At 47.7% G+C, this 240,037-nt stretch overlaps 1 long non-coding RNA gene and 1 other non-coding gene across 3 annotated transcripts; both read right to left on the bottom strand.

The window, feature by feature from the left end:
• Window positions 1–10,729: 10,729 nt before the first annotated feature.
• LOC147737730 (U6 spliceosomal RNA) lies at window positions 10,730–10,836 on the bottom strand. Its single transcript, XR_015300377.1, has one exon. It is a non-coding gene; the product is annotated as a U6 spliceosomal RNA (small nuclear RNA).
• Window positions 10,837–46,623: 35,787 nt separating this feature from the next.
• On the bottom strand, window positions 46,624–214,545 carry LOC147737729 (uncharacterized). 2 transcript variants are annotated; one of them, XR_015300850.1, is made up of 4 exons: window positions 214,388–214,545; window positions 139,510–139,567; window positions 68,130–68,281; window positions 46,624–46,886 (listed from the first exon to the last, which is right to left on the bottom strand). It is a non-coding gene; the product is annotated as an uncharacterized LOC147737729 (long non-coding RNA). The 2 variants fall into 2 exon arrangements; XR_015300851.1 differs by lacking the exon at window positions 139,510–139,567.
• Window positions 214,546–240,037: the final 25,492 nt, after the last annotated feature.

The raw sequence follows: 240,037 nt of genomic DNA, 5'->3' as shown, positions 1-240,037 counted from the left end.
TTGTATAATAGTCATCATACGAGAGCCCTGAGGGAGAACTTGCCATTTGGGCAATTTCTCCGCCTTCGGAGAAACTGCAGTTCTGTCCAAGACTACAAACAAGAAGCGAGTATCCTGCAACATAAGCTCCAGGACAGGGGATACCCCACACGACTCCTAAAGACATCACTCAAAAGAGCACTAAATAACAACAGAGAGTCATTGCTTGAAGTCCACACCAAAGAAAAAGATGACACGATCACATGTGTGACATCCTACACCAAGCATTCCACGTTCATAAAAAAGACTGTGAGCTCACACTGGGGGATTCTCAACACAGCGGGCATGGAACTGCCTCGCCCCCGCTTTGCATTTAAGAGAACAGCGAATCTTAAAGACACTTTGATTCACACTCACCCTAAAAAATCGAGTACCCGCCCTGTTAATACCTTATGGGACCTTCCACCGGTTACGGGACACCACCGTTGTGGATCCTGTGTAGTTTGCCCCCAAACTATCCAGGGTAAAACTATAGAACTGCCGAGGGACTTCACCTGGAACATCAATAAACACACTAATTGCAATAGCTCAAGGTGTATTTATGTACTTATATGCCCCTGCAGGATGATCTATATTGGGATGACGATGCGTCCTGTGAAACAACGCATCATGGAGCATAATAGCAACATCCGCTGTAAAAAGACCCACACAAGACTATATGACCACTGCAGAGAACAGAATCATCTGGCAGAGAATATGCAATGGACTATCCTGGAATGCCATCCCTCAATAAGTCAACAAGCCCTCTTTAAAATGGAACAAAGATGGGTACATTGTTTGCAAACTGATGAACTTGGCCTGAATGATGCTGTGCCCTGGACTATGCTGGCCAGATAACATAAACTCGGACTTCACTATCTTTGTCCGAGCAGACATTAACTCTAACATTGAATCACCCTTGCCTAAAAACCCGTTCCAAGATGGCGCCTGCCTTTATCAACCCATCCACGCGTGGTAATCCTCCCTTTCTACACCCTACCGCGTCGCGCTGCCTAGCCACACTCACTGGACACGCCCATCACGGCGCCCGCGCAACTCGCTATCTTAAGCGGCTGGGTCGCACAATGGATCGACCGGATGTCCTGCGAGTTTACCGATGTGGGCTGGGTAGGTGACTACATGCCCTATGCCAGAAGCGAGTAAGGTAAGGTGCGATGTACCGAGGCATGACTCACCAACGGCATCGGTTCACGATCGCCATGGTATAACACCGATTGGTACCGCAAATAATGGTAAGCTTTACCGCTAACTAGCCCCATGACAAGTGGTGAAATTGCTTCCTTTTAGGTGACTTTCACACAGCTCTGGCCCCACCAGGACAGTCTGTGGGATTACCGACCAGGGACTGCGGGTAAGATCTTCTTGTTCATTACCTACCCGGGTTGATTCAACACGAAAAACTCCAATTTAGGAGTATCACCATATTGGTGCTAGCTATGATATGCCTAGTTTTTAAGCAGTTAGTGTGTTTTAATGGTTCTTTCTTCTATTTCAATTTTTGGTGTGAATGCACACACCTACCGCTGCCTGCATGACACACATGTGTTAGTTAGCATGGTGTGGCACGCCATTTATGTGAATAAAAATAATGCATGTCAATTGCTGATCACATATGGCGGGTGCAGGACGCAGTTCCACCTCGTTCTTCCTTCACTCAATTTTTAACCCTCTCTGACACGAGTGTTATCAGTTTAATGGGGTTGTGATCCCCTTCACCACAACTCTATCAGCATGTTATTATCACATGTAATAGCATCCTCAGAAACAGACATACTATTGACTGTACCCTTCTTTTGTCTCCTTTCCTAGTCCCAGGGAGGGCCTCAATGAAGGGTTGATCCCGCGACACAATACAGGTCGTATACTCGATTCCTCCAATCACTGGGGGAATCTGTAGCAATTTGATGAGCACTTTGGTCCTGAAGAATTGCCTTAGAGGCATGAAACATGTCGACCACACCTTGATTGAGGGTTGAATGAGGCTTGATCACCCCAATTGTCACGCCTCAATACCCCTCATTTTTCACTTATTTTTAATAAGGCAGTGAGCCATGTTATTAAAGTTTTTCCTAATGGACTCTACTGACCTTTTTTAAACCCCACTCACGCTCACCATTGCACTTTCTTCCTAGGCCCCTCACACACATGCACCCATTGGCAAAGGAATAAAAGAACTCCGCTAAAGTGTAGCACCTAGTGCTGCCCGACGGGCATTGCATCGCCAGCCTGCCGCAGGAGCAGGAAGCCAATGATGACACTGGACGATCATCGGGTGGGATGGCAACAGTCGTCCAACCTTTGACTTGTGTGAGGCATCCTTAATTCCGCAAAGGGATTATCACATTCCCTGCCATATACACTCCTTAAGAGAGAGGTTCTATTTAGTTACTTTAGTTTACCCATTGTGGGGAACTCTGTACAATTGTTGTTGTTTTCATAGTTTAATTCAAGCATGAGATTTATGAAAAGGTTCACATTTTGAATTACTAGCCTTTGTTGTACTGCAATTTATATAAATTGTTTTTATTCTCTATGTCCTCATGGGTGATATTGACATAGCTCAGCATAGTTGGGCAGCGCTCTGGCATCATCTGACGCAGTTTGGAGTACCAGACGATGGTATGTCTGTTATCTTTGTTGTGAGGGCTGATTCGGCGTTCCCCTTTGAGCTTTTCTTCTCTTGGGTCACGTTTCCTGCAATAAATGCGGATGAGGATACGTTTCATACATACACTCACACTGCGATTCCTGTGAACGATACTCAATATAGGACACAAGAGATTCCAATTTCGGCATGGCAGCATCGTGTTTGGTTGTATGGCACCCTCCCCCACACCGTAATTCCGGTGCGGTTAGGTCCCTTGTCAATTCCTGGGGCCACTTGGCCAGTCTTAGCCGGGTTCACACCATATCCACGTTATCTCAATGCCCCAATTGACGACTTGTGTCAACTTTATACCTTTTTTGTTGGGGTACATAGTGCTTTAGTTCAATATGTTTCTTGCAGCGGAACAAGTTGGACCGGCCGGGATGTAGATTAGTCCAGTCATGGTTAATTCGGTTAATTCGGTAATGGGCAAGCACCCTCAAACTAAGTACGATATCTCTTATTGGCTTGCTGAGAAATTTGACCAACTGGAAGCAGTGTTTCCTAATACCACTCCTTTGGAAAAACACAGGATTCTCATAATTAGTTTGCAGAAAGACTTATTGCCAGAGGTAACAGATTGTGAGATTTGGGGTAAAGTATTTGCAGCAGAATATGGGAAGTGTTTCTGCACGCCGTCTATGAATGTCTTGCCCTCTGTGATCAAGCATGTTCCGGATGAGCACATTGCGGAGGTGGCTGTCGAGTTGAGAATGAGGCTCGTTGAAGTGTTTGACGTAGTTGCTGATCTCATCTTTTGTAATGTAAAGGGAGATGCGGTTAACTTTCAGGTGTGGAATGCTTTGCGCCTTGTCCAAGACGTCGACAAACCCCGAGCGTTACCATGAATTATTGCGGAGGCTTATAAGACCATTGGCCGCAATAGTTTGGATGTTAAGCCTTTTGCTAAAACGGCAACTCAACCGCAGACTCAGATAGCAAAGTCTACTAAAGACGACCATCCAAATTTTCCAAAACAGAATTGGAAGAATAAAAATCAGGGGAAGCAGCAATAGAAACAGGGGTCGCGTCCGGCGTCGCAGATACCAGCGTCTACTGAGCGCACTTATGATTTGTGCGACCACGCAAGAATTAGGTCTCCTGATAGATTTCAGGTTCCTGAGCAACGTTCTTCTCGTTCTTCACAGGAAACATCGCGCGCAAGCTGGTGGAGGAGAACACGGCAGGGGTCGGGGTGCCCCACAAGGACGTGAGCAGCCCCACCCATCTGATGGTAAAGGCAAGCTGGAAGACTTGCCACGTTAATGCCCTCATTTTCAGAAAAAGAAAGTTGCTGCGTTAACCGTAAGGTATGCCACGGATAGTGAGAACACAGCTTCGGATCCTGACATGGGCATTAACGCTGCTCGACAGCGCAGCGGAGGTTACAATAGTGCGCAAGCACTGCGTCCATATCTGAATGCGACAGCAACTGACACTTTTATCACAATGGAAACTGCTGACAGTAGGGTGGCTCCCCCTGACAGACTATATGATATAGTTCTTTTAATAGAAGGGGATATCCAACGTGTAATAAAAGGGATTTTTTGGGAACATCTGACCTCTACATATGACATTCTGTTAGCTGAGTCAGACTGGCCCCGCTTTTCATTTTGGCCGCTCCAAGAGGGGAGGAGGTCACCCTCCCCAGCTTTCCGCACACCGTACCCCAGGAGCAGTCCGCAGAACTTTGCAGAAGAGTGTGCTCTGGTGCTTGCACCTGCGTTGTACCATACTCAAGTCGGGTGGGCTAAACTTTCACCCAGACACGAGATTCCATTGCGGTGTATGCCACAGCCACCACCCCGCTATCCCATGCGGCGAGTGGCTAAAGCCTCCATTGCGGAAATCCTTGAACAATTAGAATATCAAGGTGTGATTGAGCCATGTGTGTCACCCATGAATAAACCTCATTTCACTGTTACCAAACCTGATGGGTCGTACTGCCTTGTTTTGGATTATCTTTGTGAAACAAAGGAGTTAGGTCCATGTAGGGTATGGGGTAGACTGGATAGTAATAAACTAGAAAACGCAAGAATATGTCTACACCCAATTAATTTCCAAAAACGTATTTCAGATCATAGGAGAAACACAAACGTATTGAGTTTGACCCGGTATTTTTATTTATACCTGTCTATTTCTTCTTCTTTTGAAAGTTTCGCAAAAAAGGAGAAAACTGTACATTCAATACATTTAAATTCCAACATCTAACTATTTACAAACAAAATATTTACAATTCATTTACACAATTATCATACATTCCACAAAAAATTCACTATACAAACACAAACAATTGAAATTTTCAATAAAGTTAATCTGAATTCATAAATCAAATAAATAATGTCAAATAATGTAATGTTTATTGTTTAGTTAATTAAAGCCATAACAATTTTAAAACAAGAACCAAAAAACGGATAAAAAACAGTATTGTACAAAGGTTAATAAGACAAGAATTCAAATATACAGTCACTTCATCTCTACATAGGATCTCTGAAATGACCATTGTTAGTAGAATACGAAAAAAGTCTGTTCCGTGAGTTAGCCCTCACTTGGGCATGCTTCCGACCCCTTTTAGCACAGCTTTGTAAACACTTTGAGAAATGTAATCAGTCTGCCATTCAATGTGGGATCAGAGGGGTTTAGGCACGCTGTTATTGCAGCTCTGCAAGATCTAATGCCCCTCTGATTGAAGCATGTTTTTAAAAGGAGCGCTCGCTCCTCCTGTAGTTTCCTGCATGTGCAGATTACGTGGATAAGATCTTCTTTGTAGAAGTTGCACAGCCGGCATGTTTTGGGGCCTGTATGCAACCACGCGGGCTGGTCAGCCAAGGATGGTAAGATTCCAAAACGTAGTGTCATAAGTTGCATTTTTACATTAATTGAAAATGTTTTGCTCAGGTATGCCACCGGTGCAAGGGACTTATAGTGGTTTAACACCATCCAGGCATGCGACCTTGATCTAAAAATGTTTTTATCCAAAAGAGACAAATGGCTTTTTGACGCCTTATTTACAGCTTGCTTGAAAGATTGGTACGGCAAATTTGTGTTCAATAATTCCATTGTGCATGTAGTGGAGAGGGATTTGGTGAGGTATTGATTAAAAAGAGAAGTTTTATCCTCATTTAATTCACACCAAAGAGCTTCGTTGATTTCTGATGTGGCTGCATTTAGTTTCAGGCGATACCAGGTTTTCACAGTTGCATACATTCTTCCTATTTCTTCATTTATTAGACCAAATTCAAGGCGGACCTGCGCTGGAGAGGCCGACCTTTGTATGTGGAATACTTTTTTGTAGATGGAAGCTATTAGTTTGTTTATGAGCTCTCCGTCCTCGCCATGGAAGGCAGCGCTGGCATATGATAGAGTTGGCAGGATTTTTGCCTTCATTAAAGCAAGCAAGGGTTTATAGGAGGGACCCTTCAGCTTTTTAGCCAGTAAACTGAAGGCAAAAGTTAAGGCACTTGTTCTCTGAGACATATACTTTTTTTGCTCGGTGACATTTTTAGAGTTGTCAATGTAGAGGCCTAGTTATTCTTATTTTTTTACCTCCTCTAGCTGGGTTCCATTAAGCCAAATTGTCTGTTTTCTTTGCTTTTTGCTACCAATCACCATAGTTTTAGTTTTGATGTGTTTATTTCAAGTTTATTTTCTGAAATATAAGATGACATTTCGTTAAGGCATCTTTGTAGACCGATCTTTGTTTGGCTCATTAACACCACGTCGTCCGCATACGAAAGATGCGAAAGCCTCAATTCACCAAGCTTTGGTGGATGGGAGTTAATACTGTCCAGCCTTTGAGAGAGGTCTGATAGAAACAGATTGAAAAGGTGTGGGGCCAGGACGCACCATTGTTTTAAGCCTCTGGTGGTCAGCAGCTTCCTCGATAGCCTGGACCCATCACCTATCTTGATCCATAGCCAGGTATTTGAATAAAATAGCAATATGCCTTTTAATACCCTGTCAGGTATGTCCCAGGCTCGCAGCTTTTTCCACAGTAGGTGACGATCGACACTATCAAAGGCTGCTTTTAGGTCTACAAAGCAGAGGTAGAGATGTAATTTCCTCTGCTTGTACTTGTTCGCAATTAGTGGTAGACCTAAGATGTTCGTCGTCATCCCTAAGCCTTGCCTGAAACGCGTTTGGTTAGCCGGGATAAGGTTAAGGTTGTCAGACCATGCCTTGAGATCTTCTAGCACCCGGGTGGCATAGTATTTCGCCTCTATGTCCAGCAGGGCTATCAACCTATAATGAGCTGGATTTGCTCTGTCGCCTCCTTTAAATATTGGAGTCAAGATCGAACCTTTCCAATTTTCTGGTATTGTATTTATATTCTCTATTTCTTGGTATAGATTAGAGAGGTAATTACCCCAAAACGAGATGTCGTGTTTAAAAATTGCTTGCGGGATGCCGCTGGGGCCTGGTGCACCGTCGTTTCTGCCTTTCTTGATTATGCGTGTGACTCCTTCACTTGAGGGGGACATGTAGTTTGTAGGTGGTGTCAGAGAGGCGTTTCCCTCTATTGGGTTTATTTCGACATTTATCTGGTCTTTTTTTTGTGGAGTAAACGCGTCTTTTGGGCTGGTAATTTCTATGGCCCCTTTGAGTTTGCCATTTCCCTCTACTGAATCGTAGGAGTTTCTTTTACTTCTTTCTTGATAGAATGTTTCTGAAAACCTCATGGTTGAAAATTCCGCCCAACTCCGATTCTAGTATATTTGAGGATAAAGCTTTTGCTGGCCGGTTCAAATTGTTTATAATTATCCAAAACTGTTTTGAGTTGGTTTTCTTTGAGCTACAGAGGAGTTCTGCCCAGAATTTATCATTGCTCTTTCTTTTATCGTCCCAGAGATCTTTTTTATAGCTTTTCCTGAGCTGCCTTGCCCTATCTCATGCAGCTGTATCAGGGGTTGTTCTTTTTAACATCCTTTTTTAAAAAAAAATCTTTATTTATAAAGTTTTCTCGATGAACATCACAAAGAAGAAACAACCAGTTAGGTTACACAGGTACACATTGCAATCATTTGATAATCATATAGGCACTTTACACGGGCAGGCGATCAGATCGGGCCGGAAGTACTCATACATCACAACTTACTCATTACATTGGAGCAGATACTGCACAGTAAGAAACAGTAATGCCCCGGTTACTTACCGGTAATCTTCATTACTCCGAGTATAGTCTTCCTCGCCACATGACTTACATAGTGAGCTTCAGCTCCACACCAGAACCCTCCAAAGCAAAAGTTAGCCTCCCATGCCTCCCATCCCCTCCCAAGATGGCCGACCCATTACCACCTGACCTCTATAAGAGGTGGGCCGGCCCAACCATCAGCCTGAAACCACCAAGCACAAACATGAAGCCGATAGCCAGACAGGGAGGGAGGGATGGGAACTCATGTGGCGAGGAAGACTATACTCGGAGTAATGAAGATTACCGGTAAGTAACCGGGGCATTACCTCCTCGCCACATGACTTACATAGTGAGCACATACCAAAGCCAAGCGGCTTCATGGAACACACAAGGAACAACAGACCAGAAGGGGATGACCACGAAAGAGGGCAAACCCAACAGACCAGCACGAGCGGAAGGACCACCCAGGAGAGAGGCAACCACGAGTAGGAGAACCAACCCGGGACCGAAGACACCGGGAAGGCCGAAAAACAAACCGGACCCCAGAGACACCAAGAGTCGGCAGGAAAACTGCCCCAACCGAAGGAAGGCAGAGAAAGGCACGGGATCAGACCGTACGGAACCATAAAGGCAACAGCAACCAGGGCCAGAACAGAAACGAGCAGGCCCGAACAACACACCAGGGCAGCCCAACAGGCCTCACAAAGCGAGAGGGGAGCAAAAGGCCCAAGAGAGGAACCGAATAAACAGAGGACATCCCCACCACAGCGACCCAATAACAAAAAACACCAGTGGAAAGAGACAACCAGGCCGCCCGAAACAGCAACACCGCAAGGGCGACCAGAAAAACAGGGAAGCGGCATCAGAGCCATCCAACAGACAGGCAAGAGCCGGAAGAATGGAAAAGGGAGCCGAAAAAGGACAGAAGGGGGACCAACCCCCGTCAAACAAAGGACCCCCAGAAGGGACCGCGACTCCAAGGAGAGAACCCAGGGAGGCACCCAGGAAAGGAGCCGGAGGAGAACCAACCATGGAAAGGCGAATAAACTGAAACCCCACAGGCCCGCCCACTGCCAGAAGGGAGAAGAAGAGGCAGAAAGAAGCCAAACGGCCAGGAACGGGAACACCCCGCACAGGGACCAAGCAACCGGCCCAGCAAGAAACACAAGAAGGGAGCGAGCCGCCTAAGAGAGCACCCAGGTGGGCAAACAGACAGCCAGCCCACAACCAGGCCCAGCCCAGCGAGACAAAGAAGAACCGACAGGCACAGGAGCGTGGCAGCAACACACCAAAGGCGTGAAGGACAGAAGGGCAGGGTGAAGACGAGCCCGAGCCATGACAAAACACCCAGGAAGCCACCAGAGCCAACAGGACCCCAAAACCAGGGGAAAGAAACGAGGACACACCCACACCGGAAGCGCAGGGCCCCGCCAGGTAATCCCATAGCACCGCCGGAAACAAAAACAGCCAGCAGGCAAAGGGACCCCAGGAAGCGCAAAGCCGGGAGCCCAAACGAGAAGGCCGAAGAGCCAAAAAAAAACGGAGACCCAAAGGAAGCAGACAAGGCCAGACAGACCCAGGAGACTCCCGAACCAGGCACAAAGAGAGGCCCGACCCACAAACCACCGGAGGAGAGGCGATGAGAACATGAGCACCCAGGGCCAGAAAAGCCACAGCTAAAAATGACCCAGGCAAGGACAGTACCAATGTGCCAAAGAAACAAAAGGGGCGAACCCCGCACACACGCCGGAGCACGAGGCAGGGGAAAAACTCACCACAGGGACCAACAAGCCCCAGTAAGGCAGGGGAAAACCCCAGAGAAGTCAAGGAACAGCAAAAAAGAAGCCAGACGGGAAAAACGACCACAGGGAAACCACCGACCCAGCACAGACCGGGAACCCAAGCATGGCCGGAAGAAGGCACCACCAACACACGGGCAGGTGGAACCCAGCACACCCAGGAGACAGAGCGGGAAGAGTTGGGGGAAAAAGAACCAAGGAAAAGGCCAGAGGCCCCGAGACCAACAGGAAGGGGAGGATCATCGTAAGGACAGACAGGGGCAAGAAAACACCACTAGACCACAAGACCCAAACCACGACCAGAGGAAGGCCCCACCAAGGCAGACAACCCCAACCGGAAAACCCACGAACAGGACCCGGAGAGAAAGCATTAGCGAAACCGCCAAAGCGAGCCCGCAACAAAGAGGCAGGCGCCAAAACCCCGGACCGACCAGGCAGGCACCACACAAAGGAAGCAGAGACACCAAAGGGCCAAAGCACCAAGGGCACTGAAATCCCAGAAGAGAAGGATCGCAACAAACACCGACCCCCAGGGGGCAAGGAGAAGCAAGGAGACAGCAGGAAGTCGACAGGAAAAGGGCGCAAGAGTCGCCCGCCGAGACAGGGGGGAGCGGCAAAGCAGCGGACCCCGATAAGACAAGAAGAGCCCTCCAGGAGCAGAAACAGACAGCAAGAAAACACTGACGCAGCCCAGAGACAGACGGACAGACCCCAACAGCAGGAAGCCCATAACAGACAAGCCGCAGCCCACAGCCCCCGGAAAAAAACGGGAGGACGGACAACAAGGAACCAACCGGGACCGACCCCACACAAAAACAGCGGGGACAGGAGTCCACAGGACAAAAGGACCACAGGCCCAAAGCCCGGAAGGCAACACCGCAAGCACGAAGCAAAAGGCCCCACAACCCAACGCCACAGGCACCGAAAAACAAGCAATCCATAAATGCACCACACAAGGACACACCTAGAACAACGGCAGGGACCGAACCCCGGCCTGAGAATGGCGGGCACCACTCAAGGTACAAGACACACCACCGAGCCAAAGCACCATGGACCCAAGCCAAACCAAGGAACCCTGCGAAAAAGGCAGAGAGAGCAACCCAACGGGAGACTCCAAACACGGAACGCCACACGAAAGAGAGCGACAACCCAGTGCAGGGACCATGCAAATCCTCACTGTAAATATCCAATACCAGGAAATGTGCCGCTGAAGCGAGCACAGAGGAAACATGGAACGCACAACGAATACGCGTGTCAACCACTGGCAAACCGGCAACCCCAGAGCGCCCAGGGGGCAGCCGAAGCGAACACGCCCCAAGAGCACCCACCGAGTATGCGAACCACACACGAGGAAGAGAGCGCAAGGGGAGCCCGGCAAAGGAGCAGGCGAAAACACCGTCCGAAAACCAAATGTCGGGGGACATGGGCACAGCAAAAGCGGGACCCGAACCCAGGCCAGTGCAACCAAATCCAAAGGGACACAACAGCGACCCCAGAAGGAAGAAAGGCAGAGAGAACCCGCCAGGAGCAGAGCCTGTGACCACAAGGCCGAAACATAGGCCCCCACAGAGGAAGCAGTAAACCACTGAGCCACCAGCACACAGCCCCAACGGAATGTGAGAAGCACCCCCCAAAGGAGCCCAAGCAGGCAGAAAAAGAAGAGAGAACAAACACCGGAAAAGCCCAATGCTGCGCCACGAACAGCGTGACAGCAGGAGCGGCAAACAACCAATCATGAGGAAGAGCAGCCATCACAACCGCCAGGACACAGCGCCAAACCAGGGAACCAAGCAACCAAAGGAGGAAGCAGAGGACCCACCAAGACAGAGCACCCACAAAGCGGAGCACAAGCAGGAGGCGAATACCCAGTACACGTGATACCAGAGTAAAAAAACACACAAGGCCAAACACAACGTGACACGAAGCAGGCCACAGGAAGAAGCGAGGCGCCCACCCAACAAGGACCCCAGGAGCAGTGCCACAAGCAGCCAACGGAGCCCATAAAAAGCGACAGCAGAGTGCAAACCCGCAGGAGGCCCAGCAGGGCCCAGAGAACGAAGTGGTGAGCCCAAAATACCCCAGACTGCAAGGACAGCCGTTGAACAGAGAAGGCCAAAAAAGAGGGAAGTCACGGCCCACACCGATCCCCGAGGCATACAGCAGAGACAGTGCTCAACGAAGCGAGAGGGAGAACACACAGCCATGGAGGTGGCCACGCCCCCTCGGGGGCAGAGCAAGAAAAGGCGAGGACAAGCGGCACCCCGCCCCCTAGAAGCCCGGACCGCCCAGCGCGGGAAAATCACGGGAAGAAGAGCCGCACCGGAAAGGCAAACGGCAAGTACAGGGAACAGCCCCGCAGCCGCCCGCCAGCCCCAACGGACCGAGAGCGCAGGGAGCACCGATAGGAAGCGCACACAGAAACGGTGAGGGCACCAGGGGCCCGCAAATGCAATGGGGGCACAGCCGCGGCACGCAGGGTAAACCGCCGGCCTTACCATCAAAGCCTCCGACCCTATTAAAACCATGTATGACGGATCGAACGGATCCGAAGCCATAAACAACTGAGAGCGGGAACCCGCCCATTAAACAGACTTGTGGGGTGCCCGTAGCAATAGCCTACAGCACCTGGAATTCCCAGCGCGGATTCGAAAAATACAATGCCCCATAATCAAGAAGCCAGAGCGCGGCAGGCCACGCGCACAGGGTACAGACAGTCAGCAAGCCCACATGCGTCTACCCGTGGCGAGGACAAGAGAAGCATCACAGCACACATGTCTTGTGTACATGAAGCAGTACCGGGGGGGGGGTCAAAAAAGCAAGGGTTGAAACACACGGCGGGACACCACGCGCAGCAGAGGGGCAGACAGCACTCGGAAAAACAAAGAGCATGCAACAGACATACCCCAACCCAAACCAAGCCACCTGAACAGGGACAAGAACCCCAGAGCCCCCAGTACAAAAACCTGATGCTCAACAGAGCTAATCAGGCACATGAGCCACAGCACCGCGGAGTATAGGACAAAGCCATAACAGAGACAGTGCAAGGCGCGGGGGCAAATGGGAGTAGAACAACAGAGTCCCAGACCACACCGCCCTCCCCCCTATTGACCCTTGGCTCGCTAAGGCAGAGCTTAACCAGCCCCAAAAGAGACCGGGGGAAGGAAGGGGAGAGGTCCAAAAAGCCCCAGAGTCCGCTAGGGCAGGACCACAAACCAAGGACCCATGTTCCTGCAACAGCAGGAACCACTTACCTGAAGACGCATCTGGAGAGTAATGACGCGCAGAACAAAAAAAACAGGCTGATGGTTGGGCCGTCCCGACTCTTATAGAGGTCAGGTGGTAATGGGTCGGCCATCTTGGGAGGGGATGGGAGGCATGGGAGGCTAACTTTTGCTTTGGAGGGTTCTGGTGTGGAGCTGAAGCTCACTATGTAAGTCATGTGGCGAGGAAGACTAACGAGGAGGTAATTGACATTCATATAGTCATGTATCGCAGGCAGTTGAATCAAGCAGACAGGAATCTTTTATACATCACTCCTTATCCAATACAATAGAACAGTGTATGTACAATACCTGCACAGGAAGACTGTAGTGCGTATAGAACCCTGATCTACACCCAAGGCGACGTACAATCTATAATGGGTTCATCCCCGCCCCTTAACCAGTTCTCTATAGTGTCCCGCACTGGTGTCCACTGGTGTATCTCCTGAAGTGTCAATAAAGTGGGTCACATTGAGATGAAAGCTATTGTCCTTGCACTCAGCTGTCGTCATCTGAGTCTGTGGATGTTGCTGCAGTTTGCAACAGATAGGCCTGCAGTGGACCCCAAATATCGTTTGGCCTGCTCCGTACAGGCACCAAATCAGCATAAATATTATTCTGATCCTGACAATAAACCAAGTCATCAATCCACTCCTTAAACTTAGGAGCTCTCCCTCTACCCCAACAACATGCAACTCGTCTCTTAGCCAGTAACAGTGCAACATTTGTGAATCTCCGAATAGACTTAGGCACATTCCGTGTGTATCCTAACAGCATAATTAACGGGTCTCTGTCAATCACCCCTGACGTCATGACCTGTAATGCATCCTGTACCTGTGACCAGTACTCGTAAATTCCTGGACACTCCCATGCTAAGTGGAAGAATCCCGCCCCTTGCTACATTGCAGCGATCACATCTATCGTTATCTGCCAAGTGAAAGCGTAGCTTCCTAACAGGTGTATAATAGAAGCGTTGTAAAAATTTTAAATGAATGATCTTTAACCTACTGCTAGACGAAATATTAGCTGTGATAGCACAACAATAGTTCCATTGGTCGTCAGTAATGTCCCGGTCTAAATCCATACTCCAGTGTTGTCGTGCCGAACTTTCAGGCCCCTTGCGCTGTAACCTAATGTTATTATACAGTCTAGGAACAAGAAGGCGGCCGTCTGACAGCATGGCATGCAGTGATAAAACTACGTCCGGTTCATCCGGAAAACAGGGCAATACTTCCCGCAAGCCCTGTCTAAGTCGGATGTAATCGAATAACCCTAGAGGAGTAGGTGTAACACCCTGAAACAGCTGTTCCCTGGTGCGGAACCGTCCATTTAAGAACAGGTCCCCAAACACGGCAATTTTCGTGCGTTTACACATCAACTGAAAACCCTTCTCCTGCAAGAGCGATATGCGAGGGTGATATGTAAGAGGAAGTACCGGGGAATATAATTGCGGAGCACCAATGACCCCTGCTATCCTACTCCACGCGTCTATGGTGCAAGTCACCATGGTAAACGGTGTGTCTATGTCCTTAACCGTACCCAGTATTAGGCCATTAAGAGGAAGAGGGCACGCGATCCAATCCTCTGCAGCGATTTGTGGCATGAAAGGTGTGGGTGTTAGCCAATAGTAGGCATATTGTGCTTGGGCAGCAACATAATAGATTTTGAAGTCTGGCACATCAAAACCTCCTTTCTCATAAGGCTGGTCAGGATGGCCCAACGCAACTGCGGTTGTTTACCCCCCCAAAAGAGACAAATGAGTTCCGATCTTAACTGTTTAAAGAAAAAAACGCCAGGGAAGTAAGGCACATTTTGGAATAGGTATAAGAATTGCGGCAGTACCACCATCTTTATAAGCGATGCCCTTCCCGCCATCGACAACGGCAGTGCCTTCCAGCGTGTGACATTGTCAGCTAATTTCGTGATGGCCACCCAATAATTTAACCTGAGCGTCTCGTCCTTGTTCAGGGATATCACTCTTCCCAGGTATCGAAGATCTGTGTCACACCATTCAAGCGGGTAATCCAGCTGGAATTTCGTAACGGCACTCGTGAGCGGGAAAACCTGTGACTACTTCCAATTTATGTGCACCCCCGATAGCCTACCAAAAACTAGGAACTCTTGTAAAATAGGATTAAGAGTGGATTGAGGGTGTTTCACATAAAGCGTGATATCATCTGCTTATAACGACACCCCAATTTGACGTTGAAAGCAGTTAAAGGCGCTATCTTTGTGCAACTGACGGATTCAACATGCCAGCGGCTCAATCGCCATAGCAAAGAGTAAAGGGGAGAGAGGTCACCCCTGTCTGGTGCCTCTCGTTATCGGCATCGGGGCCGACAGCAATCCGTTAACAACCACTCTAGCAGTCGGTTTGGTATATAACAGCTCTATCCAGTTAACAAACAATTTAGGGAATCCCATCCTATGTAATATAGTAAAGAGGTACGTCCACTCGACCGAATCGAACGCTTTCGTCGCATCTAAAAAGATAGCAGCAACTGGGAGTTCCGGGGCAATCGTCTTTATCAAAGAGAACAATGTTCTAAGATTATGTGTAGTGGCGCGGCCCGGCACGAAACCAGCTTGATCCGGTAACACTATCTTAGACATAATCAGCGAGAGGCGTGTTGCAAGTACCTTAGCAAGGATCTTCGCATCGCAATTGATGAGAGACAGTGGTCTATATGAGTCCGGGTCCGTCGGATCCTTACCCGGTTTCAACAAGGAGGTAATAACCACCTCTCTCATTGATCCCGGCAATTCCCCAACTTCCAATGACTCCTCATAGACTTCCTTAAGGACCGGTGCCATAATATCTATGTAACATTTATAAAACTCCGCAGGGAGTCCATCCAGTCCCGCCGCTTTACCATTAGCAAGTGTCATAATCGCGTCGCGTATCTCATCAATCTCCAATGGTGCACTAAGGAATAGTCTATGCACATCACTGAGCCAGCACATTGCAATATCATCAAGAAAGCTCCCCATTTCAACCTCGGCAGTGTGTTGTGAAGTATATAGCTGCCCATAATGCAACAGAAATTCCTCCTGAATCCTCTTCGTATCCTGACAGCGTGTGCCTTCCGTTGTGACAATTTCTAATATAGTGGCACTAAAGCGTGGCTTTCTCGTTATTGCAGCCAGCACTTTGCCTGGTCGTTCCCCCTTGCAATAACTCTGCGCAGTCCAATACTTTCCCCTGAATTTGACTTCTCTCGCTGCTTCCTCCTCATACTAGGAAAGTTTATCTCTAAATGTTTTGTGCAGCACTGTGTCCCTACTTCTTGCTATCTCAAATTCTAACTCCTTCAACTCGCGCTCTAACTTACCCAACGTCCTTTGGATGTCTCTCAATACCCCTCCACCCTTGGATATGCAAATCCCCCTGACCCTAACCTTGAATGCCTCCCACACCATCTCTACACTATTTACTGAATCCCTGTTCCTGGGGAAGAACTCTTCAATTTCTTCACCTAACTCTGTTTTAAAAACTGTGTCTAGCAGCATAGATGGGAGCAATCTCCATGGAGGTCTTATTCTATCATGTCCTGGAAACGTCAGGGACAGCAATACTGGGCAGTGATCTGAATATGTTCTGGGCAAATGTGTTACCGTACCTATACCCGCACAGAGCCCCCGCGTCACAAAGCAATAGTCCAGCCTAGCCCATGTATTAGTGTGTGATGTAAAATGCGTGCCCTCTCTATGTGCATGATGTGAATATCTCCAACTATCCACTAGCCCTGCTTCCTCTATGATGCCCATCAGCACATCCCTCGCTTGCCTGTTATATTGACCGCAACCATCCGACCTATCCATGCCGGGAACTAATGCAACATTAAAGTCACCCCCCCATATAACATGTGTAGCTCCCGCTCCCAACACATGTCCCCAAATTGTAGTGAAAAATTCCGGAGTGTCAACATTAGGAGCGTAGCAGTTTACTATAGCGACAGTATCTATGCCCAATCTTCCCCACAATATCACATTGCGTCCATCAGGATCAAGGATCTCACCCAACATCTGAAAGGCAATCGATTTTTTGATCAACACAGCAGTACCCCTAGAGTACGAGGAATATGATGAAAATTTCCTGACCGAGGCCCATTTACCAGCAAATTTAGGATCCGATCTGGGGCGGAAATGCGTCTCCTGTAACAAGGCTATATGTACATTATGCCTGTCCAGATAAGCAAGTATATTTCTACCTTTTCTAGAATCGTTGATGCCCCGCACGTTCCAGGACATTATCAACAGTTGGCTCCCTGCTGCATCAGCCATCATCACTGGTAACAGCAGTAGTAATATTTACCCCGCCCGTCCCGACCACCGCCCATACGTGCCAGAACATACCTTCCAATGGATCTGTAATTTCGTGTGTAACCTTTGTCCGGTGCAACCAAACTCCCCTGCCTCCCCCCTTCCCCCATGACTCCCCCAAACCAAGTCAATCATCCCCCAGTTCACCCCCCACCCCCATCTACTTGCCCACTCAGTCCTCGAGTGTGCGATCGGCATCTGAATAATCTCTCCTTCAGCCGACCATTTCCAAACATGCCTTCCCCACACAATCCAGTGATTCCAACTCGTGTCAGTCTGCAACATCTCCCCCCAACAAGGACCTATGTCAAATACAATCCTATCTACTCCCTCCCCAAACCCACCTGAATAATCTATGAACCATAATTTCACCTTTGGACCCACCCCACCCACCACCCACTGAAGTATCCCCAATTCTCCAGCATCCCCTACCCTCCCCCCACCCATCACCGCTAGCAAACACCCCAACAGCTGCAGTGTAACGAACATTGTCAATGGGGTACACCCTAGTAGGGTCATCTAAGGTACACACTTTGCCACCCCCTTTTCCTCGTCCCTCAACTGAACCGCCCTGAGTGGGGCATGTCGAGGGAAGGGGGTGTTGCCTGGCATACGTTACCACCTGTAGTCCCAATGCCGTCCTCATCGCTCTCGGCTATCCATATTATCAGTACATCAACATATTCTCCAGCGCGTTGTCATGATAACATCATGCACTACGATCAGAAACTCAGATCACATCAATTAAGAAGAACTCCCGGCAAACTCCGCACACAGCTCAGTCCTCTTCATTCTCCACATCTCCCTTTGCAGGGCGTTTTCCACGATCACGTTTCAATGTTTTTAGGAAATCCTCAACCTGTTGCGGGTTCAAGAAGAAGTACTGTTTCGCCTGATGCGTGATCCTGAGCTTAGCCGGGTATAGTAAAGCATAGTCTATTTGTAGATCCCTCAGTTTTCTCTTCACTTCCAAAAACTTTCTTCTTTGTTCTTGCACGATGGGCGTGAAGTCTGGTTATAGTGAAAAATTAACCCCATCACACGTCAATTGTTTAGCGTTTCTTGCAGCCCGTAGTGCAGTGTCCCGGTCACGATAATTCAGTAGTCGAGCTATTATCGGTCGAGGCTGAGCTCCAGGTTTGGGCTGAGGACCAAGAGAACGGTGTGCCCGCTCAACGATAAACTGCTTGGAAAAGGCGTCCACCCCTATCGCTGTTTGTAGAATCCGTTCCACATAATCCTCCATACGCCCAGTGTTCGTAGATTCCGGCACACGAACCACGCGGACATTATTGCGGCAACTGCGCGCCTCCAACTCCTCTTTCTTTGCAGCTATCACTTTGAGGATGTTATCCATTCTTGACAGTTAGTAGCATGAGATGCCGTGGTATCATCATTGTCTGAAATCCTTCTCTCCACCTCTGTAATGCGTTCCTCGTGAACGTCCATCTTCTGCACAATAGCGTCCATCCTGGAGGATAAGCGATCAACCTTGTCCACCACCGTCGCGAACCCCTGTTTCATTTCCTGCAGTAGTAGATGCATGTCCGGTGCAGCCGCCTCGCAACTAGTCCCCGCTGCCGGCGGGCACTGAGCCCCATTCGAGTCAGACACCATCCTCACAGTTTTCTTCGATGGCGGGACAGAGTCAAAGGATATTTTCGGCTGTCGATTATCTTGTCGTCCCATGGTGGCACCCTTAGCCGACTTCACCGAGGTTAACGAGGTCGCTCGGATGCTCCAGCCTCGCGGCGATTCAGAGGCCTTGGACATATATTGTTATGCTCTCAGCGTCCAGTTCCCTCGTCCACCAGAAAATCCGCTGATCGTGTCCGTGGCCCTGAGCGACCGCCCACTCCCTTTGGTGCTTATGCACGGACAGCCTTTTTGCTCCAGACCAAGTACTGCTCTATCGCGGCGTGGCCATCCCCCGTTGTATGGTATACCAAAGTCAGTGGGGTCCCGGTGTAAAGGGATCAGCGCCGCCTCCTCGGTGTCACGTATTTTCCAGGCACTGCACACAAGAACTGCAGCGCCTCCTGGGGCGCCAAAAATCTTCTAGGAGCACTACATTTAAACCATTCTACGCTGTCGGGTCAGCACCACGCTATCGTCTATTGTCCGCCACACAATACACTACGTGCAATTCCAAAGTATCCGTAGTGCCAATGTACCAACATTAAACAATTGTGGAGGCCAGGCCACTAATTTCCAGAGCCTGTGGACCCCTTGAGCAAAGCCCGCAGACACACTCACTCTGGTGCTAAGATCTTCCACGTAGTCTTATCTCGGCTACGCGCATACCTTTCTCCAGTATTTGCTAGTGACCCCTGCAGTGCTCTTTATCCCAGCGCAAGTCATAGTTGCCGTGGGCGTCCACTCAAGTCCATAGGGGCGACCAAAATCCCAACGTGGCTCACATACACTGCCCCCACGTTCAGAGATGCAGTCCCACTGCCAGGCCTGCACCAAGGGGCCGCCGTGTGGTCACCTCCAAATCCAGGCCACGCAGCACAATACTCCTCAATCCCGCCCCGGTATGGCGTGCGCAGGATGCCTACCGTCTGCCTCTCTCCGTTCAAGACGACTCCAGAGCAGATCCCGACCACAGGTTACCGGCCGCCGCAGCTATGACGACGGTAACTGCCTCCCTCGGTGTGCGCAGTCTCGCAATCGGCAGTAGGGCTCCCGCGTCTGTGAGTCTCCCACTGGTCAACGCACTGCAGCCCACCTCGCCCGCTCCAGCGGGGGGCACAAACTACCGGTGGGTATGTGAGGCACGTCTACCGGTGCCGGTCTTGTCTCCGCATAGGGTGCGCCTCACCGCATATCTCACCGTCCGTACACCGGTCCGCCACCAGCCAGCACAGTTGCGCCTCCGAGGTCTTTTCTGTCACCGAAGAGCAGTCCGGCTCCTGCAGCCCCTTGTCGTCGCGTTTCTGACTATGAATAGTCGCGGGGAGCACTCCGACCGAGGCCCACATACCTCGTGGGAGCCCCGGAGTCTCGTAGTCGCGGTGCCCGGCCTCGCGGTCATGCAGGCTCCGCCGCCACAGTCGGCTCAGCACTCCCACTGAGATATCTCCTCACCCCAGTGTCCGATTCGCCTCAAACCTGCGACGAGTGGTAAGTCATGGGTCCTCTACAATCACACTGACTTTCAGGGGCATTGGAGGTGGTTAAGGCAGGATAAATATTCGAGATTGGCTCAGGCTGCGAAAGCCTCACAGAAGTGCGGCCATGCTGCTCGTGCGCCCTTCTAGCGCCCTTCTTCTTTTTAACATCCTTATTGATTTTTTAAGGTTACGTTTCAAAGTTCGCAGCGGTGCTGTTGATGTTTTTCCCTGGGCGTTTGTTTGGCTGAGATTGTTTATCTTTTTTTGTCCAGGCGACATTAATGTTGTGAGACCTGCTGTGAAGTTTTCCCACGCTTGTATTTTATTCTGAGCCCCGGCTTTACTTGTAGATAACTTTTCTTTTATTTTTGACTGAAGGTTTTCAATTGAATAGTGTGACCATTTTAGATGTTTTAAGTCAACTGTTTGTATGTTGCCTACTACTGTTGCATTTAACAGATGTTTACTGGTTTGTAGCCTAAAATGGATCAGCTGATATGAGTGGTCGCTCTTGGTTGTATGGTACCAGTGATACTGAGATTGCTGTATAGTCCAGTATTGATCTTGTTTTTCCCCCATGGAATGTAAACTTGGTGGGGAAATCGTCAGGAGTCCGACCATTCATCACTCTTAGCCCGAGAAACTCTAGGGCATTTACGAACCCTTGGCCTGCGTGGTCGACATTTGGTATCGTTGGCTGGTATTGGTGTGGAACAGACCAAATTATATTGTCAGATGCTAGAAATTCGTCCTCATCCGGAGTATGAATTAAGTTTGAATTAAAGTCGACCAAAGGCTTTTAGTTTTGGTGGCTGGGACAGTATAGTGGATGTAATTTGCCAAGGGGAGAGCTTCTAGTGCCCAAGTTTCTTGCAGAGCTATTATGTCGTACGTTTCCCATTTTTTTGAGTGAGCTCCATTCTCCAACCATTTTTTTCCCCCAGCGATGTTCCACGAAAGCATCTGTATGTTGTACGGGTCTTAAGTTGCTGGGATGTTTTCCGTTGGTCAGTGCCATGATTTCGAATTTAGCACTCCTGTCAGCCAATTCATAAAGAATGAAGAGACAAAGTCAAAAGGAAGGAGCACGTCCTAAAATAAGGAGGACTTTTACAACCAGCCAGAGCTAGTTCAAATGCCTAGTGATATTGATTGCTCCCTCAGATGTGCTGACACATTTCTAGTCCGAGGAAACCAGTTCCCAGACTGTCATCAGGGCTTTGTCACTTTTCTGTGTAAAATGCAGAAAAATAATAAAGTTTTAATTATCTAGCTTGAAGCCTCTATTCTTTCTGGTATTGCAGTAAATGATCTAAAATATGTACCTGTTGGTCTCTGATGTCCTGGCCTCTCACGGTATTGTTTGGCTCAGAACACCCACAGTTCAGCTCTCGTTAACAGTCTGATGCAAAAAAGATTTAAGATCACACGAGACATTTCAAATGGCTTTTTTAGTCATAACCTGTCCTCCGTTAGTAGTCAATGGACAGCGTTCTCTTGTTGCGGCAAACAAAAACAATTTAAAAGATTGGCCATTGGCTATAAAAACTGCCCAGGTGTCTTCGCCGCACGTGTCGTCTCTTTCTTAGATGGCATTGATCCTAATGCGTACTCGTACATTGATGATATTTATCTAATGTACGACGAATTATGGCCGCATCTGTGTCGCATTGACCGCATCATAGTTATGTTTGCGGACTTCGGTTATAAATGTATCTTTGCAAAGTCAGACATTGCAGAGTTCACAGTGTTGTTCCTGGGCTCAACAATGAAGGTAGAGGTCTTCACTTCCTGGAGAAATGCGCATGTTTATGGTCTCCTACAACTCTGAAAAAACTACAATCCTTGCTGGGATTTTTGAATTTCGGGCGTACTTATATTCCCGATTATGCCCAGTGTATCAAACCTCTTTATGCTTTGATACAACCAACTTTTACCAAGTCATGCTGGCTGCCTGAACATTCAGCTGTTCTGCAATTTTTGCAGTCGGATCTTCTTGAATCTAAGTACTTATTGACTCATGATAACCACACTAACCTGGTAATAAGAATTGTGCCTGGTGCCGTGGGTTTCACGTACTTGATGTTTAATGAAGGAGATACAGTGCCTATCGCTTACAAGTCACACTTGTAAACTTCGGCTGAAAAGCGATTTTCTTCTGTCGAGAAAGTCTTGACAGCTGTACAGATGGTGATTCTAAAAGAGAGAGCGCAGTCACAAGGAAAACACATGTTGGTTGTTACACCTTATACTGCATTTGAAGCAGTGATGAAAGCCAGTGTACCAAATTCTAAAGTTTTATATCCTATTTGGATACAATGGGCAACTTCGTTGACATCTCCGGATGTCACATTTATCTTTGATCCCTCATTGCAAACTCAGGAGTTCTTACAGTATGAGTTTGTTCATGCTGCTCCTCTGTTCATGCGCATGCTTGAGGATTACCATTGTATCATTTACACTGATGGTTTGGCGCAACCGGTGATAGGATCTAAGCATTCTTATTCAGTGGCCTGCGCAATCGTGGCTGGTACCATTGTGAATGGAGAATTCAAGTCCGATGTCGTGCACACGCAGACATTAGGTGACTGTACCTCCCAGTTGGCAGAGCTACGTGCTCTAGTGCTTGGGTTAGTGAGAATGAGGGGTAAAAGGTCCCAATCCGTTACTAGCCGTTTATTGAGCAATGGTCCTTCTTTTTTGTCAAGCTTGCCCTCGGCATGGGGAAACCCCTAACCCCCTATTATAGCAAAGTTTGAGAAAGGTGTGTTAGGGCAAGCTTTGTTTTTATAGTCTATTATGGAAAAATTCCAATCGCACGAGACGACTCGTACCGGCATTACACCAAAATCAGGGAATTCCTATTTATCCACAGAAAAGAACTCCCAGAAATACTTGTTCAACCTGATTTTTACGCCCTGAAGAAGTCCCAGGCCGGATGGCCATGTAAGGGGTGAAACACGTGTTGGCTGTTCTCCTACGTACTATCACGAATATAGTAACACCTTTATTAAAACAAAAAAATGAACCATCGTGTGATTGGATTTTTTCCATAATAACCTATAAAAAACAAAGCTTCCCTGACACACCTTTCTCAAACTGTGCTCTAGTGTTTGCATTGCAGTTTGCTGACCCTCGTGTGACTAATTTAATTGTGAGTGACTCTTATTACTGTGTTCAGTCCTTCAATAAAAATGTATTCTTTTGGACTCAGAATGACTATCGTGATTCCAAAGGTGGCACAATTAAGCACAAGATGCTATGGGTTTGAGTCGCAGAAATAAAGAACGTCTGCCTCTCGTAAATGTAATTCATACTCTTGGTCACCAGCGTGTAGGAGTACACGCTGTTGGCAACAGTCTTGCTGATGAAGCAGCAAAGACCGCAGTAGCAACATATGTAGTAGCAGCAGTTACAAGATCCAACAGTAAGAATGATGATGACATCTTGGCAGCTATAGCTGCTATGGAGATCGGTGATAATTACCCTAAGGGTTTCCCTTCTAAATACTCTTATCATTTAAGTCCTGATAAAGTTCCCTATGTGAGAATTAACAACGTTGGTGACAGGCTGATTCCTGACGCGGACCGCAGGTTACCCTTGATAACAGTCGCTCACGAAGGCATAGCCTCGGCTCATGCTGACGTTTCAGCGTATGTCTCTATCTTACAGCAGCGTTAGTGGTGGCGTGGATTGTATAAATAAACTTGTGAATATTTCCCTTCTTGTTATGTATGTCAGCAGATTAAACCTTCAACTGCTGCACGGCAGCCACAAATTCAGCTGTACATATCTAATAGACCACTTGGTTGTGTTTATTTAATCACTGCTGACATTTTTCTGCTGATACTGCGTATAAGTATATCTTAGTTGCAGTGGATTCATGCACACGTTTTCTCTGCATTTGGCCACAAAGGAGTGCTGATGCTCGAACTGTCATCCGAGATTTGCATGTCTTTGTGGGAATTTTTGCATGTGGCACCTTCCATTCTGATCAGGTCCAGCGTTCACCTCTAAGGTGTACAAGGAAGCCATGGGGTCTTTTGGGGTGGAGGTGAAATTTTTGTCTCCATACCGGCCTGAGAGCAATTCTGTGGTGGAGCGAATGAACCGTGACTTAAAGCAATCTTTGACAGCTAGGGTTTTAGGTACTACGTGCACTAAATAATCTTCCTAGAATATCTCTGGGTGGGCAGACCCCATACGAAATGCTTTTTGGCATAAATATGTTTGTCCCGGACCTTGATGGTCTAGACATGGCGGCGAAAGCCGTATTCTTTGACGTAGATAATCATTCTGCTGTGTTACAGAACCTACAAGAGACTCGAGACAGTCTTGCAAAGGAACACTTGCCCTCCACATATGGAGCTGAATCTGCTCTACAGATTCCGGTAAATTCCGGTAGTTAGCTGGCTACCCTGAGTCGGTGACCTGGTCAGTGAGAAGGTGGAGAACAAGAAGGAGTTAAGCCCCTCGTATCATGCACCCATTCCAGTGCTTGGCATGCAGGGCACAAGAACATTCATTTTACCACCACTTCCTGGTCACTAGGGAAACAGGTACGACTCCATTGACAATGTCAAACTAGAACGAGTGGCCGATTCTTCTTAGTATGACTCCTGATGTCTCTTGTCCAGCACTGCGGAGAAATTCTGTTTTGGCCTCTGCTGACACCAACATCCCTGACCTTGCTATAGAGATGTCCACAGTCCCTAATCCTTTATTAAATTCGCCAGCTGGCGATCCACATGAAGATACTGAGTATACATATCCCACAGATTTGTCATTGCCTGGTGTGTAAACAAGTCTAGCTGACCAGTCACTTTTTTCCTTTGACTCTGACTCTATAACATCGAGTGTACCATTGAGGTTTTCTATTTTTGTTACTTGGTTTAAAAGACATTTTTTGGTTCTACCTTGTACTTACATGTGGTTGGTTCTCATCTCCATTTTTTTGTTCATGTCGATTGGATTTGTGATGGTATTTTTCCGTCTGGTAAATGGACACTTTATAACTGAACGATCAAAAATCTGATTAATTGATGGAACTTTGGCCCCACTCCTCATCACACATCATGAAAAGAGACCAAACTTTTGTCAGCATCACAGTGTAGCCCGTGCTAGATGTTATTGTATGAGATGCTGTAAAATTTCAAATTCATGGACCCACAGAGGTGGTTAATGTTCCTAATGTACTTCGTGTTTCAATGGGAGATGTTGTGAAACAAAACATACGTTCTGATGATTGGGATGTCCAAGCCATTGAAGCTCTTGTTTCTGATTTGAAATATTATGCTGCCTTTGATGCTGAGGATTTATATTTAGACTCCACAAACTACGCCGGAATTGTGGAAAGCACACAGTATTTGTTGTAAAACAACACCGCTATGACAGAAAATCAATGTCGTTGAAAGAGAACTGCCCACCGGGGACAGAACGTAATTTATTGGTGCTGCAATTATTTGTGTTGCTCCTAGTGCTTGGGATCCCACTTTTGGAAATACCCCTGTTAGCACCCACTGTTTCGAGGAACTCAACACACATAAGGAACTGGGTTGTAACCAGCAATCTTTACTGTTTCTTCTTACCTGACTGGCGGATGGTTGGAGCCTGCTGAAAGTCCTGCGGTCACCTGGGAAGCTGTGCTGGCCATCTGAGGAGGCTGAGTCGTATTGAGTCATCCCCACCTTCACCAGACTGCTGCTGGCCATCGGTGGAGTCTGAGGCGGATGGTTGGAGCCTGCTAAAAGTCCTGCGGTCACCTGGGAAGCTATGCTGGCCATCGGTGGAGTCCGAATCGTCTGGAGTCATCCCCACCTTCACCGGACTGCTGAAGACCGGGTCTGCACTGGGTCTGCACTTGGAGTGCTGGCGTCGATGCCCAGGTGAAGCGTCCGGAGCGGAGCGCTGGGGGCGGACTGGGCAGAGCCTCACGGAGCGGTCCTGGGGCGTTCACGGCAACTCTTATCGAGGCAGGCTGGGCACCCGACCCGAACCCCTGGGTGTGTCATCGCACTGCCTTGACAAAGGCTCTTGCTCCTGACGACGGCATTTTCACCTTCGTCCTGGCCCCCACCTGCCCGCTGCCCGCATTGGCAATCCTGGTCTTTGCTTCGCGGATCTGCCCACTGCCCGCATTACCGATCTTGGCCTTCGCCTCGCGGCTCTGACTTCCCGAGGCCCCCTTGCTGTTCCCGGGACCTTCGGGTGCAGACCCGCAGACTGTGCCCGACGATGCACACAACGATCCCGGTGCTCTCTGCTTTCCGAAGTTCTGGGATCATCGAGAGCTGCATTGAAGCTTCAAAAAAAAAATGCAGCTGACACCAATGATTGCAATGAAATGCCGATGACACCAGGGTACTTGCTACACAGGACAAGGTATTGTCTCTGCTTCATTTTGATTTTGATTTTGATTTTTGTCCATTTACCCCTCTGAGAACTATGGCCCAAATTGGCCGGGGCCATAAACTACAGCAATAAATTGCCTCCATTACTACCAGATGCGCACATGGCTGAACAACAACTCTGCATGGCACTGGGATCACCAAAATAGATATAGGACTTGTCCTCCCCACTTAGAAAGCTAGAAACTGGACTATCTCGATCTGCCCCGGATTAGAAAGCGAAACTGGTCTACTCACCTGGTCTCAAAGCATAAAAACAAACAGAGGACTACAATACTATTCTCTATCTCCCCAACTTTTCGGCCATCTTAGACTAATCATTCCTCATTACTTAACCATGCCTAAGGAGTCGGCCATTTTAGACTAGTTATAATCTCTATTCCTTCATGGCCACTATTTAGCTTAACCACCCACACCTTACACACACTTACTATAGCTCTGTATCTACACCTACCCACACAACCTCCTTCACCTACCTACACCTCTACTCTCAACATGGAACCCACAGGCAAGCACACATATAAAATTAATTACCCCCCCGAGCTCCCCAAAAAAAACGCCAAACGTTTTAAACACAACTTCTTGAAGTCCCACCCTGAAACCCCCTTTGTGGACACTTACTTCTCACTAAACAATGGAGCCAAGAGCACCGATATTATCTTCTACACTATACGTAGAGCACAATGGAGGAAAACGTTCCTCACCTTACTCACTATCTCCGCCACTTGGAAATCCGCTCATGGACTAACACTTTCCACCGCACCATCCCAACTCTTCCCAGCGAGAGCAACCATCACTATCTACAACAACTGTATTATCTTAATTCAATCCACAGACAGGAACCTTGACCTATTCGACAACTTGTTCCCCACTTTCAAAGAATATATCTCCAACCCTCTGACTCCAATCCATCTGACCTCCAAGCCTAGCACCCTTGACTCCACAGCGCCTCCTACCACTAATCGCCTATCCTCCCCACCTTCCCTACTTCTAACCTAGCACAGCATCAGAACGACACACCCCTCCTCCCTCCCCCCAGTATTCTAGTCATTCACCTACCTGTTACAGGAACCTCACACCCCTCAATCCCAGGCGTAGATCACTCCTCTAATTGACAAAAAACAACCTAGGCAACATATACTGACCTATACAATGTATTCAAAGACAAATGGCTACAAAAGGTTAAGAAAATATATGTTTTTTTATTCTGAAGTTATTTTTTTTAAAAAATATACACAACATATAGCGCAATTAACATTGGACATCAATAAAATTTAATATCACACAAGTGAAAATTAAAAAAGTTCATATACTGGTAACAATATACACGAAAATTGAGTTAAAAAAGCAGAAAGTGGCAGATAGGATCTCTACGCGCGTTTCGGCGAACCAGCGCCTTCTTCTGGAGTAGCCACACAAAGCTATGTGATTTTCAGGATTTGCGTCAATGGTCAATAAGACGTACAGATGATGTTTTAGATATTTTCTGGCTAGTTGATATGTTCTCGATGCTCGTATAAGTTGACCAGAGTCTGTAACTCCCGCCTGCCGGATAGGTATTAAGGGTATTGGTGGTTCGATATTGATCAATATGGTAAAGGAATGTTTCTGAATTCAAGTAGGCTCCAGTTGTCGAGTTATTTAAAAGATCTCCCTGCCCGAAATATTTCGGCAGAGCTCTTTAAAATTGAGGTTATGTTTGAACAAGGAAGAGGATCCTCCTTGTAATATAACAGGAACTATTCCTGCATGGTCTGTAGTTTATGAAGCACCTAGGATATGAGGTGGTTCTGTTTTAAAAGATCTCCCTGCCCGAGTGAATCGGCAAGGCTCTTTGTAGATAGTGGAGGGGAGCACCCTTTCTGTGGTTAGCAGCAGGGCAACAACAAGTCCGGCGGCGGGATTGCCGTGAAGGATGTGTATTCGGTCGTGTCGGATGGCGTCCTAGTTTTGCAGGATAGGATTCTGCTTTTTTAACTCAATTTTCGTGTATATTGTTACCAGTATATGAACTTTTTTAATTTTCACTTGTGTGATTTTAAATTTTATTGATGTCCAATGTGAATTGTGCTATATGTTGTGTATATTTTTTTTTTTAAATAACTTCAGAATAAAAAAACATATATTTTCTTAACCTTTTGTAGCCATTTGTCTTTGAATACATTGTATAGGTCAGTATATGTTGCCTAGGTTGTTTTTTGTCAATTGGTTCATTTTCCCTGGCCTAGGAACTTTTGTATCCGAATCCTCAGGGGCTCCTTGTTAAATACACACGTAGATCACTCCTCTTCCTATATCCACCCCACCCTCACTCTCCCCGCCCTCCACCATAACCCTCCCCTCCCACTACCAACTGGACTCTCAGAACACCCCACCTCCTTTAACTCCACTCCCCCTCCCCACAACAGGACCATTTCCCATCCCATCTCCCCCCCCATTATCAGACCCCACTACCACACCTGCACCCCCGCCACCCCTAGCCTACACTCATCCCCCAACTTCCCACCCCCTCCTACCACTAATCCCCACCCCAATAACACCAGCCCCGTCACTATTCCAACCACACCCCTCCCCCCCAACTTCCCTACCTCTCCTACCACCAACGCCCTCACTTATACCACCAACCTCTACCCTAATCCAACCACACCCCTCCCCCCAACTTCCCTCCCCCTCCAACCACCAACCCCCTCACTAATACCACCAACCCCTGCACTAACACCACCACACCCCTCCCCCCCACTCCAGTACCCTTGACACTTACTCACCCTCAGTGCCCAACACCTTTCCTAATCCCACGTTGGACAAGATTATGTCCACCCTCTTCCAAATCAAAGAGGATCTTCACACCTTCAAAGAGTTACTCTTTATACACCCCAGACACCCCCTCCCAACCACTACTTCCTCTCCTAACAAGTCCCCCACCCATCCTACTCACCCTCTCACACAAAACTCCCCACACTGGACCTCAATCCCCGCTCGCAATCCCACCAACCGCTCTCGACATACCATCAATACACTTTCGGAATACGACATATGATCCCTCCTCCGCTCATATGACCCAGTTCCCCAAAACCACATAGCCACCACACACCTTTCCATCCCCACGATTCACTCAAACCCCCTTAGGCCCTCCACACACAACAACAGAGGCTCCCTCCCTAATAACCTTAAAAAAGTTCCCCTCACTCTAGAACCCTCTACCTCCATTATTACCCCTTGGCTCAAGTGCACACTACTCAACTGCAGATCGGCCCCTAGACACCCCTCCGACATTGCTGATCTCATCAAAACAATGGACCTTGACCTGACCATTCTCACTGAAACCTGGTTAACAGAATCTTCTACACCAATCATTGACATTCTAGTTCCCCCCAACTATCACATCATTAGACTTGACAGGACCGGCAAGACAGGTGGTGGAATCGCATGCATTTATAGGAGAAACCTCTCAGTTACTAGAGTCACTTCCCCCTCTCTTACCTCCTGTGAATACATCTGCATCGATTTCATCAGCGAGGGCAAACCTGTATGCTCTCTACACATCATTTACCACCCACCTGGGGACAACCTCATCTTCACCCAACAACTCATGGACACGATCACAACCAATTCCGGACGGCAAAACACTAACATTTTCCTTGGTGATTTCAATCTCCATTGGAACGATCACAATGACGCGCAGGTAAATAGTCTCAAAAACTTCCTCAACGCTCTTGACCTCACCCAAATCTGCAATAGCCCCACCCATGACAAAGGCTCTATCCTCGACCTTATCATCTCCAAAGAGGACTCTACCCAACTTGGATCAATCCAACTCTGTGACTGGTCAGACCAACACATTATCACATTCTTCATCAATGAAAAAGGTAAATTTAATCCACCAAATCCAAGGTCTGAAAAAGGGACCTGAAGAAACTCAACCCCAACTCTTTACCTTCCCCCAGCTGCAATCTCCTCCTTCCCCCTACCGGCACCTCAGACGTTCAAGCTCTGACCGACCACTACCTGAACTCTATGACCTCAATAATCAATGAGGCCGCCCCCTTGCAACTGAAGAGAGTCTCCACTCAGAACTCTAACCCATGGTACGATGGTAGACTCAACGAAGATAGACGTGCCATGCGACTGGCAGAGCGTACCTGGAGATCAGCCCCTTCGGCATTGCACCTTAAAGCCCTTAAGAAAAAGAGAAACGCATACTTTAGGAAAATCAAATGCTCAAAATCAGATTTCTTTAGCCTCCATCTCGACCAAGCAAAAAACCGGCCAAGAAAACTGTTTGAGCTAATCAAAACACAATCCAAGGAACAACCCCAACAATCACATTGCACAATGGGCGATATACCATCCTGTGAAGACTTCTCTGCTTTCTTTAATCTAAAGACTGATAACATCAGGAGCGATGTCCTCAATGACGTAAGCCTTTACTCTAGCCCCCACAGCATAACACCCACTGAACCAAAAAACAATGCCACATGGTCGTCCTTTGACACCTACTCAGAAGAAACAATTGGCAAACTGCTCAGTACATTGAAACATTCTAATCACCTCACAGACCCCCTTGCTGCTAACGCTGTAAAGGACTTCATCCCATTGCTCCTCCCACTTTGGACCAAAATTATGAACAGTTCCCTTCAACAAGGACTCATCCCCGACTCCCTCAAAGTGGGACAAGTCACGCCTATACTCAAGAAACCAACAGCTGACCCTACTGACCTAAACAAATACAGTCCTATTTCTAATATCCCCACCCTGGCCAAACTGTTGGAAAAATGCGTACAACTCCAATTGACAAAACACATTGATCAGTTTGACCTCCTCAACCCTCATCAATCAGGCTTTCGAGCAGGACACAGTACGGAAACAGCTATGACGCACATAATTGAAGACGTCCTCCAAATCCTAGATCAGAACAATACCTGCCTCCTCATCCTACTTGATCTCTCTTCAGCATTTGACACTGTCAAACACGAGAACTTACTCGAGCTGTTAAATATCAGAATGGGTCTATCAGGGACTGTACTCAAGTGGTTTACTTCCTTTCTACATAACCGGTCTCAGAAATTCAAGAGCAACAACTTGATGTCCCCACCTGTGCCTGTAACATTAGGCGTCCCACAAGGATCTTCCCTATCCCCAACATTGTTCAACCTAGTCATGGAGCCACTCACCACTTTGATACAAGCATCTAATGTACACTTTCACATGTACGCTGACGACACCCAACTCTATCTCAAATTACAATCCCCCGAAGACATCAAACTTCTGAACTCAACGCTCAGAAACACCCAATCATGGCTAGCCAAAAATCACCTCAAACTCAATGCTCTGAAAACTGAGTTCCTTCTGATCTCACCTCCCGCGAAAATCTCCACCACTCAAACATGGCTTAAGCACCTAACTGCACTCAATGTCCAACCTACCATCGTGGACTCCGCGATATCCTTAGGCATAACCCTTGACGCCAATCTCAATATGCAACATCATATCAGCAAGGCAACTAAGGGAGCTAATTTCCAAATCAATACTTTGAGGAAACTTAAACCCTTCCTCCCAGCTAAGGACTTCCAAACTGCAGTACAAGCCCTAGTCGTTCCTCGGATAGACTACGGAAGCGTCGCCCTCTGCGGACTCCCCTATCAATAACCGCACCCCTAAGAGCCTCTTTGAACGTTGCTGCGAGGCTTATCACTGGATCAAAAAAACGCTTGCATATTTCCCCTGACTTAAAATCCCTGAACTGGCTGCCTTTTGAAGCCAGAATCCATCTGAAAATCGCCTGCATGACACACATGACTGTACTGATATGATTAGTTAAGCCTATGCACGCCCTATTTAATTTGTTCCACGACTCTCTTGACACAGTTTTTACTTGAGCAGCGTGCTGTTTGGTTAATGGGCAGCCAGCCCGGCAATATGAGCAACAGCTAGTGGAGAACCACTGGTATACCAAACGCACAGCAATATTTAAACGTATTACACATGAAATCACTAGAATTCAAAAATGCACATTTATCATCAGAGAAACATTCTTGAAACCAAAAACTTGTGCGATGTATTCATTGTAATTTTCATGAACAAAATACTGAATTTGGGTATCATAAACAACATTCAACATTAGAAACGAAAGATTCAATACTGTATATTGACAGTACAATTGATTATTTTGAAAACTTGATAAACAACACATAATAATAAAGCCCAATGCATTTATGGAAGTTCTCCCTTCTTCAGGGGCGCTGGTAAGAAAAAGAAAACATATTCAAAGTTTTAATACTAATCCATCATATACTGTTGACTCTATACTCAATTTGATTAAGAGGCTTCTTTCAACAATGGCCAAGTGTACATTTTAACCAGAATGTAAGGGGGCAAAGGGGGTGCTGAAAATGACAGAGTGCTGGCTTTTTACTGCCTTTGTCTCGGTTTACTTCGTACAGCCCTGTGCCGTGAATGCTTCAGTACCGGCAGCAGGCTCCTGCTCACCTCTCCCATCCTACACTGGCACCACCACCCTCTATGACCTCTGAAGAGGTGGTGACTAAGAATAGTACAAAACAAAGAAGCACATTTTCAAAAATGCTTTATTATCGCTAAAATCAAATTTCATGTTGCCAGGTAGCACCCAAACAAACTGTTTTCTTGTGGAAAATGGCTTTGTTTGGCTTATATAACACTGTTATTTATTGCAGAAACATCAAGTTACTGTTTGATGAGATTAGGAACGGGAATGACTGCCTTGCACGGAGGCAACATCTGGACCGTAACAATAAACTAAATAAGTAGAAATGGGCCCCCTGCTGAAACATGAAGCGCGGTGCCCGTGTGGAGAAAAGTTATGCACGCGTTGAAATAAAAGCAGTAGTCCCCAAAGGAGCATATATACAACTACAGCGTAACCAAACTGTAGTTGGCCGGTGCTCCTGAGAGAAGACAGCAAGTGATGTTACAGGAGTGCCAACCAATCAGAAGTCAACAAAGAAGAGTGATGGAGGAGTAAACCAATGGCAAGCAGCCAGGTGGGATCACACTCCTTGTAATGATTACAGCAGGTCTTGCAGACAGCGCAGGCGCTGATGCTCAACCTAAAAAATATGTGAGGGGGCAGAGTGGGCCCACCCGAAAGGAACCCCGCTTTTTAAAAGGCTGGCCACAACATGGACAACATGCCGTGGCAGCTGTTACAGGACTCTTGGACATGGAGTCAATTGAAATGAAAAGATGGTGACAGTTACAATATGATTTATTTGCGGATGGTACCACACTAATTTTAGGAATGGTCTGTTTTAAGGTGATTTTACCCTGTGAAATTAAAGGATGCTAACTGTTACAATATTAATCATTTGTTTTCTGTTCTAAGGTGTTCTAAGCTGATTTTACCCTGTGAAAAATGCTGACCCGCTTATGAGATTTCATAAATCATGTTTAAGAGAAAACAGTTCTTTCATGATTTTCTCGCCGGGGTTATAGAAGGTGCTCCAAAAGCTAAAATGAGAGCAAGCTTCCTGTAAATCCACACTGTCTTTCTCAGCCATGAGAGAATAAAGTCCGACATTCTCAGTACATCACGGACATCCAACCTCAGCAGCAAATGTCAGCTGATATGCAGCGTTCTACTGCAGCCTCCAGGAGTGTTCTAAAGAACAACTAGAGCGCTAACAATGTTACTTATGATAAAACTGTGGCACACCTGAAGCCATCTCGATTGAATCAAACTGATAAACCTAAAAACATTTCATTTAAAAAAGGAACAAAAAGAGGCAGTTCATTTTGTCATAGAAATGATGGTTAGTGCTGTAGAAAGCAAAATTAGAAAACCTTTTAAATGAGTTCTCACATATCTTCTTCTATTTCATTAAAACGTTTTGTCATGCAGACTGAAACATGCACTTTCAACGCCAGCAGCAGACTGCCAGTTAACTCCCTGATGTCAGCAGCTGTACCTCAGTGTTCTAATGAGAAACTAGAGTATTAACTTTCTGAAATTATTCCAAAAGTGCGGCACAGTTGAGATTCATCTCGATGGAATTGAAGTGGAAAACTGAAAGCACTTTCTACTGAGGATACTGCAGTAAGGTAAACATTTCCTAGCTAACGAAAAAGGAAAGTTTAGATTCGATTAAGTACAAAGAGGCGATGATTATGCAAATCTTTCATCACTTTATTAATCCAGCAGCATTCAAAGAACATCTTAATAAAAAACAGCCTTAACTACATTTCCCATGAACCACCAGCGAATCCAAGAAAGGCATCGAGCAGCGCAGAGGAAGCATGGAATCCTAGGAGCAGCATCGAGCAGCGCAGAGGGAGCATGGAATCCAAGGAGCAGCATCGAGCAGCGCCGAGGGAGCATGGAATCCAAGGAGCAGCATTGAGCAGCGCAGAGGGAGCATGGAATCCTAGAATCAGCATTGAGCAGTGCAGAAGGAGCATGGAATCCTAGGAACAGCATTGAGCAGCGCAGAGGGAGTGGGGAATCCAAGGAGTGGTATCAGGCAGCACAGAGGGGTGAAGGAAGTAACCCGTTTAGGGTCACCCGGGTCACTAATGACCACCTCACAGCCTACCACACAAAATGAAGATTCGCTCAGACATTAGAGAATACAAACCAATAACTGTTTATTCAAAGTACACTCAGAGCAGAGCCCGGTCTGCCCAGTCGCTAGGAGTGCTGCAGAGGGACTGACATCAGCAAGCATAAAGATACATTATGTACATTTCAGAACCAATGAAGGCACGCCCATCATGGAATTTTCCAAGCAGATGTAGCTAAACGAACAAGTTACTTACCTTCGGTAACGCTTTTTCTGGTAGATACTATATCTGCCTGTGGATTCCTCACCTTGTGAATATCCCCCTTGCGCCAGCAACATTCGGAAATTCTTTTTCGTAGCCTTGCGCCGACGTGGATAGGACGTCACAGAGACATGGCTCCGCTCGCGACTCCGCTGACGTCACCGACGCCTATAACAGGCCCACGCCGGCGTGATGACATCAGTTCCGCCTTTTTTCCGTGCCATCGAGGCACACGGACGGACCAATGACAGTAGATATATACAAAGCATACACAGTATACAAAAGTCAAGGCAAAACACACAGTGTAAAGCAAATGCAGGAAGCAAATGAAACATTTCCTTGACATCAAAACAAATATACATTACAGTACAATAACTCTGGCATAGAAGAGTGGACAACGGGGAGGCGGGTGGGTCAGTGAGGAATCCACAGGCAGATATAGTATCTACCAAAAAAAGCGTTACCGAAGGTAAGTAACTTGTTCTTCTGATAGATACATCTGCCGTGTGGATTCCTCACCTTGTGAATAGAGTCCCACAGCAGTCCCCACTCCCGGAGGAGGGTGTCCACTCTTCTAAACCAGGAAATCCTGAAGGACAGAGCGCGCAAAGTGGCCGTCCCTCCTGACTTCCGTATCCAAGCAGTAATGCTTCGCGAAAGTATGGAGGGAAGACCAGGTTGCCGCCCTACAAATGTCCTCCACAGGAACACCTCTAGCCAAAGCAGAGGTAGATGACTTAGCTCTAGTGGAATGAGCTCTAATACCCTCCGGAGGCTCCTTACCGGCCAAAGAGTAGCAGATCTTTATGCACAGAACGATCCATCTTGATAAAGTCCTTTTATGGACCGCTCTTCCCTTCTTGCAGCCAGCAAAGCCAATGAAGAGTTGATCGTCCAAGCGACAGTCTCTAGTTCTGTCCAAATAAAAAGACACCGCCCTCTTAGGGTCCAGACGGTGCAACCTCTCCTCCTCCTTGGAAGGGTGTGGGGGAGGATAAAAGGTAGGGAGGGTAATGGATTGACCAAGGTGGAAAGGAGTCACCACCTTAGGAAGAAAAGCAGCCCTGGTCCTTAGAACCATCCGATCAGCATGTATGGTCAGGAACGGGGGCTTGGAACTAAGAGCTTGAAGCTCACTTACCCTCCTTGCCGAGGTAATTGCAACTAGGAAAACTGCCTTAAAGGTTAAAAGCCTCATAGGACATTTATGAAGAGGCTCATAGGGAGAGCCCATCAGAAAAGTCAGAACAAGATTCAAGTCCCACTGAGGTACAATAAAAGGGGTAGGAGGAAACTTATTTACAAGACCCTTCAAAAATCTCAGGACAACAGGTGACTTAAAAAGAGAGGGCTGATCAGGCAAACAAATAAAAGCTGACAGTGCCGAAAGATAGCCCTTAACTGTGGCAACTGCCAGCCCCTGTTGAGCCAAAGAGAGAGCAAACCGGAGCACATCTGATAAATGGGCTCTCAACGGGTCAATATCATTCTCACCACACCAAACAACAAACCTAGACCATCTATAAGAATAGACAGTCTTAGTGGAGTCACGTCTAGCAGACAAAATGACATCCACCACATCAGGTGTGAGAGAATAGGAAATCAGGTTGCCCCGTTCAATCTCCAGGCATGAAGGTGCAATGTCTGGAGGTGGGGGTGTAGAACCTGCCCCTCCATCTGAGAGAGGAGGTCTGCCCTGAGAGGGAGACGGAGCGGCGGGTGAGAGGAGAGGTGGAGTAGATCTGTATACCACACCCTTCTTGGCCAATCCGGGGCGACCAATATAACTTGGGCCCGGTCTTGGCGAATTTTCCTCAGAACCCGAGGAATCAAGGGTATGGGAGGAAACGCGTAAAGGAGTTGACTTCCCCAACACAACTGAAACGCGTCCCCCAAGGCTCCTTGCATCGGATACTGGAGACTGCAGAATGACGGGCAGTGAGCATTCTCGCGAGTGGCAAACAGGTCCACCCGAGGGGTCCCCCACGTCCGAAAGACGTGACGAACCACCTCTGGATGAAGCCTCCACTCGTGGTCGGCAGAGAACTGCCGGCTGAGACTGTCCGCACGTACGTTCAGAACTCCGGCCAGATGATTTGCCATCAGGCAAATCTGGTGGTCCTGAACCCAGGACCAGAGACGCAGAGCCTCTCTGCAGAGACACTGCGACTCCACTCCTCCCTGCTTGTTGATGTACCACATCGCGGTCGTGTTGTCCGTCAGGACTTGGATCGACTGACCGCGAAGGGAAGGGAGGAAGGCCTTGCGCGCCAAACGTATCGCCCGCAACTCTAGAAGGTTGATGTGAAGCAACCTTTCCTCTGGAGACCAAAGACCCTTGACCTCCAGATCCCCCAGATGAGCACCCCACCCTAGAGTGGATGCATCCGTAATCACCGTGGCCACCGATGGAGGTAGATGGAAAGGCTTCCCTTGCGACAGGTTGCCTTCCACGCTCCACCAAGACAGATCCGCTGCAGTTTCTCTGGAAATCTTCACCGACTCCCCGAGATCTCCGTTGTGCTGATACCACTGCCTGCGGAGACACCACTGGAGTGCCCTCATGTGCCAGCGTGCATGGTTGACCAGGAGAATGCAAGAAGCCATCAGACCGAGCAGGCGAAGGACCTTCAGGACTGGAACGACTGCTCCAGGGTAAAACAAAGGAATCATTTCCTGTATGTCGCGAATCCTTTGAGGAGGAGGGAATGCACGACAAACAGTAGTGTCCAGTATGGCACCTATGAACAGGTTGCGCTGGGAGGGCACCAGGTGAGACTTGGGTACATTTATCGAAAAACCCAACCAGAACAACAACTGAGTTGTCTCCTGCAGATGATGGAGCACCTTCTACGACGACTCCGCTTTGATCAGCCAGTCGTCTAGATACGGAAACACAGGTATCCCCGATCTCCTGAGATGAGCTGCCACCACCGCCATCACCTTGGTGAAGACTCGAGGCGCAGTAGTAAGACCAAACGGAAGGACCGTAAACTGGTAGTGCTGCGACCCAACCGTGAAACGGAGATACTTCCTGTGCGACTTCAGGATTGGGATGTGGAAATACGCATCCTGCAAGTCGAGCGACACCATCCAGTCTCCTTCCATCAACGCTTGAAGAACCTGAACAAGGGTGAGCATCTTGAATTTCTCCTGCTTCAGATAGAGATTCAAGATCCTGAGGTCCAGGATAGGACGAAGCCTGCCATCCTTCTTGGGGATCAGGAAATACCGGGAGTAGCATCCCTGACCCCTTTCCTGCTCTGGGACCACCTCTATCGCACCCTTTCGTAACAGAGTTAGAACCTCCTCCTGCAGAAGAGACAGATGTTCCTGGGTGCAAAAACCTTGACAAGGAGGGTAAACAGGGGGGAATTCCCGAAAGGGAAGGGCATACCCATTTTCTACAAGATTGAGAACCCAAAGATCTGACGTAACCGATTCCCAATCCTGTAGAAAATGGGTAAGCCGACCCCCAACCGGACCCACATGATCCTGAATAGCGGATCTAGGGCTGCTTTTCTGCAGCAGGGGGGTTGGAAGAGGTGGAGGAAGAGGAGGGCTGACGTCCACGAGGACGCGCTCTTTGTTTTCCCCTGTACGATCTGTACATTGAATTTTGCTGCTGCTGCTGTTGCTGCTGCTGCTGTTGGCCTTGCCGGAAATTCCGAAAGGAGCGACCAAAGCCCCTGAACCTTCTGCCGGAAGAAGCGCCCCTGATCTGGAGGCCCAATGACTTCGCTGTTGCCCTGCAATCCTTGAACCGCTCAAGAGCAGCATCCGCCTTTTTCCCAAAGAGACCTGAGCCATCAAAGGGGAGATCAAGCAGAGTCGCCTGAACATCAGCCGAAAAGTCCGATGACTTCAACCAGGCAGATCTCCTTGTCGCAACAGCGGTGCCCATAATTCGAGCCACAGAGTCAGCAGTGTCCAGACCACTTTGAATTACCTGGCGGGCAGCCGCCTGAGTGTCATTAATCACCTCCTCAAAATCCTTTCGGTTTGCGTCAGGAATTTTAGGGGCCAGGATACGTAAGGAGTCCATCAGGGCATGAACATACCTCCCCATTAGGCATGTGGCATTAGTTGACTTTAAGGCCATACTAGCCGATGAAAAGGTCTTTTTTGCCACCTGGTCCTGTTTCTTTGCCTCCTTCTCACAAGGAACCTGCGGAAAGGCACTAAGACTCTTCTTTGAACAGGCAGCCTGAATGACCAGGCTCTCCGGCGAAGGATGTGAAGAGAGAAAAGCCGGGTCCTCAGGAGCGGCCCTGTACCTCCTTGCAACACTCTTTGATACCGCAGGAGCAGACAAGGGTTTCTTCCAGACTTCCATAATAGGATCAGTCAAGGCATCATTGAATGGAAGTAAAGGCTCAACCACCGAATTTGGAGAAATCAAGACTTCTGTGAGGAGGTTAGACTTGAACTCCACTGTAGGCAGAGTCAATTGAAGAAGCTCCGCAGCTTTTCTCATAACTAGATGGTAAGGCTGGATATCCTTAGATGGAGCACCTGAGCCTGAGGGCAACTCCCACTCTGGAGAGAAATCAAGGGTCCCAGAATCCGCCAATTCCTCAAAACAGCTCTCCTCTAGCTCACCTTCTTCAACGTCAGACTGAGAGCCCATATAACTCTGCTCCTCCAGAAGGCGTTGTGCTTCTCTTCTGGATCTCTCCTTAACACGCCTCGCAGCCGGATCCACCAGCGGCTTCGACGGATTCGGGGCCGGCGCCGGTATCGAATCCGACGGCACAGAAGAATGCCCTCGAGGATGATCAGGAGCAGGTGACGCCGGAATCGGCGTCGACGACTTCGGCGGAGCCGGGAAATGCCAATGCGGCGTCGGAGCCGGCATGTAGGGCATAAACGGAGCCGGAGGATAGGAGTGAGGAACCCCCAGGCTGAATGCCAATGGACCCGTGGGACCCGAAGGCGCACCAGAGGGGTACCATGCCCTTGAGAAGACACCATACATTGCGTTAAGAAACGCAGAAGGGTCCTGGCCTGGAGCAGGAAAGGGCGGCTGAAAACCATCAGGCCGGTCCTGAAGAGGGATCGGATTCGGCTCTACGACAGGCGCGGAATCCACATCCTCCCGGGCCTCTTCCTCTTCACGGGCCGGGGACGGCGCCGGAGACGGACTCGGAACCGGAGAAGATTTCGGAGCCGGAGATGGAGATCGCCCACGCGACTCAGATGGCGAGGCCTCACCTTCATGCTCGGAGACTTCGAGGGTAACCACCTTCGAACGTACCTTCTTCGGTGACCTCGACCTCGAGCCCGACTCCTTACCAGACCGGCGTCGGGACTCATGTCTCCTCTTCTTGTGCTTTTTCTTCGACTTCGAAACATGATCCGACGCCGACTTCGAAGACGACCTCTCTCGAGAAGCAGATCTCGACCTCGCCCTGGACTTCGACCTCGCCCTTCGAGAACGAGACCTCGACGACTTCTCCTTTCCAGCTTTCACCTTCGCAACCAGAAGTTTGGCTTCTCTCTCTCTCAGGGCCTTCGGATTCATCTTCCGACATGAAGAACAATCCTCCACATCATGGTCGGAACTTAAGCACCAGATGCAGTCTTCATGGGGGTCGGTAATGGACATCATTTTACCGCACTCCCTGCAGGGCTTGAAGCCGGTCTTCTTAGATGACATTTTCGAAGAAACAGGATACAGAGAAGCAGAATTAACCAACAAAATGGCAGCAATGTACCAGTAGGCTACAGAGATTCCCGATAACCGTTAGCGTCGACGACGCGGAAAAAAGGGAACTGATGTCATCACGCCGGCGTGGGCCTGTTATAGGCGTCGGTGACGTCAGCGGAGTCGCGAGCGGAGCCGTGTCTCTGTGACGTCCTATCCACATCGGCGCAAGGCTACGAAAAAGAATTTCCGAATGTTGCTGGCGCAAGGGGGATATTCACAAGGTGAGGAATCCACACGGCAGATGTATCTATCAGAAAGTGAAATACAAGGAGTTAGTTTCCATTCTGAGACCGGGCTCCCATTATCTGCTATTCAAGGTCGTTCTGCCCGTCCCTGCCACTGGACAAGTGGGAGAAGGCATCTATCTGGTAGGAAAGGTATGCGCTAATAAGAACAGCTCCTCATCCATGCACACAAAGCCCTCCACGACGCCGGCCCAGGACACCTCAACAGACGACTCAGCTTCTACACCCCCACCCGCAAGCTCCGCTCTGCTGACCTCGCCCTCGCCGCTGTCCCCCGCATCCGAAGAACGACAGCCGGAGGAAGATCCTTCTCCCACCTCGCAGCCAAGACCTGGAACACCCTCCCCACCCACCTCCGGCAGACCCAAGTCCTACTGGCCTTCAGAAGACTACTCAAGACCTGGCTCTTCAATCAGTAGCAACTCCCTCCGCCCCCAGCGCCTTCAGACCCTCACGGGTATGTAGTGCGCTTTACAAGTGTCCTGATTGATTGATTGATTAATGAAGCAAAACTCAACCCTGGAGCAATGCAACTGAGAAGAGGACATTTCTCAGAAATAGCAAAGGATTAGTTTCATTCATGACTCAAAATGGTTACTGTAATCTGTGCAAGAGAGAATTAGAAATTCTCACTAATTTTTCTAAAAATTCGGATGCTTGGTCCTGCAAGGACTTGCAATATATGCTGTGGATCCCTTTGCTCGAGTGCTTGTTTTGGAATTACTTCATGATAATGTAAATGAGGTTTACACACTTATGCATTGATCAGTAACTTACTTATTGTACAAATATGATTTGTTTTGGAATGCCTTCATGCTAATGTAAATGATGTTCAAGCGCTTATGTATTTATAGGTAATTCACTTTTTGTACAAATATGATCCCGTGGCATTCCTCCATTACTGGCCCCCACCCACTTACAGCTCGCTATAGAGGTTAGCGCTCTAGCAGTAGCCCCCAGTCTCGTCCTCACTTCTGGTTTCCTCCCCCACGCGCATGCGGGTCCGACGTATTGAGCACAAATACTCCAGTCAAGCAGTTTTCTGCCTCTGATCTAAACGCACGAGACGAGCACCGCTGAGACCAGACACCTTTAGGTAAGCGACAACTGCCCCTACCCCCGCTCCCCCCTTGATGTTGCGGCTTCTTACACTTGTCCGCAATAGTTCATACACCATGAGCTTATGTCCCCCACTCTTTTTCACCCCACACAGACGCACCCGCATGTGTTTTTCGCCTTCATCCTCAATACGTACCTACGGCCCATGAACTACCCGTCGACCGGGTTGGAATTATCACCGGTTATTTGGTGAGTTCCACAGTGAAACTTCCTTCTCCACCTTCACTGTGTATCCTATATGTTGGGTGCTTTGTCGGCCCCTTACTGACTCCCCGTTCCCTCCGTGTTTTGTTTCCCCCACAGCATCACTCTTCACGCCTACTTCAGGTAATGTTTTGCCACCGTTGTATTTTAACATCCTTCACCGCGTCCAACCCCCTTTTTTTTTTTTTGCATTGCCGCAAACAAGTACAGACGCTCACCACGCTCTGTCGGATGTCTTCCTTTAATGCCGCTTCCACAGGATCATGTTTTAGTCAGACACGTTGAATGTATGCATTTGTAACATGTCAGCCCACTGTTGTGACATACGCCGGATCTTGGTTATAAACCTCTCATATTCTAGTTTGCCGACTGTACTCGCATTATACAATGGTCTATCAATCAATCAATCAATCAATCATTGCATTTATATAGCGCACTACTCACCCAGAGGGTCTCAAGGCGCTGGGGGAGGGGGGTCCGCTACACCTATTATCATTGACTTATAACGTTTCTTATCTCCTTGCGTGTATTTGCTCCGTGATTTTAATATGTTTATGACACAATGTACCTGTCTGTCATGCCATCCACTGCCTATCTCCAGGTTTCGGCCTTAACCAATTGCCACAATATTCCACACTGTTATATTTCTGTCACACCATTAATTACCTTTCTAAAGGTTTTTTTCCCACACCATCGGTGAGTAGTATTCATTACCTCAGTGAGAGGCACACATTGAGCTCTCTTATGTGAGCCCCAATTTTCATGGTCTTTGTCATGATTATGTCTAGATATTGTCGGGAATCTAAATTACCGAGTGTTTTTCTCTACCTATACGTATGCTGCATCATCATGGGGGTGCTTTGTTTTTTCTCCCAAGCCCCTCATTGCACTTTCACCTGGGATTTACTCTGTATTTTGGGTCATCCACGCGTTGTTGAGGTGTTATTCATTCACATGTCCTCTCTTGGGGATATTTCACTTACCAGTAAATCGTGACCCTTGTCGTGCTTTTGTGTATTTACTATTTTCTAATGCCATGATATAATTTCACAGCCCCGATGAGTCACAAGTATCACCCTGTTTGACGAAACACGTGTTGGCTGACGTTGTATGTTCTGAAGAAAAGATCAACATAAAACAACGTGTTTATCACACCACCGGTGTCGACTTTGTTGTAACTCTCCCAGTATCAATACTGTTGTATTGTTCGTGTGCCCAGTACCTGCTATATGATTCAAAATGGTGCCCAAATAGAAAATGGTGCCACAAATGCTAACTTACATATAATAATACATAAACAAAATAACTTCTATTCCAACAGGGGGTTGGGTATCCAAAGAGGGGCATCGAGCAGCTCAGAGTGAGTAGGGAATCCAAAGAGCTGCTCGAGTATAAAATCCAAGGAGCGGCATCGAGCAGAGCAGAGGGTTTAGGGAATCCAAGGAGCGGCATCGAGCAGCGCAGAGGGAGTAGGGATTCCATTAGTTATTGTTGGGGTGCACCTCGCTTGCTGCACTCCACACTGTTCACACTTTTGGAATCACTTCACTAATGCACATTGTACCGATTTCTGTCTCTCTGCTGGTGGCTTTGACTGTGCCCTGCCATACTCTGTCAAACACAGGGGTAATAACAGGTGACATGGGGTGCGGACCAAATCTTTTTGCTGGACATAATATATCTGACATATCTCACTTTTTTCCTGTGAAGAGGCACATACTTTTTGCACGTTTCCTTGCCAAGTCTTCTAACTTCTCATACACTGTCAGAAAGTAAGTTACTATTTCTCTTCCTGGTGAAGACCCTGGTCAGTCCTCTTTCAGAGTGGATGTAGAGTTGGGCCTGGCCTCTCTGGACCTCTCTGTCACCAAACAGAGTGAAGAGCTTGTCCTCTCCAGCCTGGGTCTCCCCTCCGTTACACTGGTTGCAAAGCCTGTTCTCTTTGGGGCTCTCCTCTGACACACTGGGAGTAGAGCCTGGGTTCTCAAGTTCTCTCCTCCATCACACTGGGATCAAGTATGACCTCTCCATATCTCTCCTTCATCCCACTGATGATGGACGTAGTGCTAAAACCTTTCAACCATTCACCCCCAGTCAAGAGATCTGGGTTTAAACCATTCGTCTTTTTCTCAATATATCACCCTAGTTTGGACCCAGGCATGTGCTAATAAGTCTTGACCCTGCTCCTCATGGGAACAGTCCAGCTTGAATTGCCCGACCAGGTCCTCCCTGGACTGGAAACAAGCATCTTGGGACCAGTTTTGGGGTATAACCTCTCATCAGCCAGGATAGCTTGATTCCAGTGGCACAGCGAGCAAAGGACCCACGTCTGGACATACCCATGGCCACTTAGGGCAAACATAGCAAACACAACAAGATGATGGACAGAGTGCCGAAACTTTTCAAACACACACCCCGAGTCAAGAGTTCTGTGTTTAATCCATTGTTCTTTCGCTCACTATACCACCCTAGTTTGGACCCAGCCATGTGCAAATCAGTCCTTACCCTTCTTCTCATGGAAACAGTCCAACCCGAATTGCCAGGCCAGGTCCTCACTGGACCGGAAACAAGCATCTTGGGACTGGTTTCAGGGTATAACCCCTCATCAGCCAGGCGAGCTTGAATCCAGTCGCACAGCGAGCAAGGGACCCACGTCTGGGCATACCCTTGGCCGCGTAAGGCATAGACAGCAAACACAACAAGACAATGAATTGAGTGCTGACAGTTTCTAACCACTCATCCCCAGTCACACTGCTAGCTAAGCCTGACCTCTCCATGTCTTTACTCCATCACACTGGCCACAGAGCCTGGCATATACCGTCACTCTGGGAGAAGAGACTTGAACTTCAAAGGCTTCTCTTTGGTAACACTAGAAGCAGAGCCTGCCTTGTCCACCATCACCCTCAGCGTAGAGCCTGATTGTTTCCCTTTGTATGGAGCGTGTCTCTTCTCCGCCACACTGGGCTCACTGCCTGGGGACTATCCTCTCTAGCAGTGGGTGCAGAGCATGACACCTCTGTGTCTCCATCCTTCACACTGGGTGCATAGACTCCTCTTTCCCCTGAAATATGGGTGCAGAGCCTAGTCTGAAACAGCACCTAAAAAACACACGCTGATGGATTGCTGAATTCCTGTTTGATGACACCCTTTGGTCCAATCTACTGGTCATCTTTGGAAGGCTTTGTAATTTGCTCCTTTAGGATACTCCCTCCAATAGAGATGCATGCTGTGAGTAGCATCATACTGATGTCAGCATTTTCACAGAGAAGTACCAATGAAACACTATGTAATATTTTCGACAAAATATTGTCTACTACATTATAGATGTATACAGCAAGCCTGTGATAAACAACCGACTTTCAATTCACTTCAGTCCATAAACCACAGTACCGCGGCTTCAATTTTACAGCGTGATTTAATAAAATACTGCCAGCAACATCCCAACGCGTTCGGAGCCTTGCGCTCCTTGATCACGGGTAAGGTTACATGTTACTTCTGATTTTTTAGAAGAACTCACCATGTGATATCTGCTTGTGTTAGAAATAGAAAACATCTTTAGTCATTTTCTTACGATAAATTATATAAACTTAAACGCAATTTTGGAGCGACAAAATTAATTCAGCATTTTGTAACATCCTTATTTAGATTTCAAAAGTGATACTTGTAAAATTCACAAAACATTATGTAGTAATCACCGATATGCTACACTTTTAGAATCAATTGGTCCAATCCGCCCTAGTTGGTATACATGAATGTGACTAACTTTGTTAGATAATCCCAATTTTTTGGCACAATTAATAAAGATCAATCGATCATTCAAACAAAATTGATTCATTGTCACATGGTTGCGCCACATCTGACTTTCAACCCTCCGCTGTTGATTAAAATAACTCCTTCAATTTAAATTCTGCCCAAGTGGGACTATTATCATTTGATACGATATATTCAAATTGCATTGTCATAGTTTTGATTCATTAATTTGATTATACTTCACATCCATGTTTTTAACAATAAGAAAATAACATTCCTACTGTACAACACCAGTTAGATATTATAGCTCTCCTGCGTCTCAACGATATCTTCATGTATACTGCAAAAAATAGACAAAAGATAGTGATTAAAATCAAATATGTAGCTATATATTTCAAATAAAAAACATATGAACCTAATAACTATTTCAATCCTTCTGTCAGTAATGATTAACCAAGATGTACCGCTAGTTCTTCATCAAGGCTAAGGCTTGTGGGATGATTTGAAGGGTGTTGTACCTGATGATGATCAATTTTGATTCTAATATTCTTAGTTCTAATATTCTGTTGCCGCCCCATTCTCGAATTGGAACACTATCAAGCACACAGAATTTCAGCAGGTTACAATTCTGGTTCTGGAAGTTTTTCAAATGTCTCGCAATGGGGTATTGTTGATCTTCATTGTGAATAGCTCGCATATGTTCTAATACTCTTTTGTGGCCTTACTCCCGATATAGAATTCATTGCACAGACATTTGAGAGCATATATTGTAAATTCCGTATTGCAAGTAAAATGTTTTAGGATTTTGTGCGCTGCTAGTTTTTTGGATAGTTTAATGGTCTTGCAAATATCGCTAAACTTATATGCCTTGCATTTTCTACAAGTGAAAAATCCTTTGATGTCAGACTTATCCCTTTCCAGATTAAGTAAACAGTGACTCAACATGTCTTTTAGGGATCTCACTTTTCTGAAAGTGATGGCTGGCTTGTCTCCAACAGGTTTTACTAAATCTGGGTCTGTTTTTAAAACTTCCCAGTATTTTTTTAAACTACATTTCACCTGCCAGGCGTGGTTGTTAAAAAGATGGAATTAATCTATTTTGCTTGTCCTCATCCGTCTTTTTCTTTGGTACTAGCAATTCATTACGTTTGAGTTTTTCAACCTTCTTACTAGCTTGTCTAATGGTTTTCTTAGCATACCCTCTCTCAACAAATCTTTGCATTATAAGCACCTTTTCTTTTTGAAATCCCTCTTCAGTGCTACAGTTTCTTTTCGAACGTAATAGCTCTCCGTAAGGGATGCTTTGGATTAGAATGGTAGGGTGGCAGCTGTCCATGTGCAGTAGACTATTGCCCGCTGTTTCTTTTCCTACCTCCTCCAATTTCAGAACTAGAAACTCAATGGTAGTTTTGTTTATGTTGCTACTATATGATAGGTTTAGGGACTTATCATTGAGTATGTTGACAAATTCGTAAGCTTGATTCTGGGTACCCTTCCAGATAAAAAAGATGTCATCTATGTATCTGACCCAGAGGACGACGTGGTCTTCAAAGTGTCTGATGTTACTGACAACTTGCTTCTCCCACCAGCCCAGGTACAACCCAGCAAAGCTGAGGGCGAAGCAAGTTCCCATCACCGTTCCCTGGGTTTGTCTGTACAGTATTTTATTGAAAATGAAGAAATTGTTTATTAGGCAAATGTGTATCCTATCTAAAAACATCTCAGTATGCAGATGATATGAGAGCGATCTTCCCTTAAGGAAGTATCGATAAGGCTCGGGCTGGGCAAACTGGAAAAGATGGTATACATTATAGATGTATCTAAACCTTGGTCCTGAACAAGGTGGAGATGTAAATTGAAGATGTCCATCAAAACGTGGATTGACGTTTTTTAAATTGTCCATTGTTGCCTGACTTCACAGGACAAATGTAAACAATGTATAAAGTCTTGTACTCAACGAAGAGTTTTTCTCTATTTGTGTGATATTTATTTGTGAAGCTCCTTTTTGAGTGTTGTGACAGACATATATCTACACACATGTACACCATTAATTGAAAATGTGTATTGTTTTGAGATTGATTAAAGAAAAACCTTTTTGCACTCTCAGAGGTGACAAGTGTAGTTTTTGTGTATTTTTTGAGTATTCATTGGCACTCTATTTCCTAACCTTTCTCTCTCCCTCTTTGGTTAACTTCAAGCAAACCCTTGGACTGTCCTCTGTTAAACTTAGTAAAGAGTCTGTCCTCTTTGGGTCTCCTAAATCATGCCCTGAGTGCAGTCTGTCGTGTCCCTGACATACTTCATGTAGAGCCCGCCTCTTCTTTCCACACAGGGCTCGGAGCCTGGCATCTCTCATGTGCCACTGGGTGTGTGCAGCAGCTGTCACATTTGGTGCAGGGCCTGTTCTCTCCCACAGGCTTCTTTATGAGAGCCCTGCGTCACTTTTGCACCACGTAACGGGGTACATGCATGACGCAGTGCTCTCAATCGATTTAAGAAGCCGCACAAAGCCTCCCTGCGTAGTTTTAAGTGGCCTCAGAAATCATGAGTCACGCAATGCAGTGCAGGTCACTATGCCGCCTTGATCTGTGCCCAAGAGGCTTTTCTTGGGTGTTGCGGTGGGTTTTCCCATGAGGCTTTTCTTGGGTGTTGCGATGGGTTTTCCCACGAGGCTTTTCTTGGGTGTTGCGGTGGGTTTTCCCACAAGGCTTTCCTTGGGTGTTGCGGTGGGTTTTCCCATGAGGCTTTTCTTGGGTGTTGCGGTGGGTTTTCCCACGAGGCTTTTCTTGGGTGTTGCGGTGGGTTTTCCCACAAGGCTTTTCTTGGGTGTTGCGGTGGGTTTTCCCACGAGGCTTTTCTTGGGTGTGGCGGTGGGTTTTCCCACGTAACACACACAGAATTTAACGCTGCCCCAGATTTACAAAATCATGTCAACCTGGGGAGGTGCCACGTGTGTGCGCCTCCTGAGGTGAGGCGTCGTGAAAAGACATTCTGCAGGAGACACACAAAGAGAAAAACACCTCTTAGCATGGTTTGTGTTCAGGAAAGAGCCCCTGCACAAAAACAACCTTGCATGCAGCGAAGGTACCCTTGCATTGGTGCTGGGCTGCCAAAACGGCGCCAGTGCAGGAAGAAAGGACATGAATGCATCGTATTGCCTTGCTGCACTGCCCTACGCCTAAATCCCATCAATGAGCCCCTGGTTGTCGGACCTGTCACGCTGAGTTCAAATCCTCACTTCTCTGGGTTGACAAAAATATTGCCGCCACCTTAGAAATTCAATCTTCCTTGTCCTACCCTAGTATACAAGTAGTACCACATTCTTTGTATACCTGAATTAAAACACTAAATAATACCGTATTTAAAGGCCCAGTTCAGAATAACATCGAAGGTGCACTGTCCCAGACTACACAACGGTGCAGTTTTCAGTGGGTGCTATCATCCCACACAGGGGGAGTACACCAGACTATGCTGGAAAAAACATGTGGTGCCCCAACGTAGGCGCAGTTGTAAACCACCAGTCTGCTTACATAGTAAAGCGTCTGGCAGCTATTAAGTGAGGTGGCACGTTTCCCCTGCAGGTGGTTGGGGTCTGTCACCATCCTGTCAGGTATACAATCAGAGCGCCGCCTGACTGCTTGTTTGCCTTTTCGCCCGTGTTAATAAGACAGTGCAGTCCTTGGAGGAGTAGTCGATTTGTATTCATGGAAGACACTTGTGTTTCTCGGATGTGTAATCCCCAGATGATGCCTGAACTGTTCCCCAATGGGCTATTTGTTCATGGTATTGCATTGTATGGTCTTATGAGCACTGTTAATAATAAAAAAAAGATTTAGTGGAGTGTTTATTGCCCTCTATGTCACTCTACTTCTAAGCACCTAATACAGCTTGTACAGTGGTTACTGTTATCTGCTCACCTACATTATGCTTAATATAAATAGTTCACAATGTAGGCGTTTGTGTCTGCCTACAACGTGGACCTGATACAAATAGCAGTACCTACAAGGTGGATGGTACAATTCAACAAGAGTCTAAGATACTCCAGCACAGATGACTTTGCATCAACATTACTATTGTATACATTATTATCAGAGACTATACTTGCCTCTTGGATACAACTTTACAACGGAATTTTATTAATTTTCGTACAGTTGTGTGTATACAATTAAACAACCTACCCACTATAACTGATCTATCTATTAATCTTTTTGGGTTCTGGCGTAGCATGCTACTTACCGAAAAGCGCTTCAACACTTCATCAGGGGTAGTAAGCGCTATATAAATGGAAACCCTTCCCTCTTCTATCCCTCCACTATCTTTTTCAACCGAACTAACAGACCAAATTGTCCAGCTCTCAAATGAATTTTATATTTCCCTACACTAATTCATCACTAACCATTTCTGGATCCTGGAGTAGCATGCTACTCGCTGAAAATGTGCTTCAATGTTCGTCAGGGGTAGTAAGCGTTATATAAATGCAAATACATTACAATTACTGTTTACATCGGGCTGCACTGACACGAGGATAGAAGTAGAGTGGGGCTTAGACTTGATCTGCCCAGAACGAAGCATACTACAGAAAGTGTGTGAAAAGTCTATATGTTGTGCGCCTGGCAGAAACAAATAAAGCATACAATATCTATCGAAGAGTCTATTGGCTCAGTAAAGGATGAACCAGGCTACCAAAGCACAGGAATGTGGCGGGAGGCTCCAGCTCTGGGTTGGATTCCTGGAATGATGCATGCACCGCAGGGAACAGATGCAAGGGGCACGCAGCGTTCTCGTAAACTACCTTGACTTATATGGTGCAAAAATCTAGGCGCTTTCATTATTTTGTATTAAAACGCATAGATATAGAAGACAGATCCAACGCTCCAGACTTCAAAAGAATGGATTCTTAGGCATTCTGAAAGTTTTTGTGCAGGGAGGGATTTAAAATTAACTATGTTGCCTGCGAAAGGTCAGAGGGCATGGCGTGCATCTTTTGGTTCCCATAACTACTTGCAAGAAGGAGCTCGTAAATTGGAGTCTCCACACAGCTGCCATGGGATCTCTGACTGGTCAGTTCATCCCTCCAAGCTATCACGGAATACATTTCTCCTTGGTTAAAGCTTAGAAACCGGCAGACGAGGTCCATATTTCAGGGGCTTGTCGTACTCCAATCTGCTACAGCTTCCAGGCACAGGTGATTAAAAAAACGCCTTATTAAAACAACAAAGATCGGTCAGCAGGTTTTACAGCTTTTTGTTGAACATTGAAAAGGTCCCAAAGCAAGAGAGGGAAAGGCAGAAAAGGGGAAGGTGATAAAGAGAGAGACAGCAAGGATAAATAAGCACACGTGCAAGCGTGTATTCAGAGTTTAAGGCCCTTACTAAAAGCCTTGCAGAGCAACGCATGCGGCCTGGCTCAGGCGAGACCCAAAAATGGTGTACGAACCAATATAAGTATACAGAAGGGTTTTAATATACAAAAAAATCCAGTGATCATATTATTCTTAATAGAGTGGTAAATTCACTGGTGGTACCAAAAAGAATACATACATAGGAAATATAAGAATGGTTTGAAAAAATCTAGGTCAGACATTTGAACAACTGTGCTAGCGTTACATTTCAAAGCTATTCAGTCCAGGACATACAAACCCGTCCAAACCATATACTGTATAGTCAATGTCTGTTATTCTTAGTATAGGTGAAAAATAAAATAATTTATAGACTTCACTACAATAATAATATACTGTAGAAAGGTTAATCCGTTGACGTCTGGAAATGTGCCTCAACTCACCGTGGCATGCGGCTCAGGGTGACTCTCCGCCCGAATAAAGAATTATAGGAAGGTGAGCATGGTAAGAAAATAAGTCTTCTGGAAGGCTGTAACAGTTCTAGGCATTTCAGAACAAGTGTAAAGTAAAAGTGTGCCCATGTAGATTAAAAACTGTCCATATACTCATAGGCGGTGTCTGCAATAGTGACTGAGGTATTTTCGTATGGCTGTGAAGTCCCTAATACGTTCTCCGAGCATGTATTCAAATGTCACTAAGGTTTATCGAGACAAGCGGGCTGCGTAATGGTGTTTAACACTAGGGGGAGACACGCCAAGACCGTGGAGGCAGTCGTGTGTCTGCCTTGAAGTTTGTGTATCAATGTTTTTGATGGCTCGTGCCTCATAGCAGGCTTGTGTTGCGGCAGCACAGAGTGAACAAAGGCAGAACCTAGTGCAGTAACTTCCAAAGGAAATATGTGGTATTATGGTGGGAAAAAAGACTCTTAGAGCTAGTTGGTCTACACACAAGTACAGCGTGTTTAGATTTCAGAAGCAACTGCCCCATTAAAATATGCAGCGGTAAGGCACATGATAACACTGCCTAGTTTAAACATAGATGCAGCATTCTTCAAGTTGAAAACTGTAGACATGTTTGATGTGCACTGCAATAACAAAGCTGAGATGCAGTGGAGGAAATGGGCTTAAAATAGTTGACCTCTGCATTGGGGCAGCGTGCTTTGTTTTCAAAACACAACACCTGCCACATGTGCACTGAGAACTTTCCTACGACATGAGAGAGTGTGCTTTGACACTTTCATATCTTTAACATGAATGCAGCATTCTTTACTTTTTCATAACAAGAAAAAAAAAGAAAAGACAAGCTCAATGCACAAAAAACTCAAGTTAAACAAAAAGGTAGGTTCAGGGACCCATTTCTGTATACAGGGAACACGCTGCGTCGGTGCAGTAAAAATTACAGATATAACAAACGGAGGGTCAGAGACCCATAACTGTATACAGGGAGCCAGCAATCCGTTATACCACAGCAGATGGAGGACGGTGTCCAGAGTAATCGCTGTTGCTCGAATAGAGGATCTGGAGCTAGCTAAAGCTGAATTTGGTGTGTGGCTACTCACTCAGGTTGTATAATCGCATTACTTGATGCAGTCACGTGACCACGAGTACTTGGGAAATGTATTCCCATGCCGGCAGCATGAATCTGAATGAACGCGCACTAAATGCTGAAGGCTTTCTTGCCTCTGTCACACACAGCCACTTTTCACGTGGAATAGAATCACTAAAGACAGGTCTCCATCGAAGTTAAATGCAAATACCACAATGTACTGGCATGTGTTTTTAAAGGGTCAGCGCTGTATACCCAAGGGCGAAAGACCCATTAGAAAAATCAGCACACCCGAAAGTAGAAATGAGTGATGGGTGTGTAAACCATGTCCCTTGTACTACACATGTATCCTGTTGCAAGCGGTCAGCCCCATATGTCTAAGGGTATAGAGAGGTCAGTGCACCTGAATCAGAGTGCCCAATCTTGTATGTATAAGTGTAGGATGTTTGGACCAGGTCCAATGGACAGTCTGTCACAGGTATCTGGTGGAGGTAATCTTCTGAGCTTATGAGAGTACAATAAAAAAAACATATATGAAAATATAGAAAAGAACAGGCAGTGTCCCTCGCACATATTCTAAGGCACCTGGTTATCAGGAGCCATAGTTCTATATGGTTAGCCATACGTATTCTCTTGTATATTAGGTGACCGGTGGCACTTCACCACACACCCTGAAAATCACTCATGTGGAAAAGGTCAAGTCTAATGGGGCCCCCTCTGTGAGAGAAGGGACAACTGCCTTGTTCCTATTGAAATCAATGGAGATTTGGGACTATCTTACATGGACAAGGTAAAATAGTGTTTAAGCCCCGTCCTATCCCAATCACTGCTTTTATTCCCATGGTTTGTCTGTGCCAATTGGGATTTCAGTTATATGTGTGTATCAACGATATTTTGGTCATCCTGCGAGGTGAAGATCAATCTACCACTACCTTCGGGAAATCGATTTGCAAGAACTAAGAGGGTGGCATGCCAATGACTGCTTCCACAACAACTTCAAGAAAATATTGTACTACCTTATAGTCCCTATTAAAGTCCACAAACGGAATTTTCATAAAGTAAACAATTGGTTTAATAAGGAATTCAGACTTTCATGTAGATATCCTTCACAAAGGACATCTCAGAAATCAGTCTGGACGGAGAGAGGTACAAAAGGGCCCAAGCTCGGGCTAAGAAAGAATGGGAGGAAGAAAGATGACAGGAACTCAAATTGGCTTGCTCTTTTAAGAACTTCACCAGGTTATGGGCACTTGTAAAGTGGAGTTCAAGTTCAAGTTCAAGTTCGGGCATTTGTATAGCGCACTACTCACCCAGAGGGTCTCAAGGCGCTTGGGGAGGGGGTTCATTATTTGTCGAATAGCCAGGTTTTAAGTTTTTTTCTGAAGGAGATGTGGTTCTGAGTAAGGCGGAGGTGAGTGGGGAGTGAGTTCCAGGTCTTGGCAGCAAGGAAGGAGAAGGATCTGCCACCCATGGTGGATTTTCGGATGCGCGGGATTACGGCGAGGGCTTGATTGGACGATCTAAGATGGCGGGTGAGTTTGTAGAAGGACAGTCGAGTGTTGAGGCATTCAGGTCCCAGGTCGTAGAGGGCCTTGTGTGCGTGGGTGAGAAGGCGGAAAGTAATTCTCTTGTTGACGGGAAGCCAGTGGAGGTCTTTTAGGTGTGCGGTGATGTGATCATGGCGAGGGATGTCTAATATAAGTCTCGCTGATGCGTTTTGGATGCGTTGGAGTTTTTTCTGTAATTTTGCTGTGATTCCGGCGTATAGTGTGTTACCGAAATCCAGTTGACTCGTGACCAGTGCGTGGGTGACAGTCTTTCTTGTCTCGAGGGGGATCCAGCGGAAGATCTTTTTGAGAATGCGAAGTACGTTGAAGCAGGAGGACGAGACTGCGTTGACCTGTCTGGACATCGAGAGAGAGGAGTCTAGGATGAATCCAAGGTTGCGTGCATGGTCTGTGGGTGTGGGTGCTGTGCCCAGAGCAGAAGGCCACCAGGAGTCGTCCCAGGCAGAGGGTGAAGATCCTAGGATGAGCACCTCCGTTTTGTCTGAATTGAGTTTTAGGCGGCTATGTTTCATCCATTCGGCTACTTCTTTCATGCCTTCGTGGAGATTGGTTTTGGCGGTGTTGGGGTCTTTGGTGAGGGAAAGGATTAACTGGGTGTCGTCGGCGTAAGAGATGATGTTGAGGTTGTGTTGACGAGCGATGGAAGCGAGTGGACTCATGTAGACGTTGAAGAGGGTGGGACTGAGTGAAGATCCTTGAGGTACGCCACAGATGACTTCGGTGGCCTCTGAGTTGAATGGGGGAAGTCGGACTCTTTGAGTTCTCCCAGCGAGGAATGAGATGATCCAGTCCAAGGCTTTTCCTTGTATGCCGATGTTGCTGAGGCGTTGTATAAGGGTGCTGTGGCAGACTGTGTCGAAAGCGGCGGAGAGGTCGAGTAGAATGAGGGCCACTGTTTCTCCGTTGTCCAGTAGTGTTCGGATGTCGTCGGTTGCTGCAATGAGGGCGGTTTCGGTACTGTGTTTGGCTCAAAACCCGGATTGAGATGGATCGAGGGAATTGTTGGATTCAAGGAAGGTGGCGAGCTGGCTGTTGATGGCTTTCTCAATGACTTTGGCCGGGAAAGGGAGGAGGGATATGGGTCGGTAGTTTTTAAGTTCGGAGGGGTCTGCTGTGGGTTTCTTCAGAAGGGCGCTGAGTTCGGCGTGTTTCCAGCATTCTGGAAAGGTGGCAGAGTTGAACGAGCAGTTGATGACCTCCTGGAGATGGGGTGCGATGATGGAGTCAGCTTTGTTGAAGATGTGGTGGGGGCAGGGGTCGGTTGGCGAGCCAGAGTGGATAGAGTTCATTAGGCGGATGGTGTCTTCAGTGGCGATTGGGTACCAGGCGCTAAGGATGTTAGTTGGCGGAGTAGGATCTGAGGGGGGTGGGGAGGGTTGATCGCTGGGAGTATTCTCAAAGCTGTTGTGAATGTCGGCAATTTTGTTGTAGAAGAAGGAGGATAACGCGTCGCAGAGGTCTTGGGAGGGAGTGATGTCGTTAGATGCTGCGGTGGGGTTGGTGAATTCTTTGACGATGTTGAAGAGTTCTTTGCTGTTGTGAGTGTTGTTGTCAAGACGATCCTTGAGTGCTGATTTCTTGGCGGATCGAATCTGCTTCACCTCTGCAAAATAACATTTCTCCCCAGACCTGGTTTGATCATTTCTCCAATCTTTATTCAGTCCCTCCTTTTAATAAGCCGGACACTGTGCTGGGGACTGTGTAAACAGAAAACTCCATAGCTGTACCTGGCCCTTTCCTCGACCTGGCTAACATCCTCAGCTCTGGATGCAATAACCAGAGGTAGACCTTCAGGAATAGACTGCATTCCAGCTTATATCCTTCTGCTAGAAAGAGATAAATTGTCTTTGTATAACTTTTTCTTAACTAATGCCATTATCAGTGGTGCCACAGTACCGGACTCTTGGAAGGTAGCGGACGTCGTCCCGATATATCAGAAGGGGGATGGATTCCATCCAGCCAATTACAGGCTGATCAGCTTGATCAACTGTGCGAAGAGCATTTCTGCCCAATTGGTCTTGAGCAAGATTGAGGAATGGACTGCAGCTAAAGCCATTGTATCCCCCTTTCAGACAGGCTGTAGGAAGAAGATATCCACGATTCATCAGGTTTCCGCTTCCTTTTACTCTATTGGAAGATCGTTGTGGTCGGCAGGGAAACTTGTATGTTGCCTTCATCGACCTTAAATCTGCTTTTGACCTGGTTCCAGGAAGCAGGCTATGGAAGGTTTGGGGTGATATGGGCCATCCCAGGAGGCTCTTGAGCCTATTGATCAGTCTACATGAGGGTAATTATGCCCAGGTTCGCTGGAGAACCCAGGGCCAGGTGACTGAACGATTAACTATCAATTAAGGTGTTCACCAGGGCTGTGCACATGCTCCCACGCTGTGTTCTTTCTATTATCTGCCCTCTTTCTCAATTGATGCACCATCCCTGGTAGGCACAAAATGAACAAGTTACTTACCTTCGGTAACAATGTATCTGTAAGACATATATTAGTTATAAATTCCTTAGCTTAGAATTACCCCCAGGCGTCAGACTGGATCTGAATACATTTTTACTTAGCAGTACCCCTACGTGTCGGTAGGTGGCATCGGTCGACTCCGTCTGTCATGAGCATCGTGGTCACCGGGATGACACAGTGGTGTCTATTTAGACTCCGCTCCTGCGCACTAATGTCAGTTTTGATACGGCGTTCCATGCCAGAAGCACAGAGCCATGCAAGACACTGACCCCTGGTGCACAAAACTAGGGCCCTGTAAGGGAGTCCCTATCCCTAGAAGTCAGTGTGCAGAATGGGGAGGATGGGTGGGGCAGTAAGGAATCTATAACTAATATATGTCTCTTACAGATACATCGTTACCGAAGGTAAGTAACTTGTACATCTGAAATAGACTATTAGTTATAGATTCCTTACCTTAGAATAGATACCCCAGCAATACCAAACCAGGAGGTGGGTCTGCAAACTAAGTTCACACCAGGAAGTCCTGGAGAACAGAACAGCCAAAAAATCCAGTTCTCCGGACTTGGCTGTCCAGACAGTAATGCTTAGTTAACGTGTGCAGGGATGCCCACGTGGCTGTGTGACAGATGTCAACCAGCGGAACTCCACGTCCCAAAGCAGTAGTGGCTCCCGTTGCCCTGGTAGAGTGGGTGCGCAGACCTACTGGAGGTCCTTTTTAGTCAAAGAATAACAGATCTTAATGTATAGGAAGACCCATCCAGAGATGGTACCTTTGTGCACTGCCCGACCTTTCTTGGTGCCCACATAATCCGCAAAGAGTCCACCCGGAAGTCTTTAGTGCGGCCATGGTAGAAAGACAGCGCACATTTTGGGTCCAGACAGTGGAATCTACACTCCTCTTTGGAAGGGTGCAGAGGAGGGAAGAAGGTGGGCAATGTGATGGTCTGACCTATGTGGAAAGAGGTAATCACTTTGGGCAGAAAAGAGGGCTTAGTACGGAGGACTACTTTGTCTGGATGGACAGCAAGAAAGGGAAGTCTGGAAGATAAGCCTGAAGCTCACTCACCCTGCGAGCAGAGGTGATGGCAAGCAAAAAAGCAGTCTCAAAGGAGGCGAAGAGGACAATTATATAGGGGCTCAAAGGAAGCACACACAAGATAAGTGAGGACAAGATTCAAGTCCCACTGGCACAACCCCGCCCCTAGATTAGTTGTAAAAAATGTAGGCATACGATTAGACCAGGCTCTTACTTTAAAAGAACAAGTAGCACAGACAGCTGGCTCATGCTTTCACATAATCACAATGCTCCAGAAAGTCTTTCCTTTACTCCCGGACTTTACTCGCAAAACCTTAGTCCAGGCGTTAGTCATTAGTCTCCTAGACTACTGTAACGGGCTTTTGATCTCAGCTAATGACTCTCTGCTGAGCAGACTTCAAATAGTCCAGAATACTGCCAGACTGGTTCAGAATGCACCTCCTAGGACACCATCGCGCCCCCTACTAGTGAAACTCCACTGGCTGCACATTCGCCAGCGGATAGGTTTAAAGTCTGCTGCATTATTTACAAAGCTCTACACGATCTGGGCCCATCCTATCTGGCCGACAAATTCATTTCCTTAACTCCCTTGCCTGCCCTGCGTTCCAGTAGTAAAAACCTTCTTGAAGTACGTATCATCAAGAGGACAAGATTGGGAGGGAAGGCTCTCTCCTATCTCGTTCCTCGTTTATGGAACAAACTTCCTGACTATCTCAGACTCTGTTCGGAACATTCGACATTTAGGAAACTGTTAAAAACTTTCTTGTTTCTCTCCTACTAACCATGTCAGTCCACAACCCTCCTTAGTATCCGCCAAAGGGCAGAGATACTCCTTTGGTAGTCGATTCCAGCGCTATACAAACCTAAAAATAAATAAATAAATAAATAAATACGAAAGGAGAAGGAGGAAAGAGATGAGTAATGCACTTCAGAAATCTGTTAACAATAGGATCGATGGCCATGCTCAAGAGCTCGGGGTACCAGACTCTTCGTGCCCAGTCCGGAGCCACAAGAATGACTTGGGACTGGTCGCGTTTGATCTTCTTCAGCAATTTTGGCAGAAGTGGTACAGGCAGAAAGGCATACAGGAGGCCGCAACTCCAATTGTGACGAAAAGCATTGGCGAGCGAGAGCCGCCTTGAAAACTCCAACACGCAGAACTGCTGACATTGTGCGTTCTCTTCAGTGGCAAATAAATCTAACCAAGGCTCTCCCTACTGCTAAAAGAGACCTTGCACCACCTTTGAGTGAAGACGCCATTCGTGATCCATCATGCACCGGCGGTGGAGTTTGTCCGCCCTGGCGTTCAGGGAACGTGCTAGGTGTTGAACCACCAGAGGTATGCCCTGAGGTTCCAGCCATGTCCAAGGAGAAGAGCCTCTTGACATAGGGTCCATGACCCGACCCTGCCCTGTTTGTTGGAGTACCACATGGCGGTGGTGTCCGTGAACACCCGCACCACTCTTCCTTTGATAGAAAGAAGGAATGCCTTCAGTGCAAGACGAATCGCCAGGAGCTCCAGAGGGTTGATGTGGTGCCTGGATTCCGCCAGAGACCAGAGGCCTTTGATCTCCGCCTTTCCCATATGACTGCCCCATCCCAGGAGTGACGCATCCGTCACTACTGTGAACTCAGGTTGGGGAAGGGAGAGGGATCTGCTGCTGACCCAATCCTGGTTCGTGAACCACCACTGCAACTGACTTGCAGTCCCCTCCAAAATCTGAACATCATCGAAATGATTCCCCTGGTCCTGCGCCCACTGGAACTTCAGGTCCCACTGCAGAGCACGTATATGCCATCTGGCATGATCCACCAGCAGGATTCAGGAGGCCATGAGGCCCAGCAGCCTCAGGGTCATTCTCACCGAACACCGGGATGGAGGCTGAAACATCGGTATCATAGCCCAAATATACTGGACTTGCTGCTAGGGAGGATAGACCCAAAACTGTGCTGTGTCCAGAACCGCTCCGATAAAAAGGAGCTTAACGGATGGAATCAGGTGCGACTTCAGCACGTTAACTGAGAACCCCAGCAAATGCAGAAAGTCCGTTGTAGTCTGGAGGTGGGAGCCTTCAACAGCCAGTCGTCGAGATAGGGGAAGACTGGAACCCCTGATCTGCGCAGATGAGCTGCGACCACCGCCATCACTTTAGTGAACACCCGGGGGAGGGGGGGCTGGTTAGGTCAAAGGGGAGCGTGGTAAACTGAAAATGCGTGTGGCCTTCCGTGAACCGTAGGTAATGCCGGTGGGCAGGCAAGACGGGGATGTGAAAGTAAGTGTCCTGCAAGTCCAACGCTACCATCAAATCTCCACGGTCGAAGGCAGATAAGACCTGAGCCAAGGTTAACCACTTGAACTTCTCCTTTCGGAGAAAGCGGTTGATGTCCCTGAGGACTAAGCTAGGATGCAGGCCTTTGTCAAGTCAAGTCAAGTCAAGTCAAGTCAAGTCAAGTCAAGTCATAAAATTTGTATAGCGCACTACATACCCGGAGGGTTTCAAGGCGCTTAGGAAGGGGAGGAAGATTATTTGTCAAATATCCATGTTTTAAGCTGCTTTCTGAACGCTAGGTGGTTTTGGGTGAGGCGAAGGTAAGCGGGGAGTGAGTTCCATGTTTTAGCAGCCAGGTATGAGAAGGATCTGCCTCCCATGGTGGTCTTGTTGATGCGAGGAACAGTAGCGAGGGCTTGGTTGGAAGAGCGTAGTTGGCGGGATGGGGTGTAGAAGGACAGCCGAGTGTTTAGGCAATCTGGTCCGATGTCGTAGAGAGATTTGTGTGCGTGGGTAAGCAGCCGGAAAGTGATCCTCTTATTGACGGGTAGCCAGTGGAGGTCTTTAAGGTGACCAGAGATGTGTTCATTGCGTGGGATGTCTAATATGAGCCTGGCTGAGGCGTTTTGGATTCGTTGGAGTTTCTTCTGGAGTTTTGCGGTAGTGCCCGCGTAGAGGGTATTTCCGTAGTCCAGTCGGCTCGTGACCAGAGCGTGGGTGACTGTCTTCCTTGTTTCGGAGGGGATCCAGCGAAATGTTTTTCTGAGCATGCGAAGGATGTTGAAGCAGGAAGAGGATACGGCGCTGACTTGTCTGTTCATTGAGAGTGAAGAGTCCAGGATGACGCCGAGGTTCCGTGCGTGGTCTGTCGGGATGGGTGCTTTTCCGAGGGCTTCCGGCCACCAGGAGTCGTCCCATGCAGAGGGGGATGTACCTAAGATGAGGACTTCTGTTTTGTCTGAGTTCAGTTTCAGACGGCTTTGTTTCATCCATTCGGCAACTTCTTTCATTCCTTCGTGTAGGTTAGTTTTGGCGGTGCTGGGGTCATTGGTGAGAGAAAGGATTAGTTGAGTGTCGTCCGCGTAAGAGATGATGTTGAGGTTGTGTTGGCGTGCGATGGCCGCGAGGGGGCTCATGTATATATTGAAGAGGGTGGGACTGAGTGAGGAACCTTGAGGTACGCCGCAGATGACTTCAGAGGCCTCGGACTTGAATGGAGGAAGGCGGACTCTCTGGGTTCTTCCGGTGAGGAACGAGGTGATCCAATCAAGTGCTTTTCCTTGGATTCCGATGTTGTTGAGGCGTTGAAGAAGGGTGCTGTGGCAGACTGTATCGAATGCTGCAGAGAGGTCGAGGAGGATGAGGGCGACTGTGTCTCCATTGTCCAGTAGAGTTCGAATGTCGTCTGTTGCTGCGATGAGGGCGGTCTCAGTGCTGTGTTTTGCTCGGAAGCCAGATTGTGAGGGGTCGAGGGATTTGTTGGCTTCGAGGAAGGTGGCGAGCTGGTTGTTGACTGCTTTCTCGATGACTTTGGCCGGGAATGGAAGAAGCGAGATGGGGCGGTAATTTTTGAGTTCGGTGGGGTCCGCTGTTGGTTTTTTCAGAAGGGCGGTGAGTTCGGCGTGTTTCCAGTCTTCTGGGAAGGTAGCGGAGTTGAAGGAGCAGTTGATGACGTCTCGGAGGTGCGGTGCTATGACGGAGTCTGCTTTGTTGAAGATGTGGTGAGGACATGGGTCTGTGGGGGATCCTGAGTGGATGGAATTCATCAGGTGGATGGTGTCCTCAGTGGAGATTGGGTTCCAGGCGTTAAGGGTGTTCATGGGGGGAAGATGGTCAGCAGATGGTAGGGTGGGTTGGTTTCCGGGTTGGTTGTCAAAGCTGTTGTGGATGTCTGCAATCTTGTTGTGGAAAAAAGAGGCTAGGGAGTCGCAGAGGGTTTGAGAGGGGGTGATGTCGTTGGAGTTGGCCGAGGGATTGGAAAATTCCTTGACGATGTTGAAAAGTTATTTGCTGTTGTGGGCGTTGTTGTCAAGTCGATCCTTGAATGCTGTTTTCTTGGCTTTTCGGATCAGTTGGTGGTGAGTGCGGGTGGCGCTTTTGAAGGCGTCCTTGGTGCTGGAGGTTGGGTCTTTTTTCCAGGCCTTTTCAAGGGAGCGGCAGAGTTTCTTGGACTTCTTGAGATCCTCGTTGAACCATGAGGCTTTCTTGCTGCCAGGTTTGCTTTGACGTTTTTTCAGTGGAGCTAAAGTGTCGGCGGTGTTGGATAACCATAGGGTGAGGTTGGCGGCGGCTTCGTTGGCGTTAGAAGAGAGGGCTGGGGAGTTTCGAAGGAGCGATGCGGAGATTTGGTCCGTGGTGATTTTGTTCCAGTTTCTTTGCAGGGTGGGTTGGGAGTGGTTGATGGGTTTCGGCTTGTTGTAGGTAAAGTGAACGCAGCTGTGGTCGGTCCAGAGGAGATCCGTAGTGTGGCTGAAGGAGACATGATTGCTGGATGTGAAGATGGGGTCGAGTGTGTGACCAGCGATGTGGGTGGGGGAAGTGACTAGTTGTTTAAGTCCGAGGTTGGCGAGGTTGTCCAAGAGGGTGGTGGTGTTGCGGACGTTGGTCTTTTCAAGATGAAAGTTGAGGTCTCCCAGAAGGATGTAATCTTTGGAGGGGAGCGCGTGTGGGGTGATGAAGTCCGTAATGTCTTCGCTGAATTTTGCGCGGGGTCCTGGTGGTCTGTAGAGGAGGGTGCCTCTGAGTGTGGTCTTGGGGTCGATGTGGATCTGGAAGTGAAGGTGTTCGGAGTTGGCGAGGTTGGCGTCAGAGCTGGTTGAGATGCGGATTGATTTCTTATGGACGATAGCGATTCCTCCTCCTGTGTGGTTGGTTCGGTCTTTGCGAGTGATCTTATAGTCTTCAGGGATGGCAATGGTGATGTCTGGGGTGGAGGAAGCATTCATCCATGTTTCCGTAAGGAAGGCGATGTCTGGAGAGATGGTGTCTAGAAGATTCCATAGGTCAATTGCGTGCCTGTGGACCGATCGGGTGTTGAGAAGGATGCATCGTAGGTGGTTGGGGTCGGGGATCTGTGGAGTGGTTGTAGCAGAGATGTGGTCGGTGCCGCTGAATTTGCAGGAGTAGCAGGAGAAAGGTCCATGGGTGTGTCCAGGAGCGGCTAGGACGCAGTTGGGAGCGCGACCGGGGTTGAGGGCTAGGAGGGTGGCGGCATCATAGGTAATGCGGGAGGGCTGGGGAGCGCGAGGGGCAGGGGGTCTGGCGCTGGGCGCGGTCCAGGCGCGGACGGGCGTAGACGGGCTTACCTTTGGCGCACCTTCGGCGCGGGTTGGGCGCGGTCGCTGCGCGTAAACGCTGCGCGCGGGAACTCCTGTCATATATGGAGAGTGGAGGGGGAGGGGCGAGGGAGGATCAGCTGGGAGGCGGGATCAGGTCGTAGGGGAAGGCTCCGAAGTACAACCACAACAACAACAAAATGGCGCGATGTTTAAATGGGGTCAGAGTCACAAACAGCGCGTATTCTACCTGCCCAGCGCACAACACTGTAAATACCAAGAAGTAGTGGGAGTAGCAACCCTGACCTACTTCGGGCACAAGGACGCGTTTGACAAAGAGATCCATAACTTCCTGGAAGAGAAGGGCCAAATGAACCTCCGACATGGTATGAAATCCCCACAAACTGCATGACCCTTACGCACTCCGCTGCTTGCGGAACTCCGCGTAGACCGCCAGAGTTTTTTTGTCACTTTGCGGAGTTCCTCACTGAAGAACTCCACATAGGCTTAATCTTATCATGAAAAAATAGATATCAGTCATATGTTAAGAAACAAGGGTGAGTAGAAACCTTTTGGGTGGAGTAAAATTTAAGATATTATTATTGTGATTTTTTGGGCAATTAGTTGATTTTTGCAAGCACTAACTCTTCTCTGTGTAAAGTAAAGACCTTGAGAGTTTTGTAACTTTCAGATACTCAAATTGTGGATTCTATTGCAATTAAAAATATTTCCAGGCCTGAAATTTCTTTGGAGGTTGCATGCGGGCAGCCTAAGTTATCCTGTAAGAGTTTCTTGATGAATTCTATTGCAACTACAATATGTGCCCTCTCATGTAAAGTCAGGTTGTTAGAAGCTTTTCTGCAACTCAAGATACGCCTTACTTTTCACCCGGTGTGGATGCATTTCTCATGTTTAGTGATATCTCCTTTCTGGGTATAACGTTTCTGGCTTTCCCCTCCTGTATATGGCTTTAGTCCAGTGTGAATTCTCTCATGTGAAATGACATTGTATTCAAGACTAAACCTTATCTGACATTCAGAACACACATAAGGCTTTCTTCCCCCGTGTGAGTTCGCTCATGTCAAGTGAGAAGTAATTTGTAACCAAAACATTGCTTGCATTTCGAGCACTCATAAGGTTTTTTCCCAGAGTGGGATCTCTCATGAGGCATAACACTGTCTTTCAGATTCAACCTTTTATGGCATAAGGATTTTCTCCAGTGTGGAGTTTCTCATGGTGAGATAGCGTTTTTCTCTGCAGCTTTTCTGGCATTCAGAGCACTCATAAGGTTTTGCATCAGTATGGAGTCGCTTATGGTTAGTGAGGCTGTGCCTATCAAATAGGAATTTCTGGCATTCAGAGAAATTGGTAATGTTTTTCCCCTGTGTGCGTCTGCTCATGTAGAGTGAGATTGAGTTTAAAATTTATGCTTTTCTGGCATTCAGAGAACTGAATTATTTTGATGGTGTGTTTTCTTATGGCGCTTGTAACCATCTCTACCTCTGAATCTTTTCTGACATTTAGAGCACTGATAATTGTATTCACCAGTGTGGATTCTCACATGTTCAGTGAGATGAGATTTTTGGCTGAAACATTTTTGGCATTCAGAGCACTGATAAGGTTTTTCCCCAGTGTGGATTCTTATATGCTGAGTGAGACTGCTCTTTTGAATGAAGCATATCTGGCATTCAGAGCACTGATAAGGTTTTTCCCCGGTGTGGATTCTTATATGCTCAGTGAGATTGCTTTTTTGACTGAAACATATCTGGCATTCAGAGCACTGATAAGGTTTTTCCCCAGTGTGGATTCTTATATGCTCAGTGAGATTGATTTTTCGACTGAAACATTTGTGGCATTCAGAACACTGATAAGGTTTTTCCCCAGTGTAGGTTCTTATATGCTGAGTGAGACTGCTTTTTTCACTGAAACATTTGTCACATTCAGTGCACCAATAACGTTTTACCCAAGTGTGGGTCCTTTTATGTTTAGTGAGTCTCATTTTGTCACTGAAACATTTGTGGCATTCAGAGCACTGATAAGGTTTTTCCCCAGTGTGGGTTCTTATGTGCCGAGTGAGACAGCTTTTTTGACTGAAACATTTCTGGCATTCAGAGCACTGATAAGGCTTTTCCCCAGTGTGGATTCTCACATGTGCAGTTAGAAGTGATTTAAGGTTGAAATGTTTTGGGCATTCAGAGCACTGATAAGGTTTTTCCTCAGTGTGGATTCTTGTATGTTCAGTGAGTCTGCATTCGCAACTGAAACATTTCTGGCATTCAGGGCACTGATAAGGTTTCTCTCCAGTGTGGGTCATTATATGCCGAGTGAGACTGTTTTTGTCAATGAAACATTTCTGGCATTCTGTGCACTGATGAGGTTTTTCCCCAGTGTGGGTTCTTGTATGCCGAGTCAGAGTGCTTTGATCACTGAAACATTTCTGGCATTCAGAGCACTGATAATGTTTTTCCTTAGCCTTAGAGTGGTATCTTGCATGCTGTGTGAGACGGCTCTTGTTTTTGAAACATTTCTGGCAATCCGGGCACTGATAAGGTTTGTCCACAGAGTGGGTTATTGCATGTCGAGATAGGCTCGATTTGTTACAAAACCTTTTCTGGCATTCAGAGCACTGATAAGGGTTTTCCCCAAAGTGGATTCTCATATGTTCAGTGAAATAAGATTTTTGGTTGAAACTTTTTGGGCATTCAGCGCACTGGTAAGGTTTTTCCACAGAGTGGGTTAATGCATGTCGAGATAGACTCGGTTTGTTACAAAACCTTTTCTGGCATTCAGTGCACTGGTAAGGTTTTTCCACAGAGTGGGTTAATGCATGTCGAGATAGACTCGGTTTGATACTAAACCTTTTCTGGCATTCAGAGCACTGAAAAGGTTTTTCCCCAGTGTGGATTGTCATATGCTCAGTGAGATAGGATTTACGCCTGAAACTTTTTTGGCATACTTTGCACTGAGAGTGGTTTCCCCCTGTGTGCATTCTGTCAAATTCTGTGAGATAAGATTTATGGCTGTATCTTTTTGGGCACAGGTAACTTTTTTCCCCAACTTCGGTTATTTTACCTCGATTTTAGAGTCAGGCTTGTTTAGATAATGTTCAGCCCTTATCTCTAAAAGAAATTGTGTGTAATCTTCTCAACACTTGAATTGAGCAAAAAATGTCGGGAAGCAGTCCTGTAACAGCTGTTGACATTTTTCTAGCAGATAATAGTCTTTAGGTAATAGCCTCTCCGGCAGCAACTTAATTTGTGACTGAAGTTTTTCTCAAATCTATTTGTATAGGTTCTTAGCAATGAAGTAATAAGGTGTTAGTCTGATATTTAATGATTAAACTGATAAGTAACTTTTTGCACTGATGTAATGGCAGTAACTAAGGGCGTTAGAACGTGCAGAGTACTATTGTGGATCATTAGTCGCAGAACATCAGTTCCTTCTTCCCTTTCTATGTTTGGTGTAAGGTTAAGGTTTGTAGTTCTGAGGATGAGGATTTTTTTACATTAGCTATAGCTATAGCGCAATGGTGCTCCTTTAATCCATTTTTATATTTAACAGTTTTACATATCACTCCTGCACAACAGATAATGTTGAGGCGATTTACAAGAATTACAGAACAGTACACAATAAAATGGAAACAATCTGAGATGGTCATTAACACAATAAAGTGGTACATTTTTAAGGTTTTCGCAAGAGTGAGCAGAGTGGGTCAAGGTGTTATATCCCGAGGCAGATAGTCTCAAACTTGCGTAACTGGTTAAAAACGGTTTTTGAACAAAGGTGATTTTCGAATCTTTTGGTTGTTAACGTGTCAGCTTCGGAGTCTTCTTTCAGCGTCTTTTCTTTGATGGTATCCAGAAGAAACCTTTAGTTGTAACTTTCTTTTATGTAGTGTGTGCTTCCTCTCTAGAATTACATGATGCTTTAGATGAACGTTATTCTGTCATGCTGAGGCAATTTGTCTTTCTGATAATATTTCAGATGAGGATGCTGAAGCGGTCTTTCTACATTATTTCTGATGCTGTGTGCACAGATATGGCTTTGCTCTGGGTTAATGAAATGCAACATTAGAGACTTCACTTACAGGTATAGTACTTGCCACACTTAGATTTTTGGAAATTGTTTAAACGTAGAATGCTGGATGTCCTTCAGTTTTTCAAAATAATCCTTCTTATGGCACTGACATTCAGTTGCTTAGTGCTAAATCTTGCTTTCTTCGTCCGTAATTTCAATCACCTATAGTATTAAAATTAAATAGTTAATACATGTACATTTCCAAAAATATAATTTACAAGCTAAATCAATGCAGAATTTTGAAAATGCTGAGCTGTTTTTCAGACAGAGCAGAGAGTAGAATGGTAGCATGAGAGTACTTGGATGTAGGAGTGAGGATTTGTAGAATTTTCAACATTTTATTAAGCTCACAAAGGATACATGTACCCTATGGAGTTGCAACGTAGAATCCCAAAGGCAGATATTAAAGTCATATGGACTGGCACCAAACAGATATTAAAAATATATATACTATTAATTAATTTGTAATGCAGATTTCTGGGAAGGAAATGACTCCTCCACGGACAACAGGCGGTTTCCCCTGCCCTGAGTTACGACCTACTTGTATCTGGTTTCCTGACTTTTGAGTTTTGGGTCTGCCTCAAGCAAATCTATTGTGTGCTGCGAGGATTGTGCCTAGACCTATCCCTCAACTATGGTCCTGAGTGTGAATCAAGGGCAATGAAATTAAGGCGTACTTTCATGTGTTCATTTTATTCCACCTGATTATCAGTTGTTAGTTTTTTCTTCACCTGGATTTACTGGGTGCAGAAAACCAGGACACAATCTTTTTCCAGACAGAAAAATTAGATTGGAAAGATGCATAAGACTCTGGGTGCAGCAGAAGCAGCCAAGACTTATGCTGTTTTTTTCACTAACTGGGGGAAACACACAATTCTTCCCTCTGTTGGTGTTCACAGTTGTTGTCAGCCTGTGATTCGGCGTTGAGTGCAGAGCGTATCGATTAGAGCCGAGGGGCCGAGCCGAGGAGGAGTTGATGAGCTAGCGGAGCCTGGGACGACAGCCAGGGTTTGTTTTGTGACCGGTTCCCGCTTCACCCGCGTCCTGTTATACGGGCGCTTTAAGTTCTACGGATCTGCTGTGGCGGTGCTAAGGCGCTGCTAGTGCTGCTCGTGCGGCGGCTGCTGCAGGGCACAGAGGAGCACAGAGGAGCCTTGGCCTGCCGCCTGATTTATGTAAAAAATGTGTTTATTTTTTTTTTTTCCCACAGTCCACAGGCAAAAATTACATCATCACTTGGTCCCACGCAAGGGATCAGAAAGCCCCAACAGAATTATAACAGGTGTACAAAGTGTATTGATCAATATAAACCAGCTCCTCCTCTTATTAGATAAGCCAAATGAAAGATACAGCTTCTAAGTGCCCCGGAGCTGAGAGAGAGAGATAAAAAAGAAAAAAAAGAAGAACATGCAACTTTGCTAAGCCAGCAGATAGGTCTAAAGTAAAGTCAACGGCCTTCTGTAACGGTAATTTCTCCAGGTTATGTTATGTTATGTTATGTTAATTTGGCTCTTTTATAGCGCACGGCTACTCCGTGGAGTGTCCCAGTGACAAAGACCCGAAGGAGAGAAAATCCAGGGCAGATGCAGAGCAACAGAAAAAAAATTACTGGGTAAAAAGCCATGTCTTCAGTTCCTTCCTGAAAACCAGTAAATTGCTGATTTTCCTAAGGGAGACGGGCAGGGAGTTCCAGCTCCGTGGTGCCATGTATCGAAAAGAGCGACCTCCAATTCTAGCCCGTCTGATGGGAGGAACAGAAGCCATGGCCAAAGAAGCTGATCTCAAAGTTCTAGAGGGCAGATAAAAGGCAAGACGCCTTCTGATGTATTTGGCCCCTGCAAGATGAAGCGCCTTAAAGGCGAGAGTCAACGCCTTAAAAGTAATCCGTCTCGCGACAGGGAGCCAGTGAAGCCTTTTAAGCAGCTCCGGTGCACTCGCTCTTCGATGAAGGCCAAAAATGGCCCTTGCAGCGGAGTTCTGCACTAGCGGAAGGCGCGCAAGAAGAAATTTTGGCAATCCCAGATAGAGCACATTAGCATAATCTAGGCGAGATCCTATCAAAGCCTGTACTGTGGTCTTTCTGTGCTCCAGGGACAAAATCAGAAGGAATTTCCTTAGCATTTTTAAAATGCCAAAGCATTTCCCTGTGAGCTCGCGAATCTGAGGCCCAAAGGAAAGGCCCTCATCAATCTGGACGCCAAGATTCTTTGCCTTGGAAGAGGCATCTGCCGGAGGGTACATGTCAGGAGGCCACCAGGCCTTCCATCTCGGATCAGGCAGGCAGCCAAAGAAAAGCAATTCCTATTTATTGGAATTACATTTCAGACTGTGCTGTTTAAACCAGTCAAAGACCGCTCCCAAACAGTCCCTGATCCGCATACCATCAAAGTCGGAGCCCTTAGTGCAGGTGAAAAGGAGCTGGGTGTCATCAGCATAGGATACAATCTGGGCACCAAACGACTCCGCCACTGCCGCCAGAGGGGCCATATAGATATTAAAAAGGGTGGGGCTCAAGATAGAGCCCTGAGGCACCCCCACCTCCATGTCGGCGGAGAAAGGTGGCGCCCAGACCGTTTGCCGACGACCGGATAAGAATGACTCGAACCACTTCAACACCACTCCACGCAATCCGATCTCCCAGAGTCTTAAAAGGAGACCGTCATGGGGAACGGTGTCAAAGGCCGCCGACAAATCCAGCATAACTAATATGGCCTTTCCACCTAAATCCAGAACTTCCCGGATGGCATCAGTAACTTCAAGGAGAGCGGTCTCCGTACTCATGTTGGTGAGAAAACCCGACTGAGTATCGCGAAGGATGTCATTACTCTCAATGTAGTCAAGAGGGAGATGTGAACATGCTTCTCAACCACCTTTGCCAGAGCCGGGAGAAGGGAGATCGGCCTATAGTTAGCATGGATTAGATGGTCCAAATTGGGCTTCTTGACATGTGGCAGGATCAAGGCATGCTTCCAGACCTGGGGAACCACCCCTGTGCTTAAAGACATGTTGAGCACCGGGTTAAACAAAGGGTTTAAGGCCGGGGCTACTTTTCCAAGGCATTTAGCAAGACAGGGATCCTGCGGGGAGCCAGACTTGAGCTGGGTGAGAAGGTCAAGAGAGGCAGGTAGGGACAGAGGAGGAAACTCAGAAAGAGAGGGGTCTTCCACTACCAAGGATGGGAACCGAGAGAGCCTGTGCTCAGATACAGATACTGAACTCATGGGGGAAAAAGTATCTTGAATAGCTTTAATTTTAGAGGTGAAAAAGATTGCAAGTTGATGGACCCATGCTTCCGTATGGGAGTGGGATGGTAATATCGAGGTAGGGGAAATAAAATCTTTTACAATGCGGAAAATTTCTTTACTCTTATTGGCCGCGTCCTCAATTCTTTTGTCATAATAAGTTTTTTTCCCAGCCATAATATGGCGGTGATAGAGCTTCATGAGTTCCCTATATTTATTTTTGTCACTGGGATCATACATGCGGCGCCAGGCCCTTTCAGCTTTTTTACACTCTCGGCGCAGCTCACCAAGAGAAGGAGTGAACCACGGTGCCGAGGCGCGGTTGCAGGATTTTCTAGAAGTAGACATGGGAGCTAACTCCTCAAATCTATCCACTAGCCACCTATGTAGCAGATCCAAATCTTCCTCTAAAATACCAGACAGTTGACAAGGGTGCATGGAGAGTGCAGATACCAGCATTTCAGGAGAGACCCGGTGAAAAGCCCTAGCAGTCCCTCTAGGGCCTTCCAACGATCTGGAGGAAGTAGTGATGACAGGAGAAATAATAAAATTTATTAAAAAGTGGTCAGACCATAGGACAGGGATCGGGGGGGATACGCAGATCGCAGCTGTAGAAAAAATGTGGTCTAAAGTGTGGCCTTTGTTGTGTGTGGGGACAGAAACATACGGTAACAGCCCTAGAGGAGCTGTAATGTCCCACAACTTAACAACATCCAAATCACTACCAACATCCATGTGTAAATTAAAATCACCCAACAATATGCAATGTTCGGATTTTAAACAAAGTGCAGAAAGAACAGCCTGCAGTTCCTCGAAAAAAAGACCTCTGGGACCCGGGGGTCTATAAATTAAAAGCCCAACACAGGCTTGGCGTGGGGATAGCAAGAGGGTAAAGCCGAGAGACTCACAGCCCGAAATATTATCCGTGGGGAGAGTGGCGCAGGGGAAGCGCTTGTCAACTACCAAAGCGATCCCGCCGCCTCTTCCTAAGGCCCTGTCCTTTCTGATAATGACATAATCAGTAGGAATGGCATTCGCTAGGTCAGGGCCAGAACTTTCTCCCAGCCAGGTCTCAGTTAAGAAAAGACAGGGCGGCTTGGACTCCATCAACAGATTGTGGATGTCCTAAGAATGCCTGCTGAGAGATCTGGTATTGAGAAGAGAGCAAGGATTGTAAGTTGGCAGGGTCGCAAGGGATGCGACATGAGAGCCGACCAAACGCCATCCGCAACCAGGGCAGCCTTTTCTCAAAGCCCGCCTACCAGGAAAGATGCAGTGGCACGTAGCCACCTAGCACCGAAGGGAAAGGAGCTCCACAAAAGTATAGGAGCGCAAAGTGGTAGAGAAAGAGGAGAGACCGCCGATAGGAAGACCCACGTCCGCACCCGTCCGCATCTGGGACGCTGACGGGTGCAGACGGGCTTACCTTAGGCGCTTCTTTGGCGCGGGATAGGCGCGTCCGCAAAGCGCGTCCGCTGCGCGGAGCGGAAAGCCCCTGAACTTATAGTCGCTCAGGGGGAGTGACAGGAGAGCCGCACCACTGGTCCGCCGACCGGCGTGCAAGATCTCCTCCCAAAATGGCCGCTACTCCAATCCCACAGCACCCAGCGGCACCTCGTATGCCGGACTGGAGTGGGGAAGAAAGAAAAAGACAGGTCCCCTCCCACAGTGCTGTTGCCACCCAACACAGGCGGGGAAGACCGGAAACAAAAGTGCACAGAAAACAGCGAGGAGAAAGCACCAGGCTTTCCGCCACAGGTGCCGAAAAAGAAAAGGTACAAGTGGGAATAAGGGTCAGAAAGGCGGAAGACACAGCCTGTCCAAATATAAAAGCACTCGGCAATAAGTAGTGCTGGCGCTTGCAATCAGCGCGATGGTTCCAGGAGCAGTACTGGGGAAAGCGGTGACACGCGCTAGCACTCAGCGCGAGGAAATAATTAAAATAAACACAGCGCGTTAGCAGTCAGCGCGCAATGCATATAATTAAAAACAAAGTTAGTCCTGGCCTCTAGAAGACACACGAGTTTCAGGGAAGGCCGTTAATCCCAGATTTGCCATTCTACCCACGTCTACAGCGAGATGAAGCCCGGTAACATCCTCCGAGTCCTCACCTGGTTTAAGGTTGCTCCACCGAGGTGTTGAATGCGGAATAGCCAAAAAGCATGGACAAACTCATCTTAACATGGGATAAGTAATTATGAATCTAACAAGGAACAAAGAAAAAAACCTAAAAAAATACCCACCCCCCACCCCACCCCACAACGAGAGGTTGGTCGACACTGGGATTGTGATCAAAACAAGAAGAGATGGCGGGCTCTGATGGTGGAGGGACACACCGCAGACGGACGGCCCTGGGAGAGGAAGGAGACAAGGGGCCCCCATTTAAATTCGAAATTCTTATAATTATCCCTGAAAATATCAGCCATACGTTCTAGGCTAAGCAGTCTCCAAAGACGAGAGTGCCATAGGGAAATAGCTGGAGCCTCCCTTCTCTTCCACTGCCAGGGTGACCTTAAACTGCCCCACACGCACCACTCTTAAAGTATGGGACTCAATTTCGGGCGACAACAGGTGGACTTCTTTTCCATCCCCATTCACTCCAATCCATTTCAATCCAGCTTTCCCCCCGCCCAACATGAGGGACCCTTTGATGCCTGGAGAAGGCGAGGCTGCTTAGCTCTAATACATTTTTTCCACAATTTTGATCCCCTTACTTGTGATCAATGTCAAAGGGACTTTGAATTGAAGAACACGGAAAGATATCAGTATATCCAGTAAATGCACTGGGCCCTCACACCTCAGATACGGGAGGCTGCTACTCGATCTGTCACAAAAGTCGAGGCCTTTCTCACCAAGACTGCTAAAATGAAAGGGGTGATCTAATTTATCTATAGCTTCCTCCTTAAAACAGTGCTTTCCCCACGCCCCCGGTATATGTCTATGTGGGAAGACTTAATTCACCGTCCTATTTCCGATGAGGAATGGACGCATCTATGGTCCGACATCCCACGCTTCAATCATTCCTCAGAACTCAGGGAACTGCCGCCTGATTTTACGTATACACAAATCATTGAGCAGAGCAGAGCTGAGCAGAGGAGTGGAGGGAAGTGCCTACATCTGCCGTCTGTAGGTGGACTGGCTCTGGATCCCGCTTCTGCTCCTGAACGATTGCCAGCATTCTCCCTTGTACTCTTGACAGCGATGAATAGCAACGAACAAGCAATGACCAGTGAGTGGTGAGTGACAAGAGGTGTGTGGCATGTGGCGAGTAGTTAAGGTTGATCGGTCCGTAAGTCGCTGAGCCTTTTCAGTCTGTAATAAGTCTGTAATACAAAATCTGAGAAATTATGCAAAGGGGAAAGTGACAATAGACTTTGATCCTGTTGAAGCACCCCTCGACCCCTTAATTACTCTGCATGCCTAGACTACAGCCCTACCCGGAGCTCGGATATTAATCAATTGAATAATGAATTAGTTAATTAAATAAGTAACCAGCAGCACCGGCGGATTCTGTACGGAGGTGTGCTTTGGGGGTGTTTTCCCTTGGAGGTGTTAGGAGGTGTTTTTGTCCAATCAAAGCACCATTTGGTCTTGTCACTGGCCCGTTTGATTCTCTGAAAGAAGCAAGACTTCTTCACCTTAGAGGGTGTATTACGAGGTCAGGAAAAGGGCGGCCACCTTTCCCTCCTATCAAAAGGAAACGAAAAATACAACAAACACTAATATTAGATACGTTTAAAATAAAACAGACAGGCGAGTCCTTTAAATCATCTAAGGTCCATACATTTGGGAAACTGGGAAAGTCGCCGTCAAAGTTTGATTTTATGAAAGATCTAACTGGTGCTATGCTAACATTGCTAACTAACCCATGTGATCTTCAAACTCTGATTAAACCACTGAGTAGAACAAATATTATAACCCTTAAGCAAGGAGTAAGTGAACTAGGCCACCCTGAGTCTGAAGCTGAAGTCGAACAAATGTCAAATTCAACTTAGGACCAAGTCAACCATTGGGGTCAAATAACGGACCTAGAGATGTTAACTATTCCACTTACTGGTCGTTCACAACAAGAGGACGCAAAATGCATAAATCTAACAACGGGAGATACTCAGCAATTACTACCAACTAGGCATCCAATGCCAATAGAAGTGCAAGTAAAAATCAGAACAGCTAACGGGATAGGGGAACCATCTAATTTGGGACAAATAAATCAACGAGAGCAAGAAGCTCCAAATGAACTAAATGGTGGGGTGAAAATCATAAGGGAAGCCAATACCCCACTGAAATCGAATCTTACTCTGTCTAAAATAAATTCAGTTAAAAAACAGGACCAGTCGAAATGTAATCAAAATAACGGATCTCAAATTAATAAGGACGAATACAACAGAAACCCAGAAACTCTGCAGCGTTGGAGTACTCCGTATCAAAAAGACGTTTTGAATAGTAGTCCACAATTCATTCATTCTTGTGATGAGGGACATAATTTTCAAGGACCACAAAAAGAGGAGTATAAGGACCTATCATTCATAAATGGGCAACACCATAACCCAGGTATTCAGGTAGCAGGAAGTGGGAACGCAGGAGCAATTTGGGATTTATTCTTCAAAACCTTTAACATATAAGTCCAACAAAAAGGAGGTCCAAATAGATCTCTTGAGTGCTACGGCATCCTCTGTTGCCGGAACTGAGCAGAAGACAAAAACACAACATAATCTAATAGTAAGGGCACAATCTCAGCCAATATCTACATATGCAGAGTGTAGTTGTGCCCCACTAATTAACAAACTGGTTACCATTCCGGATATTTTAAAAACAATAATTGACGATGTCAAAGGGAATTTTCCTAATGTGAGAATTCAACCCATCAAGACCGACTGCCCCTCTAAAGATACAATAAAATGTAAAGACAATACTGTTGTTGTTAAAGATAAAATAGATGATAAAACAAAAGATCAAGAAGTGATAAACATATGCTCGACACAATCAACAATGACAGACGCAGCTCCGGAAGTTTAACTATCAAAAAGTCAGAGGAAAAAGCAATGGAAAGCAAGAAATAAAGCTTCTAAAAGTATAAAAACAAATACAAATGCATCAGATATAGTGAGATTGAACACTGGAAACAACCATGAACAAATATCATATTGTGAAGGTGAGGGTAAACAAATGTCTCCAACAAAACCCCTTTACCCTCTATTTAATAAAGATCTATCGGAGGTACAAGCAGTTATGAAAAATAAATGCCTAAACAAGCAAGCTGATAGTATAAAAATGATAGAGTATGGGAAAATTCAGTCCTTAGAAATGCTGCAAGTGGAGGAATGTAATAAACAGGTGGAGAATAAGCCATCATAATTGGAAACAAATAGAGCAAAGAGTGAGAGTATCAGAGGGGATAAAACGGATAGAGATTTGTTAAAAACCTGGAAGGATATTAAATTACCACACGATCTGGGAACCAAAACGAAGCAGTTACATAAACATCGACAATCATGGTCTCAAACTGTTAATAATCATAATGAAGGGTTAATTGCGCATGCTCAAGGTGAAAATAGCCTGCAACAAATTAAATTACATAACCCAGATCAAAAAGAAGGAGTGGTGCAGGTAATTTCTACGCCAGAATATAAATCTAGGGGTAATAATGATATCATGACTCGTGGGAACATATTAAAATGCAGTACCCTCATTAAAGAAAATTAAATGTACCGACATAGAATCAATTGAATTCCACACATCAAGAATAATAATCGCATATCAACATTAGTAATTTGGACATCTTCTACTGCTGCCAGCCTTATTATGCAAGAACATAATCTCTTTCAGGACTGGGGAATAAAAATAACAACTCCCCTGCAACTTTCCTATCCTAGCCCTTTTGTTTTAACAAAATTACAAAATCATAACCAATGAGAACCAATAATAATAAGAAATACTCAATGTTAAAAAACCCACAGGTATGACCAACAGGCATCTTTTAAAATTATTAGAGGTAAAAAAAGTAGACCTAATATTTGACAATGTCAAATTAGGTTGGCTAACAGCAGCCCCATAATGTCAGGCAGGATTGACATCTACAATCTGAAGTTTCTTTAAGGTGGCCAACAATTATGAATAAAAGGGTCAGATTATGTTCGTGGAATATAAATGGGGTTCAAGCAAAGATTCAGAATAACCAACTCGCTACTTTGTGTTGTTTTCAAATCATTTGTTTACAAGAGACTTGGGCTTTAGTTCTTTTTAGATTGGAAGGGTATAGGGTTATTTCTCATTAGCTAAGAGAACAAGTAACTATGGCAGACCTTGTGGGGGTTTGGCTATTTTTATATCAACTGAGCTAAAAATGGAAAGTGAAATGAACGTCTCAAGTCAAAAGGATTATCTAATTGTCAAAATAAGATACAAGGAACAAAATATAATTACATCTCTTGTAGTAATCAACGTATATAATTACGAAGAACAATGGCGACCAATTTGATAATTATTATATTGCAGCAACTGGACAATGACACCCAACCTGGGATTATTATTACCGATGATTATAACATGAATATGCTATGGTCTTACGATAGAGATGTTGAAATACAATGGCAAACTTACTTATGGTCAATTCCAAGTTTTTTATCAACAATGGGCATGAGGGAACAAAAGAATGAAAACATCGGCAAGAGTCTTGCATAAGAATTAGAAACCATAGGTCTAAGATGGCAAAATGTGCGATTTCCTCGAGATTTGCCAAAAGCATGCACTTTTCAAGCAGGGGATCATAGTGCTAGAATAGATTATACAATAGCATTGTTGAATCTATTTCATAAAATGTTGTCTAATCGGAAAGAGGGAATATATATAAACGACCACGATCAACAAATAATTGAGTTAAACCTAAATGGCCTAAGATTTGAAAAATATAGGTCACTTCCGGGAGAAATAACAACAGTAAATTATAAGAAACTTTATTGGTCAGATAACACCAAAGATTCTATTACAAACACTGCGCAGGCAATTGTGGATTTTCACTTCGAAGGAATTTATTTGCATGCTGTCGAAAAATGGTCTCTCTTCACAAAGCAATTAATTACCACAATCTCATTAATATGCTAATAAAGGTCAGTGGAGGAAAAAAACAGCATGTTCATTGGTGAAAATTTTGCTTGAAAGCCATCAATTAAAAAAAGGACGTAACAGAATCCTGAGATTGGTAAAAAAGTTCCCAGTTAATTTAATTTACAGAGTAAAACTTCAAAAGATAAATACAGGAGTAAGGAAAATGGTCTGGAAGGACAAAATGCAAGAAAAGCAATAGTTGTGGGCAAAAGCTCTATATGCTTGCAAAAGGAGTAAGTCAAGAGGCTTCTGGATTCGAGTAAACAAACTGAGTAGATCTAGTAGGAAATCTACTTCATCAACAGTAACTGAATCTGAATGGGTTATGTTTATAGATATGCATTTGAATCCTACTCCTAACTTGGCTGTGAATTCTACTGATTGGGCTATAAATAAAATAGGAGGAGAAAAGAATAATAACTGAACAGAAATAACAGAAAACCTTAAATGTAAATTAATAAAGAATCAGAGATTCAATTGTGCCCCCGGCCCTCATGGGATTACCGCTGTGTTGTATAAGGAGAAAGCATCATATTGGTCGAGCTATCTAACACCAGTATTTAATCATGCTCTCCAATAAAGAACAGTCCCCGAGGCATGGAACGGATCTATAATTTCTCCTATATAAAAAAGTGGGGACTGGTCCCTCCCATCCAATTACAGATTAATTACGCTCCAAGATATCGAAGCTAAATTAGTTGCATCGGTTCTACTTAAGGAGTTAATTGATTGGGCTAATGAAAACCATTTAATTCCACCGAACCAATCAGGTTTTGTACACGGTCAAGGTACAACAACAAACGTGTTAACACTAGGAATTTTAATGGAAAAATATAAAACAAGAAAACAGCCATTATATTTATGTTTCGTTGATTTTAAAGCTGCCTTTCACTGCGTAAATAGGTCGATTTTATGGAGGAAACTGGATCGTTATGGCATTAGCTCCAGCCTTTTAAATGCAATACAATTGTTATATACTGATATCTGGGCAAGAGTCCGGCTAAGGAATGGTTCAAAGCTTTCGAGAAAAATTTTAAAAACTCAAGACCTAAAGCAAGGGTGTGTTTTAGCTCCATATTTATTTAATCTATTTTTATCAGACTTTACCCTTGCAATGAACTTATTATACGCTGATGACGTCGTCCTGCTAAGCCAAACAAGGGTAGGACTGCAGCAATTAATAAACAAAACATCAATGTATTCAATTGAGAACAAAATGACAATAAACGAAACAAAAACAAAAGTAATGGAAGTCAGTACCAAGAATCGGAAGGGCAGTCAATACAAATGGTCACACAAAAAGCGAGAGCTAGAAAACGTTCAATGTTATAAATATCTTGGGATACTGTATGACGAGAAAGGATCTTTTTCATACCATAAAATGGAGATGAAGGAAAGAGCCAAAAGTCTACAAGGGTCTTTTCGCCTACTTGATAGCTTCTTGGGGGGCCCAACTTATACCCCATTAATAAAAGTAATAAAAGCAAAATTGCTCCCTAGCCTTATATGGAAGTGAAATACTCGTGGCTTGATGCCGCCCAGGCGGCATGCCCCAGCCCTGAGACGCTGGCGCTGCTTTGCCAAAATTATACCGAATTCTCGGATGAAGCCGGCCGTGAACTGTCCTTCCTTGGTAGAAAGGGTCGAGCGTGACGCTTTGGGGAGGGGGACCGCCCGGGACGTACCCTTGCTAACCTCCTACTTCCACCGCACGCTGCCTCCTATATACCTGCTCTCAGTGATGGAGCCTGGACAGGACCACCTCTCCGGAAGATATTAAATCCTGTTTTCTCGACTTTTAGTCTCACCTCTATTGTGCGGCACTCCCTTGCCACGGGAGGAGTTCGACCAATATTTTGAGTCCTTCGCCCTCGTCAGGCTCGAAGACTACCATCGAACATTTCTTGATGAGCCATTCTCCAGGGAAGAAATATTGGCAGCCATCAACAGCTTACCTAGCGACAAGGCCCCTGGCCTGGATAGCCTGCCTGCCTCATTCTACAAATCGGTCGCTGACATTCTGGAACAGCATCTGGCGGCCATGTATAATGAGTCTTTCGACGCCAGGCTATTCCTGCAGTCCCTGAGCGAAGCATTGATAAATTTGCTCCTTAAACCTGACAAGCATGCCGACCATCGTGACTCCTACCTCTTTCCCTAATAAACATAGATAATAAATCTTCGCCAAATCTCCCTGATCAATCTGGCTTCCTACCTGGCAGAGCAACCTCACATAATCTTCGCACCATTTTCTCTGTCCTGCATCAAACTAACCCTAACTTGCCGGCCGTGGCCGCACTACTCGACGCCACCAACGTGTTCGATACGTTGGAGTGGCCGTTTCTGTTCAACATTCTACTGCGTATGGGTTTCAGCGTAAAATCAAACTCCTTTACACCAGTCCCTCCACACGTCTCCACATTAATGGTCAGGTATCCGACCCGATCAACACTGCCTGTGGCACTCGCCAGGGGTGTCCTTTATCGCCCATGCTTTTTGCCATCGCCATGTAGCCCCTGGCTGCCAGGCTACGGCAGCACCATACACACAGGGGCATTGGTTACTCTTCCCGCTCTCTCCTGGTCTCAATGTATGCGGATGACGTCACCCTATATGTCCGCCACCCCCAGGAAAACCTTAGCCCCTTGGTTAGGGAAATCATACATTTTGGCGGGCTTTCGGGCATCCAGATGAACTGGAGTAAGTCGGTCCTATTTCCCCTGACCCCTTCACACCGGACTTTCCATTCGTGTGGGCATCCGGCCCCACACGCTATTTGGGCATCTGGTTAAGTAGGCATTTGGATGAATTGTGGAGGTCGAACTTAGGGCGGGCTGTTGATTGGCTTGAATACAGAATCCCTTTGTGGAGCCGACTGCCGCTATCCTTGGCTGGCCGTATCGCCATAGCAAACATGGTGGTCCTGCCTAAATTCTTCTCTTCTTGAACATACCTATCCCCTCACCTCTCATTTCTTTCGCAAACTTCGCTCTCTAGTCATTTCGCTTATTTGGGCAGGTGAACAACCCAGGGTGGCCTACGATATCCTCACCCTCCCTATGTCTGCCGGTGGGATGGGTGCGCCTGACTTTCGGATCTATGCCTTATGTCCTTGGGGTAGGCCCCCATCTCATCGGATCGCACGCGGGGGCGTGGAGCGCAGACCTTGGAATTGACATTTCGGAGGCCGACTGGTTGTATTGCTGTAATCAAACCAAAAATGTGTCCCCGAATGACCGGGTCCGCCTGATCCACTTCAAGTACTTGCACAGACTGTACCGCACCCCAGTGCTGCTCTACAGGTTCGGGCTCACCCCTGGAGATACTTGTATGTGTTGCGCTGCTCCATTTAGCTTGGCTCTGCCCCAAGGTCTCTGAGTTCTGGCAGGCGGTGTGCTCCATCGTCTCTGACATCACCGGTACTGCAGTGCGCCCAGACCCTCCCCTGTGCCTTCTTGGCTTTGTTAAGTTTTGCCCTGATGCTTCCCTCTGCCTGATTTCGATGCTTTTGGTCCTCGCCAGACGTAGGATGGCCATCTGTTGAGGTCAGCAGCCTGCTCCTAGGGTCGAGAGTTGGTTGGAGGATGCCTATCGATGCCAGACTCCTCTCTGAGTTTTGGGATTTAATGCCTGCCAGGTCCCGCCCTGTGGACATTTGGGCCCTCATGGTCGCCTATCTCCTTTCCCGCTCCCACCCCAGCGGCGCTACCTCTCCCGCGCTCCCCGCCGCCCCTGGGTCCGCGGCTGCCGTCGGTGTTAGTTAGTGAATGCTCCCACGTCCCCTATTTCCCATCAGCGCCCCTGCTGCTTTAGACTTTTATCTGTTATTGTGCTTCTATGCGTGCTTCCCCTTGGGAGGCTGTAGCCCTGGACTGTGGTTCTGTGACTTTAACATTCCTGGTTTTACTGAATTGCTGTAAACTTAACCCAATTGCAACTCAATGTCTGTATTGTAATTTATCTTCCTACCGCGCGCAACGGTTCTGCACGGTGTATTGTGTCTGCCATGTTCATATTCCTTAATAAAGGTTTTTGAAAATTAAAATAATATATATTTGCCACTTTTAAAAGACAAAGAACTGTTTATTACGAGATCCCACGCATGGATGTTGGTCCAGGAATATACAAGTCTTAAGGTACAACCATATTTAGAAATACCATGGTCTCTACAAACCAAAAACACCTTTATGAAAGCACGATCCGGCAACTTAACTATCTTAAAACATGTAGTGCCCTATCTAAGACCATCTAAGCCGACTATGCAACCTATGGGACGAAAGTATTTTGCATTTTGTTGTATATGTGTAGTAATGATGGCGGAAAGAAAACGATATTTGAAAAACTGCTTCATTGGCAGAGTTGTTCGTACCTGCAGACATGCAATGGTAGTTTTTTTAGACCATCGGTAATTAAAATGAACGCCAATTTTACTAAATTTTTAACACTTGTTAAAAAGAAGTTGGATGCTTGTGAGTTGCCCACAGGAAATCTGGAAGTCTAAGATAATTAAGGACAACATTTAGGAATAGTTTTATGACATCACACATAAATTACAGAAATATTAATTGACACAATTTATATTAAGTCCTGGAAAGATGACGGTCTGATGTAATGTATATAAATTGTGTTTATGTTATTCAAGAAAACTAATTTGGGTTTTTTGAAATTTTAAAATTATTGCTCTGTATTTAAATTGGTGTGATTCCTTTAAGAATGCAGTAATCGTAAGATTTGTGTTAATCATGCAAATAAAATGTACCTTACTCCCTCTGTTAGAAAATGCTTTCCCCTTCCCTCCCCTGCTTCACCTATCTCCCCCAACCAACCACATGCATATATCTACCACCTGCTTAAAACAAGTGGTAAATAAAAGCAGAAAAACACTATGAAATAGTGAATGGCATGTGCTTTGACAGGCAGAAGAATCTGTTCCTCGTGGCAACTGCCCAGTCCATGGAGTCAAACTTGTAACTGGACGTTACTGGGGTAAATCCACTACAAAGTAAAAAAAAACAATTACATGAGATTTTTCTGCCACTCCAGCACTGTGCAACTTCTAACAAGGGGCTATGAGAGGTCTTGGACGGGTCCTGTGACCTGGAGGGTCACGCCAATTGTGCCCTTATTTAAGTCAGAGGACTGTCATGTGTTTAACAGCTAGAGCGGTGGTAGCAATGCACCCTGTTGTAAAGATCAATAGCCTGATGTGATCTTTGCATCATGGTCAGTGGGGTGGCGTCCTACTGACACACCCATGTAATGCTCCATTTCTATACATGTGCCCAGACTTTGCGCTAACATCAAGTGCGTGTTTAGGGCGTTGGTGTGCGTAGGATAAATGCAATGTGAGAGTGCTAGTCTAAGGGACACAATCCACCCCCACCCCCAAGACTCCCCCAACAGTTCAGGGCAGAAGATAATACTCTACAACAACGTGATTGTTGAGGCTCAGTTGGACGATTGTGTGCTGCCAACCGGCCCGTTCAAGGTTGCATTTGCCAAATTCCTAACACAACAGGGTCTGAATCTACTGGCTTCCTGGAAAGCCTGAGCTGGGCTTTTAGTGGATGAATTCCTGACTACTCTGTGTCAGAGGCCCATGAGGGACTACAACTACCCCAGTATTGAACACCCTGTCTGAGCCGGCCACAGTGTGGGCTCAATTGCTGACGGTCGGGCCTCCAGAGGAGCTGCACTTACCGACAGGCCTAGTGTGACTGCTACCTTGGGACTGCTGATCTTCAGGCAACTGCAAAGAAAAAACAGAGTGGGTGCCCTACTGAATGCAGCTCTACATCCAGGACAAAAGCGTCCACAAAAGCTTGCTGGTGGGTCACTGCTCTCTCGAGTGTTCGGGCGTGCCATTCAAGTGCCGGGAAACAGGAAAGAGACCCAGACAAGACTGACTCATCCTGTGAAAGGATAAGACGCTTACGACAGAGCATATACGCATTGGGGTGACTGGAGTGACAGAACTGCACCTATACTATATTCATGATACTCCTAAATGCCCCTAGAGGGGAAGAGGGTATCAGAACCGGACGCACCTGTCTACAGCACATGGTAGTCTGGCATGCCTGCACCACCCTTTCACCCAGACTGTACATAAAGTTGATTTTAGAGCGGCTACCCACATAGCAGGGGGAATCTCAGACCATTCGCTGGTGGAGGTGCAACTCGATGGTCCGGTTGTGGACTTTATCCTACCCCCAAGGGTTGATCCGTGAAATTTAAAAGACAAGACGTTCAAAGCTCATATGAGAGATAGAGCAGAATTCTATTTTAAGGAGACCGGGCGGCCTGTTGAATCAGATTGCGTGCTATAGGATGAATTCAAGGCAGTGATTAGAGGCCAGACACAAGTCTTGATTGGGGGAATGCCAAAGGAACGTAAATCGAAGTGCGAGGCTCAGGACAGGGAATATGCTTTCCTGGAGGCACGCTTGGCAAGTGGGGAATCAGTTTCTCTCCCATTACACCATCAACTGAAGCTTAGAATTATATAAAAGAACTAGCAGCCCGTCCCGACCTTGTCCGGGTATGAATTGTTGCCGGGCAGTAGTATATTGTTTTGTATGATTTCGTTATGAAAGTATTTCTTATCTGTGACAGGCCTGTGAAACGCTCCGATTCACAGTGCACTGCTGATGCACTTAAGAGTGCGCGTTCAGTAGTGTGTGAACTCGAGTTTCCCAACTTTATTTTTCCTTGCAATATTATATAGCGCAAACTCGACAACATGGCATGAGCACAATTTACATTACAGAAGAACACATTCATTTGTGGTAGGCACGGGGAGACAAAGCGATTTGCCTGGAATCACAGGATGTTGAGCTGATGCCGAGATTCGAACGTAGCACCCCAGCTCTAAAGTTCACAATTCTAGAACTTGTGGCGGGAGGTGTGTCTAAAAGTGTATGTCGGTGCTGGCCATCAACGAGAGAGACCTGTGCATTTTTCAAATGGGTGGTGAAAAAATATGAGTATGTTGCTGGAGATGTGGGTCGCGGTGTTACCAATGTACTTACCAGGAAGGGTAAACACCCATTATTCCGCAGCTTTCTTTCCGCATACCATCACTCCGCATACTTTCATTACGAAAGTACCATGACTCCGCAATGCCTATATAACGCATGGCATTACATTTTATATGCTTTTACCGCGCATACATTTACAACAAAATTCGTTGTAAATGCACGGATGGTAAAAGCATGTTTTTTTTTAATGTTTGGATAAGGTAAGTATGGTTATAGGGGTATATGTTTTGGGGTACTGAGGTATATGTTTTGGGGTGTTTGGGTATTTTAAGGGTAATCACAAAGAAGGCCGCTGTATAGGAGCTACCCAGATTAGCTCCGGGTTTGGGGATTACAAATTCATGATATCCCCGTCTAAACCTACTGCCCGGCCACCGCTCCACCTGCTGTCGGGACCTAAGTGTTCGGACCGCAGCTCCGGATGAAACGGATTTGTAACCCTGCCCTCTGTCCTGACCACGGGGGACTCTTCGGCGCCCCGCACTTGGGACTCGACATCTCCTTGGTGACTGAGGATGCCCGCACTTGGGGCTCAACATCTCCTTGGTGACTGAGGACGACCCTCCAGCCTGACGCACAGGCTCGTCCCAAGGCTGTCCATGAACTGATGCCTTGCTCCCGCCTGCCGACGCTGACACCCATCTGCCGAGTCCCGGCCACCGCATGACGCCCGCACCAAGTCCCCGTGTCCTCAGCCACCGTGCGATTTCTGCAAATTGAACCGCCGCTAGAAGCTATCCTGGCTGTCCCCCAGGTGACCGGACCAGTGTTATTTGCCGAGGGTGATGATGACGGGCTTTGATGCTCCTACTACCGGCGCTAATCCCCTGATGCTACCGGACTGAGGTACTCTCTTCTAATTTACGCCCTAAGCGGAATGATATTGATCTCGACGATCGGGAGCCGAGGCTTTCTACCCTCTTAATGGCGGCGCCCTAAACTATACAAAATGGCGGCGCCCTTATCAAATCACTACGAGGCACTGCTTTCAGTCCTCATAAAACGTATCTTTTTGCCATCGCATTCACCGGATCCTCACTTCAGCTCTAGATAAGTGGGCTGTTGTCAACTGGATTATTCACAGTTTCTTCTTACTCAAACTGATCGCCAAGCTATGCCTGACCCCAAAATGGCCACTGTTTAAGCCACCATTGGTCGCCCTGCAATCGTTTAAGACCTCTATCATAACCCGAGCTGAGATATAAGCACTTTGGCTTAAATCTCATTGCAGTCCTGTAGAGTGGGCAGTATCAGCTGGAGTTACTAATAACCTTATGAGCAAAACAACTGCGGAGGATTGCCTGACTCCAAAATGGGGACAGGTTGAGACATTCTCGGTCGCCCTACACGACCCGATTTTTAAAAAAGGCGGTGCTACTTATTCCTATCATCTACACTGTTGATCACCCTAGCCTGACATGTTGAGTGACTACCCGGATCTATGGATTAGTGGGTCATACTAGACCTAGTGCTGCTCACTATACCATCACTAAAGTTGTGTCTGACTTTACAGCTACGGTGCTACAATAGCCCATTGACTACTTCTTGATTATCCTTTCTAATAGTTAGGGGCACTCCTGACGTATCACTGCTCACTTGGCTCACTGAAGACACCGACACCACTTGTGAAGCCGAAACGCTGATGTTTCGCCCCTTAAGCACTATTCTCCTAATGTCTATGCCCATCACAACTATTGCTCACTGATCTGGTTTCCCACGAGTGTACCCACCCCAAACCAACACGATGGGTCCCAGCCTGATTGCCTCGGGGTAATATACTTACACCCTGGACTACCCCCCAAATCGCTCAAAAACCGCCAAGAAAGCTTTCAAACTCCTCACCCTGAAAAACCATCACGAGGCTCTGATCTCCGACTCGTTTCTGTGCGGACAAAGGTTCCATCACCAACGACCTCATCTTCTACACAAAAAGAATTCCTACCTGGCGCAACACCCTCTCTCTACTCCTCAATGTTCGCTCCTCCATGAAAATTCCCTATGGCACTAAGCTCTCAATAGGGCCTTCGATATCACTGCAAGCTGACCTAACACTCTACAAAAGCGGTATTGTACTGGTACAAGCCTCAATAGACAACCTCGACAAATTCTCAGCTTTTTATACCACTCTCCGTAAACATGTGCAGGACACTGGAACGTCAACCAACATCCGGACTGTCAGCAACCCGCCCCTCCGGTCCAATATAGAGCTCACTCCTCCCACTACTCCTATCAACCCTCATATTGCCTGCGTCCAGAGACCCCTGATCCCCCCCTCCTCACGCCTCGCTCACAACCCTCGATTTCCCTCACAACACGCCTCAACCCCCTCAATCACTCTTCAACCCCTCCGATCTTAATTAACCCTGAACCCTCGGTCTTCCCCCCCAGGGATCTCACTCGGACTTTAAGTCCTCCACATCCCCAGTGATCCTCGCTGGTACAGGTCATACCAGCCAGGCCAACATGCTATCCACCCCCTCTTGGACCCCTAACACTGTAGACCCTTCTCCTCCAAATACCCCCACCTTAGTGACGTCCTCTACAGCTGATCAAGCCAGCCCCATTAACTCGCACACTCCCCATACCATGACCCTTAGCACAATCCACCCTACCACCCAATCCTCCAAAATGGTCTGCACAATCCTCCCTACCACCCAATCCACCAAAAGGGTCCACCCTTGTCCTCCTATTCCCCCCACCCCAATGACGTCCGCTGCAGCAGATCAAGCCTGTACCGCTAACAACCACACCTGCCTTTCCCTGACTCCTAGCAAATTCCACCTTACCACCCAAGCCTCCACAACTCCCAGCTCCATCCACCCCATCCACCCTACCCCCCCTCCACATATATCAACCATTTGCACTCCAAAGCTGCCAAAATAAATCAAAACGTCCACTCCTCTATCCTCGACCTAACAAACCTCCTCCACGCTGCCGAAGTAGCCTTTGCAAACCTCATGCCTCAGTGGTCTCCCCCGCCCATCCCTGAACTTCTCAAACGCCCACTACCAACAGCCTTAAGACATCTTCGCCCTCGCAAGCACACCAGCTATCTATCGGAGGAGGAAATCCTTGACCTCGCCTGCTCATACAACTTTTGCCCAGTCACCACCGATTCCCCTAACCACACCGATCTCGAAATCCTTGATATTCTTAAAGACCTCAACCCAGCCCTTATCCCTCCCTGCCTACCTAACATGACTACCACACACCCCATCTGCACGGTCGCTATCGACCGACACAGACTGGCCCCCCTGTGCAATAGAAGGGCGATCAGAAGCAATCTTGCACCTGTACCCCTGACTGCCCCGACTCCCACTACCACTTCGCTACCCGGTCTAAAGGGACTGCTAATCAATTACCGATCGGCAGTTAAGCATGCCGCTGATATCGCTGCTCTCATTCTGAACAATAACACCGACCTAGCCATCTTAACTGAATCATGGCTTAATGATACATCATCTCCTTGCCTCGACCTCTAAGTCCCCCCAAATTTTAACATTACCAGACTAGATAGACCCCTTAACAAAAAAGGTGGCGGAATCGCTTGCATCTATCGCTCAAACCTCCTTATCTCAGAGCTCTCAACGGATACCACCAATTCCTGCGAATATCTATCCCTCTCTGTCTGGAACAACTCAACCCTCCTGTGCAATCTGCAAGCTTTTTACCACCCCCCAGGCAATAATAATGAAATCACCGACTACCTCATGGAAATTATCACAGCTAAGAATTCCCCCAACTCCAAAGACATCTTCCTTGGGGACCTCAACATGCATTGGAACGACCCGAAGGATCCTCATGTCAACGACCTCTTGGCTGACCTAGCCCTGACCCAGGCTTGCCTACTCCCCACCCACTCAAAAGGGGCCACTCTTGACTGGATCATCGCTAATGAGAAAACCGTCAAGCTCATATCCAACGACCCCTGCAACTGGTCAGATCACCATGCCATCGCCTTTCTTCTACCTTGCACCCTTAAATCATGGGCTCCTCAACCAGTGCTCCCAAAGCGCTGGGTCAGAGACACCAAAAACCTGGACCTAATTGAACTTGAGTCACGTTGCAATTCCGACCTCCCCCCCCCCCCCCACATCACCTCAGCCAGTGACCTCAATGACCACTACACTGTTTCAATGTCGAACATTTTGGATGGCCACGCCCCTCTTAAATTAAAAAGGATTCAAGTTAAAGACAGAAACCCATGGTTCACTGGCTCAACGACGAGAGAAGATCCCTTCGTCAAGCCGAAAGAATCTGGAAACAGCACCCATCAGCAGAACACCTCAAACTCCTCCGCCAGGCCAGAAATGCCTACAACAAAAACACCCTCACTTAAAAAAAAGAGTTTTTCAGAGCGGAACTGGGAAACGCTCAGAACAGACCTCGCAAACTCTTTGAGATGATCAAACTCCAATCAAACAAATTGACCAAAACAGTGAAAGAAAACCCCAAGTCTCTCATCTCCTCCGAAGATTTCTCCTCGTTTTTCGCTAACAAAATTTTAACCTTAGGTACCGAACTTAAAGCAGCCTCACTCACCCCCCCAAACACTGACCATCCGCCTCCTCCACTGCTGCTAATAACACTGACCTCACCCAAGAACCTAGCGCACTGGTCGGAATTCTTACTCTATGATGAAGACTCCATCGCAAATATCCTCTCCTCCTTAAACCCTAACAACCATTTCAACGACCCGCTCCCCTCAAATTGCCTTGCGACGCTCACTAAATCCATCATTCCACACTGGACCGCAATAATCAATGCCTCTCTCCGGCAAGGATCAATACCAACCTCACTGAAAGCAGGTCAAGTTATCCCTATTCTGAAAAAGCCATCGCTGGACCCAGCCTCTCCAGACAACTTTAGACCAATCTCCAACATTCCCCTCTTGGCAAAAGTGTTGGAAAAGTGCGTTCACATACAACTAAGTCACCACATCAGCAACTTCCATCTACCCGATGACTGCCAATCCGGCTTCCGACCTGGACATAGCACTGAAACCACCATGCTCCACATTGTCGATGATGCTCTTCAAGCCCTGGACCAAGACAAAACTTGTCTCCTAATCCTCCTAGATCTATCCTCGGCCTTTGATACTGTCAACCATGAGATGCTACTCGAACGCCTCAAACTTAGGATGGGTTTTGACGGCACAGTACTTGACTGGTTCAGTTCCTACCTCCAAAAACGATCTCAGAGATTCCTAATCAATGGCGATCTTTCTTCCTCCTCCATGGTCACGGTGGGAGTCCCTCAAGGATCAACGTTGTCCCCCACCCTGTTTAATCTCTACCTAGAACCCCTTGCTGACATCCTCCGCAATGCAGATATCTTGTTCCATATGTACGCTGATGATACTCAGATCTACATAAAAATCTCCTCTCTTGCGGAGGTCCTCACTATGAATGAGGCCCTGAAGTTGACCGTCCATTGGCTCGCCTCTAATCAACTCAAACTCAATGCCAGCAAAACTGAGTTCCTTTTAATCTCAGTAAACTACTACAAGGCTCCCCCAACTTGGAGGAAGACTCCCAGGTGCACAGCTCTGATACACAAGGATGTCTCAAAGTTCATCAAAGTTAATCATAGAATCCTGGTTGTGAGCTTAAACAATCTCAAGTCTTTATTCAAACTCACTGTCTTCATGAGTACTTCATATTCCTTGATCAAATAGTTTCACAGTCATCTCCCAACATTTATAATCCACATAAACGATCCTGATGCATTTCGGGCGTAAGGACAGCCCTTCTTCAGGGGAATGCTCTACAACATAAAGAATATGCAAAAACAACAGGTGATGGACCGAACGTGGATCAATGTCACACACTCACCCCGGTCCAAAGATCTGGGCCCAAATCCATCGTTTTTTGCACTCCACACCACCCTGGGTTAGACAATGGCGATATGCAAATCAGCTCTGACCCTGTGCCCCATGGGAACAGTCCAGTCCGAACTACAAAAGCCATGTCCTTCCCAGAACGGAATCAAGCATCCGAGGACCGGACCGGTTTCGAGGTAACACCTCTCATCAGCCCGGCTAGCTTGACTCCAGTGGTGTGGAGTGCCTGGGACCCACGTCTGGGCATCCCCAGCGCACTTAGGGCGGAATATGCAAAAACAACAGATGATGGACCGAATGTGGATCAATGTCACACACTCACCCCAGTCCAAAGATCTGGGCCCAAATCCATCGTTTTATTGCACTCCACACCACCCTGGGTTAGACAATGGCGATATGCAACTCTGCTCTGACCCTGTGCCCCATGGGAACAGTCCAGTCCGAACTACAAAAGCCATGTCCTTCCCAGAACGGAATCAAGCATCCGAGGACCGGACCGGTTTCGAGGTAACACCTCTCATCAGCCCGGCTAGCTTGACTCCAGTGGTGTGGAGTGCCTGGGACCCACGTCTGGGCATCCCCAGCGCACTTAGGGCGGAATATGCAAAAACAACAGGAGATGGACCGAATGTGGATCAATGTCACACACTCACCCCAGTCCAAAGATCTGGGCCCAAATCCATCGTTTTTTTGCACTCCACACCACCCTGGGTTAGACAATGGCGATATGCAAATCAGCTCTGACCCTGTGCCCCATGGGAACAGTTCAGTCCGAACTGCAAAAGCAATGTCCTTCCCAGAACGGAATCAAGCATCCGAGGACCGGGGGGGCGCTAGAGGGCGCCGAGCAAGATGGCCGCACGTATGTGAGGCTCTGCCGGGACCGTCCATACTTTGCTATAAAATCCTGATTATTCTGCTGCTTTCTCCCCCGACTCGATGGCAAAACTCACCTGAAGTGCCTGGGACTTGATTGCGGTGCTCTCCCTTGGCTGAGAGCGTCGTCTAGCCTGAGATATCAGACTCGCCGTCGGCTGGTGGTCGGACGTCCGGAGGTGCGTGGGCTGGTGGCGTGGCCCGCCCACCGACTGGGAGCTAGTGATCTGCTCCGACTCTTCTGCCCCATCGGCTGGCCTCTTGTGTTCCAGGTCCCGGGTGTGGACACAGCTTGCTGACGGCGGACTGGAGCCCGGAGATCGAGCGGCTTTAGTCCCTGCCCCCGCTGGTGGTGGTGAGTGAGGCGCTGGCTTACGCGAGACCGGGGCCGCGGAGGCGGCACTAGGCCGCGTGGGGCCTCGCCGAGCGAGCTCCGCCTAGCTGGGGTACGCAGCGGTGTTGAGACACAGCGGCTGCTAGTTGGAGGTGTGCTCCGGTCCTGCGGGCCTGGACGGCCATATCAGCTGCAGCTCTATACATTTGGAAGTATTGCTGGAACGCCTGCGACTGCCGGAGCGGGGATCGACTAGGCCCGCGACCACGTGGGTAGCTGCCCCTAGACCCGGTGGACCATTACTGCAGCGCCATGGGTAGGCCGGAGCGCAATCAGCCCAAGATCAACTTTGAGGCGAAAAGAACGGCGACCTCCTCTTCGCAATCACAGCCCGACGCTGAATCTTCGGGGGCGGTTGGCGGTGCCCCGAATCTGGAAAACACGTTGGTGGCAATGCAGAAAACGCTGCAATCCATTGAATGCACCATGGAGGCGGTCAATCACAGGCTTGACCATATGGCGACGCAGTTCGACCGGCAGAACGAGCGGATGGGCGAGGTGGAACAGAGGGTGTCCGCTGCGGAGGATGGGCTGGCCACGGTGACCACTAAGGTGTTCAACATGGAGAGGGTGCTGGCGGTTATCCAGGCCAAGAACGAGGACTTGGAAGAGAGGTCCAGGCGCAACAACATCCGCGTCACGGGCCTTCCAGAGTCCACCAACGTGGGTCGGATGGAGGACTTCATGGAAAGGATGTTGGTGGATATCTTTGGCTCGGATAAGTTCTCGAAGGTTTTCATGTGGAGCGAGCGCACCGGACTCTGGCGAAGCGACCTGTGCCTGGAGCCAACCCGCGCCCTGTTATCGCTCGTATACTCAACTACAGGGACCGAGATATTATACTACGGCTTGCCAGGGAGAAGGGCACCATTGAGTACCAGGGAAATAAGCTGGAGTTCTTCCCTGACTTTACTGTAGCGGTGCAGACCGCACGCAAGGAATTCGCCCCAGTGAAGCAACTGCTACGAGACGAGAACATTCCATACGCCATGTTGTATCCGGCGCGCCTTCGTATAGGGCCTCCGTCGGACAACAAAGTCTTTGCTACCCCTAAAGCTGCCATGGACTACGCGAAAAAGCAGAAGAAACGTAAAAGGGACTCTAATGTGCAGCAGGACGGGGAGGGAGACCTCATGGAGGATGTGGAATAGGAGTTTTTCAACCAGCGAGGCCTGCCCTGCTGGATAGGATACAACTTGGTATAGTGATCTTTCCAACTTTATTGTGCACCTCACCCGGTTTTCTTTGACAAATCTCCACTATTGTGGGTCGTCTGTGGTGCTCCTCCTGATATACTACTGCGAATTATCTCTAGGGCAGCTGTGAACTGGCCTGTAAATAATATGTTTACTTTGACTTTTGGATTGTGCCCCACTGGGACTCTGCATGGGGCGATATATAGCTAATATGCTGTGACTCGGGAGCCCATTGATAGTTGCTGGTTGAGGTTATTTACAACCTAATATGATCCTGCTGGGAGGGTCGCTTGCTCGGTTGGCATTGCTGGGTGGACATGATTTGCGGGGGTACTTGCAGCTCTGGTGTTCGGGGGGGGGGCGGGAATGTTATTATCGCTTGTACGGTCCGCTCTCTCGTCAGATTTCTGGCGGGAGATGTGCGCCACTACGCCCCGCGTATGGGGGATCCCCACACAATTTTGAACGTACAGTTGGGGTTGTTGAGAGAGAGGGGATGGGGTCAGCTTCGGCAGGTTGGGGATGCTGGAGTGGGTGGTGGGGGATCGGAGGGCTTGTTTTTCTCCTGGGTGTGGTCACAGTGTTTCATTGAGTGTGTTGGGAGGTATGCATGGTCTGGGCCGAGGTTGGGAGCTGGCAGGGCCTGGTGTTGTCTAACGAGGAATGCTCTTCTTACTGATCTTTGGGGTCCGTTGGGCTCTATGCGATGCGCTCCTTCTGAACAAAGGGGGTGGTCTTGCGGTTTTAGGGATATGTTTCCATTTTGGGTGGATGGCCGGGGGGGGTAAAATTGCACGTGTTACCTGGAATGTACCGGGGTTGAACCGCCCTCAAAAGACTAGACAAATGCTGGCGTTTCTAAACAGACATGGTGCGCATATCGCTTTCCTACGGGAGACACATCTATGGGGCAAAGCTGCTGAAACTGTGGGTCGGAGATGGGCGGGAGTTCGACTGGCATCAAGCTACTCCTCATATGCGCGTGGTGTGATGATATTGGTTAAAAAATCTGTGCCATTTATCACGAAACATGAGGATATTGAGAGGGAAGGGCGCTATATTATTGTGCATGGTACATTATGCGGTTCACCTGTCACGCTTGTTAATGTGTATGGACCTAATGTGGATGATTCCGATTTCTATGTTGCACTCTGGAATAAGGTATACATGTTGCCACAGTCGGCTGTAATTTGCGGTGGGGATTTTAATGTGATTTTGGATGGGGAGATGGAAAGGAAACAGGACAAGCCCTGGGTGCGGAAGAAAGCGACTGCTGAGGTTCATGGGGGTATGCAAGGACTGGGATTGGTTGATGTGTGGCGTATGAGGCACCCTGGGAGGAGGGAGGGTACTTGCTATACTTCAGCTCATGACACATGGTCGCGATTGGATTACTGGCTGGTGACCCGGGATGTGAGTGGATGGGTGTTGGAGGTTGACCACTTGCCGCGCACGCTTTCTGACCATGCGCCGGTTTGCTTACTGCTGTAAGTGCCGTCGTGTACGCCTGCTCCGTTCACTTGGCGCTTATCGCCGGGAACCCTGACTGATCTGGTGCTCCGCGAGCGGCTCAGGACTATTATCGTGGAGTTCTTTGAGAAAAATGTTGGCACGGTTGATAGTATGTGTACGGTGTGGGAGGCCTTCAAAGTAACTATTCGCGGGCGTGTATTGGCCTTCACTCTGGAGTCCTTACTTCACTGAGAGACTCCATGTCTAGGTTGGAGAAGGAGTTGATGGTATTGGAACGACGGTTGGAGGACTGTCCTGGGGAGGCCCTGTTAGCCGACATTAGATCGAAGGTGACTGAGTATAACGAGCTGGCCGATCAGGAGGTGAAGTTCGTATCCAAACACACAAGGGCGCGCTATTATGGGGAGGGAGGCAGACCAGGCAAGGGATTAGCGGATCGTATAAGACCGCCGTGGGCCAAGCATTGTGCGGTACAGGAGATTGTGGATGGGGGAGAGGTCGTTACTGACACGCCTGGAATCCTGAACTGCTTTGCAAGGTATTACGAGGGTATGTATGAGTATACTGAGACAGCGACGGAGGCAGAGATTGCTGAGTACTTTGATGACATAGCTTTGCTGTGGCTTTCGAGGGGTCAGCAAGAATTTCTAATGCACCACATCACTGAGGAGGAGTTTCGGGAGGCGATCGCGGCTCTTCCTAATGGGAAGGCTGCTGGCACGGACGGCTTGCCGGCTGAATTCTATAAAGAGTATATTGATATTCTGCTCCCGCACCTAGCGATGGTTCTGGAGGAGTCTGTGGAAAGGGGCCGGTTCCCGACCACGATGAGAGAGGCACTGCTGGTTGCGTTGCCAAAGCCCGGGAAGCCTCCGGACCACTGTGAGTCGTATCGTCCCCTCTCACTCATGAACACTGACTTTAAAATTATAGCTAAGGTGTTGGCTTCCCGGTTGCGGCTGCTACTTCCGGTGATGGTGTTACCGGACCAGTCGGGGTTCATACCGCTTCGGTCTGCCACCCACAATCTCAGGGCTCTTTTCGCTGTGTTGCATTTACTCAAACCAGAACTGGCCGCAGTGGCGGTTCTACTAGATGCTGCTAAAGCATTTGATTCGGTGGCATGGAGGTATATGATAGCTATTTTACATCGTATGGGGGTGCCCTTCTTTTTTACGTCGTTGGTGACTCTTCTTTATACTGACCCTGTGGCTCGTGTGCGGGTCAATGGCCATGTCTCGAACTCGTTCCCGGTGCGGAGGGGCACTCGGCAGGGTTGCCCTCTCTCGCCTTTATTGTTTGCTATAGTGATGGAGCCTCTGGCCTGTGTCCTGAGGCAAAGGTATGCTGACGCGGCTCTGAAATTCCCCCTTCGCTCGCTGGCTGTGTCTATGTATGCCGACGACATGGTGCTTTATGTGCGTGAGCTCGCCATCCATCTTGAATCTATACTTCGGGAATTTATTCGGTTTGGTCGACATTCTGGTTTGACTATCAACTGGGATAAGTCTGTTATGCTGCCCCTCACTGATATCACCGTTCCTTTCCCTCTGGAATTCCCACTGGAATGGGCTGAGGATTCGGTGCGCTACCTCGGGATCCAGATTCATCGGGACAGTCAGGAGGCTATTAGAGCCAATTATGGTGTGGCTATATCCAAACTGGAGGATCAGGTGGCACGTTGGATTAAACTTCCTCTCACCCTAGCTGACCGTGTGGCTTTGATCAAAATGGTTGTTCTACCGAAATTTCTGTATCTTTTTGTAAACATACCCATTCGACTGACCTCTCACTTCTTTGCGCAGCTGCGCTCTTTGCTGATCACCTTGACCTGGGCCGGTAAGAAGCCACGGGTGACGTGGGAGGTGCTGACCAAGCCCTATGCTCTGGGTGGTTTCGCTGTGCCGGATATGAAGTTGTATTACTTATGTGCACAGGCGCATTTTGCTGCTTATTGCGTATCTGCGCCCCCGTATACCCCTCACGTGGCGCTTGAGGCCAGTGCTGTTTTGCCATACCCGTTGAGAGCCATGGTGGGTAATACTCACTCGGTGTTTGACAAGGGTGAGGTGGATACGGTCCGTTCCACGGCGACTGCCTGGCACGAGCTTGGTAGGAGAACTGGCAGGTTACCGCTCTATGCTCCCGCCATGCCGCTGTTGTATCATTCGGATGTATCGGTATCGAGTGAAATAGGCGGTTTGCAGGTCCTTCAGGGTGCTGGTCTCCACACTATGGGTAATCTCTTCCCCGGGGCCAAGTTCCTACTATTGCAAACAATGACGGACCAATCCACGAATGCAATCATGGCTACCTTCATCTATGTTGGACTTCGTGCGGCCATACACTCCTTGTATCCTACATACCCGGATGAACCCCTGACACTGAGCGCTTTGCAATTAATCTACACTGCGACAGACAGAGTCAAGCTGCTCTCCAGACTATACCGTGCTGCTCAGGAAGACGAAGGGGGGGGGCACTGCTAGCTAAGGCCAGATGGGATCGGGATTTGCCTGAACCTTTGACGGATGAGGAATGGACTGAATGCTGCTCCATGACTGGGGGCTATGTGGTTAACGGCAATTTCCGCCTACTTCATTTTAAATTTCTTCATCAATGGTATTACACACCGAAACAATTGGTCCGATGTGGTCTTCGGGATGCTGCGAAGTGTGTCCGGTGTGGAGATGATGATGCTGATTTCGTGTATTTGGCATGGGGGTGTGCCAGGGTGTATGACTTCTGGCTGGCTGTGACTGACACCCTCACTAAGATGACGGCCACGGAGGTGGCGATGGATATACGGTTATGTTTGCTAGGGCTCGCCTCTGGAGTGCCATGTAAGGAGCGGAAATTGATTGTACTGGCGTTGCAGCTTGCTAAGCGGAGGGTGGCCGTGGGGTGGGGAGGCAGGCGGGCACCTGATGTGCAATTGTGGTTAAAGGACATGGCCTACTGTAGGGATCAGTTGACATGCTATGCTGAAACTCAGCCGGAGAAGTCACGTCCACAGGACATTTGGGCTCCATACACTGCTTACATGCTTGGATTGGAGGAGGATGACAGTTCTGACAGTGGGGGCGGGGATTGATTGTCTGTTGTTGGTATGCATGAGGATTTGTCTGACTGAATGGTTGGGATGCGTGGTTGTCGCTCATGGGTTATTCTGTCTGCTGTGAATGTGGCTCCTGTGGGGCTGTCCTGGATTTAATTCTCCCTGTTCTTGTGCTAAGACTGGTGGCACATGCTGCCTTGTATGATTGGGATTACACTGCATCTACGATTGTTGACGACACCTTGCGTACCTTTTATACTGTTTTCATATTCTGAATTAATTCTATGAACTTTACTGTGACCTGGGACCGGGTTTGCTGGGATGGGGGGGTGGGCTTTTTGTTACTGTTCTGTATAAACACTGCAAAATAAGACCTGTCGGTGCCAAGCGGGGAACTCATGTGGAGGTTGATATCTAATTGGACTCTGACGGCTTCTTGCCCTCTACGGTCTTGGACTGTCCCTGCCTATTATCCTTGATATATGCTTGCAGATACCCACTGTTGATTTGATAGCAGCCGGCCCTGTATAGGGTTGTAGTAGGCATACTGCTGTGTATGTGAGCATATTTACAATAAAGGTCTTGCAAAAAAAACAAAAAAAAAAGCATCCGAGGACCGGACCGGTTTCGAGGTAACACCTCTCATCAGCCCGGCTAGCTTGACTCCAGTGGTGTGGAGTGCCTGGGACCCACGTCTGGGCATCCCCAGCGCACTTAGGGCGGAATATGCAAAAACAACAGGTGATGGACCGAATGTGGATCAATGTCACACACTCACCCCAGTCCAAAGATCTGGGCCCAAATCCATCGTTTTCTTGCACTCCACACCACCCTGGGTTAGACAATGGCGATATGCAAATCAGCTCTGACCCTGTGCCCCATGGGAACAGTCCAGTCCGAACTACAAAAGCCATGTCCTTCCCAGAACGGAATCAAGCATCCGAGGACCGGGGGGGCGCTAGAGGGCGCCGAGCAAGATGGCCGCACGTAAGTGAGGCTCTGCCGGGACCGTCCATACTTTGCTATAAAATCCTGATTATTCTGCTGCTTTCTCCCCCCGACTCGATGGCAAAACTCACCTGAAGTGCCTGGGACTTGATTGCGGTGCTCTCCCTTGGCTGAGAGGGTCGTCTAGCCTGAGATATCAGACTCGCCGTCGGCTGGTGGTCGGACGTCCGGAGGTGCGCGGGCTGGTGGCGTGGCCCGCCCACCGACTGGGAGCTAGTGATCTGCTCCGACTCTTCTGCCCCATCGGCTGGCCTCCTGTGTTCCAGGTCCCGGGTGTGGACACAGCTTGCTGACGGCGGACTGGAGCCCGGAGATCGAGCGGCTTTAGTCCCTGCCCCCGCTGGTGGTGGTGAGTGAGGTGCTGGCTTACGCGAGACCGGGGCTGCGGAGGCGGCACTAGGCCGCGTGGGGCCTCGCCGAGCGAGCTCCGCCTAGCTGGGGTATGCAGCGGTGTTGAGACACAGCGGCTGCTAGTTGGAGGTGTGCTCCGGTCCTGCGGGCCTGGACGGCCCTATCAGCTGCAGCTCTATACATTTGGAAGTATTGCTGGAACGCCTGCGACTGCCGGAGCGGGGATCGACTAGGCCCGCGACCACGTGGGTAGCTGCCCCTAGACCCGGTGGACCATTACTGCAGCGCCATGGGTAGGCCGGAGCGCAATCAGCCCAAGATCAACTTTGAGGCGAAAAGAACGGCGACCTCCTCTTCGCAATCACAGCCAGACGCTGAATCTTCGGGGGTGGTTGGCGGTGCCCCGAATCTGGAAAACACGTTGGTGGCAATGCAGAAAACGCTGCAATCCATAGAATGCACCATGGAGGCGGTCAATCACAGGCTTGACCATATGGCGACGCAGTTCGACCGGCAGAACGAGCGGATGGGCGAGGTGGAACAGAGGGTGTCCGCTGCGGAGGATGGGCTGGCCACGGTGACCACTAAGGTGTTCAACATGGAGAGGGTGCTGGCGGTTATCCAGGCCAAGAACGAGGACTTGGAAGAGAGGTCCAGGCGCAACAACATCCGCGTCACGGGCCTTCCAGAGTCCACCAATGTGGGTCGGATGGAGGACTTCATGGAAAGGATGTTGGTGGATATCTTTGGCTCGGATAAGTTCTCGAAGGTTTTCATGTGGAGCGAGCGCACCGGACTCTGGCGAAGCGACCTGTGCCTGGAGCCAACCCGCGCCCTGTTATCGCTCGTATACTCAACTACAGGGACCGAGATATTATACTACGGCTTGCCAGGGAGAAGGGCACCATTGAGTACCAGGGAAATAAGCTGGAGTTCTTCCCTGACTTTACTGTAGCGGTGTAGACCGCACGCAAGGAATTCGCCCCAGTGAAGCAACTGCTACGAGACGAGAACATTCCATACGCCATGTTGTATCCGGCGCGCCTTCGTATAGGGCCTCCGTCGGACAACAAAGTCTTTGCTACCCCTAAAGCTGCCATGGACTACGCGAAAAAGCAGAAGAAACGTAAAAGGGACTCTAATGTGCAGCAGGACGGGGAGGGAGACCTCATGGAGGATGTGGAATAGGAGTTTTTCAACCAGTGAGGCCTGCCCTGCTGGATAGGATACAACTTGGTATAGTGATCTTTCCTACTTTATTGTGCACCTCACCCGGTTTTCTTTGACAAATCTCCACTATTGTGGGTCGTCTGTGGTGCTCCTCCTGATATACTACTGAGAATTATCTCTAGGGCGGCTGTGAACTGGCCTGTAAATAATATGTTTACTTTGACTTTTGGATTGTGCCCCACTGGGACTCTGCATGGGGCGATATATAGCTAATATGCTATGACTCGGGAGCCCATTGATAGTTGCTGGTTGAGGTTATTTACAACTTAATATGATCCTGCTGGGAGGGTCGCTTGCTCGGTTGGCATTGCTGGGTGGACATGATTTGCCGGGTTACTTGCAGCTCTGGTGTTCGGGGGGGGGGGGCGGGAATGTTATTATCGCTTGTACGGTCCGCTCTCTCGTCAGATTTCTGGCGGGAGATGTGCGCCACTACGCCCCGCGTATGGGAGATCCCCACACAATTTTGACCGTACAGTTGGGGTTGTTGAGGGAGGGGGGATGGGGTCAGCTTCGGCAGGTTGGGGATGCTGGAGTGGGTGGTGGGGGATTGGGGGGGCTTGTTTTTCTCCTGGGTGTGGTCACAGTGTTTTATTGAGTGTGTTGGGACGTATGCATGGTCTGGGCCGAGGTTGGGAGCTGGCAGGGCCTGGTGTTGTCTAACGAGGAATGCTCTTCTTACTGATCTTTGGGGTCCGTTGGGCTCTATGCGATGCGCTCCTTCTGAACAAAGGGGGTGGTCTTGCGGTTTTAGGGATATGTTTCCATTTTGGGTGGATGGCCGGGGGGGGTAAAATTGCATGTGTTACCTGGAATGTACCGGGGTTGAACCGCCCTCAAAAGACTAGACAAATGCTGGCGTTTCTAAACAGACATGGTGCGCATATCGCTTTCCTACAGGAGACACATCTATGGGGCAAAGCTGCTGAAACTGTGGGTCGGAGATGGGCGGGAGTTCGACTGGCATCAAGCTACTCCTCATATGCGCGTGGTGTGATGATATTGGTTAAAAAATCTGTGCCATTTATCACGAAACATGAGGATATTGAGAGGGAAGGGCGCTATATTATTGTGCATGGTACATTATGCGGTTCACCTGTCACGCTTGTTAATGTGTATGGACCTAATGTGGATGATCCCGATTTCTATGTTGCACTCTGGAATAAGGTATACATGTTGCCACAGTCGGCTGTAATTTGCGGTGGGGATTTTAATGTGATTTTGGATGGGGAGATGGACAGGAAACAGGACAAGCCCTGGGTGCGGAAGAAAGCGACTGCTGAGGTTCATGGGGGTATGCAAGGACTGGGATTGGTTGATGTGTGGCATATGAGGCACCCTGGGAGGAGGGAGGGTACTTGCTATACTTCAGCTCATGACACATGGTCGCGATTGGATTACTGGCTGGTGACCCGGGATGTGAGTGGATGGGTGTTGGAGGTTGACCACTTGCCGCGCACGCTTTCTGACCATGCGCCGGTTCGCTTACTGCTGCAAGTGCCGTCGTGTACGCCTGCTCCGTTCACTTGGCGCTTATCGCCGGGAACCCTGACTGATCTGGTGCTCCGCGAGCGGCTCAGGACTATTATTGTGGAGTTCTTTGAGAAAAATGTTGGCACGGTTGATAGTATGTGTACGGTGTGGGAGGCCTTCAAAGTAACTACTCGCTGGGCGTGTATTGGCCTTCACTCTGGAGTCCTTACTTCACTGAGAGACTCCATGTCTAGGTTGAAGAAGGAGTTGATGGTATTGGAACGACGGTTGGAGGACTGTCCTGGGGGGGCCCTGTTAGCCGACATTAGATCGAAGGTGACTGAGTATAACGAGCTGGCCGATCAGGAGGTGAAGTTCGTATCCAAACACACAAGGGCGCGCTATTATGGGGAGGGAGGCAGACCAGGCAAGGGATTAGCGGATCGTATAAGACAGCCGTGGGCCAAGCATTGTGCGGTACAGGAGATTGTGGATGGGGGAGAGGTCGTTACTGACACGCCTGGAATCCTGAACTGCTTTGCAAGGTATTACGAGGGTATGTATGAGTATACTGAGACAGCGACGGAGGCAGAGATTGCTGAGTACTTTGATGACATGGCTTTGGTGTGGCTTTCGAGGGGTCAGCAAGAATTTCTAATGCACCACATCACTGAGGAGGAGTTTCGGGAGGCGATCGCGGCTCTTCCTAATGGGAAGGCTGCTGGCACGGACGGCTTGCCGGCTGAATTCTATAAAGAGTATATTGATATTCTGCTCCCGCACCTAGCGATGGTTCTGGAGGAGTCTGTGGAAAGGGGCCGGTTCCCGACCACGATGAGAGAGGCACTGCTGGTTGCGTTGCCAAAGCCCGGGAAGCCTCCGGACCACTGTGAGTCGTATCGTCCCCTCTCACTCATGAACACTGACTTTAAAATTATAGCTAAGGTGTTGGCTTCCCGGTTGCGGCTGCTACTTCCGGTGATGGTGTTACCGGACCAGTCGGGGTTCATACCGCTTCGGTCTCCCACCCACAATCTCAGGGCTCTTTTCGCTGTGTTGCATTTACTCAAACCAGAACTGGCCGCAGTGGCGGTTCTACTAGATGCTGCTAAAGCATTTGATTCGGTGGCATGGAGGTATATGATAGCTATTTTACATCGTATGGGGGTGCCCTTCTTTTTTACGTCGTTGGTGACTCTTCTTTATACTGACCCTGTGGCTCGTGTGCGGGTCAATGGCCATGTCTCGAACTCGTTCCCGGTGCGGAGGGGCACTCGGCAGGGTTGCCCTCTCTCGCCTTTATTGTTTGCTATAGTGATGGAGCCTCTGGCCTGTGTCCTGAGGCAAAGGTATGCTGACGCAGCTCTGAAATTCCCCCTTCGCTCGCTGGCTGTGTCTATGTATGCCGACGACATGGTGCTTTATGTGCGTGAGCCCGCCATCCATCTTGAATCTATACTTCGGGAATTTATTCGGTTTGGTCGACATTCTGGTTTGACTATCAACTGGGATAAGTCTGTTATGCTGCCCCTCACTGATATCACCGTTCCTTTCCCTCTGGAATTCCCACTGGAATGGGCTGAGGATTCGGTGCGCTCCCTCGGGATCCAGATTCATCGGGACAGTCAGGAGGTTATTAAAGCCAATTATGGTGTGGCTATATCCAAACTGGAGGATCAGGTGGCACGTTGGATTAAACTTCCTCTCACCCTAGCTGACCGTGTGGCTTTGATCAAAATGGTTGTTCTACCGAAATTTCTGTATCTTTTTGTAAACATACCCATTCGACTGACCTCTCACTTCTTTGCGCAGCTGCGCTCTTTGCTGATCACCTTGACCTGGGCCGGTAAGAAGCCACGGGTGACGTGGGAGGTGCTGACCAAGCCCTATGCTCTGGGTGGTTTCGCGGTGCCGGATATGAAGTTGTATTACTTATGTGAACAGGCGCATTTTGCTGCTTATTGGGTATCTGCGCCCCCGTATACCCCTCACGTGGCGCTTGAGGCCAGTGCTGTTTTGCCATACCCGTTGAGAGCCATGGTGGTTAATACTCACTCGGTGTTTGACAAGGGTGAGGTGGATACGGTCCGTTCCACGGCGACTGCCTGGCACGAGCTTGGTAGGAGAGCTGGCAGGTTACCGCTCTATGCTCCCGCCATGCCGCTGTTGTATCATTCGGATGTATCGGTATCGAGTGAAATAGGCGGTTTGCAGGTACTTCAGGGTGCTGGTCTCCACACTATGGGTAATCTCTTCCCCGGGGCCAAGTTCCTACCATTGCAAACAATGACGGACCAATCCACGAATGCAATCATGGCTACCTTCATCTATGTTAGACTTCGTGCGGCCATACAATCCTACATACCCGGATGAACCCCTGACACTGAGCGCTTTGCAATTAATCTACACTGCGACAGACAGAGTCAAGCTGCTCTCCAGACTATACCGTGCTGCTCAGGAAGACGAAGGGGGGGGGGGCACTGCTAGCTAAGGCCAGATGGGATCGGGATTTGCCTGATCCTTTGACGGATGAGGAATGGACTGAATGCTGCTCCATGACTGGGGGCTATGTGGTTAACGGCAATTTCCGCCTACTTCATTTTAAATTTCTTCATCAATGGTATTACACACCGAAACAATTGGTCCGATGTGGTCTTCGGGATGCTGCGAAGTGTGTCCGGTGTGGAGATGATGATGCTGATTTCGTGTATTTGGCATGGGGGTGTGCCAGGGTGTATGACTTCTGGCTGGCTGTGACTGACACCCTCACTAAGATGACGGCCACGGAGGTGGCGATGGATATACGGTTATGTTTGCTAGGGCTCGCCTCTGGAGTGCCATGTAAGGAGCGGAAATTGATTGTACTGGCGTTGCAGCTTGCTAAGCGGAGGGTGGCCGTGGGGTGGGGAGGCAGGCGGGCACCTGATGTGCAATTGTGGTTAAAGGACATGGCCTACTGTAGGGATCAGTTGACATGCTATGCTGAAACTCAGCCGGAGAAGTCACGTCCACGGGACATTTGGGCTCCATACACTGCTTACATGCTTGGATTGGAGGAGGATGACAGTTCTGACAGTGGGGGCGGGGATTGATTGCCTGTTGTTGGTATGCCTGAGGGTTTGTCTGACTGAATGGTTGGGATGCGTGGTTGTCGCTCATGGGTTATTCTGTCTGCTGTGAATGTGGCTCCTGTGGGGCTGTCCTGGATTTAATTCTCCCTGTTCTTGTGCTAAGACTGGTGGCACATGCTGCCTTGTATGATTGGGATTACACTGCATCTACGATTGTTGACGACACCTTGCGTACCTTTTATACTGTTTTCATATTCTGAATTAATTCTATGAACTTTACTGTGACCTGGGACCGGGTTTGCTGGGATGGGGGGGTGGGCTTTTTGTTACTGTTCTGTATAAACACTGCAAAATAAGACCTGTCGGTGCCAAGCGGGGAACTCATGTGGAGGTTGATATCTAATTGGACTCTGACGGCTTCTTGCCCTCTACGGTCTTGGACTGTCCCTGCCTATTATCCTTGATATATGCTTGCAGATACCCACTGTTGATTTGATAGCAGCCGGCCCTGTATAGGGTTGTAGTAGGCATACTGCTGTGTATGTGAGCATATTTACAATAAAGGTCTTGCAAAAAAAAAAAAAAAAAAGCATCCGAGGACCGGACCGGTTTCGAGGTAACACCTCTCATCAGCCCGGCTAGCTTGACTCCAGTGGTGTGGAGTGCCTGGGACCCACGTCTGAGCATCCCCAGCGCACTTAGGGCGGAATATGCAAAAACAACAGGTGATGGACCGAATGTGGATCAATGTCACACACTCACCCCAGTCCAAAGATCTGGGCCCAAATCCATCGTTTTCTTGCACTCCACACCACCCTGGGTTAGACAATGGCGATATGCAAATCAGCTCTGACCCTGTGCCCCATGGGAACAGTCCAGTCCGAACTACAAAAGCCATGTCCTTCCCAGAACGGAATCAAGCATCCGAGGACCGGACCGGTTTCGAGGTAGCACCACCTCTCATCAGCCCGGCTAGCTTGACTCCAGTGGTGTGGAGTGCCTGGGACCCACGTCTGGGCATCCCCAGCGCACTTAGGGCGGAATATGCAAAAACAACAGGTGATGGACCGAATGTGGATCAATGTCACACACTCACCCCAGTCCAAAGATCTGGGCACAAATCCATCGTTTTTTTGCACTCCACACCACCCTGGGTTAGACAATGGCGATATGCAAATCAGCTCTGACCCTGTGCCCCATGGGAACAGTCCAGTCCGAACTACAAAAGCCATGTCCTTCCCAGAACGGAATCAAGCATCCGAGGACCGGACCCGTTTCGAGGTAACACCTCTCATCAGCCCGGCTAGCTTGACTCCAGTGGTGCGGAGTGCCTGGGACCCACGTCTGGGCATCCCCAGCGCACTTAGGGCGGAATATGCAAAAACAACAGGTGATGGACCGAATGTGGATCAATGTCACACACTCACCCCAGTCCAAAGATCTGGGCCCAAATCCATCGTTTTTTTGCACTCCACACCACCCTGGGTTAGACAATGGCGATATGCAAATCAGCTCTGACCCTGTGCCCCATGGGAACAGTCCAGTCTGAACTACAAAAGCCATGTCCTTCCCAGAACGGAATCAAGCATCCGAGGACCGGACCGGTTTCGAGGTAACACCTCTCATCAGCCCGGCTAGCTTGACTCCAGTGGTGTGGAGTGCCTGGGACCCACGTCTGGGCATCCCCAGCGCACTTATGGCGGCAATTGCAAACAAAACAGGTGATGGACCGAATGTGGATCAATGTCACACATTCAACCCAGTCCAAAGATCTGGGCCCAAAATCCATCGTTTTTTTGCACTCCACACCACCCTGGGTTAGACAATGGCGATATGCAAATCAGCTCTGACCCTGTGCCCCATGGGAACAGTCCAGTCTGAACTACAAAAGCCATGTCCTTCCCAGAACGGAATCAAGCATCCGAGTGCGCTGGGGATGCCCAGACGTGGGTCCCAGGGCACTCCACACTACTGGAGTCAAGCTAGCCGGGCTGATGAGAGGTGTTACCTCGAAACCGGTCCGGTCCTCGGATGCTTGATTCCGTTCTGGGAAGGACATGGCTTTTGTAGTTCAGACTGGACTGTTCCCATGGGGCACAAGGTCAGAGCTTGATTTTGCTACAAGCAAATAGTGGCGCGTGTTAATGAAACGCGATAGTGATGTCAGATTCAAAGTGATACTCGGTAAAACAGTCCTCGTATGAGGTACTTACTTAAAACAGACTCCGCGGAGTTCCGCACGCAGTTACCGGCTAGAAGACAGAGCAACCGCCCAGTGTGTTAGTTAGGATATAGAACGCGCGATGCGTATAGAAACATAAAAGAGGGACTCAAAATTCGAAGTGCGCGAGCGCCATATTGGAAAAGGACGTGGGTAAAAGGACCTAGGTATACAACAGAGTAAACAATCAACCTGCAAATGTGAAAACAGTACATTATACGAAATTAGAATAATAACAATGCATATCCTAAGAAGAAAAAATAAAAATAATAATAAAGAGAATAATGACATGAAATACAAGGCAATAATGTCACAGTCATAATGTGCCAATCTTGGTAAACTTAGAGTTTACAGGTAACACAGGAATTCCATCCTGTCGTTTAATCCGTACGGCTGCATCGTCGCCAGAAACCGGATCCAGAAGTTTTCTCTTTTCAATAAGGTGTTCTTATTTTTATGTGTCATTTTAACTTGCTCCAACACCAAAAATTTTAATTGTGCTACAGAATGGTTCTGCTCCAGGAAATGCGCCGCAACAGTAGATTTAATATTCCTGGTTCTTATGTTGCTCTTATGTTCCAGTATTCTCACACGTATTTTTCTCTCTGTGTGTCCGACATAACACTTCCCACAAGGATACTTTAACAAGTAAATAACATTGGTGGAATTACAAGTGGCGTTCACACGTAATCTGATGGGATGACCCTTCATGGGGTGATTGGTGGCATTCCCCTGTATGCAGTTATTACAATTGCTACAGTTGAAGCATGGTCGTAAACCTTTGTATACCTCCGGATCTGACTGTTCCGGATCTGACATTGGAAGAACTTGCCCAGGAAATAAAGAGCGTACGTTTGGAGCTGGACAACGCCATGGAGTCACCTGAACTTGCCAAAATGCTGGAGGATGTCAACGCCCAGTTGGAGAAGCACACTCGTGAGACACAAGAACGGAAGTTCAGGAAATACAAAAGGGACACCATTGATTACAAGCTCGGCGAGGTGTACACTTGGGCAGAAGTGTACGCCCGCCGACGCCCCAATCGCCCTTATAACCCATATTCCGAAAATGAAACCTCGTCATCGGATGGGGATACCAGAGCAAAACCATCTGCTAGACCACCACCTCGTGATGAGCAACCGTCACCCAGCACATCTAATGCTGCAATTCATTTTTAAGAGCCGGGCCAAGAACCACTAACCGACCCAGGCGGGGAAAACCCGCAGAGGTATAAAAGGTGCCACCAGAGACCAAAACCAAGAAGGGCAACCGTCGGAGATAAGTTTCCAGGACAATTTGGTGATCAACATTTCTGCAGTACAGTTGACGAATGAAGAGACTCACACGTTGCAGAAAGGCCAATTGTTTGTTCCTACAACCACCACAAATACATTAGAGTTAGAAGTCAGTGCTTTCAAGCTGGTGCGCAATGTTCGCCTACGTCATTACTTCCAGAATGTGGTGACCACGCCGATGCAAGATGACGATATGTTACGAGGACTACGTCCACACAGTACTTTCATGGCCCCCCAGAGCCACAAGATAATTGACATGTTTGAAAGTCTTGTCAAGAAGGACATTGTGGCACTACCTTTTCAATCTACTGGCAAAAAGGTTAATCTTACCAAAAGGGAGAGGAACATTTTGCAGACAATTGCTAACAATCCAGCAATAGTTTTCCAAACTGCTGACAAAGGGGCCGCCCTGGTCATCATGGACGCCTCCTATTATCGAGAACAAGTTGACAACCATACACTGGATACCAACACTTATGCTCCTTTACTTACGGACCCCACTAATGAGTTTTCATCTATCCTGATGAGGATTATCAATCAGGCATTCGACAATGGAACTATCACTGATCGAGCGAGACGTTATCTGACACCGTGCAATCCCAAAGTCCCGGTACTTTACATGTTGCCAAAGGTGCACAAGCACCCCACGAGACCACCATTACGGCCTATTGTTTCTACCAAAGGTAGTATTCATGAATCCATTGGTAAGTTTCTGGATCGATATCTCCAGCCATTTGTCTTGAGTACTGGATCACACGTTCGAGATACCACTGACTTTCTAGTCAAATTGAGGGATGTCACTGATGGTTTGACCAACCAAGAGTTGATATTGTGTACAGTGGACGTCTGTTCCCTATACACTTCAATACCTCATGACCTAGGAATAACTGCTGTAGAGCAAGTGCTCTCTAATTCAAATCTGGACGCTGATCTGCAAGTACTGCTCTTGGAGCTCATGATATCCACCCTATATCATAGTTATTTTACAGTATTCGACAAATGGTTCCACCAACTATGCGGGACGGCCAATGCTAAATTGTGCAGCGCCGTTATACGCTAATTTATTTATGAAATCCTATGAGGAGGCGCATATCCTGAACCAACAACCTTGGTTAACTTATGGTAAGCTCTTCCTGAGATTTATTGACGATATTTTCATCTTGTGGGCAGGAACAGAGAATGCTCTCACTGATTTTTTGAAATCATGGAATGAAGTCAACGACCGTGTTCAATTCATCTGGACGATGGACAGGAGGCAGATACACTTTCTAGACGTGGAAATTCAGAGACAATTTGGACACGTGGCTACCACCATTTTTCGTAAACCTACTGACAGAAACTCAATTCTCCATTATCGGAGTTTTCATCGACCTGGTTGAAAAAAAATGTACCCTTTTCACAGTTACTGCGCGTCAAACGCATAGTGTCTTCTGAAAATGTATGCAAACAAGAATTGACTAACATGCTTGAGAGGTTTAAAGCACCAGGTTACCCTCAGCAAATATTAGACAGGGCCACTGCCCGGTGTGATGATACTAAGAGAGAGGATCTTTTGTGTGTCAAAACCAAAACGGAAACCACACGGATGGTGGTTGTTTCTAAGTACTCAGTCATCAGTAACCAATTTAGAAGCATCATTACTAAACATTGGTCCTTACTGAGCTTGGAGCCTGATTTTCAGGGAGCATTTGCACAACCTCCCATGTTCGCCTACACAAGGGGACGCAATCTTAAAGAGATTTTGACCAAACCTAGGGAGCAGTCAGATCCGGAGGTATACAAAGGTTTACGACCATGCTACAACTGTAGCAATTGTAATAACTGCATACAGGGGAATGGCACCAATCACCCGATGAAGGGTTATCCCATCAGATTACGTGTGAACGCCACTTGTAATTCCACCAATGTTATTTACTTGTTAAAGTGTCCTTGTGGGAAGTGTTATGTCGGACACACAGAGAGAAAAATACGTGTGAGAATACTGGAACATAAGAGCAACATAAGAGCCAGGAATATTAAATCTACTGTTGCGGCGCATTTCCTGGAGCAGAACCATTCTGTAGCACAATTAAAATTTTGGGTGTTGGAGCAAGTTAAAATGACACATAACAATAAGAACACCTTATTGAAAAGAGAAAACTTCTGGATCCGGTTTCTGGCGACGATGCAGCCGCACGGATTAAACAACAGGATGGAATTCCTGTGTTACCTGTAAACTCTAAGTTTACCAAGATTGGCACATTATGACTGTGACATTATTGCCTTGTATTTCATGTCATTATTCTCTTTATTATTATTTTTATTTTTTCTTATTAGGATATGCATTGTTATTATTCTAATTTCGTATAATGTACTGTTTTCACATTTGCAGGTTCATTGTTTACTCTGTTGTATACCTAGGTCCTTTTACCCACGTCCTTTTCCAATATGGCGCTCGCGCGCTTTGAATTTTGAGCCCCTCTTTTATGTTTCTACACGCATCGTGCGTTCTATATCCTAACTAACACACTGGGCGGTTGCTCTGTCTTCTAGCCGGTAACTGCGTGCGGAACTCCGTGGAGTCTGTTTTAAGTAAGTACCTCATACGAGGACTGTTTTACCGAGTATCACTTTGAATCTGACATCACTATCGCGTTTCATTAACACGCGCCACTATTTGCTTGTAGATACACGTTATCTTGATTTAGCCATCCACGTGAGTTCTGGTGCTTCGGCACTTACCCCTATTTGTGTATTTTGGTCACGGTCTTTTTTATCATATTTCACGAGCGCGTTTAGCGTCCTTGGCGGCATAATTGTGGCATGATGTTTGGACTGGCAGTAGCGTTTTGACATTAGGCTTCCCCACTAACACACAGTCACCATCGTAGTCCGTGACACTACCTTTATGTTTATTCTCTTGTTTTCTCTCTTTTAGCACAATGGCATGTTTTCATTCACATCAGGTATATTAACAGCACATTTTGGTTGACTTCAATACTGTCTAGTGATAGATTGCTGCTTTATTTATGTTGTAGAGCATTCCCCTGAAGAAGGGCTGTCCTTACGCCCGAAATGCATCGGGATCGTTTATGTGGATTATAAATGTTGGGAGATGACTGTGAAACTATTTGATCAAGGAATATGAAGTACTCATGAAGACAATGAGTTTGAATAAAGACTTGAGATTGTTTAAGCTCACAAACATGATTCTATAATTAACTTTAATGAACTTTGAGACATCCTTGTCTATCAGAGCTGTGCACCGGGGAGTCTTCCTCTAAGTTGGGGAAGCCTTGTAGTAGTTTACTGTTATTTACGCTGGTTGGCTCAGACAGCCCTCAGCCCTGGGAGCACGCCACAGATCATAAAAAACTGCTTTATTGTGATTATCCAGCTGTGCAAGTCCGTTCTTCTATTTTGTTAGTTCCTTTTAATCTCCCCACCCAAGAGCGACGCTGAGATACAGTCTTGGATCAAAGCTATCACAGCCCTAAATTGCTCCCCTACCATAGTAGACTCTGCCAAATCACTGGGAATCACCTTAGATCACAACCTAAACATGCGACAGCACATCAACGCAATGGCCAAATCTGCCAGATTCCACCTGAGTTACCTATGGAAACTGAAACCATTTCTAGCTGCTCCTGACCTAAAACTAGCAGTCCAATCACTAGTCATCTCTCGGCTGGAATATGGCTGCTCCACCCTCTCGGGTTTACCCAAGATCACTCTGGCACCCTTAAAAGCCTGCCTCAATGCAGCCGCCAGACTACTTACTGGCTCAAGAAAATTTGATCACATCACCCCTCACCTGAAAGCGTTGAACTGGCTACCGCTCAAGGCTAGGATTCACCTCAAATTGGCATGCATCACGCACAAGGCCCTGCACACCAACTCCTCTGCGTATCTAGCACAGAAGCTCGAGATATCTGGAGGAAGCAGAAACTCTCGATCGGCAAACACCTTTCTACTCCAGCCTGCACGTTTTAAGAAAAAAAAACTTACAATCGTGCTTTCACCGGATCTGCTCCAAGAATTTGGAACACCTTCCCGCCTGACATTAGAAGTATCCATTCCCTGGCACGCTTTAAAAAAGAGGCTAAATCCTTCCTCTTGGCTAAATTCCTTGACTAACCCGTGCCACTAGCACCGAGAGACTTACCACCTTTGTGATACCCTGCTCTATTGTAGGATGATGTATGTATGATCCTTGATCACTGAGTTAACGTAAAGCACCCCTGCACTTTCCTCCCTAACGTATGATCATTTATTCTGTAAAATGCTCCTCGTACCTTTTCTCCCTCTCCTTCCATGCACATACCCCTTGACTCCCTACCTACCTTAAGACCCTCATCCCTCATCGCTATTTATCCCCCTGAATTATTGCTATTCCTTCTGTTTATTTATTTATTTATTTATTTATTTATTTATTTATGGGTTTCTATAGCGCTGGAATCGACTCCAACTGGAGTATCTCTGCGCTGTGATACCAAATAAGATTTCAATATATATGCAGATAAAGAGGCAAGGGACTAGATTTTATCAGTAAACAGCAGAGTTTTCAGTTGTTTCCTGAATTTTAAATGGTCTGTGCAGAGCTTAAGGGCCAGAGGAAGTTTATTCCACAGTGTGGGCCCTGCAACAGATAGAGCTTTCCCTCCGTGTCTCATTTTTTTTACACGAGGTACTGCCAGCAGAAAATTTTCGCTAGATCTCAAAGATCTGGAGGGAGTGTAGGGGGTGAATTTCTGCTCCAGGTATGTCGGGCCATGTCCGTTTAAGCATTTATGAATAATACAACATATCTTAAACTTGGCCCTTTGTCGAATACTCAACCAATGTAGTTTGTCAAGGAGAGGTTTTGATGGTGTTCTGGGAGGTGCGTTTAGGACAAGGCGAGCTGCCGTGTTCTGGACCACCTGGAGCCTATCCAGAACTCCTTCATTAGCAGAGAGGAGCAATCTGTTGCAGTAGTCGATGCGACTTAGTATAAGGGCTTGCACTAAGGTTTTTCTGAAGGAATCTGGTAACAGGGGAAAGATTCTGCGCATCATGCTGATGGTGTGAAAGCATGAGGCAGCGACCATGTTACTGTGCTGTTTAAGGGAAAGGTCATGGTCAAGGCGAATCCCAAGATTTTTGACGATCTGTTTGGGCTCTGGAACAGTACCAAGATCAGATGGCCACCAGTCTGGGGTCCACAGTAATTTGGCATCTCCAAACAGCATTACTTCCGTCTTGTTGACGTTGCACTGTAGGTAGTTGGTGGACATCCACTGTGCGACGGCTTTCATGCCATCGGAGAAGGAGTTTCTTATTTCAGTGGTGAGATTTTGAAAGGGAAAGAGGAGCTGCGTGTCATCCGCATATGACACGGGAATGAAACCAAATTTGAGCATCACTCTTGCCAGGGGTGCCACATAGATGTTAAAAAGTGTTGGGCTCAAACAGGAGCCCTGTGGCACCCCTTTCGTAATCTCCACCTCTGTTGATCAGTATTCACCCATGGTGACGGTCTGGGTGCGATCGGTAAGAAAACTCCTTAGCCAAGCAAGGGCCTTGTTCTTAATCCCTACGTTCGACAACCGGTCAATAAGGGTGTTGTGTGACACGGTGTCGAATGCTGCTGACACGTCTAATAACACCAATATTACCGAGTAGCCTTTGTCCTGAAACATGTGCAGGTCGTCAGTAACAGACAGGAGGGTGGACTCTGTACTGTGTTTCGGCATAAACCCAGATTGGGAGTAGTCTAGGCCGCCAGCTAGCTCAATGTAGCTGGATAAATGACGATTAACATATTTCTCAGTGAGCTTTCCCAAGAATGGTAACAATGAGATAGGTCTGAGATTTGATAGATCAGTCCAGGGAGTTGCGGTGTTCTTCCTGATAGGCCTAACTAAGGCCTGTTTCCACTGTTTGGGAACAGAGCCTGTACAGAGGGATCAATTAAAAAGTTTTTCAATAGTGGGTGATAGAGTTTCCAGCAAGATGGGCATAAGTCTTGCTGGAATGATGTCATCAGGACTTCCGCTTTTAATCTGCATCGTGAGTAGGGACACATCTTTCGGGGGAATAGGGGGGAAGATGTCTAAGGTGTGGGGGCCGCTATTAAACTCTGAATCCTGAAAGATGGATACTGCATTGGTAGTCAACGTATTGTTAGAGTTGACTATTTCCGCATAAATGAGATCTATCTTGTTAGAAAAGAATAGGGATATTTTGTCACAAAGTAGTTGTGAAGAGGTGTCCGAACTCTCACATGCTTCAGGATTGGTAAAGGAATGCAGGACCTGGTATAAAACTCTAGGGGAGTTGTCTGCAGCCGTAATAAGGGAGGTAATATGGGCTTTTCGCGCAGTTCTAATAGCTTTATGATATATGCTTAATGCATCCCAGTAGTGTCTCCTGTCAGTTACAAGATGGGTGGACCTCCATTTCTTTTCTAATTTTCTGGCTGTTTGCTTTAGATTTCTGAGCTCATCAGAGAACCAGATCTCTTGTTTTTTGGCTGGTCGGGGTCTAAATTGTTTTAAGGGGGCTATCTCATCTGTGACCATTTTGGTAGCTTTGGTGAACATATCAACTGCATTGTCAATATCTTCAGGAACCATATGGAAGGGTTGAACAAATTTCCTTGCAAAGGAGATCTCATTAACTTTGTGCCATTGCCGCCGTACTTTAGGGATGTTGGAAGGTTTGAGGATAGTGGTTACAGGATAGGGAGTATTAAACTCAAGGATAAAATGGTCAGTCCAGCTGACTTGTGTGGGGGGAAGGCATGTGACACTGGAGAAATTGGTAATTATAAGGTCTAGTGTGTGTCCGGCCACGTGAGTTGGACCCACATTGTGTTGTTCGAGACCTAATAGTGAGAGATCATTTAGAAATGCTTGTGCTTCTTTACAATTTGTGAGTTCACTGTGTAGGTTGAAGTCACCTATTAGCAGGAATTCTTTGTCTTTGTGAACATATGGCGCAGGATTTTCAAGTAGTATGTTGACAAAGTTAATGCTAGGTCCAGGGGGACGATATACCAGGGCACCCAATCTGGTTTGTTTAGTGGAATGAATGGTTTTAAAAATCAGCAATTCAATGTCAGGGGTGCTGAGTTCTGCCAAAACAGAGCAGTTGATGTTGTTTTTATGTGCAATAGCAATTCCTCCACCTATTTTCTTAGGTCTGTCTAATCTGATTATTTTATATCCTGAAGGAATGGCCAATGTAATAGAGTGAGTAGAATGAGGTTTAAGCCAAGTTTCAGTCATGAAACAGTAGTCAGGCTCGTTCGTGGAAATAAGGTCCCATATTTCAGAGGTGTGCTTAGGTAGAGAGTGCACATTGCAGAGGATATTTTTGTGACCAGCGATTTTGGATGTTTTGAAAGAGGTGTATGGGTTATCACACATCTTTCAGAGCCTTCTTCCTTCAGGGTAGAGAACTGGGACTTGCAATACAGGCATGCGAAAGGCCCTTCTACTATAAGGTTAGAGTCTTTATGACAGGTGACAGTTCGAAGATCCCTAATTACCTGAGCCGAGTAGGTAATCCTGGTAGTGAGCGGGTCATGCGGGGTAATTGGTGAGACCTCCATGGCCCCTGGCCCCGTCCAGTCGCGGACGGGCAGGTCTTTGGCTCGTCTTCGGCGCGTCAAGGCGCCACCCTGCGCGCAATCGTTGCGCGCTTGTTTCCGACGAGTGGCTAAATAGCCCCAGTTGCAGCAAGGCTAGAGCGCTAACCGCTCGGTGCTACAGCGGGAAAGCAGAAGTGTGTCACTCAGACTCGTACCTGTCCCGCCCTCCGCTCAACGGTATTGGATACCGAGTCGGACCGGGGCGGGCAGGCTGTAACACAGAGCGCTGTGTGTTCACGTATGTTTTAAACCCTTGGCAACGCCTAGGGAGAGCGTCTAAGCCCAGATGAAATGTATTATGATAATAGATCAACTATACCACAGTTAAAAGTAAACAATTCTGTCAGCTTTAAAATCAGCGTTTTTTAAAATATTTCTATAAGGCTTAGCGTTTCAGCAACACAGCATCAGCAGAATATTTCCACTTTACCTGGCATCAAGCAGGGTCGGCAGACACTGCCACTGTCAGCCTTACCGCACTTTGCCTCACCTCCTCGCCGCCTAAATAGCCCTAGTTGCAGCAAGGCAAGAGCGCTAACCGCTCGGTGCTACAGCGGGAAAGCGGAAGTGTGTCACTCTGGCTCGTACCTGTCCCGCCCTCCGCTCAACGGTATTGGATACCGAGTCAGACCGGGGCGGGCAGGCTGTAACACAGAGCGCTGTGTGTTACCGTTTCAACCTGTAAAGCGCTCTGATACCCTCACGGGTCAAGTTTGCGCTCTATAAAACTTTAAATAAATAAATCAGATATAGTGGTATATGGCGGTCCGGAGTATTCTCAAGTATTACTGGGCCACACAGCTGGTGGCAGTCAACAACTGGGTTTTTGCGGACTGTGAGGATCCTGCTTACCGGGTAGATAGTTTGGCCATGGACAAGAGAGGTTACCACACCCCGGTGCTGTATCGAAGAAAGCATAAGTGCACCCTACCTACCCATACCCAAATATTGGTAAGGGTGTGGAGAGAGGCTACCAAGTATTTAGGCTAGGAAGGTAAGCTGACTGAAATTACTCCACTGTATGATGGTGATCTCTTAAGTGCAGTGGAAGGATTGTAGGGCTTCACAAAATGGGGATTGATTAGCTTAGAGCAGCCGGGCGATGTGTGGGGGGACAGGCGCTTGTGTCCTTCACGATCCTACAACAAAAGTATAAATTAGGTGACTAAAAACGGTTCTGGCATTTCCAGGTGGATCACGCTCTGCAAAGTCACATCCGGGAAGGGGGGCAGTTGCCTGATGCATCCCTACTGGAGGACCAGCTACTAATTGATCTCCTGACCGAAAAAGCAATCTCAACCATCTATAGGAAGTTGATCTACAATTCTCTGGATCCCTTGGGGACACGGAGAGCTGTGTGGCAGAGGGATCTAGGCACGCTTGGCGATGGCGATTGGGTTGAGGTCATTCAGGGTGTCAGGGAGTTGGCAATTAGAACTCATTTTGTCTAATTTAACTGCAGATACTGATACTGCCAAATCAATGACCCTGTTTACATTAAAGGGCAGCTTGAACTCAGAGCTCAACAACAGACTTGATTGAATAAATGACCAGCACGCTGCTTATCTTGCCAAGACACAGGTACTTTGTAAATCTCTTTTTATTGAACAAGTGCTCAATCGATGGTGTTGACACCGAAAATACGGGGCACATTAGTGAGAGTGATTAGAGCAAAAACACAAAGTCTGCAAATATAGAGTGAATAACATAGCCAAGGTTCTGGAGGTCGCTGGGCTGCAAGACGACTTGCCTTTTGGTTCTGGATCACCCAGGGATGCAAACAGGCCAGTAGGACTGGGACCAAGACATCAGTTCTCTACATATCCTCACCAGCAGAGAAGGCTGCAGTGCCCTTAGGTCGCCAAGAACTGAAATTCAGGGTCTGGGGATGCCACCTAAAATCTTGATTTAAGGGTGTTACAAGGGAGTGACAAGTAGAGGCTAATGGGCCCCTTTCCTGGGGTGTCTATACCCTCTATCATGCCCACCTCCTGCGGGACGGGAACATAGTCCTAGCCCTGATTGGATAAGTCCCATCATCTTCAAGACGGTGGGCACTACAAAGTGTACTTCACCTCGCCTCCAGCACCTGAGGGGTGGAGTTCACAGAGGGGGCGGGGGCACACCTCCTGTTGTATCTAAGGTTTACCACCTGTCCTTGCGCATAAAAGGGGGTGAGGACAGGAAGATCACTTTCTCCCTCTAACAAGAGAGGGTGGGGCCGCATTACAAAGGCGGCAAGGCCTTTGAAAATCCTTACCAAAGATGGCTCTTCCTGACTAGGGGGAGGTGTGAGCACCTCCACCCAGGAAAGGCATCGTTATCGACCTCGAAGTGCACAGGCACTCTCCCCATGAGGACAGAACACACTCTGGTGGTAGCAGGCTGGCCCAGGCCAGTCGGTGACCACACTAAGGAGTGGTAGATTTTACGGGACCCCTCTAAGGGGTACTCTGTGAGCAATTTGTAATAAATAGGACACTGCAATCAGCGCACGCATATTTCCTAGGACAGCGAAAACTCTACAGCAGGTCTTGTTCATAGTCCTTATACTGTGACTGCCACTACTGAACATTAATCTTGAATTGTTAAAGCAGGGCCAGGATCTGGACAGGAGCCAATGAACAGGAGGGCAACTCACCAGATAATAGAAGTCTTCTGTCTTCACACTCACTCAGAGAGAACAATGCCATCCCTTGTATTGCATGACTAGGAGACCACAACCCTCAGTGAAACACTCACCTCTCAGATGGGATTCGTTAATAAGAATAAAATGAACATAACGCGTCCCTGGGGACCCCACAGATACACCGTTCCTACCTTTACCATAAATGCTTGGGGTCCCGCAGGTAAACCTAACAGTGCTACAAAGGCTGAGGGGCCCTACAGGTAAACCTTACCTAACCCAGTGCTACAAATGTTATGTGCTCAGTGCAGCAGGACTGGGCGCTCTAGGGGCGCAATTAGGTTGCTTGGCATTCATCTACCCTTAGCTAAGCCATGTGATAAAGGCAGTAGATCAAGATGATTCTCCTCGATCAGAAGTAGCTCTCACTATCGAAAAGGCGAAGACCCTGGTATAACACAAACGCAGACATGTGGTTAGGCTCTACCAGGACATGTAGTAAACTATTCATTTATGTATCTGTAGGATTAGATTGCATTGCAAGTTAATTCTTATTTCACTATTTTCCACACACAACATACAACATAGATTCCTCACGAGCGCCCCCTGATGAAGGGAGAACCCCAAAAATGAATTGGGGCAGACTGAATCTGAATTTACTTGAGGAACAGTGGATTTTGAAAGTGATTCTATGAGAATAAATATGCTTAAACTGGAATACAGGTGGATTTGCTTCCAAGGGAAGGAGACATTGATGCACTTTCACGGGCACAAACTGGGGAGCAGGAGATACAGATCAGATCTAGTCTGGCGCTATATAAATAACTGTAGCCAAATACATCTACCATCTGGCACGCGATGAGTGGAATACATAAATACTACAATAATGAATGAAAAATACACGGCATGCATAGACAAAGTTTGCTATGTAACCTCTGGACTCCTGTAAACCTAAACAAACACAGGTAATAAAACACTAGGGACATCACCTGACGCTCCTAAGGTTCTCCTTTTGTTTGGTATCTTGTTTTTGGAAGGTGGGTTTTTAGGATAAGCTATTTTTAGGTGGGTCTTCTTTTATTCATGGATGGGCACTAGTTTTAGCATTGTCAGCTTTATACTCTGCATACCAAGGCCGTACATAAAACACAGCCTGCATACCACAATCCATGGATGTATCCCATAAAACATCCTTACCTTTTAACAAAAAGGACCCAAGGCCTTCTGGACTTTATTCAGTTAACCAGACGCATCTCCCAGTCGATTGACATTAGTTATAGGACTCAGCGTTAAGGAACAATTGGTGAAATGCCTCACAGTAGCCAACAATCTAGCACCTAAAAAAAGAGTGCAATAGAGGTGCCTGGTCTCTGCCGCAAGGGTTGGTAGTTAAATGCCACTCTAGATTTTTACATAGTGACTTTTCCGGGCTCAGCTCTGTAGGATACCAAAGGGCGCGAGTCCTGTGTTTATTATTCAAATGCGTTCTAAAAGGAGCAATGTTATCAAAGGCAGAATTTAAAGCCTTACACTAGTCCGCTAAGGTGTGGTTTATGTCTTGTTCCTTTGAGGTTACAGAGAAATCCAATTTTTCAGCGATAGGTTTAATGCGCTGCCATTGACAAGAGAGTCTTTTGCTCAGGTCTTGTTTCTCAGGCAACCCAGCTTTAGGTATTTGAAAGAAGAGTAATGAGTGGTCAGTCCACGTCAAGGCATGGGCTTCACAAGTCAGTGCAGTAGAGGTGGTGAAGATTAATGAGTGGTCAGTCCACGTCAAAGGCATGGGCTTCACAAGTCAGAGCAGTAGAGGTGGTGAAGAGTAATGAGTGGTCAGTCCACGTCAAAGGCATGGGCTTCACAAGTCAGTGCAGTAGAGGTGGTGAAGAGTAATGAGTGGTCAGTCCACGTCAAAGGCATGGGCTTCACAAGTTACTGCAGTAGAGGTGGTGAAGAGTAATGAGTGGTCAGTCCACATCAAAGGCATGGGCTTCACACGTCAGTGCAGTAGAGGTGGTGAAGAGTAATGGGAGGTCAGTCCACGTCAAAGGCATGGAGTTCACAAGTCAGTGCAGTAGAGGTGGTGAAGATTAATGAGTGGTCAGTCCACGTCAAAGGCATGGGCTTCACAAGTCACTGCAGTAGAGGTGGTGAAGAGTAATGTGTGGTCAGTCCACGTCAAAGGCATTGGCTTCACAAGTCAGTGCAGTAGAGGTGGTGAAGAGTAATGAGTGGTCAGTCCACGTCAAGGCATGGGCTTCACAAGTCAGTGCAGTAGAGGTGGTGAAGAGTACTGAGTGGTCAGTCCACGTCAAGGCATGGGCTTCACAAGTCAGTGCAGTAGAGGCGGAGAAGAGTAATGAGTGGTCAGTCCACGTCAAAGGCATGGGCTTCACAAGTCAGTGCAGTAGAGATGGTGAAGATTAATGAGTGGTCAGTCCACGTCAAAGGCATGGGCTTCACAAGTCAGCGCAGTAGAGGTGGTGAAGATTAATGAGTGGTCAGTCCACGTCAAAGGCATGGGCTTCACAAGTCAGTGCAGTAGAGGTGGTGAAGAGTAATGAGAGGTCAGTCCACGTCAAAGGCACGAGCTTCACAAGTCCGTGCAGTAGAGGTGGTGAAGATTAATGAGTGGTCAGTCCACGTCAAAGGCATGGGCTTCACAAGTCAGTGCAGTAGAGGTGGTGAAGAGTAATGAGAGGTCAGTCCACGTCAAAGGCACGAGCTTCACAAGTCCGTGCAGTAGAGGTGGTGAAGATTAATGAGTGGTCAGTCCCGTCAAAGGCATGGGCTTCACAAGTCAGTGCAGTAGAGGTGGTGAAGAAAAATGAGTGGTCAGTCCACGTCAAAGGTATGGGCTTCACACGTCAGTGCAGTAGAGGTGGTGAAGATTAATGAGTGGTCAGTCCACGTCAAAGGCATGGGCTTCACAAGTTAGTGCAGCAGAGGTGGTGAAGATTAATGAGTGGTCAGTCCACGTCAAGGCATGGACTTCACAAGTCAGTGCAGTAGAGGTGGTGAAGAGTAATGAGAGGTCAGTCCACGTCAAAGGCATGGGCTTCACAAGTCAGTGCAGTAGACGTGGTGAAGATTAATGAGTGGTCAGTCCACGTCAAAGGCATGGCTTCACAAGCCAGTGCAGTAGAGGCGGTGAAGATTAATGAGTGGTCAGTCCACGTCAAAGGCATGGGCTTCACAAGTCAGTGCAGTAGAGGTGGTGAAGATTAATGAGTGGTCAGTCCACGTCAAAGGCATGGGCTTCACAAGTCAGTGCAGTAGAGGTGGTGAAGATTAATGAGTGGTCAGTCCACGTCAAAGGCATGGGCTTCACAAGTCAGTGCAGTAGAGGTGGTGAAGATTAATGAGTGGTCAGTCCACGTCAAAGGCATGGGGTTCACAATTCAGTGCAGTAGAGGTGGTGAAGAGTAATGAGAGGTCAGTCCACGTCAAAGGCATGGGCTTCACAAGTCAGTGCAGTAGAGGTGGTGAAGATTAATGAGTGGTCAGTCCACGTCAAAGGCATGGGCTTCACAAGTCAGTGCAGTAGAGGTGGTGAAGAGTAATGAGAGGTAAGTCCACGTCAAAGGCATGGGCTTCACAAGTCAGTGCAGTAGAGGTGCTGAAGAGTAATGAGTGGTCAGTCCACGTCAAAGGCATGGGCTTCACAAGTCAGTGCAGTAGAGGTGGTGAAGAGTAATGAGTGGCCAGTCCACGTCAAGGCATGGGCTTCACAAGTCAGTGCAGTAGAGGTGATGAAGAGTAATGAGTGGTCAGTCCACGTCAAGGCATGGGCTTCACAAGTCAGTGCAGTAGAGGTGGTGAAGAGTAATGAGTGGTCAGTCCACGTCAAAGGCATGGGCTTCACAAGTCAGTGCAGTAGAGGTGCTGAAGAGTAATGAGAGGTCAGTCCACGTCAAAGGCATGGGCTTCACAAGGCAGTGCAGTAGAGGTGGTGAAGAGTAATGAGTGGTCAGTCCACGTCAAAGGCATGGGCTTCACAAGGCAGTGCAGTAGAGGTGCTGAAGATTAATGAGTGGTCAGTCCACGTCAAAGGCATGGGCTTCACAAGTCAGTGCAGTAGAGGTGCTGAAGAGTAATGAGAGGTCATTCCACGTCAAAGGCATGGGCTTCACAAGTCAGTGCAGTAGAGGTGCTGAAGATTAATGAGTGGTCAGTCCACGTCAAAGGCATGGGCTTCACAAGTCTGTGCAGTAGAGGTGGTGAAGAGTAATGAGTGGTCAGTCCACGTCAAGGCATGGGCTTCACAAGTCAGTGCAGTAGAGGTGGTGAAGATTAATGATTGGTCAGTCCACGTCAAAGGCATGGGCTTCACAAGGCAGTGCAGTAGAGGTGGTGAAGATTAATGAGAGGTCAGTCCACGTCAAAGGCATGGGCTTCACAAGTCAGTGCAGTAGAGGTGGTGAAGAGTAATGAGTGGTCAGTCCACGTCAAAGGCATGGGCTTCACAAGTTAGTGCAGTAGAGGTGGTGGAGAGTAACGAGAGGTCAGTCCATGTCAAAGGCATGGGCTTCACAAGTCAGTGCAGTAGAGGTGGTCGAGAGTAATGAGTGGTCGGTCCACGTCAAGGCATGTGCTTCACAAGTCAGTGCAGTAGAGGTGGTGAAGAGTAATGAGAGGTCAGTCCACGTCAAGGCATGGGCTTCACAAGTCAGTGCAGTAGAGGTGGTGAAGATTAATGAGTGGTCAGTCCATGTCAAAGGCATGAGCTTCACAAGTCAGTGCAGTAGAGGTGGTGAAGAGTAATGAGTGGTCAGTCCACGTCAAGGCATGGGCTTCACAAGTCAGTGCAGTAAAGGTGGTGAAGAGTAATGAGTGGTCAGCCCACGTCAAAGGCATGGGCTTCACAAGTTAGTGCAGTAGAGGTGGTGAAGATTAATGAGTGGTCAGGCCACGTCAAAGGCATGGGCTTTACAAGTCAGTGCAGTAGAGGTGGTGAAGAGTAATGAGTGGTCAGTCCACGTCAAAGGCATGGGCTTCACAAGTTAGTGCAGTAGAGTTGGTGAAGATTAATGAGTGGTCAGTCCACGTCAAAGGCATGGGCTTCACAAGTCAGTGCAGTAAAGGTGGTGAAGAGTAATGAGTGGTCAGTCCACGTCAAAGGCATGGGCTTCACAAGTCAGTGCAGTAAAGGTGGTGAAGAGTAATGAGTGGTCAGTCCACGTCAAAGGCATGGGCTTCACAAGTTACTGCAGTAGAGGTGGTGAAGATTAATGAGTGGTCAGTCCACGTCAAAGGCATGGGCTTCACAAGTCAGTGCAGTAGAGGTGGTGAAGATTAATGAGTGGTCAGTCCACGTCAAGGCATGGGCTTCACAAGTCAGTGCAGTAGAGGTGGTGAAGATTAATGAGAGGTCAGTCCAGGTCAAAGGCATGGGCTTCATAAGTCAGTGCAGTAGAGGTGGAGAAGATTAATGAGTGGTCAGTCCATGTCAAGGCATGGGCTTCACAAGTCAGTGCAGTAGAGGTGGTGAAGATTAATGAGTGGTCAGTCCACGTCAAAGTCACGGGCTTCACAAGTCAGTGCAGTAGACGTGGTGAAGAGTAATGAGAGGTCAGTCCACGTCAAAGGCATGGGCTTCACAAGTCAGTGCAGTAGAGGTGGTGAAGAGTAATGAGTGGTCAGTCCACGTCAAAGGCATGGGCTTCACAAGTCAGTGCAGTAGAGGTATGTTATGTTCTAACATTTATAGAGCGCTCAGCTGCCACAGCAAAGTGGCGTCCCGGCGCTACAATGGACAAAATAACACAACCGGATGAAGAAATTAATTGGGACCAAGTGGAAACAGAAAAGTTTTAATAGCTCTTCGGAAAGACAGAATGTCAGAAATGGCACGGATGTCAACAGGTAATGTGTTCCAGAGACTCGCTGCCAGCACGCCAAAGGAGCGGCCGCCCACTCTGGCCCTTCTGAAGCGAGGAACACAGGCCAGAAATTGACCCGTTGAGCGTACTACTCTAGCAGGGGTGTAGTAGGTAATAGCCTGTACAAGAATAGGAGGTGAAGAGGCCTTTAGAATCTTAAACGTCAGGCACAGAGCTTTGAACTTAATCCTCTGTCCGAAAGGCAACCAGTGAAGATCGTGGATGGTGCGGCTGACGGAACAGAATTTGGGCATGCCTACTAGCATTCTGGCGGCTGCATTTTGTACACGCTCAAGGCGTGTTAATTCAGCTTGGTTAATGCCCAGGAAAAGCGAGCTGGCGTAATCCAACCTAGAGAGTACTATAGCTTGGACAATGAGTTGTCTAGTTGGAGCATCGAAAAATTTAAAAATGGGTCTGAGGCTCTGCAGAACCCCAAAACAGGTGCCAGCAACTCTTTTGGTATGGGGGATGAAAGTGAGGTTGGAATCAATCCAGACCCCGAGGTTCTCGGCCTCAGTCACAGGAGTGGGAGTTTGGCCTAGCTCTGGTGGCCACCAGTGGTCTCCCCAAAGATGAGCCTTTTTTCCCCAAATCTAGGACCTCTGTTTTAGATGCGTTGAGTTGGAGACAGTTCTTCGTCATCCAACAGGCTACCTCCTTTAGGGCTTTCTGGAATTTTGGGGCTTCAACCGTAGGGTCCCCATTTAGTGCAACCGCTAGCTGGGTGTCGTCGGCGTATGACACCATGGTTAAACCACAGTTTTTTGCAATGGTGGCTAGCGGCTGCACATATAAATTAAAAAGAGTAGGGCTGAGTGCCGAACCCTGCGGGACTCCTTGGGAGATATTGCGTGGGGCAGATTCAAAAGGGGGGGTGGAGACTTTAAAGGTGCGTCCAGATAAAAAAGAGCGGAACCATTCTAATGCGGTGTTCTCTACACCAGCCTCTTGTAGCCGTTGTAGAAGGATGGGATGGGAGACAGTGTCGAAAGCGGCACTGAGATCCAACAGGATCAGTGCCGCCGTCTGTCCTGCGTCTATCAGCTTCCGCAGATGCTCCACCTTAGCTAACAAAGCAGTTTCCGTGCTATGGCCTGCACGGAAACCATTCTGGGATGGATCTAGAATGCCTGAGTTTTGAAGATGGTTAGACAGGACTTTGTTAGCATGTGCCTCCGCAAGTTTGGATACCCATGGGAGGAGGAAGATGGGTCGGTAGTGTTCAGGCTTTGAAGGGTCCAAGGTGGGCTTTTTTAAAATAGGAACAACCGTAGCTTGTTTCCATTTGCTGGGAACAGTTCCTGACTCAAAGGATAGCCCGATTAGATCAAGCACAGGAGGCAAACAAATCTCAGCAGATTCGTTGAATTGAGTGGGTCTTAAGGGGTCAGCCGGTGAGCCAGATTTAACTTTTATAGTGAGAGCTTTAAACTCTTTCTTAGATGGCTTAGGTATAAGCGAGAGAGACCTAGCGATCATGGGATTGCTTCCTGAATTAATTGTAGGTGCAGTTTGTGGGGGGAGTGATCGATAGGTGGTGAAGATTAATGAGTGGTCAGTCCACGTCAAAGGCATGGGCTTCACAAGTCAGTGCAGTAGAGGTGGTGAAGAGTAATGAGTGGTCAGTCCACGTCAAAGGCATTGTTGCGTGTTTATCTAGGTTCCTGATCGATACTGTGACCTTATGCCCCTATTCGGCTATAAATCCATTTATTCCCTATATTGGCATAACCGTCCAAGTGCGATTTTCAGAAAGTCATCTCTGGCCTCACACGAACAGAGCCACATTCCAGCATAGTTCTCTGCCACTTCCTTTGCGACCAATTAGTGCAATGACAGAGCAGAAGTCACTATCTGATATTCCTAGATTAACACTCCGAGTTCTTCAACAAGATAAAAACTCAGCAAACCTGGAAATCCCCGCTTGCTGTGTTTTGATTAGTAATGGAACTCTAATGAGCAACTGATAACTATCACTTCCTAGTGACATCTTTTATGTCCAGCAAACTTGCGTCAAACCCGGCACCTGTCAGGTATAAATATTACCAACGTTGCCTTAAGCAATGAGACCAACAAGAGCTGTCGTGCTGTTGTAAGCTGCTGTGCACCCTGTGTGCATCCCATTGCTGCTGCAGGCAGTACGCTGCTGCTGTCCCTTGGTGGTGAAGCTACTGATACCATTATCACTGCTAAAGCGCGAACGATGGTGCAGTACGCTTAGGAGCTGAACAGCCGTCCCTCTGCGAAGAGCCCAGCAGATCCAGCTGCCGCGGACGCTGTCCCCCCTCCTCCTCCCGACGCGCTGAAGAGAGCCGCTGCCTTTCTCCTGCAGAGAAATCCAGCTCCAGCGTTTCCGGTCTGCCCTCGCGGGTGACTGGGATATTGAGTGCCCCCTGAAGGAGATACCAGACCTCCATCATTCTATTCAGAGGTATGGTGTTGACTAAACCCTTAGACGAGAATTCTTGAAGCAAACCTTGGCAAAACCAACTTAACTTAAAGCTACTTACTTACTCCCCTTCCACGTGTTAGGCTTAGGTCAGGCACACTGGGGTAGGCGTAGTTAGAAGCACCAGTTGAGTATTTTAGCCTAATGTATATATGACTGTATATATGTTTTATCACTTCTAAACCATTGTATGGCTAAGAAACCATATCAATGCTTTTACAGTTCTATTTCGCAATACTTATCTTACTGTACGTACTTTTTATAATAACAAGTCTTGCAATTGTGGCAATACATTTCTCTTGTACGAGAAGAAAGACTGTTCAATAAATGTTAACCCTTTATTGACAAACGCCCGTCTCTCTATTCTCTACATATTGTGAAAGTAAACTGCACTAACCTGACTGAGTGAAATACCTGTCTATTGTTTCACACGACCCTAGAGATTGACTCTTGATCTGAGGAGCAAAGTTGTCATGTTGCACGGTTGTTGGAAAGCTGAATCCCTTCTTGTCTGTGCCAGGGAAGCTGATCACTTCCCATGCAGAGAAGAAAGTTTCCAGTGACCTCTGAGCTAGTTGGTAACACACCCAATTAAGTTTAGCATAGTCAGTGGAGGCCTGGAATATCCGCAGTTCCACGTCGATACTACTGTTTATGTTATTCCAATGCGCAGGGCCTAGTGGGAAACTAGGAACTACACTACATGGCGCCCAAACGTTTGGTAAGGCGATAAACTAACGCAAGACGTTAGAGTAACTCAGTTGTGCATATTTCACACAGACCCCTTTCTCCCGTAAATACTCCAATAGACGTCTGGAGTGGGTGAAAGGTTAAAATCCGCCCGACCTTAGTAGGAAGAGATTCCTATGTAAAGCTCTGGTTTATTCAACGTTGAAGGATACAGTGTTCCAAAATATTGTGCACCTAATCTTTGTCTCCTTGGAGACCAATTCTGCAAAGCCTGCATTTATAAAAAATGACAGACAGTGAAGAAGAAAGGGAAGCAGTTAGACTGGCATCCCTGCTAATAGAGGAGGACTCGAGTCTCCTACAGACTGACCCGGATGCTATCGACATCCCGGTCCACTTAAGAAGATCTATAACATTAAAACTTATAGAGAACGGACTGACACCTCAAGGTGGTACAGTAATTTTCGTGATAGAGGCTCACGAGTATCGGCAGACAGAGGTATTCTATTCATGGAGAAACTTTCCAGCGGTAAACGCTATAACAAAAGAGTTTCACTATTACAAAATAGAGAAACCTCTGGAAGAGTACGCTCCTTTCGAGGAGATTGAAATTCCACTTAAATTTCAAGAGCACCTGCTCTGGTTTAATGGCGCCCTAACACATAATGATCACAATACCAGGCTCGGTCCACTAGGTAGACCAGGAGCAACGTGGCCGGTTCTAGCCAGCTACACACCACATCCTGACATTGCAAAAATGTCTAAGGAAGAGCTGTTAGTACAGCTAAACACATTAATAAAAATACATAGGCAATTAGTCCAATATGTAATGCGGACTGCAACAGTCCAGTCAGCTGTTAATACACCACAGCTGACCCCCTCATCAGGGGAACACTAATAAAATCACACCACAGAACATACAGTCATGTCTTGGTAAAACACCCGTAAAACGGGAACAAATTCCTTTCTGGTTAGCACAGAAAATCACTGAAATAGAGGCAGTATTTCCTGATACTACCCCTATAGAGAAACACAGAATCTTGACAATCTGCCTTCCTATGGGAATCGCACCACACGTGGAGGACTGTGACACTTGGGGTGCAGTCTTTGCTTCCATTTACACAAAAACTCATGGTGTTCCGTCTATGGCGGTAATACCAGAAGTGCTAAAACAGATTCAAAATGAATACGGTCCAGAGCCCGCTTTAAATCTAGGTATGAAATTACTGAAAGACTTCAAGCAGGTCTCTGCTATATTATTAGCCAACATAAAAGGAGAAGCAGCATCTGTGGCGATCCGCCAGAAGTTGAAGGAAACAGATATAAAAGATCCTGTTGAGCTTGCAAAAATCATAGAAAAATGCTATGAAGAATTAGGTAGAGACAGCTTGGGTGGGAAACCAGTAAAGCCCCAACTGCTCGAAAATCCTGAAAAATTATTTATTAAAAATAATTTAAACACTCCTAAAAAGAGCTGGGATGGAAATAAACAATCCACTCCCAAGGAAAAAGTTTTCCAGTCCAGAGGAAGGTCTCCTCGACGGAGGGAAAGAACTCCGACTCGAGAACACCAGTCTCCCCAGCGGGAGCCCTCTGAGAAAAGATATAACCTTAGAAATAGGGATAATCTGAAAAAACCTGATAGATATCAAAGTATTGATACACGTCCCTCTCGATCTTTTCCACAGAATTCGGAAAGAAGAGGACGGTCAGACCCAGGAGAGCACACCCAGTCCAAAGACAAGGAACCTGCTCAAAATAAGAAATCTCAATTTCAGAAAAAGAAGGTAGCCAGTATTAGAATAATCAACCATGCCGAGAATACTGAGGACACAGTTGAAAAACGGGGAGTGGGCATTGACAATGTTGGACAGTGCAGCAGAAATCAGTATAGCGCGCAAGATCTTGATGAGTCATCTGGAGACAGTGGACACGAATGAATTCATTCAGGTTGAAACTGCCGACACCAGACTTAGCGAGCCCCATAAAATATACAAAATAACATTGCGTATAGAGGGTGATAAGACTAGGAAAATAAAGGGTCTATTTTGGGATAAGCTCTCAAAAGGCTATGATATTCTGTTAGCTGAAAAAGATTGGCCCCCGGAGTTTGTCAGGGAGTGCCCTCGTGGCGAAGAAATGATTATGCCAGCCTTCTCGAATCACATTCCGATTCACAAAAAATATACTTATTCAAGGAAATGGGCAGTAGCCCAGGCACCTGCATTGTATAAAAATCATGTAGGATGGGATGAGGACTCAACTCCTCACAAAATCCAATTAAAAAGTGAACCAACTGCCCAATGGCAGTATCCCATAAAGCAAGAAGCTAAAAAACAAGTCAGGGAGATCTTAGATCAACTTGAATACCAGGGGGTGATTGAAACATGCACCTCTCAAATGAACAATCCTTTGTTTCCTGCCTCCAAGCCAGACAATTCATATCGTCTAGTTTTGGACTACAGACATCTTAATACATGTTGCAAAACCTTTGCAGTACAAAACTCGCATAGTGCAGCCCTAATGAATAACATAGTTAGGAAAAAATATAAAACGACATTAGACATATCTAATGGTTTCTTTTGTCAAAACATTGCACCAGAAAGCAGATATTTGACCGCTTTCTCTGCATTTGGGTCGCAGAAAAAATTCTGTCGACTCCCACAGGGGTTCAAGAACAGCCCAGGACTATTCTCAGCTAGAGTAACAGAGTCACTACAAATATATGATGATGAGGCATTATCTTACGTAGATGATATCTATCTCACAGACGACGACTTGGATACTCACTTGAAAAGAGTGAACACCATTATACTTGGGTTCGCAGCAGAGGGTTACAAATTCAATTTTAAAAAGTCCCGAATTGCCCATCTGACAGTACTGTTCTTAGGGTACGAATTATCAAGTGAAGGGAAAAGCCTAGCGGACAACTTCTTAGAGAAGTGCGCTGTACTCCAAGCTCCAAAAACGCTGAAGAATTTACAATCCATTCTAGGTTTTCTGAATTTCGGAAGAACTTACATCCTAAATTACGCAGAGAGGGTTAAACCTCTCTACGAACTAATTAAACCTGATTTTAAACAAATCAATTGGACTCAAAAACACACAGAAATGTTGAGATCACTGCAAACAGACATGTTAGCAAAAACTGAATTAGATACACGTGACAACACACGCGATCTTGTAATCCGAGTCATCCCAGGAAGATGCGGATTCACGTACCTGACCTCTAATGAGGGAGATAAGGTACCAATTTCAATTAAATCTCACTTGTACACACAAGCAGAAAAAACATTCAGTCACACAGAAAGAACTGTGAAAGCAGTGCAAATCGCATTAGCAAATGAGCGAGAACTAGCACACGGCAAACGGATTAATATCCTTACAGCGGAATCCGCCTTCGAAGCGCTATTCAGCCCAGTAAACCTGCCTACAGTGTCACTGGATCCGAAATGGATACAGTGTATAGATTCTCTCGGAGCGGAAGATGTGAAATACTATTTCGCCCCGCAATACGAAGAACTGAATGATTTAGAGTATGAAGAAGAATATCCTCTGCCAATCGTAATTCTGCCTCTCCCACAGTACGCCTGTATAATCTATACAGATGGATGTGTACAGCATTTCAACGTAGAGAGAAAATCCTACAATACAGCATGTGCGATTATTAAAGGTCGTTGGCTGTGCGGTAAATTCAGACCGAAAGTAACAAAAACTGAATCTGTAAGAAACTGTTCGGTTCAGAGAACTGAAATCAGATCTTTAAAGATGGCGCTCGAAAATGCAGAACGTGAATTCCCGACACTTATCGTGTGCGATTCTCATTTTTGCGTCAACTCTTACAACAATAAACTGCAGAGTTGGATTGAAAACGACTACAAAGATGACACAGGTGCCACAATAAAGCATAAATTGCTTTGGGAACAGGTAGCTCTTTTACACAAAGAACTACAAAAGACTCACGTGATTCACGCACAGAGTCTTCAACGTGATGGCGTTCACGTTGGAGGGAATTCATTGGCTAATACAGCCACAGCGGAAGCAACTAAACCGGCTTCCGTAGCCACAAAAAAGCGCACAGATAAATACATAGACGGGGAAACCGTGCTGGCAGTAAAAACGACTGTAAAAGGCGACTGTGCAGCACTACCCGTAAACTATCCACTCAATTATGCATACATAATCGATGCAAACTCCGTTCCTTTTGCTCGAATCCCTGGAGTGGGGGACAGAGTAATTCCAAACAGGAGCAGGAGGGGCTTCCTCTTACTGGAAGCACACATGGGGTTGGGTCTGAGACACCAAACAATCAAAGCCTCTCTGAAAGAATTACAATCAGAGTACTGGTGGCCAGGAATGAGTATAGATATTCAATGTTTTGCTCAAAATTGTGAAGACTGCATCAGAGATCGCAGTAATGAACAGGCCAGTGTAGTTTCAGGATCCCTTCTAGACAGCATAAGGCGGTCTATCTGCGCAATCAAAGAAGAGAAGCGCGTCCCATTGTACACAGTTAAGACAAAAAGCACTTAAAGAATGAGGCCTCCAGCGCTCGGCTGACGCTAGAACGGTTATAAAAGATTTGCGAGTCTTTATCGGCACATACGTAATTACCACGTTCCATTCTGACCAGGGTCCTGCTTTCAGCTCTCGAGCTTATAAGGAGGCCATGGCTAGCATGGGAATTGGGTTGCGGTATTCTTGTCCGTCGCACCCCGAAGGGAACAGTGTGGTAGAAAGAAAAAAACGTGACATAAAGCAATCTATAACAGCGAAGGTATTAGGTTCAGGCGCTGGGTGGGTCAAACATTTAATAAGTGTCCAGACTAGTCTTAACAACATGCCAAGAAATTCTCTAAAAGGTTTCAGCCCATACGAACTATTGTTCGGAATTAGAATGCGTATTCAGGACCTCGATAGTCAGATGTCAGTGGTACAAGAAGAAACAACAGACTTTGACATCAAGGATCGTTTGGCTGTTTTACAGGAACTGAATGAAACAAGAAAATCCTTAAGCAACATAAAGTTAAAGCAACAGCCAACTACCACTGACGAGGCACCACCAGCAACAGCCCCAGCAAGGCCTGTCTGGATTCCAAAGATTGGGGATCTAGTCAGAGAAAAGATTGCGGTTAAGAAGGAATTTGGGCCTTCTTACAGAAAAGCAGTACCTGTCTTGGCAGTCACCGGAACAAGATCAGTTGTGCTACCGCCCCTTGCTGGTAAAAAGGAGAACAGAGTTGTGTCCATCGACCTGGTAAAACCACAAGCATGTGGCCTATAATCAACAGTAGGCCCAGTGGACTCCCAAGAAACAACAGAATGCCCAAACTTGCAACAATCCAAGAGGTTCAAACTGAAAGACTCATCACATTCGATCAGCCTGCAGTGCACAATGAAGGACTATGCAATAATGCCATGGAACTCGTGCCTCTTGAAACACAGATTGAAACAGTTCGTCAAGAAACAACACCAGTCTACAATAATGTGGCAGCAGAAAATGCTACCGAAAGACAGATTGAAAGAACAATCCCATCAATTGACAGAACTGCCTCTGGTTATTTCATCAACTTCGACAACTTCTCTGAAGATCAAAACGACCCCGAAGTGATGCCAGAAACAAAAAAGTATTCTAAAGAAAATACAACAGGACTCCTTCAACAAATCAAAGAATTATATCTGGATTCACTGTTGATTGAGCATTGGATAATTTCAGGGGTATTCATACTCCTACTCTGCCTAATTTTGGTTTTAATTTTAGGAAAGTTTATTACAATAGAATGGACACAGCAAGTCAGAACTTCAACCTAGTCCTGAAACCACACAGATCATCCCACGTGAAGAAAAGAGAACTGTCAACAGTAAATGTCACAGCAATTCCAATACCTGGTGGGGTAGTATGGGAGAAAACTGACTATGAGATATATGGTCCGGTCGAAATCCTGAAGTATCCTCATCAACTGAAGGTTTCCTTAAGTGACTTTGTAACACCTAGTACATTCTCTGATGATTGGGACTTTAACAGTATTAATGACATGATGTCTGATTTAGTAATGTCAGCTAGATTCACAGATCATGATTATTTACAAGGTTCATCTAGTTATGAGCAGTTATTCTGTTACACCCACTATGGGGATCATTACTTGTATAAATCTGCACAGCCTAGAAATGTTTTTATGTATAATCAATGGGAACATTGTGCTACACCACCTAAAAGCAGTTCTAAAGCATTTTTTGAGAAATTCAAATACTTCTCAGGTTTTAACACCAGTAATGCAGAAACGTTTTATTACAAACTGTTAGATAAAACAGGAATGAAAACAATGCTGACAAATTCTAAATTGATATATTCAGAAGCATTTTATGACAAAATGATGACATTTGGTTTTGATTATTGGAAAAATAATATTGAAACGAAAACAATTTGGGGTACAAAAGATTGGCAGGTACAATGCATTGAAGCACTATTTAGAACCTGCATGATACCAGAACAAATGTTGTTTTTAAATGACACAATACACCAAACATCCTGTCTTGGCCTAGCTAAGATCAAAGACCTTAAAACACCGTCTATACCAAAGCCAATACCTGAAAATGCAACTGCAGATATTGAGTTAGGCGTGTCATAAATTTTACATTTTAACAGAACACATCCTGATTGGAATAAGTGGTTAATCTGGCCTACTGACACAAACAGCTGTCAAGATAGATTCCTGAATAAAACACAGGGTTTAAAAATGACCAGATTAGACTCGAGATACTCCCAGAGACAACATCCAGGGATAATAACAACATACAGTGTAGGGAAACTCTGCCTTGAATGGCTAACAACATCCACACTGGCTGAAATTAAGCAACACTTGTCTTTACTAAAAGATGGTGCTGATTTGCGCAATTTCATTTTTGGACCACGCAAACAGCGTCAAAAGCGTTTCATAGCGACCAGTATCTATGCTGCTTACAACGAGGCTTGGAAAGTCAAACAAATTGAAACAGCTGAAAAAATATGAGAAATTGATCGTATTCATTTGGAGAAATCACTTTCTGTAGTAGACAATGGGTTAATGACTCTGTCTTCCAGAATATATTCGTTGGACAATATTGTATCATCTGCCTTTGATGTGATAGACAGAGACTTGCTAATGTTACAACATGGCCAATCTCAATTACGTTCTATTATAGAATTAGGCTGGACGCTGCAAAATCTTCGTTCAGGCTATGTACCTTGGCGTTTAATCAATACAACGTCATTATTTTCCATTTTTAACCTTACTGATAAACAGATCAGTTTGGCACAGAAAGGAGCAGACTATACAATCCTGAGCATCGAAAAACTCGAGAGATTACCATTGACAATGTCAGAGAGTCCTGTCATTGAATGGATAATACACGGAATTATCACAATTCCGATAACAACTTTCCGATTTAAAAAGTGCCTTGAGTACATACCTGCTGGCCAGTATGAACAATTAGGTAAAGGATATGTAAAATCTGAATGGAAATTACCATACACACATTCTTGCTATAGTGACAGCGACAAAAATGTATTTCTTAGTGGTGACAACTGTAAACATTCACTAAGCGGTATACTTTTGTGTCAGGGTATTAATTTACACGGAGCATGTGATGGAAATTCTAACAACCTTTCATGCCACCAGCTAGTCACACCTGCAACTCAGATAGAGCCCTTCTTTATGCAACTTTCAAACGGGAGTTACATTCTTAGAACGGATCACAGATGTTGTGGCCTTGTGCCAGGGAAAAGTTATCTAGTAAGCGTAACATCCATGGTCAAAAGCTGTATGCAAGCATTGTTTCCGAGTGGGCCTGCAGACACAGTGACTCCCATCTGGCCTCGTCTGAATCTCTATTCTATACGAATTGATACATTAAGCAAAATGAAATCTGTACTTTTACAGACAACAGTGCCTATAACGTCATCAAAAGAGACGTATGATCTTCTAGTTGCAAGGACAGCTACTGAAGTTCATGACCTTTTATCAACAAATTGCCCCGTGCATTTCGTACAAATGTTGAGCCAACTTCTTAACATGTCTAGTGCAACAAGCATCCCAGGAATATTTAAGACAGTCTTTACGGGACTTCTAACACCCTTCCAGGCAATTTTGGGAATCGTTCCTAATTTTGTACACTCTGTTTTTGGCGGAATACCATTATTTTTGGGACTTGTAGCAGGGATTTTATTTTTGACCCTCCTGCTTCGTTATGGCAAGCCGAAACTCAGACATAGCTTCCATAGGAATGGAAGAGACAATCCTAGCAATGCGCTACCGGGACAGGATAACTAACGTCCTTGGATTGGCCAGGCTGAGAGATCTAAACATGACCTGGTTCCTTTCATTCAGACCTATATGGCAGAACTGTATCTTACCGGTACTACAATGTATGCTATGCGGCGATGAATGCGTGTTGGACATCTGTCTTTCACTTCCATCAGCAGTACCAATGGACGTCGATACTTTGCTCAGTCCAATAACGGCTCACGCATTGTGTTGTCCCCAGCGGATCCTGATGACGGCATTCGTGGAGACTCCTGTGCTATGACTAGGTGGTAACAGTGGAGCAAGCGACAAAAGCAACATCACCCAGGTACGACCATCTGTGAGCATTGCTGCTCCTGACTATGATGACAGCAATCACCCTCACACCTTCCAAGTTACAGCACTATCGAATTTGGTTGAACTATCACCTGATTTTGTAGACCAATTCTTTGAGAGCCTGTCTGATACGATGTTCTCACCCGTACAGAAACAATAACTTTTGAGAAGCTTTCCGACACACAGCGTTCCCATGAACTCTGAATTCGGCCTTCAGTTTTGATCAACAAAAACTGCAAAAAGCTTTGGAACTCTATTTCCCCGTTCAAGCATTAATTCTTTTGAATTGGAAATTTTTAATATTGACCTTTTTTTGGCACGAACAATTCTTTGCTTAACGTAAAAACTATTCTTAGAGAACAGAAGCTTCACACTTCTATTTCTAAACACATCTAGAGACATAACAACATTACATCAGCCTCTAGCACATGTTATTACAATGTATTTATATGTGATGATTTATCTCGCCCTTCTTCTGTCAGAGATACTTCATGTGTAATTCTTTTTGCATAATCGTTCAATGATTTCATATGCAATAATTTTTTGAATGATTTCTATGCTTCAAAAAACGTACAGTACCTAAATTTCATGTATTACAAGTACGCCTATTTCGAATGCATTTTGTATTTTGGGGTGGGCAATGTTACACATGCATCTAATTGCTCTAGTTTTAGTAATTTGATGGACATGAATACGTGGACTGGGTGTTGCGTGTTTATCTAGGTTCCTGATCGATACTGTGACCTTATGCCCCTATTCGGCTATAAATCCATTTATTCCCTATATTGGCATAACCGTCCAAGTGCGATTTTCAGAAAGTCATCTCTGGCCTCACACGAACAGAGCCACATTCCAGCATAGTTCTCTGCCACTTCCTTTGTGACCAATTAGTGCAATGACAGAGCAGAAGTCACTATCTGATATTCCTAGATTAACACTCCGAGTTCTTCAACAAGATAAAAACTCAGCAAACCTGGAAATCCCCGCTTGCTGTGTTTTGATTAGTAATGGAACTCTAATGAGCAACTGATAACTATCACTTCCTAGTGACATCTTTAATTGACGTCTTATGTCCAGCAAACTTGCGTCAAACCCGGCACCTGTCAGGTATAAATATTACCAACGTTGCCTTAAGCAATGAGACCAACAAGAGCTGTCGTGCTGTTGTAAGCTGCTGTGCACCCTGTGTGCATCCCATTGCTGCTGCAGGCAGTACGCTGCTGCTGTCCCTTGGTGGTGAAGCTACTGATACCATTATCGCTGCTAAAGCGCGAACGATGGTGCAGTACGCTTAGGAGCTGAACAGCCGTCCCTCTGCGAAGAGCCCAGCAGATCCAGCTGCCGCGGACGCTGTCCCCCCTCCTCCTCCCGACGCGCTGAAGAGAGCCGCTGCCTTTCTCCTGCAGAGAAATCCAGCTCCAGCGTTTCCGGTCTGCCCTCGCGGGTGACTGGGATATTGAGTGCCCCCTGAAGGAGATACCAGACCTCCATCATTCTATTCAGAGGTATGGTGTTGACTAAACCCTTAGACGAGAATTCTTGAAGCAAACCTTGGCAAAACCAACTTAACTTAAAGCTACTTACTTACTCCCCTTCCACGTGTTAGGCTTAGGTCAGGCACACTGGGGTGGGCGTAGTTAGAAGCACCAGTTGAGTATTTTAGCCTAATGTATATATGACTGTATATATGTTTTATTACTTCTAAACCATTGTATGGCTAAGAAACCATATCAATGCTTTTACAGTTCTATTTCGCAATACTTATCTTACTGTACGTACTTTTTATAATAACAAGTCTTGCAATTGTGGCAATACATTTCTCTTGTACGAGAAGAAAGACTGTTCAATAAATGTTAACCCTTTATTGACAAACGCCCGTCTCTCTATTCTCTACATATTGTGAAAGTAAACTGCACTAACCTGACTGAGTGAAATACCTGTCTATTGTTTTACACGACCCTAGAGATTGACTCTTGATCTGAGGAGCAAAGTTGTCATGTTGCACGGTTGTTGGAAAGCTGAATCCCTTCTTGTCTGTGCCAGGGAAGCTGATCACTTCCCATGCAGAGAAGAAAGTTTCCAGTGACCTCTGAGCTAGTTGGTAACACACCCAATTAAGTTTAGCATAGTCAGTGGAGGCCTGGAATATCCGCAGTTCCACGTCGATACTACTGTTTATGTTATTCCAATGCGCAGGGCCTAGTGGGAAACTAGGAACTACACTACAGCATGGGCTTCTCAAGTCAGTGCAGTAGAGGTGGTGAAGAGTAATGAGTGGTCAGTCCACGTCAAAGGCATGGGCTTCACAAGTCAGTGCAGTAGAGGTGGTGAAGAGTAATGAGTGGTCAGTCCACGTCAAGGCATGGGCTTCACAAGTCAGTGCAGTAGAGGTGGTGAAGATTAATGAGTGGTCAGTCCACGTCAAAGGCATGGGCTTCAAGAGTCAGTGCAGTAGAGGTGGTGAAGATTAAGTCCAAGATTGTGGCGCGCCAAGTGAGTAGGGCCTGTAATCTTTTGTTGAGTCCTCAAGTCTTTAAGTCTGATAATAGTTTTGCTACTTCCATATCTAAAAAATCTTCTGCACGATAATTAAAATCCCCAAGCAGGAGAAATGTTTGTGATGAGGGGCTTGAAAGACTTACTCTGCTCAATCGGGGAAATCCTGCTGCAGACCGGGATGTCAAAAAGATACAGCACAGTCTATAAAAAAACATAAAGATGATATATACATTAAAAACAGAAGTAGCCAAGTTTTTATCTTTAAAAGTATTAAGAAGTACTAATGCTCTGTTTTCATTTGCCTGCAAGGTTTGCTGTATATTCCGTATATATTTCTCTGAGAGAAAGCACGAGTGACTGAGCGAAAGGGCTATAGATTTGTTACCACAATTCCTGGAGGGAGACGGGGTAGTCATGTTCGGTGGCTGCCAAAACCATTTTCTACCTTTCTAGGTTTAGGGATGCTTATAGTTTTGTTGCCTGCTGTTGCATTATTTTTCTGCTTTACTGAGTGTGTTATACTCATTTTTTTCCTGCACTTGTACTTTGAGGGCATGTTCCTAACCGGGTGGCCATTTTGTTCAGCCACACTCTCACTCCGGGAAGCACTCTAGTCGCTGCAAGCGTCCTGCCTAACCCCTACTCAATGGCCCCAGATCGGACGCGTGCAGCTCGCTTAATCTTCCCAATGGCCCCCAGCGCCGGGATGCCTCCGGGTAGCTGTGCACTTTACGAATACTGGATTTACTAGTTACTATTTATTTTACGCAATGTTTCTTAGTGAAACATGGCTGCACATGAGCTCTGGCCCTGATGTGGCTGCAGCTTTACTGTTTAACTATGCTATAGTCAGGAAAGACAGGGACTCCAAGACAGGTGGTGGCATTGCTATAATTTATAAAAAGTCCTACATGTACAAATTTGAAGACTTGCCATTTACGAGCTGTGAGGCAGCTTTATTTAAGCTTGCCCTGACCCCTAAGTTCACCTTCTCAGGCTTACTAGTTTATCGTCGCCCAGGGCCATCCGGTCCATGGGCTTCATCCTTTCCTGACCTAATAACACCTTTTCTCGTAAATGCCGCCAACTTCTCCATCTTGGGCGACCTTAACTTACTTTTGGATGACTCTGCATGTATTAACAGCGCTACTTTTATCTGGAAACATTGAATATTGCACTTTGCAACTCCGGTCCCATTCATGTGGCCAGCCACCTACTGGACCCTATTTTCCCCAGTTTATCCAACATTCAAGCCCACCAGCTCTTCCCCTATGTTGGTCTGATCACTTTGCGATCGGCTTGCGTTTCGAGATCTCAGTGAACTCACCTGTAGCCGCACCTAGCATCAGAAAACCAACTATGAACTGGGGAAAACTGGACATTGAAGCTCTCAATAAGATTTTGGCTTCCAATGCTCCTATCACAAAACAAATGTCTGTCACTCTTTCAGTTGTCGTCCAAAAGTGGCTTTTACATGCCATTGATACCTGTCTTCCACCCTCTAATAAGAAGGTGAACAACCACAGCCCCCTGCCCCTTGGTTCACTGAGAATTTAAAAACAGAGAAAACCAAATGCAAAGCTTTGGAAGGACGCTGAAGGAGAAACTATGCGCCTGACAACAAACTTGCATATAAAAGGGAAAAAAGAGAATACCACACTCTCTGTAAGTCAGCTCATGCTGAATATGTCTCCTCGACCATCTCTAGTGCGCTGAATTGTTCCAAGACATTATTTAAAATGGTCAAAGAACTTTCTGGATCTGAAACTCAATCTACTCCCCCCTTCCCTGAATGGTTTACAATGTGAAGACGTGGAGAAATTCTTCCTCCATAAAGTGGAGAAAATATACTCTGAAATGAAGGGCATAAAACCAGGTACCCCCCATCAGCAAGCACCTACATCCCCTCAAGCAGCCAGAACCATCTCTCACAGAGACAACAGGATCGCTGAATCCACGAATAAACTGGAAATGTGGTCTCCATTCGATATGAACTCCCTTATACGACTCATAGCCAGTATTAAATCTGGCTCACCCTGTGACCCTCTTCCGATCTCGGTGCACCAGCAGCTTGAGTCGCTTTCACTCACAATAATCATGGAACTCTTGAATGCCTCCTTACAGGAGGCAATGGTTCCCCCAGAGTGGAAACACGCAATGGTGCTTCCTCTTCTGAAGAAGGCTAACTACCGGCCTCTTTCATTGCTCCCTGCAAAAAGAACAATGGATGGACAGAATGCAGAACAATGTCATATATTCACCCCAATATAGCGATCTGGGCCTAAATCCATCGTTTTTCCTCACTATCCCATTCCAGTTTGGACCCAGCCATATGGAAATCAGTCTTGACCCTGCACACAATGGGACAGTCTAGCCCGAACTGCCAGGTCAGGTCCTCCCTGGACTGGAAACAAGCATCCTATGACCGGTTTCGGGCTTTCAACCCTCATCAGGCAGGATAGCTTGACTTCAGTGGCATGGAGAGCACGGGACCCACGTCTGGGCATACCTGTCCCACTCGGGGTGACAAATGGAAAAACAACAATTTATGGACATAATGCAGAACAATATCATACATTTATGATAGTACAACGATCTGGGCCTAAAGCCATAGTTTTTTTGCTCACCATGCCATTCCAGCTTGGATCCAGCAATATGCAAATCAGTCTTGACCCTGCACCCAATGGGAAAAGTCCAGCCCGAACTGCCAGACCAGGTCCTCCCTGGAATGGAAACAAGCATCCTAGGACCGGTGTCGGGCTTTCAGCCCTCATCAGCCAGGATAGCTTGATTCCAGTGGCATGGAGAGCACTGGACCCACGTCTCGGTATACCCGTCACACTCGGGGTGACAAATGCAAAAAGAACAATTTATGGACAGGATGCACAACAATGTCATACATGCACCCCAATACAGCGATGTGGGCCTAAATCCATTGTTTTTTTGCTCACCATGCCATTCCAGTTTGGACCCAGCCATATGTAAATTCGTCTTGACCCTGCAACCAATGGGAACAGTCCAGCCCGAACTGCCAGGCCGGTTCTCCCTGTACTGGAAACAAGCATCCATCAGCCAGGATAGCTTGACTCCAGTGGCATGGAGAGCAAGGGACCCATGTTTGGGCATACCCGCCCCACTTGGGGTGACAAATGCAAAAAGAACAATTGATGGACAGAATGCCTAACAATGCCTTACATTCACCCCAGTACAGCGATCTGTGCCTAAATCCATCGTTTTGCTCACCATCCCTTTCCAGTTTAGATCCAGCCATATGCAAATCAGTCTTGACCCTGCACCCAATTGGAACAGTCCCGTTCTGAATTCCGTCCATCAATTGTGTGTCTTTTGCTTTCTCTCCCTAAGTGCGCCGGGTATGCCCAGAAGCGGGTCCCGGGCTCACTGTGCCACTGGAATCAAGCTATCCTGGCTGATTGGGGTTGAAAGCCCAACACCGGTCCTAGGATGCTTGTTTCTGGTCCAGGGAGGACCTGGCTTGGCAGTTCAGACTGGACTGTTCCCATGAGGCACAGGGTCAAGACTGATTTGCATATGGCCAGGTCTAAACTAGGGTGGCATGGTTAGCAAAAGAATGATGGATTTAACCCAGATCTCTTGACTGGGGGTGAATGTTTTGATTTGTTCTGCATTCCGTCCATCAATTGCGTGTCTTTTGCTTTCTTGCCCTATGTGCGCCGGTAGTATGCCTAGACATGGGTCCCAGGCTCAATGTGCCACTGGAATCAAGCTATCCTGGCTGATGGGGGTTGAAAGTCCGAAACCGGTTCTAGGACGCTTGTTTCCAGTCGAGGGGGGACCTGGCTTGGCAGTTCAGACTGGACTGTTCCCATGAGGCACAGGGTCAAGACTGATTTGCATATGGCCAGGTCTAAACTGGGGTGGCATGGTGAGCAAAAGAATGATGGATTTAACCCAGATCTATGGATGTTTTGATTTGTTCTGCATTCCGTCCATCAATTGTGTGTCTTTGTTTTTTATTCCATTGCTCCTGGCCTTCTTGAAAATCCCAGAAAGACACATTAATTCACAGCTATCTCAGTTTGTCGAGTCACAACATTTTTTACGCTCATCTCAGTCGGGCTTTAGAGCTAGCTTTTCAACTGAAACTACCCTTCTTGGAGTTACGGAAAGGCTGCAACGCAATTTAGATTCTGGAGACACGATGGCCCTCACATTACTTGATTTGAGAGCAGCTTTCGACCCGGTGTCTGACACTGTGTTAGTGAAAGCCTTACGATCTTTGGGTGTTACCAGGCCGGCACTCAACTGGCTTATCTCTTTTCTCACCGACTGAACGTCCCAGGTCTTCTCCCCCCAATGGCCAGTTCTGTTACTCATTCCTCTCCCTACGGGGAACCCTATGGCTCCATTCTTAGCCCTTTGTTATTTAACGTGAGTGTCAGACCTCTGTCTGACATTGCAGAGGAGGCAGGCTGTCCCTGTTCTCCTATGCTGACGACACCCAGAGAGTCTTCTCTCTCTCTATGGAGAGGGTGTCAGACATCTGCTCTCCAGATGGGGTTGAGTAAAATTGCATACTGGATGCAGGCCAGTTTTCTCAAACTGAATGGAGAGAAAACTAAGGTCCTGATTCTGGGGAAGAATAAAGATCTTTGGGGTCCCCAAAACTGGCCTACTGAAATGGGTGTTCTTCCTCAGCCCTACCGCCAAGATCGCAATTTAGATTTTGATAAGAATAGCCCAGGCTGTTTTCAGCCAGAGTAACAAAGCTAGTAAAAGATTTCAATGACCAGGTATTGTCCTGTGTCGATGACTTATATCTGACGGATGATGACCTCTTGGAACATCTGACAAGAGTAAATCGCATAATTCTGGAGTTTGCTCACATGGGCTACAAATAATTTTAGAAAATCAAAGATTGCCCACCTCAATATCCTTTTTCTGAGCTGGGGAGATGTCTATGTCTCTCCTCGGCACCGGAGCGAGGGATCACTCTAGCTTTATCCACAGCTCACAATGACTCTGGTTAAAGGCAAATACAGAACCGTGACTGGCGCCTAGACTCCGAAAAAACCACAGAACGCTACATGTGGTAGAAATATGCTCTGGCTACTGAAATAACTCAATGGACTGAGAGCGCCTGGGCACAAGAGACCCCCGGCAGTGGCAGGGCTCACCTTTGGAAGGCAGTGAGTAGGGGACAGAATTATCCAAACCCTGACTAACACCGAGGCATGCACCCCTCTACCCATGAAGCTGAGCCGCGTTACAAGGAGCCAAGTGCTCCGATGAGGCGCTGTGTTAGACATAAGAAAACAAGTTACTTACCTGTAACTTTGGTTCCCCAGGATTGGTAACTTTCATAGATTCCCATGCTTTGTATCATTCCCCGTCGTCGGAATGGGAGCCTCGGTAAGTAAAAAAATATCATAACCATAGGTACAAAACAGAAAATTCGGCCTAGGCCTCATCTCATTTTGTAGCATATCACCCTTTTTGTGTAAAAGAGCCCAAACTTTCTGCAACAACCAATCAGAATAGCCTCACCCCATAGAACCCTCATGAGAGAGCCTCAGAGCCTCAGATTTTCGTAGCCGTTGTGCAACAGCCACTATCTCAGTAAAAAAGGCAGAGCTTTCCCAGGGGAGGAGTGGGGGCGCATGGTAATTCATGAAAGTTACCAATACTGGGGAACCAAAGTTACAGGTAAGTAACTTGTTTTCTTGCCCCAGTATTGGAACTTTCATAAATTCCCATGCTTTGTATCAGAGTAGCTAGCAGTAAGCCATAAAAGCATATTTTGTTACATGAATCTATTACATGACAACATAGTTATCCTCATAGGAAACAAATCATAAAATGTTACCATAGAAAGGAACACGATAACTGATACAAAATGTGCAATACAGGAAGGAGGGATTGTAGGGAAAGCTCACCTCTCATTGAAAAAGATTCCTGAGGACTGCTTGTCCAACAGCTGTGTCATCCTTCATTGTAGAATCTAGGCAGTAGTGCTTCGTGAAGGTATGCGTACTGCTCCAGGTCGCTGCCCTGCAGATTTCTTTGATAGGGACTCCAGAAAATAGAGCCACCGAAGATGCCACTGATCTTGTGGAAGTGTAAGGGTGGAGATGTTGTTTCTGACACCATAGGCAGAATCTCTTCCATTTTGCTTTATAAGTTTTGTTCGTACTTGGAGCTCGAGCCTGAGACAAAACGTCCCTACACTCTTTGGGGAGGTTCAGATCTCGGAACTCCCTGTACTCAGGAGCCACGCCGTTAAGTGAAGCGAGCTCGGATCCGGATGGAGCACTTGACCCGGAGACCTCGTCAACAGGGAAGGAACCAGTTGCAGGCAAATTGGATGATCCTGAGACAGCAAGAGGAGCTCTGTGTACCAGAACTGTCGGGGCCACGCCGGTGCAATCAAGATCATTCTGCACGGCTCCGCCTTGATTTTCCTGATTAACCTTGGGATTAGGGGTATCGGAGAAAAAGCGTAAAAGAATGCACCGTACCAGGCAATCGAAAGCGCGTTCCCCAAGGACCCCGGATGGTGATCCCTGCTTGCATAGAACCGGTATTTGGTGTTCTCCGGAGTCGCAAATAGGTCTATGGTCGGGGTCCCCCAGACCGAAAGCACCTCCTCTAGAATGGTTTGGTCTAACTCCCATTCGTGATTGGTCGATTTCTGACGACTTAGTGCATCCGCTGTTATATTGAGCAAACCTGCAAGGTGTTCTGCTGTCAGAGCAATTTTGTGAAGAATCGCCCAATCCCAAATTAGCTGAGCTTCCTTGGTTAGAGTCTGAGATCTTATTTCACCCTGCTTGTTGATATTGTGCATGGCAGTTGTGTTGTACGTCCGGACCAGCACTGAATGATTCCGAATCCGTGGCAGAAAAGCCTGTAAAGCGAATCGAATGGCTTTGAGCTCTAACAGGTTGATGTGGCACTTGCATTGACCTGGATCCCAGTGTCCACTGACTTGTAGTTCCTGAAGCACCGCTCCCCAGCCTTCTAATGAGGCGTACGTGGTGAGAACCATGGGAGACGGAGGAAGCGTGAAAGTCAATTCCTCTGCGATGTTGTCTCTCACTAACCACCATTCGCATGCCTTTTTCATCTCTGGTGTCACCGTAACCCTGTCGTCGTAAGAGCCTTCTGCTTGGTACCATTGTTTGTCGAGTTGCTATTGCAGCGGACGCAGTCGCATCCTGCAATGCGGAATTAATGATATGCAGGATGAGGTCGATCCGAGCAGGGACTTGTAGAGCCGTACTGACTGGGATTTCTTTTTTAGCAATTGGCGAGCCAAGAGCATCAATTTGTTTTGACGTTCGTCTGTTGTGTAAACCTTGCAGTGCTTGGTGTCCAGAATGGCCCCTAGAAACCTTGCCGACCTGGACGGTTGAAGAACTGATTTGTCCTTGTTGAGCTGAAGGCCCAGGTGATTGAACAATTGAATGCAGGTCGTAATGGCCTTGGAAGTTCCCTGGAAAGATGGAGCCTTGACTAGCCAGTCGTCCAGGTAGGGAAAAGCTTCCACAGATTGTTTCCTGAGGAAAGCTGCCACAGGGGCCAACACTTTTGTAAATATCCTTGGTGCAGACCGGAGACCAAAAGGAGGTACTTTGAATTGGAAATAGCTCTTGCCTACTGTGAAGCGCAAGTATTGCCTGTGAGCTGGGTGGATCGGCACATGGAAATAAGCATCTTCTAAATCCAGAGTCGCCATGTACTCCCCTGGATTTAACAGACGAAGAATATCCCGGAGAGTGACCATCCTGAAGGACAGTTTGATGAGATAAGTGTTGAGCTCCCGTAGATCTAATATTGGGCGCCTGCGAACCAGGAAGAACCTGGAATAAAACCCTTTCCCTCTCTGCGAGAGAGGTACAGGTTCTATTGCCCCCTTGATGAAAAGCTGGTGGGCTGCGAGATGTACCGGTCCCAGATGTTTCAATTGACTGGCGCCTGGAGCTCTGTTTGGAGGTAGATGTTGAAACTCCAACGTATGGCCACTCTGAACGATATTCAGGACCCACTGGTCTGATGTAATAATTCTCCAGCTGTCTAGACAATGAGAAATCCTGCCCCCCACTGATGTCATCAGAGGGGTAGGAACAGTAGAAAGAGCTGTGAGGCCTCTATTGCCTTTTGCAGTTGTCACGTCCTTGACGACCTTGATGTCCTCTCTGTGGTTGACGAGAGAAAGACGCCGACTGGCCCTGGCGTTGATTGGAATACTGAGGCTTGTACGATTGGGAGGATTGGTTGCCACCCCTGTAAGAGGAGAAACCTCTCCCTCTCGCACCTCTGAATGGAACCTTACGGTAGTTCAAAGACCCCAAAGACTTCGCTGTGTCCGTGTTTTTTTTTATGCTTTGAAGGGGCTTCATCCACATGCTTTCCGAAAAGCATTTCTCCATCGAATGGCAAGTCCAAAATCTTGTTCTGGACCTCCTGGCGTAACTAGGTTGCCCGCAACCAGCCCTGACGCCGTAACACAGCTGATACAGCTAGGGCACGAAAAGCAGTAGACGCTATGTCCATAGCACAATCTATCACCTCTGACGAGGATCGCTCTCCTTCCATGAGAACTTTTCTGGCCTCATCCCTTGTTGATTCTGGAAGCTGCTCCACAAACAGGGAGAGATCGCACCACATTTGTTGATCATACCTGCCCAGGATGGCAAGAGCATTAGCAGCTCGAACCAGGAGGCTGGCCATAGTGGAGAATGTTTTGCCTACATTGTCCAGGCGCCTCCCTTCCTTGTCCGGCGGTGTTGTAAGGGGCGTTGAAGGATTTTTCGATTTGCTTTGCGCCGCTTGAGAAATGACAGAATCCGGTTTAGGTTGTCCAAGTAGGCACACTGGACTGCCCTCAGGTGCCTTATACTTCTTCTCCAGCCGGGGAAGAACAGGAAGAACTGTCGCCGGATTTTGTATAACTTGAATCCCTTCTGACCATACATGTTCTATTATAGGTATAGATCGGACTGACCTTTTGTATGGTTCCTTAAAGTCAAGCAGTCTGTCTGCACAGCCGTGATCGGCAGACCAAATCTTTTAGACGCCCTCTCCATGAGGTTATGGAAACCCCCAATGTCAGCTGGAGGAGAGGTAGAAGTATCCTGCCCTGTCCCATCTGGAACTTGAAGGCCACCATCATCATAATCCATATCTGGATCTTGAGGAGGATCTTCCTGAATATTGTCATCTGAAGAGACATCATCATCATCCTGAACTGTCACCACATCCTGGGTATCCTCTCTGGGTTCTGGTTCCACAACCCGTGAGACCACCGGTGTCACTGCAGGAGCAGGAGGGAGGGCGCTCCTGTTGTATTATAGGTTGATATGGAAACCTATTCCTATAATCCTGCAACATCAATTGCAAATCCGATATCAGAGAGGATGGCATTGCCACCATGTCCTGTCCTAAGGTTCGAGGAGGCCTGTCTTTTAGGATATATTGTTGATCGTAATATTCCTCAGTGTCTGTATTCTGACACTTCACATTTAAGTCCGAGGGGCTGTAGGCATCCCCATAAGTAAAGTCCACATTTGTAAAGCGCACAATCACCCGTAAGGGTCTCTAGGCCCTGGGGGCCGTCGGGAAGATTAGGCGAGCTATTGCCCAGAGTCACATGGTGCTGGGCTAACCTGCCGCCGGAGCCGTGGATCGAACCGTGGTCCCCAGATTCCAGCGTCAGTTGCCCTGGCCGCGGAGCCTCACCTCTTCCTGGAACATTATCCTCCTCGTCATCAGACTCCTCATGCAACAGCATGGTAGGAGGCAAAGGTGTTACTCGCCTAGGAGAAGTCATCTCAGGTGTTATTTGCTGCCTTCGCATGGAAATTTGGATCCTTTGAATGGTCGACGACCTCGTCGACGGAGTGGTCCTCGACGGAAACGACGGTGTAATCGTCGTCGACGGAACCGTCAACGGAGAAATGGTTTTCGTCGACAGAGCTTTCATCGTCGACGGTGGATTTATCGTCTATTGCATCGTCGACAAACTCATCGTCATCAACATTACAGCAGCCGTCGTCGACGTAGTTCTCGTCATCGATGCAGCCGTCGACACTACCTTCGTCGTCATTATCGCAGACGTCGAGAATGTAGCCACCATCGTCGACGAGCAGGAAGGCACTTTAAACGTCGACGAAGTCATCAATGGTGTTGTCGTCGACGCAGCCACTGTCGACGGTCTCGTCGACGGAGCTACACGAGTATTCAGGTCTTTTTTGTATTTTACATTTTTTTATTAAAGTGTTTACGGAATACAACATCTACAATCATAACATTAGGCACAGAATCACGTTACATTAGAACAGTAGGATTTGCGCCATCAATTAGTTCGCTATAGAGCATGTGCAGTTGAACACGAAAGAATTAGGCAGTCATTAACGTTCAAGACAACGGTTACCTCTCCTGATTCACATCTAGTTAGTCATTATCCTAAGTGTATCACTTCTCTAAACCTCGTCGTCGTCATCATCTGAGCTATCTAGATCCTCCTCTGGCAGCAGTTCACATAAGTCCCCTCTGAAAGTGTTCCACGGTGTCCAAATGTTGTTCCATTTATGCGGACTTCCCCTGTTTTCATACACTGTGCGCTCGGTTACCATGATTAAGTCCATATTCCTGCACCACAATGCTAATGTGGGGGGGGATCTGCCGCGCCCCATCTCTGTGCTATGTCTCACTTTGCTACCATGCAACCGAGGGTACCCCAGGTTTGGCCGTAGCGAGTGAGGTCAGTGGGTTCCCAGACATTGAAGAGACATTTTTGTGGCTCGGGCAGAAGGGAAATTTCTAATGTTTGTGAAATGGTGCGCAGGACCTGACGCCAGTACTCTACTATAACAGGACAATTTCACAGGGTATGGTAAAGTGTGCCTTCTTCCCCGCACCCCCTGAGGCAGAACGGGTGTGTCGCGCAGTGTATCTTGTGTACGGTGGTTCTGGTGTAGTACACACAATGCATTATTTTTAGTTGTACAAGCCGGAACTTGGCCGAAATGCCCACCTCCCTAGGGGATGCCAGGGCTGCCAACCACTCCGCGTCATCCATGTCTCCCACCACTGCCACCCATTGGTCTCGGAGTTTAAGTGTGGGGTCGGGCATATTGTTAAGGAGTTTCCGATAAGTGAGGGATGTAGCACGCTGCTGCATGGTGTCTGTGAGCAAACGGTCCTCCAATGGCGAGGCCTCTGGGACGTCAGTATCCATTGGGATCGCTGTTAGTAAAGCATGGCTAATTTGCACATATCTATACGTTTCAGCCGGTCCTAAATCATATTGTTGTTGAAGTTGTGCAAAAGTAACCACCGTCCTCTTATCCCACATGCCCCCTACCGTGGAAATTCCAATATTATCCCATTGTGTGAAGCCTTTACTTTTTCTTAGTTGTCCCAATGCCTTGATGTCCCAAATTGGGGTGAGTTTGGTGATGGTTCATTTCCACCCTAATTTCGCCTGCGCCGCATACCATAACGCAACCGTCTGTTTCGTGAGTCCTATTAGTCTCGCGGCCTGACCTCTATTATATAGTACCGCCAGCATGTTGTTCGTGCCTAGTTGTATTCTGTCTGCTCGGTATGCCGGATCGTCTTGGGGTGCATGAATCCAGTGATTGATAGTTTTAAGTTGTGCCGCCCAGTAATACAATTGTAGGTTCGGTAGTGCAATTCCGCCGTCATACCAGCTCCTATTTAGTTTAATTTGGGCTATGCATGCCGGCAAGTTGCCCCACAAAAGGGCCGAGACTTGTGCCGCAGCTTGCTTAAAATATTGTAGCGGTATCGGGAATGGTATGTTATCGAGAGCGTAGAGGAACCTCGGTAGAGCCTTCATTTTATATAAGGCTGCTCTACCCAGTAATGTTAGTGGCAGAGACGCCCAGTGTTTGACATTGCGCTATAGGCGCTCTAGAGGAGGTGTCAGATTTTTACTGATAAAGTCTGCGGCATCCCTAGTGACATGTATGCCTAGGTATTTAAAGGAGTCGCTGGATATTACGATCGGGCAGTCGGCGGGGAGCAATGAATCCGGACCTTTTAAGATGAATAGCACAGATTTGGACCAGTTTATCGTGTATCCTGATGTTCGCCCGTGTGTATTACAAATTTCAAGTATTTCTATATACTATGATCAGGATCCGTTAGGTAGAGCAGCATGTCGTCGGCGTAGAGAGAGATACGATCTTCCCATCCCGCCGTCCAGTTAATGCCTTTTAATAATGGGGTCGCCCTAATTAAAGTTGCCAATGGCTCCAGCGCCAATGCAAACAACAACGGCGACAGTGGGCAGCCCTGGCGCGTTCCTCTGGCAAGCTGTATAGTATGCGATATGTGACCGTTGGCGGTTACCTGGGCCACTGGTTCAGCGTATAGGCCCGGAATTTAGGGCCAAATCCCATATGGCTTAGGACCGCAAAAAGGTACTGCCATTCCACCAGGTCGAAAGCCATTTTGGCGTCCAGTGACATTATCACTGTGGGCTCTGAACGTGTCGGAGCCCGTGCCAGTATCCCATGAATTCAGGCCTTTTTGAGAAGTAGTCAGCGACGTACCTGCTGATTTCGTCGTCAACGGACACTGCTTCTTGTCAGCCTTTCCTTCCTGAGGGTCAGCAGCCAGTTTCTTGCTGTCCTTCTCTTTTTGAGATGGTTGTGATGGAACAGAAATATCCTTTTTCACTTTCCTGGCTGTGTCCGTCTCTGCAGCCTGTCCCAGCCTCTCCTTTTCACCTTGGTGAGGAGATTTAATGGGACTAGCCCTCTCAGACCCATCAGAGATCTTTTGTAGGGCTTTGACAGGGGGCCCAGTAGAAGTAGAGGGAGGTGACCTACCCCTCTTTCTGGATCTTCTGGAGGATGTAGCAGATGAAGAATCCTCATCGTCCGATGACAGTACCTCCTTCCGTGACTTTATTTTCTGCAGCCAAGTCAATAATCGGCGCTCCCTGTCTCTCAAGATTTTTGTAGAAAAAGTCCTACAGATCTTACAATCTGTGGCCTTGTGGTCCAGATACAAGCAGAAGATACAGTCATCATGCTTGTCCTCCACAAAAAGTCTCTTTTTAGCACAAGTAGCACAGGCGCTGAACAAAGCCTTCTTCTCCTTCTCCTTGTCCGACATTGTAGTTTTGAAGTATATTGTAGAAGAATCAATTTGAAGAGAAAAGAACTGAGCAGAGCTCAGTGGAGACTCCCTAGCACAACGTGCGGTAGAAAAATCTGAGGCTCTGAGGCTCTCTCAGGAGGGTTCTATGGGGTGAGGCTATTCGGTTGTTGCAGAAAGTTTGGGCTCTTTTACACAAAGAGGGTGATATGCTACAAAATGAGATGAGACCTAGGCCGAATTTTCTCTTTTGTACCTATGGTTATGATATTTTTTTATTTACAGAGGCTCCCATTCCGACGACGGGGAATGATACAAAGCATGGGAATCTATGAAAGTTACCAATACTGGGGCAAGTCGTAAAGTCTCCCCTCCCCCATGTCTCGGCCTCCCTTCCCATGGCGATACAGAGACAGGCTTGCCATATTTAAACGCCAAATATACTTCTTTTGACATAATTATATTTTCATTTTATATAATGAAAACGTAGCTGAAATAACACCTGTACTTCACTTGATAACTTGTGAAGTAGTGTGGCTCACTGGTTAGAGGCGGCAGACCCGAGAGCAGAGGACGGCCCGGGACCAGGGTTCGATTCCCGACGCGGCAGGTTTCTGGACCAGGGTCAGCGGACTCGATAATTCTCTCGCCTCAGTGCCCACTCTGATCAGCGATCACACTCGGCAACTCTGGGCACTAGCTTGCCTCATCTTCACTAACGGCCCCACCAGACCGCCGGGGATGCCTGGTCTCACCCTGGAGATACCCATTAAGGGACCATCTCTCAGGGAAGCCAGGAAGGGTTTCACAGCGGTCGAAGCGCGGAGGTACCCCTTCGGGAGTGATTTCAGCGCTATATAAGCACATAATTAATTAATTAATTAATTAATCCCCAATTCTCCTGCACGTAGAAGCATGATCACAGTGCAAGCACTCTTCAGCCATCACCATCACTGGGTAGAGATCGGCTCAACCAATCAGCACGTGCTCTTCAGCCATCACTGTGAAGAGATCGGCTCAACCAATCAGCATGCTTAGAATGCTGCCACCAATACTGTCATTTGCCTGCATTATAGGCCCTGTGAGAGTGAGAAGCATGGACATCGACCGGAAAGTAAGAGTGTGCCTATCTGGGTGTGGTATGATGAGGGAGAAAGGATATAAACTTGTTTATAACTAGCCGTCTGGCATTAACAGTTGTTAATTGTCTGTCCCCTCGTTGCATTCCCTCGCCTTTGGTTCTTTCACTTAACAGCAGTTAACATCCTTTGCAGGGTGTTAATCTTGTTTGTTAACGCCCTCATAAGCAGGCGATAAAGCTTAAGGGATAAACTGTGATAAAAGCAAATCGAAAGTCCTCCCAAGAGGCTTGATACTATAGTCGGTTCTTTTCTGCCGTACGGCACACTCATTCACACATTCAATGTACACTTATGTCACTCGAGCCTTCAGTCATTCCAAGGGGCCCTCGAAGGCAAGCTTTGTATCGCTTCTACATGGTACAGGAATGTATGCAAATCATTTCTTGGGTATTTAAAAGAGACAAAGTTTCAGAGGGTTAGGTGATTCTTGTCACACCTACACACCCATATCTAGGTGCTTCCAGGCGCTACAGCAGGGTCCAGTTGTTTTATTTAGCCCTTAATACTGTCCTTCAGACAACAGTTCTCTGCATTCTGACAAATAAAGAAGCTAACACACAGGGAATAAACACTGATTTTTTGCTAGATACTCCCAATCCTATTTTAACTCACCACTGTCCATCTACACAATTCTGGCCCCACACCTGCACTTCACCATGTGGCTTTTGGATAAAAGATCACCAGTAAAGTGTCCCTTTTTAGGGAGCCCATCTGTGATTTTGCAATTAGAGGACCAGCATAACTCTACTTCTTGGATACTGAGACGGGGCCCCCGTTTATGCTGGACCTCCCACTCCCTCGTGAGTGGAAAAAGCCCGAAAGTCCCTCCTTTTTGTATTCAGTTCTTCGCACGGCTAAACCCCGCGGGACTTATTTTCGGTGGATAAGATTTGGTCTGTCCCCCTCAAATTTGGATTACACACCACTATATTTGAGTGGTCACCCTCCAAATGAGGGTGTATTTTATTCACCCAAACTAGACCCTCCCAACCAGGTAATGGAAGGCCAGGTTTTGAGTTATGGTGAGGACTAAGCATTAGTGGGCCTCGACAGTGATGGCGCAACTGGAAGCCAATCGGAAGATTTGCAATCACTATCCGACATGAAGAGGGAATGGGTTAAAATCACCTTACATGATTGTTATATAATGCTGGAGCCTGGGCAACAGCCCATTTTCTGGCATATGGATATTTTTTATGTATTAGAACATGATTTGAGAAGGCTGGCATAATGATCTCTTCGCCATGTGGGCACTCCCTGACAAATTCAGGTGGCCAGTCTTTTTCAGCTAGAAGAATGTCATAACCCTTAGATAGCTTCTCCCAAAAGAGTGCTTTTATTTTCCTAGTTATGTCCCCCTCCATCCGGAGCGTTATTTCATATAACTTATGGGGTACACTAACCCTAGTGTCAGCAGTTTCAACTTGAATGTATCCAGTCAAGTCCACTGTCTCCAGATGATCCTTCAGGATTTTGCGAGCTATGGTGACTTCTGGTGCGCTGTCTAGCATTGTCTGAGCCCACTCCCCGTTCTTGAGTTGTGTCCTCAAGATCCTCGGCATGTCTGATTTTTAGACCTGCTACCTTCTTTTTGGTGAATTGAGTTTTATTTTTTTGAACGTGTTGATCGTATTTGGACTTCACGCGTTCTTCCTTGTGTTCTGACCGTCCTCTTCTTTCTTTCCGATTTCTGTGAGGAAGCCTGAAAGGTACGAGAGGAACGTGTATCAGTATCTTGATATCTATCAGGTTTTCTCAAATTATCCCTATTTCTGAGGTTATACCTCTTTTCAGAGGGCTCCTTTTGAGGAGACCTACCCATGGACTGAGAACGCTTCTCTTTAGGAAGTGTCTGTTTAGTGTTTTCCCACTTCTTTTTAGGAGTAGTGAGATTATTTTTAATAAAGACTTTTTCAGGATTTTCAGTCAGTTCAGGTTTTACTGGTTTACCACCCAAACTGTCTCTGCCTAACTCTTCATAGGATTTTTTAAATGATTCTTACAAGTTCATATGGTTGCTCAGTAATATCAAGTTCTTTTAGTTTTTGGCAGATTGCCACGGATGCTGCTTCACCTTTAATTTAAGCTAATAATATAGCCGAGACCTGTTTGAAATATTTTAGTAATTTCATACCAAGATTTAAGGGAGGTTCTGGTCCGTATTCATTTTGAATCTGTTTCTGGACGTCTGGTATCACTGCCATAGACGGAACGCCATGTGTTTTTGCGTAGATTGCAGCAAAGACTGTAACCCAAGTGTCCCAGTCCTCCAGGTATGGTGCGATCCCCATTGGTAAACAGATTGTTAGAATCCTGTGTTTCTCATGAGGTGTACTATCGGGAAATACTGCCGCAATTTGAGTAATTGTTTGAGCTAACCAGAATGGAATTTGTTCCCTTTTTTTGGGTATTTTACCAATGACTGATTGTATAGTTTGTGGTGTAATTTTGTTTGTGTTCCCCTGGTGTGGGATGTGCTGTGGAATCCTTATAGCAGGTTGGACTGTTAAAGTCTGCATGACATATTGAACCAATTGTCTATATATTTTGATTAACTGTTTTAGCTCAACTAATAGTTCTGGACCTGTCATTTCTTCAATGTCAGGATGTGGTGTATAGCTGGCTAGTACCGGACAAGTTGCTCCTGGTCTACCTAGTGGACCGAGCCTGGTAATGTGATTTTGATTTTTTTTTTTTTTATAAATATATTTTTATTGCAGGAAGTAGCCAAAGTTACATGTTAGATCAGCAACATATCTGTAGTGGAAATAAGAAAGAAACATCCGATCCCCCGTGAAGAAATATCGTGAATACACAGCCATTCAGCCCACAACCCGAGGTTCGGGCGGCGTCTGCTTACAAAAACGCAGATGGGGATCTGGTATAAAGTCAAAGCTTATCCGGATAATCCAGCGGCCTTCGTCTTCTTTTCTAAATCAACCTAACAGAACAAACCCTCCCCAACAGTCACTCAGTTCAGCTCCCTCCCCCCACCCAACCCCGCCATCAGTGTGTGTGGTACGTGTTGAAAGAGCTTGTGGGAAGAAACCCTAGGTGACTGGGTAGAGATCAGTGTTGTAGATGTCTAACGGGACTCAAGTTGTGCTGCATCATCCCCCTCCGAATCGCTGGAAGCGCAGTAATCTCTCAGGGCCTGCACTAATGTCTCCCATTCCAACGCTGTTTCTAGCGCCCTCTCATTTTGCTGCCGCCTCGCCAGTTGGTATCGCAGAGTGCTCTCCCCCGTCGCCCACTTCAGCAGTTCATTGTGTCATTTAGCTCCTGTCGGACCAGTCCTTGCCTTCCAATTCCTGGTTATCTCTCTTTTAGTGAGAATGAGCCCTAAGTCTATAAATTTGCTTGATATTTTATTTTTAGGGGTATGCGGGAACCAATGTAGGATCGCCACCGCTGCGTCGACCGTCAAGGTTCTCCCAGTAACCCAATTAAGAGTGTCCCCGATCAAAAGCCAGTATGAGGACAGCGCTGGGCAGGACCACAGAATGTGAATGAGGTCTGCCTCAGGCGCTCGGCATCTGGGGCAATCCGCTGTGTCCGTGGCGAAGTATTGCTGGATTTTCGCCGGGGTTAGGTAGGCCCTGTGGAGTATATAAAAATGGACCAGTTGAAACCGGGCATGGCGCGCTCCCTTCCAGGCTGGTAATGTGATTTTGATGTTGTAGGGCGCCTTTAAACCAGAGCTGATGCTCTTGGTATGTTAATGGAATTTCAATATCCTCGAAAGGAATGTATTCCACTGGTGGTTCCTCTACTTTGTAGTAGTGGAACTCATGTGTTTCTGGATTTGCTGTGGGAAACAGAATCAATGAATAGAATACCTCTGTCTACCGATATTCATGTGCCTCTATAACAAATATTACCTTACCACCTCTTGATGATACACCATTTGTTATAAGCTTTATAGTGATGGCTTTCTTTACATTTACCGGGATGATTATGGCATCCGGGTCGGCTTCAGTAAAGCCTGTAGTATCTAAAATCGGTTGGCCTGCATTTACTGCAGCTCTAGCCCTTTCGTTGTCACTCATTTTGTTGACCGAAAGTTTGCAAAGCAAGTTTCAAGGAAACAAAGATAAGGTGCACAGTATTTTTGGAACACTGTATCCTTCAACATTGAACAAACCAAAACTAATACTTAGGATGTTTCGTCCTACTCAGTTATGGCGGATATTTTATCCTTTCACCCACTCCAGACGTCTATTGGAGTATTTTACGGGAAAAAACGGGTCTCTGTGAAAAGCATGACTGAGTTACTCTAGAATCTAACGTTAAATTAGTACCTTACCAAACGTTGGGCGCAATGTAGTGTAGTTCCTATATTCCCAATAGGCTCTGCGCATTGGAATGATATATATTATAGAATTGACGTTGAACTTAGGTCGACCACGTCTCTATCGAATATATTAGACTTAATTGTGAGAGCCAGCTGGCTCAGAGGTCACTAGAAACGTTCTCGAATTCACAAGAAGGGATTCGTTTCTGACAACCGCATAAACATGACAACTTTGTTTCCCCAAAATAAACGTATTTCTAGAGTCGTGAAACAATAGATAGATATTTCACTCAGTCAATCATGCATGCTTCATTTCACCAGAGGTGCAGAGAAATAGAGACTGGCGTTTTCAATAAAAGGTATTTATTGAACAGTCTTCTTTCTCATACAGAAGAAATGAACTGCTACAATCGTAATACTGGCTGTAAAGTATAATGCGTACAGCAAGAAGAGTATCATGAAATAATACTGTAAAAGCATGATATGGTTTCTAAGCCACAGAATACATACATAAATAATAAATACAAAAAAAGTACTCAACTGGTGCTTCTAAAATACGCCTACCCCAATGTACTTAACCTAGGTCTAGTACAAGGGAAGAAGTAAATGAGGTGTAGCATAGGTTAATATTCTTTGTCAAGAATCTATCCAAGATTTCTCTTAGGGTCTAATCAGCTCTGTACCTTGGTTTAAAATGAAGGAGGTCTGGTATCTCTCGGTTTCAGGACTCAATTTCCCAACACCCCGCAAGGGGAGCTTGGAAACACTGGAGCTGGATTTCTCAGCAAGAAAAAAGACAGCGTCTCTCTCAGTGCATCTGCTGGAGGGTTGGCTTCCATCGTCACTTTCTGCGGCGAGCTGTGTCGGGTAGGTAGATAGTCGAACTGCTCCAACCACTGTGTGTTTGCTAGGGCAAGTGTGGGCATATTTACACCTTGAAGGATGCCGAGTTTGATGTAAGGTTGGACATAATACCGTCATCAAATACTCGCAGTTCTTTGAAAACTCCATGAGTTCTTGGACAAATCAATATTCAAGCAAGGGGAAGTCCCTGACTGCTGAAGGCGAGTTTTTCCAAGAAATCAGTGTGGATTTTCGGAACTAGTGGAAGTAGCCATGCCGTATTTGGACTGCATGGGCTAAGTCTAAATATGGTTATGATTTCTATGCCTATATAAGGACAAGGTGATTTATAGCTATATATGGGCATAAATCGGGAAAATTACACTAGGGTCCTAAAATGCTATACAACACCACTCCACTTTAATATGTTCAACATTACTAAATTATAAGCATTTAAAACATATCTAAGGCATGTGTTTACAATCCCACCAAAAATACATAAAATGTACTTGAAATGGTTGCACACGAAAAATGAGCATTTGTACTGTACGCATTTGTAAAGGCAATGGTTATATTCAAAGCATATAGTTTGACATTGGCAATGCTACTGAATGAATCACTGAATGACATTTCATGAAAATGGCTCTTAAATACAGAAGAAAGGGTCGAGACCATTTCATAGCAGAATATATAAACTGTTTCGGTTTAAGGACAAGTTAAAATATTGTCTCTTGGAAGCAATTCAAAGAATTCTTGTTCTCTAAGAATAATTCTACATTAAGCAGATTACTTTGTGGTCCAAAAATGTTTTTCAATTTTGGAAAAAGTCAAATCGTAGAGAAAAAAAAATAGACAAACATGAATAATCAAGAAGGAAAATGCTACTTACCAGTATGCATCTGTTCTTGCCATGTAGAGCTGCAGAGTAGTATACTGCATTAGATCGCCACCTGTTGTTGGGCTTGGATGATTGCAGGTTGTTGTCTTCTTGGAAGAAGTCTTTGTTAGTCCCGATAGGTGACTCCTCCCTTGGACAATACTGCGCATGGGCATCGGCTCCATCCTCAGATTGTTTTCGCCATGATGGGAAATGATGGAGTCAGTAGAAGTAAAGAAAGATGTCCATGCGTGTGCATCTAAGTAAGATGAAAACTGGAATGGATACAAGTCCCGGAGAGGCGGGAGGGCGTGTACTACTCTGCAGCTCTACATGCCAAGAACAGATGCATACCGTTCGAGGCATATGAGCTGCAGATACTACACTGTGCATCGATTTTGCAGCAGTATCCCCTCTAGCGGTGGTCACCTGTATCCGTTGCAGTCGTTTGAAAGAGAGTTTTAAGGACAGCTTGGCCTACTGCAGCTTGCTGCTTGGCTTGCACATCAACACAATAGTGTTTAGTGAAGGTGTGTGGTGTAGACCAGCGTTTTCCAAACTGTGGTCCGCGGACCCCCTGGGGTCTGTGAGACATTCCCAGGGGGTCCGCAGGACTCGAGTGCCTGTCCTCACAGCACACAAGAGCTGTGAATGTTGGCGCAGGGGCGGCAAGACCACAACAATACAATCAGGAGGCGGGGGCAGTTAATGGGCAGTCAGGGACGTGGGGTCGCAGGGGACACAGCGGCTGGGGAAACGAGTGGAACAGAAGGCAAAAGGGGCGCAAAAACAAGGAAAAAACGAGTGGCACAGAAGGGCACAAAAAACTGAGTGGAACAGAGGGTGGAAGGGCACAAAACGAGGGAAAAACGAGTGGAACAGAGGGCAGAAAGGCACAAATAATGAGGGAAAAGCGAGTGGAACAGGGCAGAAAGGCACAAAAAACAAGGGAAAAACGAGTGGCACAGAGGGCAGACAGGCACAAAAAAGGAGTGGCACAGAGGCAGAATACAGAAATACAGGGGCAGCTAAGAACAGAAGGCAGAACGGGCAGAGACATGGGGCAGCGAGGGGTACAGAAGGAAAGATCGGGCAGAGAAAGCATGGGGACAGTGAGGGGAACAGAGGGAAGAAAAAGGGGCACGGACCACGTTCAGGCAGCGGGGGAAGACAGACAACAGCAGTCACAGACACAACAATGAAAATACAGGCAATACAATAAAAGCAATAAAGCGTTGAAAGGCACATGTGTATAGGTTAACGTTACTTGGCAGGCAGGTAAAAATAGATGCAGCCAGGATCAGCAGTAGGATTTTCGTGCTGCTGTCTGATTGCTCACTTTCCACTTCTTGGGTTAATTATGTGTGCTGTCAAGCTTTCATATTCAGACATATCAAGCTCTTATTCTGTGTAGCCTTTGCAGTTTGTTGTTGGCAAGGGGCGGGGCAGTGGGCATCCTAACAGGAGAGGGTCATGTCAGGTGCCACGCGAGGCCTCTCTGAAATATGCCTTAACGGCACTGCTCATCCCTTGGTGGTAAAATGTTGTTCCGCTGTCTGTGACTAAAGATTATGTCTAACGGGGTTTATGGTAATTGGCATAGCATTGTTCCATGATCTCACTGAAACAATAAGCCTCCAGTGCAGATACCTTCCTGCCATCTCTTGCACCTCCACGATGAACTCCTAATATAGACCTTGAATTTGCTCTGTGCACTGGACTTATCGCTTTGTGCACTATCTTGTTAGAATTTTCACAATATTCGTTGCTCCTTGGGGCATGTCTTTATTATAAAATGCTTGATAATTGTATACTATTTTAGACCTTCTTAAACTGTGAATAGGTAAAAATGCTAATAATTCACAATCATTCAACCTCTTGCTGTAAGGAAGGGTTAACACTCCAAGGCTCTGGAATGAGACTGTAGAGGTGCTGCTATGGCTGAGAGCAGGAGACTTGTACCACTAAATAATACACTGCTGTATGCATACATGTCCATGCCAATAAACCCAAGTCAGGCTGTCTCCCTCTTGACATTTTCTCTGCTGCAAAAGGCTTTTTTTAAAAGAAATTTTAATTCTACAAATTGTTTGGGTGTCCCCGTCTTCCAGTAGTGATTCAGTGGGGGTCCTCAGGAGTCAAAAGTTTGGGAACCACTGGTGTAGACCATGTTGCTGCCTTGCATATGTCCTCTAGTGGTATATTTCCTAAGAAAGCCATAGAGGCTCCTATTTTGTGAGTGGAGTGCGCTCCAGGAGGAACTGTTAGTGTACGTTTAGCCTTTATATAGCATATTTGTATACACTTTACAATCCACCGTGCAATCCCGCCTTTAGAGATGGGGTTGCCTTTGTGCGGAGGAGAGAAAGCGACCAACAGTTGTTTCGTTTTTCGAAATGATTGAGTCCTGTCGATATAGTAGAGTAGAGCTCTTTTAACATCTAGGGTGTGTAAAGCCCTTTCTGCTACCGAGTCTGGGTTTTGGAAAAACACAGGTAGCTTGACAGACTGATTGAGGTGAAAAAAAGTGACAAATGTTGGGAGAAATGTTGGATTAGACCTAAGAACCACTTTGTTAGGATGTATTTGAAAAAATGGTTCTTGTATAGTGAAAGCTTGTATTTCACTTACTCTTCTGGGAGAGGTGATAGCAACAAGGAAAGCAGTTTTCCATGTTAGGAATTGCAGCTCGCATCTATTTAGGGGCTCGAAAGGGGGTCCCATAAGTCTGTTAAGGACAACATTTAGGTTCCACACAGGAGAAGGAGGCAACCTGGGTGGGATTATCCTTTTTAAGCCTTTCATGAATGCTTTAATCGCGGGAACTCTGAAGAGAGACAGATGTTGCCTGTTCTGTAAATAAGCTGCAATTGTTGCAAGGTGCAGGCGTATGGCAGAATATGCAAAATAGCTGTGGATCAAACAAGTGCGCTCTGTCAACTAAACATGCATCTGACTAAAGGAGAATAGTGACAATGGATCATTGAATGTAAGATATTAATAAAGGCAAGTGGACGTAACTTTATGACAGTGCGTGAAAAAATAGTGAGAGTGAGAAAATTAGTGAGAAAAGCTAAAATTGGGGAGAAAAGATGAAAAAAAAATATGTCAATTGGGTATTTCCTATGTGTCCATTCTCCTTCCTATGGTGCAGGTAAATGGAGCACCGCTCTGACCGTCGGTACTCCGGACCTCCCCGAGACGGCCCAGTGGGACGCCCGGAGTACCGACGATCAGAGCGGTGCTCCATTTACCTGCGCCATAGCCAGGTGAGGTGGAGTTGTTCTCTCCTACCAATTAGGAAGGAGAATGGACACATCGGAAATACCCAGGTGACATCTTTTTATTTTCCTCTTTTTCACCGCGTTGAGCAGTAGCGATCTATCTGGTCCTGAAGAATGCAACGGACACCAACTTGGGTCCATTCCAATGCAGAAACATGTTGACCTCATATTTGATATAGTAGATATTTGTTGAAACTACTAAACCATCGCACTGATTTTATTCATTGGAAGCAGAGAGGTACTAATTAAACATATTTTCCTCTTTTCTCTCCAATTTTAGCTTTTCTCACTAATTTTCTCACTCTCACTATTTTTTCACGCACTGCCATAAAGTTACGTCCACTTGCCCTTATTAATATTTTACATTCACTGATCCACCCATATTTACAAATGAATATTTGAGTGGGTATGAGCTATTACCCTTCCAGGTGGGAAGGATCCCAGATGATGACAAGGGCGGTACCGGTCGTTAACTGATGGGTATTTTTTCCACACGGAAAGTACTCAGCTGATACATTGTCACTATTCTCCTTTAGTCAGATGCATGTTTAGTTGACAGAGTGCACTTGTTTGACCCACAGCTATTTTGTGTTTGCTATAGGTATTGTAATTGGGGGTTGTAGCTGTGCAAGGTCGTTAAACATCCCCTCGGACCCTCCTTCTCACTGTGTTGTTTATGTATGGAAGAATATGCCAAATTAGACCTTTGTAGATGTAGAAGGTAACAAATGATATTCTGGATGGAAGCATCCAGGGGGTCAATTTGATTATTTGTGCAATAAATTGCGAATCTTTTCCATTTAGCAGCGTAACACGCTCTGGTAGTGGGTTTCCTGGCTTCTTTAATAATGTCCATACAGTTTGGTGGTAGGTTTAAATAACCAAACTCTAAGACTTCAGGAGCCAGATCGCTAGATTCAGTTGGTGCAGGTCTGGGTGCCTGATTTCGCCATGGTTCTGTGTTGACAGAGATGGAGTGAGCCACAACTTTTGGTGTGGAACTAGAGAGAGTTCCAGCAGCATGGTGAACCATGGTTGTCGTGCCCACGTGGGAGCTACAAGGATTAGTTTGAGAGACTGTTGTTTGAGCTTGCGCACCACTCATGAAATTAGTGGGAGAGGCGGAAAAGCGTACGCAAATCTGCCTGACCAGTTCATCCATATCGCATTGCCTTCGGACAGTGGGTGTGAAAACCTGGCGGCGAAGACTGGGCATTTTGCATTTTCGTGGGTGGCAAACAGGTCTATGTGTGGATGACCTCACTTTTGGAAGAATGGCTGAAGAACTTGTGGATGCAATTCCTATTCGTGAATCTGTTGTGACTGCCGACTCAACAGATCTGCTATCTGGTTGTGAACTCCTGGAAGGTTTTCCGCTAACAGATGTATGTTTTGAGGAATGGCCCATCTCCAAATGTCTTGTGCAAGCTGGGACAGTTTCAGAGAGTGTGTCCCCCCCTGTTTTTGAATATAGTACATGGCTGTCATATTGTTCGTCCGGATGAGGACAACCTTGCCTTGCACGTGAAGTTGGAAGGACTTGAGTGCTAGGAATATTGCTAGCAGCTGGAGATGGTTGATATGGAGTAGCCGCTGTTGAGCGGTCCATTGACCCTGAGTGGTATGATGTAGGAGATGGGTTCCCCATCCTGTGAGGGATGCGTCTGTTGTGGGCACTACTTGTGGAACTGGCTCTAGGAACGGCCGCCCCTTTGTCAGGTTTTCGGTGTTCCACCACTGCAGAGCGCGATGTGTGCGGCTGTCCAACAACACCAGGTCTGTTAGTTGACCATGAGCTTGGTTCCACTGTCATGCTAGACACTCTTGTAACGGACCCATTTGCAATCTTGCGTGTGGAACTATGAAGATGCAAGATGCCATCATGCCTATGCGTTTCATGAACACTCTGGCTGGGAGAGACTGTTGGTGTTGAAAAACAGCAACTAAGTTTTGAATGCTCTGTATCCTGGCTGGAATGGGATAAGCTAAAGCTGTAGTCTTGTCTATTGTAGCCCCTAGATACTGATGTACGTGCGAAGGCTCTAGGTGCGACTTGGTGTTGTTTATTGTAAACCCTAAGCTGTGCAAAGTTTGGATCGTCTGATGTGTGTGTGTAACACACTGACTGGCTGATTTGGCTTTTATGAGCCAATCGTCTAGATAAGGGAAGACATGGATCTGTTGTCTTCGCAGATGTGCTGCTACGACTGCTAGGCACTTCCTGAATACTCTTGGTGCCGTCGTCACCCCAAATGGAAGGACTGTGAACTGATAGTGTTGTCCTTCCAGTACAAACCTTAGATATTTCCTGTGAGCAGGATGTATAAGGATGTGAAGTAGGCGTCTTTCAGATCTAGTGTAGCAAGGAAGTCTCCCTGTTTCAGCAGTGGAAGCAGTTGTTGCAGAGTGATCATATGAAAATGATCTGATTGTATGTAATGGTTGAGGGGCCTGAGGTCTAGAATCGGTCTCATGGTCCCGTCTTTCTTGGGAATTAGAAAGTACAGCGCATAAACCCCCATCCCTTGTTCCTGTAAAGAAACTAACTGAATCGCACCCTTCTGTAGAAGGGACAGAACCTCTTGCTGAAGCAGAGGTAGATGATCGGTAGACATTGGACGCTGTCTGGGAGGTATGTGTGGAGGGGTTGCTGTAAGTTCTAGGCAGTAGCCATGTTGGATAATCTGTCGTACCCATTTGTCTGTTGTAATGGAGTTCAGACAGGCTGGAACTGTGTTAGTCTGCCCCCTACAGGAGTGGAATGCTGCGGGGGGAGCGCAGGGAAGTCCTTGCTTAGAGGCGGACAAGGCTCCAGTGTTGGTATTACCTCTACCTCTGCCCTTGGTATTATTGCCTCTGTATTCTCCTCTATAGTAACTCTTGTTGGAGGAGGTTTGTGTCTTGAAAGACGTGTTAGTGTCTGTTCCAGTTTGTTTGGAGCCGCCTCTGTAAAAGGAGCGACGAAAGGAACCTCGCGCTGGGGTAGACTGTTAAGCCCCCATAGACTTGGCAGTGGCTGTGTCTTTTTTCATTTTTTCAAGGGTAGTGTCTACCTCTGGGCCGAATATTTGGTTTTGATTAAAAGGCTGGTTCAAAATGGTGGTTTGTACTTCTTGTTTGAAACCTGAGATGCGTAGTCACGCATGTCTCCTAATAACGACACTGGTATTAATAGCCATAGATGCTGTGTCTGCGGCATCTAGTGCACATTTGATGGAAGCGTTAGATATTAACTTGCCTTTTCTGTATGAGGTCAGTAGCTTGATCTTTGTACTGATCTGGGAGGTGCTCAAGCAATTTCTCCAATTGATCGTAGTGACACCGATCATAACAAGAGAGGAGGGCTTGCGTATTAGCTATGCGCATATATTGGAAGCCTGCGTAGCTATTCTCTTGCCTGACGCATCAATAATTTTGGATTCTTTGTCAGGTGGGGGTGCTTCACCAGAAGTCTGAGAATTGGCCCTTTTACGTGCGTTGGACTAAGGAGTCTAGTGGTAGGTGTCCTTTAATATAGACTCTGTCTGAGGGTGCAGGTCTATATTTCTTTTCAATCCTGGGGTTCAAAATTCGGGTACGCACAGGATCTTTAAAGACCTCAGAAGCATGTTTAACCACTCCTTTGATCATGGGAAGAATTTGAGCGGATCTCTGAGACTGCTCAAAAGTTTGTAAGAGAAAATCTTCCTCAATGGCCTCGGAATGCATGGAGACACCATGGTATGTAGCAGCTCTGTTTATCAGCTGTCCAAAACCAATAGTATCCTCAGGAGGAGAAGGTTTAGATGGGTATGAGGGTGTCTCAGGGACATCAGGTTCATTTGCAGGGTATGGAAAGTCCCACCCAGACGCAGGTTTGGTGTATGGAAAATTCCATGTGCCCTCGCCTACAGGGTATGCAGTGTCTCCTTCCTCGTCCCCTCCATCCAAATTATATTCATCATCATTCTGTGGCGAATGTGGTGGCAATGGAGACTGTATAGGAGAGGTTTGAGGTGAAATATAGAGAGGAGCGGGAGAAGGAGGAGAGACAGGAAAGGAAAAGTGCAGTGGAGACGTTGCACAGTCCTTTTTGGCCGGAACTACAGTTGTAGGTGGTGTAGCTGCAGGTCTCTTCTTAAGCGCTTGTGGCACCAACATGACCGGTTTTGGGTCGATTAAGATCTTTTTCTGTTGAGGATCTGGTGGAAAAAGGTCCTCTTGAGGCACAACCTTCTTGGGCATTGATTTTTGCGGAGCCGGCATAGGTTGTCTAGTTCTTAGCCTTGGAAGTATTAAAGCGGCCTGTGCCTTAGGTTCCGGCGCCGAAGGCGTCGTTTTTGGCTTGGAAGGCATGTTCGAGGGGTTGGAGGCCTCAGAATCAGGTTGTGTGTCTTTCGCCACCGTGTGTGCCTTCGAAACAGGTGCGTCTTTTGGTTTTGGTTTCGGGGTCGAAACAGGTTTCGGTTTCGGTATCGGCACTTCTTTCGGTGTCGGAGTCGAAGGGTGTTTTGGCTTCGGTGCCGACGGAGTCTTGCTCGGTGACGAGGCATCGGAAGGCAGAGGACATTTTTTCGGAGCCAAAGGAAGACTCTTGGTCGGTGTTGAGCCTGACGGCGGGACTTTCGTAGTAGATGATTGGTCTCGACTGGGCCCAGCGGGCGGAGTGCTGACCTTTGCCTTCTGTTTGGGCATATGTGTGGCTAGGGCAGTAGTACACACGCGCTGACCCGATGGAATGGAGTTGTCTGAGTCATCTGTCTCGGAGACGATCAGGAGATCCGGTGAGTCTTCTTCGGGAACGAGTGGAACCTCATCGTCGAAGATGTCTTCCGGTGCGGGAGCTGTTCTCCTCATCTCATGTTGACGGGCCCTCCGGTCTCGGATGGTTTTCTTCGAGCGGAAGGAAGCACAGGCTGTGCAGGTCGACTCGTTGTGGTCCGGCGACAGGCAGAGGTTACAAACCTCGTGGTGGTCGCTATGTGGGAATTTTGCTTGACATTTCGGGCATTTTCGGAATGGAGTCCTTTCCATATGGTGCAGGCCGCACGGCGTCGATAGGCCCAAGGGCCCACTTGGATGACCGGAATGGAAACTTCATTGTCGAAAGGTGCCGCAGTTGATGTCGAAGGCAGGTAGTATATGTCGAAGTTGCAGAAAAACTGTTGCTAGCCGGAGCGGAGAAACTTTATCCGAACCCAGTGGCGGAAAAAAACAATCTGAGGATGGAGCCGATGCCCATGCGCAGTATTGCCCACGGGAGGAGTCACCAATCGGGACTAACAAAGACATCTTCCAAGAAGACAACAACCTGCAATCATCCGATCCCAACACCAGGTGGCGATCTAATGCACAGTGTACTATCTGCAGCTCATATGCCTCGAACCATGAGTTACTGGAAAACTATCAAGCACCCTATCAGAATCAGCCGCCCTTCACACCCAGGATTTATTCAGTCTTTGGAGGGTGAATCGAAATTTGCCTAGCATTGTAACGGTAAGTTTCAATTCTATTAAGGACACGGAGGCGAGGATTATGCTTTTTTCCTTCTTCGCTGTTTTATTTACCCAACACACAGCAGCCAAAAAGCAATAACACAAGCCCTAAACCTCCAAACAAAGGTAAAAGGGCTAGAACATTAACACATTTTTTTTGATCAGAAACTACAAGTCCCATGACAGCAAGCCAGGCAGTCCACACCTTAGTCCTTCTTCCATGTCCATACAGGTTAGAAAGGACGTCCTCTCTGTGACTACTTCCTCTTTCTTCACGCGAGTCACGCCATAGTATCACTGGTCTTGTTTCGCACCATCATTGCCTGGCAAGAAAATACATAAAGCGTCAGTGGTGCAAGGACAATAATCCCTATGAACACCATCAAGAAAAAATCATGACTGTTAGAACCATGAAGATTACAGCTGTACAGTAGCGGAAAACTGACTACTTACTGTAGTACGGGGGGGAACTGCAGCCACCGAAGGCCCGGGAGGGATAATCCTCGCCTCCGTGTCCTTAATAGAATTGAAACTTACCGTTACAATGCTAGGCAAATTTCGATTCTATGTTAGGACCGGAGGCTTCAGATTATGCTAGTTCAAAGCTTACTTACCACCAATTCTGCGATATCCACCACCGGTTTAAAGTAGAACCTCTTAAAGGTGGAATCCAAAGACCAGTCCGCAGCGCACATGAGGTCCTCCAAGCGGGCTCCCAACGAAAAGGCTTGTGAAGCCATGGCCCCTCTGGCCGAATGAGCACCAAACTGCTTCGTATCAATACCTGCTTCTTGCATTATCCACCGTACCCATCTGGCAATGGTGGGTGACGAGACAGCCTTGTGTGGTTTTCGCAACGCAATCAGGAGCTGTCGCTCGCCCGCAGGGAGAAGTTCTAGGGTCGCTTCCTCATACGCCTTCAAGCACTGCACCACACAGAGTTTGGGGACGTCAACGAAATACGGGTAGGAAATCGTCCTTGATCTACATTTCGTACGGCGCCCCAAAGTGAAGACGACCCCATCGGGGGAAAAAATCCTCGCGGAAACGTCCAGAGCTCGCACGTCCGACACTCGCCTGCATGAAACCAGGCACAAAAGCATCGCTAATTTAGCTGAGAGCTCTTTCAAGGACAGATACCTATTTTGCTGCCAAGACAAAAACAGATTCAACACAAGGTTAAAGTCCCAGAGAACCGAATATCGCGGTTCCGGGGGCAAGGCAAGGCGAATGCCCCTCAAAAGTCGACAGACAAAAGGATGTGCCCCAATCGGTGCACCTTCTACTGGGCCGTGGCCTGCTGAAATCGCCGAACGCATTGCATTAATAGTGCGATATGCCAGGCCGGCCGAAGCCGAGTCTGCCAAATAATTTAGAAGTGGCACGACGCCTGCGACCATGGGATCCAGGCCCCGTCGAAGACACCAACGAGACCACTTATTCCAGGCCGAGCGGTATCGCTTCGCCGTGCTACCGGCCCAGGCCTTGGAGAGGAAAGCCTCAGCCGTTCTCGAAAGGCCTGGGAGCGACCAGCGTCGCCCGAAAGCCTCCACGCCATGAGGTGGAGAGAGCTCTGCATCACCAGAGGATGGGGGTCCCCGTCCGCGTTGAGAAGAAGACGCGGAAACCGGGGGAGTAGGATTGGAGAATCCCAAGAAAGTTCCAGAAGAACTGGAAACCACACTTGAGAACTCCACCAGGGGGTCACCATGATCACCTCCGCTCGCTGGCGGCGAAGCTGGGCCGCCGCCCTCAGAATCATCGAAAATGGAGGGAAAGCGTACGACCTCTCTTGACCCCAGTCCTGAAGAAAAGCATCCGTGGCCTCCGCGAGAGGGTCCGCCTCCAGCTGAAGAACCGCGGCAACTGGTGGTCCAGGCGGGATGCAAAGAGGTCCACCGAGAACTGGCCCCAAACACTGTCCAGCCACCCGAAGACCCGTGGGTCCAGCTTCCCCTGACTGGAGTCCTTCAAGTGCCGGGAGTGCCAATCTGCTACTTGATTGTCCCGGCCCGGCAAGTATTCCACCATCACCGAGATGTGGTGTGCCAGGCAATAATCCCAGAAATCCTTCGCTAGATCCGCGAGGGCTTTGGAGCGAGGTCCACCCAGATGGTTGACGTAGCGGACAGCAGATAAGTTGTCCATCCGAAGCAGGACACAGGAACGAGCTGATTCTTTGGTCCAACAGCGCACCGCGAAGGACCCCGCCAACAGCTCTAAGCAGTTGATATGCAGTTCCTGCTCCCCGGACGACCAGGCGCCGCCTGTAGAGAACTCTCCGCAACGGGCGCCCCAACCCGCTCTGCTGGCGTCGGACTCTATCACTAAATCCGGAACCGGGCCGAAAATCGCCCGACCGTTCCAGGCCTCCATGTGAGCAAGCCACCATGCCATCTCCTCCTTCACTTCGGCGGAGAGAGGGACCACCTGATCGTAGGACAACCCCGACGTAGGTGGTAAGCCTTGAGGCGTTGAAGGGCCCGATAGTGCAAGGGACCCGGGAAGATTGCTTGGATGGATGAAGAAAGCAGCCCCACCACCCGGGCAATCTGCTGGAGGGAAGTATGAGACCTCGAGATCGTCTGGCGCAAAATGTGACGGATCTTGCCTATCTTCCTGGGAGGTAGACTCAGGGTGCATTGTACCGAGTCCACCATAAAACCCAGAAAAACCACAGACTGAGAAGGAGAGAGAATCGACTTTTCCTCATTCACGACAAACCCCAGCCCTTGGAGAAGGGACACTGTTTGCTGAAGTTGAAGCAAAAGCTTCTTGGGACATTGCGCCATCAACAGGATGTCGTCTAAATAGACAATCATCCGCACCCCTTGGCTCCGCAAGTGTTCCACCACCGGGTGGAGTAGCTTGGTGAAGCACCAAGGCGCAGAGGAAAGCCCGAATGGAAGGGCGGTAAACTCGAAAACCCGTTCTCTCCACAGGAATTGAAGAAAACGACGGTGCGGAGGGTGGATGGGCACCACCAGATACGCGTCCTTGAGGTCCAGCCGGACCATCCAATCGCCTGGAAGGAGCACGTCCCGCAACAGATGGATACCCTCCATCTTGAAATGCCGGTAGACCAACCATCCATTGAACTCTTTGAGGTTGATTACCGGGCGTTTGCCCCCATCCGTCTTTTCCACAAGGAACAGATTGCTCATAAAACCGGCAGGGTGTCGTGCCGAAAGACAAATGGCTCCCTTGTCCAGTACGTTGGAGACCTCTTTGTCGACCAACTGCGCATCTGCGTGAGAAAAAACGATAGGATGTGGAGGCCTTCGCTGATAGGGCCGATCGTAAAACTCTATGCGAAAACCTCGGACGGTCTGCAAGACCCATGAGTCCGATGTGATCGCGGCCCAGGCCTCCGGAAACAAAGCCAACCGCCCCCCAATGCGGACCTGAGCCGCCGGGATGACACTCACCGTTTGAACTGTTCCCAGCGGAGTTCTTGAAACCACCTCTGCCTCGGAAACGCTGGCCTCTGGTGGGGTAGAAGGTGTTGAAGTTGGAGGAGGCGTTAAATTGTCCTCGCCCGGAGCCTTGATTCCTGTTGCCAGCCTGCTGCTGACCGCCACGGCCGGTCGCGCAGCCCCCACCTCGACCAGCCCCCCGGGAGAAACGCTGTTGAAAAATTCTTTTAATGCTTGACTGGGCCCTGTCCAGGGACGTAAAGGTGGAAACGAATTTCCCCAACTCTTTAATGAAAGGGTCCCCAAAGAGTCCCCCTTAGGCTACCACCCCCGCCTCAGAAGAGGCCAAGTCACCCAGTTTCGGGTCCAACTTAATTAGGAGGGACCTACGACGTTCAGTCGAGAAGGCGCAATTCGCATTGCCCAGGAAAACTACCACTCTCTGAGCCCAATTAGACAGTACGTCTGGAGAGATGGCCGTCCCTGACACTTTGGCCTCCTCAGCCATGTCTAATATCTTTGTGATCGGGCCTATGGCATCCAAAAGTTTATCCTGGCAGGAACGCCAGGAGCGATCAATGCCCTTGCGAGGATCTTTAACAAATTTCGCAAGGAAGGTGGCCATCTTTGGGTCTAATTCTGGGGTAAGGGCCACCTTGCCCTCCAATGTCGGCCTAGGACACTCTCCCCATAGGCAGCTCCTCGCCTCATTCGCTAAAGGTTTGCGGAGGCGCCGTGCGACAAACTTCGCCACCTTCTCCCCCGGGGTCCAGGCAGCCGACCGCGGATGCATTATTTCATCCGGGTCTAGCATGCCCGAGCTGTCCTGGGGCCAAGAGCACACAGAGTCCTCCTCATCATCTGTGTCCGCCGGTGACAAACCACCCGGGGACGAGGGAGCCGTGGCTACAGACCCCGAAGGGCCCGAGGTTGGTGAAGGCGCAGGGGTAGACGCGGTCGCCTTGGCCAAAAAAGCGTCACACAAGCGCTCAAAGGCGTCCCGGTCCACACCCTGCGCCGCCCCAGAAACCCCGTCCTTACACAACTTCTTAGGGGCAGGCGGGACACTGCTAGCCGGGACCACTGACGGGTCCGCGACCCCTAGATGGGCCTGAGTGACCCTTTCACACTCCTGAAAAATGCGTGCAGACGGTCCTCCATACGGCCCACTATCTCCTGCACACAGCGGTAAATAGAGCTGTCAACCGCAGTGTAGAAGTCCTCATCATTTAAGTATTGATGGGATTCCCCTTCCTCATAATATTCCTCCTGATCCATGGCCCAACTAGCAGGGGAACTGCGAGGCAAAAATCAGGACAGCAGGCAGCACCTGCGCAAAGTGTGGTGCAGACTGAATCTGCCGCTTTTGGCCCCGGTGTAACCGGAGGGGGGGGTGGGGGGGGGGGGACACAGACCCCAAGCGCACCGACCCTTGCAGGAACCGGGTCTAACCACCTCCCTGCGCGCTTGTGATAAATGTAGAGAAGCAGGATTTCAATTGTGTCCCCAGAAAGCAAAAACGCCCGTAGGCGGCACCGCGGTAAAAACCGCTATACAGACCCCAGCGGGGCGTCACTTGAATGCGGGGAATCTGGGCAGAATACAGACCCAGGCGGACCCGGGCGTAGCGGTGAGGCGGTAACAGGCTCCGGCGGCTCGCTCTCCCCAGCGCGGTTCCCCTGAGGAGAAAGACAGTGCTGGGACCAGCGAGACGCTCCGGCGCCCTCTAGAGGCCGGAGGCGGCCGCGAACTGGGTGAAGTCGCGTAAGGGACCGCGAATGTTCCCGCGACTAACGAGGGCTCTGAAAAGGAAACAGAGCGACAGGCAAACGAAATATATTCGCATATGAAACCCCAAAAGAACAATACATCAAACTCCCACTTCCACACAAATGAGGAGATAAGGAGAAACACTTAACTGGCTGCGAAGCAGCGAAGAAAGAGGAAGTAGTCACAGAGAGGACGTCCTTTCTAACCTGTATGGACATGGAAGAAGGACTAAGCTGTGGACTGCCTGGCTTGCTGTCATGGGACTTGTAGTTTCTGATAAAAAAAATGTTGTTAATGTTCTAGCCCTTTTACCTTTGTTTGGAGGTTTAGGGCTTGTGTCATTGCTTTTTGGCTGCTGTGTGTTGGGTAAATAAAACAGCGAAGAAGGAAAAAAGCATAATCTGAAGCTTTCGGTCCTGACATAGGATTGCACATGGTATAAGAGGAACACTACATGACTCAAAGCTCACTTCTCAGGGATGTACTGAAATGCCAGCCTCAGGGCACACTTAGCCAGCTCTTCAACTCCTCCTCCTCAAACTGTTGACCAGCTATCAGGGCAAATGAGCCTGCAGCAAAGCATCGCTGGCTTGGTTCCACACCGGACCAGGCAAGGTGGTCAACTCCATACTCCTCCAAGTCAGCAAGCACTCTGGTCGAGCCAGTCCTAACCCCACATGAATGTTCCCCATCACAACTATTTTAATAGTACTAAGTTATGTTCCTGCCAAATGATTGAGTCAAAAATTGAAAGGTTTTACTATGAAATGCTGAAAGAGAAATCATGAAGTTCTTCAATATTTCTAAGTCTGTCACAGTAAACAGGAGCATTATTTCTCTTCAGCAGAAAATCATTTATGTGCCCTGTAGAAAGCATGTTTGAATGAAACATGGAATGCATTGCAGCCAACAAGCTATGTAACATCATAGCAGAGTGCAAGATAACTTGTGTTATTATTCCAGCAGAACGAAATGCCATTCCTAATGTGTACGTCATTTTAAAGACGGTGCCAGGAAATGTATGGTCAGTGTTGTTCTTCTGCCAGTTAAAAGACTATCACCATTAATGTGCCAGGAAATAAAATACTATGGGAAATCCTACTGGTTGGCAGGATGCTGCATGCCACTGTATTGCAGGTTATTTCCAAAGAATCTGATTTATACATACATACTCCAGGGTGCTACCAGCTATCGGGTCCGCACACAGGAGTCTTTGTAGTGTAGTTCCTATAACCCTAATAGGCTCTGCGCATTGGAATAATATACACTATCGTTTTGACATAGGACTGAGGTCAGTATGTCTTTATTAAGTACATTAAACTTAATTACTTGTGTGTGCTAGCTAACTCAGAGGTCACTAGAAACTTTCTCGAATGAACAAGAAGGGATTCGTTTCGGACAACCACATAAACACGACAACTTTGTCCATTTAACCTGTCAGCCAATATCTTTGCAAAGATCTTATAATCACAGTTCAGCAAAGATATTGGCCAATACGAATCACAATTATTTGGGCATTTGCCTGGCTTCAGGATTAGAGAGATGTTAGCCTCATCCCATGAGGCTGGCATGTTAGCCCCCTTCAAATAAAACTCGTTAAAGAATTCTACAAAGATAGGTTTTAGTACACTGGCCAGTACTTTGTATACCTCAAGAGGTATGCCATCGGGACCAGGGGCTTTTCCTTTCTTACCTTGTCTTATTTCCCCTTCCCCAATCTCCCGATTCAACTGCCTGCTCTTCTCTGCTGAGAGGGTGCTACTTGAGCCCTGCCCCAACCAAGCTTCGACCTCATCTTGGGTGGGTTTTAGATCTTCTTGGTATACCCTGCTGTGATAGCTGTGAAAAACATGGTCAATCTGCCTATTGTCACTAATAAGGTCGCCAGTTTGTTCACATTTAACCTGGTCCATACTGCTTCTCACCTGCTCCTTTTTGACCTTCCAGGCCAGCAGCTTACTGCAGCGTTCACTATATTCGAAATGAGCCAATTTACTGGCTTCCCATTTCTTCCTCACCCTTTCTTGTAGGATTACTGCCACCTTACCTTAGTGGAGTGGTGTGGCTCACTGGTTAGAGGCGGCAGACCCGGAAGCAAAGAACGGCTCGGGACCAGGGTTCAATTCCCGACGCGGCAGGGTCGTGGACCAGGGTCAACGGACTCGATAATTCTCGCCTCGGTGACTACTCTAACCAGGGATCACACTCGGCAACTCTGGGCATTAAGCTTGCCTCATCTCTACAACGGCCCCCCACAGATGCAGGGGATGCCTGGTTTCACCTTGGAGATACCCATTAAGGGACCATCTCACAGGGAAAACCAGGACGGGTTCCCCAGCGGTCTTCAGTGCCAGGATACTCCGACAGGAGTCACAGTGCACTTTACAAGTACACACACATTTTACATTTACATTTACATTTTACCTTTTGCTTCCTGCACTTTTTGAAGCAGACTTTCCCGGGCTTCTTCGTCTATCATGGGATCAGTCAGATCTTTCTCTAGGGCCAAAACCTGTACCTCAACTGTTGACACCTCTTTGTAGTAACTGCGTCTTTTTTCAGCTGCCAAAGTCCCTGATCTACCCATCAGAAAGGCTTTATAAGCATCCCAAATTATTCTGTGTGCTGCTGACCCCTGATTGAGATGGAAAAACTCTTCCGTCTCCCTAGATAGTGCTGCCATAACTACTACTTCTTGCAGAATTGTGCAGTCTAGAGTCCATCTGGAGGGGGGGATTTTCTCCCGTGACTTCAAATGTAGGACCACAGCTGAGTGATCCGACAGATGAACTCCCACATACTCAACCTTCTGGATCCAATCTACCAGATTACTGTTGATAAGGAGGTAGTCAATCCTCGACTGGTGCCTATATTTTTTATTATAAAAGGTAAAGCCTTTATTTTCCCTACCTTCTGTCTCCAGATGTCACAAAGCCCCAGCTGAGCCATAATTTCCTTGATGAATGTGGACATCTTTGGATTGACGCATGTGCTGCTGCGTGAAGTTCTATCTAGGGAATGATCTAAAACAGTATTAAAGTCCTCTGCCATAATGATTGGATCCGGAGATTCTATTAATTCTGCTAGCAAATCTCCTAAAGGAGAGACATCATCTTTGTTTGGACCATAATATCCCACTAGAGTAAAGGCCTGCCCCTTAGCTTTAACGATTAGCCACCTTCCAGCTTTGTCAGAAATCTGTGCCCCAAGAACCACCTGTGCCCCTCTCTTTACTAAAATAACCACCCCCTTTGTTACAGCCGTATGGGATGTGCAAGCTACCTGAGAGATCCAGTTTTGGGCCCTAAAAAGATCCAAGGCCTCCTCCTCTGATAGGTGGGTTTACTGCACAATGATGATCTGGGCTGAACAATCCTTCTGGTACTGTAGAATTTTATACCGCCTCGCTTGTACTCTAAGACCATTGACATTCCAGGACAGTATTTTAATTGTTATTGTTTTCCCTCCCTTCTCACCCATCTTTCTAGGGGATCAAAGAACCAACACCAAAATTCCAAACACCTAATCAATACTAAAACCTTTATGGAGGCAATAGAGGATTTTTGTTGGTCTTGTACCCCACTGCTCCCCATCCTGTGCTCTCCCAATACCCCACTCCCCATCGGAAACCCTCCCCTATTTCTTCAAGAACCAGGGCCATATGGGTATCCCCCCAGAGCGGACGAGATATTTAAAAGTAGATATAAGGTATAAAACAATTATATCTAAATGAATGTTGCCATTACCTTTTTATTAAGCTTGCAAAATTCATAAACTTAGGATAACATCAAAGGATACAATAGTGTAGTAATAATGTAGAAGTGTAGTAATAATGTGATACAATTCAGGAGAGAGGTCTAGCCCCCTGGTTGTAAGTTTTTATTAAAATCTTCCAATGTTTCTACAGAATGGAAGATGTGCATCTTGTTATTTAACATAACCTTTAAAAAAGCTGAAAATCTCAGCTGTACAGAGGCTCCTAAGATCTTTAGCCTAACGATCCTTTGTCCCACTGCCTATTAGAGGTGGTAGCAGAAACATCAGATCTAATCTCGTATCTAGCACCATCCTCCTCAATAGATTTCATCCCCAGGGCTTTTGACAGTATTTTCTCTTTCAGAAAATACGTTAGAAAATTAATTAGAATTTTCCTGGGTTTAGACCTGTTTGTATTAAGTCTTAAAGAATCCCTGTGGGCTTGTTTTATGTCTTTTGCTATGTCCTCTTCTGACTTCTCTATCTGAAGCTTATTAATCAGTTTTACTACATATGATTTAATATCATCACCCCCTCTGCCTTCAGATACATTCAGGATTTTCAAATTATTTTGTCTCTGGAAATTTTCCAACCTTTCGACCCTGTCCAAATTCTATCTCTCTGCAAGCCTTTATTTGTCTATTTCAGCGCAGTTTGCCTGTACGGTTTCCCTAAGCTCTATGACCTCCTCCTTTAATGCTGCAGTTCCGCTACTGAGGTCATCTATCTTTCTTTCCATTACCGCACATGCCTTCTTTATCTCCAACTGATTCGACTCTGATATTTCAAAGCTGTTTTTGATTTCTACTGATAATACTGCTAAGGGTGCTCCAACAGATGGGTCCTCCTTCTATAAGTGGTGAGGGCCCTGTGCGAGGTCTTCGGAGATAGGGACTAGGCTACATGAATTTTTAGTGGAAAGCGGATTGCCTGTGTCGGTATCAGAGTCGGTATTTATCTGAGATTTTGCTACCCCGTCTCCATGGCCCACCTTACCGGGATCATCTAGGTGGCTTTCAGGAGTTACTAGCTTGGGACAGAACTGATTATGACATTTATGGCCCATCGGAGCTGTTGAAGATTCCACACCAGTTCAAGATTTCCTTGAGTGACTGTAACAAGGAGGGTCGCAGGGTGGAAGAACACGACCCCTATGCGAAGTGGTGGGTCACCGATCCCTCCACTCCTTCCCTTCAGGATGATCGTGAGTCGTGGAAAGTACTGTCAGGAACAGAGGATACAGAGAGCGGTACCTTTAATTGGGCGTATACAGAGGAGGAAGCCACGCCCCTGCATGACCTTGTATTCACCGCAGTGGTGAAAACCCAGGAAGTACATGGGACGGCGTTTGACGACACTGAGGAGGGAGAAGAAGGAGTTTCGAGGAGAACAGACGGTGAAGAGAGCGGAGTGCTGAAGCTCAGAAGACAAGAAGTAGACGAGCCAGGAGGCCAATGACCCTGCGGTTCGCCGTGCCACACTCCCGAGAGAGGAGTGTGGCTACAACAGGTACAGCAGCGGATTGTGTGCTGGGTGGGGAAGCGGGGTGTTTGACCTCCGTAGAATACCAGAGAGCTACCACTGCACTTGTATATAGCTGTGTATATTCCTATTCCCTCATTCCTTGTCCACCACCCCTTTTCCTGCACCCTTTCCCCACCACATACCCTCTACACTACCTGGATTGTAAATCACGAGCCTTCTCAGCGGTGCCCCTTCACTTACCGGGTTCCCCTGGGCGTATTGAGAGAGACCTTGAGCCTTAATGGTCCTTTATTTTTGTTTTCCGTACCTTTTCCTGACAATCTACGGGAGAGAACCAACCAACTAAGGCCCCTCCAACAGACGGAAAAAGGACAACATTCCAGTCAAGACCAGTAGAACCCTCTTTAACCAGAAAACATCTCCAGTCCCTCACTGTACCCACGTCACAGTGACTTTGTTTCATCTGGTACCTTTTCTGATAATTGAGACTTCGAGACGGTTAATAATATGATGTCAGATGTAGAAATGTCTGCAAATTTCACAAATCATGAATATTTAGAAGGTTCATCGGATTATGAGCAAATGTATTGTTATAATCACTATGGTCATCATTTCTTGCATAAATCTGCAAATCCTAGAAATGTATTAACTTATAACCAATAGGAACATTGTCCTACGCCACCAAAGGGTAGCTCAAAACCATTTTATGGCAAATTTACATACTTTTCAGGTTTTAATGTTTCAAATCCAGAATCATTTTACTTTAAAAATGTTAAAAAAAGACAGGAATGAAAAGTATGTTGAAAAATATGAAGCAAATTTATTTTTCAGCTTTTTATGCTCAGCTGTCTTCACTAGGTTTTGACTTTTGGAAAGACAACATTGAGACAAAAACTGTCTGGGGCACAAAAGACTGGCAAGTGCAGGGATTGGAAGCCTTATTTAGAGCCTGCATCATCCCAGAGCAAATGATGTTTTGAATGACACTGTCCAACAGACGTCTTGTCTTTTGTTAGCCAAAATAAAAAACTTGAACAAACCGTCCATACCTACACCTACACCTGATAGTAACAACACTACAGTGGGGAGGCTACTAGTACATACTATTTTGCTTCACAACAGAACAGATCGTGATTGGAAAAAATGTTTAATCTGGCACCCGTCAAGATAGATTCCTGAAAAAGACACAAGGGTTCACATTCACTAGGCCAGATCCAAGATATGTTCTGAGACCGCATCCAGGAATAGTAACATCATACAGTGTAGGGAAACTGTGCCTTGAGTGGCTGCACAGATCTACACTAAAGGAAGTAAAACAACACTTCTCTATACTTAAAGATGGTGCTGATCTGAGGGACTCCTTACAAGGACCTTCTAAACGGCGTCATAAACGTTTTATATATGCCGGTATCTATGCATTGTATAATGAAGCATGGAAGATTACACAAGTAGAAACTGCAGAACGAATATGAGAAATTGATAGTATTAATTTAGAGAAAACTCTCTCTGTAGTTGACAATGGGTTAACGACTCTGCCATTAAGGATATATTCTTTGGACAGCATAGTATCCTCTGCCATAGACATAATAGAACAGGACTTGGTCATATTGCAACATGGTCAGTCGCAACTACATTCTATAATGCTATTAGGCTGGACGTTACAAAACCTACGTTCAGGCTATGTGCCTTGGCGCCTAATCAACACCACGTCACTGTTTTCAGAATTTAATCTCACTGATAGATCAAACTGGCACAGAGGGGAGCAGACTATATGGTGCTGCACATTGAAAAACTGAAAAGATTGCCATTAACTGTCGCTGAAAGACTAGCCACAGAATGGATAATACACGGAACACTCACTCTGCCTGTTACAACTTTCCATTTTCAGTATTCCTTAAAACAAATACCAGCAGGCACATATGAAAGGTTGGGTAAAAAATACATCATGTCATCCTGGGACTTACCATATACACACAGATGTTGGAGTGGGGCGAAATAAGTGTTTTTTAGTGGTAAAAATTGTGAAAACGCACTAAGCGGTTCTCTCCTTTGCCAGGGTATTAATTTACACGGGGCTTGCGATGGTTCCTCTAACAACTTATCCTGCCACCTGCAAGGTTCACCAGCTGCAGTGATTGATCCAATTTTTGGACAACTTTCTAATGGAAGTTACCTCATGTTGAATGATCACAGCTGCTGTGGCATGTTGCCAGGTTTACCCTATCTCGTAACTGTGTCAGCCAGGGTCACTTGCTCTATGCAAGTATTGTTTCCAAAAACCAAGACAGACCGGGAGTGGCAACTTTGGCTTCACTGAACATCTCTTCTATACGAATTGATACTTTAAGCAGAATGAAAGCCATTTTTTTGCAAAAAACTGTGTCATTGACCTTGGTCAAAGAGACGTATGATCTACAAGTCGCAAGGACTTCTGCAGATACATGCCCTTTTAACAACAAATTGCCCTATACATTTCTCAGAAATGTTAAGTCATATCTTAAACATGTCTGATACGAGCGGTATTGTACATGTATTTAAGACAGTTTTTTCGGGACTGTTAGCACCTTTTGAAGCAATCCTAGGCATATTTCCAAACTTCGAGCACTCTGTGTTTGACGGACTGCCTCTCATTCTGGGACTCGCAGCAGGGATACTATTTTTGCTCCTACTGCTCCGATATGGCAAGCCAAATCACCATCGATACCAAGTTCACCGTGGAGAACACTCTACTGGTGATGAAGTATTTATTTATTTTGCAGATATCAGAGCGCTTTACAGAGACAAAGGGTAAGAACAGGAGAGTGCAAAAACAGGCATTTGGGCATAGCGTAATTGTAGGTAATAAGTGAGTGGTAGGGTAACGACACGAGGGAGCATAGTCAAACAGGTAGTTCAATAATACAAATAGTACAAATAAGAGGAAGCATAGACAATCAGGTAAGACGATAATACAAGTAATACAAATAAGCAAAGAGATCAAACAAGTAGTAAAAAAATCCAAAATAATAGTTCAAGTGTGTTTAGCCATGAGGATAGCTTTTACTTCTTTCTTAAAAAGTGTAGTGGAGGAGATGAGCCTGGTTTCAGGGGGGAGTGAGTTCCAGATCCTGGGTGCCATTCCTGAGAAGGACCGTTTGTAAGTTTTTTCCTTCCGGAATTTTCGAGGCTTCAGCAGAAGATTGTTTGTGCTTCTAGTGGTTCTAGAGCCGCCAGAAATTGTCAGCTTCTGAGTGAGGTAGCCGGGTGATTTCAGGTGTACAGCCTTGTGTGTCATGCAGGCAATTTTCAGATGTATTCTGGCTTCAAAAGGCAGCCAGTTCAGGGATTTAAAGTCAGGGGAGATATGTGAGTGTTTTTTAGATCCAGTGATGAGTCTTGCTGCCGCGTTTAGAGAGGCTCTTAGAGAGGCTCTTAGGGGTGCAGTTGTAATTAGGGGGAGTCCGCAGAGGGCGATGCTGCCGTAGTCTATGTGAGGGATGACTAGTGCTTGTACTGCAGTTTGGATGTCTTTGGCTGGGAGGAAGGGTTTGAGTTTCCTCAAGGTATTGATTTGGAAGTTCGCTCCCTTAGTTCCCTTGCTGATATGCTGCTGCATGTTGAGATTGGCGACAAGTGTTATGCCTAAAGATTTTGCTGAATCCACGATGGTAGGTTGGATATTGAGTGCAGTTAGGTGCTTAAGCCAGGTTTGAGTGGTAGAGATTTTCGCCGGAGGTGAGATCTGAAGGAACTCAGTTTTCAGAGCATTGAGTTTGAGGTGATTATCGGCAAGCCAGGATTGGGTGCTTCTGATCGTTGAGTTCAGAAGCATAATGTCTTTGGTAGTGAAGTTGTGTGGCTCACTAGTTAGAGGCGGCAGACCCGAGAGCAGAGGACGGCCCGGGACCAGGGTTCGATTCCCGGCGCGGCAGGTTTCCGGACCAGGGTCAGCGGACTTGATAATTCTCTCGCCTCGGTGCCCACTCTGATCAGCGTTCACACTCGGCAACTCTGGGCATAAGCTTGCCTCATCTTCACTAACAGCCCCACCAGACCGCCGGGGATGCCTGGTCTCACCCTGGAGATACCCATTAAGGGGCCATCTCTCAGGGAAGCCAGGAAGGGTTTCGCAGCGGTCGAAGCGCCTTGGGACCCTCCGGGTAAGTAGTGCGCTATATAAATGCCTATACATTTACATTTTACATACATTTACATTTACATTACACTGACACTCACTCCCTGCAGTGTCACTCACCCCCTGCACTGACACTCCCTGCACTGACACTCACTCCCTGCACTGGCCGTCTTGCAATCGGGCCGACGTACAATGCAGAATTGCCAACAGGGGGGGTTCACTGGGCACAACGGGAATGTGGCTCCTCAGAGAGAGAAGGAGAACCTTCCTACTGGCCTTAATAGTGAGGCCTGCTTTCTGCAGAGCCTCTAGCACTTCGTTCAGGTGGACCAGGTGATCCTCCCAGGTGGAGCTGAAGACAGCAATATCATCCAGATAAGCTGCACAAAAGTCATCCAACCCAGTGAGGACTTGATTCACCAGCTTTTGGAAGGTGGCAGGTGCATTTTGCAAACCAAAGGGCATCACCACAAACTGGTAATGACCTCCTGGGGTAGAAAAAGCAGTTTTGGCTTTGGATTCCTCAGCTAACCTGATTTGCCAATAGCCAGCTGTCAGATCAAATGTACTCAAATATTTGGCAGAAGCCAATTTGTTTATGAGCTCATCTGCCCTTGGAATAGGGTGTGCATCTGTCCTGGTGACAGCATTGAGTCCTCTGTAATCCACACAGAACCTCATCTCTCTCTTTCCATCCTTGGTGTGAGGTTTGGGGACCAGAACCACTGGGCTAGCCCTGGGGCTCTCTGAAGGCTCAATAACCCAATTCCAACATCTTTTGCACCTCAGTCTTTATACAGTCCCTGACGTGGTCAGTGTGAGAAGTTGGCCTGATATGCAGTGCTCACTATTCTAGTGATCATTATGCGTCAGTCCAAACGACCCTTATGGTGATTGGTTGTAAGTTAACCTTAGACCAGCTATCCTAGTAGCGTGGATACGAGCAGTCTTCAGGCTAAACTCTACAGGGCGTGTTAAGCCAGCTGTTATACCATCACATATACCCCTTGAACACCAAGTGAAAGGACACCACACAAGTGTTATGAAAATAAACAGTGTATTCATTTAAATCACAACAGCCCTGTACTCTTTATGAGGACAGGGTACTAAGCACACAACAAAACTCTTAGGAAAATACTTCAAGTGCACAATCTACGCAAATGCCCGAGGGCACGGAAAGTTTAGTGTTCTCGGGCGAACCCGATAAGGTAAGTCGGAAGCGACAGTGACTCTGGACCCTTAGATAATGAGGCTATGCTGGGGCACCGAAATGCCAAAGTTACCTAGCCCAGGGGCTGCGGCTGCATAGGTCTTTACAGACGTCGGGAATCCTCGCTGACGAACCAGGGGCCTGAAGGAAGGAGTTGCTGGCAGGCGACCAGTGAAGAAAGTTCAAAGAGATCCAAGCCTGGATCGAAGATGGATGACACCTGAAAGCAGAGGGGACCAAGTTCGTAACTACTAGCCAGTAGTCAGAGGGTACCAGGAGGGCACCGGATGATCGTCACCTCGACTAGGTGAGTGGGCGACGCTAGGCTCTGCAGTCTCACGGACCAGGAGGCGTTGTCGGCGACCAGGATGGAGGTGCAAGCTGTCCCACGATGGTTGATGCTGTCGGCGTCGCTGGGCCCAGGTTTGGGGCAACAAGCCTTGGCAAATTCAGGGCCACGTGGTGGACCAAAAAAATGGCGTCTGAAGTGGACCAGGAGGGTCCGGGGTGCTCCTCTTTCAGAAGGAGCAAAGGCCAGTCTGGAGCAACCAGACCAGCAGCGTTGTTTGTCGTCGGGCGTCGTCGAGAAGGCCGCAAGCCAGCGGGCTAGTAGCCAGACAACGTGATGAGCAGCAAAAAGCAGAAGGGCCCCACGCAGATCGTGGAGATGCTGGGAGGCTGGACTTCGGTGCAGGAGCTGCTAAGGGTCGGGGCTTCTCGGACCCCAAAGCACTCACCAGAGGATCCCTCGGCGGTCGTGCTGGATAGAAGTCGTGCAGATCTGATGATGGCCGGTCCCTCGAGGTCTCGTCGCACCCACGGATCTCAGCTGAGCTGACGATGTGGGTAGAGGTCAGAGGTGCCAGGGAAGCCGGTTCTCATCGAGCTGGGCAGTCGGATTCCTGAGGAAGGACGTGCAGCAAACCGCAGAGTTCTTAGATGGTGCCTGCGGATGCAGGGTGACTTCTCCTTAGCCACAAGGGAGAAATCTTGAGAAGAGTCGAGAGTTCCTTTCGTAGAAAGTAGTTTCTTGATTCAAAGATGATCTCATTTGGAAGGGTCCCCGCTCCTGCCTTTATCCTAAAGAAAGGGGTGGGTACGCGACTAGGTCCTGCCCTAGGGGTGGGACCAGGAAGGGGGGTGGTTACACCCCTCTCCCATGCCGGACTTTCCCCAGGCCAGGGCTGGTGTGCCCCTGGAACTGGTTCCACTCCGCAGTCACCTTCCTGTAAAGCCCTGCCTACCCAGGATACACAAAACCCTGTCTGGGATGGTGCGAGCACCGCCCCGGACAGGAAACCCTTTGTCCAAGCTCTCCTCGCTGGAAGGACTCCCAGCAGCAGGAGGTCAGACTCGTATCTGTGGTGGCAGCATCCATTTTGTGGAGTTGAGGCTTCAGTTAACTTTAACCGGGGTTCACCGTTACGTACATGTCGTGTCCCTCTAGAAGGGTGGAATGCTAACCCCGTCACCAGAATTGGTGAGGGGTTAGTATTCCAATTCGTATGACACCTTACTCGACATGTTTTGATAAAGCAATACCAAAGATAGCATTTAACCGCGAGGATTATAATGCACTTAAGAGTATATGGTATGCGTTATCATGGAACAGCTATTAGGACTTGGTTCCGCAAGCTGCAAACGGGCTCAGCTCATGCCAGAGCACCATCTCACACGATTCCAAGCGCTCTGCCTTCAGGATTGTGAAGGCCTGCCATAGGAGTGACTGATAGGAATCTGTGTGTCCATTTTAGGGTTAGATATAGATATACTATATCTAAAGCAAAGGGTGATTACACCACCTTGCCCCAGCTGTCGTGCAGCCAGTTGTGTCAGATTTAGATGGCCAGCCAGGGGTGGCATAATACATGCTTCAGCCCCTGGTAGGCCCTGGGTACACCTATGTCCTGAGTTACAGGGTCTGATAAGGTGGCCCAGTACCAATTGGAAATGTACCTAAGGTACATGGAATCCATTTTAGAGAGAGAGCAGTAGGCCTGGGGTCCTGATTGGCAGGGTCCCAGGCCAACTAAGTCGGAAAACCAGCAAAACACCAGGCAAAAAAGTTGGGGGCAACCATAGTCAGGTATCCACCTTCCTACAGTCAGGTTGCCTGTAAATCTTGTTTTTGACAAGAAGACTGTCACCAGTGTCCACCACATGGGTACACCAGTTAGTCTGACTGGGTGTCAAGAAGAACATATGTCTATATGACTGTAAAACTTGTCTGCAGTCATTTTGCTGATGTTCAGTGGGGCTGCGATCTAAGGCCACACCATCAACTGAGCCATCTTCAGGGTTCTGAGTCAGCAGGTCTGGGAGAGTGTCACTCTCTTCCTCCTGCCCCTCATCTGTAGCCATGAGCAAGCCCATGTCTGCCCTGTCAACATATGCCTTTAATCTGTTAACATGGAGCACCCTGTGGGGGCTCCTGGGAGTTGCTAGGTCCACCAAGTAGGTAACCTCTCCCTTCTTTTCAACAATAGTATGGGGTCCAGACCATTCGTCTTGGAGTGCTGCTGGGGCCACTGGCTCCAACACCCATACTTTCTGTCCAGGCTGGTACTCAGTCAAGACAGCCTTTTGGTCATGCCAAGCTTTCTGTAATTGTTGGCTGGCCTCAAGGTTTTTGGATGCCTTCTCCATATACGTAGCCATCCTGGAGCGGAGACCAAGTACATAGTCCACTATGTCTTGCTTGGGCTTTCTGAGAGGTAACTCCCATCCTTCCCTCACTAAACATAAGGGTCCTCTTCAGGGCTCGAGAAATGTACTCGCCCCCTCGCAAATGCGAGTCAATTTCTTCAAGGGCGAGCCAGTTTTCAGGCCTACGTGACCGCCCTGGCAAGTGACATCTGCTGCTGTCCCAGCCTGAGTTTCCATGCAGCTGCTGCAGTGCCAGGAGAAGGCTCTAGGGGGCAGCATGCTGAAATGATTAGCTGAAAATGCAGGCAAAGCACAAGTGTTGATTTGCTGATTGCAGCGCGGGCTCGGCCTGCTGAGGCCTAGTTGCAATCAGCCAATCAGATGATAGAAGATAATTTGTGCTCTTTGGACAAGTATATGCTATGCATGCTTACACGCTTCATATTGGCTGATTACAGTTAGCCGCGGCAGGATATACTGCCAGAGAAGCGTGTGAGCTGCCTTTCCAAGCCCTGGCTTACATGGGCGTTTTCAACCACAGAGCACAGAAGGACTGCCATATTCCATAAGTGGCAACTCCACTGGCATTAAGCTATGAGCATCACTGGTGCCCGAGCAGTGGTGAAATTCTCCTGCACCCCGGGTGTTGAGCCATCCAGGGAGCCCCTGTGAGTGGAGCTCTACCCTGGCTGTGATGTAAGCCACCGCCTGTCAAGGACAGCTCAATCTCTCAGCGAAGGGGCCCGGGACGGTAGGTGCGCCTGGATGGAGACAGTTCCCCCAGACACGGGTTCAGGGGCTCTTGCTCTGATTGAGGTGTGGGGGAGGGCAGTCGTGGCCGGTGCAGGAAAGCACTTTGGGGTGGGGCAGTGCGGGACGGTGGGGCCTACCGCACCTACATCGTCCGCGGCTTGCATTGCATTTACAGTGGATTTTCTCGGAGCCTCTATGTTAAAAAAATGCGCTGAATAATGTTACACGTCTTCTTTTCAAATGACATTCAAACTTTTTTTGGGTTGTAAAGCTTGAAAAGCTCTGTTTCAGTGTCTAATTTCCCATCCGCCACTCTAGCACTTGCCGGACTCTTCCCACATCTTGCCCCGAGTGTACTATTGGTGATTCTCCTACACAAACATTTTTTAAATGGAACAGATTTTTACTTTCACAGATGTTGATACCGCGACCTGCGCATTATAAACATGTTTACGCAGCTAGTGCATAATTTTCTCCTCGGCGCAGCTACTGCTCAATTGTTATGCATGTGAGGCTGAGAGAGAGCATTTATGTGCGCCATTCTGAGCGCCAGTGCAGCTCTACACCTCTGCACTTTAAGACCATCTCTCTCCTCGCATATGGCTCCGCCGATCTTGCTATTTATTAATTGGTACCAAAAATGTCAAGCAACTTGAATTTCCTGCAGCCAGTAAAGAAACGCACCTGCCCAGGAAAGAGAAATACACATCTATTTATTGACTCAACAGTGTGTGTGCGCGTCTTGCAATTCTTACTAACAGGCCCAACTAACATGTGCGTCACACAGGCTGTAGAGCCTGTAGAGTTGGAGCACCAAGCTTGACTCCGCACCGTCTGCTTAGCCACTTTAGTAGGCTGAGTAACTTACCATCAGGATCCTGTGTCATGGGGTGGCATTCTAGAACGGGTGCCGCAGCTGGCACATTTCCGGCAGTCATCAGTACTTTCCAGTTGCTCAATCTCTTGTACCACAAGTACCTTCTCGGTAAATCACTGTAAATGGCGTTCTTTTACTCAATTGTACAGCAGCTGACCAAGCCAAGGTTCTGTTGGCCGCTCGTGTAACTTGCAGAGAAAGAGAGGGAGGGGGATGTGTGGGTGAGCAAGGTGGACCAATCTCTGGCTAGGGGCCCAGGCCACTGCAACATCTGTTCTCCCATTGTTCATTATCCATTGATCATTTAATTATTTTATGTAGGTTATGGAGCCGGGGTCTGTATTACAGTCCTGCAGAAGTTTATTCTGCTGCGCCTAAAGCACACACAATTATTAGAGTGCAGTGTAAGCAGAACTCAAGTTGTCGTCGAAACAGCCTGTTATCCTGCCAGTATTACAAAGCTGTTTATGCTTTTTGTGAGGCTAGACACATCTTAGGGAGGTACTTGGGTATTAAATAAAAATTTGCTGTTTACAATTTGGTTGGCCAACGTTTTCTTGGGTTGTTGGTGCTGCAAATGTTTTGAAGAAAATTCGTATGCAACCAATTTGTGGGTCAAGTGCATTGATATTAGGTCGAGTAGAAAATTCTACTCGCTCGACCTGCAGGTCCAGTAAGATTTTTTAGATTTGTAGAGCCATGCTCTTACAGGGTGCCAAACAACAATTCAAAGGGGCTGAAGCCAACCCCCTTTTTTGGGACCTCTCTGTAAGCAAACAGAAGGCAGGGTAGGAGGATGTCCCATCTCCGCCTGAGCTTTTCAGGTAATCCTTTGATCATACCCTTTAGGGTCTTGTTGAATCTTTCAACAAGCCCATTACACTGTGGATGATAAGGGGTGGTGAACTTGTAGTTGACACCACACTCCTTCCACATAACTGTTAAGTAACCTGACATGAAGTTGGCACCTCTATCAGATACTACCTCCTTAGGAAACCCCACTCTGGAGAAAACTCCAAGTAAGGCCCTGGCCACAACAGGAGCTGTTGTGGTCCTAAGGGGAATTGCCTCTCGGTACCTGGTGGGATGGTCCACCACCACCAGTATGAATCTGTGCCCAGATGCTGTAGGGGGATCCATTGGACCTACTATATCAATCCCCACTCTTTCAAAGGAAACCCCCTCCACAGGTAGTGGTATCAGGGGGGCCTTTGTTGTGCCACCTGCTTTACCACTGGCTTGGCAGGTTACACAGGAGCGACAAAACTCCTTGGTATCCTCAGACATGTGAGGCCAGTGAAAGTGAGGGACAAGCCTGTCCCAAGTCTTATTCTGGCCTAGGTGCCCTGCTGAGGGAATCTCATAGGCCAAGGTTAGAAGGAAGCCCCTAAATTGCAGAGGTATAACCAACCTCCTGGTTGTACCAGGTTTGGGGTCTTTACCCTCTGAATAAAGGAGCCCACCATCCCAATATACTTCATGGGCACCTTGAGCATTCCCTGCAGCCTCAGCAGCAGCCTGCTGTCTGAGGGGTTCAAGAGAAGGACAGGTTAACTGAGCCTGCCCCAAGTCTGCCCTAGAAGGTCCCCCTGTCCCCAGAAACTCAACCTGGTCAGGTTCAAGCTCTTCAGGGACAGTTCCTTCAGGGGTCTCAAGATCATCTTCCTGGGAAGGCTGATCCTCACTTGTAGGCAGGTGGGAAGGCACAGCCTTTACCCTCCTGTTCTTCTTCTTGGTAGGTGATTGGTCCATTGTTCCAGGATCCAAAACCTGAGGTTCAGAGAGGCACTTTTTGGCCTGTGACCTGGTCACAGCAAGGACATGTGATGATATCCCTAACATCTCTGCATGAGTCCTGTACTCTACTTCTGACCATAGAGAGCTCTCCAGGTCATTGCCCAACAACCAATCAACTGGGAGATCTGCACTAACCACAACTCTTTTTAGGCCAGTTACCCCTCCCCAGGAGAAATTAACAATTGCCATTCTATGGGTAGTAGTGACATTGTTGGCATTGGTCACCAGGTAATTATCACCTGGTATGTATTGTCCAGGGTCCACAAAGCTAGGTGTCACCATAGTGACACTGGCACATGTGTCTCTGTATGCTTGAGCCACTTTTTGATTAATCAAAGGTGTCTGTCTGTAGTTGCCCAGATTACTGGGGCTTACAGTAGGGGACAATTCTATGTCCCCATCACAAATCAGAACAGCCTGAGTAGGGCTTCTGATTAGGCCAGATTCTCCCTCAGTTCCCAAGGTGATACCCACAACCCCTTGGTTTGTGGACCAACACTGCTGACTGTACTATTGGGTGCAGGGCCCTTAGGGGCTGCAGTGCTGGGGGCTCCACCCTTTTTACACTCACTGGTCCAGTGAGAGGTGTTTTTATAGGTACTACACCAGGGTTTTCTTTGACCTTCTTTCTTCTTCTTCTTGGAAGTTTGGGACCCACCCTCAGTATTAGTTTGGGGCCCTGTTGAAGACTTCTGGTCTTTAGCTTTCTGTTCCCCACCCTTCTGGTCTGCCTTCTTTTAGTCACCGCCCTGGTTCTGGTTCTGGTTCTTTTGCTTAACCCTGGTTCTGACCCATCTGTCGGCCTTCTTTCCCAATTCTTGGGGAGAGGTCAGATCTGAGTCAATCAGGTGTTGATGCAATTGCTGGTTCTGACAATTATTTAAAATGTGTTCTCTCATAAGTAAATTGTAAAATCCTTCATAGTCTGTAACCTTACTTCCCAGCAACCAGCCCTCCAGAGCCTTAGTGGCACATTCAACAAATTCAGACCAGTCCTGAGTCTGTGCCTTCTGGGTCTCTCTGAACATCAACCTGTACTGTTCAGTGGTTACGCCTAACCCATCAATCAGCAAAAGTGGTTCTGTAGGGTGATAACAAGAATTACTTTAGAGGAAGGCTGAAACAGCTCAAAACACAAAAAAGCAAACCTCTCTGAAAGCAAAGTTTTTTTATATTAAAAAACAAGGAACACAATACACTGGAATTACTTCATTCCGTTTTGGTTATGATAAATGCTTAAAACAAGTGAATAGTGACTGTGGTTAACAAAGTGACCAATGCATTGCATATGAAGCAGAGGTCAGACCCGGGACCAGGGTTCAATTCCCGACGCTGCAGGGTCTTGAGCTCAAATATCCATGGACTCGATAATTCTCGCTGCGGTGCCTGACCTAATCATGGGTTCACACTCTGCAACTCTGGGCATTAAGCTTGCTTAATCTCCACAACGGCCCCCCCGCGGCGGGATGCCTGGCTTTCACCTTGGGGATGCCCTGTAGGGGCTATCTCACAGGGAAAAGCCAGGACGGGTTCCCAAGGCAAGCGCGGAGATACCCCTTCGGGGGGTCGATTCAGGCGCTATATAAGAAACATAATAATAATAATAATAATAGGCTGTCTTGCTTTAGCAAGTTTCTCTTGAACCATGGCTACTTCTAGCGCTTGCTTCTGGATCCTAAGCTCAGCCTCTCTCATTTTGGCCTCATGTTTCCTCCTCTGAGGGGTTGTCATCCTCCTTCTGGAGTGACCATGAGAACCTCTAGAAGCTTGGGAGGTGTTGGATTCACCTGAGTGATTCCTTCTCCTCCTCTGCTCCTGGTTAAGTCCACTTGGGGGTCTGAGTGGGTTTAACCCTGAATCAGTCCCAAATAGGCTTAAGTTAGCCTGGCTAAGCCTTCTGACTGCCACCTGACTAAGTCTCCCATCATAAGAATCACTTTCTTCTTCCTCTTCCTCTTCCTCAGGATGGGTATCCCCAGTGTTCTGGTCTTCCTCATCTATCTGGACAGTTGGGACAGGGGCATCAGCGTTATCATCTTTGTTAGACGGAGACCCGGAGGGTCGGCCGAGTACAGGGGGAGAGGCCTCCGGTGAGGGCCGTCTCCGGCGATCGTACAGACAAGTAACTTCCCCCCCACAAATGGACACCACACAAGGATGAGATCTGTAGACTTTATATAGGGTTCTTGAGGCAAGGTTATCAACGATACAGTGGGGGCAGGACAAGGTTTACAGAGTTTATGTACATATATGGTCATTTTTGGAACACAGCCAACTCATGGGTGGGGTTACAACCCCACTGGTCAGTTTGGCGGCACATTCCTGAGGGGTGACTGGTCAGTTGGAACTGCGCATGTGCGGGCTTGACCATAGCTAAAAATAGCCTGTTGCTGGGCAGAGTCGAGTGGTCAGTGGTACGGAAAACGGACTAAAGGGCATGCTGACCACGAGGCCGCTCATTCTCTAAAATGGCCGCCACAATACACAAAATGGCATTTTTTGAGTATAGTCAAGTTAAGGGGAAAAACGTGTAGCACAGCTAAGCGCTAACTCGGCCATTGTCAAATTACGACAGACGACCCTTTTAGCGTTTAGCTGAAGCTACCTCATAGTGGACGTAGTCGGGATGTTCATCTTCAATATCAATTAGCATTATTTGAGCTACTTCTTTATGAAGCATCATTTTGTTTTGAGCAAGAGCTCGTCTTGATGGTATGCAAGCCGATAAGCACATGGAACATAAAGCTGGGCCACATTGTATACATAAACATACAAGGAACAGTATCCCAACAATGATACATAAAATCGTCAGCAGTTTCCAACCCCAAGTGGTAAGCATTGACCAGAACCACCCTGAAAGAGTCCAAGTTCCATTGTCCGGGTGTATTTCAGCAGCTATCTTGTGCAATTTTGAAATGGCATCATAAACATAAGGCGAATTATCTGGCACGTACACACAACAGCTACTTCCGATGATTCTACATGCCCCCCCACGGTCAGCTAGAACCACATCTAGAACCATGCGATTTTGAAGCGTAACAATCCTAGAAATTTTGAGTTCTTCTGTTATGTTCCCCAATGCAATAGCAGTATCATTCGCTACAGCCTCAACAACACGGGTCAGCCGTCGTATTTTCCGACTGTTCAATGCCGCCCCCACAAAGGAAAACAATCCCAAATTAAAGTCCACATATTGCTGTAAGGCAGTATCAGTCTGATCGATGTCATCCAAGACCACAGCACGTTTAACACGATTTAGTACAAAATCATGATAGAGAATATAGTCATTATGATACATTGGTGGGGCGATAAATACAGGGGGCAACACAAACGATACATAACATGTGCCTAACCATCCTAAAGGGAGCTGATGGTAACCTTTATTGCCACAAATAAAGTACGTATTTCGTGATGCCACAAATGATATACCGTTTGGACTGTCAAATGTAAGTGTAGTGTTACATTCACTTTTCCCCACCGGGATCGTGCCTTTATTACGAATGCAAAGGTCTGCCTTAGTAGCGATGACATTAATAACATGTGTACTGGACATATTAATGTTCCTTTGATCGCTGTAAACACGAGGTGCAGACACATTGTCGGGGCGGTACTCTTCCCATTCGAATCGAGTACCCTCAGCTCGTGGATACCCATCTCGGTCATGGTAGCAAACTTTGTTCAAACGGAAGAGCACCCCCCCCTTCGTTGGCCATCGTAAAGTAAAAAGAAGAGTGTACCAGGCGTTGCAGGAACCATTATGCGAAAATGGGAGTGGAATGAGTGGAGTGCCCCCCTTCTTCTGATGCCCAGGCAACATCCCACACACCCAGCAATTTGAAGTGTTCGTCATATTATGAGTATGATGCAAAATCTGAATAAAACTATTGTTCAAATAAGTCTGTTGATGCCGTTCTTCATGGTAAGGCAAAGTGAAGTGAAAATGTTCAGATGGAGCCGGGGTAGTCGGCAGCAAATGTTCATGTACAGGCACCACAAGTTCCACTACCCAGGCTATTACTGCTATCACCACGATTGTCAAAACAAACAGGATGGCACCAAGTATTCTTTTGTCTCATGATGCAGAAGACGCCATAGTTCAAAGAGTTCTCAATGTCTCAAATATATACCTAAAAAAGAAAAATACGGTGCTGAGCTCCGAGGTAGCCGTTGTTTTCTTCTCCGGGGTCAAGACGGGTGTCGCTACTCTTGGCAGAACTGACCCCCCCCCTTGAGATTCCCGTCTTCCGTTTCACAAACCCCAGAGCGGTAACCAACCAGTCTCGAAAACCAAAAAAAATCTTCTCCTTATCGTGGCCGCAGATCGTAACGCTGTCGTCCAGAAACAGTGTGGTCCGGGAAGGCTCCCTCGACTTCGGCCGATGTCACAGCTGGGCTCTTTTCTTTATCTAGAATCTCCTTGTAGTCAGCACGGCAGGATTCACCAGATCCGGAGAAACACGGCGGCAGTGAGTTGAGTGCACCCACCGCTTTCTGTTGGTCACTCGTACAGCTGTCCGAGTAGCCAGGAGGACCTGCTCGGGGCCACGCCACCTCGGTTCCAAGCTATTCGCCCTCTCAAACGATCTGACCATCACAAAATCCCCAGGACGGAGATTGTGAGCCTCTCCAGTAGAATTGTCAGGGAGCGCTTCTCGAACCTGTTGATGGATAGAAAGCAAATCATTTGTTAATCGTGCCAAATAATCGTTCATCATTATACAAGGCACATCATGAATCAATCGCGGCTTAGGCACTCCCCATATGTTCATAGGCCTTCCAAACACCACTTCATACGGTGTGAGGCCTGTTCGAGAGTGGGGCACTGATCTAAGAGAGAGCAATGCTAGCGGTAAGGCATCCGGCCACTTCAATGACGTGGACGCCACAATTTTAGCCAGTTTCAGCTTCAACGTAGCATTGTACCGCTCAACAAGACCTGCTGACTGAGGGTGGAACACAGCATGAAACTTCTGCTGGATCCCTAACCCCTTCAGCACATACTCCACAATTTTCCCAACAAAATGAGGCCCATTATCGCTCCACAAAAATTTGCAAACTCCAAAGCGAGGAAAGTACTCCTTGAGCAACACCTTAGCTGTTGTTAAAGCTGTATTATCTTTCGTGGGGAAGGTCTCAACCCATTTGCTAAAAGCGCACACCACCACTAGGACATACTTAAGGTTATTGCAGCGCTCAAGCTGGATGTAATCCATTTGGAGTACCTCAAATGGTGCAGATGGTGGAACGAACCCTCCTTTCGGAGTATGGTCCCCTTTCGCAGGATTGTGTTGTAAACATATCAGGCAGGTTTGGACTACTCTCTTGGCAGTATTGGCAATCTCGGGATGCTCCCAAACTCGTGATAACAGTCGAGTGATCGCAAGAGCTCCCACATGTGCTAATCCGTGTGTCATCTGAACCATCGCTTGCAAGTAAGCTGCAGGCAATTTCCATTTCTCCATGTCTTTGCTTCTCCAACAACCCTCATCATCTAGCACCCCATCTACTGCCCATGCCGCAAGTTCTGCTTCAGTCGCTGATTTTTGGATATCTAGTATCTCTGCTCTAGCATCATACCATCGCTCAGCTTGTGATTTTGTTACGTACATGGGGGAGTCAGTTCGGGACATAGCTGTTTGTCTCGCTATGCTGTCGGCAAAAGCATTTCCTTGACCCACTTTATCAGTGATCTTTTTATGGGCACTACATTTAATTATCGCTACTTTCTTTGGGCAAAGCAACGCGTTTAGGAGATCACGCACCAGTTCTCCGTGCATAATGTGTACTCCATGAGAAGTTAAAAACCCACGTTCTCTCCAGAGTAGCCCAAAGTCATGTGCTACTCCGAAGGCGTACCGGCTGTCTGTGTATATGTTCACACATAGGCCAGCACTCAATTCGCAGGCTCTTGTCAAAGCTATCAGCTCTGCTGCCTGAGCCGATTTTTGTGGTATTCGTGCTGTTTCTACCACTGTCTTAAGTGTCGTGATCGCATATGCTGCGGAAGTCGTACCATCTGGCAGCCTTAAACACGATCCATCAACCCACAGTTCCCCATCCACATCTGGAAGTGGCATATCCTGTAGGTCAACACGACCCTTTGTCTGTTCCTCGGTCAGGAAAACACAATCATGATGTTTTTCTTCCTGACCCTCCTCAACCGGATAGGGCAATAAAGTGGCAGGGTTCAGGGTAGCACATCTTTTCAGTGTGATATGTGGCGCCAAAAGTGTAAGCTCATATCCTGTTAAATGTGCACTGGTAAGATATTGAGTCTTTGTTTGATTTAACAGGGCATCTACTGCATGGGGAACTAGCACCAACAGTTTGTGCGATAACACTATTTCCTCACTCTGTCGTATAGCTACTGCTGTTGCTGCAACTGCTCGAAAACACCCAGGTAATCCTCGTGCTACAGGGTCAAGAATAGCTGAAAAATACGCGCATGGCCTCTGCTTATCCCCGTGTGCTTGCACTAACACTGATAACGCGCACCCATCTTTCTCGTGCACGTACAATGTGAAAATCTTTGAATAGTCTGGTGTACCTAACACGGGTGCAGAGCAAAGGGCCTGTCTCAATTGTTCGAAAGCATTTTGACATTCATCTGTCCATTCAAGGGGCATTGGTGTAGTTTTGGACAGCAACGCTAACAAAGGTTTGATAATGTGCGAAAACCCCATGATCCACTGTCTACAAAAGGACGTTAATCCTATGAAAGCACGTACATCTCTCTGTGTGCGGGGGACTGGTGTATCTAGAATCGCCTGAATTCGATCCGATGTTAATGCACGCCCCTCCTTAGACAAAAGATGACCGAGGTAGGTCACCTTGGGTCTACAGTATTGGAGCTTTTTCTTCGAAACTTTGTGATTATTCTGAGCCGGAAAGGAAAGCAAAGCAAGCGTACTCTCCTCACATTGTGCATAAGTGTCTGCAGCTAACAAAAGGTCATCGACATATTGGATAAGAGCAACTCCAGATTGCAATTGAAAAGAATCAAGCTGTCTTTTTAAAGCCTGGCTGTAAATACTCGGACTCTCAGTATACCCTTGAGGAACACGACAAAATCTATACGATTTATTATTCAGCGTAAAGCCAAATAAATATCTGCTATCAGGGTGGATGGGGATGGAAAAGAACGCATTTTTCAGGTCGATGACGCTAAAGGTCGTCGCCGTTGGGGGGACCAATGTGAGCAATGTCGTGATATCAGACACCACCGGGTATTGGGGAATGACAATTTTGTTAATTTCTCTCAAATCAATAATAAATCGATAGACCTTGTCGTCAGTATCTTTCTTAAGGATTGGAAGAATAGGGCTATTGCAAACATTATAGGGGACTTCCTCCACTACCCCTGCAATGATAAAATCTTGGACAATGTGTGTCAGAGCAATTTCACCTTCCCTGGAGATCTTATACTGTGGTACACGTGGCAAAAGCACTCCCTCCTTTACAGTAATGCGAATAGGTGGAATAAGCATCTGTCCCACATCCGTATCTGAGGTTGCCCATAACGTGTGAGGGAGAGAAGCTAATGCTTCACATTATTGTATAGTACAAAACCTGTCTGAATCTGGATAATTATCGTTCAAAATAACTCGCACTCCCTCCGGAGCACACCGTATCGTTGCTCGAAAATATTTGAGCAAATCAATGCCCAGAATATTATCCGGGGTATAAGGTGACAGTAAAAATTGACCAAAACTGAAAAATTTATCAAGACAAAGTGCAAGAGGCTTCGATAATGGGCTAGGAGTGGGTGTATCTATACTTTCTTTAGCCTCCAATTCCTGCCGTTCATAATACTGAGCCATAGTTAACAAAGATGCAGGGGTCGCCGTGGCCCAGGAACTTTCACTCGATTTTAATCTCTTCGCAATCTCCGGTAGGAGATTAGCCACGTACTTATCTACAAACAAATGCCTACCCGTAACGATTGACCACTGTAATCATGAAATGCCTCTTCGAAGCGTGTAAAGAAGTCTGACACCGTTTCATCTGACTTTTGTTTGCACGAAGCTAGCATGGTCCAATCAATCTTTTTAGAAGGAACAAGCGTTTTTAGTTTAGTTAAGATAGCCGCTGGAAGGTCTAAAATCAAGTCACATGGCTTACATGCTGACGCCCTGTCTAAATCAGCCTGATTTATTTCTTTCCACGTTCCCCCGAGCAGTGTTTCATCATTATTTTTACGAATCAATCTCCACATATCAGGAGGAAGAATTAACCCAAAAAACAGATCTATATCAACAAGAGTCATGACACAGGACGAAATAGCCCCTTCAACCCCTTCATAAAATGCAGCCGGATTTTTCCGAAGATCAGGCAAAGAATTTTTAAGCGCCATAACATCTGCTCTATTCCAAGGCGTATACACCCAATTATATATAAAATACCCCTTCGCATCCTTCGACATTTTATCCTCATCTGTACCATCCCCCTTAGGGGGAACATACAGAGGTGCGGCTTCATGCATAGGCATAACATGCACGTTAGATTTTTTATCTGCACCCCGGAGAGAACACTCCTTAGACTGCTCAGCAGACTCCGGCCCGGACTCCTTATTCTTTTTCCGCTCGTCCCGCAATCTGGACGTCTCATCCCGCAGCTGGATCAGTTGCTTGAAAAATGTATCAACATCTGCAAGAACAAATATACCTTTATCTAGGTTCTCACGAGAAACCGGCACAGCCTTAGGCTCTAACGTATCCGAATATTTACGAAATGCAGTAACAACTTCATCAGCCAAAGTAGTCAAAAAACACATCAATTCTCGTTCTGTCCATTTACCCCTCTCGGCAACAACGGCAGACACAGTTACAAAATTTGTATTCAATTTACGAGCCCAACTGCGCAATTCCGCGCTTCTCTCCGCAGTTAACCTGACATAGGACTTGTCCCCTTTTCCCGGCTTATCCTGTCCTTCATCATCAGACTCTGCAGTCGGAGCCGTAGGAGAAACGTACGGAGGTGGTGATCGATCTAGTAATGAAAAATCATCAATTTCATTAGTAAGGACAGGATAGAGCGGTCGCCGAATAGGAAATTGACCGGTCGTTTGCAAATTTCGTTCCCGTTCCTCCCTTTCTTTCTTTTCCTGTGCTTCCTTTTCCTCAAGCTGTAAAGCCTTATCTCGAGCAGCCTTGCGCTGCTCTTTATCCGCCAAGGCAACTTCACGTTTCATACGTTCACGCACCGCTTTCTCCCACATTCGTACACAATCAAACATATTCTGTCTAGACCTACGCTGAAACAAACATTGCTCCACAAATTGAACCTTTCGTAAATCAAACGACCCATGTAGTGGCCATTGCAATTCAGGATCAGTTTTGGTGTATTTATGCCATAATTTGCTGTACATTATAGGGGGAAGGCCGAATTTTATGTACATTTCACGATTTGGAGTTCCTTCTGGGGGAGCCGGCTGTGATTCCGCTAACCTAATTGAGGTACCATTTCCAAAACAGCACATCCCTCGGAGTGTGCTTAAAACAGGCATGTTCAAAGAGTATCACGAAAGCGCGATACTATATAACTGGCACTTACAGTACTTCACACAAATGTGCCGCTCAGAGGAAAAAGAACAAAATTAGAGAAACATCTCTACATGCCTGCCTATGTGAAGTGCACTACACATATAATTCAAAGGTCACAAAGTCACAAATGTTAGCTAACTCAAATCATAGACACAATCATAGAACTACAGTAAGCGTCCGTAGACTACCTTACCGATCACAAATCATAGAACTTCAGTAAGCGTCCGTAGACTACCTTACCGATCACAAATCTTACCCAAATCAAATATTCAGGTTCCAACTGCCAAGGTCTTTAATCGAATCAGCCAAACGGCACTTATCCAGCAACGCAGACGATCAAGAACTCAGTCGGAGACCGGCGCCACCTGGAAGGTCAGATCGGAAGGAAGGGAAGAAACACCGTGGGTGCCAAGACTCGGGTCACTCGGTGGCAGCGTACGCGTCCATGGTGAGTTTCCAAACCTTCGTCACGACCTCTCCTTCGGGCATCCGAGTCGCCGATGAGTCCCTTCGTGGTCGCCAATTTGTGGTATCGGGTTCCCAAGGCCTACATGCTCCGTAGATAACCCACTTACACTGAAAGAACTGTTGGCACGGAAACTGAAAAGTACAAGGAACAAGTTTATTAAGACCCCATGGGGTGGTGGTACATTCCTACAGCACCCTTCAGTAATGCAAGAAGTATCACACCGAACATTGGTGTGAGTCCCTCTTTTATACAATTTACAAGCAAACAAGACCGTACCAGCCACACAGGAGGAGGAATCGCTATCGTCCATAAGAAATCAATCCGCATCTCAACCAGCTCTGACGCCAACCTCGCTAACTCCGAACACCTTCACTTCCAGATCCACATCGACCCCAAAACCACACTCAGAGGCACCCTCCTCTACAGACCACCAGGACCCCGCGCAAAATTCAGTAAAGACATCACGGACTTCATCACCCCACACGCGCTCCCCTCCAAAGACTACATCCTTCTGGGAGACCTCAACTTTCACCTTGAAAAGATCAACGACCGCAACACCGCCACCCTCGTGGACAACCTCGCCAACCTCGGACTTAAACAACTAGTCACTTCCCCCACCCACATCGCAGGTCACACACTCGACCCCATCTTCACATCCAGCAACCATGTCTCCTTCAGCCACACCACGGACCTCCTCTGGACTGACCACAGCTGCGTTCACTTCACCTACAACAAACCAAAACCCAGCATCCACCTCCAACCTACCCTGCAAAGAAACTGGAACAAAATCACCACAGACCAAATCTCCGCATCGCTCCTTCGAAACACCCCAGCCCTCTCTTCTAACGCTACCGAAGCCGCCGCCAACCTCACCCTATGGTTATCCAACACCGCTGACACCTTAGCACCTCTGAAAAAACGTCAAAACAAACCTGGCAGCAAGAAGGCCTCATGGTTCAACGATGATCTCAAGAAGTCCAAGAAACTCTGCCGCTCCCTTGAAAAGGCCTGGAAAAAAGACCCAACCACTAGCACCAAGGACGCCTTCAAAAACGCCACCCGCACTCACCACCAACTAATCCGAAAAGCCAAGAAAACAGCATTCAAGGATCGACTTGACAACAACGCCCACAACAGCAAGGAACTTTTCAACATCGTCAAGGAATTTTCCAATCCCTCGGCCAACTCCAACGACATCACCCCCTCTCAAACCCTCTGCGACTCCCTAGCCTCATTTTTCCACAACAAGATTGCAGACATCCACAACAGCTTTGACAACCAACCCGGAAACCAACCCACCCTACCATTTGCTGATCATCTTCCCCCCGTGAACACCCTTAACGACTGGAACCCAATCTCCACTGAGGACACCATCCGCCTGATGAATTCCATCCACTCAGGATCCCCCACAGACCCATGTCCTCACCACATCTTCAACAAAGCAGACTCCGTCATAGCACCGCACCTCCGAGACGTCATCAACTGCTCCTTCAACTCCGCCACCTTCCCGGAAGACTGGAAACACGCTGAACTCACCGCCCTTCTGAAAAAACCCACAGCGGACCCCACCGAACTCAAAAATTACCGCCCCATCTCGCTTCTTCCATTCCCGGCCAAAGTCATCGAGAAAGCTGTCAACAACCATCTCGCCGCCTTCCTCGAAGCCAACAAATCCCTCGACCCCTCACAATCTGGCTTCCGAGCAAAACACAGCACTGAGACCGCCCTCATCGCAGCAACAGACGACATTCGATCTCTACTGGACAATGGAGACACAGTCGCCCTCATCCTCCTTGACCTCTCTGCAGCGTTCGACACAGTCTGCCACAGCACCCTCTTACAACGCCTCAATAACATCGGAATCCAAGGAAAAGCACTTGAATGGATCACCTCGTTCCTCACCGGAAGAACCCAGAGAGTCCGCCTTCCACTTCTCGAAGGCCTCTTGACAGTCCGGAGTCCAGTTGACTGTTTTGGGGTTTTTCTTGAATGTAAGTTCTGTGAGGGGCCCCACAATGCTGCCATAGTCCTTTACAAACCGCCGGTAGTATCCGGTGAGCCCCAGGAAGGCTCGGACCTCGGTTTGGGTGACAGGTGGTTGCCAGGATTGGATGGCAGCGATCTTGAGCTGAAGGGGGGCCACCAGACCGCTCCCCACTTGGTGTCCGAGGTAGTTCACGGGCCCCTGGCCAATCTGGCATTTGCTGGCTTTGATTGTGAGGCCGGCCTGCTGGAGGGCATGCAGGACTTCTCGGAGGTGGTGGAGGTGGTCTGCCCAGTGGCGACTGTACACAGCAATATCGTCCAGGTAGGCGGCGCTGAATTCTTTGATGCCCACCAGTACCTGGTTCACAAGTCGTTGGAAGGTAGCTGGAGCGTTTTTCATGCCGAATGGCATCACTTTGAAGTGGTAGTGGCCATCCGGGGTAGAGAAGGCGGATCGTTCTTGGGCCCTGGGGGTGAGGCCGATTTGCCAGTAGCCCGCTGTTAGATCGAAGATGCTCAGGTAGTGGGCAGTCCCCATGCGGTCAACCAGCTCATCCGCCCGGGGGATGGGGTGAGCGTCTGTTCTGGTAACGGCGTTCAGGCTCCGATAGTCCACACAGAACCGGAGCTCGGGGGCAACGCCCGGGGCGGCAGCCTTGGGGACCAGTACGACTGGGCTGGCCCAGGGGCTGTCGGAAGGCTCGATCACTCCTAGAGCCAGCATTTTGGTGACTTCGTTCTGGATGCAGGCGCGCACCCGATCTGGCACTCGGTACGCCCTGTGTCGAATAGGTGGACTATCCCCGGTGTCCACGTCGTGAAGGCACCAGGGGGTGACCCCGGGGGTAAGGGAGAACAGGTTTGCAAATTGTAGCAGGAGAGCTCAACAGTCTTGGCGTTGCTCCGGGGCCAAAGCGTCGGAGAGTCTGACCCCCTCCACTGAGCCATCCTGCTCACGGGTCCTGAGTAGGTCAGGGAGGGGCTCGGAGTCTTCCTCCGTCCCACTATCTGTCGCCATCAGTAGGCTGAGTTCAGAGCGTATGAAGTGGGGTTTGAGTCTGTTGGCGTGGAGGACTCGTAGGGGGTTCCGGGCGGACTCCATGTCGATTAGGTAGGTGACTGGGCCCTTGCGCTCTATCACCCTGAAGGGCCCGGTCCATTTGTCCTGCAGGGCACAGGGTTCGACCGGAGACATCACCCAGACTTGTTGTCCCGGTTCGAACTCGATGGAGGAGGCATGCTGATCGTACCATTTCTTCATGTCCTCCTGGCTGGCCTCAAGGTTAGCTTTGGCGAGCTCCCTGAATCGCCGGGTCTGGTTGCGGAGGGTCAGGAGATACTTATATACATCTGGAGGAGTCTTCTGGGGGGCCATCTCCCATCCTTCCTTGACCAGGCTGAGGGGACCCCGGACGGGGTGTCCGTACAGGAGCTCAAAGGGGCTGAAGCCGAGGGATTTCTGGGGGACTTCTCGATAGGCGAATAGAAGGCACGGGAGCAGCACGTCCCATTGGCGACGTAGGGGTTCTTCTAGGCCCATGATCATTCCCTTGAGAGTGCGGTTAAACCGCTCGACCAGTCCATTTCCTTGCGGGTGATAAGGGGTCATGAATTTGTAGGTGACCCGCACTGTTGCCAGAGAGACCTCATGTACTTCGAGATAAAGTTCGTGCCCCTGTCGCTGACGACTTCCCGGGGGAAGCCCACTCGAGAGAAGATCCCCATCAGGGCTCGGCCTACCACGGGCGCTGTCAAGGTCCGAAGAGGAATGGCCTCGGGATAGCGGGTGGCGTGGACCACCAGGACCTGGATGAACCGGTGCCCCTGTGCCGTTCGGGGGTCCAGGGGCCCCACAATGTCTATTCCCACCCGTTCGAACGGGGTGGTGACGACGGGAAAAGGTTGCACGGGTGCTTTGATCTTTCGGCCGCTCTTCCCGCTGGCCTGGCAGGTGGGGCAGGCCCGGCAGTGGTTGGAGACATCATTTCGCATTTTGGGCCAGTAAAAGTGAGTTACCAGGCGGTTGTACGGTTTGTCTTGCCCCAGGTGCCCAGCGAGGGGGACATCGTGTGCTAAGTTCAAAAGGAAGTCTCTGAAGCGGAGAGGTACCACCAGCACCCGACTGGCCCCCAGCTCAGCAATTCTTTGCTGACTGTAGAGCAGGTCATTGTCCCAATAAATCCAGTGGGACCCTGAGGTGTCTCCTGCGCTCTGGGCGAGGGCTTGCTGCCGGAGTCCCTCGAGGGAGGGACAGGTTCTCTGCTCCTGTCGGAACTGTTCCTGGGTGGGACCACCCTCTTGAAGCCACTGGGCCAGTTCGGGAAGGTCCTGGAGTTGAACGGGCCCTTCTTCGTTTGGTTCTGGGTGATTGGCTCTTGGGGCGGCTCCCTCTGGGATGATCGGGGGAGGAGGCTCTAGCCATTCTGGTTCTTCGGGACTGGGGATGGCGCGGGCGGCCATGGACCGGGTCGTTATGCAGGCCCATTCAGGGAGGCCCAACATCCCCAGGTGCTCTCTTCTTTCGACGGCTGCCCAAGGGGAACTTTCGAGGTCGTTCCCCAGGAGGCAGTCCACAGGGGCATCATCGCGGACAGTCACTTTCAGCATTCCGGACACTCCTCCCCACTCGAAGGGGACGCAGGCCATCCGACACAGGCTTTCTGAGTTGTCGGCTGACCGGACGGGGCAAAGGATGTTTGGCAAGATCTGATCCGGGGTCACCAGATGACAGCGGACTGCTGTCACACTGGCCCCGGTGTCGCGTAGGGCTTCAGCCCGGTGCCCATTAATGTTGACCCACTGGCTGTATTTCTGCGTATTGGCGGGTAGGGGGGCCCGCGGAATCATGTCTCTTTCCCCTAGGCAGACCAGGGACATGGCGGCTGGTTCCCACTCGGGCTGGTCGGCCTCGTACTCCTCAGGGTCTTCTGGGGTTTGCCCTTCCCCCAGGGCGGCGGCAGCGACCTGGCGGGCATAGGGTTCTGGTTCTTCGGGCAATTAGGATCATTGGCGTAGTGGCCGGGTCGCTGGCATCGGTGGCAAGTAACGTTGGCCCGGAACCCTGGACGCACCGGAGGGTTTCCCCTGCCGGCCGGGCGGGGCGTTGCTGGCGGGAGCCACCGGGACGGCGTCTCTGCCCCGACCCTGGCCTCCTCCTCCCCCTCGGGGGCGATGGGGTCCTTGGTTGGTTCTGTTCGGTTCGCTGGGCCCGTTTCGGGCAACTCGGGTGCTTTCCCATCGGTCAGCTTCGGCGGCGAGTTGCCGAGGTTCAGTCAGTTTACTGTCGAGGAGGTGCTGCCTGAGCTCGACGAAGCAATTGTTAGAAAGGTGCTCCCACACAAGCAGGTCAAAGAGTTGCTCGTAAGTGGTCACCTTGCTGCCCTTGATCCACCCCTCGAATGCTCGGCTGAAGAAGTTCACGTACTCCACCCAAGTTGTACCCGGGATCCGTTTGCAGTCGCGGAACCGCTGGCGGTTCATCTCGGGCGTGAGTCCGTATCGAATGAGGAGGGCGGCTTTCATGTGGTCGTAGGATGTCATCTGATGGTCCGGGAGTTGCAGCAGGGCGTCTCGCCCTTCGTTGACGAACCTCCCCCATAACCCGGCTCCCCAGTCGTCCGGGGAATCCCGTGGGAGGTCATGGCTACTTCATAGGCTTTGAACCATTGCTGGATATCATCGTTCCGGTAATACTCTCTGACGACATCCTTGGGGATGTGGACTTTAGGGTCTGTAGTGGCAGGAGTGTTCGGGCGCACGGGAACCGCGAGATCTTTGTTCTGTTTCCGAAGCTCTATTTCTTTTAGGTTGCGCTCATGTTCGTAGGCTAGCTTTTTCTCTTCTAACTCTCTCTGTCTTTGTTTCTCTTCCCGCTCCTCTCGGAGCCGCAAGTGTTCCAACGTTATTTTTTGTTCCGCCAATTTCAGTTCTCCATCCAAACGAAGTCGAGCCAGCTCCAATTCATGGAGCCTGCTTTTATCCCGTTCTCGGATCTCCTCTGGGGAGAAACCCGATCTTCTTTCTTCCGTCGGAGTGGTGCTCATTTCCGGTGCCTCGAGGCTTTGGTTTTGGGGTACGGCCGTACCCGTCTCTGCCCAAGATTCCAGGGCCTTTTTGAAGTCTTCTTTCGTGCTCAGTCCTGTGGTAGCAATGCCTAGTTCTATGCAGAATTGCTTTAGTTCTCTGTGGTTGTACTCTTCTAGTTTCTCCATCTGGAATTTTTCTGTGGTTCCGCTCTCTTTTGTTGTCATTGTGGTTGGGTCGTGGGGTGAGTTACTCTCTGTACGATTACGCGTTGGTTCGGATCGCGCCGCTGGCCACCAATGTTAGACGGAGACCCGGAGGGTCGGCCAAGTACAGGGGGAGAGGCCTCCGGTGAGGGCCGTCTCCGGCGATCGTACAGACAAGTAACTTCCCCCCCACAAATGGACACCACACAAGGATGAGATCTGTAGACTTTATATAGGGTTCTTGAGGCAAGGTTATCAACGATACAGTGGGGGCAGGACACGAGGATCCTCCCAATTCTAGTCTCTGTAGGGTAAGGGGTAGCGGGACAGTCTTGGTACCGGTCCGGCACAGGGGCGGCCAGAAGGAGCTCACAATCCTCGAGCTCAGGGGCCTGCAAGGTCCGGCCGCGGCAGCGCCAGCAGGCTAGGATGATAGTTCTCGGCAAGGAGGGCCGCGGCAGCGCCAGCAGGCTAGGATGATAGTTCTCGGCAAGGAGGGCCGCGGCAGCGCCAGCAGGCTAGGATGATAGTTCTCGGCAAGGAGGGCCGCGGCAGCGCCAGCAGGCTACGATGATGGTTCACAGCAAGAAGGGCCGCGGCAGCGCCAGCAGGCCGGAGCGATGGTTCACATGGATGGGCCGCGGCAGCGCCAGCAGGACAAGACGAAGATGCACGTTGCACAGGGCCGCGGCAGCGCCAGCAGGCTTCAGAGATGGTTCACAAGGCAAGGCTGCGGCAGCGCCAGCAGTCCGTCACGGATGAGTTCTTCAAGGTGTCTCTCGACTCCAGGATACAACTGCCTTCCTGCTCTGGAGCGGCCCCAGTTATAGGTCTGGTCTCCTTTGATGTCCGGACCCTCGCGCTTGGAGGTCGGGAGGTCCGGGATGAGGGAGTCCAGACACCCAGCAGGGGGGTGGAGCCAGCACCCGGGGAGACCGGGGGCGATCGGCACCTGGCGGGGGAGAGCTATCGACACTCCTTTCTCCTATTGACCTGCCAAGTGGTCTCTTCACCTCCTTGGTGGATGGTGGTGCCTCGATGTCGGGGCCTGGCCAGGCCCAGGGTTGGGGTCGAGCCGAGGCCACGAGGCCTCGTGATGCAGTGTCCAAGATGGCGGCTGGGCCGGGGCAATGGTGCCGATGGAGGCCCGGGCCAGCCGATACGGGGGTGTTCGGGAGCAGGCGTCCCGTTGGGAACGGGTCGCGGGTTGCCTCGGTGGGTTGCCGGGATAGATCTTTCTGGAGATACAGGGAGAGCCGGTGTCCTGGCCCTATCATGCGGGGAGGGAGGGGGCCTTCCACGAGGCCTGTCCAACAATCTTCAGTGGGGGAGCCTCCATCTCCAGACCCTGTGGGGTCAAGATTGGAGGTCTTTAGAGCTTCAGACTGGTCTAAAAGCTCTCCAAGGTGTGCTGTGGTAGGGTTCTGACTCTGCTTAAGACCTCTTGAGGTACACAGCTGCCTTAACTCTTTAAAGTTTAACATAAAAAATTTGGATGGTGCCCTTGGAGGGTCACTCTCAACAGGGACAGGTCCAGTGGACCCCTCTGCTCCAGACATTGCTCTAGTGTGGGTGGATATGTTGCAATCTACCTACACTGGTGTTTACCTACTAAACCTATCTAGTAGATGTAGTCAGGGTGTGCTACTCCCTATCCTCTACAACAACTAAGTTCAGTAGAACTTAAGTATACTAGTCTTGTTTTATATGTACCTAACAGGTACCTTTATGATCTTTCAAATGATATTTTCAAAGATTGTAATGGAAAAACAACAGCAAGCTCAAATCCCACCGCTGCTACCAATGTGGGAAGTTGGCCTGGTATATGATGCTCACTAGTTCTAGTGATCACCTTGTACCATGCCAAGCAACCCTTATGATGATTGGTTGTAAGTCAACCTTATAGACCAGCTATCCTAGGGGTAGCATGGACAAAGCAGTCTTAGGCTAAACTCTGTAAAGGCATGTGGAGAAGTGTGGCTCACTGGTTAGAGGAGGCAGAAACGGACGCTGAGATCAGACCCGGGACCAGGGTTCAATTCCCGACGCGGCAGGGTCTTGAGCCCAAAATGTCCACAGACTCGGTAATTCTCACTTTGGTGCCTACTCGAATCACAGGTTCATACTCTGCAACTCTGGGCAATAGCTTGCTTAATCTCCACTATGGCCCCCCGTGGCGGGATGCCTGGCTTTCACCTTGGGGATACCCAGTAGGGGCTATCTCACAGGGAAAAACCAGGACGGGTTCCCAATGCAAAGCGCTTTGAGACCTGGCGGTGATATTGCGCTATACAAAAACCCATCCATCCATCCATCCATGTGAAGCAAGTTGTTTTACCATATACACTCTCCTTGAATACCAAATGAAAGGACACCACACAGATATATATTGAAAATATATATATATATTTATTTACTACAAGGATCCCCTATACTCTTTATGAGCACAGAAGCTAATGCATTAAAACAAAACACTGTTCTCCAAGATGGCCACTAGCCAACGGGCCAGCAACCGGGATTACGCCTCGAGTGGCAAGATGCAAAAGGGCCCCACGCAGATCGTGGAGATGCTGGGGAGCTGATCTTCGGTGCAAATGCTGCTCGGTGGTGGGGCTTCTCAAACCCCAAAGCACAGCATTGAGGATGCCTCGGGTGCTACGCAGTCAGCTTCTCGGGGGTCTTTCAAGATGGCCGGTCCCACGTCTCTCGATGCCTCCACGGGTCTCTTCTTTTCAGGGACTGTGGATCGGGCTTGGAGATGTCTGGGAATCCAGGTCTTGTCGGGCTCTGGGCTCGGGCTCCGGCAGGAGGCGGCGGCAAAGCAGACATCGAGTTGCTGGATGGTGCCTGTATTCACAGGGTGGTCACTCCTTGGCCACAAGGGAGATGCTCTTCAGTCTTCTGTGCAGCAGAATGTTGAAGTCCAGTTTTCTTCTTAGTTTCAAGTCGAGTTTGGGATGATCTGAAGTCTTAGGACACAGCTCCTACTCTTATTCCAAATCTAGGGGCCGGATTACCTGCTAGGTCACTCCTCTGGTTGGGACCAGGAAGGGGGGCGGTTGCACCCCCTTTCCTTTGTCCAGTTCTGTGCCAGGACTGGGGTTGGAGAGCCCCAGCACCGGTTTGAACTGGCATATGCACAGGGACACCTTGTGTGCCCCAGGCATGTCTCATTCTATTCAGCCCTCCCCAACCCACTACACAAAATCCTGTCTGGGGTGGTGCAAGCACCTTCCCTGACAGGAAACCCTTTGTCCAAGCCTCCCAGGCTGGAAGGACTCCCAGCAGCAGGAGGTCAGACTCGTGTCTGTGGTGGCAGCATCCATTTTGGGATGCTGAGGCTCATGTATAACTTTACCTGGGTGTCAGGTTAGGTACATGTCGTGTCCCTCTAGAAGGGTGGAATGCTATCCCCATCAACAGAATTGACGAGGGGATAGTATTCCAAATCGTATGACACCTTACTCGACATGTTTTGATAAAGCCAAACCAAAGATAGCATTTAACCGGGAGGTTCATAATGCACTTAAGAGTATATGGTATGGCAATATCATGAAACAGCTAAAGGACGTTGTTCCGAAAGCTTCAGACAGGCTCAGCTCATGACAGAGCACCATCTCACATGAAACCAAGCACTCTGCCTCCAGGATTGTCGAGGCCTTCCATAGGAGTGACTCATATGTTAACACGTGTCCATATATGTTAGATATAGGTATACTATATCTAAGTAAGAGGTGACTACACCAACTTACCCCAGCTGAGTGATCAGCCAGTTGTGTCAAATAGCTAGGCCAGGCCAGGGGTGGCACAATACGTGCTGTAGCCCCTGGTAGGCCTTGGATACACCTATGCCCTGGGTACTAGGGTACACTGTTTCAGGGGCCTATAAGGTGAACCAGTTCCAATCGGTAATGCACCTAGAGTGCATTGACAGTAATTTAGAGAGAGAACAGCAGGCTGTGGGTCTGATTAGCAGGCCCACAGCCACATTAAGTCATAAACTAGTGAAGCAAAAAGCAAAAATTTGGGCTGACCATAGGATAGCAGACCCTACTCTCCTACAGGAACTTAACCACCAGAGTCATTTTTAAATGTTACTGTTGCCTGAAAATGGCTGAACACACAGCACAACCCTAAAACCAGACTTGCTCTACAGGCATCCTGATGTAGCGTATTTGAAGGCGCTCTCGTATGCGATAATGAACAAACAAGAGGCGCGGTAAAAAAGTAGTTGCCAAGTCCTTAAACAAAATAATTCAGTTCAAAGCATTTATTTCAAACTGCCCTGGATTGGCCTCCCGCAATGCCTCATTCTTAGTTGAAGTAGCAGCCCCTTTGTCTTCAGTGCATGTCCTGGGCCTCCAGCGCAGTCTGCCGCTCGAGAAAGAGTTTTCACGCCTTCTAGAGGGACAGTAAAAGAACATTTCCATGACGACATGCAGCAGGTGGGAAAACAATGGGGACGGTAAAAGTCCCTTTTGCTCCTGGAAGAGGCCAAAGCGCTCCCAGAGACAGTCTGGGTACAGGGAGAGGCGAGGCTACACGCGGCCTTAAGGGCGCATAGGTCCCTGCTACTGCGTTTCAAGTTATAAACATCTAAAAAGAAATTCCTCCATTCCCAAAAAGAAAAGATTAAGCAACAATAGGACCCACCAAAGTTATCTAAGTGAGTTTTTCGCAAACATACCTCTCAGTGCCCAGTCAGAAAGTTGTTGATGGCTGCTTTAATGCCGGACAGCGATCCACAATAGCTTACCTGCCAGGTGTAAATGTTTTGACACTGTATAATTTTCAGTCATGTATGCATAGAATTACACATACATGACTTGCTTGGCCAGGTTGTATGTCCGCACAGGAACAGCCCTCGTCGCACCCACCTGAGCCATCTGCATGATCCTAAAAACAAGAGAGTGAGGCCTTTATCCTATTACACCTCTCAGCGGCGTTTCACATGGCACCACTCCCCATCTCATCAGGCTCCTTCACAATATCGGGATTTAAGGACCTGCCAGTGATAGATTTGCTCCTTCCTGACAAAAGTAACTCAGACAGTCAACCTGACGCCAAACTCCTTGGAAACCGGAAATCTCATCTGTGGAGCACCTCAAGGTTCAACCCTCAGCAGGACCTTCATCAACACTTACATAACCCCACTGGCCAACGTCATCTGTGCCCACTACATCAACATCCTCGCCAACAACGACAACACACAACTCATACTGTCCCTCTTGGACAAAACTAACAACACAAGGAACAAGTGCACCACCTACATGATGGAAGAGGCCACCTGGATGACTCCCAACGGCCTCAAACTCAACACTGACAAGACTGAAGTGGTGATCTTTGAAAGCAACACCTGTCCATGGGACGGCACCTGACAGCCAGCCACCCGAGGACATACTCCCACCCCCAGCTCGCACGCCAGTAACCTAGGGATCATCAGCAACAAAAAGCTGGACAGGTCTCCCCAGGTCAAGGACGTCTCTGCTTCCACACCCTGAAGATGCTGAAGAAAATCTTAAAATGGCTCCCGAGCAACACCAGAAATCTGTCTCCACTCACTTGATAATATGGAACACGGTGCAATGGTCACACACCCCCTCATTTATTTAAAACCACTCACAGTGTCAGTAATAAGCAGTGCAGTGTGTGAAAATTTCAAGACAAACTATATATCCCTCATGGTGTGAGCAAAAAGCAGGGCAAAGCGCACATATGTCTTAAAGTGTAAACATCTTCGTACTGTGAGTAATACTCAGTGCACCTTACAGATCTGTTAATACCCCTTACAGGGGTGGGGAATTATTTTAAAAATCTGCTTGTCCAAAGGGCAGATTGATACAGAAATCTTCTTGTCCTTTAGATAAATCCACTTGTCCTACTTACTACCTAAATAATAGATTGCCCATAACAGACACATTCACACCTCTTTTTGATAGTAAAAACATGTGTAGAGTTGGGACAGCATGAGAAGGTCTTGGTGCAAACTTGGTTTATTTAGGAGTACTTTTCAATGTATTTTGTTAGGAATTTTGTATTATTGGTACTTGTGATAAAAAGGCAACACAATCTGTGCAGTATGTGCATTAACCCACTTATACAGGTGGACGGTAGGAGCCTGGGACCCCTTAAGTATCGCACTAGAGTTGGAATTGGTAACCCGCAGGAAAATACATGGATCCCTCCAGTTTGCGCATTTACACTGTTTGGTGACTGGAGATTCTAAGCACTAAAGTTGGTTCAAGTATTGGTACCACTCAACAGCAAATGACACCTATAACTCTTGAAGAATCACATTCACACTTAAATCATATTTTTAGCACTACCAATTCGACCTTTTGGAATTCATAAATAAAGTTCATTCTTTCCCCTTTCATGCCCTTCTTTTCGAACTCTGGTTCAGAACTATTTCTTTCACATTTTTGCCAATATCTATTATTTACTTTGCTCTACCCTTTGCGTTTTTCTCTCTGTATCGCCCTTACTTATCTGTCCTCTTCTTGCTGTTTCTGCTCACTCGTCTTATTCTCTCCTTCCTGCTGAAGTGAGAAACAGAGCGGAATGACTTCAAGAGTCTCTTGGACCCTTCACTTAGGCTCCTGTATTATTGCACACTCCTCATCGACGCATGATGGGAGGATGCAGCAACCCTTTGTAGCATTGACACACACGTGATCCTGGGTGCTTCGGGCACTCACACATTTGGAGGGCGGGCTGAAGTCTCACTCAGACCTGGCTGATTCTTGAAACTATGGAGAAGAACTAGAACTTCACATGTGACGTTGCTCAGACGTCTGCGGTGTGCAGAGGAGTACCCGACTATTCTGCACAGAGCAGAACTTCTTTTCAGCCAGTGAACCTGATGAAGTCTGTACAGAGAAGAGAGGCCAGGAAGAGTGACTGACAGCCCCACCAACATCTGCCAAGACAGACCCCCTGGAAAGAGATGCACTGCAGACACGCCTCATAAAGGTACATACAAAGCCTGTAAAGACAACCCTACCCTAGTCACAGGTACACACACCCAACCTGCAGACACCCCTCCCCCTGCAGAGGTACATTAAAAACACAGGCACATAAGTTCCACTGCTTGACAAGCCTGCACCCTGCCAGACCCAAGTTCCCTGCCCACACACACACAATCTCTGCAGCAGATAATGCCACAAGCCAACCTATGCCACAGGAAACTATTGCAGTGACTGAAGCTTTTGCTTAGTTTGAGAGATGGAAACGTTGGCAAAGGGAGAGAAGAGGCACGGGGTGCAGGGTAGCCTTGACACTCAACTGACTGTGGGACATGCTTCAGACATAGGGATAGGGTTGTGCAAGTCAACAAATTAACAGGGACAGCCGAGCAAAGAGTGTGCAAAGATTCCTCACAGTGCAGTAAGATGCAGCGCAGTGTGTAGATTCCTCATGGTGCAGTAAGATACAGTGCAGTGTGTAGATTCCTCGTGGTGCAGTAAGATGCAGCGCAGTGTGTAGATTCCTCATGGTGCAGTAAGATGCAGCGCAGTGTGTAGATTCCTCATGGTGCAGTAAGATGCAGCTCAGTGTGTAGATTCCTCATGGTGCAGTAAGATGCAGCGCAGTGTGTAGATTCCTCGCGGTGCAGTAAGATGCAGCGCAGTGTGTCGATTCCGCATGCAGCGCAGTGTGTAGATTCCTCATGGTGCAGTAAGATGCAGCGCAGTGTGTAGATTCCTCATGGTGCAGTAAGATGCAGCGCAGTGTGTAGATTCCTCATGGTGCAGTAAGATGCAGCGCAGTGTGTAGATTACTCATGGTGCAGTAGGATGCAGCGCAGTGTGTAGATTCCTCATGGTGCAGTAAGATGCAGTGCAGTGTGTAGATTCCTCATGGTGCAGTAAGATGCAGTGCACGGATCCAGGATTATTCAGTCTATTTCTACAAACACAGCAGAAGGTGCTGACAATCTCCTACCTGAGCAGAGACCTGAGCAGACGTGTCCAGGCTCTCTCCTCCTCCTGGGGGGCCGTGGGGGGGGCAGATCTGGGGTCCGAGGGGGGCAGATCTGGGGTCTGAGGGGTCTGTAGATGAAGGTCGCTGCACAGACAGACAGGGCTCCTTCCTCCTCTGCAGCAGGCTGGGCACACAAGGAGAGACAGGAAGTGATCTCACCGCCACTGCTGGTGCTGACTCTGCCATCGCTGACCCGGAAGAGGAAACCCTTCTCTCTTCATCCCATGTGCAGCTCTGTGGTTTCATCCGCAGGCGAGGAGCGCCCTCTGGTGGCCGCTGACGGAACCACCACCTCCAGCAGGGAAACAAGCATTGGCGCCAGTAAAGACACAGACATGGGTTTTATGGGAAACAAGCATTGGCTCCTGTAAACACACAGACATGGGTGTTATGGGAAACAAGCATTGGCTCCTGCAAAGACACAGATGTGGGTGTTATGGGAAACAAGCATTGGCGCCTACAAAGACACAGACATTGCTCCCCCGTCGAACATCAGTTAGAGATGGACTGAGGAGCCTACATTGGTTGCCAGTCCGACGAAGAATTGAATTCAAATCTCTGTGCACTGTGCACCGGGCAATCTGGGAAACCGGCCCTCCCATTAATCGGCCCCTGGCATCCCCATGCCTCCCTGCCAGTCACCTTAGATCATCGACCTCCACTTTACTGATGGTCCCTAGGATCAGGAAAGCCAGATGCGGAGGCTGTGCGTTCTCGTACAATGCTTCCAGGCTGTGGAACTCCCTTCCCCTCCTTCTACTTGCATAACCTAATTTGCTGGCCTTTCGAAAAACCCTAAAGACATTGCTCTTCTCAACCCCCATCTAGGCCTGGCCCACTCTGCCTGCTCACAGGGTCTGTTAGCGCTAGGACGCCTTAGGGTGACTACCGCGCTATATATATCGTCTTTCTATTCTATTCTATTCTATTCTATGGGTGTTAAGGGAAACAAGCATTGGTTCCGGTAAAGACACAGACATGGGTGTTATGGGAAACAAGCAATGGCACCTGTAAAGACACAGACATGGGTGTTATGGGAAACAAGCATTTGCGCCTGCAAACACACAGACATGGGTGTTATGGGAAACAAGCATTGGCTCCTGTAAAGACACAGACGTGGGTGTTATGGGAAATAGGCATTGGCTCCTGTAAAGACAAAGACATGGGTGTTATGGGAAACAAGCATTGGCTCCTGTAAAGACACAGACGTGGGTGTATAAGCATTGGCTCCTGTAAAGACACAGACATGGGTGTTATGGGAAACAAGCATTGGGTCCTGTAAAGACAAAGACATGGGTGTAATGGGAAACAAGCATTGGCACCTGTAAAGACAAAGAAATGGGTGATATGGGAAAGAAGCATTGGCGGCTGTAAAGATACAGAAATGGGTATTATGAGAAACAAGCATTGGCTCCTGAAAAGACAAAGACATGGGTGTTATGGGAAACAAGCATTGGCGCCTGTAAAGATACAGATGTGGGTGTTATGGGAAACAAGCATTGGCTCCAGTAAAGACACAGGCATGGGTGTTATGGGAAACAAGCATTGGCTCCTGTAAACACACACACATGGGAGTTATGGGAAACAAGCATTGGCTCCTGCAAAGACACAGACGTGGGTGTTATGGGAAACAAGCATTGGCGCCTGCAAAGACACAGATATGGCTCCAAATCCCCCGTTGAACATCAGTTAGAGATGGACTGAGGAGCCTACATTGGTTGCCAGTCCGACGAAGAATTGAATTCAAATCTCTGTGCACTGTGCACCAGGCAATCTGGGAAACCGGCCCTCCCATTATTCGGTCCCTGGCGTCCCCATACCTCCCTGCCAGTCAGCTTAGATCAGCGACCTCAACTTTACTGATGGTCCCTAGGATCAGGAAAGCCAGATGCGGAGGCTGTGCGTTCTCGTACAATGCTTCCAGGCTGTCGAACTTCCTTCCCCTCCATCTACGTGCAGAACCTAATTTGCTGGCCTTTTGAAAAATCCTAAAGACATTGCTCTTCTCAACCCCATCTAGGCCTGGCCCACTCTGCCTGCTCACAGGGTCTGTTAGCGCTAGGACGCCTTAGGGTGACTACCGCGCTATATAAATCGTCTTTCTATTCTATTCTATTTTATGGGTGTTATGGGAAACAAGCATTGGTTCCGGTAAAGACACAGACATGGGTGTTATGGGAAACAAGCAATGGCACCTGTAAAGACACAGACATGGGTGTTATGGGAAACAAGCATTTGCACCTGTAAACACACAGACATGGGTGTTATGGGAAACAAGCATTGGCTCCTGTAAAGACACAGACGTGGGTGTTATGGGAAACAAGCTTTGGGTCCTGTGAAGACACAGACGTGGGTGTTATGGGAAATAAGCATTGGCTCCTGTAAAGATACAGACATGGGTGTTATGGGAAACAAGCATTGGGTCCTGTAAAGACAAAGACATGGGTGTTATGGGAAACAAGCATTGGCACCTGTAAAGAAAAAGAAATGGGTGTTATGGGAAAGAAGCATTGGCGCATGTAAAGACACAGACATGGGTATTATGGGAAACAAGCATTGGCTCCTGTAAAGACACAGACATGGGTGTTATAGGAAACAATCATTGGGTCCTGTAAAGACACAGACATGGGTGTTATGGGAAACAAGCATTGGCACCTGCAAAGACACAGACATGGGTGTTATGGGAAACAAGCATTGGCTCCTGTAAAGACACAGACATGGGTGTTATGGGAAACAAGCATTGGCTCCTGTAAAGACACAGACATGGGTGTTATCGGAAACAAGCATTGGCGCCTGAAAAGACACAGACGTGGGTGTTATGGGAAACAAGCATTGGCTCCTGTAAAGACACAGACATGGGTGTTATGGGAAACAAGCATTGGCACCTGCAAAGACACAGACATGGGTGTTATGGGAAACAAGCATTGGCACCTGCAAAGACACAGACATGGGTGTTATGTGAAACAAGCATTGGCTCCTGTAAAGACATAGACATGGGTGTTTAAGACACTCACAGTCCAAGGACAGGCCTCGCCCTTGCATGATGTGCTCTTGAGGAGCCTCAAATTCAACCCCTCATGCCAGCTCTGCTCCCCTCCCTCAGTGAAATACCAGCAATTTGTTCATTTTTTAAACTTCTGCAAAGGAACAGACATGACATTCAGGAGTGAATTAAAATGAGGACTTGTATTTCATTCAATGTGTGCAATGTAGACACAGCTGCTGCAATGAGGCTGAGCAGCGTTTCGAATGTTCCTGGTCCTGGGGGTGATTCTTTATATTTGACAGGGCCGTGAATCCCCAAACCACAGCTGCCAAGGTTTCAGATTGCTATGTGTGACATTTTCATAATTCAGTCAATTCAATTCAATTCAGAAATTTATATAGCTTGCTACATACCCAGAGGGTCTCAAGGCGCTTAGGGAGGGGTGGGGAATTATTTGTCGAATATCCAGGTTTTAAGTTGTTTTCTGAAAGCTAGGTGGTTTTGAGTGAGGCGAAGGTGAATGGGAAGTGAGTTCCAGGTTTTAGCCGCCAGGTAGGAGAAGGATCTTCCTCCCATGGTGGTTTTGTTGATGCGAGGTACAGCAGCCAGGGCTTGGTTGGAGGAGCGAAGTTGGCGGGAGGGGGTGTAGAAGGAAAGTCGTGTGTTGAGGCATTCGGGTCCAAGTTCGTAGAGGGCTTTGTGTGCGTGGGTTAGGAGGCGGAATGCTATCCTCCTATTGACGGGGAGCCAGTAGAGGCTTTTCAGGTGACCAGAAATGTAGTCATTGCGCGGGATGTCTAGTATGAGTCTGGCTGAATCGTTCTGGATGTGTTGGAGTTTTTTCTGAAGTTTTGCGGTGGTACCGGCGTAAAGGGTGTTTCCGTAGTCCAGGCGGCTTGTAACCAGTGCGTGGGTGACCGTTTTTCTGGTTTCGGTGGGGATCCAGCGAAATGTTTTATTGAGCATGCGAAGAATGTTGAAGCAAGAAGATGAAACGGCATTGACTTGTCTGGTCATCGAGAGTGAGGAGTCCAGAATGACGCCCAGGTTCCGTGCGTGGTCCGTCGGAATGGGTGCTTTTCCGAGGGACTCTGGCCACCAAGAGTCGTCCCAGGCAGAGGGGGAGGTGCCTAAGATAAGGACTTCAGTTTTGTCGGAATTCAGTTTCAGACGGCTGTGCTTCATCCACTCGGCTACTTCTTTCATTCCTTCATGCAGGTTGGTTTTGGCAGTGTTAGGGTCTTTGGTGAGTGAGAGGATAAGTTGAGTGTCATAGGCGTAGGAGATGATGTTGAGGTTGTGTTGGCGTGCGATGGCCGCGAGAGGGCTCATGTATACGTTGAAGAGGGTGGGACTGAGTGAGGATCCTTGTGGCACGCCGAAAATTACTTCAGTGGCCTCTGACTTGAATGGTGGGAGGCGGACTCTCTGAGTTCTTCCTGCAAGGAACGAGGTGATCCATTCCAGTGCTTTTCCTTGGATTCCGATGTTTCTGAGGCGGTGTAGCAGGGTGCTATGACAGACTGTGTCGAAGGCTGCGGAGAGGTCGAGGAGGATGAGGGCGACTGTGTCTCCATTGTCCAGTAGAGTTCGAATGTCGTCTGTTGCTGCGATGAGTGCGGTCTCAGTGCTGTGTTTGGCTCGGAAGCCGGACTGTGATGAGTCGAGGGATTTGTTGGTTTCGAGGAAGGCGGCGAGCTGGTTGTTGACAGCTTTCTCGATGACTTTGGCCGGGATTGGAAGGAGCGAGATGGGGCGGTAGTTTTTGAGTTCGGTGGGGTCCGCTGTGGGTTTTTTCAGAAGGGTGCTGAGTTCGGCGTGTTTCCAGCTTTCCGGGAAGGTGGCGGAGTTGAGGGAGCAGTTGATGACATCTCGGAGGTGGGGTGCGATGACGGAGTCAGCTTTGTTGAAGATGTGGTGAGGGCAAGGGTCTGTGGGGGATCCTGAGTGGATGGATTTCATCAGGCGGATGGTGTCCTCAGTGGAGATTGGGTTCCAGTCATTAAGGATGTTCAAGGGGGGTGAAAGTACGGCAGAAGGTTGGGTGGGTTGGTCTCCGGGTTGGTAGTTGAAGCTGTTGTGGATATCTGCGATTTTGTCATGGAAGAACAAAGCTAGGGAGTCGCAAAGGGCTTGAGAGGGAGTGATGTCGTTGGAGTTGGCAGTGGGGTTGGTAAACTCTTTGACGATGTTGAATAGTTCCTTGCTGTTATGTGCGTTGTTGTCAAGTTGGTCTTTGAAGGTGGCTTTCTTGGCAGTCCGGATCAGTTGGTGGTGTATGCGGGTGGCGTTTTTGAAGGCATCCCTCGTGCTGGTGTTTGGGTCTTTTTTCCAGGCCTTCTCAAGGGAGCGACAGAGTTTCTTGGATTTCTTAAGATCATCGTTGAACCAAGGGGCGTTTTTGTTGCCAAGTTTGCTTTGACGTTTTTTCAGGGGTGCTAGGATGTCGGCGCTGTTGGTTAGCCATTGAGTGAGGTTAATGGCTGCTTGGTTGGCGTTCGAAGAGTGAGCAGGGGGGTTTTGAAGAAGCGATGATGAGATCTGGTCGATGGTGATTTTGTTCCAGTTTCTTCGCAGAGTAGGTTGGGGGTGGTTGTGGGTAGTGGTCTTTTTGTAGACAAAGTGAATGCAGCTGTGGTCCGTCCAGTGGAGAGCAGTGGTGTGACTGAAGGAGATATGTTTGCTGGAGGTGAAGATGGGGTCGAGTGTGTGCCCTGCAATGTGGGTGGGGGTATTAACAAGTTGTTTGAGTCCGATGTTGGCGAGATTGTCCAGAAGGGTGGTGGTGTTGCAGTCGATGCTCTTTTCCAGGTGAAAATTGAGGTCTCCCAATAGAATGTAGTCCTCGGAGGGGAGGGCGTGTGGGGTGATAAAGACAGTGATGTCTTCACAGAAGTGTGCACGGGGTCCTGGTGGCCTGTAGAGGAGGGTGCCTCTGAGTGTGGTCTTGGGGTCGGTGTGGATCTGGAAGTGAAGGTGCTCGGCGCTAGCAAGGTTGACGTCTGAGCTGGTTGAGATGCGGATGGAATTCTTATGGACGATAGCGATTCCTCCTCCTGTTTGCTTGGTGCGGTCTTTTCGGATGATCTTGTAGCCTTCCAGGATGGCAATGGTGATGTCTGGGGCTGAGGAGGCGTTCATCCATGTTTTTGTTAGGAAGGCGACGTCCGGAGAGATGGTGTCTAGTAGATTCCAGAGGTCGATGGCGTGTCTGTGGACCGAGCGGGTGTTGAGCAGGATGCATTTTAGGTGGTTGGTGTCAGGTCTCTGTTTGTAGTCAGTGGATGGGGAGTTGGTCTTGGTGCCGTCATACTTGCAGGAGTTGCATGTGAAGGGTCCATGGGTGTGTCCAGGAGCGGCTTGGGCGCAATTGGGGAGTCGACCGGGGTTGAGGGCTGAGAGGGTAGAGGCGTCGTATGTAATGCGGGTGGGGGGGGTGGCACGGGGGCCAGGGGGTCTGGCGCTGGGCGCGGTCCAGGCGCAGACGGGCGTAGACGGGCTTACCTTTGGCGCACCTTCGGCGCGAACGGGGCGCGGTCGCTGCGCGTGAAAGCTGCGCGTAGGTCCTACTGACATAATTTGGGAAGTGGGGGGGGGGCGGAGCGTGGGAGGGGGAGCTGGGAGGCGGTAGCGAAGGGGGAGGGACGGGCTGCAGGCACAACAAAATGGTGGGCTCAACAACAACAACAGGACGCTATGCGAGGGCAATGCAAATCCAAACAAACAAATGCGAGGTCTCTAACAGCAGCGCTATGAACACAGGTCAACAAATAATATAGTGAGTGGCATTCCAATGACTATGAGTGACACTGTCTTGCGGGAGGCAAAATCAAGTAATGAAGATTAGGGAAATAGATAAATATCAGAAATTACCCCCATTTGAGCCACAAGAAACTCTAACAAGGTCTTAAAACTGCAGCAAAGCAGCAGAAATGGAAGGAAGGGCACTAACCGGAGACAGCAGCATGACTGCAGCTCTCAGAGACAGACTGCATGACTGCAGCTCTCAGAGACAGACTGCATCTCTCAGAGACAGACTGCATGACTGCAGCTCTCAGAGACAGACTGCATGACTGCAGCTCTCAGAGACAGACTGCATCTCTCAGAGACAGACTGCATGACTGCAGCTCTCAGAGACAGACTGCATGACTGCAGCTCTCAGAGACCGAGACAGCATGACTGCAGCTCTCAGAGACAGCATGACTGCAGCTCTCAAAGACAGACTGCATGACTGAAGCTCTCAGTGACAGACTGCATGACTGCAGCTCTCAAAGACAGACTGCATGACTGAAGCTCTCAGAGACAGACTGCATGACTGCAGCTCTCAGAGACAGACTGCCTGACTGCAGCTCTCAGAGACAGCATGACTACAGCTCTCAGAGACAGACTGCATGACTGCAGCTCTCAGAGACAGACTGCATGACTACAGCTCTCAGAGACAGACTGCATGACTGCAGCTCTCAGAGACATAGACAGCATGACTGCAGCTCTCAGAGACAGACTGCATGACTTCAGCTCTCAGAGACAGACTGCATGACTGCAGCTCTCCGAGACAGACTGCATGACTGCAGCTCTCAGAGACAGACTGCATGACTGCAGCTCTCAAAGACAGACTGCTTGACTGCAGCTCTCAGGGACTGCATGACTGCAGCTCCCAGAGACAGACTGCATGACTGCAGCTCTCAGTGACAGAGACATTTTCCCCCTGAAATAAAACCAAACACATAAGTCCATGGAAAAAGCTAAATATCAGAAATACGACCTTTAAAACAGTAATAAGCTTTGGAAAGAGGTTCTTAAAGGGGCTTCTGCAAAGCCCCTGAATTGCAAACTTACTTACCTACAGCCCCTTTCTAAGATGAATGTTACAGGAAGGGGCCCTGCTAGCAGAAGGCATGGGTTTTAAAACTTCATGGGATATAAATTGCACACAGATGATCAATCATGGTAATTAAGAAATCATTTTTAGAAGCATTAAATGTGAACTGTAACTCGTCCAAGCATGTTTTATTTAAGGGACCATTTCTCCCTTTTCCGTCTTCATACTGCTTTTCAAAAAAGGTTTTTGTTTTGGCATTTATAAAAACAGAAGAGTTCATGTCCTACAATCAATATTCTGCTTAGGCCGCACGTGGAGAGCAGGGCACGTGCACACTCCAGTACGGATGAGAGCGCTAGGTCAGGTGTAACATGAAAACGAAGCACAGAACTCCCATGATCGCTTTTAGGTGACCTCGAGACGCCACAATGTACTAAAGAAACAGCCCATGGAAAATAAAATGCAATCGTTTAGACAAAAACTTAGTCATGTAGCTAAGAACCGGAGTATGTGCAAAACAAGAGAGGTTCGGTATTAAAAGCACTCATATCACTGCTAAACAATTCCCAAGCAGGCCTCTGCAACAGGTTATGAAATAATTGCATAACATTATGATGCGAATGCAGAGCCCGCACACTGCCCAGATGAACAGAAGGCCCTGCACACATTTGTTTTCAGAGTTGCTGTCATGGAGAGCTACTACAGAGATACTGAGCACGTGCGCTGTGCTGAATTAAGTTCGTTAGAAGAAACCAAGAGAACCCGTTTACTAAATTGATTAATTCAGTCTAAAAACAAAGCTACATTGGCACAACTTAGCTGAATAATTTAGACAATTGAGACAAATGAGGCCTCTGTCTTTACAATAATGGAATAAGACACCTGCAATGTATTCGCATGTCTCGTAAAAAAAAAAAGCGCTGCCACACACGCTAGTTACGTGATGAAAGAGAGCGCAGGACGGGAACGTCGTACCACACATAAATCAAGGACAATTTGCAATACAAGACATTTTTACTTTTTAAGGAACGCTACAAATTGAAGATATTTTCCATTCTTATTGAACGATGCCACTCCAGGAAGCAAAAGCATAGCCGGGACTGCATAGAAGAGGGTTTCGCTGTGAATAAGCAGCACAACCTTTTACTATTTAGAACAAACAACTCAGGTCACAAACTGGCACTGAAAGTATTAGGAACGGCAGCCTGGCAGCGCGCTAGCGCTATTAATAAAATGTAAAGTACACTTTGACGAAAACTGATACCTCTCGAGGAGCAGCAATTGTACGGGCCGGTCCTCGCCGCAATGACTACCTCCGACAATCAACTCTCTCCCGCTGCTTTGCACCACATCAGGGTTTGCATTTCTCGGCTGCTTTCTTGTCCACCTCCCCCTTCAGGGGCTCACTCATAAAACAAGGAAAGAAGCAGGTTGTAGTCACAATAAAGTCACGAACCATCAGGTGTGACCCACTTGGGGGTCTCTCACTCAGTGGATGGGGTCTTGTGGAGGGGGTATTTCACCCACACAGGGGTCTCCCACTCAGTGGAGGGGGTCTGAGGACAGAGGGGGTATTTCACCGAAACAGGGTCTCTCACTCAGTGGATGGGGTCTGAGGATAGAGGGGTATTTTGCCCACACAGGGGCCTCTCACTCAGTGGAGGGGGTCTGAGGACAGAGGGGGTGTTTCACCCACACAGGGGTCTCTCACACAGTGGATGGGTCTGATGGACGGAGGGGGTATTTCACCCACACAGGGGTCTCTCACTCAGTGGACGGGGTCTGAGGACGGAGAGGGTATTTCACCCACACAGGGGTCTCTCACTCAGTGAATGGGGTCTGAAGACGGAGAGGGTATATCACCTACACAGTGGTCTCTCACACAGTGGATGGGTCTGATGGAGGGGGTATTTCACCCAAACAGGGGTCTCTCACTCAGTGGATGGGGTCTGAGGACGGAGAGGGTATTTCACCCACAGGGGTCTCTCACTCAGTGGATGGGGTCTGATGGAGGGAGTATTTCACCCACACAGGGTCTCTCACTCAAGGATGGGCTCTGAAGACGGAGGGGGTATTTCACCCAGGCAGGGGTCTCTCACTTAGTGGTTGGGGTCTGATGGAGGGTTTATTTCACCCACACAGGGGTCTCTCACTCAGTGGATGGGGTCTGATGGAGGGGGTATTTCACCCACACAGGGGTCTCTCACTCGGTGGATGGGTCTGAAGACGGAGGGGTATTTCACCCACACATGTGTGTCATGTGTCATGTGTTGGACTTGTAAAGCGCATAGCTGCCCGTGAGCGTCCCGGCGCTAAAGACTGCTGGGGAACCCGTCCTGGCTTTCCCTGTGAGATGGTCCCTTCTGGGTATCTCCAAGGTGAAACCAGGCATCCCCGGCGTCTGTGGGGGGCCGTTGTAGAGATGAGGCAAGCTTAATGCCCAGAGTTGCCGAATGTGATCCCTGGTTAGCGTAGGCACCGAGGCGAGAATTGTCGAGTCCGCTGACCCTAGATCCACGACTCTGCCACGTCGGGAATTGAACCCTGGTCCTGGGCCGTTCTATGCTTCTGAGTCTGCTGCCTCTAACCAGTGAGCCACACCACTTCACCACACAGGGTCTCTCACTCAGTGGATGGGGTCTTGTGGAGGGGGTATTTCTCCCATCCAGGGGTCTCTCACTCAGTGGATAGGGTCTGAGGACGGAGGGGGTATTTCACCCACACAGGGGTCTCTCACTCAGTGGATGGGGTCTGAGGATGGAGGGGGTGTTTCACCCACACAGGGGTCTCTCACTCAGTGGATGGGGTCTGAGGATGGAGGGGGTGTTTCACCCACACAGGGTCTCTCATACAGTGGATGGGGTCTGAGGACGGAGGGGGTGTTTCAACCACACAGGGGTCTCTTACTCAGTGGATGGGGTCTGAGGACGGAGGGGGTGTTTCACCCACACAGGGGTCTCTCACTCAGTGGATGGGGTCTGATGGAGGGGGTATTTCACCCACAAAGGGGTCTCTCACTCAGTGGATTGGGTCTGAGGACAGAGGGGGTATTTCACCCACACAAGGGTCTCACTCAGTGGATGGATCTGAGGATGCAGGGAGTGTTTCACCCACACAGGGGTCTCTCACTCAGTGGATGGGGTCTGATGGGGGGTATTTCACCCACACAGGGGTCTTTGACTCAGTGGATGGGGTCTGAGGACGGAGGGGGTATTTCACCCACACAGGGTCTCTCACTCGGTGGATGGGGTCTGAGGATAGAGGGGTATTTTGCCCACACAGCGGTCTCTCACTCAGTGGAGGGGGTCTGAGAATGGAGGGGGTATTTCACCCACAGGGGTCTCTCACTCAGTGGATGGGGTCTGAGGATAGAGGGGGTATTTCACCCACAGGGGTCTCTTACTCAGTGGATGGGGTCTGAGGATGGAGGGGGTGTTTCACCCACACAGGGGTCTCTCACTCAGTGGATGGGGTCTGATGGAGGGGGTATTTCACCCACAAAGGGGTCTCTCACTCAGTGGATTGGGTCTGAGGACAGAGGGGGTATTTCACCCACACAAGGGTCTCACTCAGTGGATGGATCTGAGGATGCAGGGAGTGTTTCACCCACACAGGGGTCTCTCACTCAGTGGATGGGGTCTGATGGGGGGTATTTCACCCACACAGGGGTCTTTGACTCAGTGGATGGGGTCTGAGGACAGAGGGGGTATTTCACCCACACAGGGATCTCTCACTCAGGGGATGGGGTCTGAGGACGGAGGGGGTATTTCACCCACACAGGGTCTCTCACTCAGTGGATGGGGTCTGAGGATAGAGGGGTATTTTGCCCACACAGCGGTCTCTCACTCAGTGGAGGGGGTCTGAGAATGGAGGGGGTATTTCACCCACAGGGGTCTCTCACTCAGTGGATGGGGTCTGAGGATAGAGGGGTATTTCGCCCACACAGGGGTCGCTCACTCAGTGGAGGGGATCTGAGGACGGAGGGGGTATTTCACCCACACAGGGGTCTTTGACTCAGTGGATGGGGTCTGAGGACAGAGGGGGTATTTCACCCACACAGGGATCTCTCACTCAGGGGATGGGGTCTGAGGACGGAGGGGGTATTTCACCCACACAGGGTCTCTCACTCAGTGGATGGGGTCTGAGGATAGAGGGGTATTTTGCCCACACAGCGGTCTCTCACTCAGTGGATGGGGTCTGATGGAGGGGGTATTTTACCCACACTGGGGTCTCTCACTCAGTGGATGGGGTCTGACGGAGGGGGCATTTCACCCACACAGGGATCTCTCACTCAGTGGAGGGGGTCTGAGGACAGAGGGGGTATTTCACCCACACAGGGGTCCCACACTCTGTGGATGGGGTCTGATAGGGGGGGGGTTTACCCACACAGGGGTCTCTCACTCAGTGGATGGGGTGTGAGGACAGAAGGGGTATTTCACCCACACAGGGGTCCCTGACTCAGTGGATGTGGTCTGATTGAGGGGTTATTTCAATCACACAGTGGTCTCTGACTCAGTGGATGGGGTCTGATGGAGGGGTGTATTTTTCATCGACACAGGGGTCTCTCTCTCAGTGCATGGAGTCTGGGGACAGAGGGGGTATTTCACCCATACAGGGGCCTCTCACTCAGTTGATGGGGTCTGAGAACGGAGGGGGTACTTCACCCACACAGACAATCTTGGCTCCTTTATCTCACTCTTGATTCCACCTTGTGGCTGTTTAATCCACCCCAGACACTCTCAGCTCATTTATCTCAGTCTTGATTCCACCTCGTGGCTCTTTAATCCAGCCCTAGACACTCTGGGCTCCTTTATCTCACTCTTGATTCCACCTCGTGGCTGTTTATTCCACCCCCAGACACTCTCAGCTCCTTTATCTCACTCTTGATTCCACCTCGTGGCTCTTTAATCCAGCCCTAGACACTCTGGGCTCCTTTACCTCACTCTTGATTCCACCTCGTGGCTGTTTAATATACCCCCAGACACTCTCAGCTCCTTTATCTCACTCTTGATTCCACCTCGTGGCTCTTTAATCCACCCCTAGACACTCAGGGCTCCTTTACCTCACTCTTAATTCCACCTCGTGGCTGTTTAATCTACCCCCAGACACTCTCAGCTCCTTTATCTCACTCTTGATTCCACCTCGTGGCTCTTTAATCCACCCCCAGACACTCTGGGCTCCTTTATCTCACTCTTGATTCCACCTCGTGGCTGTTTAATCCACCCCAGACACTCTCAGCTCGTTTATCTCACTCTTGATTCCACCTCGTGAATCTTTAATCCACCCCCAGACACTCTGGGCTCCGCCACCTCGTGGCTGTTTAATCCACCCCAGACACTCTCAGCTCCTTTATCTCACTCTTGATTCCACCTCGTGAATCTTTAATCCACCTCCAGACACTCCGGGCTCCTTTATCTCCCTCTTGATTCCACCTTGTGGCTCTTTAATCCACCCCAGACACTCCAGGTTCCTTTATCTCACTATTGATTCCACCTTGTGGCTCTCCAATCCAGCCCCTGACACTCTGGGCTACTTTATCTCACTCTTGATTCCGCCTTGTGGCTGTTTAATCCACCACCAGCCACTCTCGGCTCCTTTATCTCACTTTTGATTCCACCTCATGGCTCTTTAATCCACCCTCAGACACACCTGGTGAAGAACCGGGTTATTTAAGACCCAGCGGTGCCAGGGGGCACTCCCGAAGTCTCCGGATTCACCTGTCTCAGAATAACAGAAACGCGGCAACTTCTTGGTGACGTCAAAGATCAGATTTATTGGCTGCAACCAGTAACAGAGGTCCACGAAGTGCAAAGGCTGTATATTCGTAGGAGACTGCTCAAACTTACAAAGCACGTCGTCCCTTTTATACCAAATATTGTGCTTCATGCAAACATTCCTTATTTACAGTTGACCAATCCCATGTGTACACGACAAAAGCATCGCATAACAAACCCACATTTCATTGTCCAGCCCACCATCAATTACCCGGAAAGGCTCAACACTCTTCATCAGATAAATCGGACGGACCCCTAATAAAAACGGGCACCTCCTCATCGTAAACAGGTCATAAAGAAAGGAGCAGAGACAGGTGTGAGTCAGTTAAGACAAAGTTGTGTGCAATATAGGGTTTATGCTGTCCTGTGCCTTGATCCTCAATCTCGACCAGCTACTGGGAAAGGAACTGGCCTAACAGGTTTGGCTTCGGGCAACGGAGTCAGCTTGCCCAGGTCACACAGAAGTCAGCTAAAGGTGTATGTGTCCCAAAGACTCGTTCGGCCTTAGTCATCGGCCTATGTGAGGGCAACCACAAAATGGCTGCCGTACACAAAATGGAACCCAAGGGTTCAGAACGGAATCCCTGATTTCAGGGTCACCTCGTCACTCGAACATGACGAAAACACTCGTACACCTCACACTCGCCATTTTCGGTCCATTGATACAAAAATCTTCATGATACGCCGACATTTAGGAAACGGGTTCAGAATTCACGGAACCTCAGACCCTCCTTTTGCCCTTACATAGGCAATAACCTAAACCCATGTCAGTCTGAATCTAGGTCTATACTCATTAGGTCATCAAGATGTTGCTGTAGCATCATCCTATTACTTAGCACGTCTTGTGATACAGGTTTCCTCACACACGATGTAGCACAGAGGCCACATATAGCAGGAGCACACTGTACACAAAGACAGAACAGGAAAAGGATGGCTAAGATCATCCCAATGACCATCAGAATCTTCCATCCCCACGTGGATATCAGTTCCCAGAACCATCCTATCAACGACCAATCTCCTTTATCCACGTGTATAGATTTGGAGATCTTATGCAGCTTAGAAATGGCCTGGTACACTGTCTGAGCATTGTCTGGAATGAAAACGCAGCAACTTGATTGGATCACTTTACATACCCCACCTCGGTCTGCTAGTATAACGTCTAACGCAACTTTGTTCTGGAGAGTCATAAGACGATCCGACTGGAGCTCAGCAGTCAAGTTACTAAGGGCACCGTCAGTTTCAATTACGGTGGACTCAACCACTCTTGTTAATTGCCGTATGTTCCTGCTGTTAACCATAGGTCCCCAAAACGGCAGAAAACCCTTCAAGAAATCACCTAATTCTTGTCCTGAGGTATCTTCCTTACTGATGACACCTCTAACAATTCTTGTCTTGTGGTAATCTGCCGCAGCTGTGTAGGTGGGAGGCAACAGGAACGAGACAAAATATGTGCCCGAGAAATCAGTGGGCAACCATGTGTATGCTCTATAGTAACAGACAAATAGGTACCCTTAGCTGCTAGAAACGATGGGGAAGTCTGGACGCAAAACATACGTCTCAGTGCAGATACTCTTCCCTAACTGAGCTCTCGGATTCTTGCCATTACCCTGCAGACAGTAATGACCCTGATGGGGTACGATCCAGATCGGAGAGGATCTTTTCGCTCGCTGGTTCTCACTCAGACTAACTCCATATCCAGTTACGTTCCATCCAATATACGCTAGTGTCTCATCTCTCGGGATAGTCTCATAGGAAGTAGCTCCTCTATTCATGTCTACTATACCCTTAACAAGAGCACTATTCTTCGGATTGTCTTTCACAGAACGTAGGGGGTGGACTTCATGAGCATATATGAACATCGTTCTGTATGCCCACACAGAACCATTGTAGCTAAATGGCAGGACCAGGTAGGGAATACCTTTATCAGTAGTATGAGGCATAAGACCACACACCCAACAGTTAGTCGTGTTCACTACTAATTGGTGTTGGTGTAGAAGCTGAATGAAGGAGTTATTAGCGAATTCCAATCTCCTAATGGACTCATGTTCAGGCAGAGGGTGGAAAGAATGTGAGGAAACAGTGGAAGGAGGTATGGGCTGTGGAGTGGGTGCAAACGTCACTTGAAAAGAGAATATTATATATCCCATCAAAAACATTATTACACTAAGCAATGTACAAAGACACAATAATAAAAAACATTTTCTGCCCATGATTGTACACATTTTGGCTCTAAAATTCATTTCTTCAACAGGCCTCTCCATCTTGAAAAACTCCATCCTCTAACCGTGCTGCTCGCGTGGGTAGGGTGTTCCGTGCTAAGGAATGCGCCTGTCAGTCCAGGGAACGCCCAAGGACCAACCAGAACCGTCGACCTTGTGTCTTCGGCTTGCACTCCAAAGACTTGACCCCGTCTCCTACAGCTGAACCCGGATGGCGGTTCGAAAAACAAAATCGGTCAAAACAGTTTCTCAGATGGGAGAGCTGAATGATCAAAAATAGATCATAAAGGAAATCTCTTTTATTTGTCCATGACTCTTGGTCGCAAATTATAACGACCTTTCTCCGGCAATGTCTGGTCACAGAACAAGAGTTCAGGCTAGGAAGTGTCCAATCGAACTGACGGTGGCACAGCTACTTGTAGAAGATCGTCGCTCTCTCGCTTGGAATATGTCCCAATTAAACGTGCATCGCTAAAAGGCAGAAAACGAGGCACAGTCTCAGTCTCAAAATCAGCAATACCCTCCTGGACCCACCGGTCGTACGGCAGAGGCAAAGGGACCCTCTTACAGTGTACGCCGTGGATCCAGTTCTTTTTTCCTTGCACTCGTACTGCAGATCGCGTTGACAACAGCACCAAGTAGGGACCAATCCAGCGGGGCTGATCGTTCTTCGTTCGCTGGAAGTTCTTGATTAACACCTATGAACCAGGATCGATGACATGTCCTGGATCTTCAGAAGCCTGAGGCAGTGTATCATGAAACTGTTGGTGTAAGACACGCAATTTAGCCGTCAAATCATACAAAAGTAATCAAGCAGTACAGGGTGTTCCATCTCGCTGAATTTCGTTGGCCTCGGCACTGTTTGCCGGGCGACCAAACACAATCTCATAAGGACTAAGTCCTACTCGGGAATGTACGGTCATTCTTGCAGACAAAAGTGCCAATGGCAAAGCATCAGGCCATTTAAGACCAGAGCTCGCTTGTATCTTGGCCAGTTTCAGTTTAAGAGTACCATTATAGCACTCTAATAGTCCAGCTGATTGGGGGTGATTTGCAGCATGGAACTTTTGGCGGATTCCTAGCCCTTCACATACTCTCTTCATCACTTGACCCACAAATTCACTCCCATTATCACTCCAGACCATTCTCGGCAAACCATACCTAGGGAAAAACTCTTTGACAAGGGCTTTAGCTGTGGACAAGGCAGTATTATCTTTCAGGGGATATGCTTCTACCCATCTCGAAAAGGCACAAACATCCACGAGTACGTATTTTAGGTTGTTGCATCTCTCAATGTGAATAAAATCTAGCTGCAAAACCTCGAACGGATACGTCGGAGGAGCAAAATGACCAGCTGGAGTTGGAGTTCCCTTGCCAGGATTGTACTTCAGACAAACCATACAATTCTTGATCACATTCTCTGCACATTTAGGAAGTCCAGCATTTTGCCATACTGGAGCCAACAACTTACAAATCCCTTTCGCACTGATATGAGCCATTCCATGCGCCATCGTAACCACTGCAAACACATACGCATCGGGTAACAACCATCGCTGATGTTCTGACAACTCAACCCAACAACCATTCGCATCCAATTTACCCGTGCTCTCTATCCACACACTCAACTCTTTCTCTGTAGCTTCAGCTTGAATCGATTTCACACTCTCGTATCCTCGCACATCCCTCTATCCGGAACTCATCTCGCCGAACCCGCAACATACATTCGACTCATCACATCTCTTGCCACATCTTTCGCAACTTCGTCTGCAAACGCATTACCACGGCCAACATCATTGGTGACCTTCTTGTGTGCACTGCATTTCACAATCGCAACTTGCAACGGCAAGGTAAGTGATTCCAGAAGCTCATTCACCAACTGACCATGCTGTATCTTTGTCCCGTGTGACATAAGGAACCCACGTTCCTTCCACAAGCGTCCAAAACTATGAGCCACACCAAACGCATACTGGCTGTTGGTATATATGGTCACTTTCTTTCCTTTCAACAACACACACGCTCTCGTAAGTGAAATCAATTCTGCTGCTTGGGCGGAATTATGTGGGATACGTGCAGCTTCAACAATCGTATGCAAAGTCGTAACAGCGTATGCCGCAGTCGTATCACCATTCGGAAGCTTGAAGCATGAACCATCCACCCATAAGGTTCCATCAGAGGAGTGTCCCTAAGATCTATTCTTCCTTTTGTTTCTTCCTCTGTCCTGAGAAAGCAATCATGCTGTTCAACAACATCTGTCTCTACTGAATTTGGCAATAACGTGGCTGGATTCGACGTATTGCATCTCTTTATGTGCACATGACTCGCTAAAAGTGTCAGCTCATAACCTAACAATCGAGCACTAGTCAAGTGCTGTGTCTTGGTCCTGTTTAACAAAGTATCCACTGCATGTGGAACCATCATGACCAGCGTATTATTCATCACCAAACCAGCAGACTGTCGAATAGAAACAGCTGCTGCCGCTGTGGCTCTCAAACAACTCGGCAACGCTCTAGCTACCGGATCCAAAGTCGATGAGAAATATGCACAAGGACGCTGCTTGTCCCCAAAAGACTGTGTCAACACTGCCAACGCACATCCTTCTCTCTCGTGGACATACAACGTAAAGGGCTTACTGTAGTCAGGGGTACCCAACACAGGAACCGAACACAATGCACTGCGCAATTCGAAAAAACTTTTCTGACAATCTTCGGACTACAGGAGGGGATTCGGTGTATCTTTACAGGTCAATGCCACTAGCGGTTTGGCCAGCAGAGAAAAATTCGGTATCTATTGTCTGCAATATGACGTGATACCCAAGAAAGCGCGCACTCATTTTCGCAATCGCCTGAATTCGTTTTGGGGTCAATCTTCTTCCCTCCTTCGATAAGAGATGACCTAAGTAGGTCACTTCTTGTCGACAATATTGTAACTTCGAAAGAGACACTTTGTGATGAAAATCAGACAAATGACGCAGCAATGACAAAGTAGCTTTCTTACAAATTTCCTCATTATCGGCAGCGACTAGCAAATCCTCAACGTATTGGAGAAGAGCAGCACCATTAGGTAAAACAATCGTATCAATTTGTGTTTTCAATGCCTGACTATAGATTGACGGACTCTCACAATAGCCTTGAGGAGCGCGTTTCAACCGGAAGCTTCGTCCTCCTAAAGAGAAGCCGGAAATATCCCTACTCTCCTCGGCAATCGGAATGCTGAAGAAAGCATCCTTCAAATCAATCACCGAGAACCAAGTGGCCGAAGCTGGAATCATAGTCAGTAAGGCAGTGATATCCGGAACAACAGGAAATTGTGGCACAACTATCTTATTCACCTCTCTAAGATCAATCACAAACCTGTAAACGGGTGGCTGAGAAGAGTCAGTGCTTTTCAAAACCGGCAAAACAGGGCTGTTGCACACATTTCCTCTTGTTTCTTCAATCACATCTTTCTCAATCAAATCATAAATGATCGCTAGTAATGCTCTTTCGCCATCACTAGAGATCCTATATTGGGGAATGCGTGGCATTTTAACGTTTGCTTTCAACGTCACAACATATGGTGGTATCTCCAGAAGACCCACATCGTTAGGACCAGTTGCCCAAAGAATATCAGGAAGAGAAGACAATTCCGTCGGAAGTTTATCCTTCGACAAATACATCGGAGAAACCACTTTCTTACCCAGTGTAAGTTGTACTCCCAAAGGAGAATATTACAATGTCGCATACAATCTTTTCAAAAGATCCAATCCCAACAAGTTTTCACCACAACCTGTCGTCAGAATAAGGGGTGCTTCAAGTTCGCGAGGTCCAACAGAAAGAGACAAAGGATTAGAAATCGGGGTTCTAACTGGGGCGCCAGAAAAACCTACTGAAGCATTTGTTAAGCCAGACAAAGGTGCCCCAGGGAGTTTAGAGTGCATAATAGAACTCTTCGTAGCACCAGTATCCAACAGAAAAGGCATTGACACACCTGATGTAATCACCTTCACATAAGGTCCACTCTGATCTACTGGAACTGAAACAACTCACTCTCTTTGTCCATGGCTGTCCTAGCAATCATTATCATCCACATCCACAGTGGAGAAGTGTGGCTCACTGGTTAGAGGAGGCAGACCTGGAAGCAGAGGTCAGCCCGGGACCAGGGTTCAATTCCCGGCTTGGCGGGGCCTTGAGTCCTAAATTGTCCATGGACTTGACAATTCTCGCTCCGGTGCCTACACGATTAATGGGTTCACACTCTGCGACTCTGGGCAATTGTTTGCTTAATCTCCACAACGGCCCCTCATGGCAGGATGCCTGGCTTTCACCTTGCGGATACCCTGCCGGGGTTATCTCACAGGGGAATACCATGACGGGTTCCCTAAGCAAGCGCTTAGAAAAAAACAGTGGTGATTTGTGCTATATAAATTCATGTACATTTACATTTACATTTACATTTACATTCTCACCTTCGGCATAGTAGACGTCAGCATAGTACTGAGTCGTCCTACCAGGTGCATTATTCTGCTGATCAAAACTATTCATCGAATGTTGTGGAGGAAAGGAACGCGCATTCTAGGGAAAACCTCCACGTCCCCTACCTCTAGGAGCTTGCTGAACACCTCGACCTCTTGCACCTGAAACACCATTCATACGCTGTAACAGAATAGGGCAACTATACTTGAAATGACCCTCTTCCTTACAATATGAACACTGATTGGGGCCTACCAGGAAACGCTGTTGAGGAGACTCGAACCTTTGCGAGTTTCTCTGAAACTGCTGAGGCTGCTGATAATCCCGCTGATTACTACGGGGTGGATACGCTTGCTGTAAAAGCACCTTCATCTTTAACTCTTTCGTTTTCTTGTCTGCTCTATCCTTCTCATCCTTATCTCTATTTTCGTAATACTGTGCAGTAGCCAATATCTGTGCTGAAGAGGAAACGGCCCAAGAACTCTCTGAATCCTTCAACTTCTTACACAATTCGGGAAGCAAATTATGTACAAACTTGTCAACGAACAACCGTTGACCACCTTCAGTACTCATGTCTTGACCACTGTGGTCGATAAACGTCTCTTCAAACCTAGTGAAGAAATCAGATACGGTTTCCTCTTTCTTTTGCTTACACGCAGACAATTTGTCCCAGTTTACTCGCATAGCAGGCATCAACGTTTTCATGTAGGTAATGATCCTACCAGGGAGGTCTGCTACTACAGGCTCAGGTTTAGCACCACCAACTTGCAGCAGCAATATTAACCCATGAATCTCCTAACTCTTGCGCATGATCCGTATGACGAATCAAACCCCTTAAAGGCTGCGGGACCACATTTCCAAACAACATGTCTATATCAGCTAGGCTCATGATACATGAGTCTGCAGTCTGTGATAACTCCTTATAATATCCTGCAGGATTTTTACGGGGGTCAGGAAAGGTCTGCTTAAGAGCCAAAACGTCTTCTCGCTTCCACGGAACATGTACCCAAACACGTTGAAAATTAGCTGGTGCAACTACAATACCAAGATTAACATTGGCCTGAACTGCTTCCTTCCATACCGGAGGAACCTCTCTCATTGGATATTGTCACACCTTTCTCTTAACAGAGGGATCGGGCTCAAACAACGGCTGAGAAAGAGACTCGCTCCTGAACGACAACAACGTCGCAACTGCTTTCTCAACATCGGATCCCACAATCGTACATTTTGCAAACTCGGATTGCACATTGGACAGCTCTGGTGGAGTCTGTCCCAAATCATCATCCTCTCATTCTTCACGGAGGAAAGTACACACCTTATCGAAAACATATCTCTGCTTCGGTTCTTCCCATTGATGGAAGACATCCATAACAGTTTCTACATCGTATCTTAAAGGACGAGTAACCCCTTTATGCGCCAAACGATCCAATATTTCTCTCGAGAGAGAATCAGGCAGTTGGCTACGCAACTGTTTACGCTCTGAAACAGGGGTCGTATTAAATGACCCAAGGAAAGGAGACAAAAGACTAGTAAAAGTGTTAGTCATTCTCTGTCGAACAGAAGGAGAGGTCGACAGGACAGGAGATAAAGTGGACTGAGAAAAGGTCAACGTAGGAGCAGTAGCAGAGGAGGTAGCAAGAAGAGATGAAAAAGTCACAGGAATTAAAGGCGGAGCAGGTGGCAAAGTCAGTGGCACTTGAAAAGGCTGGACCAGAGGAGCAGGAGCCAACTGAAGAGGAGCTGGCGGCTGTGGAATAACAGGAGGCTGCACAACTGGAGGTTGCACAACTAAAGGTTGCGGAGGTGCTGTAGCACTCTGCGCATAAGGGGGTGGCGAACTCAACAGGTGCGACATCAGGGGATCTTTCTCAAGTTCCTTCGCTGCATCTTGCTGAAGAAGCGGCAAAGCTGGATAGCATTTATCAATCGCCATTTTAAGTTGCCTGTGCAACTGCTCACTCACCTGTTCTTCTTCGTTATCCTTAAACTGCATAGCAGCCTGCATAATAGAGATACCTCTCTCTCTTTTATTTCTCTTTGCTAATTTAATTTCCTTCTGTTTGGCTTCCTTTCACCATAGGCGGAAAGAGTCAAACATCGCCGGCCGGGCTTTCTTCTTAAAGAGTTTAACCTCTAAATTATCTAGAACTTCTGTGTCAAAACTACCATATTGGGGCCATTTTAGGACACCGTCCTTCCTTGTGTACCTAATCCATACTTCATTATACGTGATAGGGCCCACGCCGTGCTTCACATAAAGCTCATAGGTTGGAGTTCCAATCGGAGGAACCGGACAAGAGGCCTCCAATCGGGAATCCCTTTTAGAACCACAACAAAATAATCTTCCAAGTCTGCTAAGACCAGGCATCTTCGCTCTCTAGTCTAGCTTCAAACTTCAAGGGATTATCGAATACAATAGTCTTGTGAATACACGAGTCCCTCGGCTTTGGTACTTGCAAGGCCCAAATCAAAGAACCCAAATCAAAGAACTCAAATCAAAGATCTCAAATCAAAGATCCCAAGAGATACCCAAAACTAAGGACTGGGAGACGCTCCACTCATACTTAACTGAGGTATCGATGACGTCACCAGAAGACCCGTCTATCGTCTCGCTCTACAAATCGTCTAAGGCTCCAAGACAGGGCAACAGTCAGGGCAGCAGTCCTTCGTAGCCGTCGGAAAGCGGGGAACCTCGCAGCAAAGACTTTCGGACCACGATGACATACAGGGGTCGATGAAGTGGTTGGCCTTCCTCCAGAATTTTCACACGAAGCTCCTCACGATCATCAGGCTTGGACCGGTACCGCTGAAGTCGCCCTACGTTGGGCGCCAAATGAAGAACCGGGTTATTTAAGACCCAGCGGTGCCAGGGGACACACCCGAAGTCTCCGGATTCACCTGTCTCAGAATAACAGAAACGCGGCAATCTTCTTGGTGACGTCAAAGATCAGATTTATTGGCTGCAACCAGTAACAGAGGTCCGCGAAGTACAAAGGCTGTATATTCGTAGGAGACTGCTCAAACTTACAAAGCACGTCGTCCCTTTTATACCAAATATTGTGCTTCAGGCAAACATTCCTTATTTACAGTTGACCAATCCCATGTGTACACGACAAAAGCATTGCATAACAAACCCACATTTCATTGTCCAGCCCACCATCAATTACCCGGAAAGGCTCAAACCTCTTCATCAGATAAATCGGACGGACCCCTAATAAATACGGGCACCTCCTCATCGTAAACAGGTCATAAAGAAAGGAGCAGAGAAAGGTGTGAGTCAGATAAGACATAGTTGTGTGCAATAAAGGGTTGATGGTGTCCTGTGCCTTGATCCTCAATCTCGACCAGCTACTGGGAAAGGAACTGGCCTAACAGGTTTGGCTTCAGGCAACGGAGTCAGCTTGCCCAGGTCACACAGAAGTCAGCTAAAGGTGTACGTGACCCATAACTCGTTCAGCCTTAGTCATCGGCCTATGTGAGGGCAACCACAAAATGGCTGCCGTACACAAAATGGAACCCAAGGGTTCAAAACGGAATCCCTGATTTCAGGGTGACCTCGTCACTCGAACATGGCGAAAACACTCGTACACCTTACACTCGCCATTTTCGGTCCATTGACCGGGTCAGGGGGCGTAATTCGATCCCCAATCCTTGGTTCTCTGATGCTCTTAGAACACTCAGAAAGGAGTGTAAAGAGCCGAGGGATTTGGAGAAGGGACTATGACAAAGATCTCAAGTCTGTGTATTTGGCTAAACTAAAACACTACCATAAAACGATTTGCTCCACGCGCGCTAATTTTTATGCTGATAAAATTAGGGACAGCTCTCATCCTACGAAATACATTTTCAAGATCGTTCAGGAACACTAAAACTTTAGTCTCACATGTAAACTCAGTGCAGCAATGCGAGGAGCTTGCACACTTCTTTCTGAACAAAGTGCAGAAAATCTATGCTACTTTTCCCCTGCGCTCCTCTGCTCCAGGTCCTATCACGGTCAGAGAGGGGATTTCTACTGTGACTACGATACCTGAGATCTCGTGCGATGAACTTGTGAGACTCTGTAGAAAGGTCAAATCGGGGTCTCCATCTGATCCCATGAGACCGGCACAGTTTCTGGATTCCATGGATCTTGTTCAGAAACCCCTAGCGCAGATACTTAATTTATCTTTTACTACAGCCATAGTACCGTTGGCCTGGAAAAAGGCTCAGGTCTCTCCCATCATTAAAAAGCCCACATTAGATCCCTCTCTGACTGAGAGTTTTAGGCTGATCTCCTTGCTTCCATGGGTTGCAAAATTAGCAGAGGCTCATGTGAACGAGATGCTGTCTCGACATATGTCCCTTAACAACATTCTGGACCCGTCTCAAAACGGCTTCAGATCGGGTCACAGCACCGAGTCTGCCTTATTGGCCTCCACGGAGTACTTAAGAACCATTCTTGACGCCGGTCAGAGTGCAGCGCTTATACTATTAGATCTTAGCGCTGCCTTTGATACGGTGTCTCACGACATCTTGCTTAACCGTCAGGAGGCAATTGGGATCATGGGCCAGGCCCTGGAATGGTTCCGCGCTTTCTTGACGGATAGATCCTTCCGGGTCTCAGCTCCGCCTTTTCTAGCTCAAGCCCATTCCATCTGCCAAGAGGTTCCGCAGGGCTCTGCGTTGAGCCCGACGTTGTTCAATCTCTATGTCCAACCTCTCGCGGCTGTGGCAAGAGAGTGGGGCCTAACGTTAGTTTCGTATGCTGACGATACCCAGCTGATTGTCACCTTGGCTGAGGGTCCCTCTGCCGCTGCTACTAGGTTTAGAGATGGGATGACTGCTGTTGCCCAATGGATGGCTGAGAACTGCCTTCAACTGAATGCCACTAAAACCGAGGTGATGCTGGTCGGAAAAAACACCTCCCTTTGGAATGAACACTGGTGGCCAGCTTCCTTAGGCATTATGCCTGCAGCCAAGCCAGTGGTCAAAAACTTAGTAGTGTGGCTGGATGCAGATCTCAACTTTCAGTGCCACACGAAGAAGGTGGCTGCGACATGTGTGGGCCTGCTGAGAGGCCTTCGCCCCATTTTGAAGTTCTTTAGTGCGCCTGTCCGGCAGCTTATCATCCAGGCTACTATTCTATTGCGCTTGGATTACGCTAGCGCACTTCTTTTGGGCACAAACAAAGCTGAGATTGTCTGTCTCCAGCGAGTACAGAATTCGGCAGCCCGGGCTCTTGTGGGACTTCCATGTAGATGTTCTGCCAGAGCTACTATTAGAGCTTTACACTGGCTGCCGATTCAAGCTAGAATCCAGTTTAAGACTCTCTGTTTGGCGTTCAAAATTCTGAATGGTACTAGCCCTGAGCTACTCCGCCCTCTTT

Source organism: Lissotriton vulgaris, chromosome 1_1 (genome assembly GCF_964263255.1).
Source record: "Lissotriton vulgaris chromosome 1_1, aLisVul1.2, whole genome shotgun sequence".
In the NCBI taxonomy this organism is placed as follows: Eukaryota; Metazoa; Chordata; class Amphibia; order Caudata; family Salamandridae; genus Lissotriton; species Lissotriton vulgaris.
The sequence above is the reverse complement of the archived record's forward strand: the minus strand, read 5'-3'. Positions and strand labels throughout refer to the sequence as shown.